At 37.0% G+C, this 288,358-nt stretch overlaps 2 protein-coding genes, 1 long non-coding RNA gene and 1 pseudogene across 6 annotated transcripts; 2 read left to right on the top strand and 2 right to left on the bottom strand.

The window, feature by feature from the left end:
• Positions 1–62,882: 62,882 nt before the first annotated feature.
• On the top strand, positions 62,883–215,241 carry TLK1 (tousled like kinase 1). 4 transcript variants are annotated; one of them, XM_076005648.1, is made up of 23 exons: positions 63,429–63,563; positions 67,295–67,425; positions 71,768–71,886; positions 101,427–101,545; positions 126,814–126,885; positions 144,269–144,344; positions 147,512–147,558; positions 149,294–149,389; positions 151,313–151,402; positions 152,658–152,750; positions 156,743–156,853; positions 156,967–157,103; positions 160,088–160,276; positions 174,556–174,622; positions 186,541–186,638; positions 189,579–189,660; positions 193,743–193,834; positions 193,917–194,006; positions 194,160–194,329; positions 194,579–194,714; positions 201,133–201,244; positions 208,187–208,294; positions 212,467–215,241. In XM_076005648.1, exons 3-23 carry the CDS (start codon positions 71,862–71,864, stop codon positions 212,641–212,643), a joined length of 2,187 nt encoding a protein of 728 aa, XP_075861763.1. In that variant the 5' UTR covers positions 63,429–63,563; positions 67,295–67,425; positions 71,768–71,861; the 3' UTR covers positions 212,644–215,241. The 4 variants fall into 4 exon arrangements, with proteins under 4 accessions (XP_012637374.1, XP_075861763.1, XP_012637375.1 ...); XM_076005649.1 differs by lacking the exon at positions 63,429–63,563 and adding an exon at positions 65,107–66,499; XM_012781921.2 differs by lacking the exon at positions 71,768–71,886.
• An 8,828-nt stretch (positions 215,242–224,069) lies between these two features.
• Positions 224,070–227,970, top strand: LOC142872354 (uncharacterized). The gene is made up of 3 exons (XR_012920565.1): positions 224,070–224,155; positions 225,729–225,805; positions 227,882–227,970. It is a non-coding gene; the product is annotated as an uncharacterized LOC142872354 (long non-coding RNA).
• A 1,920-nt stretch (positions 227,971–229,890) lies between these two features.
• Positions 229,891–263,827, bottom strand: GORASP2 (golgi reassembly stacking protein 2). The gene is made up of 10 exons (XM_012781919.2): positions 263,607–263,827; positions 244,676–244,756; positions 243,327–243,530; positions 242,782–242,868; positions 241,188–241,318; positions 238,448–238,574; positions 237,116–237,239; positions 233,568–233,651; positions 232,421–232,543; positions 229,891–231,039 (listed from the first exon to the last, which is right to left on the bottom strand). The coding sequence occupies exons 1-10, from the start codon at positions 263,667–263,669 to the stop codon at positions 230,699–230,701; spliced, it is 1,365 nt and encodes a 454-aa protein (XP_012637373.1). The 5' UTR covers positions 263,670–263,827; the 3' UTR covers positions 229,891–230,698.
• A 5,285-nt stretch (positions 263,828–269,112) lies between these two features.
• On the bottom strand, positions 269,113–271,275 carry LOC142872321 (RNA-binding motif protein, X chromosome-like; annotated as a pseudogene).
• Between the last annotated feature and the right edge of the window lie 17,083 nt (positions 271,276–288,358).

The following is a 288,358-nucleotide window of genomic DNA, read 5'->3' as shown; positions in this document are numbered from 1 at the left end:
TTTTGATGATTTGTTAGAACACATCACAGAACTTAAGAAAGCACATTCCTGATGAGTACTGGTTTATTATGAAGAATGCAACTCAGGAATAGCCAATGTAAGAGATGCACAGGGCAAGGTGGGGGGAGAAGGCGTCTGGCAGCGCTTCCCCTCTTCTGCAACACCACCCTCCCAGCACACCAATGCTGCCAACCTGGAAGTTCTCTGAATCTCATGATTCAAGGGATTTTACTGAAGTTTCCTTATGTAGGCACAATTGATTAAATCCTTGGCCATTGGTAATTGAACTCAATCTCTACCCTCCCTCCCCTCCCTGGAGGTTGGAGGATGTGGCTGAAAGCTCTGGCCCTCTAATATCAGGGTTGGTCTTTCTGGTGACAAGTCCCCGTCCTGAATCTATCTAAGGGTCCCACCTTGAGTCACCTCATTAGCATAAACTCTGGTATGGTTGGTTGAAGGGGCTTGTTCTGAAAAACAAGACACTTCTATCACTCAGGAAATTCTAAGAATTTAGGAGCTCTGTGCCAGGAACTGGGGGCAAAGACCAACTATATTTTATTAGACCACAATTCAACACCGTTAATTTGATTTATGAAGCTAGGAATTCAGACAATGAAACAAACTTTCCTGAACCATGTACCCAAAAACTACCCCCAAAATTTCCCCCAAAGTTACCTCCCAAGAAATTTGTCAAAATTTCCTTTAGAAATTATTTTCAGTTCCTCGGCCCAGGGTTCCTTGTAATGATCCTTCATTTTTGCTTTGCTACAATCAAAATAAGGAACAAATTATGAAAAATATTAAAATACTTTCTGTAGTGTATTTATATGTTGTTATCCTGTAATTTGATGTGTGTGATGAATTACTGTTTGCATTACATATATTTTTTACTATTATATACTATTTAACATTAGATGTAGAATTTATTGACTAATAGAGTATGAATGAGGTTGCTCTTCCATATTTGTAAAATAGAAGAATTGGAGTTTTGGGATGATTTTTAAATTTCCTTCCAATTTTTCACTTCTCTCCTTTTAATCAATTTTTAGCCTTCATTAAATCATGAGCTTCAGGCCTTTTGTCAGATGCTTCATTTCCTTCCTGCAGCTTCAAAGGGGAAAATCAGATTCAATTTATAGCATTTTTATTGACAACACCATTTTTGAGAATATAAATCAATTAAGCCATATGGACTACCTGTACCTATACCTTTATCATAATATAACATTTTTAAATGGTTCTATTCTATTAAGAGGTATTTAAAGGGTTTTGATTTTTTTTTTTTAAGTCTCTGTGAGGATGCAGGTTGGCCAGCAGATTGTAAAACTGCTTGGTTTAGCAAGGAAATCACTTAAGCTAATTGAGAAGTGATGAAGGAGGAAGTTAATTGAGTGAATTAGTAACTTAGTTACTGGAGTGAATTTTTCCTGACTGAAAGGAAGCAAAAGTGGTTAGACACAGACTTTGGACAGTGGTAGAAGAACAAAAGGGAGGATGGGAGGAGCATAATTTTTTTATGAACAGGAAGAAGAAAGAGCAAGGAAACGAAATATTAGAGAAAGGCTACTGCCATGGGAGTCATACTGCACAAGATTCTGAATTAACATACGTAAGGGGAGACACCCTGAAATATCTACTATGACTTTTAATGAGTGATTTATTCTCATCATGCCATAGGCCTGGAAGCAGTAAAACTGAGAGAAAAACAAGGTTTTTTGAAAAGTAGAAGGGAAAGATTAAGAGTTTGTTATGGAATGGCTGTTAATGACATCATAACAAAAGTTTACATCGAGACTTGTTTGACTATTATTAAAGTTTGCTTAATTTTGTATAACACCTCCAGTATGCTTATGCATTTGTAATCAGTGTTTAAGTGTAGTAAAGTGATTAAGAACACAGTCTTCAAAAACAAGACTGGTTTCTGATTAAGACTGGTAAATTAAATTCTCTGAGCCTCAGTTTCTTCATTTATAAAGGCAGAATAATACTTGATGCTGGCTTGCTGAGAGGATTAAATATTAATAATGGAAAGAATGTCTTGACAATGTCTGGTCCATCCAAATAAGAAGTGGTTTATGCCTGAGTCTTTGAACAAGTAACCGTTAGCACATGTCACTAGCTCTCTGTGAGACATTGTCAGAGCATGGCCAGCCCTTAGTCCTACCCAACTCCACGGAATCCTGATAAGTCCAGAGGTCACCTAGTCCATTCTCCTCACCAAGGCAGGAATTTGCTCTACAATATCCATTCCTTGTACCTGAACATGTCTACTTTAGAGAAATCACTTCTCAGTATGGTAGACTGTCTTGCCTTGGAATAACTGTTAGGAAACATTGCCTTATATTGAACCAATATACAAAATTCTGCCTCTAACTTTTCTTCTGGGTCTTTGTTCTGCCACCTGGAGCTCACACAGTCAGTCACTTCCTTATTTCAATCAGGGAATGTGCCCTGCCCCCACTGCCATGGGCCTTCCCTTTCCCAGGCTCCTTTCTCCCCAGTCCCACTGCTGCATTTTGGGGTCCTTCAACTGAAGGAAAAGTCTCATGGGGAGGCTACCTCTGAGCACAGTGATTTGAAAAGAGGACCTTTTGCAAATGTTTGTTTAGGGTGAGGATAAAGGACATAGCTTAAATGAACACCATGATTGTTCACTTTGTCAATTATCTGCTGCAAAATAAAATCAAAACAAAGCTTCTCTCTCCTCTGAGAAGAAGTCCACTGAAGTGGACTTCAGTGGACCTCTTCTGAAGTGTCCACTGAAGAGGATCGAGACTCCTCTTGCCACTGGCCTAGCCCTTCGCTATAGAAATCAAAGGATGTTGGGTTCTTCGGTCAAGTAGAGCCTAACCAGGAACATGGGAAAATAAAACAGAAATTGGTCACTTGTTTAGTGAGGGACTGAGAAAACACTTGAAGGGGGCTCAGAGCCTGTCTCTGCCTCTCTAATTCCCTCATCTTCCTTCCTTCTTCCTTCCCCTCTCCTCTATCTTTGTTTGACTAACTTAGAAGCAAACTTTTGGTTGAGTATCAAGAATTGGAGTACATGAGCATTTGAGTTTGCAAATAATTTAACCTTGTCTTCCTTTATAGCCCTCTGGTGGTTGTATTTTCCAGGGTCTGCTTTGAATAATAATAGCTACTATTTATCAACCATGTACTATGAGGCATGGAATTATCCTAAGCAATTTAACATATTAACTCAATCAACCCTCAAAGTAACCATTGGGGAAGAGACTACTATTCTGTTTATAAATAAAAGAGAGTAGGAAATGGTTAAGTATCTTGCACACATATGCATAGTTAATAAGTGGCCAAATGAATCTTCAAACTCAGATCACACAATTTCATTCCCTACACTCTGCCCATTATATAATATTCTCTTCCCTGTAAAGAAGAATTTTTTTTTTCAAAGCCCTAGCCTTACAAAGTTACCAAATTATTGTGACAAACTGTGGACAACTTTTCATGGAAACAGAATACCCAACTTGAGCTTTGCGATGGCAGAATCTTCTGTTGGAGTTCAGTTTGTTTCTGAAACAGCCATAAAGCAAGTGTAATGACCTTGCTCGAGTTTTTTGATTCCTGAAAGAAATTGCTCGAGGAGGAATTATCCTGAAATAACATTCCTCAAGTTGTGTCTTTCTTCAAGGTTAAGTAAGGCAGATTTTATCCTGAGTGTGGACTCAGCCCATTATGAAGTTCTCAAGACTTTCCAGTAAGATGCCTTTGCCAGTTCTCAATTTATTGCCTCCCAGCTCCAAATTCACTCTTCCTTGCCTGCTCTACAAAAGCACAACTGGGCCCTTTAAAAATATTTTTCCTTTGCCATACCTATGGTGTTAAACTTTATAACTAGGGCTTGTTGGTAAGATATTAAAAGATGAATGGGTTTTCCTTCCCGGTTCCTGTGTGTCCTGTATCAGGCTCCTGCAGTGTAGGCAGCTTCTTTGACAACCAGCAATGCATGCAGTTTCTCCATCACTGGGCTCCTACAGTGCCTGGTGGTGGTCAGCAGTACCAGCAGCCAGCAGCTTCCCCTGGAATCCCTCTTATGTGGGTTTGTAGTGGAACACTTCCAGCAAGACACCGTCTTTAACAGCTTTTCTTGGCAGGGTGAATTTCCAGCAAGTTCCACTAACATGGCACACCAGTGACTTCTCTGCCGTTCAGAGAGTCACACACCTATGGCCTCTCCAACAAGGTCTGGCTCTCAGCCTAGAGGGGCTAGAGGACTCTTCCTCAGTCACTCTTTCAGCAGCCCTAGGGGTAGTAGCTGTTATTTACATCTGCTACTCCTATATCGTTTAGAGTTCTCTTTACTTCTTTCTAGACATTCTCTCATTGCTCTAATCCTCTGTTATGGTTAGTAATTCTTTATATTAAACTTCCCCCGTTTGACTTACTGTGTGCTTTCTGCCTCGTGATTGACCCTTGACTTATATGGTGCCTCTCTTGTACAATTTGAATATTGGCCCTCCTCAACTATACAGTTTAAATTACTAAAAGACTCTGCTTAATTAGGACACTTTTTGTTGCAATTAACAGTAATATAATTCCCATTAGCTTAAACAAAAATAATTTATTGGTTAAAAACACCAGCCCTCAGAAAGGACAGGCATGGTGGGTTCAGAGAATCAAACATCATCATGTCCCTGTCTCTGTCCTTCTTTTTTTCTCTCTCTTCTCTCCCTCCACCTGTATCTTCCTTCTGCAAAGTCTCTCTGGCCATCTCTTGCCACCCTTCTGTCTCCTGCTCCTCTTTCTTCCCTACAGTGAGTCATAGAAGCCAGAATTCCTCTCCCCCAAGGTGAGCCACAGAAACTAGAGTCCCTCTCCCCCAAAGCAAGCCACAAAACCTAGAAAGGTCATTCTTTCCCTCTACTTTTTCCTTTGAAACTCTCTCTCCAGAGGGGTCCTGCCCCATGCCCGGGAGGAAGGGATGCTATACAGAGAGCCCAAGAAGGATCTGAATAGACAGGCCTTGCTGGGATCCCCGCCTCAGTCTATTACCATTAGACCACATCCATTTGTCCAACCACATTTCTACACGGCTGTCCATTCTTCATTGAACCTAAACATAAAAATAGTTTCCCCTGGGTCTTTGGGTCTTTGTTTCTAAAGGCTCCCGTATCACACAAAACTTTGATTAAATAAATTTGTTATGCTTTTCTTTTGTTCGCCTGTCTTTTGTTACAGGAGTGGCAGCCGTGACCCTGAGGATGGGAGAGGAAAGGGATCACACTCCCCCACCCCCGACAAGCTTTAAACTTAACCAACCTCAAAATCACCTTATCTCTGAATAACTACGTGGAAAAATAAATCTCTGAGCTACTTTAATTGAGTTTTCTGTTATATACAGCCAAAAGGGTTAGAATTGAAGTCGGGGACCTCATTCATCATTAGATTTACATTAGGAAATAGTATATTTACTTGAAAATCCGATCCCTTTATGTTAGGAGGAAAGAAAGAATGAGAATATTAGAGGTAATAAAATCACCTAGAGCACCTCTAACCTTAGAATCACCCAATATCATTAGGTCAGCTGCCTCACATAATCTGATGTCTATACAGATTTAGATCTAATCCATTTAAGGCAGATGTGCCTCTCTTTACAAGTGGATACAGCCTTGAAAATATATTTTCACCTTTTCAAAGCAATGTCATTTGCCAGAGAGACAGACATAGACATTTGAAATGCATTATAGCCTTCTTTCAATAGGAATGAAGATATATATACACACACACACACACACACACACACACTCCACATTGATAGCTTCCTTTTATAGTTTTTCATTTTGGTCCTTAAATGTATTCTGACTCTTTCATTTTTATCTTTTTAAAACATCTCTTCTTGTCATAAAAATTATAATTTCCTAAGAGTCAACACAGGAAGGAAAGTATATGCTTTGGTCTCAGAACCTTAGCTTAAAATCTTGGTTCTGCCATTTATTGTCCTTGTAACCCTGGTCGAGTTCCTTTACCTCTGAGTCTCAGCTCCTCCTCTATAAAATGTGAATACTAACATGCTCTTTTACACTGGCATCACTCACTTTTATGCAACACTTTAATCTATAAGTTGTCACATTTTTAAATCACACTGATCTTAAGTCATATACAGATTTTGGCTACAAGAGAATGTTATTCCTTGATTCCCAATGCCAGGAATCTCAGTGGAAAGCAGCTTTCATTTCTTCATGATCTCACGGAAGGGTAACAGAGGATACAGGACCTTCTGATTCATCCATACGCTGACAAATAAGTTATTCCCACTACAAACACAAAGAAATGCTAGATAAAGTATTATATCATTTTTAAATGAAAGAAATAAGTTTAAAAATGTAAGAGAAGTAAAGCAATCAAGTTTAGAAATGAAGTAAAAACTCACAGCCAGAGTAAGATCAAACCAGGATATTGACCCTCTAAGATGGGTGTTAAGTGACAGCACCCATATAGCCTTGGGATTCAACACTTGAGACTCCTAACCTAACAGTAAATAAATATAGATCTACCTAGAAGCATCAAAATGAATAGCAGAACATTAAAGACAAAGGGAAAAATCTGAAAAACAAACAGAAGGCAGATTGTCTACACTGGATCAACAATCAGAAAACAGAATGGAACTCAGAGGCAAAAGAAATTAACACATCTTAAAAATACTAAAAGAAAACAACTGTCATCCTTCTATATGCCTAATAACAAAACCCCAAAATACAAAAAGCGAAACTGCATGGAAACACCAGAAAATTTTCCAAATACAGAATCGTAGTTGAACATTTGAATACCTATATCAAAAAGTGATAGATTAAAGAGTAAAAAAAAAAAAAAAAAAAAATTCAGTAAGACCAGGCATGATGGCTCACATCTGTAATCCTAGCACTCTTGGAGGCCAAGGTGGGAGGATTGTTTGAGCTCAGGAGTTTGAGGTAGCTGTGAGGTTGCCGTGAGCTAGGCTGACGCCACGGCACTCTAGCCTGGGCAATAGAGTGAGACTCTATCTAAAAATAAATAAATAAATAAGTAAGCCTCTAGAAGATTTGAACCACACAATTATCAGCTTCATATATGAATAGTACCCTTCCACCAATATTATAATATACAATGTACAATATTATGGTCACTCTTTTTGAGCATGCCTGAACTTAAAAAAAAAAAGAATCATACATTAGACCATAAAAGAAGTGAAATACTAAAAATTGGTATATTTTCTCTGAATAAAATGAAATAAAATTAAAAATGAATTACTAAAAAGATGATAAAATACTCATGTATTAAAGAAACTAAAAATTACCCTTTTAAATAACATACTTTTCAAATAAAATGAAATAAAAATATGTAGAGCCAAATGATAGTGAATATATTACTTACTAAAATTTAGATACTGCTAGGAGAGTTGTGGCCTTAAATGTATGTACATCAGATAAAAGAAATATTAAAAATCCATGAGCTCATTACCTCTGAGGAGGAGAAAATGTCAAAATAAATAAATAAAATAAAAAATCCATGAACTCAATGTTCAGGATGTTAGAAAAAGAGCAACAGTAAACTCAGAGATGGTAGTAAGAAGAAGATATAAAAACAAGAGTAGAGGGGCTGGGCGAGGTGGCTCGAGCAGTGGCTCACATCTGTAATCCTAGCACTCTGGGAGGCCGAGGTGGGAGGATCGCTTGAGCTCAGGAGTTTGAGACCAGCCTGAACAAGAGGGAAACCCTGTCTCTACTATAAATAGAAATTAGCCAAACAACTAAAAATAGAAAAAAAAATTAGCCAGGCATGGTGGCATGTGCCTGCAGTCCCAGCAACCCGGGAAGTTAGAGGAACACTTGAGCCCAGGAGTTTGAGGTTGCTGTGAGCTAGGCTGACGGCATGGAAGAGTAAAGGTAGTGGAGAGGAAAAAGAAAAATAAGAATAGAAATAATTGACATAAAAAATGAAGAAACGATAGAGATAAATCTTATCTTTTAAAGACTAATAATATAGAGAAGTGTCTGATAACAAACCAAAATATACAGGAGGCACAAATAATATTAGGAATGAAAGGGGCTCATAATTACAGATAAAGATGGAAAATTCAAAGCCACAAGAAATTATTGTGTTGAGTCATGTGAAATTGCTGACTTCAACCTTTGACCTTACAAAACCACAATTTGATGTTAATATGAACAACCATAAGTCCAAACATTTGAAAACATAGAGTAAATAATTTTTCAGATAAATATAAATGACAAAAATTACTGAAGAGTAAATTGTAAAACTTTAATATATTTATTAAAGAAATTGAATCAGTAACAAAAAATCTATCTCCAAAACAGCATAATACCCAATTTATAGCCCAATATTAGCAAATCTTCAAGAAACCACAGTTAACACATACTTTATTCTCTTCCAAAGAAGAGAAAGATAGAGAATAAGAACTATTGGCTCCACTTCAAGGTATCAACCCCAGAGAAATTCTCACACATATGTATATAAGAATAAGAAAATAATATCCTGGGATGATCATGACCACAAAGTTTACAATACCCCAAATCATATGTTTTTCAATAGAGAACTGTATAAATAAATTGTGAGATATTCATATCAGAGTCAAAATAAATAAATCAGAGCTACATGTATCAGGACAGATAAATCTTAACATATTAATGATCAGATAAAAAAGCCAAGTTTCAAAAGAAAATGTAGAGGACGATATATTTATAAAAATCTTTTCATCTGACAAAGATGGTATCTATATATAAATAACTACAAATTCTTTGTGGATACAAAGGTAGTAAAAGTATTAAAATATTCATGGCAGTGACACACAGGATAGTTGTTATATCTGGGGATGGAGGGAAGTAGATGGAAGGGAGTTGAGGAGGGAATTTCAATATCTGTGAGGGTTATTTGTAAAGGTTAAATAGTTATAGTGGGTTGAATGATGGCCTCCCAAAAGATTTGTCCACCAAAAGCCTTTTTGGAAAAAGAGTCTTTGCACATGGAATTAGGTTAAGGATTTTGAGATGAGCTCATCCTGATGTAGAGTGGGCTAGGGATGAGAGGGGAGGAGGCACACAGAGGAATGCCAAGGACTACTGGCAGCCACCAGAAGCTAGGAGAGAGGCATGGAACAAACAGATTCTCCCTCAGAGCCTCCTGAAGGAACCATCTCTGGTGACATCTTGATTTTGGACTTCTGGAATCCAGAATCATGACAGAATAAATCTCTATTGTTGTAAGCCACCAAGTTTGTGGTAATTTGTTATGTCAGCCCTAGGAAACTAAAACAATAATACAAAAGTTGACATATATCAAATCTGGAAAGCTTATGGGTATAATTCTCAGTATTTTTTCTACATATTTTAAATACCTCATAATTTAAATATGTATCTCTCTATATATACACATGAAGGGGAGGCCATCAAACCTACAATAAAATGTTCCTTCATGTCTCCCAGCTGCTTTTGGCTCTGATATACACATAGACTTGACAGTGGAGAGTTAAGTCAGTTCTCCATTTTCTCTCTTGCCTAACTCTGACCATTTCATCAGAGTTGTTATAGTCTTTGCTTTTGGTGTTCTCCATAGTATGTTGAAAAATTCTTACATCCAACCCAGAATCAACATTTTCAAGAATGATTACACAAAGTCTTTTATTATGTCTTTATTATTTGTGCAAAGCAATGAAGTGGTAATTAATTTATTTTCTGGCAGTTAATTGTTAAAAAGAGTTAGATGGTGGGCTTCTGGAAATAAATGTTAATTTTCTGAATTAATAATTATTGAAGTTATATACTCCAGGGTATTTTTCTCTGAGGTTTGTAAATACTTTGAGATTCTTTGGGGAAATGTATTGGGTCACGTATTTGTCACTAGAGCCTGGGGCTGGGGTAGGGGACAGGTCTACCTCGACCACATGTATGTGTGGTAGGGAGCCTCAGTGTTTGATTGGGACATTTTTACCAGTAGAAAGAGGATGAGGATGGTATGCCAGAGAGGCATACAAACAAACTAACCAACCAAACAGTCCCTACAGAAGGAATCTTAGCTGTGGGAGAAAAGTTAAAACACAATGACTGCCTTCTGGTTTTTGTTACTACAAGATGATTCTGTATCTACCTCGTGGTGGCCACTGAAATTTATTTTCTAATTCCATTTGAAAGAAATTATGTAAATCTGTCTGATAACGTATACTTGGATGACAAAAATGAGGCCAACTACATGAAGATTAACTTATCAAAAGCTAGAAATAAATTAATTATTTTACATAAGAGTAGTTTCACTCTATCTGGATGAATTTTGTATGCATGACCACTATCCTTACCAGCTCATCCTATTATAACAAAGGAAATTGCCATCTGTCACTTTGCTTGTATGAAATATTTCTGGAGGTGGCTTGCCAACTTCAGCCAGAATTATAAAACTAATGAGTTTTTAGCTACCATATGCACAGAGTGTAATAATAGCAGGTTCTAGGCAAATGTTGTCTACTTGCTTCTGGAAGTGCTTTCCCTCCATGATAGGAGCAGATGCCCAAGGCTCTATTAAGAATTCTGTTTTCTTCATAAATCTGTACAGTGACATGGAGTCCTCATATTCTCGTGAAGTGATTTTTATATGGAAAGCATGGCCCTTGTTACCCTGTTTCTCATGGGATTTTAAGCTTCTGTTATATAGAGACTGGCCTTTAGTATGTCAGAATTGAGTACCAGGTGCCTTTTAGGGAATTTGGCCAGTTTGAAATTTCTGATAGATCTTCTGCTCTTTTGATGCCTTACTGATTTATGTGAAAGCAAACAAGATTTTGATTTCCTAATACTACTGGCTACTTATATTAAAATGATTATTCATACCTAGCCCAGTACTTTATGCAATAACAGTCAGAATAGGTTAGACTATACGGTTGGAACAAATGACCTCAAATGTCAATGGTTTATAATAACAAATTATTTCTCATTCTCACTATATGTTCCACCATTTTCCATGAATTACCATACAATTTGTTTCCTTGGGGCTCTAGTATACAGGACTCTACCAAGGGAAATCCTTAAATACTCACAGACCATTGGAGGTGAATGGGAGAGTATTATATAAATTCATAAATTAGTGCTGGATGAAGTGGCTCATGCCTGTAATTCCAAAATTGTGGGAGGCCAAGGCAGAAGGATTCCTGAGGCCAGGAATTTAAGAGCAGTCTGGTCAAAAATGTCAAGACTCTGTCTTTACAAAATTTTTTTTTAAACATTAGCCAGGCATGGTGGTACATGCCTGTAGTCCCAGCTACTTGGGAGGCTGAGGTGGGAGGATTGTTTGAGCCTGTGAGCTTGAGGTTACAGTAAGCTGTGATCACACCCCTGCATTCCAGCCTGCGTGACAGAGTAAGACTCAGTCTCTAAAACAATATTAGAAATAAATAAATAAGTTTATAAGTCAGTATACTTTAAGAAAAAAAAACTAGTATCAGAAAACCCATCTCTCTTTACTGATAGTGCCTAGAAGCAATTACAGCCTAGTGAAAATGAGCAAACCTAGTGCCCAGATCTTGGTTTCTAAATTCCATTTACCAATGATGAAAGAAACCAAGGCTCCCTGGAGAAATGGCTGATTCTAAGTTTGGGTCAGGGAAAGATTATTCTAGAAAATAAAGAAGAATTAAGGAACCAAAAAGGATATGTGTATCCACTCAACAAGTGATGGCCATTTGAATTGTTTTTGCTTTTTTTGCTCTTATACATAATAATCTATAAACATCAGCTCATAAATACTAATAAATGAACATCAGGTTTTCTGTGGATGTATGTTTTCAATTGTCTTCGATATATAGCTAGGAATAGAAAAATCTGGGTTATAGTAACTCTGTGTTTAAGTTTTTAAGGAACTGCCAGACTATTTTCCAAAGCTGTTGCACCATTTTACATTCCTTTTTTTTTTTTTTTTTTTTTTGAGACAGAGTCTCGCTTTGTTGCCCAGGCTAGAGTGAGTGCCGTGGCGTCAGCCTAGCTCACAGCAACCTCAAACTCCTGGGCTCGAGTGATCCTTCTGCCTCAGCCTCCCGGGTAGCTGGGACTACAGGCATGCGCCACCATGCCCGGCTAATTTTTTTTTTTATATATATATCAGTTGGCCAATTAATTTCTTTCTATTTATAGTAGAGACGGGGTCTCGCTCTTGCTCAGGCTGGTTTTGAACTCCTGACCTTGAGCAATCCGCCCGCCTCGGCCTCCCAAGAGCTAGGATTACAGGCGTGAGCCACAGCGCCCGGCCTACCATTTTACATTCCTACCAGCAGTGTACTTGAAGGTTCCAATTTCTCTATATCCTTGCTGACACTTGTTATTTTCCTTTTTTCCCCCTGGGAGTCATTCCAGTGGGTATGAAGACTATATCATTGTGGCTTTAATTTGCATTCCTTAATGTCTAATGATGTTAAGCATCTTTGAATGCTTATTGGCTATTTGTATATCTTCTTTGGAGAAATGTTTGTGTAAATCTTTTGCCTATTTTAAAATTGGGTTATTTTGCTTTTAATTGTTGAATTATAAGAGTTTTTTTATTATATATTCTACATATAAGAGCCTTGTATCTGCATACAAGATATATGATTTGCAAGTATTTTTTCCCAATTTGTGGGTTGTTTTTCACTTTCTTAATTTTTTTCTTTTTCTTTTTCTTTTTTTTTTTTTTTGAGACAGAGTCTCACTCTGCTGCCCGGGCTAGAGTGCCGTGGCATCAGTCTAGCTCACAGCAACCTCAAACTTCTGGGCTCAAGCAATCCTCCTGCCTCAGTGTCCCGAGTAGCTGAGACTACAGGCACACACCACCATGCCCGGCTAATATTTTCTATATATTTTTAGCTGGCCAATTAATTTCTTTCTATTTTTAGTAGAGACGGGGTCTCGCTCTTGCCCAGGCTGATCTCAAACTCCTGACCTTGAGCAATCCACCTGCCTTGGCCTCCCAGAGTGTTAGGATTACAGGCATGAGCCACCATGCCCGCCCTCACTTTCTTAATGGTTCCCTTTGACGCACAAAAATTTTAAATTTTGATGACATCCAATTTATGTTATTTTTTTGTCACCTGTGTTTTTAGGGTCATATTTAGTGCTTGCATTTAGTTCTTTAATTCATTCTGAGTTAATTTTTGTGTATTATGTGAGGTAGGGGTCCAAATGTGGTGTTTTTTTTTTTTTTTTTTGCCTGTGGATATCCAGTTGTCTCAGAACCATTTGTTGAAAAGACCATTCTTTCCTTATTCAGTCATCTTGGGACCCTTGTTGAAAATCAATTAACTGTAAATGTGAGGATACATTTCTGGATTCTTAATTCTATTCCTTTGATATATATTGCTACCATTAAGCCAGTACCACAATGTCTTAACTACTGTAGCTTTGTAGTGAGTTTTGAAATCGAGAAATGTGAATCTTCCAATTTTGTTCTTTGTTCAAGATTGTTTTGATCTTCTGGGTTCTTTGCATTTCCATATAAATTTTAGGATTAGTTTGTCAAATTAAAAAAATAGCTTGGATTTTAATAAGGATTTTGTTGAATCTGTAGATCAACTTCAGGAATGTTGCCATCTTAACTATATTAAGACTTCAACTCCATGAACATGGAATATCTTTCCATTTATTTTGTAGTTCACAATATCTTTCCATTTATTTTGTAGTTCACTATACTCAAAGGATAAAGTTTAAGGATTAGTCAGGAAATGGTAGGTTTTGCTTAATTACAAATTTACCCTAAAATCCCAAAGGCTTAGCACCACAAAGATTTATTTCTAATTTGTACATGTGCAATGCGAGTGGACTGGCCATTTTGTTCCAACATAGCCATTCAAGGACCCAGGCTAATGGAGGCCACATCATCTTATAGCTGAATCATCTAAAATACATGACTTCCACATCACCAAGAGAAAGGAAGAGAGAACTGAAGGATCATGCACCAGATTTTAAAAGCCTCACTTGCAAAAGACATATGTATCTTTTGCTAACAGTCCGTTAACCAGAAGCAGTCACTTGACTCTGACTAACTGTAACAGGCCTGGGAAATGTCAATGACCACATGGATATCTGGGGAGCAGCAAATGTCTGTTATGGACTGAATTGTGTCTCCTTAAAATTCATATGTTGAAGCCCTAACCTGCACTGTGACTATATTTGGAGATAGGGACTTTAAAGAGGTAATTAAGGTTAAATGACATCCTAAGTGTGGGGTCTTAATCTGATAGGACTACTGTCCTTATCAGAAGAGAGAGAGAGAGAGAGACACCAGAAGTCTCTCTCTTTCTCTTTGCGTGTTCACAGAGGAAGGCCATGTGAGGACACAGTGAGACAGTGAGAAGGTGGCTGTTTGCAAATCAGGAAAAAACGGTCTCAGCAGAAACCAAGACTGCTGGCATCTTGATCTTAGAATTCTAGCCTCCAGAAATGTGAGAAAATAAATGTTTGTTGTTTAAATCACCTAGTCTGAAGTACCTTGTTAAGGCAGCCCAAGCTGAGTAATACAATGTCTCAGCCATAAAAAGGGAAGCCTAGAAAAATAGATCGGATCATGCTGTAGAATGCTTTTAATTGATCTACACTTCATTGTTAGGTGCTGGAAAGCTTCAGCTTTTTTTTAACAGCTTGTACAGCAATACATCATCTTCTTTCCTCCAAGGAGTTCACGAAGTTTAGGTGGGAAGCCAGGTGGCATCACAACATATAACTAGGCACTCTTTTAAATGTTTAACTCACAAAGATTATTGAAGCCATAAGCAGAGCATCCAGGGACTTTATCTTTTTTCCCCAACCAGTTCTGCCTGCAAATCTAGTTCTTTTTCATTCTTTTGTTCCTTGTGTTGTCCTCTCAGGTTAGTTCCTTAGAGGAAAAGTGGACCACTGTTACTAGATGAAAAAGCGAATGGATACCATTTAAATAATAGCAACAGATACTAATTACACTCCCCAGTATAAGAAAATGCCGGGTAACTAGCACAAAACCACAGGCTCTCTCCTCTCTGCTCCCAGGACTGTGAAATGCTGTCTGCCACTCAAATCCATTTCTTATGCTCAGAGATTATTAACATATAAATCCCAATTATTCTCTGTGGAAATTTAAAAAATAAATACTTTTACTTAAATCCATGGGTGGGATAAGGGGTTTTTTCTTCAGTACAGGGTTTTCTTTGGAGGTAGGGAGCTTGGTTTCTCCTTTTCCACATCACTATCTATGTTACAAATTACCCTCCCAACCTAATGACTCAAAACAACAATAAACATTAACTTCATAGTTTTGTGGCTTAGGAGAAAGTTTGGCTGGGTAGTTGGGCAGTTCTTAGTCTGCAATCATCTGAAGGCTTGCCTGAGACTCACGGATCTACTACCAAGGAGCAACACTTACAGAACTGGAAAGTGGGTGCTGGTTGTTGGTTACAAGGCCTTGGTTCCTCACCATGTGGGCCTCTCCACGAGGCTGCTTGAATGTCCTCCCCTGATGGCTACTTTCCCTCAGAGCAAGCTATCAGAAACCACTACACCCTTTACACCGTGGCCGGGAAATCATCCATTATCACTTCTGCCATATGATGTTGGTCACGCAGACAGCCCCCATTCAATGTGAAAATTGACTACAAAAGGGCATGAATGTCAAGAGATAAAATAACTGGGGCCCATCTTGAAGGCTGGCTACCATGTTACTCTTCTCCATCTTGGAAGCAAAGAGTCACCCTTACTAGACACAGAGCCTGCTGGCACCTTGATCTTGGACTTTCCTGCCTCCAGAACTGTAAGATATTTCTGTTTGTTTATAAATTTCTGTTGTTTATAAATTACTCAGTCTTAGGTATTTTTTTACAGTAGCAAAAATGAAGTGACACCATCTTTTTAAGTGTTCAGTAGTGTGGAGTAAATTTACACTGTTGCGTAACCAGTCTCTTCCAGAACTCTTTTCATCTTGCAGAACTGAAACTCTACACACATTAAACAACAATTCCCCTCTGTCTCCAGCCCCTGGCAACCACCATTCTATTTTCTATCTCTATAAACTTAACTACTCTCTGTTGTTTTAATACCAAGTTTGTAGCAATTTGTTATAGCAGCCATAGGAAACTAATAGAGTATCCTTTCAGGTCTTTTTCCATGTCCATTCAACCATAAATCAATAAATGTACATTGACAGTTTTACACACCAGTAAAAATGCAGGAATTTTTATTGTTTCACAAAAATGAGATTATACTACACATACTTCTCTTTGACCTTTTCATTCAGCATGTTTATTGAATTTATGTTCAGAATAATCATTTCATTCTTTGAGTTCGGGCAAAACTTTTTTGAAGTACCTTTATAAGCCTTCATTAGATGTTAATATCTAAAGCATGTTGATCATGCTTTTCATACAGTTTGACAGTGGTATCCTCTCAATTATCCAAGCCCTCATGTTCAGGACTTGGGGCTGTGCTTCTCCCTCCTGCTGTCCAATTTCCATACCTTTCTCCATTCATTAGCAGGGCAAGAAAATGGAAAAGAGGTGAAGCATTCCTCAAAAATAGAGAGATTAATGGGATAGGACAGTCCAAAAACAAATTTCTTAAAATAGTCATTTGTGTTTGTGTTAGCAATGCTGGAAGAAACTTTGATAGCTGATGTTTATCAAGTTCCCTGTGGATTTGAGAGAAGGGATGTTACTTATGGGCTACTCTTGATTTTTAAGTCTGGTCGTTCCGTTTTTGTATAATCCTGGCAAAGAGCAGTCCTTTAGTAAATGTTGGAAGAATTCAATCAACAAACATCTATTACACGTCTATGTCTATAACGTGCAGGCAATCATGCCAGGCTCTGAATGAATGAGCAACTCAGGTTTTTTCTCTCCTTCCCCTACCAAGTGGGCCTACTGTTCTGTAGCACTGCCATGGGAAGTATGGAGGAAAAAGTGAGGGAAAGTGGAGAATAAATGCATCGATCTTTTATTAGTTTCCCAATAATGCAGTATCACAAACTGGGTGGCTTAAAATAACAGAAATGTATTGACTCAGAGTTCTGGAGGTGGTGTGAAATCAAGGCAGAGCCATGCCCTCTGTGAATCCTTTAAGGTAATTCTTTCTTGCCTGTATCAACTTCTGATGGTTTCCTGGCAATCTTGGGTGTTCCTTTCCTTGCAAGTGCAGAACTCCACTCTTTGCCTTTGTAGTCACATGGCTTTCTCCCTGTGAGTCTTTGTCTTCACAAGGCCATCTTATACGAGCACGACTTGCATTGGATTAGGAGCCCACAGGACTCCAGTATGACCTCGTCTTCACTAATTACATCTGCAATGGCCCTATTTCCAAATAAGGTCACATTCTGAGGTACTGGGGATTAGAACTTGAACATATCTTTTGGTGTGTAGGGGTGGAATACAATTCAACCCATAAAAGGTTCTAATTGTCAAGGAGTTCCATAAAACATTTGAAGTCTGGATTTAATTCATCTAGGAAGTTGTTGGTCTCATTTTGTTTTGTTTTTTAAACACAGCCTAATGGTTAGTATGCAACTGTAGAGCCAGAGTTGGTTTGAATTCTGTCAATTTCTTCACTAACTGGTGTGACCTTGGGCAAGTTAATTCTTTGTGCCTAGTTTCCTTGTCTATAAAATGGAGACAATAGTAGGAATTATGAGATTGTTGTAAGGATTAAAGGAATTAATGGCTGGAAAGTCATTAGGACAATGCCTGGCACATAGAAAATCTTGATACATGTTAGCTAATTTTATTAAAAATCACCATGAGGTGATTTTTCTTGTCCTCAATTCCCATTAGAAAGGGGTGCTGGTGGGTATATGGTAAAAAACAAAAGCCTGACAGAATAAAGTGTCCCACTGAGTGCACGCACCCCTCAGAGTCTCCTTCTAAGAGAAAGAGGACCTGGCTTGAGGGGAGCTGCCCCGTGTTCTTCTCACTGCTTACCCTGCTGAAGTGCCTTCCTTGGCCTCTGACAAACTGTAAAGCCAATAGACTTCCAAAGCCCCCAGAGAATTGTTTCTTCTTTCTTTTGGACAACCAGCCTCTGGAGAACAATTGATTGAAATGTTTTCACAGAAAATACATCAATATTAGGAAAGCCTATATATTTATAAATTTAAATTTTCTTTGGTTCCTTTTGGATTTCAACTTAAAATGACTCATAGGCTCTATGAGAGTAAGAGCAATACATCACAGTGCCCTGTCTTGGACATTCTGAAAGCAAATTTGCTCTGCCTGGAAAGATCTCCCTCCAGCCAAAGAAGAGCCAGAATGCAGATTTGATCCCCGTAGAGAGATTCCCTGAGGAAAATAGAAGATTCTCATCTCAGCTGGCAAGACTTGGAGAAGAGCCCCTCAGTTCTGGGTTCAGGCTGGAAACTAAACGCCAACGGCCACCCTTGTTTCCTGTGAAACGGAGTTTTAGAGGCTTTAGGTAGGTGGGGTGGGAGGTAGGGTAGAGGGGATACTGAAAGACAGTTGAAGATGTGATTGCAGAGGGAGTCAGGCTTCAGTTGTTGAATCAAGGCCCATTATCTTGCCTACTTAAACGGCACAGAATTTTTTAGCTGGAAGACTTTGAGGGGTTCAGCAGCTGAACCAAAGTGTGAAAAAGTAATTTGTTACAAATAATAAAAGTGCAATTTGTAACTGATTGACTGACTGATTACTAAATACCAGTAGATTCAAAGTTCTTATACAATTCTCAAAGTGTGGTTCCAGGACTAGCAGATTCAGCATCACCTGAGAACTCAATAGAAATGCAAAATTTCGAGCTCCACTGCAGACCTTCTGAATGATAAAGTGTAGGGTGGGGCCAGGCAACCTATAGTTAACAAGCTCTCGAGGTGACTCTACCCCGCTCCAGTTTACTAACCACTGTTAAAACAGCATCATTTTAACACACCTGGTATTCAGGTGTGCTTTATCAAGGCAGAGTGAAAGGAGTGAAGTTATATCAACTAGTGCCCAGAAACAGGGCACAGAGATCTATGCATATGCACATGTTATTCTCAATGTCCCATTAGAATAAAAGGTGGACAATTAATCAGTGACCTCATGTAGACCCATTTTACAGAAGAGGAAGCTGAGGTGCAGAGGGGTTAAGTGACTTACCCCAAGGCACCCGGACACTAAGAGGCAGAAAAGGTACTGGGTCCCACCTTGCCCAGAGATCACCAGCTCAGAATTTTCTAAAACTATTCACCAGAGTCTGGAAGAGAATGGGAGCTGCTAGACATGGGATCCAAACTCCTTCTCAGGAGAGATATTGCCTAAGAGAACCCTGTGGTCTAGTGGAGCCCAGACACGGAATTCACCAATTAGCAAAATCTTCTGGAGATTAAAAAAATTTTTTTTCTTAAACAAAACCTTTTTATTTTGGCGAAAAGGACAATTTTACAAAGTAACATCTATGGCCATAATTTCCTAAAATGAATGATATTTCTTACACCAAAAAATGTATTAGATATGACTTTAGGATATAGGACGGTTCTTTTTTTAAATATTAAATAAATTTAGCTTTTTTTTTTTTTTTTACAAAAATCTTCTTGCTGTGTGTTTTCCTTTGTTTCTTCACAGAGCAATAAAATTTTGTGAGCAATTATATGAGGCTCAAGGGTCCTGCTTTAGACCCTTGATTAACAGGGGCCCTTGGCTGCCTGCCTTGCCCTGCAAATTGCCATCACCAAGTAGGCATTTTGATAAATGTCCTTTGATGATAAAAAATGATGAGGACAGAATGGATTTATAATATTTCTTACAGTTAAGAAACTACATGCTAGAGGTAGAGAGGACTTAAATTGCTTTTCCAAGGTCACACAACTAGTTATGAAAGAGGCTGCTGCTGGAATTGAAATCTTCTAGCTCCTGGTTCAGAATCCTTCTCCCTCAGACTGCACTGAGGTTGATAAAGGAAGTCGAATAGGATGTTTCTTATTTGCTTTGGGGGAACATGTTTATTTCCCCAGGCAAGAGAGATAAAATGAAATCATACATCCAGGACTTATTACCAGATACAAAGATAACATCAACCAAAGAGATGTCAGGAAATTTAGGGGTGTCAGGTTCAAGTGGCAAAAAGGCAGCGTAAGGGGAAGTAGATGTTCTGGGGAGGGGAGCCTGGAATGTTTCTCTATGATAAAACACAACTGGGGGAGTGGCTGCGCTTGTACACATGCTAACCGATTTCTGGAGTTCCCAACTAGCAAGGCTTGTTAGACAAGCTTTAAACCCAGGGGAAAGGAAAACAGTCTCCATTTAACTCAGATCTCACCAGGCAAATTTATGATGTAGAATACTAAACTAAGAGTGATCAGTGGAAAATAGCATTAAAAAATTAAACTTCAGTGTGTATATCAATATACATTTCTGGTGCATTAAAACATGAGTTAACCACACTGTGGCATATTAGATGAGTTTGTGCAAGAAAAGGAAGAGGAAGTGAATTTAACATGACAGACTGAAATAATTCGTGGTGAAAACCAAAAGGCTTCGTGGAACCCAAACCTGTTATAGAAAGTGGGCCAGTGACAGTAAGTAATAAAACAATGCTTGTTTACATTTTTTTTGCATGAAAGGCTCTACAGCAATGTAAACTGTGTTACAGGCACTGACAACCTTGTAGGATTCAAGTTCTCTAAATAGTTGAGCATCTGTCTCAGAACACTTTTTAGTTTTTAAGAACGTAACATGGGGCAGGAAGTAGAGAAATCAGCCAGAAATAAGGTTTTCACGTGCCGAAAGGACGTTGCCACAAAGATCATAGAAGATAATGTAGATGGATCTGAAGAAGAGCCTTCTGGGCTGGCTGCTCATGGAACACCCAGCTGTATATATGCACTGGCTGAAATTACTCTCTCAGCCTCCTGCACATATTCAGCTTTGAATGCAGCTTCCTCTCATCCTGTTAGTAACAGTCAGGGAAGACTATTTCCTCTTAGCAGTTCCTCGATTTCCTCTTAACATTTCATGGCATTCTCAGTGAATTAACCTTTCCCTAATTTAATTAGCCAGCAAGTTCTCCCTTGTAAATCATCCTAGTTTAGTCTCTAGAATCAGGGGTCCTCAAATTTTTTAGACAGGGGGCCAGTTCACTGTCCCTCAGACAATTGGAGGGCTGTTGGAGAGTGCAGCACACATTCCACACGTGCGCACTGTGGGCCCGGGATGAGTTGGCAGCTAAGCAGGACAGGCAGCAGCGGCAAAAACACCCGGCTGGCCACATGTGGCCCGTGGGCCATAATTTGAGGACCCCTGCATGGTTCAGCTATAAAGATGTTTCAATACAAGGCAAAAAACATCAGAGTCCAAAGAATCCCTGAACTTAAAGATTGAGTGTTTGTTTGTATGTTTGTTTTGTTAGGCTTTGTCTTTACACAGGGGAATTGCTTTTGTTTACTGTAGTGCTCAGCCCATTGGATGTACTAATTGGATATACTAATCAAAAAATTTTCGGATTATTTCTGTAATGGAAATCCTTGCCTTTCCCAAATACTTGCCTAGGTGTGGTCTCAGGGAGAACAGGTATTAAAGCTCGAAAAACATACCTGTGAAAAGGTATGTTTCTACCTGTGAAAAGGTAGAATACTGAACTAAGTAAGGATCATCTGTGGAGCTGTAGAGGTGGGGAGAGGAGAAGTGGTGGGAAGCAGCCCTGGCCAGGGCTATTACACATAAAGGGAAAATACTGACCATGGCCAGGTACCGTGGTGTGCACCTGTGGTGCCAGTTACTTGGGAGAATCATTTGAGTCCAGGAGTTCAAGTCTAGCCTGAGCATCACAGTGCGACCCCATCCCTAAAAAAATAAAATAAAAATAAAATTGACCATGAAAAAGTGGGTGGCATTATAACTTTGTTCCTCCTTCAGGGGCCCATTATAATACACATCTTGGTTACCATATTCCAATTCACTTTATTCATCTAAGAATAATCAATTGGTTCACTGATCATGGCAACATGATGACATTCAAATTCAGAACAGGAATACAACTTTTTGTCATAGGAAAATGTAAAGAAATGCAAATGAAGGCACGATACCATATTTTGACTTATCTAGTTAGCTAGTAGAAGGTATGAAACAGGCATTCCCATAACAAGCTCCTAGAAATATCAAGAATGTGTATCAATAGTGTATTAGTTTGCTGGAGCTGCTGTCACAAAGTACCACAGACTGGGTGGCTGACAGAAAAGAAATTTTCTCAGCATTCTGGAGGCTATAAGTCCAAGATCAAGGTGTAGGCAGGGTTGGTTTCTTTCAAGATTTCTCTCCTTGGTTTGCAGATGACCATCATCTCCCTGTGTCTTCATATGTCTTCCCTTTATCCATATCTGTGTCCCAATTTCCTCTTCTTATAAGGACTCCAATCATATTGGATTAGGGCCCACCTAATGATCTCATTTTAACTTTGTTACCTCTTTAAAGACTGTATCTCCAAGTACAGTTACATTCTGAAGTACTGGGGTAAGGACTTTAACAAATAGACTTCCAAAAAAGACCTTTTGCTGAGTCAGTTTACTTTAGGAAACGATACTAAAGAAATAAATAGAATTCCTCAAATTATAAGATTATATATTACTTTCTTTAATATAACCTGTATTTCTTACCCATTATATATATTTGAACATTTCTCTGTGTATTTAAATAGCTACAACATGGTCTATGGCCATACCACTGTGAACACGCTGGATCTTGTCTGATCTTGGAAGCTACACAGGGTTGGGCCTGGTTAGTACTTGGATAGGAGACCACCTGGAAATGTCAAGCATTGTAGGCTTAGGCCTCTTATAATAATAAGGAAAAAGAAAAGCCTACAATATGAATTTTAATCATTATCTAGCATTCTATCATAGAGATACATAATAATTTAGTTAACAATTCTCCTATTTTTAATTTATATTTTTGAATAAGAAAAACATACATATGGTTCCAAATCAAAACTGTATAAAAAGGTAAACACTGAGAAGTCACACTCCTACCCAAGCCCATTCCTCATCAGTAACTCCTTTTGTTAGTTTCTTGTACATCTTTGCAATGTTTCCTTATGCAAATAAAAGCAGATACAAATATACATTCTTATCTCCCCTGTTTTCTTACACAATAGGGAACATACTATTTATACTGTTCTGTACCTTTTTTTTTTAAAGTTAACATATTTCTGGAGCTTCTCCATTGTCAGTACAGTACAAGCTTCCTCATTGTCTCCTACAGCCACAAAATGTATAATTTTGTGGCTGAACCATAGTTTTTTAAACTAGTGTCTTCTATACAAGGTTCTTTCCAGTGTTTCCCACAAGTACATTGCTAAGAAAAATTCCTAAGAGTGGGACTGTATTTAAAATTTCAATAGACATTCTGGGCATGGTGGCTCACACCTATAATCCCAAACACTTTGAGAGGCTGAGGTGGGAGGCTTGTTTGAGGCCAGGAGTTTGAGAGCAGCCTGGGCAACATAGCAAGACCTCATCTCTACAAAAAATAAAAAAGTAAGCACAGCCTGGTGGTGAGTGCCTGTAGTACCAGTTACTCAGGAGGCTGAGGCAGGAGGATTGCTTGAACCTAGGAGTTGGAGGCTGCAGTAAGCTATGCTCAAGCCATAGCACGCCAGCCTGGGTGACAGAGTGGGACTCTGTCTCCAAAAAAAAAAAAAAAAATGCCCTGCATAGGGCTTGCACCACTTTGCAGTGAACGCTTTATGCAGTGAACAGTGACCAGTTTTTCACTGATTCCCAATAGAATGAGTTGTAAACTTTGTGATAGTTATCAATATCAAATGCCTTTTTTTTTTTTTTTTTTGAGTCTGGGTCTTGCTCTGTCACCCATGCCAGGGTAGAGTGCAGTGTCATCATCATAGCTCAACTGTAACCTCCAACTCCTGGGCTCAATTGATCCTTCACCTTAGCCTCCTAAGTAGCTGAGACTACAGACCCCTGCCACCATCCCTGCTAACTTTTTTATTTTTGTAGAGATGGGGTCTTGCTATTTTGCCCAGTCTGGTCTCAAACTCTTGGCCTCAAGTGATCCTTCTGCCTCGGCCTCCCTAAGTACTGCCATTGCAGGCATGAGTTACCATGCCTGGCCCTTATAATGGAATCAATGCTCTAAATTTATATAGCTAATAAACAAAACTCAGAGTATCAGTTTCCTTAAGCATTTATGCATTGATTCTAAACTTAAAGTCCCTTCAATGATTTCAAATTTAATTACAAATTTAATGTGAAGGGTTATTTAGAATACTTTAAATGCATTAAACAGCAGTGATAATAAAACTTATACTTACTATTTAAAAAGAGCAACACTGTGAGTTCAATTTATTTTTTACAAAATCTGTATACTTTTTCTTATACCTTCCTAGGGTTGCAATAATACTATACTTTCTATACTTTCTAACGTAATAATTTATATACTTTCCAAGGATTACAATAATTTTGGCAGAGCCAAAAGTAAAAAGAAAAAAACAGAGTTGTACTTGTGTCCTTTTTTATTTTTTTCATCTGTTTCTGTACTTTTCTTTTTTTAAATTTTTATTATTATTATTTTAAAATTTATTTTCCCAGCATATTGTGGGGGTACAAATGTTAAGGTTATGTATATTGCCCTTGTCCCTCCCCCCGAGCCAGAGCTTCAAGCATGTCCATCCCCCAGATGGTGCACATCACATTCATTATATATGTATATACCCATTCCCCACCCCCCACTCGACACCCGATAAATGTTATTCTTATATGTCCACTTAGGTGTTGATCAGTTAATACCAATTTGTTCGTGAGTACATGTGGTGCTTATTTTTCCATTCTTGAGACACTTCACTTAATAGAATGGGTTGTACTTGTGTCCTTGAAGGTGATTCATACCTAAATCATGGGTCATCAGTCTAGTTCTCCTCTACTCTTTTTAAAATAGATTATATTTTTAGAGCAGTTTTAGGTCCACAGCAAAATTGAGTGGAAAGTACAGAGAGTCTCCATATCCTCCTGTTCCCACACATGTACAGCCTCCTCTATTTTTAATAAATCATTAAATAATAATATTATTTATTAATTATAAATATTAAATATATAATTAAAGTTAAATAAATTAAACATTAGATAAATATTAATATAGATTAATGTAAATCATAAGTATTCAATAATAATAAATAAATTATTAATTAATACATTTGTTACAACAGGTAAGCCTACATTGACACATCATGACCACACAAAGTCCATAGTTTACATTAAGTTCCACTCTTAACTCCTTTTATAAATTCCTTGTGTATCCTTCCAATGTTTTCTTGTGCAAATAAGACAAATTTTGGGTTTGGACAAATTTATAGTGTCATGTATCCTCCATTATAGTATCATACAGAGTAGTTTCACTGCCCCTAAAAATATATTGTGCTCTGCCTATTAGACTAATTTCACTCCTCCCTACTGCCCTCACTGATCTTATTCACTGTCTCTGTAGTTTTGACTTTTCCAGAATGTCACATAGTGGAATCATACAATATGTAGCTTTTTCAGTTTGGCTTCTTTCCCCTTAGTGATATGTATTTAAGTTTCCTCCATGTCTTTTCATGGCTTGATAGCTCATTTCCTTTTAGTTCTGAATAATATTCCCTTGTAGGATGTCCCAGAGTTTATTTATCCATTCAGCTACTGAAGGACATCTTGGTTGTTTCCAAGTTTTGGCAATTATGAATAAAGTTTCTATAAACATCCAGGTGCAGGTTTTTGTGTGGATATAGTTTTCAATTCATTTGGATAAGTACCAAGGAGTATGATTGCCGGACCGTATGGTAAGAGTATGTTTAATTTTGTAAGAAACTGCCAAACTGTCTTTCAAAGTGGTTGTACCATTTTACATTCCCACCAGCAATGAATGAGAGTTCCTGTTGCTCCACATCCTTGCCAGCATTCGGTGTTGTCAGTGTTTTGGACATTGGCCATTCTAATAGGAATGGAGTAGTATCTCATTGTTGTTTGAATTTGCAATTCCCTAATGACATATGATGTTGAACATCTTTTCATATGCTTATTTGCCATCTGTATATCTTCTTTGATGAGATAGGGCCCTTTTTATAGTTAGGTTTTCCTCATGTCAAGGGGACTTTTCATGTTCACACTTTTACATAGATTTTAATTTCTTGCAAGCTGGTCTCTTTTCCTGAAATAATGTACTCTTGGTTTGCTTGGTTGGTATTACATAAACCAGTATCATGTCCCCATTAAATATTGACCTAGTCTTCTAGCACTATTGGAACCTATATAAGCTTTATTAGGCCCTAGAATTAATAGGCTTTTTAAGGGTTTTGTCTCCATGGAGACAAGGGGTAGAGTTTGTACTGCCAACCTCTCTCTTTAGAACATTTGGCTAATCCATCATCTTTCCACCCCCTCCCTCATTCTTCCTCTGTTTGGTAGAGTTCCTACTTTTTTTCACTACAATTTGGCTATTTCACAGTTCCATGACTTTCCCTTTTTTTCCTTAATCAAATAGGGAAAAATGCATGCCATATTTTATCAAATAGAAGATGCTATTGATTGTCAGTTGCTTTATTATTTTACATACCTCTAAGAAAGGAAGAAACTAAACTATGACCCAGTGTATTAATGATAGTCTTGCTCAACTTAGAAATCTGTTAAACTAGCCTCTCATCACTCTGAAATTTCTTTTCTCTATTATGAGAGATTTGGCAGTTTTTCCTGCCTTCAGTTGTATTTCTTGACATGTAATAAGAATCTTTTTGCATGTATTTCAGTATATATACTGAATATATATCAAAATATAATATAGCTTCATTTACTGAGGGATCTTCCTTTCTCAGATCCCATAAAGCACCTGGTTGCATTGGAAGAAAATACAGAAAATATGTTTACATTCCTCTGAAGATGAAGATTTGCTTCACTAATAGTAAACATACATCCCACTGCTCTGTTTTGTGGCCTTTCTTTGTATATGATAGCAAATTACAGAAGAAACCTTTTTTTAAAGACATTTCAAATAGTGGCTAAATTTAACCTGTAAAATACCAACAATGCACATTACTCAGTTTAAGTGCTGAGATTATACACAGCTGCTACCAACTACAAACATGCAGTTCTCTCTACTAACAGCAGTTAAAAGGCCATCCACTATAGAAATAAGTATTTCAATTTTGGAGATGTTAAAATGTAAAAGAGTTGTCTTAGAATCAATAAATTTGTATTTATAATTTATTAACTGTCATATATTTAATGGAAAATACATAGAATACCCATGATGTCAATATTTCTCTATTAAAAATACATTTTAAAAATTAAGCATATTCTATTGCATGCATTGTTATTTAGCATCGTAAATTTCCTTTTTATACAGTATATGTAGTATATTTTTCCTTTTTGGAAAATCATTACAGACTCATGGATTTCCATAGATGGACTAATTTCAATTAGACATAATTATCTTTTTGGTGTGGGGGGTGCTCAAATGACACAAGTAAACCAGGCCTATCTAAACTGGCTCCTTTATCCTTTTAGCATTACCCTGAAATTTAAAAAATATCCTTGCTTTCTGAAAACATTAAGATATTTCAAGCCAATCTATTTTTCTCCCTATCATATAGGACATGGCATTAGCTACTTTCAATGGCTACTAGAATTAAAACCAGAATCTGAGCACTAGGGTTCCAAATTAGACTGTTCCGTTTCAATTCCAGTGTGGCCAAGATGATAGCACTGCTAGGTCAGTTTGATGGTAGAGCTGGAAAAGGTATTTCTCTTAAAAATTTTGAGTTCATGTTGATTTTTCCACATATAACAGAGAAATCATCTAATCTAACTCTAAATCCCTTTATATTCTGATCTAAGACATGAGATTTTAATTTGTTTTCTCTACAAAATATCAACTTAGCTGTTTAATCATTCGCTTAACCATAATTTTATCATCTTCTTTTTTATAATTCTTATGTGTCTCATCAATCACTAACCTGTAATAGTTTTATTGACACTGCCAAATTTCCTCCAAGAAATTCTGTATAAATTTATACTCTCAATGCTCATGCTTCCAGCAGCATTATTCACAGTAGTCAAAAGGTGGAAGCAACCCAAGTGTCCATCAACAGATGGATGGATAAACAAAATGTGCTTTATACATACAATGGAATATCATTCATCTTTAAACAGGAAGAAAATTCTGACACATGCCATGGATAAACCTAGAAGACAATGTGGTAGATTGTATAAGCCGGTCACGAAAAGACAAACACTATATGATTTTGCTTATAGCAGTTTCCTAGAGTAGTCAAATTCATACAAACAAAAAGTAGAATGGTGGTTGCCAGGGGCTGTGGGTAGGTGAGTTGGAGAATTGTTGTTTAATATGTATAGAGTTTTAGTTTTGAGAGATGAAAAGAATTCTGGAGTTTGGTTACACAAAGTGCAAATGTACTTAACACTAGTGAACTATACATTCAGTGTGGTTAACTATACATTTAGTATACCAGTAAAAATGATTAAGATGGAGCTGGGCATGGTGGCTCACACCTGTAATCCCAACACTTTGGGAGGTGGAGGTGGAAGGATTGCTTGAGGCCTGGAGTTCAAGATCAGCTTGGACAACAGCAAGACCCTGTGTCTAAAAAAAAAGAAAGAAAGAAAGGAAGTAAGATTAGCTGGGCATGGTAGCATGTGCCTGTAGTCTCAACTACTCTGCAGGCTGAGGCAGGAGGGTCACTTGAGCCCAGGAGTTTGTGGTTGCAGTAAACTATGATCGAGCCACTGCACTCCAGCCCTGGTGACAGAATGAGACCGTCTATCAAAAAAAATGGTTAAGGCCGGGCGCTGTGGCTCACGCCTGTAATCCTAGCTCTTGGGAGGCCGAGGCGGGCGGATTGCTCAAGGTCAGGAGTTCAAAACCAGCCTGAGCAAGAGCGAGACCCCGTCTCTACTATAAACAGAAAGAAATTAATTGGCCAACTGATATATATAAAAAAAAAAAAAAAATTAGCCGGGCATAGTGGCACATGCCTGTAGTCCCAGCTACTCGGGAGGCTGAGGCAGAAGGATCACTCGAGCCCAGGAGTTTGAGGTTGCTGTGAGCTAGGCTGACGCCATGGCACTCACTCTAGCCTGGACAACAAAGTGAGACTCTGTCTCAAAAAAAAAAAAAAAAATGGTTAAGATGGTAAATCTTACACTCTCACCAGAAGGGCATGGGAGTATTTATTTCTCCTAAAATTACTTTTGCAATGGAAAAAGCAACTAGCTTTATTTTTTACAGTTTAAAGAAATTAATTAGAATAATTAACAATACTTAACAATACATTAATATGGTATGTGCTTTCTTTTCCCTTGGAAAGAGGATCCATAGCTTGCATCAAATTCTCAGAAATCTATGTGGCCCTAAAAAAGGCTAAAAACCATTATCCTATAGAAATGGAAATCCTCAAAAATGACTTTGTAAATTAAATCAATATTTTGTCCACCAAATATATAACAACAAAATATGTATGCCAGAATTAAGATTTGGAAATAACTTTCAAAGCAGATCAAATCTAACAGTTTAACAGATAAATATAAAATTCTGCTTTTATGTTCAAAAAATTAATTTCCCAAATGCAACATTGACTTAATAGCACTTCATGTGAAAGCATGTAGGAGCAGTAGGAGACAGCTTCTTGACCCTCGCTGCACATGAGAATTACCTGTAGCTCTTTCCAAACATACAAATGCCTGGGCTCCTCCACCAAAGGTTCTAACTCAGGAGATCTGTGGTCGGCCCTAGCAACTGTGTTTGTCTTTGGGGGAAGTTATTTGGAACATATAGCCTGGGTTAAGCATTGTGGTTTTGGAGGCTAAGTTTTTTTTTGAGATAGAGTCTCACTCTGTTGCCCAGGCTAGAATGCCGTGAAGTCAGCCTAGCTCCCAGCAATCTCAAACTATTGGGCTCAAGGGATCCTCCTGCCTCAGCCTCCCAAGGAGCTGGGACTACAGGCATGCATCACCATGCCTGGCTAATTTTTTTCTATATATTTTTAGTTGTCCAATTAATTTCTTTCTATTTTCAGTAGAGTCGGGGTCTTGATCTTGTTCAGGCTGGTCTCGAACTCCTGATCTAAAGCGATCTGCCCGCCTCGGCCTCCCAGAGTGCTAGGATTACAGGCGTGAGCTACCACGCCTAGCCTGGAGGCTAAGTTTGAATCCCTACTCCCTTGCTCACCAGCTGAAGGAGTCTGCTAGCATCAGATTATTTATTTATAAAATGAGCGTATCCTTGTACCTATTTTGTCATGTTGTTATGAGGCTAAAATGAGATAATGTCTTAAAAGGATTGTCAGATTTGGCAAATAAAAATATATGACACCCAGTTAAATTGAAATTTTAGGTAAACAGTGAATAATTTTTTAGTGTAAGTATGTTCATATTTGAGAAATACTTATACTAAAAAATTATTCATTATTTATCTGAATTTCAAATTTAACTGGGGATACTGTATTTTATCTGTTAACCATATGTCTTAGGCATAGTAGGAACTCAATAAATATTAAGAAAACCCAGTAACAGTACTGAAGTCCAGTTTCTATATGACAGTGATTTCAAGGAATGTTCAATAATGATTGATGATGAAATATTAAGTGTAAATCTGTAAATAATGAGATGGCATTTTAATTGTAATTAATTAATAAACATTGGTACATGAATTTAAAATTAATCTCAAACTTACTCTATGAATGTACAAGCTTTTGTAGTGAACTTAGGGTAAGGAAGACAGATAATATAAAAATGGGGTTTCAGTCAAGTGCCTAATTTGACTTTGCAAGTTTTAAATGATTGAGAAAAATAAAAAGTAATACAAATTAAAAACCTATCCTAATACATTTAATTATGTTAACAGAATGTTAATTAGGGCTTAAAAGGACCTGCTATGAATCTCCCAAATAATTTTGATTTTGATCCAGTTTTATTTAGCTTGCCTGAATTTTAAGCTTAAGCCTACGTTTATAGATCCCAATACATTGCACCAAAATTGTAAAATGTGGCCTAAGCAAGTCATCCTAATCGTGCAGAGAAAGGAACCATGGCTTCCAGATAATCATATGATAAAGAAGTTCTAAACCATTGTTGTTGCACAGACCAAAATTTAAGCGATGGTATCACTGAACTCAAATTTAATGATGCAGGATAAGGGGTGGCGAAAGAAGCACTTAAAGGGTGAACCAAACCACATTTTAAATAATATAACTGTGGAATGATAGCAAATAGCATCTTGATGGGAAAGGAAAGTAAAAACCCCACAATTTCTATTTCTACCATGTTTTCCAAAGAAACAATATGCTTATCTGTATATTTATTTATTTATTTATTTATTTATTTATTTTTTTTTTTTTTGAGACAGTGTCTCGCTTTGTTGCCTAGGCTAGAGTGAGTGCCGTGGCGTCAGCCTAGCTCACAGCAACCTCAATCTCCTGGGCTCAAACAATCCTTCTGCCTCAGCCTCCCAAGTAGCTGGGACTACAGGCATGCGCCACCATGCCCGGCTAATTTTTTCTATATATATTAGTTGGACAATTAATTTCTTTCTATTTATAGTAGAGATGAGGTCTCGCTCTTGCTCAGGCTGGTTTCGAACTCCTGACCTTGAGCAATCCGCCCGCCTCGGCCTCCCAGAGAGCTTATTTATTTATTTTTTGAGACAGAGTCTCAACTCTGTTACTGGGCTAGAGTGCCGTGGCGTCAGCCTAGCTCACAGCAACCTCGAACTTCTGGGCTCAAGCAATCCTCCTGCCTCAGCCTCCCAAGTAGCTGGGACTATAGGCACGCATCACCATGCCCGACTAATTTTTACATATATATATATATATATATATATATATATATATATATATATATATATATTTAGCTGTCCAATTAATTTCTTTCTATTTTTAGTAGAGATGGGGTCTCGCTCTTGCTCAGGCTGGTCTCCAATTCCTGAGCTTAAACAATCCACCCGCTTCAGCCTCCCAGAGTGCTAGGATTATAGGCGTGAGCCACTGGGCCCAGCCCGTTATTTGTATATTTAAATAGGGTATAATCTTCTGATGGTATGGTTCTGATTTTAATTAAAATCTCTTGCTACACTGGCCTCTCCTTCAGATCTCCGATGTTTATACTAGTGGTTCCCATGTTTTCTGGAAAAGAGAGTCCATGAGTCATTGGTCATTGTTGCAAGTTGTGTCAAAGGTGTGCCATCTACTCAGCAGTTACTAATTATCGATTGTGGGATAGCTTCTTTTTTTTTTTTTTTTCTTAGACTTTCTCTGTTTAAAATATCAACAAAATCTTGGCTTATTTGTTCACCACTATTCTGTACAATGAAGACATGAAAACATCCAACCTCTTGTTCCACAATTTCTATCTTGTAGGATCTCTTCAAGAAATTAGGCTCTAAAAATTTCTGGATTTTTTTTCAGTTTACAAGATGATCCTCTTCCGTGATTGAAAACTTCTCCAGCAAAAGGTACCACTGGATCTACCACTTTGACTGGGCTCTACCCCCAATACACATACAGGAAGATCCCCTGGCATAGGGACCCCTCCAACATCAGACTGATTCTGGACTTAGCACTCAAGGCTCAGAAAGCATGTTTATGGGCTAGCCTGGAAAATCGGTCTAACATATACACACTCACATCCCTAATATAAGACTACTTCTGAAAGAAATTACTTCCCAATAGCAAACAACTTCGTTATTGATGGCCTTCTGGAAAACAATCATTTCATTATTTTGAAAAATAAATTTTGAGTATGTGGCCCTTTCATTAGAAAATTATTGGATGGACAGGACTTGATTTTCATTTTTTAATAATTCATGTTATATATCACCAGAAAACTTGATTCTGATAATGTCAGAGCCATACTTTGTTCATTTTAATCTGTTAAATAAAGTACTTATATGGGGAAATTGATCAATAGGTAAATATATATGAAAGGCCTTAAGTTATCATTAGTAAAGAATTAAAATAAGCAAACATTTGCTTTTCTAGATTGGAAGATAAACTTATTAGTCAGATTTTTTTCATCATGCAGAGTTCAATGACTATTTATAATCATTCCTCATCTCCATCCTTTAGTCAGTCAGACCTATTTTTTAACACATCTTTGAATGCTGATCTAACTTCCCATTCTCATCACTGCCAACCCAACCACCAACTCCATCTAGCCCAGCTGTTCTTACAGCCTGCTAATTGAATACTTATAGTGGCCCTTTTATACATCTATCCAAATCTACTCTAATCCCCTACTTTGGCACATTCATTCCTAAATTTTTCCATTGGAGTTTTAAACGTGCTATATTTTGTATTGAAAATTATTCTAGTCATCCATAAGATGCAAATATTTTACATTATTTTTCCAATTGAGATACTGGGGCTATGTTAATCCATTGCTATTTCTTAAATGGTGCTTCTGAAAAGAAAAGCTTCATGTTCTAATTAGTTGAGCTGACACATTTATAGCACATTAATTGAGCTTACGCATTTATATCACACGTTAAATATGCATGTCAAATACATTTATAATGTGTTTCCAGCTGGCCGGCCCACATTCTTTGCCTTTCTCCTTCTTTCTCTGTAGTTGTTTTTCCCTGATAACTATAGATCATAGATGAATACTTTCGTTAAGTAAATGCTCGCACTTAAGCTATAATTAAGAGATAAAAGACCATCTTCCCTATATGAGTTGCTCAGGAAGACATTTATTGAACATTTACTGTGGGCCAGGCACCAGGCTAGGCACAGAGGTTACAGAAATGGACACATCATGTCTATCTACAAGAAACTTTTTTTCGTGTAGTGGTTTCATACCTTAGTGTTCTTAAGAGTCTTGTAAGGGTACTAGTCAAAAATACCCTACTTTTTAATTTAAAAAGTTTGGAGTGGAGCCCAAGTATCTGCCTTTTAGCAAGTCCTCGCAGTGATTCTGACATGGTTGATCCATTGATAACACTTTCAAACACCACATTAAATGCTATTGAATGTTTTATGTTTGTGCCTGTAGTTCTGTGCTGTTTTATGAAGTGTTTTTTTTTTAAGAGAAAGCTATTTTAAGCAAAATGCTAATCAGTTTCCTTTTCCATAAGTGCTTTTTTCTTTCATTTTTAAATAAGAAATCTTCTCATATTCAAAGATTACCAGTTAAGTATATGAAGGTTTAAAGTACGAGCACTTTGCTAAAAACCTAGAAGTTTATCACATATTTTCCTCATTTTTTCACCACCATTAATTCATTTCATAAAATGAAATATCTTATAGCACTATTACAATAATATTATCACTTTATAAAAGTTTAGATTTCAAAGTAGGTTACTCTGAGTGTTTTTTCTTCATGCTTTTCCTGCACTTAGGGTTTTCCTGTTTTTAGGAGGAAAGAAACATTTAGTTTCTCTAGTCCAACTAAAGGCCTAAATTATAATTTACATGAGATGCAGCTTCTAGCCACATTTCAACTGCTTTAAAAGAGACTATGAAAATAAGTTTGTTTTTTTTTTTTGAGACAGAGTCTCACTTTGTTGCCCAGGCTAGAGTGAGTGCCGTGGCGTCAGCCTGGCTCACAGCAACCTCAATCTCCGGGGCTCAGTGATCCTACTGCCTCAGCCTCCCGAGTAGCTGGGACTACAGGCATGCGCCACCATGCCCGGCTAATTTTTTGTATATATATTTTTAGTTGGTCAATTAATTTCTTTCTATTTTTGGTAGAGACGGGGGTCTCACTCAGGCTGGTTTCGAACTCCTGACCTTGAGCAATCCGCCCTCCTCGGCCTCCCAAAGTGCTAGGATTACAGGCGTGAGCCACCACGCCCGGCCTGAAAATAAGTTTTAACAAAGCAAAACAGGAACTAACCCCACCAAATAAGCTTTTAAAGCCATATTCATACAAGCAGAGTTTGGTACTTTTCTCAGTAATGCTTAAGCTTAATCAAACAGAGTCTCCCCAGCCCCAGTCTTAAACTTTTTTTCTAACTCATTGTGAAATATCTGGTATAACCAGGTCGATAGTGGCCTCCAGACTGCTTCCTTCAGACACTGTAACTTTTTTTTGTATTTCAGCTGTAAGCCTGCTTAGTGTTTCGAGCTGATTAATGAGATGCCCAAGCTTACCCTACAGAGAGGAAATCCATTCTCCTGCTCTATCTTCTCTACAACCTCTCTCCATGCAGCTGGGGGTGGGATGCGGCACAGGGGAGGATAGATGTAGAAAAGATATAATAAATAGATACCTGGCAAGCCAAGTAATCGTGTCAATTTTTTTTTTATTTCAGCATATTATGGGGGTACAGATTTTAAGGTTTCAATAAATCCCCATTTCCCCCTCGTGTCAATTTTTAAAGCATTAAAAAAAAATCCCCAGGGGGGTTTGATGTTTTCTAATTAGCAGGAGACAAGTATCCACATTACACTTAAGTATAATAAAATGAAATAGTCCCACCATGTCTCTCTTTAGAGCAACTAAATGCTTTTTAGCTCATTGAGATCACAACAGAAAATCTTACAATAGTAATAATCATTTTTAGGTGTTTATCCATATGCTCAACCAAAATGAGACCTAAGAAGACAATATCTTACAAAATGAACAGTGCTGATCATTCAGGAACAATGTATGTAATTTCAGGAACAAAAGACAAGGATATACTGCATTATTACCCACTGGAAAATGACACATATTTAAATATAGATCTCACTCATGGTGGATTATGTTTTATACAAGTACCGCTTTCTTCTTAGTATCTGACATTATCTTCTTGGGAAATGGGTGTTTTCAATTGTGAAGGGTTTTTCATGTCTTTAATGTTGAGGGCTGGAAGAATTTCACTAGTTCAATCTTTACTGACAGCAAATATATGAAAATGCATCTCAGGAAAATTTTGCTGCTGACTCCAACTTGCCAGCCTCAGACATTCTGCATTTTGAACTGATTGAGGAAAGGGCTGTGTTAGAAAGGAAGCGGAGAATGAGCAGAGTAATGATTCATGCAGTAGTTGCCAAGAATCTCGTGCTTCAAGCCTCCCTCTTTTTTTCTAAAAATTCATTTTTCGAAAATATTGAAATGAATTTTTTTCTCTTAATGAAAAGTAATTGCAATGGCTTTTATTTCTAATTTTTATTTAGATTTTATTTCGCTGAACTTTTTTCTCAACCACAAAACTTCTTTATTCCATAATAAAGAGTGTAGAATTTAAAATTGCATAATAAATGACCAACCTTGCTTCATGTGTGGTGAAAAAGCATTTCATGAGAGTCCTTTACATACCTCTCTTCTTCAGTCAATTTATTTCTACAAATATGGAAGATTGAAGTACATGGCCCCACTGAGGATTGCCCTATACAAAGGGCTGCTGTGTATAGTTGCATGGGTTATATAGTCTACAACCTATACAACCATATATGGCAGCCCTGATTGTTGAAGCTCATTTTTCTACAATTCCTGAGTGTTGTGTTCATGGATTAATATGAATAGAGATTAAAGAAATACATTTCTTCAGTGGTGAGCCCCAACTGTGTTCTCCACACACTGGCATGTAAGCCATTTGCTTTTAGCTTTTGTAGAGGGAAAAAAGATCCAGAAATGCTACAACCAAGGCAATTGCATTATTAAAGCAAAAAATGCATAATAAAATAAAACAAAAAACCTGCAAACTATTAATAGTCACTATGGAGTTATATTTTATATCATTTAAGACACAAAGGTTTCGGTGAAGTTTGTGAAGTCCTAGTGGGAGTGATTCCATTCCTCCTAAAGTAGGCCTTTCATTCACTGCTAGTATTGATATTTTTAAGCATGGCTGCTGGCCTCATGCATTTGATTTATGTCAGCATATGGTTGAGCTCACAGATTGCTTTCTTTTACTAAATGTGTGGTTACTATATAAATTTATACCTGAGCAGAAGGTTTTTAAAAGCTAATTTCAACAAGATTTCTTACCGTGATTTAAACTGGTTTTATTATTAAACAAGAAAAATTAGCAAGTTTTACACTTTAATCATGCAGTAGATTCTGTAACTAAAAACTAAAAAGTGCATTTATTGAAGTATTATTGATCTGCTAGGCAACTAATTCCAAATTTGACAAAAATCACATGGAAACATAATCAAGTTAACAAATAACATCTTCCAGTATAATTCTCTTTTGTGAACAGGCTCAGGATTCATCTTATGAACAGCTAGAACAATAGTCATCAAAATGTTGAAATTTGAAGCATGTACAGATGGCCTCATCTCTTAAACTATCTCTAACCTTTTGGCCATAACACCTTAAAGTACAATGTTACAGATTGGTTATTTGGTTACCAAGAGCTCTTTAAAATCCAAATGCCCTTTGGAGGCTTACCACTTATATTATGAAAATAATAATAATAATGATATGTTTATTCATCTATGTAGGGTAAAAATTCTCAAAATGTATTCTGGAGTGAAAAGGATCCTGTGGTCAAATGAGATTGGAAAGTGCTGAATCAAATTTAACTGACATCTGGACTTCTCAAAGCCTTGAAGGTGCTGCTATGCATTGGGAATCTTTACAGAAGATGCTAGTATGCAGCATTTTCCCAATTTATTATATCAGAGGATCAGAGATTTGTGAGACTGATGTTTCACAGGACACCCTTGGGAAAGTGTGTTGGCCTTGTAGGTAAACCCTTTCTTATGTCCAGGTAAAAATACTGCTAATATAGGTCAATGACGAAGTGAAGTTCTTAAGGATACAGTGGGACCAGGGGATTTAGTTTTCAGTGGGAGTAGGAGGGTTTAAAATTCACTTTCCCTTTGCTTCTTCCTGAGGCCCTTTCCTGGCTGATGTGAGATGTGGGAAGATGCCCTTTACATAGAAAGGCTACATGAATTCTGGATGTGGCCAGGAAAAGGGACACTACAAGCAAGCATCTCTGATTCTGACTTGAGAGAACGGTACTCTCTCTCCTTGCACTTTCTTCTCCCAACAATGTGGAGGCAAATCTGGAGGGTCAGAGAGATTGCTTCTTAATAGGGTTTCACTAGGTTCTTGAGGCACAAGAGCAGATCCTGGTTTTGTGGGGCTTGAAAGTTATTCAGTTTAGAGGTAGGAAGAACTTGAGAAGGAGAACATAAAATTAGGAGCAAAGTGACTATTTAAAATGAGGAGAGGAATCACAACAAATCAGATTTTAAATACTGACAAATAGGCCAGACACAGTGGCTCACACCTGTAATCCTATCACTCTGGGAGGCTGAGGTGGAAGGATCGCTTGGGGTTAGGAGTTGGAGACCAGCCTGAACAAGAGTGAGACACTGTTTCTACTAAAAATAGAAAAATTAGCCAGGCATGGTGTGCACCTGTAGTCCCAGCTACTCGGAGGCTGAGGCAGGAAGATGGTTGAGTCCAGGAGCCGGGCTGCAGTGAGCTATGATGACTCCACTGCACTCTAGGCCAGGCAACACAGGGAGACCCTGTCTCAAAAAACAAACAAAAAACCCACAAAAAACTGACAAATACTATTAACAAATCACAAAATCCAGAAAAATGACATAAATCTTATTAACTGCCTGACATACCTCTACATTTTAGAAAATATTTTTTTGCTGCATGCTTGTTTGCCTCTTTATATGAAGATTTCACATTTAGAAAGGACATTTCACATAGAATAGAAAGATAATTCATGCTTTCTTCTAGCAAGCTGGTTTGAAATTGTTTTTTTCCATTGATAGTTTAGAAAGCTTTCTTTTTTTATTTTTATATTTTGAAAACTTTCAGCATCACAACTTATTGGAAATGTCATGTAAAGTTTTAGGATTCTTGTCAAATTTTGGAAACTTTTACCTGGTTTCTATCATTTATCAGATTTCAGAGCATTTCAAATTTCTGGTCAGTATTGATTGTAACTCCTCTTTGAATTGAAGGCACCCATTGAACAGTTTGTCATCAGTGTCCTAGTGTAGTGGCTTGATAATGAGCTTTATGTTGAGCCCTGAACCTTCACATCATCATGTTCCAAGTGAGTTAGCACCAGGATAACTCCTTATAACTTATAGCTCCTTATAACTTATAACTCCTTATAGCACCAGGATAACTCCACAAAAGTTAACTCCACATAAGGAGTTATCCTGAAAATGATTCCTATACCTCCATGGTTGGCACTAAATCAACTATACACAAAAGTGACTGTATACCTCCTAAATACATCCCACTAAATTAAAACAAAATGTATCCTCAATTTAACTTCCCTTTACTTGATCTGCAAAATGCCCACACCACTCTAAAAACGCTCACTTTGTGTTGTGAGGATGGAGAAGTCAGAATGGAAAAGAACAGTGGTATTAAGTTGATTGCAATTAAAATATCTTAATTGTGCAAATTTGACAAAAACACATGACCTTGTGAACATATTGCCAAGATCCCTCCCTCATTGAATAGAGGCTTCTGGTAAATCTCTTTCCAAGTTTTAGCTGGCACATATATGCCTTTTCATTTCCTTCCTCCTTGGAACACATGTCTAATCATGGAGGTGGCACAGCCATCTTGTGACCACAAAATGACAGCATGAGGACAAAAATCACATGCAAAGATGAAGGCACAGACAGATAGAAAGCTCCTGGCTGATGTCATTGCCTGCCTTCAGGCTTCTTGGTACATGGAAAAAAAAATTGTCATGTGTCCTGTTATTTGCTAATAGATGCAATTACAAATTGAAACACTTCCCATGAGAGTGGTTTTGAATTAAGGATCAGGGAACAGAATTTCTTTTACCACCTTATGGAACTTTAAGCATTTAAAAAATTGGTTGGTTTATGCAATGAATAATGCATGCTGTTTTCAAAAGTCTTTCCCATACTTTTCATTAACATTTTAAAATCAGGAAATATTTGAAGTCTTAAAATGATACTATCAATATTTGAGTTGATTTTTCAATGTTATTAAAATTCCCTCTCTATGGTCTGGTTGCATGAAATTTTCACTTGGATATGATATTGATTTAAGATGATCTTCATGGTTGACTTACATTTCATATATCTTTATTTTGTCCTTTTGTAAAATGGAAATAATTATTGGTTGTTATTTATTAAGCATAAATGATGTAAATAAGTTTGTTGTGATGTTCCATATGTCCTAAAGTATCAAACATTACTCCTATGATATTTTGCTTGGGTCTTAATGCTCATACTAGGATCCTATAAAATAAGATCTTCAGTGTATATAGGATCATTGCTTCAGCTAATAGATTTTGGAATATTTTCAGGGTAATACTTTAGAATTGATCATATTTTTGCTGAAAGCCTACCAGATATTCTTTACCTAGACCAGACATAAGGGATGAATCAGTTTCACCTGCCCTTTGAATCATGCTTATGTATTCCTTATTATTTAGTGATATCTGGTTTTATATTTCATGTTGTGCATATGGGTTCCTGCCTCTCACCCCTCCCATGACTTGGCAGTTCAGTCCAGAGTTCACAATATGTCATACAATCTCCCTTCCCTCTGAATTTTTCTACAGAGTGTACCACTCTGTTCTTTTATTAGCAAATAATTAAATCTTTACTTATAGTAAGTTTCTTATTCATTTACTCAATCAACAAATGTTTAATGAATGTCTCTACATAACAGAGTTCTAGGCACTGGAGATATAGTACAAATAAGGGTGACAAGGTTCTTGCTCTCAGGAAGCTGACATTTTAGCAGAAACAGACAGAAAATAAACGATGTTGTTTTAAAACTACGAATGAATCTAGGGAATGGTTGCCTAAAATTCATGATTAAAGAAACTGAAGAGCCAGCAGTCCAAAAAATATCTCCTACTTAACTAGAATGGTCTTGTGCCCTCTTCTTCTTAAAATTCTCTTAGATGTCAATTCATGGCACTGACACTGTTCCCTTAAAGACTGTAAATGCTCGTTAATAGCTTAGCGGCAGGAGTAAGTTTAGGAAGGACTTATGAAAATATTGTAGATTTTTCATGGTATTGAATCATAGAATGTTAAAACAGGGAATAGTCTAGAAATAATATCTGGGACCCACCTGGATTATCAGGTCAAATAATTAAGACCCTGGACCCTGAAGTAAGGGCACATTGGGTGTACATATTCCAGGCCAGGATGTCTATTTTCTAGGATGATGCCAAATTGAGGAGGTTCCAGGGGGCAGATGCCAAAATATGAAGGAGACTCCTAGAGATGGAAAGATTGATGAAAGAAAGTACTGAAGGTGAATGTTGCTATTTCTATTGAAATTAACCTTACCTGGACCAACCAAAAAAAGAAAAAGAAATACCTGGGTTTGATGACTTCATTCTCTTATCATTCATCTTTCATCAGTTATGTAAGAGAATAATATGGAAGTTACCACAAAAAGTGATTACAAAGTAATTGATTACTTAAGCCCACATAACCTGCATAGTATGATGAGGTGTTCCTGCCCACATTCCATTGCAGTTTCAGTTTAGCGTGACTTTTAGTGGTGGGCTTCTCCTAGCCAGCGGGAAATGGATGATAAATAAAGTTCACTTCTTAATGGAGTCACTGTGGGCATCATGGGTAGGATAACTCTTCATTGTACAGGACTGCCCGGCACATTGTAGGATATTTAGTATCTCTGACTCCCAAACACTAAATGACAGAGGCACCTCAGCTCCCATCATTATGACAATCAAAAATTTCCCCAAATATTCCTACAAGAGAGGGGGGCTGTATCATCCCTCTGGCTGAAAACCACTGGTAATGGGGAAAAATACTTAAATACATCTCTTCCATGTGACATAATATGTGCTAGGCTAGGCATAATATGTGTTCAGTGCTATGGGAACACAGGGGAAAAGGGGTCTCACTGAATCTGGTGTTTCCCACAGGCATTTAAATGGGGATTATTCCTATCAAATAATCCAACAATGCCATTCCTACTCAAAGTATTTTAGAACTTCTCTTCTAGGTTTACTTTTAGAACCTGAGTCATATTCTTTTGAATTTGTTCAACGGAGGAAACTTTTTTCCTTTGGAAACATCTCAAAGTCACTTGTAGCCAAGCCTTGCGAATAAGATGAGTGAGCAAGCTGGACAATATTATTTTTAGTTAAAAACAGTTTCACAGAACACAAAATTATGAGCTGACACTTAGTAGTTATTGAATTATGAAAAGCACTTAGTCTAGGTTTTAATAAGATTTACCACTTGGTTCATTATGTTTTGTATTCTTCTTATTACCATCACAAGGTTGTTAGGTACAGTAGACACAGAAATGAAAAACAATCCCTGCCTTTAAGGAGTTAACTATCTAGTAAGGGAGATAGGCGAGTAAACCAATAATTGCAGTAAATATGTATAAATGAATTTTAAAGAGGTGTATTTGTGCTGCTATGGGAGTACAAAGGAAGGGCATTAGGTCAATTTAAAGCAAAGAATGTGGAAAGTTTGCAGAAGGAAGTTAATGCTTTATTCTGAGTTTTGAATATATAGTGCTAATTGGCTTGGAGGAGGAATGTAAAGATATTCTAGGCAGAATCAGCAACATATCCAAAGATATAAAGGATTGACATGTGGTGCACTCTGTGAGCTTTAAGTTCTGTAGTGTTTGAAGCAGATGGCATCTGTTAGGGTGGGGCAGGAGATGACACTGGTGAGATAGGTAGCATCATTTGTCATACCCCTTTTATGTGCCATGCCAAAGAATTTGGACTTTGTATTGAAGATGAAGGATAGCCGTGAAAGATTTAAAGAGTGGAAATCTGATGATACTTGCATTTTCAATCATTCTAGCAGAGTGGAAAATGAACTGGGGAGGATGAAACCAGAGACAGCCGTCAAGATGCTAGGAGAGTTGGGAGAGAGATGAGATCCTAAATGAAGAGGTAGGAATGAGGATGAAATGGAGAAGAAAGATTCAAAACATTAAAAAAATTATAAAGTAACAGTAATTAAAACATAGTTATTGATCAGGAAAAGAGATCCATTCTAATGAATGGACCAGGATAGAGTTCAGACACCAGCACATGTATGGGAATTATATACACAGTAAAGAAGGCATTTTAATTTAGTAGGATATAGACTATTTAATAAAAAGATATTGGTTAGAAAGATAAATTAATTTTCTAATTAGCAAATTATCAAAAACCTGGTGGCTTAAACAGTATAAATTTATTATCTTACCATTCTGTAGGTCAGAAATTTGACATGGGTCTCATTGGGCTAAACTCAAGGTGACAGCAGGGCTTCATTCCTTTTTGGATTCTCTAGGTGATAATCTATTTCCTTGCCTTTTCCAGCTTCTAGAAGCCACCCTCATTCCTTGAATCTTAGTCTCCTTTTCCCTTTCCAAAGCTGCAACATCGTATTTCTCTAACCAGTCTTCCATAGTTACATCTCCCTCTGACCACAGCTAGGAAGGTTTCTCCACTTTTAAGGACTCATGTAATTAGATTGGGCCCCACGATAATCTCCTCATCTCAATTTCTATAACTTTAACCACAACTGGAAAGTCCCTTATGCCGTGTAAGGTAACAACATATTCACAGGTCTGGGGTTTAGGGAATGAACATCTCTGTGGAGCCATTTTTCTGACTACTACAGGTAGAAAAAAAAATTTCAATTTAGATCCCCACCTCACATAAAAAACAAAGAATAAATTAGTGATGGATTAAAGATCTAAACATAAAAACTATTGAAACTTCCAAAGTATGAGGAAAAAAAAGTAGAAGGATATCTTTAAATAAGGAAGACCTTCCTGAATAGGATAAGAAACTCAGTGATCATAAATAAACTATTGACAGAGTTGATCCAATATTTGAATTATTTAAAACATCTGTAAAATGAAAGAGAACACAAAAAGTTAAAAAATTAACAGTCAAGCATCAGACTAGGAGAAAATATTTGCAACGTATATAATAAAGATAATATTCATAGTACATAAAGAGTATAAATCAATAAGGAAAAAACCAACCAAAAAGAAAAATGAGCAAAGGATAAAACAGATGATCTAGAGAAGAAATCAAAATAACTAATAAACATAGAGAGGGGAAAAGATAAATAGTTACCAGGGAATATTATTTAGGAATTTCTACATATGTGGTAAATCTTTGAATGAAAGCAAGAGAATGATAAAATATGCTCAGGACAATGGTTCCTTATATGTATCCTGAAATATATAAGGATAATGTGGGGTAGTGAGGAACATACTGGGAGCTTTAACATTATTGATAAATATTCTATTTCTCAAACTGAATGGTAAATTCATAGATGCTCATTTTATTTTTAAATATCATTGACTTACATATATATTACACTTATTCTTTTTTTGTGTATCCAATGTGCCATGATTTTTAATATGGAAGAACAAGTTTTAAAACTTTTTATTTTGAAACAACTTATTTGAAACAATTCCAAGCTTAGAGAAAAGTTGCAAGAATTGTACAAAGAACTTTCTTATATTCTTTGTCCAGAGACGCTATCAAGTTTTGTCAGTTTTTCCAATAATATTCTTTGTAACAGAATGATCCATTCCAGGTTTATGTGTTGTACCCAAGTTGTTATGTCTCTCTAGTCTCCTTCACCCTGAAACAATTCTTCAGTCTTTTTTTTGACTTTATGACCTTGACATTTTTTTAGACTACAGGCCAGTAATTTTGCAGAATGTCTCTCAAATTAGGCTTATCTGTAATTTCCCTTTGATTAGACCCAGATCGTTCTAAAACATTACAGAAGTGAAGCTGAGTTCTTACTAAGTCCCAATGAGTAGCCCATGATGTCAATATGTCCCATTTCTGGAGGTATTACATTGATCAGTTGATTAAGATGGTATCTGCCAGGTTTCTTGACTGAAAAATTACTCTTCTACCTTTCTGTGAGTAATAAGTATTTGGGGAGAAGTACTTTGAGACTGAGTAAAATTCTGTTCCTCATTCCACTTTCACCCACTGGATTAGCATCCATTAATGCTTCTGGATTTTTATTAAGCTAATTGCCAAAAAGTGATTTTCTAATTCCATCATTCCTTCTACATGTGTTAATACAGAGAGTGTGACTTCCAGATAGCCCTACTACCAGAGATATTCATCACTAACATTCACTTTTGACAGTCTGGTAGAGATTTTTCTCTAGATGGTCATGTATAAGAGTAAGAAGCCAATGGTTGGATAGATCCAGAGTAGGTTCTGTGACCTTTCAAAGGAGTGATGAAGTTTATTGGGCAAGAGTGAGGTTGATGGGATGGATCATTGGGTCTAGTTGGATAAGGAAAGAGGCAGCTGACAGAGTAGGAGGAGCTGGAGAGAGTTGAGGCCCCAGAACCTTGATGGTGCTAACATAGTGGAAGGGCATTTCCAGAGAAGTACAAAGACATTAGAACATTTGGGGTCAAGTGCTGGCTGGGAATTTTACTTTGGATTTCCCAGCAGCTTCAGTCTTTATATTGACACCTCACTGATTAATCACATGGAGTGATTTGTACCAATTGAAGTCAAGAACCAAATCATCACTGTCTTTACTTGTGAGTCTGACAATTTTGGAGTCTTGGTGATGTTGGAGTTTTACTACCTCCGACTTTGAAGCTTTGTTTCAAGGTCATAAATGAAACACCATATTTTGTTTCAGGTACTGTTTCCCTCAGTGAGACATGAGTTCTTTTAACTTCTTTGAAAGAGGAGAGCAAATGGCAAACCTTTGTTGTTTTTGCTCATAATCCAAACAGAAACTTCCTTGTGCTTAAATCTTCTCACCAAATGAATATGTTCTAAATTTGACTCGTCAAACATCATTACCAGAGTTAATCATATTTGAAAGCCCTAAATCTCTGAACTTTTTGACATTTTCATTAGGCCTATAGTTTCACTTCTCATGAGAGTCACCTTCCCAACTTTAAACTCTGTGTTAAAGTAAAAAATGCTTCCTCCTACCGTTGTTTTTATGCCCACATGGTCCTTCTACCATGTTAAGTGACCCATTTGCAGAATTTACAGGACTGAAAATTTAGTCTCAAATCATTGTCTAAATAACACTAATTTTTTCAGGACTAGTCAAGTGTAGTAGCGAGAAGAGGGGAAAGAGTAGAACAGGGAGTTCGATCTATAACTGACTGAGAACAACCAAGTGAGATAACTCACTACCTTCAGATCAGCCACAGTTACTCGTTTTTAAGCCAATGCAGAAAGCCTCCTGTGCTACTGAAGCTTTGTAGCTTCAGTACAAAGCTTCAGACAGAGCAGGTGCAAGCTACTTCAGAGCCCTGGAAAGAGTCATTCAAACTTACAGCACTGAAAATGCACTGAATTATCTAATGCAATAAAAAGTACATATAAAATTTAATAGTCATCAGTGTAAAAGGCCATAATACTTGAAGTAGTTAAAACATGTTGCAGTCTTCTTAGTTCAGACAGTTCCTCCTCTGTTTCCAGGAATCATAGGAGGAAACAATTGGTCTCCTTACTCTGCAGCACTCCCATGTTGCTAATCTGTGATTCCAATGATCTGTACTCAAGGAGAAAGATTTCAATATAGATAAGACCACTGATAGTATGCTCAGGCTTTTCTTCCCATCAGCTCTTCATCTAAATTTCCATGACAAACACTACTTACTGAGACACTAGGACCTGGAAGGCAAATGTGTTCTCCTGCTCCTGAATGGATCCTTTAAATATCCTATAAATTCATATTTATGAATGATGAAATTGCTATATAGAGCAAATACTGTTTGCTTGATTGTCAAACCAAAAACTACTTCCTCTTCCTCTTCTCCTCCTTCTCTTCCTCCTTCCTTTTTCATAAAAGGAATAGAAGGAGCTAGCTTCTTAAATGTCAGACTCACAGTAGTAAAGAACCTACCCATGTTTTAAAGCCTCTGAAAGATGTCTAGAGGACAAATAGAGGGCAGTGGGACAATCCACACCTTCTGGTACCCTCTTTTCTCTTAGCCAACATGCCAACTCATGTCTATCTGATTCTCTTAACTGCTAGATTATGAAAGATTAGGTCTTTGAAATGAGAATGAGAAAAAAAAATATCATGTATATTCATTTGGTTTGGAAATAAAAGGATGCCCTGCAATTTAGAATAAGAGACAAGAATGACTCATTACAACTATGAAGGTTTTTAAGGAAATGGATAAATTGGTCACATCACTCCAACTGTACTTGACGTCATAGTAGCATTGCCAATTTTTTCTATGCAGTTGGTAATTGCTATCTCATATCTTATATATGGAATATAAGACCCATTCTAGTGCAACAATAAATATTAGAACAGTCTTCAAACCCATCATTAGATGAGGCTATAAATGCTGTAACTAGAGCAGGTGCAAGCTACCTTAGAACCCTGGAAAGAGTTATTCAAAATGATAGCACTGAGAATGTACTGAATTGTCCAATGTAATAAAAAGTATATATAAAACTTAATAGTCACCAGTGTAAAAGGCTATAATACTTGAAAATTAAAACTGTTTTTATAATGTTAAATCAAATTGATACCACAAACCAGGAAAATGGTGCAATGCCTAAACTCACATTTATATTTCTTGAGTTTAATAAGTCTATAACCGTTTAACAAAGAGAATGAAAGCAATATATATTACAACAGCTTTGTTTGCCTCTATTTAGACAAGTAAGATCTTAAGCTTCTCCATAGTTTTCCTTATAAAGCTGACTGATTCTCAATTCATTTCAGCTAATGTTTTGCTTGATATGTCTTGGTTACTTTGGTTACCAGGCTTGAAGTTACCTTTCCACTGTTTCTGCCTGCTCTCTAGCCTAGGCTAGTACTATTGTCATGAGTTATGTCTTCACCCAAGCCTATTTGTCTTTTACTGAGTCAATGAAAAGGAAAGATGGTCAGGAAGAAAGGATGAGAAACCAAAGAGCATACTTCACTCCAGCTCCTGTCTGTAATTAAAAGCTCCATGACATTCCATCCAGATATCAAGAAGCATGTCTTTGGAAACTGAAATTAATAAAAGGCATCTGCAGAGCAGTTTAGATCATGGACTTTGGCCTCAAGCAGACCTGGATTTGAACTCTGGTTTGTTCCCTTAATATCTGCATGACCTTACATAAATTCTCTAATCCCTCTAAGTCTGTTTTCTGAATTATATTTGTTGTCTCATAGAGTTTATTGTTAGGATCACATTAGATAATGCATGTAAACATTCTACATGGAGCCTAGTATATGTAGTATGCTAGTAAGCATTCAAAAATGCTAGCTAATAAAACATTGGTGCTATTCATATACAAATATTTTTCTTTAAAAAATGTACTATAACCTTGGTAGATGTTCCCATATCCTTTTGGGGGCTTTATTCAGCAATGAGTTGGTGCCTAAAAGTTGCTGTATTTGTATCACTTTGTTAGTTAAGAAGAGACAGGTTCTGGACAAAATGGTAAAGTTTATCTTTGATTGCTAGTTTTTTGTTTTGTTTTGTTTTGTTTTGAGACAGGGTCTTGCTGTGTCACTCAGGCTGGAGTGCAATGGCCTGATCATAGATCACTGCAACTTTGAACTCCTGGGCTCAAGCAATCCTCCTGCTTCACTCTCTGGAGTAGCTGGGACCACAGGTATCAGCCACTACGCCCAGCTAGTTTTTAAATGTTTTTATAGAGATAGAGTCTCGCTATGTGACCCAGGCTGGTCTCTAACTCCTGGCCTCAAGCAATCCTTCTGCCTCAGCCTCCCAAAATGTTGGGATTGTGGGCGTGAGCCACCACACCTGGCTCCACATATGTTAATAGGTAAAACACAGGTATTGCTTTAGGTGCTGGGAAACCAGATGTGAACAAATGAAAATCTGCCTAATGGAGCTTGCATTCTAGTGTGAAAAAGACAAAACATTAAGAAAGAATACACATACATAATTTTATGTAATGATAATGAATTCTAAAGAACAATAAAGGTAGGTAGAGGGAAACTGTAGTCTAGAGAGAGCAGTTAAGGAAGGCTTCTCTGTGGAGGGAACATTTGCGTACAGACCCGAATGAAGTGAAAGGTCCAGTGGAAAAGTGTTCTAGGCAGAGGCAACAATAAATGCAAAGGCCCTGAGGTGGGACCATGCTGGCTGTTTGAGGAACAGCTTCAAGAAGGCCAAAATGGCGAAGGAGAGTAAGCAAGGTAGAGAGGGGTCCGAGGGTAAGTGAAGATCTAGACAGAAGCCAGGTTCTTGTGGACCCTGAGGTTGAATTTTCTTTCAAGTATGAAGAAAGTTACTGAAGGGTTTTAAGCAAGAGAATGATGCAATCAAAGGTATATTTGTTGAAGATCTCTGGCTACTGTGTGGGAAATGGAGGGCAGGAATGCAGGAGTAGCAGCGGGGAAATCAACTGTGAAGTTACTGTGTTAGCTCAGTAGGACGACTAGAGCAATAGCCATGGAGGAGAGGAAACGTTAAAATTTGGAATATACTTTTAATGTACCGCAGATCAGAACTTAATTATATGGACATGGGAAGTGAAGGAAGTGTGGAAGCAAAGACTTAGGGTTCTGGTTTTAGCAAACTACTAAATGATGGAACCATTTACAGAGATGGAAAGACTGGGAAAAGAGCAAGATTGAGGGCAAAAATCAAGAGTTCAATTTTGAACATATTAGTTATTACACAGCCCAAGAGACACTGGTGAGAAGCAGGTGGATATTTGAGGTCAAATATCAGAGAATGGTCAGGGCTGGAGATGTATATTTTGAACTAAGCTGCATGGAGATGGTACGTGTTTTGTGTAGCTGCAACCATCTATTTTCTTTTTTCAAATATTTTTGATCCAAGATTGGTTGAAACCATGCGTATAGAACCCATCAATATGGAGGGCTGACTGTACCTAAGCAAAATTAGAAATTGTCAGGCATTTTTTTTTTTTTTTTGTGCCCTGGTTCCACAGAATATCAGGCATTTTATAAATCAAAAATAATTTAAAATGCTAGAAGTAAAATAATAGTACTAAAAATTTAAAATCTTTTTTAAAGATGATAAATCTAAAGATATAGTGACAGAAAATTTGGGCAATTGAGTAAAGGAAAAAAATATTATCCATAATTCTATTGTGCTAACACGCCACCATTATTTGGTAATTGATTCACTTTCATTTGGTGAATTCCTACTGTGCTGCAGGCTCTGTGCTGGGAACATAAATGAATATGACAAAAGTTTCTGCCCTCAAGGAGCTCAGAGCCTGGTGGGGGAGGTGAACACATAAAAAATGATTATGAAACAAGGTGGCAAGGGATGTAATGAAGGTTATACGTAGCATACTGTGGGAACAAGAAGACAGAGAGCTTGATATTCTGTTAATGATGATTATGAAGAGCACCTTAGCAAACTGGAAAATTGCTCATGCTTTAATGTTAGTGATAAAAACAAAATGGAAAATTGGTGTACCCAGTGAATACAATCACATAAAAGTGTGATCTCTGAAGGTTCTCCAGCCAAAGAAACGCTTGAGCTGAGTCTTAGATGATGGGTCAGGCAAATAAGATCAGGAAAAGGTGGAGGAAGGAAGAAAAGGTAGAGAAGACAGGAAATTCCAAGCTGGAAGAAGGCAAGGGAAATGAAACACAGTGTGTAGCCTATTTTGGCCACTGTATTAACTTTGGTGTGGTTGGAGTGTGGTATTTCCATGAGGGAGTAACCAGATGTAAAACTGGAAAGACAGGCAAGGTGATAACAAGATAAAAAAGATAGAGAAGAATCATGTAGTGCTAGAGAGTTTGCACTTTATCCAGTCACTTAGGAGTAGCCACAGAAGAATTTTAAAGTGGAAAAGCATGCTTGGATTTGATATTACAAATATAACCATGGCAGCTGAACTGAAAGGGGCTGAAATTGAAAGCAGAAAGACTAGTCAGAGAGCTTTTGCAGTAATCTAGGAGGAAAATAATAACAGCTTAAACTAAGGCAATGGAAGAAGGATGGATGGAGAATGTGAGGAGATGAGTTCAAAGTGCTCTTCAAGAGACAGTGTGGACTTAGGGACTGATAAGGGATGGGGGTATGGGGGAAATGGGGAGCAGGAGAAACAAGAATGATTCCCAGATCTCTGGTTTGGATAACTGGGTCCTTAACCTTGTTCTTATTCCTGGCCCTGTTTCTTCTACCCAAGATAATGAATATAGGAAAAAGAAATTTGAGAAAGCTATGGGATACGAAAGGGGAGATATGCAGTGACCATTTTGAATATCCCAGAGCTCAGGAGAGAGTTGTGGCCTGAAAATACAGATTTAAGAGTCATCATTACCTATGTGATTCTTGGAGTCATAACAGTGGGCAAGAAAGTTGTGTACAGATCATTTGCGTGTTTTCCTTTCTAGTCATTTTGTTCTAATATATATTTCCTTAGTTATAATATGTATATACAATTTTCTTTTTCCTTTTTCATCCTACATTATACCAAAAGCTTTGTCATGTTGCACCAGATTTTCAAAGTGGTCAAAACTGGCTGAATAAAGCATACTAAGAGAATATGCTATAGTTATAGCTGACTATAGTTCTGTGACAAACATATTTCTTCATAGTTTCACCCCCATATTTTGGATTTTTTCTTAGTAAAGATTCTGAAAAATGGGAATATATGTGTGTTATATAGTTAATGTATGCTGTACATATATATCCAAATTACTTTCCAAAATGGTTATACCAGTTTACCAATAATGTATGAGAATACATTGTTTAACTAGATATTTCCCATAGTATGGTATTATATGTGTGCAGTATGTATATATTTGTATTATATGTGTTAGACATTTTATTGAAGTACATGCACCAAAGTGTACAAATCTAAGTGTACAGCTTGATGAATTTCCACAAAGTTAATACACTATGTAACCTGAACCTAAATCAAGAAACAGAACATCACCAGCCTCATAGAAGCCTCCTTCCTTTACCCCCAGAGGTAATTAGTGTTCTGATTTGCAACACCATGGAATGGTTTTGCCTACTTTTGAAGTTTACATAAATGGAATCATATAGTGTGTAATCTTTTATGTCTATCTTCTTTTGCTAAGCATCATGTTTGTATAATTCGTCCACAATGATTTACTTGTGGGCATTTGGGTAGTTTCTAGTTTGGGGCTATTATGAACAGTGCTGCTTTATGAACATTCTTGTACATGTCCTTTAGATGAATATATGTACACATTTCTGTTGCATATATGCCTAGGAGTGGGATTGATGGGTCACAGATATGTGTATTTCAGCTTTAGTGCTTACTGCCTGCCACCAGTTTTCTAAGGGTATCTTCATTCCCACTAGTGTATGGGAGTTCCCAATGTTCCACATGCCTACTGACATTTTGTCTTTTTCATTTTATTTTTTTTAATTTTTTTTTTAAATTTTTTTTTCTCTTTTTCATTTTATCTTTTCTGTTGAGTGGTATCTCATTTAGCTTTAATTTGCATTTTCTTGTTCACTAAATATGTTTAGCATTTTAGCATCTTTTTGTGTATTTTTTGATATTTGGTTATTTTCTTTTGTGAAGCAACTGTTCAAGTTTTTGGTCTACTTTTCTACTGTATTGTCTATGTTTTCCTTAAAGGTTTTGTTTTATTTTTTACATATTGTGAATACAAGTCCTTTATCAAATATATGTATTGCAAATACCTTTTCCCACTCTGTGTTTGCCTTCACTGTCTTAAAGTGAGTCTTTTGATGATCAGGCTCTTTATCTTAATATAGTTCAATCTGTAAAATTTGTCCCTTATGGTTAGCACATTTTATGTCCTGTTTAAGAAACCTTTGCCTAACTCAAGGTCATGAAAATATTTTTCTATATTTTATTTTAAAAGCTTTATTTTTTATTTTCATATTTAGAGTTACAATACATCTGGAATATATTTTTGTGTTGTTGTGAGGTAGGGGTCAAGGTACATATTTTTTTATGTGAGCATCCATTTGACTCAAGTCTCATTTATTGGAAAGATTATTCTTTCCCCCTCTGCACTGGGTAATAATATTTAAATTTTTTTTCCAATTTAATAGATGGCAAGTGGCACTTCATTGTTTAATTTGAATGTCTTGACTATTTGGGAAGTTTGACATTTCTCCAATGTATTAATCAAGATAGAATAGGCTATGCTGCAAGCTCCAAATTTCAGAGGTTTAAAACAACATAGGTTTATTTCTCTATGTACAAAGTCAAGTGCTAGTGGGCCGACTTATAGGGCAGCTGTTCTCCCTACAGTGATTGGGAGATCCCGGCCACTTTCATCCTGTGACTTCATGTCAGGATATGGTCTCTACATTCTCCACTAAAGGAGAGGAAAGAGTGTGATGGTGGTGTGCCAACACTTAAGTCTCTGGTCTGGAAGGGACACACCAGATTTCTACTCAAGTTCCATTGTCTATGCCTACTAACATTGCTCATCTCACTGAAAGGGGACCGGAAAGTATAGTTTTCCCATATGCCTAGGAAGGAGAGGAGAATTGACAGAGTGAGGTAGAGGTTCTACTACACTCCCATAATTAACTAATTCTATTTTCAATTTGTGAATTGTTTGCATCTTTTGCCACTTATCTCTTTTGTGTATCTAACATATTTAATACATATTAAATCAAAATAACCTCTAAGATTTCTTGCTTTGAATTCTGTTTTAATTTAATAACGCTATTTCTAATTTATTGCAAGCTTGCTTGCTACATTTTTACCTACCCTTTTCTTCGTAGTCTTTTGTGTTATTTTATTTAGATGTATTTTTTATAAGCAAAAAGTATTGGATTTTAATTTTTAATACAATCTGAGAGGCTTTTTCTATTAATAAGGAACCTAAATTTAATAACTAAACTTATCATGCTTAATCTCACTACTGCCATGTTTTTGTGCCTTTCTTTTCATGTATGTATGCTTTTCAGTTTGTTTGTTTGTTTGTTTTGAAACAGAGTGTCATTCTGTCACCCAAGCTAGAGTGCAGTGACCTGATCATAGCTCACTGCAACCTCAAAATCCTGCGCTCAAGTGATTCTCCTGCCTCAGCCTCCCAAGTATCTGGGACTACAGGTGCACGCCACAATGCCTGGCTAATTTTTCTTTCTTTTTTTTTTTTTGTAGAGATGGGGTCTTGCTCTTGCTCAGGCTGGTCTCAAACTCCTGGCCTCAAGCAATCTTCTGGCCTCAGCCTCCCAGAGTGCTAGGATTATAGGTGTGAGCTACGGGTCCCAGCCTCAGTTTTGTCATTTGCTCTGTTTGCTCTTACTGTGATTTTTGAGGGTGGATATTTTTCTGATTCTGCTAGTGGGTTCCTGAGAGATCTCCATAAATACTTTTAAAATCTACCTTTAATTATACCAATAAAAAGCCAAACAATAACTTTTGATTCTCTGTGAAAGAGGAGGCACCAAAATTTCTTCTTCCCCCAGCCTCTGTTAATCCTCCTTTTTGTTGGTCTTTATTAATTTAATCTAGAGTAGTAAACTCAGTCATTTAAAAATATACAGTTTTTCTTTCCATAAAGTAATTGCTATTCCTATAAAACATTTGGAAAATACTGAAAAGTACAAAGGCCAGCAACAAAAATCTGCTATCATTTTACACCAAGACAATGACTCTTAATATTTTGGTATATTTCCTTTCAACCTTTTCATCATACACATTTTATATGATATATAATTTTTACCTGCTGTTTTATTCACTGAAATGCTCTTATAAGCAAACCAGTTGCTTTTGGTAATTATAAAATGTTCATAAACATTTTAATGACCATATCATATTCTATAAGGTAGAGGAGTCATAATTTATTACCATATTATTATTGTACATTTAGGTTATTTTCAATTTTTTTGTTACCATAAATAATGTTGAATAGAATTATCTTTGTGTAAAAAGAGAAAAAGTACATGTTTTTTTTCTAATTTAAGGTTATTTCCTTCGGGTAGACTCCCAGACTAAAATTAGTAAGGTCAAAAGAATAAATTTTTTTAATGAACTCTTGATCCATATTACTAATTTCTTCTAAAAGAAATCTCACTGTTATAAATAAAGTCTCAATATAACTGTATCATTATAATATTAATAGTTTTACAAGCATTTTAGACTTAGCATCAATTCATCTCCTATTATTAATGTTTGTATCAACTTATATCTATAGCCAAAGTCTGTTTTAGATATCTCCACAAACTTTTTCCAACCCCTATCTTCCAAATCATGATTTCTTTTTATGATTCAGTAATTCATCATCTTATGATTCATGGAATTAGGTCAAATCCATGGGAGAATGTTCCTGATAGGGTTTTTACCTTGATTATCAATAAAATTAATACTTTATTTGACTTAATTAGAAGGTCTTTCCTGTATTTTAAGTAGTAGGTGACCTAGTTTCACTGAGAAAAATTTTTTGGTATTGGAGTGTCCCTGCCTTCTCCCAACCCATCCCATTTTTGGTCTAAAGGCCAAGGAAAAGCCTATGGGAAATTAAAAGGTGCAGTTCTAGGAGGGATTTGAAAGTGTGTTGTGGCTTCTAAATAAGGGGGGGAAACCAAAAATGGAACTAGGAGCCCAAGACTAAATGAAACTTAAGATATAATAAAAAATAGAGTCTTAAGTTGCTATATGGAATGGATTCTGACTCTATGAGTAAGTTGATACGAGTTGACTCTTCAAAATGAAATATTAATTTAGAACACTGATGCTCTTCAAGTCCCAGCTGAAATTGTTCCTGGTTTAGGAAGCCTAAAATATGATCTTCTCTGCCTTTAAATTTACCCATCCATTTATCTATACTTCACTTCTGGCATGGATGGTTTTCTACTTTGGATGGCAGTCATTTGCCTGATTATTCTTTCCTCATCACCTCTAAGCCCCATATCTGACTCATCTCTGCACTCCCACGGCACCTGGCAAACTGCCTTATCCATGGTAGGTGCTCAACAAGTATTTCCTGAAACAAATGTTTATCAGTTCATAATTGTTTCCAAAACTGGTGGCTATGTAGGTTATAAGCCATCCCCAAACAACTTTCATTACTAAGTGCCCAAAGTGAACAACAGTTTAGTAGATAAATATTTACTTGAGGACTAGTGGCAGTTTTAGGAATTTCATTGTATGTTTATTGTTTTTAAGGCATTGTTTTTGTCTCCCCTTTCCATGAGAAACCACCATTCATTTCCCCTCTATTAACAACAATTTTGTTTTTTTTAATAGTTTTCATTTTCTCATTAAGCAACTATAACAAATTTATTTTCCCTTGCGAGAGAAAGAAGAGTTAGAGAGATAGAGAGAAAGTGTGTGTGTGTGTGTGTGTGTGTGTGTGTGTGTGTGTGTGTGTGTGTGTGTAAATATTCAGAATCGTAATGTCAGGTAAACTTTTCTAAAAAATTTTTTTCTTTTTGTTGCAAATCTACAGTTTGATGAATTTTCACAAACTGAACACACACTTAACCTGCACCTGGATCAAGGAACAAAATATCACTTGCAGCTCAGAAGCCTCTCCTCTTAATTAATGGTAGCATTTGACTGCTTTTTTGAGAGGAAGAAGAGGAAGAAATTCTCATCAATATTTGACATTTCTGTATTGTTTCAAAGTTTTTAAATATGTATGAGGTTGTATATGTCTCTTCTTATTTTTGACATGTATCTCATTAAGAAAGATTTGACATTTATTTTTTTATTTGCTGGGAAAACATTAAGCAATTTTGAAAGTCTGTAAACTATGGAGTTGAAAAGATGTTATCAAAAATAAAGGATGTTTGATATTATTTTTTATGAAAAGAAACTCCAATTTTTTTGCCTACAAAAAAATTCGTGCTGCATAAACAAAGTCCAGGGCAAGATTTTGGGGATTTTTGTTTTTCCCTCTAATATGATGAATTTGTATTTTGGTTTAATCAGTAAAAGTTAGGTTAAGTGAAATGCAACACTAGGTTATAAATGGTTTTATATGTTTTCTTAATTACTTTTCAGAGTAGCCTGCTTTGTTAAGAGGTACATTGTTGTTTTAAAATCTGCTATATGAGCACTATTTTCTTGTTGTACTTTGTTTTTGTAAACATTTCGTAATTCTCATGTCCTTGGAGGAAAGCTGCTAGTGTGCTTTGGGGGAGGGGATATTATTGCTCTGAAGATAGTTACAATTTTTTAACCTCAGGCAAAATAAATCTGTTTTGAGAATCCAGTAATTCCAGTTTTTCTAATGTATGGACCAAGGATTTTTTTTTTTTTTCTTTTTCATATGGGTTGACAAACCTGAGAGAAAACATCTCCATTGCTAGAGAGAGCAGAGAAAGTGTAACCATGTCTATTATGCACAAAACCCTGGAACCATCTCTACAGGGATTTGGAAACTAAAACCTGAAAGCAGTGGCTTTGTGACTTGTGTAGTGCACGTAGAGCAAACTTGATGAAATGAGACTTCTTCGGTAATGGAGTAATTTATCTAAGCATTTCATCAGAAAGACTATAGAAGTGGTATGTTGAGATGGTAGGACAGGCATCATAGGTGCTCTGTGTGCATACATTTAGACAAAGAAGGAAGTCAACATCTGGAGGTGGAGACCATGTCGACGTTTCGGCTCACTCTGGTAAGAATGAAGAAGGCCCGTCACTTTTCTTAACATTTGTAATATTTTGTACATGTAAGAGTAGATCTAATATATACATGTAGTTTAAAGAAAAAGACAAACAAAGCCCTATTCTCCCAGTGAACTTAACAAGTGGTGTTTTTAGCAGCACTTTTGAAGTCCCTGGAAGACCCCATGATCACATGCACCCTTTTCCCTGACAAAGATAACCACTCTGATTTTGGTTTCTCAGTCCCATTTTTTTCCTTTCAAAAATCATTATTTTCTTTCAAAAATTTCAATAATCAATATTGAAATTCAATATTGAAAATTCGATAATTTTCAATATCTTTCAAAAATAGTTAATCACATATTAATATATATTTCTGAATAATATATTATTTAGTTTTTAGTGGTTTTGAATATTTTAAATGGAATCAGACTGATTTTATTCTTCTGTAACTTGTTCTTTTTAATCAGCATTACGCTTGAGAGCATTTTAATTGTTGTATAGCGTACCACTGTGTGAATAGACATACTCTAGTAGTTTATCCATTTTCTTGTCCATGGACATTTGAGTGCTTTCCAGTTTGGGGCTAGTACAAACAATAGCAGTGTGGACATTCTTGTTCTTATCTCCTGGTGTATATGAGCAAGCATTCCTTTAGGGTATATTCTTTGGAATGGAACTGCCAGGTCATAGTATCTTCATCTTTAGTAGTTACTACCTCATGAACTATTTTTTGCTTTGTTCAAAAGGGCTAGGGTTGCCATATTTAGCAAATTAAAATATAGGGTGCTCAGTTAAACTTGAATTTCAAATTAAAATAATGTTTAGGATAAGTATGGCCTGTGCAAAATTTATATTTTATCTGGCAACCCTAACGAGGGTCAGTGAACTTTGCCAAACCACAAACACTGGCCAATGAAGGATGAGTGTGAGAGGGTGGTGGAACATTTGACCCTCTCATCCTCTGCTAGATGGCCAACCCAGATGTTTATGAGCAGGTCAGCAAAGGGGGCTCAAGTGCTTGTTAACCAGCTGTGTGGGTAATTGATTGGCTCAGTAAATATGTATTCAGCACCAGCTGTATGCTAGGCAAGTGCTGGATGTTGGGAATAAAACTGTAAGCATTACAGACAAGGATCCTTGCCCTCTCTAGGTTTTTAGCCAAGGTGGGGAAACGGGACATGTTTAATAACTGGCTTTGGTGGAGGAAAAGAAGCCCTAATTTGTATTTGCTGACTTTGGAGGTGTAAATACTCTCACCATAGCTATTTTAAGCTACAATTGTAATGTCACTGAACACTGGGTTGGGAAGCCATGTACACAATTGGCTCTCAGGGCTAAGTACTCCGCTATGTGGGAGTACTTAGAAAGGACATTTCAACATTAATTTTTTCCTTGAATTTAGAAGGAATCAAATGTTAAGACGTATAAAATGTATTTCATTGTATCTATAATCCTGAATGCTTTGTAAATATTTTTACTATGCTATATAAGTAGAAAGGAGTTCAATAAACATAGTTGCCTGGGTGCAGTGACTCATGTGTGTGGCCTCATGTAACACATGAGGTATTTTACAATACCAGCATTTTTGGAGGCCAAAGTGGGTGGATTGCTTGAGGCTATCAGTTTGAAACCAGCCTGGGTAACATATGGAGACCCCGTCTCTACAACAAATAAAAAAATTAGCCAGGCATGGTGGCATGTTCTTGTAGTCTTAGCTACTTGGGAGGCTGAGGCAAGACGATTGCTTGAGCCCAGGAGTTCCAGGTGACAGTGAGCTATGATAGTGCCACTGCACTCCAGCCTGGGTGATAGAGTGAGACTCTGTCTCAATAAAACCAACAAGAAAATAACCATAGTTGTAAATTATGATCATTCTATAGATTAGGGCTCAGATCTCCCCCTTTTGCATCTGACCTTCCATCAGGAGACCCTTGTAGACCTCTCTTGCCTTGCTCCCTCACTTGTATCCCAGCTCACTAGTGCTCATTTTTCACTCATTCCACAAACACTGACAAAGCCATTGATCTGTGCTGGCTACTGTACTAGGGCTTAAGTCCTTATCCTCATGGAGCACTCATTCCACAGAACATTCTCCCCAGTCTCTTCACAATTCTTCCTAGGCAGGTTTACTGCCTTCTCCTTTTACTTGCTCAGTCATTCTTATATTCTCAAGTTGGCTTTCCCTTTGGGAATAGTTCTCTGAGGAAGATTGCCAAAAACCTCCTTTCAAGGATCTTTTCTTGTTCTTGAGATTTCTCTTTTCCCACAGAGTGGCAGGTGTTCCTTTCTGTTTGAATCTGGACTCTCCTGACTTTTCTGTCTCTTTTCCTATTATGCAATCTATCACTCTAGCCATCTGATCTCTCCATCGGACATTTTTTGAATGCCTATATGCTAGTAAATGTGCAAGGTATGGGGCAGCTTCTACTTACCATTTAAAAGTTTTCATTTACTTGATATAATCACTGTATAAAATTATGTATTGGCACAATTTGTGTCCAGAGGTCCTTTTTATGCTTAAATTTCTTTAAATGTATTTATTGAACTTTTTCTGAATTTAAAAAGAAATACATGATTCATTGTATAAAATTTGGAAAAGCATAAAGGGCGAAATAGTAATTATGTAATCTCACAACCCAAAGCTAGTTATTATTAACTTTTGGGGGTGTATCCTTCCAGTTATTTTTTGTGCATACTTACAAACAAATTGACATCATACCCACTTTTTCACTTACTGCAGTGTGAAAATATTATCGTATTCTTCAGTATTCTTTGAAGGCATGATTTTAAATGATGGCATGACATTACATTTTTAAGCTAAGCCACAGTTTTTTTAAATAGCTCCCTATTGTGGGTAGAGGTCTTTTTATAAGTCTGTGGGTGCTATCTTTATCATAAGCTACAACAAAACAGGAATCAAACTTGTGATTGTCCTTCTAAGGCAGCACCCACAACAAAAATATATCTAAAGTAATTTGATTATGGATGTGCTATGATCCTCTAGTTACCGCTTAAAATAAAAAGAACTAATCTGCATAAAATGTAATATGGCTTGGAATAAAGGTAACTTAAAGCTCTGGGAAGGTTGGGACGAAAATAACCTAACATCATCAAACCTCTTTGGTTGGGCTTTGTTTACTATTTTTGAGAAGAATTGAGCTTTGTATAATGTCTTGGAATTGGTAGGAGCTTTAGGGATCACCCAGTGACTCTAACCTCTTTCTGATAGATGAGGAAATTGAATCAAGGATTGTTACCTTCTGAGACTAATACCCAAATTTCTTAACTTCCTTCCTGTCCTATGCAGTTTTTACCACAATCTGCTGACTAAGCTTACACTTACAAATACAGAAAGAGTATACAGTTAGCTACACATTGTTATAGAAATTGTTTCCCCCTAGTACATGTACTTTTGGTATAAAAATTTAATGGTAAAGTCCCTTGTATCCAAGGGAAAGGACAGCATATGTCCACACAAAGACTTGTATATGAATGTACATAGCAGCAATATTCATAATAGCCAAAAAGTGAAAACAATGCAAATGTCCAACAGTTGATAAACAATGTGTGGTATATTCATACAATGGAATACTACTCAGAAATAAAAAGAAACGAACTATTGATAAATGCAACACTGTGGATGGTTCTCAAAATAATTGTGTGAAAGGAGCCAAAGAGTACAAACTGTACTCTTTCATTTATTTAAGATTCTAGAAAATTCAAACTACTCTGTTGTGACAGCAGATTTGTGGTTACCCAGGAATGGAAGTAGAGTGGAGGAGGAACCACAAAGAGGTAGAGGAAACTTTGGAGGGTGATATACTCACCACCTTAATTGTGGAAGTGGTTTCAGGGGTATATACACATCAAAATTTTGTACATTGTAAATATGTGCATTTTATTGTATGTCATTTATACCTGCATAAAGTTGCTTAATTTGTGACATCTCCCTCTTAAGTTTGAAAAGCAGACATGACTAAAAGCTCAGTAAAGAATCTGAAGCACATGAAAACTAAAGTTACTTCTGGAGATAACTGACAACCAAGGTTCTATTATGGTATGATAGTTTATCTAAAAAAACATTACTATGAGAAATGCAAAGTCATAAAAATAAAAAATAGAAATGACATTTTTGTTCCCCTGGTAATCATGCTATTTCCTTAGGTCTCTACAGTTGCTCTATATCATAATCTTTTTAGTGTTCTATTCAATTTGGTTTTCTAAAGAGAGCAATAACCTTGTTGTATTTTCCCTGAACTATTAGACTTCTCTTTTATGTACAAGATGCCCAATCCGTGGTGTGTGTACGTGTATGGGTGAGTAGAAAGCTACACTGTATCTATAAATTTTAGCAAATGCTGTAATTTGTTTTGGGCTTTTGTAGCCAGGACTCAGCAGCAGCACTGGAAGCAAATTGGAAATTTCTAGAAACCATACCCTCCCTCTTCTACAAGATGAAGACTGTATAGTAGTTTTCACATACTGAATATGTGAATTCAGTGAACATTTCTATTTAGATTTCCCATTTATTGTCTTAAAACAAAGAACTGCTGTACTACAGTCTACAACACCAGTAATTTTTAATTTATTAAAGATCTTGGGCCGGGCGCGGTGGCTCACGCCTGTAATCCTAGCTCTCTGGGAGGCCGAGGCGGGCGGATTGCTCGAGGTCAGGAGTTCGAAACCAACCTGAGCAAGAGCGAGACCCCGTCTCAACTATAAATAGAAAGAAATTAATTGGCCAACTAATATATATAGAAAAAATTAGCCGGGCATGGTGGCACATGCCTGTAGTCCCAGCCACTTGGGAGGCTGAGGCAGAAGGATTGCTTGAGCCTAGGAGTTTGAGGTTGCTGTGAGCTAGGCTGATGCCATGGCACTCATTCTAGCCTAGGCAACAAAGCGAGACTCTGTCTCAAAAAAAAAAAAAAAACAAAAAAAAAAAAAAAAAAGATCTTTCTCAGAAAACGTGAAAAAGTTTTATTTCCCAATACCTCCTGCCCCCCACGTATTTCATAGCTCTTTCATTCCGTAATTACTCCCATTCTGCAGACGGGAGGCGCACACTGGATTTTTTGCATAGTACAGAGGGGCAAGAGAGAAGCAACTCTCAACTTTTCAGTTCCATTTTGAGAAATGATCACATCGAACTCCAGAGAAGCGGCAGGCGAGCGCGAGCAGAGGCATTCTCCCCAGGCTGGGTGTGGGTCAGGAGCCAGGCGCGCTTCCGCGCGCGAGAGGGGGAGTCAGGTGGCAGCGGCGCGGGAGCCGGAGCGGCGCAGCGGGGGCACGTGTGGGGCGCGCCTCCCTCCGGCCGGCGCTGGGACACTGCCCCCGCGCACGCGAGTCCGTCGGCCCCCAGCTCCCGCGCCGCGCTGCGATCCGCGGGCGCGCCAGGGGCGCCCCGGCGCCCGCGTCTCTTCCCTCGCGCGCTCGCTACCTCCCCACACCCCCAGCCCCTGGCAGGTCCCTCCCCCAAGCCTGCTCCCGCGGCCGCCGCTGCCGCCGCCGCCGCTACCGGAGGCGCAGGAGCCTCGCGATAGTGTTTGCACAGGCGGCGCGTGACGCCGCCGCCGCCTGTAACTGATGCAGAGGTTACCCCGCCGCCTCAGCCGCCACCCACCGCCCGCCGCCACCACCCGGGCGACGCCGAGGGCCGACGCACTGCAGAGGTGCCGGCAGGTTCCGCCCGCGGAAGTCTCCTCGGCCGGCGCAGCCCGCGCTCCGCCCGCGCTCCGACCCCGGCTCCGGCGGGCGCCCCCTCGACGCCTCTGCTGCCGCGCTCTTCCCCTCTGCCTCTTCTCCGGCGTGCCCGCCCGCTCCCTCGCTTCTCCCCCTCTCCCTCCTCCCTGTCCCCTCTGCTTCCCTCACCTCTTCCCTCCCCACCTCCTCTCTTCTCAGTTTCCTCCCCCATTCCCTTGACTCTCCCCTCCCTGCCCTCGCTCTCTCGCTCGCCCTCAGCGCGGCCCCCGCCATGACGGAGGCGGGTGCCGGTGCCGTTGCCGCCGCTGCCGTCGCAGGGGGGGAGTCGGGTTCCCAGAAAGTAGCTTGATGAGTGTCCAAAGTAGCAGTGGAAGTTTGGAGGGGCCGCCATCTTGGTCCCAGCTCTCCACGTCTCCAACCCCGGGCTCGGCGGCGGCGGTCAGGTCCCTGCTGAATCACACGCCGCCATCCGGGAGGCCCAGGGAAGGTAAGTGCCGCTGCGCCGGCGCCCGCTCGCGGGCTTCCCGCTCGCGCCGCGGTCCCCGAACCCCCCGGGTCTCCTCCGCCCGACCCCGGGGTGGGGGATGGTGGCGAGGTGGACGCGAGGCCGCCCGGCTCCCGGGAGATAGTGCGCTGGCTGTGGGTGGTGGTTCGCGGGTGGCGGAGAAGGCGGGCGGGGGGTGCGCGCTGGTGGGCACGGGGCGAGGCTCACAGACTCGCCTGGGGTTCCTAGGTGCCAGTCCTGCGAGGGTAGGAGGCCTTCCCCCGGACGCGAGCCCCTTTCTGCTCCATTTGCCAGTACACTCAGTACTCTTAACCTCCTGGCCTCCGGTCTCTGGTGGGTTTTCTCTCCCGTTGGAGCATTCGTCCTCGAGCCCCCTCCCCTTCCCCCGCGCACTCCTCCCAAAGAGGCGGGCCCGGCTCTGCGAGCTTTGCTGCCCGGGACCTGGAGGATACCCCTGGCTTGCAGGGTCTCTGCCCTTTGCGTGGAGACGCTGACATTATCTAGGCAGACTTTGATACCCTGTGTGGCCCCCTAGAGCAATTCAAACGACAGACTGACTCGTGGGCAGGCTTTTAAAACCACCCCTCCAGATGGTTGCAACTTTCCTTCACCATCGCCTCCTGCGTGTTTGTGCGTTATCTTCTCTACTGCAAGTAGGCTTCTCTTCTTCTCTGACAGGGTCGTGGGTTTTGTGGGAAATATCTGCGTAAAGGTTACTGCAAACACGCACCAGATCAGTTACAATTGTTTTCTAAGTTTTCTGGCTTCTTGCAAGCAAGTGTGCTGCCACCAGATGTAGCAGTTACACAGCTTGTAAGGCACCGGCGTGCTTTTGACTAAAATTTCAACTTGCTGTATTTAACTTTAAGTATACAACATAAAATGAAATTTGGGAGAACATGCATTTATGAGGGAAGAATAAATGTGCATGGAATCTTTTTTAACGCTCTTTTGTCTGGAAAACGCGTAGCGGTATTAATCAGCAATTGGCAAATGGGTTGTTCACTCCCAGTTGTCTAACACAAGGAGATTGTAGGCACATTTTTTAAAAAAAATGTCTGAAAGTCAAACAGTGTAGTGAATCATTTAAAGAAACCAAGAGCTTTGATTTATGTAGGAATCGGTGGGATTACTTTATCTTGAAAATATCTGTCGATATTTACTATTCAGAGCATTGACAATTGTTAATCAAGTGTTTTGTGCCCTGAAGCCAGTGGTTCAGGCATAGCATTCTTTGTCATTTTGTTCCTGTGAGCATGTGTGAAAGTGACAATAGGCTCAAAGATTGGCATGAATATGCTCTAGAAAATTCGTGGAAAGGTTTGATGTATGGCATCCATTAAACATGCCGAATACATTGACTGACGTTTTCTCCTTTCATCTCATCCTAACACTGAGCTTTCATTATTAGAAGATAAAAGTTTATTTATTGAGTAATGCAAATTCAGTGCATCTGATGGTTTTTCTTTTTGCCTTGAAAATTTGTTAATGAATCTTTTAAAATGTATTTTATAAATAGAGCAGTTAATGTTTTTAAGATGCTTCTACTTTTGTCTGTAGTTTCATTAAGATGCTTAATAATAGTGTTGTGAAAGACCATTTTATTTCGTTTCTTATTAAAGGATTTACCTTTTTATCGTTCATTCGTTGCATATTTATTGAGCCTTTACTGTGAGCCAGACCCTGAATTAGATACTGAGGATATAGTGTTGAATTATTTGTTGACATCTATTGTAAGTATTGGGAATTTGGGAGCCACGAAATCTGGATTGTGAATTTCTGCGGTTACTTCAACTCTAGTTAAAAACCTTCTCATCTGTACTATTCTGCACATTTTCTAATGTTTGAAAATTTTGAGGGCTTGAAATAATTTAGCTTGAACTTCCAAATAACCAGATTTTTTCCCAGCAGTTTAGATTACAGTAGATTTTTATGTAACCTAAAGTAAGGAGTCTCATAAAATAATAGGACATGCTTTTGTGAAAGTTATACTTTACACTAAGTACCTGTATGGCCACAGTAGGGTATTTCTTTTTGACCAACTAATGTGCATGTTAAAACTGTTAATCCTCTCTAGGTTTATCTATTCATTTTGAAGCTTGGAGCTGTGTTCTTAGATTTCACTAATGGTAACAGGAATTACATATATGTAGCACCTAGTATCATAATGGAGCTATTTTCTATTGAGTGGAATCCCAGTTTTTATTTTAACAAGTGTTTAGTATCTTTTCCAGGTATGCATGTTAGTATGTTATATAAATTTAAATTTTAGGGGCTTTTGACTTCTGGTAAGAACCATTAATATTAAGGGAACTTGAATTTATTAAATGTATATATCAAGAAGAGAACAAACTTTGTTTCTTGAAAAATTTGACATAGTAATAGAAAAATTTAAACATTAGAGATACACGTAAGTTTATGTGATTATATAAATATTAACATATGTGATGAGCTCCTTTTAAGCAAACTTTGCTTTGAAAATGGGCTGTTTTTAAAGATATGCCGTAAGTATCTGTAAATGTTACTTATTTTGAAGCTTTGACATATTTGGAACCAAAAATCTAATATTCTGATTATTTTTGGTGTTCTATGTTTTGGCTTTCCGCCTCCCTTTCTTACCTAATTCTTGTTATCATATTCATAGAGTTTTATTTGATTACAAATGAAATATAGCTTTATAAGATTTAGGAATCCATTAGAATTTAGGAATTTATATGATAAATGTAGTATAGACTGCTTTCCTGTGGGTCCCAAAGCTTTTCCTTTATCAGTCATGAAGTTCTCTTTGAGGTGCTCAGTGTAACTCTAGATTTTCTGTTGGATCTTTTAAACGTGTGATCTCTATCCCATTTTGTCTTCTATAATCCTGTGATTAAAAGGATGAAGAGTTAAGGAATTAAGAAAGTTTTGAAATAAAGGTCAGTTTGCTTTGTTGAAATCTAGGAACCTAGTGTAATATTGGCTAGATAAGCAGATGTTTTTTTTCTCATATCAGTACATGGGTACTTTTGAATGAGTTATTGCTAAGAATCAAATGATCGATTGTACAGAGTACTTGCCATTTTCTTTTCCTGTGCCATGCTGTCATTTATGAATAATCTGTTTTACTTTTTTTGTTTTTATAAATAATGAAAGTAGTTTCATCAAAAAGATGGCATGGCAGTTAAACTGTTACTATCTCTGTGTTCATATTTAAAGACTGCATTCCTTACATAGAATTAAAGTATTTGACTCCAGACGATTGAGTAATGAGATGTTGAAAATAAAGGTGTACCAAATGGCCGAGCAGGTCTTTAGTATCCTGAAATCAAGAGCCAGAGGAGGATGGGGTTGTATGTTTAAGGATTCTAGTTCTTAAATAGATATGTGGTAGGTGCCTCCTTTGCAGAGCTACATTTACATATTAGAGGAGAGAGAGAAAAAAACCCAGAACAGAGATCTGAAAATCTTTTGAGAAATTGGCTATGCTTTAGTCTTTTGGTCTCAGGGCCTCTTTACTCTCTTAAAAATTATTGAGAATCCCAAAGATATTTTATTTATGTGAGTTATATCTATTAATATTTGCTATTTTAGAAATTAAATGATATTTCAAATATATTAATTTATAATCATAAACTAATGTGTTAAATTTTATGAAGAATAAAATATGTTCTAAAAAATTAGTGAGACTAGTGGCATTGTTTTATATTTTTGCATATCATTTTGATTTCCAGCTTCCTAGAAGACAGCTAGATTTTGCCGCTGCTTTCAGTCTGTTGTGATGTTTTGATTGCGATAACTGAAGAGAATCCAGCTTCACATAGCGGTATAGTTGGAAAAGGAAGTATTTAATAGCCTTTTCAGAGTGAGTATTATTCTTTGATATTATACCAAAATTCAACAAGTGGCAATTTTTTAAAAAGGTTACTTGCAGTGTGGAACTACATTGTACTCCAAAAGTGATTCTAGGACCCACAGGACTGTGGACCATATATTTAGCCTAAAGAAGAAACTGAAGGGTGGGAAACATGATGACTGTCTTCAGATATTTCAAAAACATAAATAGAAAAGAGAATAGTTTCATTCATTCTCCTATTTTAGAAGGCACATTAGCAGGTGAAAATTGGAAGGACATAGATTGAGTTCAGTATAATTTTTTGATGAGAATATAAGGACTATATTGCAACTAGACTTGGAACAGGGGACCAAAGTGGAAATTAGCAACAGTAGAAGGAGGTACTTGGTTGTAAGCATTTAAAGTGGACTAAAGGGACTTATTTTTTGGGAAGATGGAGTTAAGTTCTGTAGATTCTTATAATGGGTGCTGTTGGATTAAATGACTTAAGGTCGCATCCATTTAAAAAATGTAAGACGTCTGATTTTAAAAAAATCCCTAAATATAATTATACTGTATTTATATACTCATTAACATTTTTGACTATTCTCTCAAGTCAGTAGTATAAAACCATTGTTGATTTTATTACTGTTTTGCATTTTTAGTGTACTTTTCCTCTAAGGATTTTCCTGTATTTTCTGGAGTCAACAAGATCAGTCTTCATGAAATTTTGCTAAATTCTGTGTGAAATATGATAAGCCTTGAAGACATTTTAGGGAACCAATTGCTGTTTATGATACAGTTTAGTAGAGTTGTAATATATTTGAGCACAGAGTTTTAGAATATGGTGTGGGACTGATTTTCAATTTCGAAAGAGAAACTATGAATATAGTCTGTATAGTCTTTTGTTTGTAATTGTATAATTTCAGAAGTAATATGGAAAGATAGCTTAAGCTATTGTAATGTTTTTAAAGCTGAGAGTCTGGAAAGAGGGAACAAGAAGGAAAAGTATTTAAATTGGTCTCTCTTGAATTTAAAACTGTATATTTAATATAATCAGGACATAAAATAAAATGAAGAATTTTAATTCTCATCTTATTTAGAGAATTATACATGTAATATTTGTCATTACTTATAAAAATTCATATTTTAATTTTATATGGACCATAATCTCTTATGTTGGATTTTTAGGTGATGGGGGAAGTTAAGCATAAATTCTCCTAACTTTATTGAGATCAGTTTAATAAGATTAGTAAGGAACACCCAGCTTGAGCCCCCTTGGTACTTGTTACATTTGGATTTAAAGTTCATTTTCTATAGAGAAGCTATAGAAATAAGTCATTTAGTGTCATGAACTCCTTCATGCTTATTAATAATTTGTAAGAATCTTAGAATAAATTAGAGGAATTGTATTATGAAACAGAAAGAACAGTATGGTATAGATGAGAAAGTCATTGTAGTTGGTGTCTGAAGTAGTCCTTCCTTTGCCATTAACTTGTGACCTTGGGCAAGTTGCTTATTTCTGCTTCAGTTTCATAAACAGAATTATAGAGATGAAAGGGACCTTGAGAGCAATCTAGTACAAATCTCTCATTTTACAGATGAGGAAACTTAATTTTCCCAGGCTTTCACTGTAAAAGAGTTGGGACCAAAATTTAGTTTTCTGACTCTCAGGTTATTGCTTTTGCCATTATACTTTGCAGCTCCTTTTCATCTGTAAGATGAAAGGGGTTGGATTAGACTGCAGGGGTCCTCAAACTTTTTAAACAGGGTGCCAGTTCACTGTCCCTCAGACTGTTGGAGGGCCGGACTATAGTTTAAAAAAAACTATGAACAAATGCCTATGCACACTGCACATACCTTATTTTGAAGTAAAAAAACAAACAGGCAAAAACACCCGCATGTGGCCTGCAGGCTGTAGTTTGCGGACGCCTAGATTAGAGACTCTCAGAGGTCTCTTCCAGCTAAAAAATATTGTCATTCTTGTGACATTAGGCCTAATGTAATTTACTAGGGGAAAGTTTGTAGCTTTTGGTAAAACAAATGTTTCTTGAAGAAGCTATATAACCTTTGAAGGTTATGTTTTAGTTTGTTAAGAGAAGATTGTTTTCATTATTACCAAAGGGTATTTAAATTTATTTATGAGTGTGGTAAATAGTGTGCTGGGTAGTCTAGTTCTTTTAAAATGATCTACATACTAAAACACTGTTATAAATATATTAAAAACTATTTAAATTAAATAAATAAAGATGTGATACCCTGAAGTGAAATACCTAGGTGATTGCTACTTAGAAAATATTTCTGGAGTTTATCTCGGCTTGGATCCCTGTGCTTGCCCCTAGTTAGGTGCTTGTGTTTTTTAGTGTCCCATTGGAGTGTTTATTTCCATAGCACTTCCATCATAATAAAAGCTACCTTTTATTATAATATTGCCTACTAGGTAGAAAAGTATTGAATTCAGAGACTGTGTTTTGTTCATTTCCATATTTTCAGCATAGCAGGATGTTCTTAAGAGATGGTACTCAACTAAGTTTTGTTGAAGGACTTTTTTGTATATAGAAATATATATAAAAAATATGTAAATCAACTTTATATGTATCTTGTTGTGCACATATTTCGGACCCAGGAAGATGCTTATATTAGTAATTCTTAGGCAAGTTATATTTTAAAGGTTGATATGGATAACAGTAACAATAATAGCTAAAATTTATTGAGTTTGCACATGTTAATTCATTTAATCTCGTAACTCTGTGAGGTTAATACAGTTATTATTCCCATTTTACACATGAGGAAACTGAAACACAGAGAAGTGAAGTAACTTGTGCAGTCTGACCTAGAGTAGTAAATGATAGAGCTTGGACTTGAACCAGGTTGTGTATTTGAATGACTGAGTATGTTGCCCAAAATATGAAAATTTAGTTTTGAGTAATTTTGTAGTCATTTTTCTTAAATTTTAATATACTAGTCAGCCTTTTAGGCTCATTCAGTTTATCTCTAAGTTTTTAAGGGTTTTTTTTTTTGCATGAGTTTCATACATGTGTGAAGATAAGATTAAAAACAAACACCCCTCCCAAACCCAACCACCAAATTTAGAAAGCTATACCAGCTGTGCAAATCTTAGATTTCATTTTTTCTTATATAAGTTTAGTCCTTTCATGGAAAATGTTAGACATTAATGAAAAAAATCTTATTTGTATGTTTGATAATCTAATTTGGAATTCCATTTATCTTAATATTTTGGCCTCATAAGCACAATAGAACCATAACAAATAAACATTAGAATTGGAACAAAGAATTTCCCACTGTCCATGCAGGAGCAATCTGTTTATTTTGGAGGCCTTATAACCTGATGGATAAGGCTTTAAACTAAATTGTGATGCTTTAGTGGCAGATCTTTGATTCTGCTATTTAGTATTCAGTATGGGAAGGGGAATGTGGCTTGATGCCCAGTCTAGCTCATCTATGAAGAAGTATTTTTTAAAACAGTTTTAGTTCCTTTATTGCTTCCCCCTCCCCAAAAAATCTCTTGGTAACATGTATTATATAGCATACCTAATGAGAGGCAGAGAGAATTTGATTGGGTTGATAGGAATTCAAAGCATGGAGTGGAATGATATGCAGAGCGGACCCAGGTGGTAGGTTGTGAAACTTTAATTAAGTCTTCCCAATGTGGTTTCATTTTTAGGTCTGAAATTTTGTGAATTTCAAGAAGGCAAGTTAACCTGTACTTAAATAAAAGTTATTATATTCTACAAATTCATTAGAAAGCCAAATATGAGTGTTTTTTTGGATGACTTATAATAATCGTTCATCTTCATTTATATGGATTGTTAAGAATTGGTTATACTTATAAATTCGTGCCTTTCCTTGAAAACTAATTAGCTGGAGAAGATATACTTTTAGTTTAAATTCTTAAGCTTTCCCTAGTAAGTGCTGCTGTAGTTAAATGTGATACTTCATGTTATTTCATGATTTCCCACTTGACACTTTATGTAAGTGCTTCCTGAGGTTGAATGTAGTGCCACTGGGGGAGGTCAGAGGGGTTTGTGTGAAGCCAGTCATACTCATCCTGTCTTATGAGACTTAGAGATATGTTTTAGTTTTTTTTTCTTTTTTGATAAATGATACATATTTGCTTCTTTAAAAATATAATTTTTGCCTTTTCCATGCACATTTTTTTTTAAACATCAGTGTAATTATAGGGTTTGGTCAACTTCATATACTATTTTTTTTTAACTTATTTCATTTACTTAAAAATATGTATGCTTATTAATGCTAGGCACTGTTCTGGACACTTTGTAAATAGTAACTCATTTATTTCTCCTAACAGTTATTTGAAGTAAGTACCATTATTATCATCCCTATTTTACAGATTAGGAAATTGAGGTATACAGAGGCTACGTAATGTACACAAGAAGATAGAGAATACATAGCAGAGCTGGGATTCAGATGAGGCTCCTGAGTATATGCTCTTAACAGTTAAACAATTCTGTCAGTGTTATTTCATTGAAGAAATGTACTATAATTATTTAACCATTGTTTAGGTTAGTGTGTTAGTCATGATTCTTTTAGTTACACATTGTAAAAACTTAACACAACTTTGTTAAATTAAAAAACAAATTTATGGGTTCACGTAACTGGGAATTGTGTGTAGAGGAGGATGCAGTGGCTTTGGAAACAAGTAGATCTAAGATAATGTCATTGGGTTTTTTTGCCTCCTTTTCTGGGTTTTTCTTTCCTCTTGTTTCTGAAGCCCTAGACATATAACCTTTAGTTTAGCAACCACACTTTAAATAGAGAGCTCTTTTCTGGTGTCCACATGTCAGGTCTGGATTGAGAGTGATCTATTCTGGTTGTCAGATTCATAACCAGTCATCAAGACCTGGGAGATCAGGCTCAGCAAGGGCTGCCACTAGGCATGGGTAGGGTGAGTTGGGGAATCCACAGAAAGTCATGATAGATAATCCCCTTGAGATCACATGAATTTGGATGAGGCGTAGTTTTCCTGAGGAAGAGATGATGGTGAACAAAAACAATTTGACAACTATAGGGAATCATTATGTTATTTCTATTTAATTTTCATTTTATGATTAGTTTACATAATGATATAGTGACTGAGTAAAAGCTTTTTTTTTTTTTTTGTAAATATGAGATTTTCAACAACTGAATTATCAGAGCAAAGAGTTTAAAACAATTTTAGGACTTTTGATAAATGTCGCCAAATTATTTTTTTAAAGGCTTGTATTTAGCTCTTATGCCAGCAATGCATGAGATGAGTATAAACCAGGTAGGGTTCAACGCATCCTAGAAATAGTATACTGGGCTTACATATTATTAACATATGCCTTACATGTAACCAAAAGGTTGCAAACCTGACACTGAACAAGAATGTAATCCAGTTTATCAAATGCTTTATCATATTTTTTCTGAGAATTTCTTACTCCCATTATTTTTAAAATTTTATAGTTTCAAACAGTGAAACCAAAACTCTAATAAATGTAAGCTCCCACTCTCTGCCCTCTTTCCTCACAATGTCTCTTTCTCTGACCTCGTTGATAACATTAGGCTTACCCTTTGGATATTAATACCATGTGTAAACAACATTATTATGCAGAGAGTTAATGTAACATAATAATTTCAAGCACATAGTGTTGGACCTGGGTTCCAGTTTGGGTTTTGCCACTTAATTGTAGTAAGTTACTTAACCTCTCAATGCCTCATGTATAGGTTTTCTTGTTTGTAGGAGGGGATAGTAATAGTAACTACCTCACAAGGTTGTGAGAATTAAGTGAGGAATGCATGGCATATTAACAGCTCAGTATGGTTTTTTTCCTACTTTTCTTTTGAAATGGGGTCTTGCTATGTTGTCTAGGCTGAAGTATAGTGGCTCTTCACAGGCATGATCGTAGTGTGCTACAGCCTTGAGCTCCTGGGTTCAAGCAGTCCTCTTGCCTCAGCCTCCTGAGTAGCTGGGACTATAGACATGTACCTGGCTTGTGTTTTAGTTATTACTCCTATGTGTGGAATTTAAATATTTTCATCTCTGTTTATATAGTGAAAAATAGGGAACAAGTACTATCTGAATAAATGTTCCTTATGGCCAGAGCATACTTGATGGATTGTCTCTCTGGCCTTTTGAAGAATTCTAACAGAGTTGTGTCTGACAGAGGTAGATTTCAAATGATGTTCTAAATTGCTACATTCTTCATTTTAGTTCATGTGATTTTCTGTGGCTTTAGAATTGATCACATTTATGTGACATGGTTATAACATTGAAGCATTAAGCATAGATTTGGATTAGCAATGTTTATGCTTTATCTTTGATATGCAGTAATATACTCTAAAGTACTGTATTGCAAATTTTAAAAGGGGCCTGCCTTCTGTTTTTTTTTGTGTGTGTTTTCTTACTAGTACCAAAGAGAGTACTTTATGTACACTAGGTATCTATATACCAGTGGGTGTGCAGGCAGTGTGGCCTACATAGGGATTAGGAGTGTGGACCTGGGTTTGCATCCTTTTTCATCACTTCTGATCTGTGTGACCTTGGCCATGTAATATTTACCATTATTGTTGCTGTTGGTGAATTTTTTCTTTTGAGATGGGGGGGGACAAAAAACAAGCTAATATTAGGGAAGTAATTTTTAGGCTCCATTCTCTCATCTGTACATGTTCCCTTATTGTACAATTTTCATAATTATCTTTTAAGTGAATGTATAATAATTCATTTAGTTGATATTCATATCAAAATTTAATCATAATTGTTGGTCTCATTTTTTTTACAATATAATACTATGGTAAATATTATGCATATAATCATTTTTCTTCTTTTGAATTACTTCTATAGTATACATTTCAAGGATTTGGTTTCTTGGGCAAAAACAGTGAATATTTCTATGTCATTTAATATGTGTTGTCATTATTGTTTTCACAGTGGCATAATTAGGATTTTCAAGTCTATTATTTCTCTGAGATAAATCAGTTGTCAAGCTTTAGAGTTTTATAGAAACCTTACTGGCATAGTTTGTTATTTATTCAGCAAGTACTTTTGGACCTGGAGCTTAGTAATGGGAAAACAAAGATACATAACATGTAGTTGGTCTCTGCCTTCTAGGAGCTTGGACATAGTCTAGTGAGGAAGGCTAATTTATAGCATTCAGTTCATACTTTTAACCACGTTGGGACCAGCGTCTACTGTAGTCAATAGCCACAGATGAACGCGCACAGCCCAGCATTGACTATAGTCGATGGCCACAGATAAATGTGCACAGTGACTTTAGCTGACAGCCGTGATATGATTTTTCTGATTTTTCATTTATCAAAATAAAATTGTGAACATTTAAAAATAACGTAATGAAAACATATATGTATATGTTACCTATTTTGATTTATATTACAAGTAAAGCTGCCTTTAAAGTTAAACAAGCTTTCAGTGCTTTAAAGCTTTCCTCATCACACAAGAGCAAAAGATTTGTTGTCAATGCACAGCACAAACTATCGTGCGGACTATGACTGCCGGCTGTGGGCAAGGTTTCGCGGCCGGTGAGCGCAGTACCGAAGTGGTTAAAGAATACCTGTGGATTAAATAGAATAATTTGTGAATTGCCAGTTTTCACCTTCTGATTTAAGCAGATGAATTATAGTATAGTTGTAGCATATACTGTATCAAGTTGTTATTTTTATTTTTTTTTTTTTTTGAGACAGAATCTTGCTTTCTTGCCTAGGCTAGAGTGAGTGCCGTGGCGTCAGCCTAGCTCACAGCAACCTCAAACTCCTGGGCTCAAGCAATCCTACTGCCTCAGCCTCCCGAGTTGCTGGGACTACAGGCACGAGCCACCATGCCCGGCTAATTTCATATATATATATATTAGTTGGCCAATTAATTTCTTTCTATTTTTATAGTAGAGACGGGGTCTCACTCAGGCTGGTTTTGAACTCCTGACCTTGAGCAATCCGCCCGCCTCGGCCTCCCAGAGTGCTAGGATTACAAGCGTGAGCCACTGCGCCCGGCCTCAAGTTGTTATTAATATAACCATTTATCATTTGGTTGGTTGAAATAACTTTAAGCAAAACGGATTTGTTAGTAGAATGCTATAAGACAGGGTATCCCTTAGAACTCGGGACTCTGTTTAGGACTGTAGTTAGTCCTCAAGGGGACTAAACTAGAAACTGGAAACTCAGGAACCATGGTAGCACTATTTTCTTGTGGATCATTGAGCAGCCCTTCCCAATGGTGTGAAATAAAGTTGTCAAAGAAGGAGAAGTAGGAAGGAAAGGAATTATATTTCTGTCTCTAAAGTTATGAACAAAGTGCTCCCTAGAGAAGGGAGTTACACAATTTTCCTTCAGTTTAACTGCTGGAGGAAAATGATATTTTTAAATGGAATCTTGTTTTAGTTGGTATGTGTCAATTGTAGTGAGATTGAATTTAGTCAATAAAAAGTGATAGTTGGTTGGCGAGAGGTCAGGTGAATGTGGTGGATGAGGCAGTATTTCATAGCCTTATTTGTTCAACTTTTGAAGCGTTGGTTTTGCGACACATGGTCTGGCATTGTCATAGAGAAGAATTGGGCTCTGTTGACCAATGCTGGCAGCAGGTGTTGCAATTTTTGGTGCATCCCTTCGATTTGCTGATCATACTTCTCAGATGGAATGGTTTCCCCAGGTTTCAGAAAGTTGTAGTGGATCAGACCAGCAGCAGATCACCAAACAGTGACCATGACCTTTTTGTGGTGCAGGTTGGACTTTGGGAAGTGCTTTGAAGTTTCTTCTCTATCCATCCACTGAGCTGGTTGTCACCAGTTGTCATATAAAATCTACTTTTTGTTGCATGTCACAGTCCGATCGAGAAATGGTTTGTTGTTGTGTATAGAAGAGAAAATGACACTTTAAAACAACGATGTTTTTGATTTGCGGTCAGCTCATGAAGCACTCACTCACGGGCTTTTTCACCTTTCTAGTTTGCTTCAGATGCTGGTCAATGTTGAGTTCCTTTAAGTTTTTTCAGTGATTGCTCTCACTTGGTCGTTGTCAACTTCTGATGGCAGGCCACTGAGCTCCTCATCTTCAGGGCTCTCATCTCCTTCGCAAAACTTCTTGAACCACCACTGCACTTGTTCATTCGTTACCAGTTCCTGGGCCAAATGCGTTGATGTTGTGAGTTGTCTCCGCTGCTTTAATGAAGCATTTTGAACTAGAGTAAGAAAATCACTTGAATTTGCTTTTTGTCTAACATCATTTCCATAGTCTAAAATAAATATAAAATTAACAGCAAGTAAGTTACTAGCAAAAAACCCACAAAACACAAAATGAGAAATGTGTATTAAAATAATGTATAACATAACTACATTTATTTAAGAATGTATTCCAGTGTCAAACGACAAATTTCAACAATGCTAAAACCACAGTTACTTTTTCACCAACCTAATTTCACTATAGCCAGTTTTTCTTCAAATCTGTATCTTAGACATTAGGAATATATGGTAGTGATGTCAGTCTTTGCACTATCTGATAAAACCATTTCCTCCGTCATGTTTTCTTCCTTTTCTGTATTTGAATGTTTTCCATTGTGTAAGATTTTATACTTTTATTGATTTCGGTACTATTTTTGTTTGTGATATTTAAAACATGTAAATCTTTAAGTTATTACCCTCTAAAGTTCAAGAATTAATACTTTACTGTGATTCAACTGATTTTATTTTTAAATTTTATATGGTGTTTTACTTTTCACATTGAAGCATAAAACAAACAAAATGCACACAAGGTAATGCTGAGTTATAAACCGTGACCTGTGTAATTACCACTCAGACAAGAAATACAACATCGCCAACACTTCAGAAGCTCTCTTTCTTCCCCCTATCGCCTGCTACCTTCTTCCTGCTTCCCAAAGTAACCACTATTCTTAGTCATGCCTGTTTTTGAACTTTATATAAATGGATTCACACAGTGTGTATTTTGGGTGTATCTACTTTTGTTCCACATAACTGTAAGATTCAACCATGTTACTTTCTGAAACTGTAACTCATTTTAATTGCTTTATAATATTACTTGGCATGAATGTACTACATTTTATATACTCTCTTGTTTGACCTTTGGATTGTTTCCATTTCCTGACTATTACTAATAATACTGTCACAAACCTATTTGTCTTTCTCTTCTGCACTATTAAATCTGTTGATACTGGGTTATGGGTTATATATGTGCTTGCCTTTAGTGGATTTTGCTAGTTTTCCAAAGTAGTTCTACCAGTTTACATTCTTACTAACAATTTATGAGATTTTCCATTGTTCAGCATCCTTATCAACAGTTGGAATTGTCAGTATTATTCATTTTAGCTATTCTCATTGATGTAAGATGGTATCTGTTTGTGGTTTTAATTTTCATTTTCCTGATGACTAAAGATGTTTTTATCAGTTTTTAAAAATAAAGCTTATTGGTCTTTTGGATACCTTTTGTGAAGTGCCTGTTCAAATCTTTTGCTTATTTGTCTTTTTTGTGTGTGGAAACAGAGTCTTGGTCTGTCACTCAGGCTGGAGTGCAATTGCTGACCCCTCATCTAGGGGGTAATCTGTGAATTTGTTGTAATTGTTGTTGGATAGTAATTGTCAGGCATTTAGGTGAACAGTCTGTTTTGGGGGGGGGAGAGAGAGAGAGAGAGGGAGGGAGGGAGGGAAGGAGGGAGAGAGAGGGAGAGAGAGAGTGTGTGTGGTTGTGTTCTATCCTTTTTTTCTCATCAAAGTTCAGGGTTTTTTTTTTTTTTTTGAGACAGAGTCTCACTTTGTTGCCCAGGCTAGAGTGAGTGCGGTGGCGTCAGCCTGGCTCACAGCAACCTCAGTCTCCGGGACTCAGCGATCCTACTGCCTCAGCCTCCCGAGTAGCTGGGACTACAGGCATGCGCCACCATGCCCGGCTAATTTTTTGTATATATATTTTTAGTTGGTCAATTAATTTCTTTCTATTTTTGGTAGAGACGGGGTCTCGCTCAGGCTGGTTTCGAACTCCTGACCTTGAGCAATCCGCCCGCCTCAGCCTCCCAAAGTGCTAGGATTACAGGCGTGAGCCACCACGCCCGGCCTGTTTTGTTTTTTTGAAACAGGGTCTCAACTCTGTTGCCCAGGCTAGAGTGCATGATCATAGCTCACTGCAGTGTCAGACTCCTGAGCTCAAGCCATCTTCCTGCCTCAACCTCCTGAGTAGCTGGAACTACAGGCCCATACTACCACACCCAGCTAATTTTTCTATTTTTTGCATAGATGGGGTCTCACTCTTCTCACTCTTGTTCAGGCTGGTCCTGAACTCGTGGTCTCAAACGATCTTCCCACCTTGGCCTCCCAAAGTGCCAGGTTTACAAGCATGAGCCATGTGCCCATCCTTCTTCTTAATATATGCATTTAAGGATGTAAATTTCCCTCTAAGCACTGATTTAGATCATTCTGTTAGTTTTGATATGTTGTGTTTTTGTTTTTATTCATCTGAAATATTTTTAAATTTCCCTTTTAATTTCTTTTGTCCTATTTGTTACTTAGGTTTATGTTAATTTCTACATATTTGTGAATTTTCCAGTTTTTTTCTGTTACTGATTTCTAATTCCATTGTGGTCAGAGAACATACTTTGTATATTTTTAGTCCTTTTTAATTTGATCTTGTTTTGTGGTCTAGCATATATGGTCTATCTTGGAGAATGTTCCATGTGTGTTTTTTCAGAAAAATATATTTTCTGTTGTTGGGTAGAGTATTCTCTAGATGTTTTATTAGGTTTAGTTGGTTTATAGTGTTTGTCTTCTATTTCCTTGTTGATCTGCTGCCTAGTTGTTTCTATTCATTATTGAAAATAGGGTATCAAAGTCTCCCAACTATTGTTATGGGATTGTCTGTCAGTTTTGCTTCATTTTGGGACTCATAAGGTACATATATGTTATAAGGTACATATATGTTTATAATTGTTATATTTTCCTGAGATATTGGCCTTTTAATTGTTATCTTTATCTCTAAAAACATTAAATAATTTTTAAAGTATGTCTGGTATTAATATATTCATTCCAGCTCTTTTATGATTGCTGTTAGCATGGTGTATGTGTTTTTTATCCATTTGCTTTCATCCTGTTTGTATCTTTGAATCTAAAACGTGTCCTCTACAGAAAGCATTTAGTTGAATCTTATTCTTTTTGAATCCAATCTGACAATCTTTGCTTCTTGAGTGTATTATTTCATCCATTCGTATTTAATGTTACTATATGGTTAAATTTATGTTTGCCATTTTGTTTTCTATATTGTCTCATGTCTCTTTTGTCTCCCTCCTTTACTCTTTTCTTTTGCATTAAATGAATATTTTCTAGTATAACATTTTCATTTCTTTACTGATTATGATTTTAAAACTTTTTTGAGGCCAGGCGCGGTGGCTCACGCTTGTAATCCTAGCACTCTCGGAGGCCGAGGCGGGCGGATTGCTCAAGGTCAGGAGTTCAAAACCAGCCTGAGCGAGACCCCGTCTCTACCAAAAATAGAAAGAAATTAATTGGCCAACTAATATATATATATATAAAAATTAGCCGGGCATGGTGGCATGTGCCTGTAGTCCCAGCTACTTGGGAGGCTGAGGCAGTAGGATTGCTTAAGCCCAGGAGTTTGAGGTTGCTGTGAGCTAGGCTGACGCCACGGCACTCACTCTAGCCTGGGCAACAAAGTGAGACTCTGTCTCAAAAAAAAAACAACAAAAAAAAAACTTTTTTGAGTTATTTTCTTAGTGATTGCTTAGGGTTTATATTATATATCTTATCAGATTTTTTTTTTTTTTTTTTTTTTTTTTTTGAGACAGAGTCTTGCTTTGTTGCCCAGGCTAGAGTGAGTGCCGTGGTATTAGCCTAGCTCACAGCCACCTCCAACTCCTGGGCTCAAGCAATCCTGCTGCCTCAGCCACCCAGTAGCTGGGACTACAGGCATGTGCCACCATGCCTGGCTAATTTTTTCTATATATATTAGTAGGCCAATTAATTTCTTTCTATTTATAGTAGAGACGGGGTCTTGCTCTTGCTCAGGCTGGTTTCCAACTCCTGACCTTGAGCAATCCACCCACCTCAGCCTCCCAGAGTGCTAGGATTACAGGTGTGAGCCACCATGCCTGGCCTATATTATATATCTAATCAGATTCTAGTTCAGATTTATACTAACTTTATTTCAATGATATTTAGAAACTTTACTACTATATAGCTCTCTTATAACCTGTCCTTTTTGGTCACTTATTGCTATATATTGCAAACCCGAAGAATATTTTTATGATTACTACTGTATATGATTTTATGTCCTTTGAATAAATTAAGAAAGGAAACTAAGAAAAACTAAAAAGAAACTACATATTTATAGTTTGCTGTACTAACCTTATTTATTATTTTTGTTTTTCTTTCTTGTTTCCTGTAGATTCAATTTATCATCTGATGTCATTTCCTTACTCCAATAAAGTTACTCCATCTGCCTTCTTTGTGCTATTGTCAATATAATATACGTTGTAGGCCCAGTTACATACACATTGTATGTGCTGTTGCTTTTTAAATCAGTTAAGAAAGACTGTACAGTTATACTATCTTTTATAATTATTTATGCAATTATGTTTGCTGGCACACATTTTTTTTTTTCATGTAGATTGATTGATTGATTGATTGACAAGAGTCTCACTCTGTTGCCTGGGCTAGAGTGCAGTGGCGTCAGCTTAGCTCACAGCAACCTAAGCTCACGGCAACCTTAAACTCCTGGGCTCAAGCCACTGCCCCCAACTAATTTTTTTTATTTCTATTTTTAGTTGCTTGGCTACTTTTTCTATTTTTAGTAGAGATGGGGGTCTTGATCTTGCTGAGGCTGATCTCGAACTCCTGACCTCAAGTGATATTCCTGCCTTGGCCTCCCAGAGTGCTGGGATTACAGGAGTGAGCCATCACGTCCAGCCTGTTATTCATGTATATTTTAATTACTCTCTGATATACCCAGAACTGATTCTGATTCTTTTGTCAGTTCCAATCTACTGTTCAGCCTCTCAAGGGAATATTTAATTTCAGTTATTATACATTTCAACTTCAGAATTTACATTTATTTTTTATAATTCTTTTTATTGATATTCTTTATTTGATGAAACATTGTCATCAAACCTTTAATTCTTTAAACATGGCTTCCTTTAGGTCTTTGAACATAATTATAATAGCTGCTTGAATTCTTTGTTGAATCCAACATCTGGGCCCTCTCAAAGGCAGTTTCTATTACCTGTATTTTTTCCCTGTGTATGGGTTACACTTTTCTGTTTCTTGGAATGTCTCAAAGTATTTGATTGAAAACTGAACACTAGATAATATAGCAACTCTGCAGATGGATACCTTACCCCCCAAGAATTTTTGCTGTTATTTGTTTGCTTATTTGTTTAGTGACTTGGCTGGAATAGTTCAATGAAGTCTGTTTCCTCAACAGTGTACAGCTTCTGTTGTTGCTTCTCAGAGGATGCTATTTTGAGCATGTGCACAGTCTCCCTGATCAGATGCCTGTTCTAGTTTGATCATCTCTTTCCCTGATCTCTCCACTAAGATTTTTTTCCTGGTCTGTCTATATTGCTTTCATACCCAGCTGTCAGCCTCCACTAATTACTTGCTCTTTGCTTTATTGTTTTCACCAACTTCCTGGGGTAAAAATTGTTCCATAACACATTAAAGTGAGACCTCTTTGCAGAAGCTTATTAGTGTTGCCAGTCATTTAGTCTTATGCTTATTTCAAGAGGGCTCTTACTTTTACTCTTTCTTGCCTACTTTTCTCTATTAAAACTTTTAGCTGCTCTGCAGCTTTGCTTTTTGCTACTACTATTATGGAACCTGCAGCTTTTAGTTATTTACTCCCTAGATCTCCATGGTTTTTGACAATGCCCTTAGGAATGAACTTCTCTAATCTGTTCCAAATATAGTCGATTGTCTTAGATGGAGCTACAGAGGTTTCTCTTCCTATGCTTCCTCCTTGTACCCCCTTCAGCAGAACCTCTACCTTGCTTCAGTGGAGCTGGAGGTGGAGGCAGGAAATCACTTCTGAAGTGTCATCACTACTCTAGGAGTGAGACGGTGGGCAGGGGTGGTATCCCTATTCTTCTCAGCTTGCCTCTCCTGTTAAAGAACCCCTGTCTTACCAGTGAGTGGTTGGGACCCAGCATTTTTACCCTGCCATACCTGAGGTACAGCTTCTGCCTTAAGAATGGGGGTTATTCTTTCTCAAAGGGAGATCAAGAAAAAAAAGTAGGGCTTGGTTGGGGGAAAGGGAACCCCAGTCTCCTCATCCATGCTTGTCTGGAATAGAGCTTTTGCAACATGGAAGTGGGCGCTGGGGGGAGGGTGGTGAGAGATATTGGCAGTTTTTTTCTCCTAGAGTGAAACTGTAGTTCCAGCATGGGAGCTGGGGAGCTCCCAGAGCACCTGCCTGGTATAGAAATTCTGTCACAGAGTTGAGGGGGTGGAAATGGGAGTGGCTTGTGGCTTATATGTCAGACACTTGCTGTTCTCACCTCCTTAACTATTATAGGTAATTAAGAAAAAATAATTTTCATTTTAAAATGCTTGTTTCAGTGGAGAGATGGTTCACTGAGCTTCTCATGCCTCTAATTTCTGAAGTCCCACCCTCATACGGTATATTTCAGAAATATTATTAGTATCATTATTATACTTTTCACACTTAGGTCTATAATCCTTCTGAAATTGATTTTTCTGTATCGTGTATGGTAGGAGTAAGTTTCATTTCCATATGGCTATCATATTCTGGCACTTTGTTCATCCTTAATGTTTTGTAGTGCTGCCTTTTTTGTAAATCAAGTGTCTGTCTGTATCTGTTTCTGTGCTCTACAGCTTAGTTCACAGCAACCTCAAACTCTTGGGCTCAAGCTATCCTCAGCCTCCCAAGTAGCTGGGCCTACAGGTGCTTGCCATCATGTGTGGCTAAGTTTTTGTTTCTATTTTTAGTTGCCTGGCTCGGCTCCTCTCCTCTCCTCTCCTCTCCTCTCCTCTCCTCTCCTCTCCTCTCCTCTCCTCTCCTCTCCTCTCCTCTCCTCTCCTCTCCTCTCCTCTCCTCTCCTCTCCTCTCCTCTCCTCTCCTCTCCTCTCCTCTCCCCTCCCCTCCCCTCCCCTCCCCTCCCCTCCCCTCCCCTCCCCTCCCCTCCCCTCCCCTCCCCTCCCCTCCCCTCCCCTCCCCTCCCCTCCCCTCCCCTCCCCTCCCCTCCCCTCCCCTCCCCTCCCCTCCCCTCCCCTCCCCTCCCCTCCCCTCCCCTCCCCTCCCCTCCCCTCCCCTCCCCTCCCCTCCCCTCCCCTCCCCTCCCCTCCCCTCCCCTCCCCTCCCCTCCCCTCCCCTCCCCTCCCCTCCCCTCCCCTCCCCTCCCCTCTCCTCTCCTCTCTCTTCCTTTTCTGGGCCTACAGGTGCTTGCTATTGTGTGTGGCCTGGCTATTTTTTTCTTTCCTTTTCCTTTTCCTTTTCCTTTTCCCTTTCCCTTTCCCTTTCCTTTTCCCTTTCCCTTTCCCTTCCTTTCTTTTCGAGATGGTGTCTCACTCTTGCTCAGGCTGGTCTTGAACTCCTGGTCTCAAGCGAGTCTCCTGCCTCGGCATCCCAGAGTGCAAAGATTACAGGCATGAGCCACCATGCTTGGCCTCTGTGCATCATTTGTTTGTTCTTGCAGTTGTTGTGCCAGTATTGTATGTCTTAATTACTATAGCTTTATAATAAACTCGATAGCCAATAAAATAAGTCTTCCTACTTTTGATAGGCAGAATTTTAAAGATGTTCCCTCAAGATTTCTGTCCCTAGATGATTCAGTTGAATACTAATCTAGATACTGCTGCGATAGGATTTTATAAGATGTAATTAAAGTTTCTAATTCACAGACCTTAAAATAGTGAGATGATCTTCACTGGTAGACTCAGTGTAATCACAGGAATTCTTAAAAAGCGGAAAGCAGAAAAGAGATGCAGCAGAAGGAGAGGTCAGAGAGGTTGGACTCCAAAGCATAAAAAAACTTGACTTGCTGATGACTTTGAGTTGGAGCCTGTGCCAGGGAATGTAGGTGGCCCCTAGAAACTGAGACCAACCTGTACTTGATGGGTAGTAAGGAAATGGGGACTTCAGCCCTACAGTTGCTTAGAACTGAATTTTGCCAACATCCTGAATGAACCTTGGAAACACATTCTCCCCTAGGATGTCTAGACAGGAACACAGATTGACTGACACCTTGATTTCATCCTTGTGAAACTCTAAGCCGAGAACAAGCTGAGAGCCAGGCTGTGTTGGGATTTCTGACCGGCAGAAACTAGAGATAATAAATGGTTATTTTAAGCTGCTAAGTTTGTGGTAATTGTTAGGGCAACAATAGGAAATTAATACACACTTTATTGATTTTCTTCAAGATTGTTGTGGCTATTTTTGGCTTTTGGAAGTTCTACAAAAAACAATGTGTTGGCCGGACGCGGTGGCTCATGCCTATAATCCTAGCACTCTGGGAGGCTGAGGCGGGAGGATCACTCAAGGTCAGGAGTTCAAAACCAGCCTGAGCAAGAGCGAGACCCCGTTTCTACTAAAAATAGAAGGAAATTAATTGGCCAACTAAAAATATATGTAGAAAAAATTAGCCAGGCATGGTGGTGCATGCCTGTAGTCCCAGCTAGCTACTCGGGAGGCTGAGACAGATGGATCCCTTGAACCCAGGAGTTTGAGGTTGCTGTGAGCTAGACTGATGCCACGGCACTCTAGCCTGGGGAACACAGTGAGACTCTGTCTCAAAAAAAAAACAACAACAAAACAATGTGTTGGTGGTTTGATTGAGATTACACTGAGTCTATAGGTCATTTCTTTCTTTCTTTCTTTCTTTCTTTTTTTTTTTTGAGATAGAGTCTCACTCTGTTGCCTGGGCTAGAGGGCAGCCTAGTTCACAGCAACCTCAAACTCCTGGGCTCAAGCAATCCTCCTGCCTCAGCTTCCTAGGTAGCTGGGACTACAGGCATGTGCCACCATGTCTGGCTAATTTATATATATATATATATATATATATATATATTTTTTTTTTTTTAGTTGTCCAGCTACATTTCTTTCTATTTTTTTTTTTTAGTAGAGATGAGATCTCTTTCTTGCTCAGGCTGGTCTTGAACTGCTAAGCTCAAACGATCTGCTCGCCTTGGCCTTCCAGAGTGCTAGGATTACAGGCATGAGCCACCGCACCTAGCCATTTCTTTACAGTTGTGAGGGTTCCAATCCATATATATATAGTGTATTCCCTTCATCATTTCAATAATAATTTCATAACTTCCTCTATAATGATATTGCATAATTTTTTTATTCTTAGTTGGTGTTTTTGTAGTTTTTGATGTAATTGTAAATGGTATCTCTTTTTAACTTTTCTATTTGTTCTTTATATGTAGAAATGCAATTGATTTTTGTAATGATATTGTTAACTGATATCCATAATGGTATTGACTTGGTAACCAGTAACCTTGTTTATAATTTTGTTAATTTATCTCAATTAGATCATTTGTATTTTCTATGAATATGTGGCCTATGGACTTTTCTTATCCTTGTACTTATTTTATGTTTTTAGCCTTATTGCAATAACCATGACCACTAGTACAGTGTTGAATAGATTGTTTATAGTGGGATCTTGTCTTGTTGCTAAATTTTAGAAGTATTTCACAATTTAGTGTATAGGCATTTTGGATATATCCCTTCTCAGATCATGGAAATTCATTTCTGTTTCTAGTCACCAGGTTTTGGTTGTTTATATCATGAGTGAATGTTGAATTTTATTGACTACTTCTGCATCTGTTTTAGATAATCATTTAACTTTTCTCCAGATTTTTTTTAACGTGGTGAATGAAGTACATTATTGCTCTTTAAGTATTAAACCAACCTTGCATTCATGGAATTTCTTTGTGATCTTTTGTTTAGTAGTTTTGCACCTATATTTATGAACGAGATAGGTTTGTAACTAACACTAGCTACATAAAAATGAGAAGTGCATTTTCTTTTACTGTTATCTCAAAGAATTTATGTAAGAAGAATGTGATAGTTTCTTTGACTTTTGTTAGGATTCACTGGTGAAGCCATCTAGACCTAGTGTTTTCTTTGTGGAGAAGTTTTAAGTGGCAATTCTGTACTATCTTAGGTCTCTTCAATTTTCATATCAGTTTTGGTAAATTGTTTTTTCTAGGAATTTTGTATGTTTTATCTAGAATTTCAAATGTGTTTGCATAAAAGTGTAATAGTTCCTTGTGATCTTTCTAATGTACATAGGATCTATAGTGATATCCTTTTTTCTCATTCCAGGTTGTTTCTGTATCTTGTCTCTTTTCTTTATCAGTCTTACCACTTTATTAGTCTTTTTGAGGAACCGACTTTTAGCTTTGTTAATTCTTTCTACTTTGTTTTCTATTTACTTGATTTTTGTTCTAGTTTTTGTTTCCCTTTTTCAGCTTTCTTTGGGTTTAATTCGCTGTTCTTTTTCTAGACTTTTGTGACAAATGCTTAGCTCTTAACATTTTCAGCTCCCCCACCATGTATATGTATTAGTATTTCAGGCTATAAGGTTCTGAAAGCATAGGTTTAGTGTCTTCCCTCAAGCCTTTTTAAAAATCAAGGTGTTATTTACATAACACACAGTTAACTATTTTAAAGTGTATAATTCAATGGTGTTCTTCCTCTAGTTTTGTTATGTGCGTGTATGTTTATGTATATGTGTATGTGTGTGTCTATATTTCAGATCAAAACACTCTATGATTTCCATGATTTCTTCTTTGATCCATGAGTTATTTAGAAGTATATTAATTTTCAGACATACAGATTTTCTTCTAGATGTCTTTTTGTTGCCGATTTTTAATTTGATTTTCCTATAGTAAGCATTAGATCAGATTTATTCAGTTTGTGAGTTTTGAGATGCCTGAAAGTATTCATTTAATCATTCTAGAAATATTGATATTCTAACATGAGCTGGGCACTCTTTTAGCCACCTTGGTATTTCGGTGAATAATTAACACCGAAAATATTCTTGTTCTATTTGATCTTGTATTCCAGTGAGAGGAGCTATGCTGGCTGATGGATACAGCTGCAGATTTAGTGACTTTGTCTGCCCTGGAGTTTGAAAACTACGAAGAATAAGCTTGTCTTGATAGTGGAAGATGTATGAAATTGACTTACCTGGGTACTCTATAACCTCCAATAGCAGAGCAGTCACTAGTTCTTGCCTATGGTACCTCACTAGTGATTGAGTGTTCTGTCAGCCTGACTTGGAGTGATCTTAGCAGGCTGAATGTCCTTCAGGTACTCTGTGAGGTGTCCCTAAGGCCACCACCTGACATATTTGGAGATTTGCTGGGACTCATGGAACTTAGCACATAGTTGTACCCATGGCTGATATTACAGTGACGTAGTAAGGTTTCACAGCCAGATCATAAGGGAAAAAGGGATAGGTGGAGTCTTGAGGAATCGATGTGCAGGCTTACTTGTGTTTTTTCCCCTCACCAGAGAGGTCACACAGAGCTTACTCTTCTCTTAGCAGTGAAATGCAGCAGCATGTGTGTGATGCGTCTGCCCAGGGAAGCCCATCAAAGACTGCACCCAAGGTTTTTTTGGCGTCACTGTTTCCCAACATGTACCAAAATTCCAGAAGAACGCATGTGTTTATCATATACCGTATTATAGTTGACCCTTGCACAACATAGGGGGTTAGGGACACCAACCCCTGGAGCATTAGAAAATCCAGGTATAACTTTTAATTCCTCTAAAACTCTCCCAAAACTAATAGCCTACCATTGATTGGAAGCCTTGCCAATAATATGAACAGTCGATTAACATATTTTATATGTTATGTATTATATACTGTATTCTTAAAGTAAGCTAGAGAAAAGAAAATGTTAAAAATCATAAGGAAGAGAAAATACATTTATAGTACTGTACTATATTTGACAGTAATGTAAGTTTGTATTATCTGTTTACAAAATGAATCATCTGTCTGAAATGGTGGGCAGCCGTTGCTGCAGACCTCAATCTACATATCAAGCAAATCAACCTTTTCTTGTAATGTCATAACTTTGCTTCTTAGGAGCACTTCCAACATTGCTAATGGCACTTTGTATGGGTCCCCTGGTGTTGTTCAAGGTTTACATTATTGTACTAAACACAGTGAAAAATATGTGGGAATCACAAGAGATCACTTTTTACTGTGATATGGAGAGTTGTTGAACTGCTCATGCTCATGTGGAGATGATGAGGGTCACATGGCATTTTACACGGATACTCACAACACTTGAGTTCACCATAATAGCAACAGGAGGTAGCTATGTAATTATTACAACAGTACAGAATGTACTATAGTTAATTTTATGCAGTTATGATTTAATACTGTATCTTTATATTTGTTTACATTTCTCTTGACTGGTGCCATGTGCAGTGTATTTGTGTAAGTTTTGATAAATTTTAACTTTTAAAATCAATTTGTGTATGTTTTTTGGTATTAAATGATAAACTAGACTATATTTACACATATTTTATATATTCATGACATACGTTTTGCTTAATTTTTAAAATATTTCTAGGTTCATCTGAGAGTTTTTTCAAATTATTGCAAATCTCCAAGAAAAATTTCCAATATATTAAAAAAAAATCTGTGTATAAGTGAATCCTTGCAATTCAAACCTGTGTTGTTGAAAGGTCATAACAGTCTAGGCACAGTGAAACCACCCTTATTACTTAGAGAAAGGAATTTCTTTGCTGGCTGGCTTTTCTAAAGATAGCCTCAGGCCTGCTATGTTAACTCTTTCTGTACTGATACCTGTTGACTCTGGATGGAGATTGTGGGATGGGCTAGTGAGAGAAATACCACTGATGTTACATATCTTTCCCACCATGCTTTGGGAATCATTGTTTTACGGAAATATTCCTAAATTCAGGTAAAACATTTCAAGTACTAAGTGTTTGTTACAGCACTGTTTTTAATAGCAAGAAATTAGAAACCACTTGAAACATCAGAGGTAGGGGAATAATTAAACATTTATTACTATAAATTCATTTAATGGAATGTTAGGTAGCCATGAAAATAATGTTCATGAAAATATAATGTGGAAATTGCTTTTGTGTAATTGGAGAAAGATAGGATACAAAATAGTAATCAGTGTGAAATCTTGACAGTAATAATGACTGCTAGGCCATTTTCCTAATTTTGAAATTTGTGAATGCTCTTAAAACACAAATTCCCTCACCAAAATTTAGGAAAATATAAAAAGTTGTTAAGGGAAAACTTGTTAGGTTTTGTTATGGACTTTTTCAAAAGTTTATTGAAGTAGGACCAGAGATAGTGAGCTAGGAATTTGAGACGAGCCTGAGCAAGAGTGAGATCCCGTCTCTACAAAAAACAAAATTTAGCCAAGTGCGGTGGCACACCCTGTAGTCCCGGCTACTCAGGAGGATAAGGCAGGATGATCTTTGAGCCCAAGAGTTTGAGGTTGCAGTGAGCTATGATCCCACTGCCCTTTGGCCCAGGCAACAGAGTGAGAACCTGTCTCAAAAAAGAAAAAAAAAGAAAGTTTATTTAAGTAGAGTAAATATGACAATGGACTATAGTGTACCCATCTCACAGCTTTGACAACTATCAGTTTTAACAGTTTGTGTTCGTTTTAGGCTTTTAATTTTAGAAAACAGTTATTTATAAAGAAATTTAGTAAATTTCATTAAAACATAACTACACTCCATTATATTATTAGGATACTAGTGTTAACATGGTAATGAGCTTGTATGAATACGTAAGTTTATAATTTATCTGAAGCTTGTTTTGTATGGCAAAGAACTGCTATTGCCATTTTCATCAGTAACATTATTGGGTTTATTTGGGGGAAATATTTTTCAAAAATAAAACTTTTTTGATGGAGGGGTGTTAGCATAACTTTATGAGTTTCTGGATATATGACTACCTATAATGAAAAGCAAACCCAAACTGAGAATCGGATGGATGGAGATTTTATGAAAGTTCTTCCTTTTCAGTGGTATTTCAGAAAATAACAAATTTATCATGTCATCAACTTTCAGGGTTTTATGCAAAATTTTTGCAATTGTAAATGTGAAAACATCTTTGAATGCCAGGATTTATTCTACGGGATCCTGTATATAGGATTTGGGTGATTTATACTACTGTATAAAGTATCATTTTAATTGTTGGAAAAAAATTGCAAAACAAAAAAGAGTGGAAGAAAATAAACCAGAATGTTGACATTGGTTATCTTTAAGTATTAGGACTATGGGTGGGATTTTTTTTGGCTCTGAGTTTTTGCATTTTTGTATTTTTTCTTTACCACGGGTACATGACCAAGGATAAAAAGGGACAGAAGTGAAATGTCTTCTTTCTTTTTAGAAAGATACACATCTTTCTGTTCATAAGGCAAATAAATTGGTATTGGGAAAGAAATAGTAAATCAGAAAGTTATTCGAATTGAAAGAAATTTTGGTATAAGTCGGTATTTTTAAATGACTGTATAGATTTGCCAGAAGACTGTGGTATAAATTTGAGGGCCAACCAGGCATATGACTTTACATCTGCCACTCTGTTTTGGCAGCTTTTAGATTAATACACAAATAAAAGATATATGAGAATAGTGTGACTCATAATTTCTTTGAATCACTGAATACTGTCCAAAAATGGCAGTTATAATGATTTGGGAAGACACTAGGGGACTGATTATACATAGGCAATTCTGGTCATTGCATATTAAGTTGAACCATTTGAATCTATTTTACAGATAAAAAATGGTTGAATATCTGTAACTTCATAAAAATCATAATTTTTCATCTTTCATTCAAAGTGAGTTACTTAGCTTGTACGATATATTTATCTAAAGTTACAGGTTGGTGTTTCCATTAAGTTTGCAGGTAATAGAAATAATTAAAATTTTAAAAATTTGTTTTTTGAGTGATGGTTAAAGATTGTTTTTATTTTCATCAGACAGGGTAATTTGTGTTAATCATGTCTATGTGGACATGCAGAACAGGTAGGTTTCCTAAGCAGAATATTCTGTTTTATTGGAAATCCTGTGGATGAAAGTTTATTCTTTTCTTCTTATTTGAAGGTTTAGGTTAGACAAGTAGAAAGTGAGTATATTGGAATGCTCTACTGTCTGCTAATATGATCCTTCTGTTGTTTTCTCACATAATTCACTTGGCATGCCATTTTGGGCAAGTTGCTTATTTTTCTGGGACTTAATAGTAAAATTATTGAGACTATATAGTTCAGGAATCTGCCAATAGCTTACATTATTATCTCATTTAATTCACCTTGTGAGTTAACCCTGTGACCTCCCTGTGAACGACTCTATGAGGCAGACTGTTATTACCAGGAGTTCACAGTGAAGAGGTCATTAAGTGGCAGAGCTGGGATTTGAACTCAGGCAGTCTGACCAGAAGGCCCATGTTCTTAACCCTACATACAGCTAGCTATATTATTACATGGATGTCCACAGAAATCCATTTTAGGGGTCTTGTGAGAATATGGTAGAGATGATGTTGATAAAATAATGATTATATTGAAATCACTAAGAACATTTAGAATATTTTACTCTTGTTTATTATAATACATTGTTTTGGGTTGTGCTTTAATATGTAAATAGTTTTCAGCTTGGACAACTTATATATAGTACATGTAGTTTCCTTTCTGGTCAAAGACTTGCCTGCTCTAAATGGATTGTAAGAAATAAAAACTGTTGTGGCCCTTTTACCCTGCATTATTAGGATAGAAGAATAGGCCAAGAGGGAGTACTGCAGGGCAGTAAGTCATCACTGTCATTTTTAAGGTACATGTTAAATGGTTATTTTGGAGGAGTGGGATTTTGGGAGACGGAAGTGTTGGTACTTTTTGCTTTTATATTTCTGTATTATTATTTCAACAAGCACCTATTTTACTTAGGGAAAATAGGCATACAACTAAAAAAGATTCTTGGGTAATTAGTACTTAGGTTAGAGACAGGATACCAGTTGACTTTCTAGTAGTGAGGAGGTGGTCAGGTTTTACCAAATTCCTGTTTGGGAGTTTTCCTGGAGAACATTCTTTTTTCTTGCAGGATCAAGTGCATGCTCTCTCTCTGTTTTTCTCTCTGCATTGTTCTCTGCCATGCATGTGTGCACATGCACCCACATACACTCTTCTCTGGACCTTCCTTTTGGGATGGAGATACTTAGTAGAGTGGATATAAGCTGTATCAAAATACACAGAGTGTGAAAGTTTAAGGCTAGAGGAAGAGGAGCTTAGTTAGTTATATTACTACATTAACATAAAGAAATTAGGCATGGAAGTATATACCATTCTCTTTACCAGGAACTTCTAACCCTAGGGCAAAAGCTGGAAGGGGACCTATATCATATATATTATATTAATACATGCTAGTATTTATTGAGCACTTATATTTTAGCATGCACATGTTCAATGCTTTCTAAGTGACAGGTATCATTCAAAATCCTTCATATAAACTTATTTTACTTTAATAACTCTATAAGGTATGCACTTTTATTGTCTACATTATATACGTAAGGAAGCTGAAATATGGAGAGGTTAAGGAATTTGGCCAAACTTGTGTAACTTTTCTATCTGTGTCTGTTTTTTTCTTTTTTATGAAAGAAAAATTAGTTACTGGACATTATTTTCTGTTACTAATAGTAAAATTGTAATTAAATTACTCTTGTTTTCTAAGGTCATGACAGTATAGAGAAGCAGGAACCATATGCTTTTACCTCTGGTGCAAGCTGTACCTCCTTATAAGAATAATTTGGTCTCAGTTTATCTGGATCCTTTGCTGTAAGGATTACAACAAAAGTGTGATTCTATTAATAGATCAGACTGGTCTGTTTACCACAGATTTATATAATTGAACATGTGTACTAGATTTGGAGGCTTAGTGTTCTATGCTTACTCTTTTTGAGAGTGTGTGTGCGTGCGTGTGTGTCTGTGTGTGTGTTTATGTGTATATGTAACCCATATATATTTGTATGTGTGGATGGATAGATAGATATGGCTCAGAAATAGTTTAGTGAAACAGAATAAAGCACAAAACAGACCCATATTTGTATGGAATATGGTAGATGACCAGAGATATCTTTCAAATCAGTGGGGAAAGGTTGAATTAGTGAGAAATTATGACATATCCTTTGGAAAAAATTTTAGGTATATACATTTAAATTGTAAATGGATTATATTCTAAGTGATAATATCTAAAATCATTAGGAAAATGTAGGAAATGTTTTTATTAAATTCATGTGAGAGAAGGGTTGTTAGAAAATAAAGAAATTGGGCTGGTTTTGTGATAGCTCATTTGACATGTTCATTTAACTGACCTCAAATTAGAATATTTGATTTTAAAATCGAGAATCAAGCTGTGTAATGGAATATAATGTAGTCAACAAAAATAATAGCTATGTTTGTTAAATATATGATACAAAACACTGTCAATGAAAATAGGTATGTTCTGTTTATTAACCATGTTAAGATGGATGTTTCAAGATAAGAGTCAGAAGTAGTTCTAGAGTGTTATAAACAGTGTGGACTAGGCCAGGCATGGTGGCTCATGCCTGTAATCCTAGCACTCTGGGAGACCGAGGTAGGCAGATTGCTCAAGATCAGGAGTTCAAAACCAGATGGAGTGAGACCCCGTCTCTACTATAAATAGAAGGAAATTAATTGGCCAACTAAAAATATGTATATAAAAATTAGTCGGGCATGGTGGTACATGCCTATAGTCCCAGCTACTCAGGAGGCTGAGGCAGAAGGATCCCTGAAGCCCAGGAGTTTGAGGTTGCTGTGAGCTAGGCTGACGGGCACAGCACTCTAGCCTGGGCAACAGAGTGAGACTCTGTCTCAAAAAAACAAAAAAAAAAACCAGTGTAGACTCCTTGAATTCTGTTTGTTTTCTATACTTTCAAGTATATTAAAAAACTAATGAAAAGGAATGATTTAAATGGAGTATTTTATCGTGTGAAATTATTTCTTAACTTTATCATGGTGTTTCTGTTTTAATAAAAGGGTTGTTCTCTGCCTTATCGGGTGTAATATGAAAAGTATTAATAGAAGAAAAACCAACTGTTCTGTATAAATCAGCTTAGCAGATATAATATGAAAGTAACAACATCTGTGATGATTTAAAATATTTTCAGAATTCAGGAAGTTTCAAATTTAAAACTGAGGTGATGGTTCAGCAAGCAGTTGAATCTACTACTAGGAAGGTCATAGTGAACAAACTCCTTTTTTTTTTTACTTTTTGGTAACTGGTATTAACATTTTAAAAGCATATTTTTGAGTTATATTTTGATTTTGTTTTGACTGTCAAGGAAGATGAAGACCTAAGGCAACTAAAAATTATATAATGAAAAATGATTCCTTATCATAAGTAAAGGTAGTATAACTGTAAAGTAATGTTGACTAGCCAGAACTAATATGTCCAAATATATCATCCTTGCTACCTTTCTGTACTTTTATAATAGGTAACATTTATTGAGTGAGTATATGAGTGTGTGTGTATGTTTGAAAGATACAGGGAGAGAGAGAAAAATTGCTATTAGAATTGGGCATAACAAACTGCTTTAATGGATCAAATTGTGTCCTTTATGTTTCCCTAAAATTTTCTTCTCATATAGTATGTCATTGATACCTAATTTGAGTATTGACATACCTTGTTATATATTTTATATGAAATTTTAGATTTACATTTGTAAATCTTGGGAACAGTTTAGTAATAGTAGCATAATTAGAAGACAGGTAGGTAGTTGTATTTTGACATGAGGTATTCTTTAAGAATGGTTATAGTCTTTATAGTGACTTTTATAATTTTTCAAAAGTATAAAGACTTGTTATATAATAAAGCACTTAATAAATTATGGTAAAATTACTTTTTTCCTCAGAGAATTCCACCTCTTGTAATTAAAGACTGGATTTTTTGATAAGTATGTGCCAGAAATGACAGTTTGAGTCCATAAAAGATCGAAATCTTTGAAGTCTACTTTCTATAACAGGAGTCAACAGACTACTTATTTTTATGTTTTTACATGGTTAAAAAAAAATCAAAAGAAAGATAATGGTTGTGACATGTGAAATTCAAATTTCTGTGTCCATAAATAAAGTCTAATTGGAACACAATTAGCTGCTTTTGCGTTACAGTGGCAGGGCTGAGTGGTTGTGACAAACCATAGATGGCATTCTTATCACCTCGAACTGCTGTTTGGTGCACTACAAATTTCAATGCTGCAGTTATAACTTGAGAGTATTTTGGGTGCCCCATCTATTGCCAGTCTGCAATATTTATTTATTTATTACCACTGCATATTCATCATGTCAAAACAAAGAAAGAAGAATAGACTTTGAGTGGCATGCTTTTAAGGTATAGTGGAGTGAGTTATTTTGTTATTGAATTAGATAGCAAAACATTGTTCTTATTATTCAGTGACATGTTAGCTGTGCTAGAAGACACAATATATGTTGAAATTACTAGATTAATCATTTACCAAAGTATGTCCAACTCTTAGGAAAGCAACAGTCAGAAAAATTAGAAAACTTAAAATGGACTATCTCATCACAGCCTTATTTCTTCATAAAAATAAAAATGAAAATGAGGCTTCCACTGAAATTTGTTTCCAAGTGGCTTATTTGCCAAGCAAGGAAAGGCATTTACTAATGTTGAATTAATTAAATTGTGTTTGATTACAGCAGTCAAAAAAATTATGTCCAGAGAAAAGAAACTTATTTTAGACTATAAGCCTTCTGGCAAGAACAGTTGATTTAAGAGTTGAAGACATTTGAAGCAACATCAATAGTCAATTAAAAAACAAGGCATATGATTTAGAGTAGTTTTCTTTGGCTCTTGATGAGCCAGCAGATGTTATTGATACTACTCAGTTGTTGTTTATTCGAAGAACCAATGCCAAGTTTGAAGTGGCAGAAAAATTAGCCTCTGTGAATAGTTTGTGAAGAACGACTACTGGCAAGAATATTTTCAAAGTTGAGAAAAACACTAAGTACAATCTGAAGTGGAATCTGCTAAGATGTGCTATAACTGATAGTAAGAGAATATGTATAGAGCAGAAAAAGGCTTAATTGGATTAATTTACAAAGCTTGTAAAAATGTAAGGAGTTCAAAGCCTGTGTTATTTGTTGTGTTATTTATCTGTAAGTACTTTGCAGAAAATATTTGAATCTGTTAATATCATGTGTGTTGTTGAATCAGTACTGCCAACTGTGTGTCATTCACCATCATCAGCTGCTTGAGTTTTTGTTAGAAATAGAGGCTGAATATCCTGACTGGCATGCCAATGGTAGTGTTTTAATTGTTTGAGCTAAAGGCTGAGACTGAAACTTTTCTGAACGAAGAGGGACTTCCCTCAACCATTATTAATCAAATACTGATTAGCTTTGGAAATTAGCTTTTTCTGCAGACTTGATAATGTTTAAAAATGATTTTAACAACAACAACAAAAATACCAGGCAAAATAGTACTTATGTGAAACTTGGATTGCAGTGAAGTCATTTCAGTGGCAACCAGTGTTTGAATCCCAGATAATGTCAAGCTAACTCTGTGTACTTCTTATGCTGTCAAAAAAGTTATATCTTCATTCCCACATGAATTTACAAGGACATATTTTCCATCTTCAAACTCTGGTTCCAGCAGCATCTTTCAGACATTGATGCAAATACAAAGAACGTTTCCATATATCAAAACTCATTTAATTATGTAGTGGAGAAACTTCTACGTTAGGTTACCTTCAGTTGGAAGTGATTAATCTGCGATGTAATAACATACTGAAGAGCAAATATCAAAAGAAGAATCTAATAGAATTATATAACTGCCTTCTGAGTAATGAATATGCTCTATTAAAATTATGTTTGTGTGGGTTGATATCAATGTTTGGCAGTACCTATTTCTGTTAAGACATTTTCAAAGATAAATACATAAAATCTCATTACAGATCAGCATTAATAGATGAGTACTTGTAATAGATTTTCATGATATGGAAGCCCCAATTAAGTGAGGTATTATTCCCTCAAAAATAATTCTAGTCTTTTCTTTAGTAGACTTATATTATAAAATATTTTATTCAGTTGTTATTGTATCTTGAATTTTGTCAGAAGTTTGTAGAAATTTTTTCTCTTGTTACATAACTGTCTACATGATTTTTTTCCTATTTGCCTGTGAAGACTAAAATACTTATGATTATACCTTTTACAGAAAAAAGTTGCAGATCCCTGTTCTACAGCAGGGCTTTTCAAATGTGAGTTTCATTTGTAGTAATTACCTGAGGATCTTATTAAGATGCAGAATCTGATTTGGTACGTCTGTGGAGGGATCCATGGTTTTGCATTTATTATAAGCATCCTAATTGATACAGTTGCTGCTGGACCCTGGGCTACATTTTGAGTAGTAAGGTTCTACTTACTATTCAAGATTAACATTTGTTAAGCATCTGTTATGTGCCAGAAATTATACCATGGGCTCTTGCATACATTGCCTCGCCTCTTTAAAATGTCTTAAAAATTTGTTAGAAGGTATTAAGGATTAAGGTATCCTTGTTGGTGTCTCTAGTAAGAGTTTTTGTTTAGAAACTCGTTTGTTGTTTGGTACATAGCTTCCTCTAAGACTTCTTGGAGGAGGGTTGGGGTCCTAGAAAAAGGTATATGTCTGAGAAAAACAATGAGAAATAAAAGAACACAATATTATTAGCTGGTTCGGGTCAAAGTAGGACCTGGTGTCCTTATTTTCCCTGCAGAATTCAAATGTGGCATTTAGCAGTTAACCAAGCCGAAGAGTGGGCATAGTATATATAGCACATATATGCTTTACAAATATTTTCTCCCATCTCTTGTATTTTCATTTTATAACCATGTCTTTTGAACTAGCAAAATTTTAAACTTTTGATGAAGTCCAATTTATTGATTTTTAAAATTTTTTTAAATTATTTTTTTAATTGTAAAATGTACATAAGAGAAAATTTACCATTTTAATCATTTTTAAGGGTATAGTTTAGTGACATTAAGTACATTCACATTGTTGTGCTGCCATGGCCACTATTCACCTCTAAAACTAAGTCTTTCCCAACTGAAATGCTGTACCCATTAAACAGGGATTCCCCTTTCTACCACCACCCCACCCCATTCTCCAGCAGCCACCTTTTGTGACTGGCTTACTTTACTTAGCATCTTCAAGCTTTTCCATGTTGTAGCATGCACTGGAATTTTGTTCATTTTTAAGGGGGAACAATATTCCGTTGTGTGTATATACCACATTTTATCCATGACCACTTGGATTGCTTCCACCTTTTGGCTATTGTGAATAATGCTGCTATGAACATGTTTGTACAAATATCTGAGTTTCTGCTTTCATTTCTATTGGTTATATATTGAGAAGTGGAATTGCTGGATCATGTGGTAATTCCGTGTTTCATTTCTTTAGGAACCTCCATACTGTTTTCCACAGCAGTGGCACCATTTTACATTCCCACCACCAATGCACAAGGGTTCCAGTTTCTCCATCCTCACTAGCACTTATTTTTGTTTTTTTTTGATAACAGTCTGATGGGTGTGAAGTGGTATTTCATTGTTTTGATTAGCATTTCCTTAGTCCATGTTGTTGAGCATCTTCTCATGTGCTTATTAGCCATTTCTGTGTCTTCTTTGGGGCAATTTCTATTCAAGTCTTTTGCTCATTTTTAAAGTGGGATATTGTTTTGTTGTTGAGTTGTAGTTCTTTATATATTCCAGGTATCAATCTTTTCAGATATATGATTTTCTGATATTTTCTTTTTCCATTCTGTGGGTTGTCATTTTACTCTGTTGATTGTGATGAAGTTTTTAATTTTGATGACGTTCAACTTAACAGTTTTTCTTTTGTTGCCTGTGCTTTTGGTGTCATATCCAAGAAATCATTGCCAAATTCATTGTCATGAAGCTTTCTCCCAATGTTTTCTTCTAAGAGTTATTGAATCTTAGGTCTTACATTCAGATATTTGATCCATTCTGAGTTAATTTTTGTATATGGTATAAAGTAAGGGTCCAACTTAATTTTTTTGCATGTGGATATCCAATTTTCCCACCACCATTTGTTGAAAAAACTGATCTTTCCCCGTTGAATGTTCTTGGTTTTCTTGTCAAAAATCATTTCATGTAAGGGTTTATTTTCTGGGCTATTTTATCCCATTGATTTATAGATTTGTCTATCTGTATGCCAGTATCATATACTTATTTTTAAAATGTGATTTGTTGTTTTCAAAAAAATCCTGTGCCAGTGAAGAATTGATAGTTTTTATTAAAGCAATACCTGGAATTTTATGAAGGAGATTTAAGTTCCAGTGCCCATCTTAAGACATGGCAGACCTGGCATGTAAGAGGTGTTTGATTTGAGAACAGTTAAGTTTGAAGCCATAGTCAGTCTGGAAAGAGAATGGAAGTATTGGCTATTGGCCATGGATTGACTCTTGGGGGATATTCATAGTTAAAAGAGAACAAGGGGAGAAACAAAAGGTATGGTTGAATTGTGAGAACTAGAATTGTATATTTTTGTTTCATTTTTCCCCCAATAAAAGAATAGTACAGAGTTTCTGATATAATAGCAAGATCAGGAAAAAAAAAATTGGACACATTGGTGATACTAAGGATGATGTGGTTATAAATTACCAGTTTATAGAAAGAATTAAATGATAGTATTAATAGCATAACATTTAAGCTAAGGTGGATTTTTTTTAAAAGACATAAATGAGGGCAGAGAGGCAAGGAGGGAGAAGGTGCCAGAGAGATGGGGTACATGTCAATGAAAGAATTCTTAGATATCAAGAAGGAATGGCATAAAAAGCAAGAGTTAGAGGCTTTAGCTTTTTGGAGGGAGATTCTTTCTGAGATGGAAGAAGCAGGGGACGGGGAAAGGTATATTCAGGTACAGGGATGCAAATAAATGTGGATGGGTGGTCACTACCATCCAGTCCTCTATGCAGAGAGCATGAAAGGTAAGAAAGGGAACTTTAAAAGATAAGATCTATAGGAATAATCGTTAACTTTTAGGAAAAGAATGTTAAGGTGTGTACAAGGGGGCTAATATAGTTTGAAAATGTTCTCCAAATCATTTTGGATTCTGATAATATCTTCCTTGCTGCCTTTGAGCGTCACTCCTCATTTTTGTCACTTTTAGGATTTTTTCAGTAGAGAATTAGCAGACATAGATAAAATAATTTTTAAGAATTTAATTGAACCTCAGTTAGAATTTGTGGTGCTTTAGTCTACATAGTAACAATTATATTAGGGTGCTAAATTTTTCCCTCTTCATTCTTCAGGTGATTGTTTAATAGTAGGTGTTACTTTAGCAATCCGTTTGATAAACGTGTGTGTTCTGTCCACCTGATAGAAACTTAAAACTAAAACTATCCACTGTACAAAAAATCTCCAAGGATGTGACAATTATAAAACAATTCTTCCCAGTTTAAAATGTAGTCAGTCATTAGGTGTACATAAACAAAATAATTAATGTGGTAATGCTATTTAATATAAAAATTCTATATAAGTGTAGAGTCGGGAGATTTACTCTATGAGAGAGTATTTTTCAAGCTCTCGGCCCATGGTCCATTGATAGCATATGAAGTCTATTTAACAGCTTTTAACCAGTGTTTTTTTTTTTTTTTAATGGACTAGAATAGACCAGAAAATAGATATTATAAAGTATTCTTTTTGCTGCTGCAGTGTAGTAATGTTAAGTATTCTGTGAAACTTTTAAATATATGTATGTATATATCTGTGTACTGAATTGGTTGGAAAATACGTTTCTTTCTGTGAGTTGCAGTCAGAGTGTTGGAAATCCATTGTAGGATATTTTGATAAATGTGTGGAGATATTCTAAAAATTAAGTGTCTTAATTTTATCTGAGTGTACCATTCATTCATAAATTTTTATTGACATCTCAACTAACCACATTTATAGTCTTTGTTATATATAAATATGCACACACACACACATATATATATATATATATATATAATTTTTTTTTCCTTCATAGGTGCAATGGATGAGCTTCATAGTCTGGATCCAAGAAGGCAAGAGTTATTGGAAGCTAGATTTACTGGAGTTGCAAGTGGGAGCACTGGGAGTACTGGCAGTTGCAGTGTTGGAGCTAAAGTAAGCAAAATTTTAGTCTTTGACAATCTTTCTTTGTATTAAATGGTCTAAAATATATTTTGTAAAAGATCCCTGCATATCTGCTTAATAACAAATTATTATTACAACTTTGTAATGTGTAGAAAAAGTAAAATCAGTGTTTATAAACCTGACTTCTAGTATAGAATACTGTGTTTCAGGGGTAATTATGTTATAGTACAACATATTTCAGGGATAAAAAGGAGTTTGGTAGATTCTACTGCCTATCTGTCATTATATAATTTTTTGTCCTTCCTGTCCTTATTACCCATATTCCTATCTGTACATCTAATCCACTACTTCTAACTGCTACATAAAACTTAATGGTGTATCTGTTAAGCCTTCCAGTGATCTACACAGGTTGTCTTCAGCACCTCACTACTTCATGCTGCAATCAGTATTCTTGTACTTGTTCTCCTATGGACCTTTGTGAGCATTTATTTAATATGTATTCCCAAGAGCATAATTGCTACGTCACAGGATATGTGTACACTTAAACTGAATAAATAGTGCACAATTGCTATTCAGAACAGTTGTACTAATCTGCACATTCAGCAGAGTGCATGAGTATTTTTGTATCCTCATGTCCCAGAAACACTTGGCAGCATCCACATTTCTCATTTTTGATAGTCTAATGAGTATGAAATATCTCATTGTTTCACTTGTACCATCAGTTATTTTGAGCATTTCTTCATATGCTTGTTAGCTTTTTGGGAGTCTCTTCGAAATAATTCTAATCCTTTGTTTTTCTATTAGTATTATTTCTTTTTTAAACTAATTTTCCCATGCTCCCAGTCTTATTGATTTCATTTATTGCAAGTAACTCCTACCATTTTGTCATACTTTTATTAACTTTGTTCATGGTATCCATCACTGAGCAGGAGTTATACGAGTACATTATATATTGAGCTCTTTAAATTTGTTGTAATCAAACTCACCAATTTTTTTTGCCTTACGCTTCTGAAGTTTTGAGGAACTCATGGTATACTAACAAAAATAAGCATCACCATTAACCATCTGGGTCAAATAGACTCTTTTTCTATTTTTATACTTGCAATTATTTTATTACTAATTTATACAAATAGGAAAACAACTTTATTAGAAGTTTTAATATGAATTATATAATACACCTCTTGGTATCAAGTAAATTTTGGTTTACAAACATCATAAAAGATGAAAGAATACTGTGATGTGTCCTTTGAGCATAATGAGATTGTCCAAGTTCTTGTTGCAGAATATAATGTAATGAGGTCCTTCAGTTGAATGATTGATGAAAATACTGTTTCCTTTTTTCCTTAGAAACATATTGTTCAATTAAATGATTCTTTGAATGAATTTGAGAAAATTCATTTAGGATTATGTTATCTGATGACTGACATTTCACTTACATGGTCAGTGTCACTATCATCAGTTTTAAAATAGTCTAGGCATGCTGTTTTCTATCTCCTTGTATTTATTTTCTGATTTGTCTAATAATCATAAGATGACTTCCCTCTGTCATTTTCTTCTCTTGGCCATCGTGGGTTGAAAATGAAAATTTCTGAATTCTCAGGTGGAGTCAGGGAAAGCTAAGATTAGACTATAAAGATGATATCTCTTGTCTTTTATATATTCTTGAAAGATGATGCATTACTTGAGAGATGATTCAAGGCAAGAAGAAAACTGAAAGGTGGTGATTTATTTCACTGTTTCCTCATCCTTTTAGATCATTAAATCTGTATTTTTCTTTTGCTGCCATAACAAATTACCACAGACTTAGGTGTTTAAAACAATATAAATTTGTTATCTTACAGTTTTGTATGTCAGAAGTCTGACACTGGTTTCATGGGATAAAATCAAGGTGCTTGCTGGGCTGTAATCCTTTCTGAAGGCTCTAGGGGAGGATGTGCTTCCTTGCCTTTTTCAGTTTCTAGAAGCTACCACATTCCTTGGCTTGGTGGTTCCTTCATTTTCAAAGCTAGCAACATCTCATCTCCTAGACCCTTCCTCCCAAGTCTTATCTCCCTCTGACGTTGTCCTGGAAAGATTGAGTTTCTACTTTTAAGTACTCATGTGATTAGATTGTGGTAACCGTGGATCTGTTTTCTATACTTTTAGTTTAGTTTTTTAAGAATGCTATCTAAATAGAATACATATTATAATGTGTAGTCTTTTGAGTCTGGCTTGTTTTAACTTAGTATAATGTATTCATTTGAGATTGATCCATGTTGTTGGATTTTACCAATGGTTTGATTCTTTTTATTGCTAAAATGGTATTCCATTGTACGAATATACAATACTTCTTTTTAGTGCATTTTCTACATGAGGAACATTTGCATTATTTCCAATGTTTTAATAATTAGGAATAAAACTACTGTAAACATTTGTGTATTCCTTTCTTTTAGATTCAAAAATTGCTTACATGGTATAAATACCACCACCCAAAAATATAGAACATTTCAATCCCTCAAAAAAGTTTTCTCCTGCCCTTTCTGGTCAGTTCCCACTTTTCAAACCCTATTCCACAACCATAATCTAATTTCTCTTACTATATATTAATTTTGCCTGTGTTTAGATTCCATATACAGTAAATTCAATCATATAATATATTCTTTTGTATCTGCTTTCCTTCATTTAACATAATATTTTTTAAATTATTCAATGTTGTTGCTGTCTCAGTAGTTCATTCCTTTTGTTGCTGAATAGTAATCTGTTGTATTGTTATACCAGGATTTGTTACCCATTTGTAGAGTGATACTTGGATGTTTTTAGTTTTGCTTGTTGTGAATAAGATTGCTGTAAACATTTTTGTACAAATATTTTGGTGGACATTTATTTTCATTTCTCTTGGGAAAATACTTAGGGGAGTAGTATACATGTATGTCTAATTTGATTAGAAATTACCAGATTTCCAAAGTACTTGTACCAGCTTCTACTCCAACCAGCAGTGTATAAGAATTTTTTTTTTCTTTTGAGACAACATCTTGCTCTGTTGCCCATAGTAGACTGCCGTGGTGTCACCATAGCTCATTGCAGCCTTAAACTCCTGGGGTCAAGCAATCCTCCTGCCTCAGCCTCCCAAGTAGCTGGGACTAAAGTTGTACGCCACCACACCTGGATAATTTTTTAAAATAAAATTTTTGTAGAGATGGGATTTCACTGTGTTGCCCAGTCTGGTTTTGATCTTTTTGCTTCAAGTAACCCTCTTGCCTCAGCCTCTCAAAGTGTTGGGATGACAGGTGTGAACCACTGTGCCTAGCTGTGTATAAGAATTTTAATTTTTCCACATCCTTGCCAATATTCAGTCTTGTGATTCTTTTTCATTTTGGTCATTTTAGTGGATGTGAAGTAGTATCAGTCCATTTATTTTAACGTCTCTTGTTTCGTAATTAATGCTGTCCATCTAAGAACCGCTTTAGCTGTGTTCCACAAGTGTTGATAGGTGCTATTTTTATTATGCTGATGTATATATTTCATAAATTACCCTTATCTTCTTTTTTAACACAAGAGCTATTAATATGGGATATTCTGAGCTATTCTTCTGTTATGGATTTCCAGTTTATTGCATTATAGATGGAAAATATAATTTATATGATGTAATCTCTGGATATGCCCTATTTTATAAACATTTCATATCTAATAGCTCTTAATTTTATTTGTTCACATCTTAGATAGCTCCTTGTATTGTGAACTTGATCTTTTTGTAAGAGAGATGTATTAAAATCTTTATCTGTGATTGTTGTTTTATGTATTTCTGTTTGCTTTTTATCGGTTTTTGCTTGATATATTTTGAGGCTATATTTTTAGATGCATGTATCTTCTTGTTCTGTTCTTTTTATGACTATATAATTATTGTTTCCTTTAGCTTTCTTTTGATTCATATTTGTCTGAGACATATGTTTTTCTATTCTTTTATTTTATTTTATTTTTTTTTTTTTTTTTTTTTTTTTTGAGACAGAGTCTCACTTTGTTGTCCAGGCTAGAGTGAGTGCCGTGGCGTCAGCCTAGCTCACAGCAACCTCAAACTCCTGGGCTTGAGTGATCCTTCTGCCTCAGCCTCCCGAGTAGCTGGGACTACAGGCATGCGCCACCATGCCCGGCTAATTTTTTATATATATATCAGTTGGCCAATTAAATTCTTTCTATTTATAGTAGAGACGGGGTCTCGCTCTTGCTCAGGCTGGTTTTGAACTCCTGACCTTGAGCAATCCGCCCGCCTCGGCCTCCCAAGAGCTAGGATTACAGGCGTGAGCCACAGCGCCCGGCCTATTCTTTTATTTTTATTTTTACTTTTTGTTTTAGGTGTGCTTTTGCAGACAACATGTGCCACTTTTTTTTTTATATAGGATATGAGCATTTTATCTCTTAAATGGTGAGATTTGTTCATTGTATTTATTATGTTATTTTTCTGACTTGGTTCTGTACCGTGCTTGGCCCAACTTGTCACTTTTGAGATCTTTTATCAGTCACTGTTTTCAGACATATAAGATATTTCTGGCTCACTTTGTACTTTTTCTGTAATAAATGTGAGCATATATTCGACAAGGATTTCTGCTTCATTTTAATGAAGAATGGTACTTAGGAACCAAGATCTGGGTGCAGGGTTACATAGTAGTCTCTTTGAAGAATGCCAGCTAATACAGCATGAGAAAAGTCACCATTTGATATCCCCCAGATAATTATTAAGGAAAGGACCATAAATGGATGCTAAAGCCATTCAGTAAAATGTTTTGAAAAGCGGTATATGTAAAGGTCTCAATGTTTCACCCCATGGATTACAAAACAGAAGTGTGTCTTTAAAATGGACACCATTGGTCACCACTAAAATAAACAAAATCAGACTTTTTTTTGGCATTGTTACAGAGAATCTGACATGTGAATCCTAATTTGATACACAAATCACCTCTAGTTTTAATGCTTGAAATGTTTGGTTTGAATTGAATCATGAGAAAATACTCCTAGGACATTCTGCTGAACAACTGGCCTGGACTCATCAAAGTATTCAGTGTCATGAAGAACAAGGGAAGGCAAATGGGATTGTTCTAGATTGGATGAGACTTAAAGAGATGTAGCAGCCAAATGTAGTGTGTGAACTTATGAATCCTGATTTGGTTTTAGATTGGGGAAAAAACAGTTATTAAGGGCATTTTTGTGACAGTAGGGGAAATTTGAGTATGACTGTATACTGGATGATGATACTGAATTAATGATTGCATTATTGTTAGTTTTACTCTTTAATCTTTTGAGTAAGTTATTAATATTTTAATTTATCTGTAGACAAAAATAGGGTAGTGTTTGCTAAAAAGAAAGCAAGCACAGTTGACAGAAATACTATACATAGAACTTTTTTTTGTTTTGTTTCTACTTTTATTATTTTTAATTGACACATGATTGTACATGTTTATGGGATACAGTGTGATATTACAATACACATATATACAGTGTGTAATGTATATCCATCACCTCAAATTGTTTATGATTTCTTTGTGTTGGGAACATTCAAAATCTACTTTTCTAGATATTTGGAAATATACAATAAATTGTTAATTATAGTTATTGCATAGTACTACAGAACACTAGGACTTATTCCTCCAATCTCGCTGTACTTTCGTATCTGTTAACTAACATTTGGCTGTCCTCTTCCCCCTACCATTCCTAACTATTCTACTCTCTACTTCTACAAGATCAGCTTATTTAGCTTCCACATATGAATGAAAATATACCATAGTTATCTTTCTATAGCTGACTTATTTCATTTAACATAATATCCTCTAAGCTCATCCATGTTGCCATGAATGAGAGAATTTTGTTCTTTTTATGGATAAAATAGTATTCCATGTTGTACATATACCACATTTTCTTTTTTTTTTTTTTTTTTTTCCACAGGGATCATGAACTTCCAACCACATTTTCTTTATCCATTCATCTGTTGGTGGGCACTTAAGTTGATTCCATAACTTGACTATTGTGAATAGTGCTGTAGTAAACAATGGGAGTGCAGATATCTCTTCAACATACAGATTTCCTTTTCTTTGGATATATGCCCAGTAGTAGGATTGTTGGGTCATACAGTAGTTCTGTTTTTATATTTTTGTGGAAGCTTCATATTGTTTTCCGTAATGATTATGCTAATTTACATTCTCATCAATGGTGTTTGAGTTCCCTTTCTCTTTATCCTCATTAGTATTTGTTGTTTTTTGTCTTTTTGATGGTAGCCATTCTAACTGGGGTGAGATGATATCTCATGTGATTTTGATTTGTATTTCCCTGATGATTAGTTATATTGAGCATTTTTCATATGTCTTCTTTTGAGAGATTTCTATTTATCTCATTTGCCCATTTTTAAACTGGATTATTTGTGGGGTTTTTTTGTTGTTGAGCTATTTGAGTTCCTTGTAAATTCCAGATATTAGTTCCTTGTTGGATGAATAGTTTGCATATTTTTTCCTATTCTGCAGATTGTCTCTTTACTCTGTGATTATTTCCTTTGCTGTCAAATAGCTTTTTAGTTTGATATACATTTGTTTATTTATGTTTTTGTGGCCTATGCTTTTGAAGTCTTATCCCTAAAATCTTTGTCCAGACCAATGTCCTGAAGTAGGTTTCCCCTAAGTTTTCTTCTTATATAGTTTCATAGTTTGGGGTCTTTCATTTAAGTCTTTAATCCATTTTTATTTTTTATTTTTTTTTAGACAGGGTTTCTCTCTGTCACCCAGGCTAGGGTGCAGTGGCGTCATCATAGCTCACTGCAACCTCAAAGTCCTGGGCTTAAGCAGTCTTCCTGCCTCAGCCTCCCAAGTAGCTGGGACTACAGGTGTGCACTCCACACCTGGCTAATTTTTCTATTTTTTGTAGAGATGAGGTCTCTCTCTTGCTTAGGCTGGTCTTAAACTCCTGGGCTCAAGTAGTCCTCCTGCCTTGGCCTTCCAAAGTTCCAGGATTACTGGGATGAGCCACCATACCCAGCTGATCCTTTTTGAATTGAATTTTGTATATGGTGAGATTTAGGGGTCTAATTTCATTTTTCTACCTATGGATATACAGTTTTCCCAGCACCATTTATTGAGGAGACTGCCCCTTCCCAAATGAATGTTCCTGGTGCCTTTGTCAAGAATCTATTGGTTATAAATAATGTGGACTTATTTCTAGATTCTCTGTTCTATTGGCCTATGTGTCTTGTTTTATGCCAGTACCATGCTGTTTTGGTTACTATAGTATATTTTGAAGTCCAGTGGTGTGATGCCTCTGGCTTTGTTCTTTTTTGCTCAGTATTGCTTTGGCCATTTGGGGGTCTTTTTTGGTTTCATGTGAATTTTAAGATTGTTTTTTCTATTTTTGTGAAGAATGTCATTGGTATTTTGATATAGGGATTGCATTGAGTCTGTAGGTCACTTTTGGTAGTATGTCATTTATACAGTATTCTTTGGATCTGTGAACATGAGATGTCTTTTCATTTTTTTGTGTCCTCTTCAGTTTCTTTCATTAATATTTTATAGTTTTCCTGTAGAAGTCTTTCACCTTTTTTTGTTAGATTTATTCCTAGGTATTTTTTTTTGTAGCTGTTGTCAATGGGATTGCTTTCTTGATTTCTTTTTCTGCTAGTTCATTGTTGGTGTATAGAAATACTACTGAATTTTGTGTAAGCTTTACCAAATTCATTTATTGGTTCTAACAGTTTTTTGGTGAAGCTTTTAGGATATCCTGTACATAAAATCATGTCATCTGCTGTACATAGAACTTGTAAATTACTACAGTTGAGTGTAGAAGGAGGAATATAAAGAAATGTAATGCAGGAAAAGTAAGGGGGGGAGAAAGTGAAAAAGAAACTATTTTATTTTTTATCTGCTATTATATAAGATAGAAGAAATAAAGCCAGGTATATATTATCACAATAAATGAGAATATAGGCTGTTAACAAAAACCATTTGTAAAAAAAAAAAAAAAAAAGATTAAAAATACCGGCAAAGAAAATATTTTAGATAGTAACAAAGAAAAATAAAGTACAGTTAAAGCCGGGCGCGGTGGCTCACGCCTGTAATCCTAGCACTCTGGGAGGCTGAGGCGGGCGGATTGCTCAAGGTTAGGAGTTCAAAACCAGCCTAAGCGAGACCCCGTCTCTACCATAAAAAAAAAAAAAAATAGAAAGAAATTAATTGGCCAACTAATATATATAATATAAAAAAAAAATCAGCCGGGCATGGTGGCTCGTGCCTGTAGTCCCAGCTACTCGGGAGGCTGAGGCAGCAGGATCGCTTGAGCCTAGGAGTTTGAGGTTGCTGTGAGCTAGGCTGACGCCACGGCACTCACTCTAGCCTAGGCAAGAAAGCGAGACTCTGTCTCAAAAAAAAAAATAAATAAATAAATAAAGTACAGTTAAATATAAATTTGAGATCAGCTTTTTCCCAACTGTGAGGACCTTCTAAAGACTTTCCATTGCATTTAAAATAAAATTCAGTGTCTTCACTGTGCCCTTACAAGGCCTTCTGATGTAGCCCTAGACTAATTGTACTACTCTACTAATAACTGCCCCATTGCAACATCCATGGTGGTTTATTTGCCAGTTGCCTCACACTTCTCCCTCAGTTCATTCGAATTTCACTCCTTCAGAGAGGCCTTCTCTTACTGCTCTGTGTAAGATATGATACGTATGTCACTTTAATTTTTTCTTCACCTTTTTAAAAAATATTAGAACTTAATTTGATTCTTATGTGATGCTAAATATTTATATGTTTGTTTATTGTCTGTTTCCCTTCTGGTCATGAGAGGTTAGACTTAAGTCTGTTTTTTCACTGCCATATTGCTAGCATCTACAGCAATATCAAGGCCCTCAATAAGTATTTTTGAATTCTTGAATGAATAGCACAGAAAGCATTCTTCAAAGGCAGAAACCTCAGATGGTGCAAAGATAGATATTTTTTAGAGACTCACGATCTACGAAGGATATATGACAATTATAAATTTTTATAGATCACACAATTCTAGAAATACATGGTGAATGTATTAAAATTAAAATACAGTTAGAGTGAGTGATTTTAGTGTAATTTTTTAAGATTTTGACTTCAAATATATATAAATGAACTAGGCTACACAGGTTTTGCATAATATAATTGTGATAAGCTTGATTTGATGGATACACACACATAGATACAATCCTCTATGAAGAGATTTCATATTTGGAATTGACCTACTTGCCAAGAATTATTTGCAGTTTTCTTCAGTGCTTTTGCAATCATTCAAGGGCCAGTTCATGTGCAGAGTGGTAAAAAATATGAGTGGCCTGAGGCTGAGCAAAGTGACACTCTGTTTTGTTTCAGCTTTCTTACTATCAACAGTGTTCTTTTCTTGGTCTACTTAGTGCCATGTTTTCCACATTTTTGTGCTTTTTAATGGTGGTTTTACTATTTAAAACGATCCCCAATCCTAGTGTTAAAGTGTTATCTATTGTTTCTAAGTATAAGAAAGCTGTGATATGCCTTACAGAGAAAATATGGATATTGGTAAGTTTTGTTCAGGCATGAGTTACAGTGCTGTTGGCCATGAGTTAAATGTTAATGAATCAACAATATATATAATAAAGTGTCTCATTATAAGGTGTCTTAATGTAATAAGGTATGTTTAAACAGAAACACACATAAAATAAGTTTGTGTGTTGATCTGTTATAAAAATGTGACCAGAGGCTTGCGGGAACCTAACCCTGTATTTCCCCTAGGAACAGTGATTCAATATTCGCTAATTTGGTGTCCATAGCACATAAGAATCAACTGTAGAGAGAGCTTTTATTCTGTCATACACCACTTCTTTTGTTTTACCCCAAGCCTATTTCACTTGTTTATTTTACTTGCCAGACCCTTATAGCATATGAATTTATGGTTCTGTTGTAAGGTTATAGATAGAAGAAAAGGTAAATGTTACAAACTATGATGATATAAAGTTACTTTGTAGCTGCCTTGTTGGCAGAAGCTGCTAAGTATAAGGATATATTCTTACTTTGCATAGTGAGGAGTCATTACACACAGTTTGAATTTAAAGAATTTTTTTAAAAGTTATCTATATTTTGCCTTGGAAATTTCTCCAAGATACATATTAAGAGAAAAAACGAGCAAGGCAGTCTGTATTTTTCTTTTGACTAAGAAGTGAGGAACCAAAGAATATACATTTGTTTGTGTGGACAGAGACTCTAGAAAGATAATAAGAAACAAAGATAAGTAGCAGCCTGTGCATTGCCTATTTAAAAATTCATTAAAAACAATTTTTTAAAAAGTCATTGCCTCTGAATAATGGGACTGGTGTGGGAAGGAGAAATTGATCTTTGTGTAATGATTGAAATTTTTCCTATGTGCCTGTGTTGCTTTCATATTTTTAAAAAAATGTCCTAAGGGTGTTTGTAAAAAAAAAGAAAAATTATTCTTTGTGTATGTGTGTGCTTGCAGTGGTACATACTGTATATTTGAGTGTTTGTATAAATAGTTACTATATTTTTTCAAGCCTTTTTTTTTCCTCCAGTAATTTGCACTTTTATAATCTTTTTGTTTTGAGATGTAATTCACATATCATCATATCAACCCATTTGATGTATGTAATGGTTTTTAGTGTATTTGCAAAGTTGTGCAACCATCACCACTATCAAATTCTAAAACACTTTTATTACTCCAAAACTGAAACCTATAAACATTAGCAGTAACTCCTCTGCTCTCCTACCCTATACTGTACCCCCTGGCAACCACTAGTTTCCTTTCTTTCTCTTTGGATTTGCCTACTCTGGATATTTCATACAAATAGAATTGAACAGTATGTGGCATTTTGTGTCTGGCTTTTTTCACTTAGCACAATGTTTTCATAGTTCATGATTGTTGTAATATATATCAGTACTTATTCATTTTTATGGCTGAATATTCCATTATATGGATATGCTACATTTTGTTTATCCATTCATGAATTGGTGGACATTTTGGGTTATTCCCATTTTTTGACATGAATGTTATGAACCGTTATGAATGTTATGAACTGTTATTTCTCTGTTAGAAATTTTTGTGTAGACATGTTTTAGTTTCCTTAGGTATATAGTTAGGAATGGAATTTCTGATTTTTATGATAACTCTTGTGTTTAATGTTTCGAGGAACTGCCAAACTTTTCCAAAATAGCTATACCATTTTACATTCCCACCAGCAATGCATAAGGGTTCCAGTTTCTCCACATCCTTGCCAACGCTTGTTATTGTCTTTTTTATTATAGCCTGTTTTAGTCTGTTTTTTGTTATGATAACAGAATACTGAAACTGGATAATTTATAAAGAAAAGAGGTTTATCTTTTCACTTACGATTTTCACTTACGATTCTGTAGGCTTGGAATTTCAAGGGCATGGACTTGGCTTCTGGTGAGGGCTTTTATGCTGCCTCATAACATGGCAGAGAAGGTCAAAAGGGAAGCAGACATGTGTGAAGAGGGACCAAAGAGGAAGAACCTTGCTTTATAACAACCTACTCACTTGTGAACTAATCCAGTCTTTCTAGAGTGAGAACTTAATAGGGTGAGAGAGTAGCATGAAGCTATTCATGATGCCTCATGATTAAAATACCTCCCACCAGGCCCCACCTCCCAGTACTGCCACACTGGAGACCAAATTTCAACATTAGTTTTGATGGGGACAAACAAACCATAGTGTAGCCATTCTGGTTGGTATGTGCAGTGGTATCTTGTGTTTTCGGTTTGTATTTCCCTAATGAGTGATAATGTTGAACATCTTTTTATGTGCTTATTTACTATTCATATAACTTCTCTGATAAGGTGTCTGTTCAAATCTTTTGCTCATTTTTTTTTTTTTTTTTTTTTTTTTTTTTTTGAGACAGAGTCTCGCTTTGTTGCCCAACCTAGAGTGAGTGCCGTGGCGTCAGCCTAGCTCACAGCAACCTCAAACTCCTGGGCTCCAGTGATCCTTCTGCCTCAGCCTCCCGAGTAGCTGGGACTACAGGCATGCGCCACTATGCCCGGCTAATTTTTTTATATATATATATCAGTTGGCCAATTAATTTCTTTCTATTTATAGTAGAGACGGGGTCTCGCTCTTGCTCATCTTTTGCTCATTTTTAAATTGGGCATTTAATATTGGGTTATAAGGTTTCTTCATACTCAGTCTTTTATTAGATACATGATTTGCAGATTTTTCTCTTATTCTGTGGGTATCATATCTAAGAAACTATTGCCTAATCCAAGGTCACATAGATATACACCTTTGTTTCCTTCTAAGAGGTTTATAGTTTTAGGTCTTAGATTCATTCTGAGTTAATTTTTATATATGGTAAGAGGGAGTCCAAATTCATTTCTTTGGCATGTGGATATCCGGTTCTTTTACCACCATTTGTTGAAAACACTGTTCTTTCCCCATTGAATTGTCTTATAACCCTGGTCAAAAGTTCATTGATCATACATGTATGGGTTTATTTCTGGACTCTCGGTTTGATTCCACTGATCTATTTGTCTATCTTTATACCATACCACACTGTGTTGATTAATGTAGCTTTGTAATAAGTTCTGAAAGTGAGAGTGTATATCTTCCAACTCTGTTCCTTTTCAAGATTATTTTGACTATTTTGGGTCCCTTGCATTTCGATATGACTTTTAGGATCACTTTATCAATTTCTGCAAAAAAGTCTACAGGGATTTTGGTAAGAATTGCAGTGAATGTCTAGGTTATTTTGGAAAGTATTGCCATCTTAATAATATTGAATCTTCCAAGTGCGTAAATATAAATGTCTTTACATTTATTTAGATCTTTATTTTCTTTCAGTGATGTTTTATAATTTTTAGTGTACAAGTCTTCCATTTGTTTTGTTATATTTATTCCTAAGAATAAAATACTCTTTTTGATGGTATTATAAATGGAATTGTTTTCTTAATTTCATTTTCACATTGCTCATTGTTATTATAAAGATACCTAGTTGATCTTTTTGTATTAATCTTGTGTCCTGCAATCTTGCTGGACTTGTTTATTAGTTCTGATAGTTTTTTTGTTGTTGCTGTTGTTGGTATTCCTTAGTATTTTCTGTATATAAGATCCTGTTATCTGCCAAAAGAGATAGTTTTACTTCTTCCTTTGTAACCAGTATACCTTTTATTTATTTTTCTTCTTAATTGTACTGATTAGAACCTCCAGTACAGTGTTGAATGGAAGTGGTGAGAGCACACATCTTTGTCTTGTTCCTGATTCTAGGGAGGAAAAGTACAGGTGTTTCATAGATGTTCTATCTCAGGTTAAGGAAGTTTCCTTATATTTCTAGGTTGCTAGGGGTGGGGAGAGTTTAAAATCATAAACAGGATATTGGGTTTTGCCAAATATCTTTTCTATGTCTGTTGAGATGATAATGTGATTTTTGTTCTATTATAGTAGGGTATTACTGATTGACTTTTGTATGTTAAACTAACCTTGCATTCCTAGGATGAATCCAACTTGGTCTAAGTGTAAAAGACTTTATACATATTGCTAGATATGGTTTGTCAGTATTTTGTTGAGGATTTTTGCACCTATATTTGTAATCTATACTGGTCTGTAATTTTCTTGTGATATCTTTGTCTAGTTTTGGTATCAGGGTAATACTGTCCTCCCAGAATGAGTTGGGAAATGTCCATCCCTTTCTGTTCTTTGGAGCAGTTTGTGAAGAATTAGTATTAGTTCTGCTTTAAATGTTTGGTAGAATTCACCAAGTCATCTGGGCCTGGGCTTTTCTTTGTGGGTAGTTTTTATTTGTTTGTTTAAATTACTACTTCTGTTTCTTTACTATGCAGATCTATTCAGATTATGTATTTCTCCTTTTGCCTCCCAGCTTTATTAAGTTATGACTGACAAATAGAAATCATATATATTTAAGATGTACATGTGATAGTTTGATTTATGTGTACATTTGACAAGAGTATCCTAACACTCTTAAGATAATTAACATATTCATCACCTCACGTAGTTATTGTGCTGAGATCATTTAAAGTCTATTCTCTTAGCAAATTTCAAATTTGCAATACACTATTACTTACTGTAGTCAATATGCTATACATTGGATCTCCAGACTTATTTATCCTGCAAAACTGTAACTTTGTACCCTTTTACCAACATTCTCCTGATATCCTCTACCCTCAGCCCCTGGCAACCAGCATTCTACCCTCTACTTCTATGAGTTTGACATTTTTATATTCTACATATGAGTGAAATCATATGAGATATATGTCTTTTTGTACGTGGCTTATTTCACTTAGCATAATGTTCTTCAGGTTAATCCATGTTGTTGCAAATGACAGGATTTCCTTCCTTTTTAAGACTGAATAATATTCCATTTTTGTGTGTGTGTATGTATATATATATACACACATATATATACCACATTATCTTTATCCATTCATCTGTCAATGGACACTTAGCTTGAGTCTGTATCTAAGCTATTATGAATGATGCTGAAATATAATGTGGGGGTGCAGATATTTCTTTGACAGATTTTTTTCATTTTCTTTAGATATGTATCCAGAAATGGAATTGCTGGATCATATGCTAGTTCTATTTTTAATTTTTTAAGGAATGTTTGTACTGTTTTCCAAATGTACCAGTTTACATTCTTAACAACAGTGGGCAAGGTTTCCAGTTTCTCCACATCCTCGCCAATACTTGTTATCTTTCATCTGTTAGAGATTAGTCATTCTAACAGCGGTGGGGTGATACCTCATTGTGGTTTTAATTTGTATTTCCCTGATGATTAGTTATGTTGAGCATTTTTTCATATACCTATTGGCCATTTGTATGTCTTCTTTTGAGAAATATCTATTAAAGTCCTTTGCCTATTTTTAAATTAGATTATTATTATTATTTTCTTTTGCTATTGTGTTGTTTGAATTCCTTGTGTATTTTGGATATTAAGCCCTTATGAGATGTATGGTTTACACATATTTTGCCCCAATCTGTAGGTTGTCTCTTCACTTTGTTTATTGGTTCTTTTGCTGTGCAGAATCTTTTTAGTTTGATTTAATCCCATTTGTCTATTTTTGCTTTTGTTGCCTGTGCTTTTTGTTCATATCCAAAAGAATCAATTGCCATGACCAATGTTAAGCTTTTTTCTATGTGTTTACTACTAGTAAACAATTTTAGTTTCATGCCTTAAGTTTAGGTCTTTAATCCATTTCAGGTTGATTTGTGTATATTGTGTGAGATACAGGTCTAGTTTACTTGTTCTATATGTGGATATCCAGTTTTCCCAGCACCATTTATTGAAGACACAGTCTTTTCCCAATTGTATTTTCTTACACTTTTGCTAAAGATCAGTTGACTATAAATGTGTGAATTTATTTCTGAGCTCTCCATTGTGTTCCTTTGGTCTATATGTTGGTTTTTTGCCAGTACCATACTGTTTTGATTATTACCCTCTAGCTTTATTCTTAGTCAATATTGCTTTGACTCTTTGAGGTCTTTTGTGATTACATATGAATTTATGATTGTATTTTCTATTTCTGTGAAAAATTAGAATTTTAAGATTACGCTGAATGTATAGATTGCTTTAGGTAGTGTGGACATTTTAACTGTTCTTTCAATTCATGAATACAGGGTATCTTTCCATTTATTTGTGTTATCTTCAGTTTCTTACACCAGTGTTTTATAGTTTTCATTGTGCAGATCTTTCACCTTGTTGAAATTTATTAAGTTTTTTTAATGCTGTTGTAAATAGGATCATTTTCTTAATTTCTTTTTTGATAGCTCATATAGAAACAACTGATTTTTGTATGTTGGTTTTGTATCTTGTAACTTTACTGAATTAGTTTATTAGTTCTAACAGTGTTTTTGATGGAGTCTTTAGGGTTTTTCATGTATAGGATCGGATCATGTCATCGCTAAACAGATAACTTTCTTTTCTGATCGGATACCGTGTATTTCTTTTTCTTGTCCGATTGCTCTGTGTAGGATTTCCAGTACTGTATTGAATAGAAATGGTAAGAGGGGGCATGCTTTTCTTGTTTCTCATCTTAGAAGAAAAGCTTTTATTAGGTTGGTGCAAAAGTAATAGCAGTTTTAGCATTATTGAAATTTGCTATTTCATATTGGAATACATTCTTTTTTTTTATTTTTATTTTTTTGAGACAGAGTCTCACTCTGTCGACTAGGCTAGAGTGCTATGGCATCAGCCTAGCTCACAGCAACCTCAAACTCATGGGCTCAAGCGATTCTTCTGCTTCAGCCTCTTGAGTAGCTGGGACTACAGGCATGTGCCGCCATGTCCAGCTAATTTTTTCTATATATTTTTAGTTGGCCAATTAATTTGTTTCTATTTTTAGTAGAGACGGGGTCTCATTCTTGCTCAGGCTGGTTTCGAACTCCTGACCTTGAGCAGTCCTCCCACCTTGGCTTCTGAGGATACTAAGATTATAGGCATGAGCCACCATGGAATACATTCTTAAATAAATGGGGTTATGTTATACATCATTTTAATGCACATCTCTCACTTTGTTTTTTGCTGATGACTTGCTGTTTATTTTAGACTATGGAAATGATGTTAGACAAAAAGCAAATTTGAGCAATTTTCTTATTCCAGTTCAAAATGGGTCATAAAGTGGAGGAGACAACTTGCAACATCAACAATGCATTTGGCCCAGGAACTGCTAAGGAGTGTACAGTACAGTGGTGGTTCAAGAAGTTTTGCAAAGGAGACGAGAGCTTTGAAGGTGAGAAGTGCAGTGGCATGCCATCAAAAGTTGTCAGCCACTAACTGAGAGCAATCATCGAAGCTGATCCTCTTACAATGACACGGGAAGTTGCCGAAGACCTCAATGTCGACCATTCTACACTCGTTAGGTTTTTGAAGCAAATTGGAAAGGTGAAAAAGCTTGATACATGCTTCGTGAGCTGACCGAAAATCAAACACATCGTCATTTTGAAGTGTTTTCTTCTCTAACTGTATGCAACAACAACGAACCATTTCTCGATTGGATTGTGATGTGCAAGGGAAAGTGGATTTTATATGACAACTGGTGACAACCAGCTCAGTGTTTGGACAGAGAAGCTCCAAAGCACTTCCCAAAGCCAAACTTGCACCAAAAAAGGGTCATGGACACTGTTTGGTGGTCTGCTGCCGGTCTGCTGGTCGGCAAAGTGAAGAGATGCACTGAAAACTGCAATGCCTGCAGCTGGCATTGATCAACAGAAAGGGCCCAATTCTTCTCCATGACAGTACCTGACCGCACCTTGCACAACCAACACTTCAAAAGTCGAAGGAATTGGGCTACAGAGTTTTGCCTCATTTGCCATATTCACTTGAGCTCTCCACCTGACTACCACTTCTTAAAGCATCTTGACAACTTTCTGTAGGGAAAAAGCTTCCACAATCAGCAGGATGCAGAAAATGCTTTCCAAGAGTTTGTCGAATCCTGAAGCACAGATTTTTATGCCGCAGGAATAAATTTATTTCTCATTGGCAACATTGTGTTGATTGTAATGGTTCCTATTTTAATTAATAAAGAAGTGTTTGAAGCCGGGTGCGGTGGCTCACGCCTGTAATCCTAGCACTCTGGGAGGCCGAGGCGGGCGGATTGCTCAAGGTCAGGAGTTCAAAACCAGCCTGAGCAAGAGCAAGACCCTGTCTCTACTATAAATAGAAAGAAATTAATTGGCCAACTAATATACTATATTAGGAAACTATATATAGGAAAAATTAGCCGGGCATGGTGGCACTTGCCTGTAGTCCCAGCTACTCGGGAGGCTGAGGCAGAAGGGTTGCTTGAGCCCAGGAGTTTGAGGTTGCTGTGAGCTAGGCTGACACCATGGCACTCACTCTAGCCTGGACAACAAAGCAAGACTCTGTCTCAAAATACATACATACATACATGCATGCATACATACATGCATACATACATACTTGTTTGAGCCTAGTTATAATGATTTAAAATTGCGGTCCCAAACTGCAATTACTTTTGCACCAACCTAATAGCTTTTCACCCTTCAGTATGATATTTAGCTGTGGGCTTGTCATATCATATATTACCTTTATTTTGTTGAGGTACATTCTTTACCTAATTTGTTGAGTTTTTATCGTGAAAGGATGTTGAATTTTGTCTAGTGCTTTTTCTGCATCAATTGAGGTGATCATATTATTTTTATCCTTCACTCTGTTAATGTGGTGTATCATATTTATTGGGTATGTTGAAACCACACTTGCATCTCAGGGATAAATTTCACTTTGTTTCTAAATTTCACTCTGTTTCTGCTCTGACATTTTTTTTTTTCTGCTTGCTTTGGTTTTTTTTTTTTTTTTTTTTTGAGGCAAAGTCTCACTCTGTTGCCTGGGCTAGAGTGCCGTGGCATCAGCCTTGCTCACAGCAACCTCAAACTCCTGGGCTCAAGCAATCCTCCTGCCTCAGCCTCCCAAGTAGCTGGGACTACAGGCATACGCCACCATGCGGGCTAATTTTTTCTATGTTTTTAGTTGGCCAATTAATTTCTTTATATTTTTAGTAGAGATGGGGTCTCACTCTTGTTCAGGCTGGCCTCGAACTCCTGAGCTCAAACAATCCGCCCACCTCGGCCTCCCAGAGTACTAGGATTACAGGTGTGAGCCACCGCGCCCGGCCTTGCTTTGGTTGTGGTTTATTTTTTCTAGTGTTTTGAGTAGACAGTTGGATTATTGATTTGAGATCTCTTTTTAAATATAGGCATTTACAGCTATAAATTTCCTTCTAAGTACTGCTTTAGCTGTACCCCATATGTTTTGGTGTGCTGTGTTTTTGTTTTTATCCATCTCCAAGTTTTTTCTAATTTCCCTTGAGATTTCTCCTTTGACCTATTGGTTATTTAGGAATGTGTTGTTTAATTTCTACATATTTGTGATTCATAACAAATCCTTACAGCATTCATATGTAGACCTGTATCTGCTGTCCTCTTCTCCTTTGGAAAATTTAGTTTGAGGGTATTGTTTGCTCTTACAGTATTGATCTGTAAAGCATTCTTGAATACATGCTGCCATTTGTTTTGAGTTCGTGTGTTTGAAAATGTCTTTGTTTTGCTTTCTCATAGTATCTCAGTAGTCTGTAGACACTATTTTTGAAGTCTTCTAGTTTCTAGTTTTCCTTTGGCTCAGGGAAGTTTTCTTTTTATAGTAGGATTTATTTGATTATTGTTTGTTCTTAATCTGTTTCTTCCTTTCTGAAATACCAGTTATTTTCATACTAGGTCCCCTTGATATATCTTTTTTAAACCTTATAGTTTCTTAATATTGTTGATATTATAATTCTACTTCATTTTTTAGATTGCTAATTTAGTTTCCAGCAGTGTTTTTTCCTCACTTTTTCATCTCTTAATTATACCTACTTCAGAATTCTCATGGTATATTTTAAAAGATCTGTTTCTGCTCTTACCTCAGTTTCTGCTCCAGTTGAGCTATCTATTCTGTGTTTGACTGGGGTGCTCCCTTTCAAGCTAATCAGGTTCCTTAAATTACCTGTAATATTTTCTTGCCAACTTGTTGTTAGTTGGTGAGGGCTTCCACAGCATCCATTTTGATTAGGCTGGTAGATCTTCTCAGAGGTAATAGATAGGGTAGTGGTAAGGTTTATAGGTGTTTCTTTACCATACTTCTGCAGTAAGATGGCTTCTAGAGCAGTACTTATGGGTGGGCAAGTGCACTCTTGTCATCATGCACAAATGATCAACTCAGGTTGGCTGTCAGATCTACCTTCAAGCAGCCCTAGGATTGACATTCTTCATTATGGATTTGGCCAGAAAGGCAGGCCTGATCCTATTTCCCTATTTTATATTATTGATTCTCTCAGTCTTGTTAACAGTGGCATTAAGAAGCTGTTCATTTGTGAGTGGAATCACTTTTGTGGTCCAGTTATTCTTTACTAATCTTTGCAACTCTACCTGCCCTGTTGTCCCCAGTAGAAAAAGACAAAAGAAAAAAATAATAAAAAATACATCATAGCTGCTGGTTTATCTTTCTGTTGAATTCTCCCTAGAGCAAGAGAAAGTGAGTTTGGAATGTGTGCCTAGGTTGTCATTTTCCTAGCTTGACTGATTTTTATAAAAGGTGCATCCCATAAAATAGACCTTGCTTAGAGATTTTTAATGGCTTCATGTAGTTTATAAGTTCAAATTTAAATTATTTAGCATTATAAAGTTTTTTTTATTACTGCATTGCCCTTGTAGCCAAACTTCATGTCCCATCTTCCATCTTTTCTTCATATCTTCACATTTGTACTTTGCTCCAGTCATAATAAACTATTTGTGGTTCCCAAAATGGACATGGTTTTTCACAGATTCTTTCCTTTGAACATAGTGTTCCTTTGAACACTTTGCTTCAGACTCCGTTATGCTTTTTTCTATTAGACTTATCACTATTTGAATATCAAGAGTCAAGTCAGGCATCACTTTAAGAATGTTTCTCTGATTACTATCTCTTTCCACCCGATTGCCCAAATCTAAATTTGGTGAACCTCCTGTGTCCGTCATTGACACCTATGTATATCTGGACAGAATTTATCCCATCACATTTTTTTACTAATGTAGTTATGTACTCAATTTTGGAATGAAATAATTTTATTATAAGAAATCATGACAGTGTATACTGATTCTGATCTTTGGAAACTTCGGAGATTGAGGCAATTAGAAGGCTAATTTTGAGACTGGCATATATTTTAAAGAATACTGGGGGAAAAATTTGAATTGCACCTAAAGTTTACATGGAGTCATGTGGTCCTTCTGGACTTGCTTTAATATGCTCTTAGTGTTGGCCAGTACTAGCAAGCTCTTTGGAACTGAAAATAGGGCCAGTGTTTGTTTAGTTTACTAATTTTCCTTCTAAGCTGTAGCGTCACATGAAACAAACAAACAAAAGCCATCTAGTTGCTTCATTCCCCCAGCATATATTTTAAAGTACTTGATATGTGTAAGGTTTCATTTCGTGTTTTTGGTTTGACAGAGAACATAATCCCTGCCCTATAGATATTTTTTTAGTCTATTCTAATAATACCACAGCAGAGCAAGCATGGTTTGGTAACTTCCAGGTGGACATATCATGTCTTCACATATTTATCACTTTGTCCATGAGGGTATAGGAATGGTCTTAACAGTTTTCAGGTTAAACCCACATTTCAAAAAATTCTGTTAAAACATGAAACATTCTAACTAAATCCATTGGCATAATCAGTGGATATTTTGTGATATTTTATCAGTGAACTAAAGAAATGTTTGGGGATGTGGGAGCTTGTGCTAGGTTTTTCCTTTATACTCATAGGTTTAAATCTAAACACTTTAATTTATATTTAGAATTAATTGACAGCTAACAGAGAGCCAAGAACAGAATAGTAGTGGTGTTGAGAATGTGAGTAGGAACCAAAACTTTTGAGTCTGTTGTAGAATTTTGCCTAGAGCTGGTCCTAGTCAAAATATCTAGTGTGCCCTTTTTTAAAAAAATAAATGTCATTGGCCGGGCGCGGTGGCTCACGCCTGTAATCCTAGCACTCTGGGAGGCCGAGGCGGGCGGATTGCTCAAGGTCAGGAGTTCAAAACCAGCCTGAGCGAGACCCCGTCTCTACCATAAAAATAGAAAGAAATTAATTGGCCAACTAATATATATATATATAAAAATCAGCCGAGCATGGTGGCTCGTGCCTGTAGTCCCAGCTACTTGGGAGGCTGAGGCAGGAGGATCGCTTGAGCCCAGGAGTTTGAGGTTGCTGTGAGCTAGGCTGACGCCACGGCACTCACTCTAGCCTAGGCAAGAAAGCGAGACTCTGTCTCAAAAAAAAAATAAATAAATAAATGTCATAGATGGACAAGTCACCTTTATCTTTAAGACATTTAACTTTGTTTTCTGCTTTTGTCCACTCCAGGTTTTCTGCTAAACCATTGTTAAATGAAAGTCATTATATTTTATATCAGTTATTGGACTTTATTTGTAGAAAAAGAAACCATTCTAGCTATCTTAAGCAAAGAAGGGAAGTTATTGGTAGTCTATCAGGCAATTCACAGAATAGTTTGGAGGCCCGAAAACCAAATGTCAACAGGCAACCCTTAGTGGCTAGGCAACAGGAATTGCTCATCCTTCTGATTGCAGTATCTCCACGGGATTTTAAAAAAAGACACCCCCATCTCACACCGATATCACTCCCTTGTGATTCAGAATTCTGGGGAATGAAGTTGATTAGTTTAGTATTGGGTTTAGGCTTTCCCTTTGATTTCTTGACTATGAGTATGGATGAAGAGTATATGGGGGAGAAGGACCTTCCTTAGGATTTTTATTAGGCAGGCAGGTTGATTTATAGTCTCACCAAAAATATTAGGAAAGGGCCAGAAAAAAACTATGGTGCTATTATGAAATTGGAATGGATGTTGAGTATGTAAAATGGGAAATGTTTACTGTGTTTTGTATCATAAAACTTGAATTTCAAACCCCAAATTTAAGACATTGCTTTTTAGGGAAACAGGAATGGTTTATATTAGATTATATCTGGCTAGGTGGGGGCATATTTATTGGTGAAATATAGGCATTGCTTTTTAGGGAAACAGGAATGGTTTATATTAGATTATATCTGGCTAGGTGGGGGCATATTTATTGGTGAAATATAGGTAGCATTGCATTCTAAACTCTTTTATCTCCTCTTAAACATGCCCCCTTACAGCCCTTGATTTTTGTATAGTCTATAAGAGAGGTTGGCAAAAATTTTCTGTTAAGTGTCAGGTAGTTAATATCTTTAAGTCTTATGGTCTTGATTGCAACTGCTCAACTCAACTCTGCCATTGTAGCTCTAAAGCAGCTGTAGACCATATTTAATGAAATGAGTATGGCTGTGTTCCAATGAAACTTTATTTATAAAACCAGGCAGAGAACCATAGTTTGCCTACTCCTGGTCTATAGCAACTCTTTCCAATAGAACTTTCTGGGGTGATGGCCATGTTTTATATCTGCATGGCTCAACATGTAGCTGTTAGCCACATGTGGCTACGAAGTACTTAAAATGTGGGTAATGGAACTAAGGAAATTTAATTTAATTTAATTTTAATAGTTTCTTAGTATAAAAACATCATATGTGTTAGTTCAGATATTCTTTTTATCAAACTCTTGACAAGATTACCAATGACAGCCTTATGAAGTAGAGTTACAGTGGACTTAGGAAACATATTTTTTATTGATAAAGAATTAACTCCAATACAAGAAGCCAAGGTTAAGAATAAATGAATGCTTATTTATGGAGAAATATTGCCAGTTTTAGTCTTCAAAGAATCAATACTGAGACTATCAAACTTTTTAAATACATGCTTTTAAAAAGGAATACGCAGGGAAGTCTCAGGTTTTAATGGCTTTCTACTACAATGGCATTGAAAAATGATTAAAATAAATAGCAAAACTTGAAAGTAGTTCCCCTCAGTACATGTAAAATAATGCACATATTGTAAGATACATTACTTAATGAATTTTCACAAGCTGAACGCAGTCATGTAACCAGCACCAATATCAAGAAATAAAGATTATTCCCATTACATGATTATGATATAGAAAAAAAATCACAAAGAACCTACAAATAATTAAAACTAGTAAGTAAATTAATCAAGGTCATTGAATATAAATCATGTGGTAAAGTCAGTTATACTTCTACATATCAACAAGTGGAAAATGAAGTTTTAGGAAGATACCATGTACAATAATAAAAAAATACTCAGAAATAAATCTGACCAAAGATACTCAAGACATCTTCACTGAAAATTGTTCAACAGAGAAATTGATACAGGTATAAATAAATGAGAGGTACAATATTCATGAATTGGAAGAATAAATAAATTTATTTCTTGTTGGCAAAAATGTGTTGATTGTTGTAATGATTCCTATTTTGATGATTAAAGGTGTTTTTAAGCCTAGTTATTAAATAATATAATGATTTAAAGTTTCCAATCCAAAACTGTAATTACTTCTACATCAGCCTAATATTTATAACTTCCTCCAAGTACTACTTAAATCTTAATCAGTTCAAGTGCTATCCTGTGTTGAAAACAGCCTTTACAGTGTCCAGCATACTGCTGGATGTGTATGCAATGGCTAGAGTTGTCAGTTTAGAAATTTGGCTAAGGATAATTATAGGCCAACTTACAACCTGTTAATAGTAGAGTTAGCAGCTACCCTGAACAATGGAAGGGAAACAGGAGGATATCAACTTGTATGCCTATATGTGAAGTTAATTCATGCATCATCTTGTGGTGTATATGTAGCCTGTCAATTTCTGGTCTGAAAATTCCTGGAAGACATTGATTTAAAATACTGATGGTACAAAAAATTACACAAAAGAGTAAGCATCATAGAATTATATTAAGAACAGCAGAATTATATTAAGAAAGCAGATGTCATCCTACAGAATGATAGTTCATTTCTCTTTGTCACAGTTCAAAAATATTGTCAAGGAGGCTGGGCGCGGTGGCTCACGCCTGTAATCCTAGCACTCTGGGAGGCCGAGGCGGGCAGATTGCTCGAGGTCAGGAGTTCAAAACCAGCCTGAGCAAGACCCCGTCTCTATTAAAAATAGAAAGAAATTAACTGGACAACTAAAAACATATATACGAATAATTAGCCGGGCATGGTGGCACATGCCTGTAATCCCAGCTACTTGGGAGGCTGACGCAGGAGGATCACCTGAGCCCAGGAGTTTGAGGTTGCTGTGAGCTAGGCTGATGTCATGGCACTCACTCTAGCCTGAGCAACAAAGTGAGACTCTGTCTCAAAAAAAAAACACAAAAAAAACCCACAAAAATATTGTCAAGGAAATTGAGAAACTTTTGAGCAAAACAATTAAAATGGTTAAGGTGGTAAAATATTTTCTTAAAAGATTAAGTCAAAACAAGGACTCAGTTTGTTAATATGTAGAAAGGCCAAAGGGGTGTGTAGGACATATGGAATTTGATAATTGTGAAGGGAACTGAAGAACACAATATTTTTGATCAAAGGAAGCACTAGTTTGTATACATTGGGTAATAATTTTAGAGATCTTGTTTTCCTAACAATGGCCCAATTCTGTTGCTCTTGAACTGGTGTTCTAAAAATCAGCTAAACAAGTCAGTTCTTAAAACACAGCAGAACTTTATTGACTTGATAAAACTTTCCAAGATATTTATAGTGTTAAGAACTTGGTGTTTATTATTTTTCCTTCATTTCTCTTCCTTACTTAAAGCAATTGTACTTAATCTTTATTATGAAAATAGATTATGTACTTGTAATATGTTTATTTAAAATTACTCCTAATTTTTACCTTTATAACCATTTTTAACAGGCCTCAACAAATAATGAAAGCTCTAATCACAGCTTTGGAAGCTTGGGATCTTTAAGTGACAAAGAATCAGAGGTAAGTAATTTCATTTTAATTATGCTGTTATTAAAGTAAAAACTGGAATCATCTTAACTAAACAGTTTTTTTTTTCCAGTCCTTTTGCTAAAGATTAATGCTTTTAAAGTTTCTTGTAGGAGTATTTTGTTCTGCCTTATTGAAGAGCAACATTTAGATTGAAGACCTTATTTGGCTAATGCCAGATAAGAAAGAAAATACAGTTTATTTGGTTATGTAGCTGAACTTGTAAATTTATGAGGGATAGATATTCTTAATGGAAAATAGTTATTAATCATTCATAATTCTATGAGATGAAGGTGGTTTTTGAAATATGTTGAGTTTCACAATTTTCTATTATTTCTCATTATTCTTCCCTCTAAGTTTGATCCTGAGTAAGGGTTCATGTACTTTCTGAGATACAGATATACGTTTTTTTCTCTTTTTAGAATTTCTTATGGAATCATGCTGGTTTTCCCTTTTCATATCTTAAAAAATCTGAAGAATCCACTCGTCCCTCACCCACTTACTGACCCCACCAAGAAAATACTTGGAATTTTATAAGTAGGCACGTGATATACTTGATGGCATCTTTGAAAAATGGGTAGACAGGAAGTTCTTTGGGTTTTAACATTCATTCGTTGATGCTACAGCTTCACTTTTTGTGGATATAGCCTTTTCTCTCTGCAGATGATACAGTTCTGTCCCTTTTTAATGTTTGTGTGTGTGCGTGTATGTGTTTTCCTTGTCAAACTTAACTTATTTCTACTTGATACATTTTAGTCTTTTATCTACTTTCTAGATATATCAGCTTTGTAATACCAGTGAGTTGTTAGCACTCAGTAACTCTTAGGCGTTTTGTTTGGTTGTTCAGAGGAAAAAGGAACTTCAAAGGTGGCATCTTTTTTAGCCCTGTGTTATTGAAAGCAGCTAGGAATCTCTAGCTAGATAGTGTTGTACAGTTCTGTGCAGGCACCCTGATACTCCAAAGGAGTGTGGCGTAGGGCTCTCACTCATCAGGCTTTCCCTTCCACAGAGACAACTGGCAGGCAGCTGAAAGGACTGTGCAAGTGACGGACTTTATCTGCAGTAGGTTCCCTTGAGGTAAGCGTTAGTAGCCCTATAGCACCAGATTATTATAGTCTAGTTTTTCCAAATTAACATACTTACACTGAGTCCTTAAAAATTGTAGGTTTAGTTGTAGTCAAAGTGAAGTTTTTCAAAAACTATCAAGAATGTTTTCATTTTATATTTCCTGGACTTTAGAACATTTCTTGATATTTTCCCATAATTGAGAATATTTATAATTTCACATGCTTCCTCTTTCATAGGCATTTTTATTATAAAGGACAATAAAATAATTTTAGATATTTCCATTTTCTGTTCATCAAATATGGTATTTTTGGTAGGTTTTTTTTTTTAAATAGCAAAACACTAAAGGATCACTTACGACAGTTATATTCTTTCTGTGTTTTTTATAGGTACCCATAGTCCCAATATAAGTTATAGATTTAGTATTTGGATTTTTTAGAGGAATCAATGTATAAGAAAATTCCACTTTCCTTTAAAGAATTTTAAGGATCACTTTTGGCTATACTTTTAGTTAAAATGTTGTTTGTGTTTTTATTTTTTTAAAAGACCCCAGTGGCATTTACAATGAAACACTATTTGGTTGGCCATTGGGTGTACTTAGCTGTATATGTATAGAAGTTTTGAAATTTGGAGCAACAATAGAAAATTTTGAAATTTTGGCTTTTGCAGTTCTATATTGTACATTTGCAGATTTTAAGTATTAATGTTTAAATCTAGTGGTACAACATTCTGGAAATGACTACAGATTGATTATACATTGTCTTTAAGATTTGAAGAAGCTAGTTTTATTATTGTTGTTTTTCCATTTAAGAAGTTGCTTATCTGGAAAATGATTCTTAAGTTTTATCTCTATAGTAGATACCTTAATTATCAACTACCTTGGGGTGAAATTTTATACACATCATAATACAAATATTCATAGATCATTAAAGTTGCTGGGTACAAATAGTTGTGAGATAGAAGTACTTTTGTTTTTTCCAGTACTCCTAGTAGTTAAGTTTATGTAGTATTCCATTGTCTTCTGATGTCATTTATTCTTTTGGTAATCCATCGCCTTATTTGTTACATTCTTTTAAATAATAGTTTTTGGTTTTGTGAGAAAATAGTACTAGAAATTTTTTGTTTTGTTTTGTTTTAAGAGCCATCCACTACCACCCACCCTACTCTACCTTCAATTCTTTTGGCTTTTCTTCTTGGCACTTATTTCCATATTTTAATATAATTAATATGTGTATCCTATTTTACTGTATCAATTAGACATTATCTTTTAGGACTCCTCCTTAGGATTTATGATGATTTTAGCTAATATCCCTTTCCCCTATGTTGTATCCTTCTACCCAGTGCTCTTTTTAGACACCCAGAACCCTTCTGTTTTCTTCTATCCTTGCTATTAAAACTGAGAAGCAGCTGATAGTCAGTCATTCTTAGGTTGATTTAATCTACTTCAACTGAAATTTTTATTTTGGTTTGTATATGAATTCACATATGATTTTGACTTGTACTTCTAAATGTAGAATTGTGGAATGAAAACATTTTCCCTCATGTTAATGAAATAAACTGGTAGGTAGAAAGGTATTGGTTTGGTTTGGTTTTATTTTACATTGCTATAGGCCTACTCAACAGGCTCCAAAAATTCAGTACATTTTCAGTAAGCATTTATTGCCTATTATCTTCTAGTCTCTGTGCCCAAGAAATGATATAATCCCTGCCTTCAAATGAGTAGGACTGGCAAACATTTAGACAGTTTGCTTCATCAAGTGTGGGCTGTGCTATAACACAGTGGTCCCCAACCTTTTTGGCACCAGGGACTGGTTTCATGGAAGACAATTTTTCCACTGACTGACGGTGGGAGGGTGGGTTGTTTCGGGTAGGGGGGAGGTGGTTCAGAGTTCAGGAGGTGATAAGCAGCCCGTATCCTAACAGGCCATAGACTAGGACTGGGCTGTGGCCTGGCATTTGGGGACCGCAGCCCAATATAAACACAAGGTATTACAAGAGCCAGTCACATCTGCCTGTAAAGGAAGATAAGCAAAGAGGTCTTCCTTCAAATAAGAAATGGTAGTTGAATTATTAAGAAACACTGAATTCATCCCAGAGGACAAGGGCAAAGCATGAAAAGAAGGCAGGCAGAAGGACAGGTCATGGTTTTGCTTTTGTGTGAAGGCATGGCAAGTTGTTTGGTTCAAGACATAGGGCAGTGATTCTCAGCCCCCACTGCACTTTATATCACCTGAGAAGCTTTAAACAAAAATACCAAGTGGTCTTGGTGATTCCACTAGTTTGCTGACTTCTGGTAGAAGGAGTATATGCAAGCATGGTGAAAAATAGACAGGGGTCAGGTTCTGAAAACCCTTGTATACGCTTGTAAGGAATTTGGACTTTAGCTGATACACTGCTGTTGAAGCAGGGGAAACAAAAGACAAAATTGTAAAAGGCTCCCACAGGTGGCAGTGTAGAGGGTAGGATCTGAGGGAAGTGAAACCTGAAAGGAAGATCACTTAGTTAAGGAATACTGACTTTTTAATAAAACTCCACACCTTCAAAATTTAATATTAGGAGGAAAAGCTCAAGGTAAAGAGAAGTTTTAATTATAGTGTTCTCAAGTTTGCCTTTTCTTCTCTGTTTTTACTATCACCACCTAGGGCAGTGCTTCTTAAACTTTATTGTGCAAATGAGTCACTTATGTTCTTATGACAAACCTGGGATCAAAGCTTGCCTTTCTAACAAGCTTCCAGATTCCACTAGATTTAAAAGTAGAATCAGTAGGGTTTGATGACTTTAAATTAGCATAAAGAGGGAAAAGGAGGAGCCTAAGATTTTTTTTAAAGGTATCTAGCTTTAGTGTCTTTGACTGTGATAGGCAACACAGAAGGAAAATACATAGAGTTGGTATAGAAGACTAATGAGTTGAATTTTGGGCAATTCTGAATTTGAATACCTGTGAAAAAATGCAGTTGGTACTGTAGATGTTATCTGGAGCTCAGGAAAAAGGTCAGGCTAGATATGAAGACTTGGGAGTCTTTGGCAGCAAGTAGGTGTTAATTAAAGGCTTGAGTGTAGGTAAGTGGATCTCAAAGTGTGGTCTAAGGATTCATAGGGATCCCTGAGACTCTTTTAAGGTCAGAATGGTTTTTATAATAGTGCTAAGACAGTATTTGGCTTTTTTACTTTTATTGTCTCACAAGTTTACGGTGAAAATTTTCAGAGGCTGTATGATGTGATGATATCATTCTAATGATTTATGGATTTTGTACATATATATATCTTCTAATGTTATAAACACTAAAACAAAAAAAATTTTGTTTTAAATCCTACAATTACAACTGATAGTTGTAACACATAAATAAAAGCTCTTTGGGGTTCTCAGTAATTTTTAAGAGTTGTAAAGAGACCCAAAAGTTTGAAAATTGCTTTTATTTTTTATTTTGCTTTTTTTTTTTTTTTTTTTTTTTGAGACAGAGTCTCGCTTGTTGCCCAGGCTAGAGTGAGTGCCGTGGCGTCAGCCTAGCTCACAGCAACCTCAAATTCCTGGGCTCAAGCAATCCTTCTGCCTCAGCCTCCCGAGTAGCTGGGACTACAGGCATGCGCCACCATGCCCGGCTAATTTTATATATATACACATTAGTTGGCCAATTAATTTCTTTCTATTTATAGTAGAGACGGGGTCTTGCTCAGGCTGGTTTCGAACTCCTGACCTCGAGCAATCCGCCCGCCTCAGCCTCCCAGAGTGCTAGGATTACAGGCGTGAGCCACCGCGCCCGGCTGAAAATTGCTTTTAGAGATAAATTTACCCTGATAGTGTGTATAGTGCTAGGAAATGTTAGCAGGTGACATGGATGCTGAAGAGAAAGAGTAGTAGCATGTTAAGGAGGTAGGTAGCTAGTGGAAAGACAAACAAAAGAAAGTAAAAGGGGAATAAGTGAGTAGAATTAAATGTTACAGAAGTCAATTAAGATGATGACTGTAAAAAGTGACTAAGAATTTGTCACTTAGGTTTAATTTTAGTAGATTAATGGAAGCAAGATGCCAGATTGTAATTGATTAAGGAGAGATTGGAAAGTAAGGAAATAGTGACAGCAAATATTGCCTGCTTTTGCCAGACTCTTGACTGTGAAGGAAAGGAGACAGTATCTAGAATGAAATAGGCTTGACATATTGTGTGTTAAGGAAAGGGTCATAGTAGAGCTGTGGTAGAGATAAGGAAAGTGCTGAAGAGAGAGGAAAAGATTGAGAAACAAAACCAAACACCTTTTCCTGGAGGAGGTATGAATGGGTGAAATACAGACCCTGGGCAGGCAGGGTTAACCATAGGACTTAGGAACATCTTTTCCTCTTAATGGGGGGTAGGTAGATGTATAGCTTAGATATCTGATAACCTTTCTCTTGTTTCACAGTGAAAATAGGTTATCACCTAATCCTAAAGAACTGTGAGTGGGTTATGGATTTGAGGAGTGATAAAAATTTTATGCGAGGAACAAGGGAGAAAGTTTACCAAGGCCACTCATCTCTTATTTAAATGTTTTAGAATACCTGAAAGTGTTAGAAATATGGTCATGTGCCTTATATACTGGCTAAAAGCCTGCATTATTTTATGAGGATTAGAGAAGGAACCCATATTTCTTGACTACTAGTGTTTTCCAAATTTTAGAACCTGCCTTGGTCCACCTATTTTCAGTTCTCCTTGCAGAACCTTTCTTGCCTAAACTCAGATACTTTCTATTTTAGTCTATTTGATACCACCTTACTCTGTTTGCTGCTGCTATAATAGAATATCACAGAATAGGTAGTGTATAATGAACAAGTTTATTTGGCTTACAGTTCTGCAGGCTGGGCAGTCCACGAGCATGGCACTGGCATCTGGTGAGTGTCTTCCCATGGTAGAAGATGAAAGGTAGAAGCAAGTGCATGAAACAGGAAGACAGAATTGGGGTACCTCATCCTTTTTATCAGGAACCCACTCCCTTAATAACTAACCCACCACCGTGATAACTGACATTAATTCATTTATAAAGGTGGAGCTCTCATGACCTAACCACCTCTTAAAGGCTCCACCTCTTAATAATACTGTTAAAATGGGGAGGTGTAAGTTTCCAGTATGTAAACTTTGGGGAACACATCTAACCTATAGCACCTTCTTTTTCTAAATTCTATACAGTTGCTATCCCCACTTTTCCCTTAACCCAAGATGCTAAGAAACTCTATGCATCTTCTTGCTCTGTGGTAACCCCAGGGCTTTGGGCCTGTCTCTGGTCTGTTAGGAACTGGGCCTCACAGCAAGAGGTGAGCCACAGGTGAGCAAGCAAAGCTTCATCTGTATTTGCAGATGAAGCTGCTCTCCATTGCTTGCATCACTGCCTGGGCTCCACCTCATGTCAGATCAGTGGCAGCATTAGATTCTGCATTATGGTGAGCTGTGTAATTATTTCATTATATATTACATTGTAATAATAGAAATAAAGTGCACAATAAATGTAATGCAATTGAATCATCCCCAAACCCTCCACCACCCACAATTTTCCATGGAAAAATTGTCTTCCATGAAACTGGTCCCTGGTGCCAAAAAGGTTGGGGACTGCTGTGCTCATTTAGAATTTGTAGTGACTATAAAACCATGAGCATTTCTCCTCCCTGCCTCTCCTTTTAGACACACTAGAATATATTTCTCTGCTTTCCTTATTTCTTCCTGAGGTTGGGTTATTTGTCACTGAATATAAATATCATTGAATTACATCATCTTTCATAATTAATGTTAGAGAAGCACAGTTATGTCTGTTTATACATGTGTGCTTACATATAATATACTCCATAATATTCATGTTTATAAAGCAGATATACAAGTCACATTATTCTATTTTTGCCTCAATTTAATTTTAATATTCACCTTTTGTAATACTTCTATAAACCTAAATCAGTGTTGAACAATTTGAAATATGTCTCCAGAACCAAAATTGTTTTTCTCCCCCTTCTTCCTGGGTAATCATCAAATCTTACTTTGATGATTTATCTACTGGTAGACCTTTATCTACTGGTCTCGAATTACTGTATATTTTCAGTCAAAGTATATTTTGGGATATTGAGTGATTTAATATTAAGGATTTTAAATTATGGATATATGGGAGCTACAACAGTTGTTACATCTACAGCATGTCCTGTTTTTACCTTGTCTTATATATATCTATCTCTACTTTTTAATTCTTTTTGCCCCCTTAATAGTGTTTACTTTGAATGATTCCTCAGTGAACACTTAGGTAGCCTAGATTGATTGAAAATTATGATTTTATTTGAAAACAGAAGTAATACTGGATTTAAGTTATAGGCTTTTAGATTTTTAGGTTTTTTTAAAAAAAAACCTTCATTAAATTTTAATTTGTCTATTTTATTTGCTATATCCCAGACAAATATTTTCTTTAATGTCTTAATTGAGCACCGAGCAAGAAAGAGGAGAACTTAAAAAATGAATTTAGTGATAGATAGGTTAAGTATCACTGAAAATTACATTTTCATGTGTCTTCACTCTAAATAAATTACCTTGCTTTGACTTTATTATGTTAAATCTATCCGGCTTCTTAAGATGTTAGTCACTTAGCTTAGTGCCCTCATCAATTTTAAGAAATATTCCTTATACTCTGCTGCCTAAATTATTTTCTAAAATGTTTTAGCGTGAGAAATGATGTTTGTAGTGTTCTATTTGATGAGTTCCTCTGTCTTCTCTTTTATTTATCCTCCTCCTCGTAGTATTTTCTTTCTTACTTTGCTTCTTTACCAAAAATCTTAGTATTTTTTGTCAATTGTTTTACTATGACATAGTATGCAACAATGTTGCTATATACAGTGTAGGATAGATACAATAACTTTGTTGTCTTGTTGGCAGGTACTCTATGTATGCATGGGAAATATATGGTGTATTTTGTAATAAATACATATAATTTTCTCAGTAGGAAAATGTTTAGTTTTCCTCTCTCTTATTAAGATTAATAATAAAATATGAGTTATTGGAGTTAAAAGTTCCTGTGAAATACCTGAAATTACTTTGTAACTTTTCCTTTTATTTAAAAAGAGAAAACTGTATTTAATTCACCACTCTCTGTTAAAAGACATACTTTTAGAGGCTATATTGAGATAGAAATTAAAGTATCTGACACAAATATGTTGTATTAACAGAGTTCACGGCAAAGGAGTAGGTCTTTCCTACTTGATATATACATACTTAGTCTCTTGGAAGGAAAAGGGAACTGGAAACCAAATGGAGGTCTGATACTCGCTCTGTGCATCTGTTTCCATAAAGATGGAAGAATATACATATCAGAATCATCTAGAACTATTTTCAAAGTATGAGTACCCAGGCTCACTGTTTGGAAATTCTGATATACTCTGTCTAGATAATCTCTTGAGTTCTTGTAGGTTATGAAATCTTGAAGTTATTCTTGAAATGATTCTGTAAACCATTTATTTAGCAAGCAAACAAACAGCTGTTAATGTTACCCTTTATAAAAGTACATTGGAAGCGGTTGGTTGATGGTTTTTCGAGCAAGAAAGTTCTAAAGCTGATCAGTGAAAACAAGATTAGAAGAAAAATATGGTAGATTACCATAAGATTGAAGACATACTTTTAAAGTGGAACCTAGTATAGTGCTTGACCATAGTAGGTGCTCAGTAAATAATTTGTTGAGTTAATAAATTTAACATCATTCTATCCATTTCCTTAACTGGCTACTACTCTTTCTCCAGCACACCCATCTCACCTGTCTCACCTGCTAACATTTTCTAGCATTACACACACTATCAGGATAAGTTCATTTACAAAAGCAGTTTTCAAACATTTGGGTCTCAGAAACTCTCTGCAACTCTTAAAAATTGTTGATGATTCCAAAGAGCTCTTATTTATGTGGGTTACAACTATCAGTATTTACCATTTTAGGATTTAAAATAAAAAATTTTATAACACTAGAATACACAAATACACAATCCATAAATCATTAGTGAGATGTCATCACATGTCATACAGCTTCTAGAAATGTTCACTGTAAACTGAGGAGAGAATGAAAGTAAAAAAGCATACTGTAGGCTGGGTGTGGTGGCTCAGGCATATAATCCTAGCATTCTGGGAGGCCAAGGCATGCAGATCGTTGAGCTTGGAGTTCAAGACCAGCCTGAGCCAAGAGCGAGACTCCGTCTCAACTTAAAAAATAGAAAGAAATTAGCTGGACAACTAAAAAAAAAATATATATATATATATATATATATATATAAATAACTGGGCATGGTGGTGCATGCCTGTAGTCCCAGCTACTTGGGAAGCTGAGGCAGAAGGATTGCTTGAGCCCAGGAGTTTGAGGTTACTGTGAGCTAGGCTGACGCCATGGCACTCTAGCCCAGGGAACAGAGTGACACTCTGTCTCAAAAAAAAGCATATTGTACAAGTAATTTATCTGCCAATTACAAGTAATTCTTATGTATTCATCAAAGCAGGTTTCTCAACCTTAACATTGCTGATATTTTAACCTGGATATATTTTGAAGGGGGAGGGGATGCTGTCCTATGCAATGTGGGATGTCTAGCAGCATCTTGAAAGTTTTAGCATTTTACTTATGGAGTTGGGTTATATCTCTATAAATTTTACATCTCTAAATGTGGAAACAGAAGCTCAAAGAGGGAATCAATTTGCTCAGAATCACACTGATAATAAGTTAACAGAATCCAAAATCTAATTCCAAAGTATCTGTCTTATTTCAAAATGATGCCCACAACAACTACTCTGTACTCTCTCCGTATAACTAAGGTAGTATATAACTTATTAGATAAATTACCTGCCCCAATTAGTTGTAGAAAAAAAGTGGTATTCTTTTTTCAAAATATTTAGGTTTAAAATGATTTATAGTAATTATGAAATTTGCCAGTCTAAGAAATATTTAGACTAACAGCGCTTGACAAACACTTAATATGATAAATGTTGGTTTTAGACTGGATTTTAAGGGCATTCAGTACAAGTTGGCATTATTGAGAACTTGATTTCAATATTTTATATTTTTAGTTTTAAAAATATTAGAAAGATGTATTTTTATGAACATAGTGAATGTTTTACTAATTTTCTTTAAGATTGTCATTTTCTAAAATGACTTAAGTAACCATGGCAACCCATTGGCCTCCTTATAACCTAATTAGTTTTCTGTTATATGTCATAAGTTTGGTCTTTAATCTTAATGGAAGATTATAAAGAACAATATTCTTAATTTTATGGATTCTATAAAATGGAATATATAGGAAATATATTACTAGTTATTTTATTATCAATCTAGGTAGATTCATTGTTCCTAATCCTGATGATGCATCAGTATCACTTCAGGAGTTAAGGATTCCTCTGGTCTTTCTCCAGAGATGGTTAAATTTAGACTGGGGAGATAGCAGCGTGAGTTTTAAATAAAAGCTTTGTAAATGATTGATGTGTAGTCAACATTGAGAATCAATGCTAATAAATGTATGATAGAACAACTGTTTAGGAATAAGACAAATCACTTTTTTCTGATTATAAATGTTTTATTGCTATAGAGAAAGTAGTAACACCTTTTTTTACCTATCAGATTTTAAAGGGTTGGTGAGTGTTCTCATACAGTGTTAGTGAAAGCATGGATTGATACTGTCTTTGAAAGTGCAATTTGGCATTATCTTTAAAGTTTAAATGCATATTCTGTGATAACAGCATTTACATTTAAAAGTATGCTTCCCAGAGAAATAATTCTATAAGGACCTATGGATTGATGTTCAAAGGGATATCTATAGAGGTATATATTAATAGGCTACATAAATGGTAAGAAAATGGCAAACAAAATCACTTGTCATCAATATTGAAAACAATATGTTCCTTTTAAACATATCTGAATGCAAATTAAAATGGATACAAGTGATAGGAGCTTAAGTCAAAACGTGAGGGATGTTAAGTAAGTAAGGTAGTTGTTAAAATTGAAAGAGGAATTGTTTTAGTATTATGTTTCTTTTGAGTACTGATATGGTTGTGGATGCTGTATGTGTATAAAGAGAGTGACAATCCTACAGGCTTTTAAAAATGTGAGCTGGCACACTTTATAGGCTTACCTGTAAGATAGCACATATTTTAGTTGAGTGGTTACCGGATTTCATCTTATTGGTATTCTGTCATCTTTATTATTACACATTAACAATAAAAGCAATGCAGCAGAAAATAGAATACACTGAAAATTATTGATGATTTGAATTTACTTAGAATGGCATGGAAATGCTCTAATTTGATGATAGGATTCCAAAATGTGGCATACATAAATGTTTTATACTAAATATTGAAATCAGCATTATAACAGAGATCTTCTTTTATGGGTCAAAGGTTCAAGCAAATATTTCCAAATAATAGTTCTCGATATTAAAGTTTTGACCTTTGGTTGGGCAGAGACAGACTGTGAATTTCACATTGTGAAATTCAAAATCATCCTTGAGTTAAGATATATACATTTATCTAAGTGTACATAGGATATGAAGCAGTAAGGTAATTTTCATAATAGAAATTCAGTTTTATTACAGTACATTCTAACCTAATTTTTACAGTAAAAGCTTGGAATAAACAATATCTGTACATTTGACATTCTTGAAAAGAACATGTATTTTACATTGGCTATATTTGTAAGGATCCAGATTTTCCATTCTAGTTCAGTGCTGTTTTGATATATGCCAAGTAAGGTTAACAAAGATATTTCTCCAGCATTTTCCTGTCTCATATCTAATCTAGTTCAACAAATTTTGCCTGGAAATGTGGATAAAAATTGAACATTGTTTTTACCAGCTGCAGACAAAAAGTTTTGTCATGCCATTTGTTCAAATTATAGTAACCTTGAATTTGATACCTGAGTATGAATCATTGGAATAGCCAATGAGTTGTATTTTTGACACCAATCTTTGGCTGAATGAATCTGTTAGAAAAATTTATTCTGAAAAGTTTGAAGAGTGATTATTTTTAAAGGATATTATTTAATATTAGGGTAATTTTTTTTAAAAAGTATTTTCTTATTTAACAAAGAAATTAGATATGTCTGTGTCAATTAATAATTTTATTAGAGATGATGATATTTGACTTCTATTGTTGTCTGTTTAGTCAGGCCTGATGAACTCTACCTAAAGTAGAATGAAGAATAAGCTCTAATATCCACTCCTTCCTTTTTTGTTAATGTTATAATGGTATCTTTTCATATACTCTTAAACTTTTCTGTAATGTATTTCTGCTGATAATTTTAAATCTTTCTTTAGTTTGAGGCTTGTAGAGTGGTTGTGTGTTTTCATGGAATAATTTGATTCTTTTTTTTTTTTTTATATTTGGCCTTATTTGCATTGAAGAAAGACACATTTTTATTAAGATAACCAAGAAGCTGCATGATCAGATAGATACAAAAACCTTGTTTAATAATCACTGACCTGAGTTCCAGATAAAATTGGGAGCATTAGTTAATTATATCACTATCCTCTCTTAAGTCCTTTAAATTATCTTTGTGTTTTTTGAACAGATTTTCAACTGCTAGAAAATACTGTGTAAATTGACACTAATATCTTAGAATATTTAAATGCCAGAGCGGTTATTCAGGTTTTGGTATGATTGCAAGTCTAACATTTACACAGCTAAATTGATTTAAAGAGTACTAGTTTCTCCTTTCTTCATTTTTTCCTAACCACTATTCCATCTTATGTTCTTTGACCTTTTATAATTAATTACTCTATTCTTTCCATCTTCACTATAAAACCAAATTCTATTATTTTGCCTTCCATATTAATTCTTATTATGGTCTATTTATAGTGGGATAGTTGAGAAAAAATAAAGAAGAAAAAAAGAAATGACAACATATAATTAAGCTTAAAAATGTCTATATAAAATATTTGATATTTGCTAATTTTCTACTTTATGCAAATACATAGGTGGCCTAGTTGATGTCCTTTGGATTTACTCAAGGAAGTCATTAGTCACGATCAGTAGTTTTTCAGACCTTTCTTATGTCACCAAACTATTTCTTCAAAGGGGATCTCATATAGAATCCCAGTATTAAAATAAGAGATGTCATGGTTGCAGAGACAGGTAGAGCAACATTGTGTAAGATGTGTCTCTGGTAGGCTAGAAACATAGCTTGCCACTCACTTTTTCCTTCTCTTCCCGCTCTCCTTTAATAACTTCTGCACACAACCTCCTCTCCCCTAAGATATTTCTGGAATGCAGTTTGGAGATCGCTGATATTATTCTGAACTTTCTATCAGTGATGAGCCATCTTAGAGATTAAATATTTAGTGAGTTTCTGCCTGTCCACCTCTCCTTACCCCCTGCCCCAGGTTCTAAATCCCCAGATAGGTTTGTATACAAATGAGTCACTCCAGAGAATTGGCAGTAGTAGGCTTTGTTAAGGGTTTTTGTTTTGTTTTTAATATAAATGTTGTTAAGATTATTTAAATTCAAAACTAAAACTATTTAGTGCATATTTGCCTGAGGGTTGATGATGAGGCCTAGACTGCAGTGGCTTCTAGTCTAGAATATAGTTGACCTTAAAGAGAAAATATCATCTGTTTTGCAAGCCCTGCAAGTTATTTGTAAGCTATTAGAGCAGAAACTGCTAATCACTGAACATGTAACACAAGACGGAAGTTTTGAAACATAAAAGTGCATGGATATTTGGAGTGATAGCAGGGTAGCCATTCAAATAAGAGAATTGATTGGGTACTCACTGACGTTATTGATTACCCACTATATTGCAGATGCTGTAGTAAGTATGTTTCTGGTATGTTTCTCATTTAATCCTCACAGCCCTCCTATGCCTATATTATCATGTTTTTACACTGATGAGAAAATGGATTCTTGGATTAATAACATGCCAATGGTTATAGTAAATAATGGACTCAGTGTTTTGTTCTTGGTCTATTCCTTTAGAAACCCATGGTACTTGCTTTTTAGGAAATTATGGTTCATTTGTGCTGACAGAATAACCCTAAGAGTCCACATAGTCTATGAGATAAACAAAGTTAAAGGTCAGCACCAGCACATCAGGACATGGGTGAAAAAATTAAGGTTCTCAGGAAAGGACAAAAGGTGTGCATATGATGGAAACATTCACTTTATAGGCTAATTTAAATACATCTAGGTTTCCCATTCTTATCTTTTACTTTGTTAAACAGTTTTTCAATTTTTTATTACCTATTCTCAAGTTCTTACCTATATATTACAGTCTTAAAATGAATTTTAGCCGATCACCCTTTTTCTGTTGCTTCTCGAATTCTTCTTGGTTTATAGGAGGTAAACCTGTTGCCTTTTCATCTTTACTGTAATCATAATGCATTTGTTTGATTTTTTTTGTTTGTTTAAATGGAATGACATTTTCCTCAAAGGGCTGTCCCACATCCCCATAGTGGGAAATTTTACTTCTGAGGAAAACATCTTTAAAAAATAAAGCAAAAACCCTTAAATATCACAAAGTGTATATATAACTAGTGAAGTATTTAATTAATGTTATCGCTAATAAGTTTTAAGAATTTGTACATATCTATCTCATCCCTCTTTTGGAGATAGCCAGTGCTTGTAATCATTTTAATGATTCTGAGAAACTTTGAAGTAAAAATACTAACTTTATTTGTCTCAGTTGAACTGCACCTTTATTATCCCCACTTAAAATGTAGCTTTCCCAACCTATCATTGAACCAGTGTTCCTTGGTATATATACCAAGAAACATACATACTTTAGAAAATGATATGGAACAATTTAGAACATACACTTTCTTTAGTTTTCTAGCTAGAAAATACAGTTTCAAATATAACTGTTTCAGAATTATATTAAATAATATTTTGTGTGGTTTTTTTCTTATTCAGAAGTAGCTAGTTAAGATTTAAGATGGCATTCAAATGGGATCCTGCCATGCTGAAAAATTAGCATAACCTTAAACTATTCTGAAAAATTGTTTCTTGACCTTAAATTATATATTTTTAAATAGATTAAGTTAGGAACGATATGAACAAATTATTATTTGGGGATCTTTGTTTTAAGATAAATCTGGCTTTATAAAAGTGTGAACTTAGAATTCTTTTTTTTCTTTTTTTATTTCAACTTTTATTAAAAACAAACCAAATCCAGTAACTTTTCCCATGCCTTACTAGAGTGTTGCCTCACAACTGAACCATCATTTCTGGTGGAGGGGTGAACTTAGAATTCTTAATTTGGTGATTTTTAGTTCTAGAAATATAGCAGATTGGTTATTGTTTGAGTTTGGTAATTTTGACAATGAAACTAAACTAATGAAGTATGTACCTTGAATTACTGGTATGTCAGTTTACCTCCCACGTAGATGGCTTTCTTTAAGATTTCTGGTTTGTGAAATGAAAACATAAAGGCAATTTATGGGAGATATTGAATTTTATTTACAAACAGTAAAATTTTGAAATATTTTTGTATAATTCATTTAGTTGATGTAGGGCATATAGCATATCACATAGAGAAAAAATAAAGAACATGTGAGTCTTGTAATTATATAGAACCAAATTTGGTTTGAATCCTGGCTCTATCACACTAGTAGTGTTACTTTGAGTAAGTTATTTAATATTCATTCATTTATTTATCAAGTAATAAGCTAGGCATGGAATGGGAAGGTAAGATGGGGAGAAGATATAACATCTGTTTTTAAGGAATTCAGAGACTGATAACATTCAGTCCAATCTCTCTAAATATGTTATTTTGTTGATAGAATGGAGATAAGAGAAGTTTAAAGGCCCAAGATGATACTTAGAAGAACAGTATATGCTCAATAAGAATTAGGTTATTTATTGTCATTCATACTATTTAATCATAGAACTACTCAGAGACATAAAAATATAGATTAAATCCCTTCTTTGTTTGGGGACCACAATGCCTTAAGAGATTTATTTTAAGTTGTCCACTGTGATTCATTTTTAGTCAAATATTCATGGAGTTCCTATTAAGTTTAGGAATTATTCTGGCACCAGAAGTACTTATATTAGGCTTTCTAAAATGCCATTGCCTTTTGCTTTTGTTCTTGGCTTTAATTTTTGACTAAGCATGACAATAGTTTGGCATATTTCACAAAAATTACTTGTGTTAGCCTAATGAAAATTTTTGCTATCTGCTAGAGGAACAAGCCTGCAATTTGGGACCAAAGCCACGATCTAGAGTAGGAGTCTTCAAACTTTTTCTTTAACAGGCCAGATATTTTAGACTTTATGGGTCATACTGACTGTTGCAACTACTTAACTCTACTGTTGTAATGTGAAAGGAGCTACAGACAATACGTAAATGAACAAGTGTGGCTATGTTCCAATAAAACTTTATTATAGATGCTGAAATTTGAAATTCTTAAAATTATCACATAATAAAATATTTTTGTTTTGAATTTTAAAATTTCATACATTTAAAAATGTAAAAGCTATGGTTAGGTGATATAAAACAAGTGGCCAAACAGATTTGGCTCATGGGCCTTAGTTTGGTAACACCCAATCTAGGGCATAACCTGTGAATTTACTGCGATTGTTGGATAGTGATTATCAGGCATTTAGATGAACAGTCTTTTTTAGTAGGATCAGGGTTTGTGTTCTACCCCTTTTTTCTAATCAAAACTTAGGTGTTTTGTTTTGTTTTGTTTTGTTTGAGACAGGGTCTCACTCTGTTGCCTGGGCTAGAATGCAGTGGCATCATCATAGCTCACTGGGGGCTCAAGCAGTCCTCCTGCCTCAGCCTCCTAAGTAACTGGGTGTTACTTAGGAGTTAAAAATAGGCCTCTACGCTGGCCTATTTTTCTATTTTTTTGTGGAGATGGGGTCTCGCTCTTGCTCAGGCTGGTCTCAAACTCCTAACCTCAAGTGATCCTCCTGTCTTGGCCTTGCGAGTGCTAGGATAATAGGCATAAGCCATCTCACCTAGCCCAAAGTTTAGTTTTATACTCTGTGTTTGAGTAGTAGAAAACGAGTAAGAAAAACTTAATGTGATTCTTTTTGGGGGGCGTTGGGGTTCTATCCAGTTAAGAATTTGAAGGGCATCTTATAAAGGCTAATTACTCTCAGATTTCTCATCTACTTCAAGTCAAATTCTGAAAATGCGGAATTTCAGGTAATATGTACAGCATCTTCTATACTTGGAATTTTAAAAATTTATACAATAGAAAATTTTGTTTTTAAAATAAATTCTATGTAAATAACTATATATTCATATCTTGTGAGCACTATTTAGTACTATTTGGCCTTGAAAATTTTTTATATTAATTGGAATTTTGTATATTAAAATTATAATTTAAAAATTTGTTATCTTGCTTTCCGTAGACACCAGAGAAGAAACAATCGGAGTCATCCAGGGGAAGAAAGAGAAAAGCAGAAAACCAGAATGAAAGTAGTCAGGGTAAGCAAACAGTATCTTCCTTCAGAGCCCAGGAGACATTTACAATTAATTTTTCTGATTTTTTAACCAATTAATATTCTGATTGTTAAATAATAATATGAAATTGTAGTCTTTCTATACACATAGGCAGTTAGTGTACAATTACTGTTTTTAGGCATTTGGACATTTCTCTCAATTTTTTATTTGGGTCCTAGAAAGACTAATATCATGTCCAAATCCGAGAAGCATCATTTTTCTTTCTTTATATGAATTATGGTATTGAAATGGCTTCTTGTTCTTGAATAAAAACTTTAAATCTCTCTTTTAAAGAAGTGCCCAAACTTCTCCTTTTTTTTTTTAAAGGCCTATGTAAAAATGAGAGAGACTCTAATTAAAGCACCATCTTTTTCTTTCCATACTTATTCTTTATCCTTTCTGGCATACCACTCTTTTGTGATAAGAGCTAAGAAAATTATTTTCATTAAACTATAAAATCTCTCATAATGGACAGCAAAATAGTACTTTCATTTAATTTGGGCACTCAAAATTAAAGATAATAAATTGGGCTCTTAAAACATGTATATTGATGATTTTATACAAAATGTTATATGTATTGAAGTCATTGTTTAGCCATAAGATCTAGGGCCATGTCTTACCGGGTTTTATATGGCACTGGAATCAAGGAATATAAATGACTTTGCGAAAAGAAGGGGTTAAGTCATTTTAGGACATTTTCTCTAGGTATGTAGTACTTTGTCTCTTGATTTGCACTGAGCTGCTTTTTGGTCTTAATACAGTTCCCTCAAGTTGTAATTAATGGACTTGGAGCTTTACTTATTATAAAGATACATTAATTGCTATAGTTTCATCTGCAGATAAACTCAAAAGCAAGCCTATAAATAGGGTGGGGCTTTGGGGTTGGTTGATCCAACCTTTCTTAAATACTAACGTGTGGTCTGCCATCCACAGAATTGTCTGATTTTCTTCTGCTTTTAGGATGGTTACCTAAATTGGATTTACACTAAAATTTCTGCTTCCTCACCTAAGTTGTTTTAGAGAGAGACTGGCTTTCTGTGTCACCCCCCCCCCACACACACACTATCTTTGGAGTAAGCTTCTTCAAGCCCAAAGCAAACCTCTCCTATCATCTTATGGTCCAGATTGGGTTATATGTCCATTCCAAAACCAGTTATGTCCAACAGAGGTATTATTTCCCTTACAAAAATCAGGCCCATCTTTGGAATTGAAAATGCGATAAAGGTTCTCTTAAAAGTACAGGCTATAGCAGCACAGTTCACAGTTGCAAAGATGTGGAAACAACCCAAGTGCCCATCAATACATGAGTGGATTAATAAAGTGTAGTATATGTGTACCATGAAGTTCTATCAGCCAAAAAACAATGGTAATATAGCACTTCTTGTATTAGTCTGGATAGAGCTGGAACCCGTTCTACTAAGTGAAGTATCCCAAGAATGGAAAAATAAGCACCACATGTACTCACCATCAAATTGGTATTAACTGATCAACATTTAAGTACACATATAGTAATAACATTCATCGGGTGTTGGACAGATGGGAGCGGGGGGAGAGGATGGGTATATACACACCTAATGGGTGCAGTATGCACCATCTGGGGGATGGACATACTTGAAGCTCTGACTCGGGTGGGGCAAGGGCAATATACGTAACCTGAACATTGGTACCCCCTTAATATGCTTAAAAAAAAAATACAGGCTGTGTGGAGAAGGATGATACCTGAACAACATTGGATTTCTGGTAAGGAGGGAAAGGGAACTGAGAGTGGGGGCTGTCTAGGAGTCAGCTTGCTCTGGAGCTACAGGTGCTATATCGGGGTTGGGGGTTTTGTTGTGTTTTTAACACAACAAAATTAGAGTTTAGTTGGAGAAAAAGAATTGGGGAAATAGCTTCTGGGTAGGCAGCCAAAAACATCTCTGTCTTCACTAAAAGATAGCACTTTCTCAGAATCTGCAGGGAAATTATTATAGATAGAAGGGAAGTTCCTTTGGTATGAAACCTTTCCAGTCTTCTCTGATCTCTAAATCTGTACGAAACCATTGTTCAAAATTTTTAGGTAGCATTTATAGTCCTGAGTACTTGTTTGGATTTAAAAAAAATCCTTCTACCTTATTCCAAGAAGAATTTAAAGTTGTTGAACTTTTAAGTGTACTGTTTGTTCATCTCAGTAGTTCTTCGCACATAGTAACCACTTAAGAAATACTTGTTGAATAAAAATAAATAAATGCATGAATATAAGTCAGTATTGAATGGATAAAGTATGTATGTCTGTATTATACAAAGCTTTTGACTCCATGATATTATTAGTTTTTCTATTATAACTTGAAGAAGTGATGTATTCTATATGGTTGTAATCAAGGATGATTGCCTTTCCCTCAAAAAGCATCTCTATACACTGTATTTTCTTAGCAGGTTCTTAATTCAGTATTTGAAAAATGTATCAGGCCAGGTGTGGTGTCTCATGCCTGTAATCCTAGCACGCTGGGAGGCCAAGGCAGAACGCTCGAGCCCAGAAGTTTGAAGTTGCTATGAGTTAGGCTGACAATATGGTACTCTAGCCTGGGAAACAGAGGAAGATTCTGTCTCAAAAAATTAAAAAACTGCATCAGAGTCCATCTGAGAGCAGAATATTTAATTAAAGAACAATATGATCTGTAATGACCTAGTTCACTCCATCAGTATGGTCATATAAAAACAATATTTGAAATATAGCTTATTAAAATGTATCTTATTAATTTGGAAATGCTTTTTAGAAAATCAAAGCACATTTTATAAAATAACATTCATAGTGAAGCATGTTATTGTGAGTTTGACAGGGATCATGTTATGGTTTGTATTAACCAAAGCTTTACAGGTAAGAGGTAGTGTTTGAGTTATGCAGGTGCCATTTGTCTTTTTTATTTATTGATTTCCTTTTCTGAAATTAGTAGTTACTAAGCAATATTAATAATATAGTTTTAAAATAGTAGGTCCATAATGTTGTTTATCTGATTCTCCAATAATTGGGACTTTTAAAAATTGGCATGTTTCTCTTGAAATGTCATTTGATTTTTGGATTTCTGAAATTGGTATCTGATCTTCTGAGGATTCTTAATATGTTTTTGATGTTCATCACTACCCTACTAACATATCATATGCTTTTTGTATTTTAGGAAAAAGTATTGGGGTACGTGGCCACAAAATTAGTGACTATTTTGAAGTAAGTTCATTGAGAATTATCTCCAGTTCCTAATTCAATATAATTCTGCTGAGAGTTACAAATAATTTCTTTGAAGCACAAGGTCAACTTTTGATTATCTGCTTGATTAGAGCAGAGCTTTAGTCAAGTCATGTTATATCCTTTCTTCCTTGGGAACCTTAAAATTTACCTTTACATTGGTATGGCACATCATAAATTTCAAAGTACTTCCTCACATATTTGCTTATAACAACCTAAGATAATCAAAGTAGGTGTTAATGTTTCTGTTTTACAGACAATGAAACAGAGTACCAGAAATATAAAGTAGCCTACCTAAAGTCAACTTTTAAATAGTAAAGAATGGAACTTAAAGTCTACCAGCTCTCTAGTTCAGAATTCTTTCTACTGTCAATACAAGCTTTATCACACCTCAGCAACATTTGAGTCCTGTGGGTGGGGATTAAATAATTGATAAAGATGTGAATCTAAGAGTCTCTGAAAACAGTAAAGAGTGGTAAATTTAGATTCTTACCCAAGAGTAACATTCAGGAGTGTTTCCGTGCTTCTACATAGAAACACTTTTGGCTAGCAGTTTTACATTAGAAAAAAATGAATGTGATTTTTAAAACAACAAACATAATCTACTCAATTGAAAAATACTTATATTTACTTTAGATTGAAACCAGAATTGGCTGCATAGCAGAAGGGCTGAATTTTAAAATAATTTTTAAAATCCTCCATTGCTTTTTTTCTTGGGTAATGTTTTCTAAGGTAAAATTGTTGCTGACCACTAGATACCTAATGCTCTTTACTTGAGGTCAGTCACTTGTTTTTAATATCATTAAGAACCTTTGCCAAAGGTAAGATCAGTTTGAATAGACAAATATCTCTTGAATGCTTACTATGTGCCAGATGTTATGTTAGGCACTCTATAAATGAAATATATGAGGCAAAATCTTTGGGTTGTGGGAAGTTTTTAATAAATGAACATGCTGAAAGCACTACATCTCTGCTGTTGGTGTCGAAGTTAATTAAACAAAAAATGATGAAGTAGACAATAAACTATACCCCCTGAGGAAGACAGCAGCAAATTGTTTTCTTTTCCCATCCTTAGTAGGAACATGAGATAGGAGAAAAGGTATCTATGGAACAGATTAGTTGGCTTCTCTTCATGTGCAGCTAAATCACATATTTTGTAAGAAATAATTGATTTTTTAAAAGATTTTGTCCTATTAGAGTGAAGGGAATTATTCTGTAAACTCTTTCATACAATGCAGTGTACATTTGGATATTTAACAGATCTTGAGAGTGAAGATTCTGTTTAAGATAGTTGTTTATGTTTACAAATATCTATGTGTAAATAAATTTTAAGTTTTTTGGGATTAGAGACCATATTGGCTCAAGAAACATGTATAGGGAAATTGTGCTAAGATTTGGGAGAAAAACAGAAAGTTCATTTGGGGAATTTATTTCTCTTAGAGTCGGCCACAGTAACAAATTGTACTCAGAATGCAATGTAATAAGGATCTTTATAAAATGTAGCCTCATCATGTTTTTGTGATCAGTACTCTTCTTGTTGATGTTTTAGGACTTGGCTATAACTGAACTTAGTTTTGCTTTTTCTGGAACCATTTAAATGACTATTTGATTTAATTTAAAATAAGATATTTAAATTAATTCTTAATGCCATGTCTAATATAACAACTGTCTAAACCTGCTTTAATAAATAATGATGTTTTCTTTTTCTTTTTCTCAGTATCAAGGTGGAAATGGCTCAAGTCCAGTAAGAGGCATACCTCCTGCAATCCGTTCTCCTCAAAATTCACATTCACATTCCACTCCTTCCTCATCTGTAAGTTTTTATTAATATCTTTCAAGTTTTTCATGGATATTCTTTGGGAGGTTATATACATTGAATAACTTTTAAAGCTTGTTGTCTTTAGTGAGAATTTCTATATCAATTAGTGTTTATCTTTTAAAAAATCATTTCTGTGAGGTGAGTTGAATCCTTTTTAATTTGACACTGTTAGAACTTTATTTCTGAAAGTAAGCTTCTTAAAGATTTTCTGAATTAATTATTTTCTGAATTAATTATATCTAACAGTCATTTTTGCAAAAGAAGGCTGTTGAGCCTGTAGGGCTAACATGAATACTCTTGTGTCAGTCCTAAGTCAGTTATTGATTCCTAATTTCTAACTTTCTTACCAATTAAATTTCTTTTCATTTTATTTTTTTGAGACAGAGTCTTACTCTGTTGCCTGGGCTAGAGTGCCATGGCATTAGCCTAGCTCACAGCAACCTCAAACTCCTGTGCTCAAGTGATCTTCCTGTCTCAGCCTCCCGAGTAGCTGGGACTACAGGCACACACGCCCAGCTAATGTTTTATATGTATACTTTAAGTTGTCCAGCAAATTTCTTTCTATTTTTTTAGTAGAGACGGGGTCTCACTCTGGCTCAGGCTGGTCTCAAACTCCTGAGCTCAAACTATCTGCCCGCCTCGGCCTCCCATAGTGCTAGGATTACAGGCATGAGCTACCATGCCCGGCCACCAATTAAATTTCTTAAGCACTAAAATAACACAGTTTTTTTCCTGGGAATCCTTAAATCTTGGTCCTAAAAATTACCTTATAACTTTTTGGTTTGTTTCTAACATTTTAAGATCTTTTTTTTTTTTTTTTTTTTTTTTTTTGAGACAGAGTCTCCCTTTGTTGCCCAGGCTAGAGTGAGTGCCGTGGCGTCCTAGCTCACAGCAACCTCAAACTCCTGGGCTTGAGTGATCCTTCTGCCTCAGCCTCCCGGGTAGCTGGGACTACAGGCATGCGCCACCATGCCCGGCTGATTTTTTTTTATATATATATCAGTTGGCCAATTAATTTCTTTCTATTTATAGTAGAGACGGGGTCTCGCTCTTGCTCAGGCTGGTTTTGAACTCCTGACCTTGAGCAATCCGCCCGCCTCGGCCTCCCAAGAGCTAGGATTACAGGCGGGCCTCCCAAGAGCTAGGATTACAGGCGTGAGCCACAGCGCCCGGCCAATTTTAAGATCTTTTATATGCATCGCTTTGCATATAAACAGCGGATTCATTTTTAAATTTACTTTTTATCAGATTTTCCATCAGCAGAAAAAAAAAAAAAAAAAAAAAAAAAAAAATAAATTTACTTTCATTGTGTACAAGTTAAATATCTAACCAGAAAAACAATACTGTTTTTCAGTAATTTACACATGAACTAAAGATTTTTAAAAATTAGAGTTGCACTTCTTTTTTTCAAGCACCCTATTTTCATTTCTTTTGTCCCTTTCCAGTCCTTGTCTATAGACACACTTGGTTGTGTCTTACTTGTTTTGTAACTTCAGGCACATCATGTCTCTGTTGGTGTATACAAAGGAAGGCATAGGATTGATTCAACAGTAATTTTAGGTAAAGAGTTGTAGTGATTGATACCATTGATACAGTGTTGCATTCTGCTGCTTTTAATGAGTATATTTCTAAACTAGTGATCAGATAAACAATGAAACTCATCAGTAAATTGATATTAAACTACATATGGGCATGCATTATTTTCCCTAGTACTAAGATTCTGTATTAACATCTTTTTTATTTTTACTTTTTGAACTATCGTAATTGGTTTTTAATAGTTTTGTTTCAAAATCAATTATGTTTCAATTCAGGTATTATCCAGATAGAAACTTCTTCAGAAATGTTTAAGTAATTGTTGCTAAGTGGAAACCTATTTTTTTTTCTTGCTAGCATAAAAATTTTAATATATTATTTTAGGTTCGACCGAATAGCCCTTCTCCTACTGCATTAGCTTTTGGGGACCACCCTATTATACAACCAAAGCAGTTATCTTTTAAAATTACTCAGGTAAATATTAATTAAAATTTTTTTCTATGACTTCTAAGAAAACCACTGTCCAACTTTGGTTGGACAACTTAGTTGTGTAATTAAAAACTAAGATTCTATTGTTTGTCTTAGATATAAAGCAAAATTATACATAAAGAAAGCTAACTTAACAAAAAAAACCCCAGAATTTATAGGGAGGGGTGAGAAATTGAAACACCCAATTTACTGCCAGCTTCTCCCTTGTTACACACTGGCAAATATTTACATATTGTAAGCAAGTCAAATAATCAGAGTTTAATATCCACATATATATAATTGATGTCTTTGTGAGGCTGTTATATTTGTTATATAAGTGGACATTAAAATAATTCATTTGAGTATCTGTATTTATGAATGTGTATATATGTGCTGTAAATTAGATAATTTGAAAATTGAATTTGGATATCATTTGAACTTATTTACTTTCATGAATTTTGAGTACTAAGTTTTCATTTTAATTTTTTACATGTGATAGTTTCTGGGTGACACTTTTTCTCAAACTGGGGATTGGGACAATAGATCCTGTTGCTTGACCAACTCAACTTGCCAATTTATTGCCATTAGACTTTATTTGTGGGGTCATGTCCAAACTGTTATGCATGTACCAAAACCTCTTTTGTTTGAATGATTCCGAGGCTAGGATTACAAAGTCACAGAGCAGCTCATGAAGGTTTTGATGCATGGGATATTGGTAAAAGAACACAAAATTTCTGTTAGATGAGGAATAATTTCAAGGGATCTATTGTACATCATGGTGACTACAGTTAATATTATATATATGAAAATTGCTAAGAGTAGATTTTAAATGTTCACACCACAAAAAAGGATAGGTATGTGTTAAATAACTTGATTTAGCCATGCCACAATGTGTATATATCTCAAAACATCATGTCGTACACCATAAATATATACAATTTTTACTTGTCAATTTAAAAATAATTTTAAAAAGGTTTAGCAAAGTTCAAAGATAAACTAGAGTGATATATAGCACAAAGTAGTGGATATATTACATTTTAATGAGAAACATCAGTATTCTAAATAATTAACCTCTTTAAATATTGGCAAGTTTGTAGCATTTGTACTTCTTAGATATACTTTTAAAATGTCCTTTTAAAACTGCACTGAGAGTTTTTGGAATACACTTTATATATACATACAAATGTACATAGTTCTAGTTTTATGTTTATATGCAACAACATATATAATGGAGATAATAAAATAGCTTTCTTTCATTTAGACTGATCTCACAATGCTGAAATTAGCAGCATTAGAAAGTAATAAAAACCAGGACCTGGAAAAGAAGGAAGGTCGTATAGATGATTTGCTCAGGGTAAGTAATAACTCACAGACAGAAAAAAATTGAATGAGTTATTTGGCAACAGTGAAACTGTTGAAGAAATACCATTGTAAAAAAAAATCTGTAGTTGGAAAACAGTAAGCTTTTTTTCTGTTAGTGGAAATACATAATTGAAAATGCCAACTTTAAAGTGAAAATATTTTATTAGATCTTTAAATGTAAATTTAGAAACAGTTGGCGAAACTAGAAGGAAGTTTATAAAATTTATAGCTACCATAAGAGCCATTTCATGTTAGTTTAAAGTTAATTGATTTTGTTATACGCCTGACATCTGATACTATAAAGGATAAAGTAACTGCTGTGATCTATGAGACTTTTAATGGAAACTTTACTAAAGAATACATCTAGAAGTATGATTATAATGTGAGTAAGGTATAAAGCAATAGTTCTTACCCCTTGCTGCTCCTTAGAATCACCAGATGGAAAGGGTGGAAGTGCTAATCCCTGAACACTGAGGGGTTCTGATCAAGTTGATATGATGTAGGTCTTGGGCATTGGTAATTTTAAAAGCTCCTCCCTATGATTCTAATTTAAGCCAACATTGAGAACCATTGATTCAGAAACGCAATAAAACCAACACATGTGATCTTGCCAGACTTACCAGTACCTTTGAAACATCCAGTGTGTCTTTTCTGATCCCATCCCAGTTACTCTTTCGTATCCCTTTACCTTTAACCACTATTCTATTATCATTCCTTAATGTTTCTGTACGTTTATATTAATTATGTTTATACATTCTTAACAACATATTATTTAGTTTGTTTCTCAACTTCATTTAAGTGAAATTATCCTGTATGGACCCTTTTGCCTTGCTTGTTTTTACTGAGCGTTATATGTGAGAGTCACCCACATTGATGAGAATAACTATAGTTTGTTCATTTCACTGCTAAGTAGTAAGACAGCATATGTATATAAGAACATTTTTTTTCGGCATATTATAGGGGTACAGATTTTAAGGTTTCAATAAATGCCCTTTCCCCTTCTCCCCCCACAAGTCTGAGTTTCCAGCATGACCATCCCCCAGATGGAAGAACATTCTTTGCGGGCATGGTGGCTCACACCTGTAATCCTAGCACTCTGGGAGGCTGAGGCAGGTGGATTACTCTAGGTCATGAATTTGAAACCAGCCTGAACAAGAGTGAGACCCCGTCTCTACTATAAATAGAAAAATATTAATTGGCCAACTAATATATCTAGAAAAAATTAGCTGGGCATGGTGGCACGTGCCTGTAGTCCCAGCTACTCTGGAGGCTGAGGCAAAAGGATTGCCTGAGCCCAGGAGATTGAGGTTGCTGTGAGCTAGGCTGATGCCACGGCACTCACTCTAGCCTGGGCAACAAAACAAGATTCTGTCTAAAAAAAAAAAAAAGAAGGCCGGGCGCTGTGGCTCACGCCTGTAATCCTAGCTCTTGGGAGGCCGAGGCGGGCGGATTGCTCAAGGTCAGGAGTTCAAAACCAGCCTGAGCAAGAGCGAGACCCCGTCTCTACTATAAATAGAAAAGAAATTAATTGGCCAACTGATATATATATAAAAAATTAGCCGGGCATGGTGGCGCATGCCTGTAGTCCCAGCTACCCGGGAGGCTGAGGCAGAAGGATCACTCGAGCCCAGGAGTTTGAGGTTGCTGTGAACTAGGCTGACGCCACGGCACTCACTCTAGCCTAGGCAAGAAAGCGAGACTCTGTCTCAAAAAAAAAAAAAAAATAAAAAAAAATAAAAAAAAAAAAAAAAGAACATTCTTGTACATGTCTTCTAGGGCAAAGATGAAATAATTTCTCTGTAGTATATGCTTAGGAAAGACATGGCCAAAGTACAGGGAATGGACATCTTTCACTTTACTCTATGGTATCAGATTTCTCCTGAAGTATTTGGATCAATTTATACTCTCAACAGCAGTGGGCCAGAAAAAAATCCTATCACTCATCTTCCTTGCCAGGGCTTGGTATTATAAGATTTTCTTTTTAAAAAAATTTTTTTGGCTGATCTGATGGATATAATATAGTGTCTTGTGGTTTTATTATGCATTCCGTATTTACTAATTGGTTGTGAGCATATTTTAAAATATTTATTAACTATTTGTGTTTCTTCTGTGAAATAACTGTTTTTTGCCCATTTTGCTTATTGGATTGTCTTTTTCTTATTGATATCATTATTGGTTATATATCTTGATTTACTCCCAGTTTATGAGTTGTCTTTTCATTTCTTCATGCTGTCTTTTGATGATTAGACATTTTTAATTTTTATATGATTAAATAGATATTTTTGTTTATAGTTTGTGTTGCTTATACTAAATTATTAGCAAAGATACGTCAAAAGAATTAATTATTTTTAACTCTTAAGATTGTAAAAATGTTCTGTATATTCTGTTAAAAGTTTATAGTCTGATTGTTAATCTCACTGGAATTGGTTTTTGAGTATGATGTGAAGTAGGATTTCATTTTAATTTCTTTCTGTATGGATAACCAGTTGTCCAGCCCCATTTTATTAACAGTTCAGTCTTAACTGCCAACTCCATCATAAAATCTTATTTATATTTACAGCTGGATCTATTTCTATGTTCTGTATCATGTTCTATTGTTGTATTTATGTGTCTCTGCACTGGTACTACAGCATCTTTTTATCATTTAGCAATTGCCTTTGGCCATTAGTAGCAGAGAACATAAACAGCAGTACTTTAAATGAGATAAGTGTTTATTTTTCAAGAGAACAGAAGAGGGCAGCCCAGGTATGATTGTTCCACAGTGTCGTAGGTACCATTGGTACCTTCAGTTTTCCCTATGGCTTCATCCTTAGTTCATGGCTTCCATCTTAAAAGGTCACATCAAAGTCCAATATATCTGTTTGAATCACAATTATGATGTGTGCATTCTAAGCAGAAAACAGGAGGAAGAGGGGAAGAAGAAAAAGCACAGTAATTGTATATGCAGCCTATTGAATGTCCCACTGAACAACTTTTGCTTATATCTCTCATTGATCATTCTTACGGTTGCCAGGGAAACTAGGAAATATAGTCTTTTAGTTAGGCACAATATCAATCCAGAATAAAACATGGAATTTCCATTATTAAGGAAAAAGGGGATTTGGATGATCATAATTACTGTAGCTTTACATTAAGTTGTGACATATAGTTAGACAAGTATCCTCTCCTTCATTTTGTCTATTTTTGGCCCTTTGCAATTTTAGAGAAATGTTGGAGTCAGTTTTCCAAGTTACACGCATACATACCACACACACACAGTTTGGGCTTCTGTTTGAATTACACTTAATGATGAAGATCTGTTGATGATAAATTCTATTTCCTCTTCCTTGAAAAATAGTTTTATTGAATATATAATTTTAGATTGATAGTTGTTTTTTCCCAGCACTTTCAAGATATTATGCCCTTGTCTTTGGATTCCACCATGATTGGCCTAGACCTGTGATTCTCAAAGTATGATCTCAGAGCAGAAACATCAATATTACTGGAGAAATTGTTAGAAATGGAAATTGTCAGACCTTTCCCAGACATACTGACCTGGAAACTCTGGGGATGGGTCCCAGCAATCTCTTGCCACTCTACTAGACTAATTCTGAGGTTAGAGAGAGGCCTCTTCCCTGAGCAGAGTGAACAGAATTGATATCCTGTTGCCTAGGAAGAATGATGGAGAGAGTTAGTTATTAGCTAGGCAACTTACAGGCTCATCCACAAGTTTAATGGTGAAAATGTTTTGTTAGTTTTAAGAGATAGAGTATGGATTGGAATATATGGAACATGGATACAAATTCCATGTACTTTCCACTGCACAGTTAAGTAACATTTAACAGTATTATCCCATAGTAAGTAGGCTTTTTATTTTTAGTATCATACTTAAATATTTGATATTATTAATCCTATGTGTATATAATTTATCAAAACATTAAAATATTTCTCAGCTTTTCATATATAGAAATTCTAGACTTTCTGCATTTTCTGCTTATGTTTTAGGCTAACTGTGATCTCAGACGGCAAATAGATGAACAACAAAAATTACTTGAAAAATACAAAGAACGATTAAATAAATGCATATCAATGAGCAAGAAACTTCTTATTGAAAAGGTAAGTTAAAAGTTTAGTAAGTTTTCCATTCCTCTTTACTAGCCCCTTTTGCCTTGTACGTTTTTAAAATTTAAATGAATAAAATTGATGATTTTTTTTCCTTCTTTTTTCAGAGTACACAAGAAAAACTGTCAAGCAGAGAAAAGAGTATGCAAGATAGATTACGCCTTGGGCACTTTACAACAGTTAGACATGGCGCTTCATTTACTGAACAGTGGACAGATGGTTTTGCATTTCAGAATCTCGTGAAGTTAGTCATTCTTACGTTTAAAAAATTTAGTATTCATTTGGGTTTTCATTACTTTAAAAGATTATAGATTTGGGATTATATTCTACATCTCCTCCTCACTATTCTTTGAAATCATAGAATTTAGTACATTTGAAAGGAATATGAAATAGAGGTATTACAGTTTTAGCTTTAGCAGACTTCTTGATTAATTAGCATTCGTCTATGTAGGATAATGTGTTATTCTAAATCAAACTTTCCAAAATATAAACTGAACCTCTAGCTTTATAGATGATATTTTGGGAAGAGAATTATTAAAAATTTAATTTTCATTGGAAGGTGGGGGCGTTGGGGTCTCTCTCTCTCTCTCTCTCTCTCTCTCTCTCTCTCTCCTGGGTTTTTTCTACTTAGTTTTTTCCTCATTCCCCAATCCTTGTTTGTTAACATTTAGCACTTGTCTACTCTCTATTTGTAAGGAAAAGAACTTTTTTTGCCTCACATATAGTAAATCAGAAATCAGTTCAACTGAATATGTGGCTTTAGCATTTCTGTAATAAACTTAAAAAAAAAGAAATCATTGTTACCATATTTTCTTGAGTTCAAATGGTAGTAGGTAAAGGTTGGCTAGCTGTTTATGTGTTAAGAAGCCAGGACCTATGCTGCTCTCTTTTTTTTTTTTGCTGGGAAATTTGTAAAAACCCGAAAATCAGGAGTAGTGCCAACATCTACGTCAGCTTTCCCAGAGTCACTTCAGTTATTTGAAGTGGAAGCAAAGCCTTATTTCACATGGTATCACATCACCATTGCTGTTCCAACACTAGTTCCCAGGACTTGCCACAGAATGCCCCCCCCCAGCAGATTTATTTGCTGTTGTTCAACACAGCTATGCTAAGTGTAGGTATACCATAATGAAGGACAGTGTCCTTGTGCTAATACGGAGTTTGGGTTTTAATTCTGTGAATAATGGAGACTGATAAAGGTTTGTATATAGTGTGTATAATCAGAATTGAATTGCATAATAATTATGATGGTAATGTGGAAATAATATTAGAGGATAAATTGTTGACAGTTAAATGGAGAGAAGTATCCAGATGAAAGGTGATTAAAGCTTAAGCTAAAATATGGACAGAAAAGTAGAGAACAGGAGAAGAGTACTGCTCTGTGTTGTTACATATATTTATTTTATAATCAGTGATATAACCCAAAGTGGTTAGAGGATAAGAAGAGAAATGAATAAATAAAAGTTAATAATATTAATAATCTCAACTGTATGGTCATTCCTGAATAATCAGGTATTAGCTACATATCTATTCCAGTAATTCTTTATTTTCCATTAGTATTCTAATCATTAGAGTTATTGTTATTTATTATAGCATCTTGATTGTGCTCTAAAATAGTCTTGAAATTTACTTTTTTAATAATTGAAATTATTTATTCCCACTTCCAAATGAAAACTAGATTAAAGTCTTGCTCTCACTGTGCTATTCTTAGACTTTTTCTCTACCCTTTTGCCCTTCTGTGTAGATGGTTCTTAATTTTTGTCACTCTTATCATTCTGCTACTCCCTCCTAGAACCATAGGGAAAGGAATGTATGTAAGGCCAGTTCTTTATCAGCAGAGTTTGAAAGGGGTGGGTGGAGATGAAAGAATGAGACATTTGACTTATTCTAAATCTAAATATAACCATATAGGATTTTTTTTTTTTTTTTTTTGAGACAGAGTCTCACTTTGTTGCCCAGGCTAGAGTGAGTGCTGTGGCGTCAGCCTGGCTCACAGCAACCTCAATCTCGGGGCTCAGCGATCCTACTGCCTCAGCCTCCCGAGTAGCCGAGACTACAGGCATACGCCACCATGCCCGGCTAATTTTTTGTATATATATTTTTAGTTGGTCAATTAATTTATTTCTATTTTTGGTAGAGACAGGGTCTCGCTCAGGCTGGTTTCGAACTCCTGACCTTGAGCAGTCCGCCTGCCTCGGCCTCCCAAAGTGCTAGGATTACAGGCGTGAGCCACCACGCCCGGCCCCATATAGGATTTTAAATTTTTTTCTTGGCATGGTTAGATGACCTAAAAGGGAACATGGTTACTGTGAGAGCAAGTTTAAGGTATTGTACATGGGTTAGTTTTAAAAAGCTTGGCTATTACTTAAGGCTCTGGTCAAACTGCTAAAATCTTCAACCTAAATTTTAATAATAGACATGATATCTATTAGTTTTAGAGTAAGTGAACTATTTGCAAAATTGTGTAAGCTTCTTGAATTGGACTTCAATTGCGCATTTTTGAAAGCTGAGCAAATTTTCTTGCTGTTTTCTTGTTTCTTTTCCTTAAGTTGTCAGAATTCTTTTTTCCTCATCCATTTCTTATAAGATCAATTTTGGTTTCATTTCAAAATATCAACTGCTCATTCCCCAAATTTCTTTTTAACAGAGGTAGATTTAGAAAATAACACTTTTCATATTAAATTCCTACTTGCCTTTTATAAGCTTGTCTGCAAATACTAAGTGATGAGATACATGTGTAAAATATACCCCAGACTTTTGTTAGTTCTTTTTTTATTATTATTATTTTTTTAGCTCATTCTTTTATTTCATTCAGCAACTGTTTATTGAGTACCTAGTATGATCACTGTGCTAGCTACTAAGGGTACAATAGGATAAAATAGATATGGTTTCTGTTTTTAGGGAATGATATAAATCTAATTAGACATACTCTGATTAAGTATCTGTAGGAATGACATTTGTTAGAAAAGAGAAGGTGGGGAGATAACAAGACACTGTGAGATTGTATATGCCAACACATCTTTCCTAGTCCAGAGATTTAGGGAGCATCTCATTTAAAAATTATTGTTTCGAGTGAGACCTGAAGAAGTACAAATTGGTTGACAAGAGTGGAACTAAAAGGTTACAAGTTTATATTATATGATTTTTTGTGTTTTTTTAATGCATTTCCCCCGTTTTAACTGTGAAAAGTAATGGAAGGTTAATATGTTTTTGTTTATTTTTATACAGGCAACAAGAATGGGTGAATCAGCAAAGGGAAGATATTGAAAGGCAAAGGAAACTTCTAGCCAAACGCAAACCTCCTACAGCTAATAATTCTCAGGCACCCTCTACCAATTCTGAACCAAAACAAAGGAAAAACAAAGCAGTCAATGGAGCAGAAAATGATCCCTTTGTTAGACCAAATTTGCCACAACTGTAAGCCTCCATTTAAATTTTCCTTTCTAAAAATTGTTGCCAGTGAGCATGAATGTTAATAATGGATTTTATTTATAATTAAATTAATACTTAAATAGCAAAAAGTAGTTATGGCCAGTATTGGAAATTTAGCTCTAAATTAATAAGCCCCCATATATTTGAATTTTACCTTTTTATGCCATAACATTTACGTCTTTAACTTACTTGGCTGCATTAAATATTGTTGACTTATTTTTTCTAAAAAGCTCCCTTGACTTAGTATCAGGCAGCATCTTCTTTATCTCTTCGATGGACATCATTTACTTCCTAATCTATAAAATGTGGGTAATTTTTAGGAATATATCCTAGGCCATCTTATTTCACACTCTACATATTCTCCTTGAATATTATCTATTCTCAGGGTTTCTGTTACCATATATGTCCTGCTGACATCCAAACTACTATTTCCAGCCCACTTTTCTCTCGGGTATCAGATACTTCCATCTCAATCTTGAATGTCATATCCCTGCTTAGTTGATATCAGTACTTAAATGCCTCATAGGAACCTCTAATGCAGCCTGTTCAAAACTGTATTACTTAAGAAAAAAAAACAAAAACCCTGTATTTACTGTTGTCTTTCCCTCTTCAGTCTCTATATACACATACCTTTCCCGTGTTCTATTAGTGAGCGATACTACCATCTTTTCATATGCAAGGATTCTGATTGTCACCCTTAACATTTTAGGTATAGATTTCATTGATCTTTCTTAATCCATTAGTGAGTAGGTTGTGATAATTTTATCTTTCAAAAGTCCATCTCAAAATCTGCTTCCTTCTTCAAGCCTTTCCTAATTTTCTTGTGCTTGTAAGAAATTTAATTGTAAGTTGCAAATAAAACATTTGGCTATAGTTATTTTAAAAAAAACTGTACTTTTCGTAGATCAGTAAATTAACTTTGTTGCTTAAGAAAAAACAAACAAGAGCAAATGGGTGGGTAGGTGAGTGGTTGTATTGAAGTGTGTATTAGCTTTAACTGCACCCGTATAGATACCCAGTCCTTCTAAGATATCAAAACTGTCCATTTATCCTTTATGATAAAGTTTCCACTGACACCATGGCACCATTCTAACTCAAGTTACTGCATTTTTTTTTTTTTGGGGAGACGGAGTCTCACTTTGTTGCCCTGGGTAGAGTGCAGTAGCGTCATCATAGCTCATTACAAGCTCCTACTTCTGAGCTCAAGTGGTCCTCCTGCCTCAGCCTCATGAGTAGCTGGGACTACAGGTGCACACCACAACACCCTGCTGATTTTTCTGGTTTTTGTAGAGATGGGATCTCACTCTTGCTCAGGCTGTCTCGAACTCCTAAGGTTCAAGTGATCCTCCCACCTCAGGCTCCCAAAGTGCTAGGATTACAGGTGTGAGGCACAGCACTGACCTATTGCTCTCTCTTATTTGGGTTACTTTTTCATTCATTTCCCCATGCAACTTTGGTTTTTTCCTGCAGTCCATTTTCATGTTGCAATGAGACTCATTTTTCTGAAATAAAAATATGGTCCTTTCTTTCTTTTTATAGCCCTAACAGAGCTCTCCATTACTTGAATGATATAATCCAAAAGTTTTAATATGGGTTATAAAGCAATTTTGATCTGGCTCTTTCTCACCTGTCTAGCTTCATCTTTGGCATTGACTAGTACCTCCCCCTCACTGCCAACTTTCAAACTCTCCATTATATTAATTTCTGATCATCTTTTAAGTCCTATATACTGCCTTCTGAAAGCTTTTCCTTAACCACTAAAGGATAGGAGTTAATTATCACTTGGAGGTATTGCCATAGTACTTTCTGTCTCTTCAGTCACAACATCATGATCCACTCAGTTAATGACATACTTGCATGGTTGTGAGCTCTTAATTTATTTTTAACTACTAGCAAGAGTCATTCAGTTCTTCAGGTAGTAGTTTCTAATTTTAGTCACAAAGATTTTTTTTATTCAGTAGAAATAGTTTAGATAGCTGATATTATTTCTGGATAAGTCTAAGGATCCTTGCATTGATTTTTCCATTAATTTTTTCATTAATACATTTTTATCAATATTTTTATTTCATTAAATAATTCAAAATATAATATATAAATATATATTATATAAATATAATATAAAATATAATATATAATATATATTATATAATATATATATTATATATAATATATTATGATATAATATAATATAATTCAAAATATTTCATTAAATAATTCAAAATATTTCAAATTCAGTTTTTTTTTCTTTTTGTAACAACCCATTCCAAATGAATCAAATTAAGTTTTTTTTTTTTATTTGTTTTTTTTTTTTTTTTTTTTTTGAGACAGAGTCTCGCTTTGTTGTCCAGGCTAGAGTGAGTGCCGTGGCGTCAGCCTAGCTCACAGCAACCTCAAACTCCTGGGCTAGAGTGATCCTTCTGCCTCAGCCTCCCGAGTAGCTGGGACTACAGGCATGTGCCACTATGCCCGGCTAATTTTATATATATATATCAGTTGGCCAATTAATTTCTTTCTATTTATAGTAGAGACAGGGTCTCGCTCTTGCTCAGGCTGGTTTTGAACTCCTGATCTTGAGCAATCCGCCTGCCTCGGCCTCCCAAGAGCTAGGATTACAGGCGTGAGCCACAGCGCCCGGCCTCAAATTAAGTTTTGATCATCTCTATTAGATAATCTAAATGTTTCATGTTTCACAGAGGATGACTACAAAATAAACAATATTTTACCTTACAGTTCATATTATTGAAGTTTTAGAGGCAATTAATTTTTATTACAGCTTTAATTTTAATTGAAGAATATATTTTATTTAGTATTAATAGTAGATTACATATCTCTTGTAAATAGTATATAATTGGTTTAAAGTTTATTTTTTAGAGCAGAATTGAACAGAAAATCCAGAGTTCACATATACCCCCTGGCCCCACACACACATTCTTTCCTGCTATCAACATCCTACACCAGAGTGGTACGTTTGTTACAATCAATGATCCTGCATTGATTGACACCTCATTATCATCCAAAGTCTATAGTTTACATTAAGGTTCACTCTTGATGAACATTGTGTGGGTTTTGACAGATTATACATTGTATACATTATACATAATTATACAGATTATACTTGATTATTTAAAGATCTGTTATGAAAAACTTTTCTTTCATTGGAGCATTTTTTTCCATTTTTAATTCGTGTAATCATTTATTAGGGCTTAAATATTTCATTCTTTTTCTCTATTAGAAGTATGAGTGTGTTTATATACACAGACACATACATATATACACATTTACCTACAGGACATCATTACTGTCTTATATAGTCAGTGTTTATGTAGACTTTCTCCACATATGTATTGGTTTTTTGTGTTTCACTTATTTCTGTAATTACTGATCTTACATCTGGCAAGATCCTTCTACTTAAGAATACCCTTTAGAAATTTTCCTTTAGTGTGTTCTGTTGGTAGTGATGTCTCAGATTTTGTTTGTCTGAAAATAACTTTATTTTGCCTTCATTCTTGGGTTAGCTTTACTGGTTTTAGAATTTTAGGTTGGTGGTTATTTGAAGATATTATTTTACTGTCTTTGGACTTACATTATTACTGTTGACAAGGCAGCTGACAGTCGTTAGAATATACAATACTAAATGGAGCACAGGCAATATTTGAAGATTAGCTAACAGTATTTCAAAACGGATGAATAAGATCAGTCTACAGGTTCATGAAGGTGGCCAGCAAATTCCAAGAGGGATGAAAAAAAGAAATACTCACCTAGACATGTCATAATGAAATTTCAGAAAATCAAGGCAAAGAGAAAAAAATTCTTAAAAGTACCCAGAGGGAAAAAAGATATATTGAAATAAAAAAGGAAAAGATATTTAGAAAAAGATATTCCAGGCAAACACCAACCAAAAGAAAACTGGATTAAATCAGACACAGTAAAATTCAAAGCCAAAAAAAAAAAAAAAATTACTAGAAATAAAGTAGTTGTTTCATAGTTTCAAGTTCAAGGTATAACTATTCTAGGTTATACCTATAAGAAAGTATAACTGGCCAGGCGCGGTGGCTCACGCCTGTAATCCTAGCTCTTGGGAGGCAGAGGCGGGCGGATTGCTCAAGGTCAGGAGTTCAAAACCAGCCTGAGCGAGAGCGAGACCCCGTCTCTACTATAAATAGAAAGAAATTAATTGGCCAACTGATATATATATAAAAAAAAAAAAATTAGCCGGGCATGGTGGCACATGCCTGTAATCCCAGCTACTCGGGAGGCTGAGGCAGAAGGATCGCTCCAGCCCAAGAGTTTGAGGTTGCTGTGAGCCAGGCTGACGCCACGGCACTCACTCTAGCCTGGGCAACAAAGCGAGACTCTGTCTCAAAAAAAAAAAAAAAGAAAGTATAACTATTCCAAATTTGTATACATGTAATAACATGTCCTCAAGATAAATAAATTGTTAATAAAGAGATGTATAAGATCCACAAATCATAATTTGAGATTTAAATACATTGCTTAGAAATAGAGCATGTAGATAAAAATAAAACAATGTAGATTAATGAGATTAACAAACTTAACCTAAAGGATGTATATATTAATAAAACATCCCCCAACAACTGCAGAATACATGTTCTTTTTTAAAGCATGGACTTTTTAAAATATCAACTATAAAAAATTGATTATAAAGCAAGTCTCAACAAATTTCACAGGATTGAAAAAGTTTGTATTAGAGTGATACTGTTCTTTAAATATTTGGTAGAACTGGGGGATAATGACTAGAATTATATAGAATATATTCTTTGACCACAGTAGAATTAGCTAGAAATAGTGGAAAAGTATCAATGGAAATGATTAAATATTTTGAAATGAGTGATATTAAAAGTGGTACATAGCAAAATTTGTAAGCTATATCTTAAATGGTATCGAAAGGGAAATTTATAGTCTTAGTTATGTATGTAGAAAAAGAAGAAAAATTAAAACTTTATAAACTAAGCATCTATTTTAAGAGGTTAGAAGATGAGCAGCAGAATTAACCAAAGAAGGAAAAGGAAAAGATAAGAGCAGAAATTAATAATATAGGAAATATACATACAACACAATTAGCCAATTAAAAAATGAGTTTAAAAGTTTGGGGGCTAATAAAATAGATAAAACTGATGTTATAGAAAGACATAACCATTACCAGGAATGCAAAAAGGAATATTACTACTGAGTCTGTAGATATTTCTAGAAAAATATAGCTGAACCAAGCTGCCAGTAGAAGAAACAAAATCCAAATAGTTCTATAACTATGAAAGACATCATATCTGTATTCTAGGTCACCCCAGAATTTAGGGGAAAAAATTAATCTGTAATTTAACCATTTGATCAAAGAAAATTGCAGATCCAGATGACTTCATCTAAGAATTCCATCAGCCATTTAAGGAAGAAATAGTGCCAGTCTTCTATAAACTTTGTTGAAGAACAGAAAAGGCAAAAGTATTTCCAACTTATTTTATGAGACCAGCCTAACGTTGATGCCAAAACTTAACAATGACTGTACAAGAAGGGAAGTTATAGGCAAATCACACTTATAAAAATAAATGCACAATTCTTAAATAAAATAGTAGTAACATAAATACAATGTATAATATATAAAAATGGTAATGTATCGAGTCTACGTTAGGTTTATTTCGGATATGCAAAGTTGGTTTAAGATTGGAAACATCAGGCCAGGCACAGTAGTTTACACCTGCCATCTAGCACTTTGGGCGGTTGAGGCAGGATTGCTGAGGCCAGAAGTTTGAGACCAGCCTGAACAACATAGCAAGACCTCATCTCTGCAAAAAAGAGGAAAAAATTAGTGAGGTATGGTGGTGCATGCCTACAATCTCAGCTACCTAGGAGGCTGTGGCAGGAGGATTGCTTGAGCCCAGCAGTTTGAGGTTGCAGTGAGCTATGATTACAGCACTGCACCCTAGCCTGGGCAACAGAGTAAGACCCTGTCTCAAAAATTCATAACAAAATTAGAAAAATCGGCCGGGCGCGGTGGCTCACGCCTGTAATCCTAGCACTCTGGGAGGCCGAGGCGGGCGGATTGCTGAAGGTCAGGAGTTCAAAACCAGCCTGAGCGAGACCCCGTCTCTACCATAAAAATAGAAAGAAATTAATTGGCCAACTAATATATATAATATAAAAATCAGCCGGGCATGGTGGCTCGTGCCTGTAGTCCCAGCTACTCGGGAGGCTGAGGCAGGAGGATTGCTTGAGCCCAGGAGTTTGAGGTTGCTGTGAGCTAGGCTGACGCCACGGCACTCACTCTAGCCTAGGCAAGAAAGCGAGACTCTGTCTCCAAAAAAAAAAAAAAAAATTAGAAAAATCAATGTAATTTAGCATATAAACAGAAAAATCATATGATCATCTTAATAGATGCCAAAATAAAAAACATTAAATAAAATTCAACATTGATCTGTGATTAAAGTCTTAGCAAACAAGCAGTAAAAGGTAATTTCCTTAACCTACAGTGGGGTCCTCAAACTTTTTAAACGGGGGTCAGTTCACTGTCCCTCAGACCATTGGAGGGCCAGATTATAGTTTAAAAAAAACTACGAACAAATTCCTATGCACTGCACATATCTTATTTTGAAGTAAAAAAACAAATGGGCAAAAACACCCACATGTGACCCGCGGGCCATAGTTTGAGGATGCCTGACCTACAGTGTGCATTTATTTTTCTTTTTGTATGAGTATCTCATGCTGTACTGTTCAGTCACCATGCTCCCTTATGCCTTGTTTCTTCCTGGCTTCCTTCTCCTTTTTAATCAAGTTCAAATATTACCTTTTCTATGCATTTTCCGAGTTTCCTGCAAATAAAATTTATAAGTCTGCGCACTGACTCCGAAAGATTCACATTCTTCCGACACGTAAAATACATTTACCCTGTCTCATCATCCCCAAAAGTCTGAACCCATTACAGTATCAACTCAAAGTCCTAAATCTCATCGGCTCAAAAGTTCCAAATCTCATCAAATAAATCAGGTATGGGTGAGGCTCATGGTATAATCCACACTAAGAAACAATTTCTTTTTATCTATGAAAGTCAAGAAGCAAATTACCTCTTGCCAAAATACAGTGCTGGGACAGGCATTGGATAATAGTTACAGACATTCCTGTTAAAAAAAGGAAGTAATGGAAGAAATCACTGAACCCAGGGAATTTCAAAATTCATCCAGACAAATTCCATTTGGTTTCACAGTTTGGGAATCATCTTCCATGGCTTGTACCTCTGCCTTCTGGGCTCAAAGTTCTGTCCTTTGGGTTATCCTTTCTTTTTCGTGAAGTTTAGCATGTTTTTATGCTGAATAGCTTTATCAACTTGTTTTTTGCCTACAGAATTTTGGGAGTCTGCAGCCTTCATTCCTTTTATACTCTCTCTGCCCTTTTTAAGTTCAAGCTGTCAGTGTTTCTGCTGGTATAAAATTATCAAGGGTCTCCCATGTATGACATGGAATTCTCTCCATTAGACAAGAGGGTACTCCACAGTTCTTTCCTAGATAACCCCACTGAGAAGGTTGGAGAGAACTGAGTCACATGTTTCCTCTCTTCAAAGAGTTTTTTATTTAATTAAATACTCTGACATTTTAATTTTCTTGTGGTATTAGCAAAAGGTGATCCAGACAAACATACACACACTTTTTAAGAGCAGCTTTTCTGATAGTAAATCTCAATTTTAGCATGTTCTGCATTCTGAATAGGATTAGAGTTTCTTAAACAATTAAGTCCTGGTTTTTTTGTTTATTAGTTTCTTGCTTATCTCTTTCTCTCATGTTTTACTATAATCAGCAAGAAGAAACCAGACTATACCTTCAGCAGTTTGCTTGGAAATCTCCTAAGCTAAATATCTAAACTCATTGCTTATAAGTTTGGCTTTCCACATAACTGGAGGATAAAATTTTATTAAGCTTTCTGCCCTAAACAACAAGGATCCCCTTCCCTCCAGTTTCCCATAACATGCTCCTTAGTTCCTCTGAGCCTTCTCTAATAGCATGCCTAATACCTGTGTTCCTACCAACAGTTTCTTCATGACAATTTAGGTGTTCTCTAATGTGATAAATGTTTTCTCCACTGTGATCCTGGAACTCTTTCTCAGTTCTCACTAGCAGGGTTGTTAACACCCCTATTTCTGTTAAAAAATCTGTTCAAGGCAATATAAGATTTTTAAAAATTAAGTTTCTTAAATTTTTTGTAGTCTCTGTCCCTTGCCCAATTCTAAAGCCACTTGGAGGTTTTTAGATATTTGTTACAGGAGCATCCTACTTCCAGGTACCAAGATTTATAGTGGGTTCCTGTTGCTGCTGTAACAAATTACCACAAACTTAATGGCTTAAAACAACACAAATTTATTACCTTATAGTTTTAGAGATCACAAATCTGAAGGGGGTCTCAGTTGGGCTAAAATCAAGGTGACAGCAGGGCTTTGTGCCATCTAGACGCTCTTGAGGAGAAGTCATTTCCTTGCCTTCTCCAGCTTCTGGAAGCTGCCCACATTTTTTGGTTCGTGATCCCCTTCCATCTTCATAGCCAGCAATGGCCTGTAAAGTCTTTGGTATGTCACATAACTCTGATTCTGATACTTACACTGTTTTCTTCTACATTTAAGGATCCTTGTAATTATATTAGGCCCACATGGGTAATTTAGAGTAACTTCCTATTTTAAGGTCAGCTGATTAACAACTTTAATTCCATCTGCGACCTTAATTCTCTTTTTCTGTATAACCTAACATATTCACATGTCCTGGGAATTAGGACATGGACATCTTTGGGTTATTCTGCATAACACAGTAGTACCTGGTATAAGTCATTAATTCTCAATTTAGTTTCTATTATTATATTATGAACATTTGGGCTTTTCAAAGACAGACTAGTTTCATCCCTCCCACATACCCCTATTTCTTTTTCCCAATGATACATTTTTTAAAAATTGAAGTTAAATTCACTTAACAGACAATTAACCATTTTAAAATGTACAGTTCAGCGGCATTTAGTGCATACACAATGTTATACAGTCACCACTTCTCTAGTTTGAAAACTTTTTCCTTAACCCAGAACAACACCCTGTACTCGTAAAATACGCTCATCTCCCTCTCCTCACCCCCTGGTAGCAAATAACCTGCTTTCTCTCTGTGTGTATTTGCCTCTTCCGGATATTTCATATAAAAAGAATCATACCTTATATGACCTTTTGTGTCTGGCTTTCACTTAGCATTAAGTTTTCAAGGTGTATCCAAGTTGTAGTATGTTCATTCATTTCTTTGGGGTATATACCTAGGAGTGCTATTTCAGGGTTGTATGATAATTTTATGTTTAACTTATTGAAGAACTACTTAACTATTTTCCACATTTGCACCATTTTACATTCCCATCAGCAATGAATAAGCATTCCTGTTTTTCCACATCCTCGGCAATATTTTTTATTTTCCCTTTTTAAAAATCATAACCATCCTAGTGGGTATAAAGTGATAGTTCATTGTGATTTTTATTTGTATTTACCTAATGATTTAATGGGGTCGAATATCTTTTCATGTGCTTATTGGCCTTTTTATATCTTCTTTGGAGAAATGTCTATTCAAGTCTTTTGCTCATTTTTTAATTGGACTGTTTATCTTTTTGTTCTTTAATTCTTTTTGTTGTAAGAGTTCTTTATATATTCTGAATATTAAACCCTTATCAGATATATGATATGCAGACATTTTCTCCCATTCTGTCTTTTACTTTCTTGAGAATGTCCTTTGATGTACAAAAGTTTTAAATTTTTATTAAGTTTATTTTACTGATTTTTGTTGTTGCTCATGCTTTTGGTGTATAGCTCTAAGAATCCTTTGCCAAATTCATGGTCATGAAGATTTATCCCTGTGTTGTCTTCTAATATGTTTAGATCATTTTCAGTTAATTTTTGTACATAGAAGGGAGGTGGTGAATCTAAATTCATTCTTTTGCATGTGGTTCTGTGGTTGTTTCAGCACCATTTGTTGAAAAGACTATTCTTTCCCATTCTTTGAATAGTCTTGGTACCCTTGTTAAAAATAAACTGGCCATAGATTTTTGGGTTTTTTTCTGGATTCAAATTTATTCATGGATCTGTATGTCTACTCTTATGGCAGTACCACACTGTTTTGATTGTTGTAGTAAGTTTTGAAATTGGGAGTGTGAGTCCTCCAACTTTGTTTTTTCATTTTCAACATTATTTTATCTGTTTGGGGCCCCTTGTAATTCCTTATGAATATTGAGCATTAGCTTTTCCATTTCAGCAAAAGGAGCCATTGGAATTTTGATAGGGGTTGCACTGAATTTGTAGATCACTTTGGGAAGTACTGTACTCTTAATGTTAAGTCTTTGAATCCATGGACATAAGTTGTCTTTTCATTTAATATGCTCTTTCTAAATTTCTTTAGCAATGTTTTGTAGTTTTTAGTATACAAATCTGTAACCTCCTAGGTTAAATTTATTCCTAGGTATTGTATTCTTTTGGATGCTATTGTAAATGTAATTGCTTCCTTAATATCTTTTTTATGTTGTTCATTGCTCGTGTATAGAAGTACAACTAATTTTGTGTATTGATCTCATACTCTGCAGCCTTGCTGAATTTATTTATTAGCTGTAGTGGGTTTTTTTTTTTTTTTTTTGTAGACTTTTGGGGATTATCTACCAATACAGTCACGTCATTTATGAATACAGATTGTTTTACTCTGTCCTTTACAATTTGGATACATTTTATTTCTTTTTTTCTACCAAACTGCTCTGGTAGGACTTCCCATAGAGTACTAATAGCAGTGGTAAAAGTGGGCATCATTACCTTGTTCCTGATCTTAGGGGGAAATCTTTCAGTCTTTCACCGTTAAATATGATGTTAGTTGGTCTGCTTTTTTCAGGGGCTGGGGGGATTGGACACTGTTACAAACTAAAGTTGGTCTGGTTTTTATAAATGCCATTTATACCTTTGAGGAAGTTCCCTTCTATTCTTAGTCATGTAGAAGTTTCTGTTGGAACATATGTTTTCATTTTTTCTGGGTGTATACCTAGGAGTGATATTTCAGGGTCATCTGGTAAGTCTATGTTTAATTTGTTTAAGAACTGCTTAACTATTTTCAAGCAGAAAACTCTTTTCAAAGGCTGTTTTCAGAGCGTAATAGTAAAGGGTAACTATTTTAAAAGGCAGACTAGTCTCATCCCTTCTATACTCCCTACCCCCATTTAAAAAATCTGATCTTCAGTGCATGGCTCTTGGTTAAATGTTCAAGGTTTGTTATATTGTAATAAACAAACAGACTGTAAGTACCTCTGATAGTCTATTTACTGTAGTTTGTATTCCTTACTGTTGAATCTTCATGCTTTTAAACAGAATGTCTTTAAAACATTGAATGTCAAATTTGCTTAAAATTAGTGTTTTCTGTTATTTCTACTAGCTATTTCTAATACTGTCATACCACATTCCTAGTAAACTACTATAAAACACTTCTTAAATTAAAAATAAATTTCTCATTCACACAAACTTACTATGGAAGATTGTCAGGAATTAAGTCTTATGTTTAGAGTTTAAACTTGTTGACTTTTTAAATAAAAGTTAATTTATATAAACCTACTGAACAGCTTTATTTAGGAGCTTCAGCATACTCCTAAATAAATATACATGTATGTATATGTGCATATAATAAAATATTAATAATTTAGTTTAATATCAGGTATGATTCATTTAGGAAGAGATCAGCTATATCTTTGCATTATCTGAGTAAAAGATTTGCTAAGTAACTTAACTCACTTACTTGAGAGGGTAGATTTTTTAAGCATCTAAAAACAAATTAAAATAATTGGTAATTAAAAGCTATTAATGTTAATATTTTCCTAGCTTAGCTCTTTTTATTCTATGCAATAAAATCCTATTTCTTTAAAGAAGATTGTCCCCAATTTTTTTAAATCTATAGATTTCTTTTGAGAACATTTTCTGTTAAAGCAAATAGACAACAGGTATCTAAAAAGCTGGTATATGTCAGGTAACGCCTAACAGAAAGATGCAGAGAAATGTAAGAAATGGCTCTTTTGCCAGTTTAGGGGTTTGCATTCTACTTGTCAAGATAAGACGCTGGAATAGAAACTCTTAAACTGGGATCTGTGAACCCCAAGATGGTATGTATGTAAAATTTTCTAGGGGAAGTGTTTATAACTACTTTCAGATTTCTTTTAGTTATCTACAATTGTAAAATGTTAAGAATCACTGCCCTGGAAAAGTCAGTAGCATGCCAACTCAAGACTACTCCACCTAAAACCTGCCAACTCCCCCTAAATTGCAGAAAGTCCAGCCATCTGCATGTGAAGGAGCTTTGCAATTTTGCATGATAGCCAGACTTCTTGGTAGGATATGACTACACAAATTTCAGAAAACTCAAGTCATATACTAATTTTGGTTTATGAATACCAAACTTTAGCCATATTGTAACTCAGAATCGAAGTATAGAATTACATTTTGTTCCTATATAGAAAACAAAAAATATTTACATATCTTTAAAAAATTAATTCTGAGCCCATCCTGTGGCCTACTAATGAGCCTAAAAACCATACTTAAAATTAGGAGATTATGATATTGTTATACAGGTAAACTTCCACCAGTGGCACAAACCTGTATGCATAACCAGAAGCTATTTGCTGATTTTCCTACAGATTTCCTTAACTGGGTTAGTTGAGATATTATCAATTTTAGTTTCCAAACCTCATTTTCTTTCAATATTACCTTTCTGAACCCTTCTTCCTCTCTTACCTTGTCTCTGTTCACACTGCAACATTTAATTCTCTAGATATACTATAAGCAACTGCTACAGCTGTCAAGTCTTGCTATATTCAGTGTAATAAAATGCAGAAGTTGAGTTACCCTAAGACTGGATAGGCAGAATTAATTTAAAATGTTTAACTTTTAGCTGTTAGGATGTATCTAGTGGAATATTAACTGAATTTCTTGGTTTTATTTCCTTTGCATACCCCCTTTTTAGAATTAGTAAACTTAATTAGCATCTAGCTAAAGGGAAATAGCATTTATACTAAATGTTGCTTAGGGACCTGAACCAAACATAAATAAATCACACCTTAGTTAGGAGCTTAAGCAAATACCCTCAGAACGCATATGTAAGCTAACAAACAGTGGCTTCAATATGATAGATAACAGCAGTTCTTTTCAAACTGGAGAATGAGGATGTGGAAGTTACTTTGTTTTGGGGTTATTTTTTCTTTCTTTATCAGAACACAGAATCATTTTTTCTTAGGAAATGTTATTAATACAAAGTGTATAAGTCTTATGGTTCTGCATATATTAATCTGGTTATTTTTCAAAGTTATGTAAGAATATTTGAAAATAAAAATAACCATGCAGCACTTTAAAGATTTAAAGTCTTGTATCTATTTATTAAGAATTTGAAGTATAAGAATTTGGTACTTTGACTATGGTTTTAGCATTTATATTGCTTATTCACTCCTAACACTGAAGAAGAATCTTTTTTTTTTCTCTTTTTAATACTATGCCCAAACTGTACTGACTCCCTTTGCAGTGAGTTTCCACTACTCTTAAGAGTAAAATTTAAATTCTTTACTTGACCCACAAATCCATACATGATGCCTGTTTGCCTCTCCTACTGCTACTCACAACCTCTTTGACTACATTCTGAGGCTCAGATATTTTTCTTTTCTACTTATATGCTAACACTGTTTTCATCTTAGGGTCTGTGCACTTACTATAATCCATGTCTGGAATATGCTCCCCCAGGTTCTTCATGGTTGTCTTTGATGTTTAGATCAAGGTCACCTCCCTAACACCTAGTCTGAATTAGCATAATACAATTAGTCATTACCACACCACCCTTTTTTGTTTTCTTCATAACATTTATTGTTACTTAAAGTTGTTTTATTTCATCATTAAATGGTTTCTTTTCTACCTCCTCACCCCCACTATACAGTAGCACTCAAACTAAAATGTAAGGAGAAATTGTCTTGTTTTTCACTAACTATATCCTTAGGATCTAAATTCTAGAACATTGCTTGATATGAGATATTCATTAAATAGTTGTGGAATTAGTTAATTCTTCCATCTATAAGTATTAAATATATTCTGAATAATATTTTAAAAGGTTTGGCTTATATATTTTATTTGGGGCTGAAAATTGTCCACATGTTAGTATTTCCATTTGATTAATTTTATATTTGCTAGTTGTTTAATAATAAATAAGTATTAATCTCAATATGTAGAATTAAAATTTCACTTTTGACAGGTTGACTTTGGCAGAATATCATGAACAGGAAGAAATTTTCAAACTTAGACTAGGACATCTCAAAAAGGTATGTGAAGCATATGCTGGATTTTTACTTGAACTTGTTACCAGAGTTTATAAAGAGTTTCAAATCTTTTATTTAAGAAGCCAAAATTTAAGAGAGAAAGATCTCAAATTAAAAACTTCAGATAAGAATAGAGGTGCATTAAAGTTACATTTTTATGTTGAGTATATTAAACTAACATTTCTTTATCTTGTGGCAACTTAAAAATCTTGAGATACTGATAAACCAGGTCCCTATCCTGGAGGAGTGATTCCTGGCCAGATCTCTAGGGTCTTTACTTTTGGTTAAAAAAAAAAATGCTTCATTTTTAAAATGAAATACAAAATTCCATATTGTTTGTGTCCATTTCATAATAAGTTGAAATGACAATTATAAATAAATAGAAAATGTATTTATTTGGCTTAACTTTAATTTTTTAAAGGCATGATTAAATGTATTGATTGAAAGATGTACATGGAAAAATTTAAAAGAGCCTAATCATCAGTAATAGTATAAAGTGATATAATTTAAAAAATATATTACTATGTAATGTGTAGCTTTGTACTTGTTTGTAAACTCTGAAATTGTAATCAGCCCATTGTTTTTACAGGTCTTAATTTTAATTCAAACCATTTCAAAGAAGTAGTTAACAGATTTTTTTCCCCGCAAAATGAAAGTTACTCGACAGACATAAAATTCTTTCTCTTTGACCCAATTTTTAATTCTTCTTTCTGCTTGTCAGGTTGTTAAAAATTTTTTAATAGGCTGAATTATAGCTAAAACTGAGTTGGTGGACTAATTGATAATAATATCTATGAAGTCATCTCCATGGGTTAGGGTAAGGTAGAACAGAGAAACCCATTCTGGTAGCAGCTGTTATTGCACTATATATTAATTTGTTTTTAAAATGTTATCAATATGCTGGGGACCCCTACCATTTAATTACAGGAAATAGAAAAAATTATAAATGTTTTATATATAATTTGCATTAGTGTCCTTTACTATGCCATATTTGTCTTTGCTACTATGCACAAAGCTTCAACCTCAACTACTTGAACAGTGAATTCTGAAATGACTTATTTTGGTCCTTTTTTTCTTAAGTCTTTCTATTCTGTTCTGTTGTAATTATTGACTACTTTTCCTCCTCTTTGAGAATATAGTTGGCAACTTCAGTCTATTCTCTATAACAGATGGAGCTTTAGAACTATAATAATTTTATAAAAAATGGAACTATAGAAGGGAAGGGGGATTTTTAGTACAGAATGAGCTGTAAGTATTTGCCTGCCCACTTAAGCTATTTTCAAAATGAATTCTTAGGGACATGTGCTTGATGTTCCATATAAAGATTTAACAATTATTTTCTAACTAGCCTTTAGTGATAAAGGGATACTAAGTATTTACTTAATTATACTGATACTAAATATGTACTTAGAGCTTTGACTGGACTGTTATTATTTTCACATATAATAGCAAATTTTAAATTACCCTTTCTAATGCTGATATTTTACATGTGTGCCTTATTATATGAAAATCTTTTATATAAAATCTGAAATTATAAAGCAGTTAAATTAGGAATTGGCTATTTCAAAAAATACATTTTTGAAAAGACTTCAAAGGAAAGTTTGGTTTTGGTTGGTTGGTTGTTGGTTGATTTTAAAGCTTTCCAGATACTTTGAAAATATTTGGTTTCTGTGAAAAATACGTTGGTTTTCTAAAGTGAGGTATACTTATATGTCTAGATATCATATAAACACTTGTAAAATATTCTAGAGTACCACACCTTCTCTTCTAACCTTCACATTATCCTCTTTCTCAGTGTTTCACTTCTACATTTTTTGTATTTATTCTTTCTAATAATTGTCCCCTCCATAATCTCTTTCCTGCTTTTTTTTTCTTTTAGCTTTTATTGAATTTACTGAGCAGTCTTAGATTTCTGACTTCATCTTCTTCTTAACTAATTTACAACATAACTTTTCTTTAACTTCCATCATGGAATATTTTGGGAGAATGAATTAACTAATAATGCTGAAACATACTCTCCTGTCATAAATATTCATATTTTCTTCTGAGAAGCTATTTTGGGTGAGAAGAATGAATGCATTATAAAGAAAGTTGATAGTAGTTAGTACATATGGAGAACAAAAGTGAGCAAGTAATGTCACGTTATTACATAAATAGCAGTTGTCTGCTTACAACTGGGTACTAATTTTTTAGTTGTACAATTAAAAAATATAATAGGCAATAAAGAACATGTATTAAAAATAAGTTATATGGCATTCTAAAGCACAGTTGGAAAATAAGTCATTCTGTTTTTTAAAAGCAAAGATTAGATAAACTTATAACTCACACAGGACAGGCTTGAGTCAAGAGAAAAGATGTTATTACCTCTTGTCTTATTGGCTCCCTATACACCTAGGTTTATTAAGCTGACATAAACTGTACCCCAACTTGTAATTAGGTAGCTTCTACCACAGGCTGGATCTGATCTGATCTGTGAATATTTGATGTTCGTTATATCCTACACAGGAAATATAACCCATGGTATGTCAGTTTAGGGTTTAGATTTGGAGCCTGGCATACTCATGCATTAGCAAGAGTGACTCATTCTCTCCCTTTTGTAAGATCTTGATATAAAGCAGAATTAATCATTAGATTATGTTAGTGCTGAAGGACAAAACTTCATTGGGAAGCCCATGCCATATGGACTTACAAGAATAGGAGGCCTATTTACTTTTTCTTGAAATGGATAATTTATGACATGCATTATATTTCATCATAATAATTGAATAGGTAAACTAAATTGTGAAAAAAATATATTTACTATTGAATAAATCACAAAGTTTAGTTCACATTTTATGCTTCTCTGTAGGATTAGAAAAACAAATCCAAAGCTGTTAATGTATGATAGAGTAAAGAATAAAATTTCCAAAAGTAAGTACATGGATAAAATAAATAGATATTTCCAGTTACCACCAAAATTTAAATGTAAACTTACTTATGGACTTATTATTAGTTTCGTCTTGTGAGAGTAGGAAAATCACTGTGCAGCATCACCTTTTTTCCCCCCTGTATCAAGAGTTTTATTTAATATTTATTGTTTTAGTTACTGTCAGTTTATACAATCATTGCTCATTCATTCACTAAGTGATTTATTGCCACATCGTGCCTGATACAGGCATGATTCAAATTCCCATTTCAAGAGAATTATATAATATTACTTTATAGACTTTGAATTTTTAACCATATTTGAGTGAACATTAATTTTAACTTTTTGAGTGCCAAGATGTTCCATATATGCTTTTTCTGAAGTAATACTGCTAGTAAGTGACAAACCCAGAACTTGAACCTTTTCTTACTCCTATTTCAGTGGCTATTCATGTGATTTATTCCTAGAATTCTTTTGTTGTAGATGAATAGAAAGTTGATTCTTCATATTCAGAAGAATTAATCCACTTGTAGCTTTCATTGCATCTCTCTTAGAATAGTGGGAATGTTTGCTTTTCCTAAAATTTTTTTTAGAAATATGCTATTTCATTTTCATTACAGATAAAGGAAGGCAGTTTTAAATAGATTATTTTTCACACACTTTTTTCTTTCTCTTTCTGTCACATGTTTCCTTTCTTGGGATTATGTTAGTGACTACTGTTATCAACTAGAACATTTCTTTATTATTAACTAATTTATTGATTTTTACTCAATTATTTTTAAAGGTCAACAGAGAAAAGCACATTTAAAAAAAACTATAAGTATTCTCTAAAATAACTTTTTTATATCTTAAGGATTTCCCAGACTAGAACTATGTAATAAAATATATGGAGACTATAAAATTATTCCTGAAACTATTTCAAAAAGAACAAGTAACTTTTTTGTTAGCAGTAATTACATTAAACTTCCCCAGTTATCACTTATTGAGAGCTCCAGTTGCAAAGGAAGTAATTTCCTGTCTTTAAAAAGTTATTCCTTTGAGGCAAAGGTACTAATGATATCTGTGCGTTTGAGGAAACTAACCATATACCAGTTTGCTTTTATGGTTGATCTTGTCTTGATACCAGTCTTTGATAGATTCCAGTTATGAAAAAGTTTATGTGGCATGTCAGTTTGGGGTTTAGATTTGTCTTTGTGATTTGAAAACTCTACTAGGTTGATTGTATAGTCTCAGATCATTATTCTAGACTTGAAGAACACTGTGTGGGTGTGCTTTCAAGGATTGTCACTAAATTAACAAAAATAGCTAAGAAAAAAAAGAAAACCTGAAAAACTAACATCATTGTAATAGATTCTCTTCATAGTCATAGTATTTTTTAAAGATACATATTACTGATCATAATACCCCAAACTGATGAGGAAATAAGAATTTTGAAAGTTATTAGAACCAATAGCTATGTCTTGACACTGCTGTTATTCAGGATTGTGATAAGAACACCATGTGGATATGTGCTGCTCTTTATTTTCTAGTCTTCAAATTTTGCTATCTTCTTGATTTTAAATATTTGATTAGTTGGAGAAAATGCATATAGTAAGTTTGTCATCTCCATATGGAATATTAAATAGTTTAGTAGGGATTGGCTTTAATGTGTTTGTTTTGGTGTGAGCGTATGAGAGTATGTTTATTTGATTTATAAGCCCTGAATATAAGTGCCAGAAGTTTTATTGGAAGAACATAACCCATTTGTAATTGAAACAGGATTAGTCAAGAATCATCAGCACCAACACAAATGTATCTTTGCAGACCGAAGGAAGCAACTAAAAAATTTACAGTCATCTCAATCTCTACTAAAACAAAAATCACATCCAACATGCCACCTGACACCATTTCTTTCTCTCTCTCTCCTTTGCTCCTTGCGATGTGGCATTCATCTCTCCTTGTGCCTCCGTTCTGAAGAGATAACAGTATAGCAACAACTCTGCCACTGAAATCCTGTTCTCTGACCGATATTGGCACCTGCAAAGAGAAACAACCAGTAACAGGCAGCAGCAGCATCAGTATTAATCTTCCATGATGAAATCTTTACAGGTCAAGAACAAGTACAGAGCTCTTTTCTCACTCCTTCACAGTGGATCATGCAACTAGTTGAAATGGAAGACAATGGATTGTCTACAAGCCTTTTGAACAGTGGAAAATACAGGGCGTTGGTTTTAGGTGAATTGACCCTCACATATTCTTGAAGTTTGATATCCCCTTTGATCTTACTTTCTAGAATACCATTGTCATCTGATTTATCAAATCCTTAGTAGGACCACAAATATTAAGTTTGCATATGTGACATTTCTTGTCACTTTAGGTTCAAATGAAATAAAATAACTAGCAATATGCTAGAGGGCTTAATCTTTAAATCTACATGGCCACCTTTATATTTATAGCCATGATTGGAAGAAATCTTTTGGGAATTCTTCTTTCAGTTAAAGCCAGCCACATTATACATTATGTTTCTATAGAACATAACACAAGATGCTACTTGTGTAGGCAGTTGTTTTCAGTGGAATTCTGGTGAAAGTGCACTATACTAGAAAAAGTCACAGTTAAGTCCATGAAGAATGTTATGAGGTTCTTGACTTCTTGGTATATGTGGGCAAAAAAGGTTCTAAGAAGAGTGCTGGAATTCTACACTTGACATTTTGTGCTCACCACTGCTTCCCATTTAAAAAAATAAGTAATAACCTATAAAAGATACCTGTGCTGAGAGAACATGGAACTAGCTGTAGATGGGAAAACTCAGTGATTATGTTCCTATCTCTTGCTCTCATGGATCTACAAACATTCCTGGTTCTGTTTTTCCTCACTTAGAGTCATATACCTTAACTTGATAGTAGATAATGGTCAGTTACCGAACTGAAAATATGGGGGTGTTTTAATTCCCTAGTGTTTAATATTAATGTAGTTGTTGTATAGGCAATGCAATTTAAAACATTTTGTAAAGAAGTCATCTTAGCCATCAGAGCAGGGTTTAATTAACTCAAGTGTCTAAGTTTAGCCCAGAGATCACTGTTTCACAAAAATGAGAAGACAATTGCTTGGCTACCGGCCCTTCCCAATCAGAACTATAAATCCATGCCGTTTATAGCATATATACATAATGAGATTGTAGACTAGGTTAAAAGGAAGCAGAAAGTTGGGAGAAGGGCTACAGTGTACTATACTAAGGCATTGTATCCATATGTGCTAGGGCTTTGTGTCAGCACCTTCATTTGTGTTAAACATTAAGGAAGGAGTTTCACCCCCATAATACAGCAGCTATAAATTTTTTTAAGAAGTATATTAAATATTTAAAATTGCCAATTAGTTGAATTATTACATTTATTTGCTGCTGCAAAGGTAGGTTTTTGTTTTGTTTTGTTTTGTTAGAATGGAGGAACTAACAGAGAATCAAAAACTGCCTATTTTAACAGTTATTCCCAGTTAGGGGTAGTAATGTATGCATTTATACATTTGAAGAGAGAATAAACTACCACTTTTCTTCCCCTACCCAAGAAAGAAGGAAATGAAGTATGGAGAGAGGAAAACATTAAAAGTAAAGGTTCTGGCTGTGACGCGGTGGCTCACGCCTATAAGCCTAACACTTTGGGAGGGTGAGGCAGGAGAATCGCTTCAGGCTGGGAGTTTAAGACCAGCCTGAGCAAGAGCGAGACCCTGTCTCTACCAAAAATAGAAAAAATTAGCCAGGCATGGTGGCACGCTTCTCTAGCCCCAGCTACTTGGGAGGCTAGAATTGCTCGAGCCTAGGAGTTTGAGGTTGCTGTGAGCTATGATAACACCACTGCGCTCTAGCTTGGGAGACAGAGCAAGACCCATTCTCCCAAAAAAGAAAAAGAGTAAAGGTTCTAAAATAATTATCTAAGGTAGTTGAACACACCTGATAAAGATACAGTACACTCTCATTAGTAATAACCAGTTTAGTGACTGGGGATAGAAGTAGAGGGAGTGTTTATATAGTAAGGAAAGAAAACCTCCAATAATTTTGTGATTTTTGCCTCTTCTCCTCCCACTCCTCTACAGAATCATATTCAAGCAAAAATATTATTATGGGGCAGTAGTTTCAAAACTTAGTAAATTCATACCTACTTTGTCTAGGTGGGTTTTTTTGTTGTTGATTTATTGGTTTATAGTTCCACTGGTTCACATCTCACATGCCCTTATTTAGGATATAGAAAATCATATAATCTGACATGATAAGGATAAATTTGAAGTAAATTGATAATTTTCTCCTTAATTCTTTTTGTCTGTACTGCCTTTCCTTTCCATTAGCTTTTTTTTTTTTGAGACAGAGTCTCACTTTGTTGCCCAGGCTAGAGTGAGTGCCATGGCGTCAGCCTAGCTCACAGCAACCTCAAACTCCTGGGCTCGAGCAATCCTTCTGCCTCAGCCTCCCGAGTAGCTGGGACTACAGGCATGTGCCACCATGCCCAGCTAATTTTTTCTATGTACATCAGTTGGCCAATTAATTTCTATTTATAGTAGAGACGGGGTCTCGCTCTTGCCCAGGCTGGTTTCGAACTCCTGACCTTGAGCAATCCGCCTGCCTCGGCCTCCCAGAGAGGATTACAGGCGTGAGCCACCGCACCCGGCCCTCCATTAGCTTTTACTAGTGCCTTTTGTTAATTTCACCTTTCACTTTCCTGGTGATAAACTTTTAGAATGGCATTATAAGTAGTTTATGAAATTAAAACATTTTTTTGAGAACTTAGAGATGTTAACTTTTAAGAGATTAATATTGTTCATATTACTAAAGTAAATTTGGTGTTAAACTTTTTGAAACCTAATTCTGAATTAAGTTTTCTTAAACCAAGTAATGTGGTGGTGTTATTGAATAGACTGTTCCAGGCTATATGCTTTTCTCTGCTTCCACCATTTTTATAACATACCACACAGAAGTTATTTTCTTTTATCATTGCTCATAAATTACAGGCAAGCTGAGATTGATATATCAGAATACTTCATATCTTTGCTTTATAGAAAGGCCGTTCTTAGAAGTTGAATTTTTTTGTAGGAATAACAAGTAATACACTTTCAGGATTTACTAAATAACTTTAAACTAGTATGCTTAATTTTTTCAGGAGATATATTAGTTTTACATATAAAAATGCATTTTATAATCCCTTATGCTTTGTAGCTTTAATACCTACCAACACACTCCACCTTTCTTTTAATAATTGCCTTTTGAAAAATTGCCATTATGAGAAATGTTCAAGAATACTTCAAATCCAGCTAAATCCAAATTAACCTGGAATTTTACAGAAATTTCACATTGCTATAACTTACTATTGGTTTAGAGAATTGAGCCAAGGGGATATTAAGTTGCCAGAAGAGACTTTGATTACAAATAGAAAGTATTTCTATGCTGAAGATTTGGTGGTGGACAAACTCTTCTGGTTAAGTTGATATGGAATTTATCTTCCATATAAATCTTTAAAAATTAGAACTGTTGGAAGGTAGTATTTTTGCAGGTTAATTAAACAGTGAGACAATATTGAGATCTGTTGTTGTATACTTGTATGATTTGGTTTTTTATATAAGTAATTCAGAATATTAGAGCTTGTTTTATAATATTGTTAAGACAGCTGTAGTGTATACTGTTAAATTGTCTATTGTATCTTTTTTTAAAAAAACAGGAGAGCCATGTCCTTTATTGTATATTCGATCACCAGAGCTACCTCTCTCTTTAATACAATCATACTTATTCATGTCCCTTCTGCATTGTAATAGCCAACAGACATCAGAGGTGTCTATTTCCAGATGCTATTTGTCTCTGTTTCTTCTAGATTTTCTCTGCTTTAATCAACTGCTCTGTTTAGTGGATGAATCCAGAATTGAAACCTTGTATTCTTACTAAGTACAATTTAGCTGATTAGATTGTCTCTCTTTCTTTCTACTAATCCGGCCTAGTTTTGCCATGAGTTTGAGGATTCCATTCTATGATGAATTCAGATCAGTTGTGAGCCCACATCATCTTTTCTCCTGAATGCTTGGAAAAAGATTAATTCCTGAGGACGGTCCAGAGGTTAATGTCAATCTCAAGCAAAGAAAGTGTATCCTACAGAATAGATCTTTGGAAATTATTTGTACCAAAAATAAATTACTTGTTGAGACTACTCTATTCTAGACTATTATACCTTGGGACCCAACCCAAACTGAGCCTCGCCCCTTTCTATGAGGAGAGGGTACTAGACAGTATTGCCCTAGCATTTGCCTGCAAGTATGTTTGTTAGGCTGCTCAGGCTGCTGTAACAAACTATCAGATTGCATTACTTAAACAACAGAAATTTACTTTTTCATAGTTCTAGACTGTAGAAATCCCAGTTTAGTGTTCATTTTCTAGTGAGATCTCTCTTCCTGGCTTGCATATGGCTACCTTCTCATTTTGTCCTCACATGGCCTTTTCTTTGTGCTCCTGGATGGGGGTGGGGATTCGTCTTCTTGTAAGGCCTCTAATCTCATCATGCGGGCCCCATCCTCATGACTTAATCTCACTGTAATTACCTCCCAAAGACCTCATCTCCAAATGCCATCATATTGAGGGATTAGAACTTCAATATATGAATTTGGGGGAACACATTCATTCCATAGCAGTGTGTATACTTACTCTCAGTGGAATTTTAAGTGTTGCAAAATTATCTTTCTCATAGAAGTGAGTCACTTTAAGGTCCAAGATATCATGAAATATTGAGTTACAAGAAGAAAGATGTAGTATATTTCACTGACTATGGTAGATTTTTGTCTATTTGTATGTCTATAAGACTTACTTAGGATTCCTTCCCTTGACATTTCCATTTAAGTACCCAGAATCCATCTTTTTTCCCCTTGTAGTACTGACATTTTGTTTTTTCCAGTAAACGTAACAATTCAAGCTAAATGAAGCTTGCCTGTGCTTTTATTTTGTAAGATTTTATGGGACATATTTGTCATGTTTTATAGAGGGGGAAAGCACTTGCTTTAATTTACTGACAAGCATATATTTTACTTTCTTTAACAAGTATTTATTTTGCGATATTGATTACTTCCATTGTATAGACGTCTGAAGATTATAAAACAAATGTAATTATGTGCAACAACCTAGCTGAAGCTTGTAATTATATATTTATGACTCAATAAAATTTAACTTCTGTAAATTCACTGTTGAATAATTCACTCCATGCCATAATTTCAAATAAAAGTTGAAGCAAGTATTTTAGCTAGTATTCTAATAGGCTTTTCATAATTTTATCAGATTATTTAAAATTTTACCAGCCTACCAAATGTTTAGTAGCTTCCTACATGTGTGAGAATCACATTAATGCAATTTTTAAAGCAGCAAACAAAGAGAAAAAGTTACTGCTTTCTAGATTCTGTAGTGTAAATAAATTTAAATTCTTTCATACTCCTAGGCATACTTGTATGACCAGTTTCTTACTCTATATGACTAAATTAAGACAACTAAGCTGTGTTTTGAGCTTATTGTTCCTACACTTTTAAATTTATTTCCTGTTCATGTAATGAATCTTTGATTATTAATCTAGGATATCACCTTTTTTTCTTTTTTTACATTAAGACTAAAAATATTTGTGACTGCTGTAATGATGAGATTTCAGTTAAATTAAGGTAGTCTATTTCATGTATCTATTTCAGAAAAATCTCCCAAAAATTCTAGGAAAGTTTATCTTCACTTATTTTGAATTTTCTATTTGCCATGTAATAACTAATCTACATTAAATATCTTTACAACAAGTAGTGGTTGAATTTCATTTTCAAATAATAAAAATATTTTAAATTTAATTTTTTAATCTGTAAAGATTTAGTTTGTTTTTTCTAAAATACTTAAAATTTTCCTTTCAATATGTATTTTAGGTATATGTGTAATAGACTTTGTACCTCTATGATCTATCTTCTAATGAAATGAATATATTTATATTTTCAAAGTAAATTTCAGAATTACTAATTTTCTTTGAGGTAAAGGAGAATTTTTTGATATCAAAAAATAAATTACTAGGAAAAAAGCAAAGGAACTAATGAAATAGAGGAATATTTAAATGGTAGTATTCAGAAATAACCTCTGTTCAGTGTGTTCTAGATTTATAATTATACTGGGTACACATTTAGGCCAAAGGAACCTGTATTTATTTATTCAACAAATATGTATTCAAAAATACTCTACAATCGAGCATTTCTAGAAATTTTTGCTGAAATTAGGCATATTCTTATCCATTAAGTAGTATTCAAATTTGTTTGACAAAGGGGGTGGGTATAAGACATGGGTGATATGTTTGCTTATTTGTTTTAGTGTCTAGTTTTAAAATGTTCTATAAGTTGTATAACTCAAAAATGTATCTATCAAAATTTGTATGTTAAATTTCTTTAGGATTTGTTTATATCTTTTCTGATAACTGAGGGTCTGCCACAGCAATCCATAAATTTTTTGTCATAATGTCTCTTTAGCGTTGAAGTAGGATTTACTCAAAATGAATGGTGAGGTTATGTATGTGTATTTGTACTGTAAGATCTAGGAATAATTAGTTCTGTCTTCTTCCTTTCTTCCTCTTTTAATTATTGTAAAAAATTTTTTCATTTTATCTATTTTGAACTAATAAATTATTCCCTCTTAAATTAAAATTTGGGTGGACCAGAAATAAAATTTTCAGCTTTTTGTGTTTTAAGTCAGTTTCCAGCTACCTTGCAAGTCACTTGCAATATAGACATTATAAAAATAGATTTCTTGTATAAAAGAATAAAGCCCAGCATCTCATTAAGAGTAGATAGATTTTTATGTGGAGGATGGTTTCTTGAAATAGGCTTTTTGCCTTATCTCTTTCCATCTTTCAGGCATTGAAAAGAGCACTTGGTCTTTTAACTCAGTGGTACTTTATAATACTATTCTTTCCATCACTGTAAAAAATTGATGCATGGGTAAAAATATCTTTTTTTATATCAGAAATAAATTGAGCTTGTTATAGTCCCCTCTCTTCATTTTCAGGAAGAGGCAGAAATCCAGGCAGAGCTTGAACGTTTGGAAAGAGTCAGAAATCTTCATATACGGGAGCTCAAAAGAATAAACAATGAAGATAATTCGCAGTAAGTCATTATTTGTATTTCACAGTTTCATATAATTAAAGTCCTCCCCCTTCGTAGAGAACATAAACAGTATTTCCTTGTTGGGGTGTCTCATCAGACATACATAGAAAAGATCCAAAGTTCTGCCGTGGCTTGCAGGGCTTTTTGTGATCTGGGCTCTGGCCACCTCACCCTCCACGCTGGGCTTTTGTGCTTGCCATCGCCTCTGCCTAAAATGTTTCTCCTTTAAATATCTGAGTGGCTTATTCCTTATTTCACTCCAAGTGTTCATTAGAGAGGCCATCCTTAGGCCACCCTATGTAAAATGGCAATGCCTGCTTCAATCCATTTCCTCTTTTAATATCCTTATCTTGCTTTTTTTTTTCGTAGTATTTATCACTATCTGGAATTATTCATTTATTTTTAAGTTATAATCTGTCTTTTCCCCACTAGAATGTAAGCTTCATGAGAACAAGGGCTTCATTTTGTTCTTTCTGTATTTCCAGAGCCTAGACCAGTGCCTGGCACATGATAGGAACTTCATAAATATTTGTAACTGAATACTAAAGTTAATGTTAATAGTAGTAAAGAAGTTATGTATATTAAAGGTATTTCAGTGAGTCATGTCTTTAGCATTATGTAAGCATTTGAGAAGAAAATGGAAAAGAAGTATAAGTTATAATCTCTATTCTTAATTCCTACTTATCAAAGAAGAGAAAATATCTGTGAGCTTATGGAAGCTCCATAAAGAAAGTAGAAATTGAGCAAGAAGATAGGAATAGAAATTAAGCAAGGTACTACTTGGCTTTAATGTAAAAGAGGGGAAGGGGCCTATAATCAGTGGCTCATGCCTATAATCCCAGCACTTTAGGAGGCCAAGGCAGGAGGATGACTTGAGGCCAATAGTTTGAGACCAGCTGGGCAATGTAACAAGACCCTGTCGCTATAAAAAATATATATTTTTTTTTTCTAATTTAAAAGAAAGCATGATGAAGGGTGTCTGTGTACACTTTAAGACTATTCATGTAATTTAAAGCTTCATGACTTCATATGAGTATCAAAACTGGAAATGACCAATTTCTTTTGTGAAATATGAATATCCTACTCAGCAGAAGGCCTGTTCATGATTTTCTATGTATATGTAATTCATAATATACAGATTTTTCCAGTGTATGAGGTGAATGAAATTATATAGTTATGGAATAATCTAAATTGTGTCAGATTAAAATTCTAGTAAAGCAGATGGAACAAAACTAAAATTAACTGTTCTGAAAATTATGTTCAAACTTTGTGCATCTGATTTAGATTGATGAAAATAAAGTGAATTATTAAGCTTTGCAGTTTGGCTTGAAACTAAGCAGAAATCTCTTTTATTTATAAATTTGTCAAGAAAGCTTAAATTATCAAATCTATAGTCAATTAATTTTAAATAAAATAACAAAATATAATGTATTTGCATCAGGAATCATAAAACTATTGACTTCTTTTTAATTTTGAAATTATACATTTTGGAACTACATTTTTCTGTTAATCTCTGCTATATATTAGCAATTAAGCAAGTTACTTAACCTCTCTCTGTACAGCAGTGCCTTCATCTGTAAAATAGACATAGAGCCTACTTCATAGGGTTGGTTGAGAACTAAATGAGTTAATACATGTAAGTGCTTAATACAAGTTGAACATCCTGATTCTGGAAATCCAGAGTCTGAACTCCAAAATTTAAAACATTTTGAGCACTGACATGATGCTCAAAAGAAATGCTTATTTAGCATTTCAGATTTTGGATTTTCAGATTAGGGATGCTCAGTAGGTAAGTAGAATGTGAATATTCCAAAATAAAAAAAAAAAAAATCCAAAACACTTCTGGTCCCAACCGTTTCAAATAAGAGATGCTCAACCTGTATATAGCAAGTAAATTAAATGTTAAATAGTAATAGTGGTAGTATTATCTGTGAGTGATTTTTTTTTAAAAGGTTTTAAAAATCTTTACTTTTAAAGTTGGTGGTTAAAATTTTATTTTTTATTTATTTATTTTTTTTTTTTGAGACAGAGTCTCACTGTGTTGCCCAGGCTAGAGTGAGTGCCGTGGCGTCAGCCTAGCTCACAGCAACCTCAAACTCCTGGGCTCAAACGATCCTCCTGCCTCACCCTCCCAAGTAGCTGGGACTACAGGCATGTGCCACCATGCCCGGCTAGTTTTTTGTATATATATTTTTAGTTGGTCAATTAATTTCTTTCTATTTTTAGTAGAGACTGGGTCTCGCTCAGGATGGTTTCGAACTCCCAACCTCGAGCAATCCGCCCGCCTCGGCCTCCCAGAGTGCTAGGATTACAGGCGTGAGCCACCGCGCCCGGCCTAAAATTTTATTTTATAGAAGTCCAGAGACAGTAAAATGTAATCTTATCAGTGAAGGCTTATTTATAAATATAACTATTCTTAATAAAATTTTTTAATTAAAATTAATCATTTATCTTTTATATAAATTTTATAATCTTTCCTTTTTTCTCTTATTCTTTTGTTTTCAATACTGGTCTGCTATAAAATATAACTATTTTTAATCTTATGTCAATACTATAAAATCTTGATTAATCATAACTTCCTATATAAAAGTATATTTTTCTGAGAGAAGTATTTGCTACTGAGTAGATAAAGGGTTCTATAAAGCTTTTGGCAATATAGCGATTATTAGGTCATTATGTGAGTGCTATAATTGGTCTTTGAACCTGAATATTCAGCTATAAAAGTTAAGCTTTGTGAGCACCAAGGCCTTAAGGTAGGTGATAGTCATGCAGGCAAACTGGTAGAAAGTTAAAAGAAATACTGAATGGAATTTGAAATTAGCAGTAGTGTAAATGAGAAAGAAATGGCTAGAGGTATAATAAGAAAGTAGAACTTTAATGTAGAAGGAACTTTTTTGTGTGTCTTTTAATGTGCCTGAGTGTTTTTTTCTCACCCTTAAGGTTCAAAGATCATCCAACGTTAAATGAAAGATATTTATTACTTCATCTGCTTGGTAGAGGTGGCTTTAGCGAAGTATATAAGGTAATGTAAATTTTATTCTGTTCTTTAATATAACAAAGATATAGAAATATGCAGTTAAGAAGTTGTCTTTTGTTTATTGATCTTATGACTGATTTTATGTCCTCTAATTACAAAAAAGGGTTTGTTGTGATGTATGTAATCTCTAGAGACTAAAGACTGTCCTTGCCACTTGTACAGTCCCTCTGATATTTGGTACCTAGTCACCGTTAGCCAGTCTGATACAAATAATAGCAACCATTTGAATCAAGATAGGCAGGTAGCCATTTAATATACTACATTTATGGAAAGATTGTGTCCTTTAATTTAAACATGTGTCTGAGTTTAACATGTCCTGAATTTATCCAAATTTCTACTTGTTTTAAGGCCATTGTTTCTCAAATGCCTATGTCTAAATGTAGGCATTTTTACTAACCATATTCACTATTTTGTCTTTTTTTTCTTTTTTTTGAGACAGAGTCTGGCTCTGTTGCTTAGGCTAGAGTGCCGTGGTGTCGGCCTAGCTTACAGCAATCTCATACTCCTGGGCTCAAGCAATCCTTCTGTCTCAGCCTCCAGAGTAGCTGGGACTACAGGCATGAGCCACCAAGCCAGGCTAATTTTTTCTATATATTTTTTGTGTCCAGCTAATTTCTTTCTATTTTTAGTGGAGACAGGGTCTTGCCCTTGTTCAGACTGGTCTTGAACTCCTGAGCTCAAACAATCCACCCACCTGCCTCACCCTCACGAGAGTGGTAGGATTACAGGTGTGAGCCACCGTGCCCGGCCCTGTTTTTTTTTTTTTTTTTTAACTTTACAGTGTATCTTTCAGTCCAACCTTTAAGTAATAGGGTTCCTAAGGTCTATTTTACCGTTCTGTATTTTCCCTTTAAAAGATTGTTATCCCCGTCTTTCACTGAGTTATCATCTGTTTGATTTCACCCCTAGATTTATAAATCTAGCCTATACTTTCTTTCGGAGCTCCATACCTGAGAGTGTTTGTGTATATGGCAGTTTATTCCTTTTATGTGGGTGCTTCATGGGCACTGCAGACGTATGTCTGAAATAAAAGTTATCTTCTCCAAAATCCTTTTTCATAACATTGTTTCCTACTTCAGTATGTACTGTTGCTGTTTATCTGCCTGGTCCCTTGAGTGAGTGAAAAACATAAAAACCATCCTTTGCTTTTCCTATCTCTTAGTTCCCTTCCCCTGGTTGCTGCTGTTATTGTCATTAATTAAGTTCTCCTAAATCCAGTGATGACCCTTGTCCTCTGTTTTTCCAGTGCATTTTGTACACTGCAACTAGACTAACATTTTTATAAAAGGCAATCTGATCATCTCTCCTGCTTAAAAGCCCCAGTAGCTTCCCATTTGCTGTTAGGGTGAAGTCTGGGTGAAGGTTATGCTCTCAGCTTAAACTTCATTTTCCTCTAGAAGGCCTCCCTGACCCTCTGCATCTCCTTAGATCAGATTTGGTCTGCCTTTTATAAGCTTCTTGTATTTCTTTGTGCTTCATTACATATCGGTATAGTTAGTGGTTAAGAGCTTTGATTCTGAAGCCAGACAACTGGGTTTAAATCCTGACTGCCATTTACTACCTGTATAAACTTGAGCTTATTACTTAAAACTCTGCCTCATTGTCTCCTTCTGGGAATAATAATAATACTTTCATTATAGGTTTGTTGCAGTGGTAAACTGAGTTATCTCATGTAAATCATGTAGAATATTGGTATTTAGTAAATACAAGCTAATAAAATTATTACTATTATTAGAAATCCTCCCTGTTCAATGAGGCAAGAACTGTGCCTTTCTGGTTTACCGAAGGCAACCTGGGTTCTAGTTCTGACTCGGGGGAAAATTGCGGGATTTAGATTCAGAGAACTTCAATTCTGATCTCCATTTAACCATGAACTATTAATATTGTTTGTTGTTTTGTTAACTTGGACAAGCATTAAACATCATGGGATTTGCCTTCCTCAGTCATCAAGAATGATCTTTGAGCTTTCTTCCAATTCCTGTTTCTCTGATTCTAATGGTTGTTCATCTTCAAGCGCTGAATGGTTGAAGGCTTATCCAGGCCACAAGATAGAAAAGATGATCATAACAGTTCAATTTGAATCTAAAAATAACTAACTTGGATCTAAAACATCATAAAATACAGTTGGTATTAGCATAGCCTAAAAGTTGCCCAGCTTATTATGAACCTGTCTTGAGCTTTTGTGACAGCCCTCTGCCACTGCCCGGTAGTATTTCAACTATTGTTAGCCCTACATATGGGACTTTTATAGAAAAGTCTTAAACAGAAATTAGAAAATGTAGATTGAGGCCCAGTGACTTGAACTTTCTATACTGACCTAAATACCAGCAACATCTCTTTCTAACCCCATTAAAACCCTTTCATGGTCGCCATGTCCATTGGGAAACAAAAGCAGATAATAAGGCAAGAAATAAAGACTACCTTGTACCAAAGTAGAAGATTTTAAGTCAGTTGCTGAATGATTACCATATTAGCCTTATTGAAAGCTATTACCCCAACTCACCTAATCTTGGAAGAAGTATTATATATTATTTGTTATAATCAGTACATACTGATAATTAGCTTTTTAGTAGTGTACTTATAATTTTTCTTTGATTATCCTTTATTATGATTCAGTCATAATAAGAATTATAAAGAATTTTATTCTTTGTAAGTCTTTTTTATTTTCCCTTACATAAACTACTCTTATTTTTATTCTTTTTTATTAAACTTAACCTTAACCTCTTACTGATAATGAAATTAGCTAATGTTTATTGAATATTTATTATGAAGCATGTATTATTCTAAGCACTTCATATGTTTTTCCCCATTTAATCCTCTCAATAACTCTAACTTTATAAGATTATTAGCCCAGAGTCACTCAGCTGATAAGTTCATCTGACTCCAAAGAGAATATTCTTAACTACTGCATCCTATATAATGTCTGATCTTATACTTTACAATTTTGTAACAAAAAGTAGTCACTTTACTGTGTTTCCTCTACTGCTTATTTTTAGGTTAAATTGATGGCAGGGAATGGGGACTGGGGAATTTCTTTCTAATAAGTATATAAGCTTTTAAGTGGTTTTTTGAAAGGAGCACTTTTGTATATAAATTACAGTGGAACCTACAGTATTAATCTCTTTAATGGTATTCAGTGTTTTTAAAAAACATTTATAAGTCATGTGAAGCCTTCAAGTACTGATCATTCTGTGTTTTTAATTTAAGTAATAGGCTGTTGATTTGAATAAATCAATTATAAATCCTTTTTTTTTTTACAACCAGGGAAAAGAAGATAGGTATTAGATGAGATTAAGGAGTTGCTATTGATATCATTAGGTGTGTTAATGATGCATGGTTATTTTATTTAAAACCCTTATCTCTTAGAGATACATAGTGAAAAATTTACAGGCGAAATGATACATTGTCTGGGATTTGTTTTAAAACACTCTATGGGAGAAGTAAAAAGTAGATGGGTAGTAGGAAGTAGATGAAATAAGAATGGCAAAATATTGATAAATTTTGAAACTTGAAAAATTTTGAAACAAGGGCACATTTTACTTTTGTATGTGTTTGGACAGTTTCATAATGGTGTAGAATTTTTCTCAACAGTTGGAAAATTATTAGGAACTTGTTAATTTTCAAAAAAGTGAAGAAGAAATAAGGGGGTTGCTAGGAAAAGATAGATTAAGGAGGTTTGTTTTTTCCAACCCATAAAAAAAACAATACGGCCATCTGTTTTCCTGACTGTTTACTGTGCTACTGCCAGTATAGAGAATCAGATCCATATTAAAAACAAATACTAGCTTTATTGTTTTATTTTGATTCAATATATTAGCATTTATAAAACTTGAATGTGAAAATGCACATTAAGGTTTTTGTTAATTTATCACCATGGAATTTGTATCTGATTTCTGATAATAAAGGTGTCATTGAACTATATATAGTCTTAGCAGAGATGATCACTAAAGACTGTAGTGTTTATACTAATTCGATATTATTGTAAAAATTATCACCAAAATTTTAAAAAATCTCTCCAGCTATTCACTTGATCTTTGGTTATAACTTTTTCTTGCCTTGAATCTTAGGCTTTTGACCTTTATGAACAAAGATATGCTGCTGTGAAGATACATCAACTTAATAAAAGTTGGAGAGATGAGAAAAAAGAAAACTACCACAAGTAAATATTAATACTTTATGGTTTTTATAAATTGAAAATTTTTTAGATGGTCTTGGAGAATTAATATACTCTCTCCCCATAGACATGCCTGCAGAGAGTACAGAATACACAAAGAACTGGATCACCCCAGAATAGTTAAACTATATGATTATTTCTCCTTGGATACAGATACGTAAGTGAATATAAGGATTTAGTTTTTAAGAAAGATATGTTTGATTTTGCTTTGCCTATTCTATGATGATGATATAAAACTCTCCATCTCCCCATTGTGATTCTGAATTACTGGATAATATTATGTCTAATTTTTTTCTCTTATCCATTGCAGGTTTTGCACAGTGTTGGAATACTGTGAAGGCAATGACTTGGATTTCTATCTGAAGCAACACAAATTAATGTCAGAGAAAGAAGCTAGGTCTATTGTCATGCAGATTGTAAATGCACTAAGATATCTCAATGAGATCAAACCCCCTATTATACATTATGATCTTAAGCCAGGTAATTAATTAAATGTGTCTAATAATTTTTTAAGCTCAAAAGAGTATAGTTTGTAGAAGTTATATTCATTAAGTTATCTGAAAGCATGCTTTTTTGTTTAATTTTTAAAACTTCAGCAGAATACTAGTAAAATTAAATGTTTTTATTGTATCACCACATTTTAAATATGTTTACTTCCCAAAAGTTAAAGTAGTAAAGATAATGTTTTCATATATACATCATTAAAAGAATCCTATATCTTGTTCTTAGGAAACATCCTTCTGGTAGATGGAACAGCATGTGGAGAAATCAAAATCACTGATTTTGGTCTGTCCAAGATTATGGATGATGATAGCTATGGTGTAGATGGAATGGATCTAACTTCCCAAGGGGCAGGCACTTACTGGTAAATGTATTATTTAAAGTAGCAAAATTATCTAGATTAATGCCTAGTGTTTTTATGAGAATTTAGTTTTTATTTTCATGTAGCCTTTGAGATTACTGTGGTGAAGGCACTGATTATTAAGCCTCTGAGTTGAGAGGGAGATTATTGTGGTCAATCCTCTTTTCTTTTCTGTTCTTAACTGCAAATATAACATACTGGAGAGAGAATGACTTGGTATTAGCAAGTGACTCCAGTATCCACTAGTCACAAACTCCTAACCTAACATAGAGAATTTATGAATTTTAGGATGATATTTATCATGAACATAAATATTTATGTAAATATAATTTCTTAACTATTAGAAACAAAACCTGTAAATATCAAGCCCTCTCTGGGGCCTGGCATGTTGGCCAACACCTGTAATCTCAGCATTTCAGGAGGCCAAGGCAGGAGAATCACTTGAGGCCAAGAGTTTGAGACCAGCCTGGAAAACATAGTGAGACCACATCTCTACAAAAAATAAGAGAAAAAATTAGCTGAATGTGGTAGAATATACCTTTACTCCTAGCTATTCTGGAGGCTGAGATAGGAAGATTGCTTGAGCTGGGGAGTTGGAGGTTGCGGTGAGCTATGAAGTTGCACTGAGCTATGATTGTGCCACCGCACTCCAGCATGGGTGACAGAGCAAGACCCTAACTCAAAAGAACAAAGCCCTCTAGAGGTTTTATGGTTGCCGTTTTTTGTGGGAGATTAATGTTTTATTGATTGTGGATGGGAGATAAATTTGGAATATTCTTGGTCTTTGGACTTTACTTTCAAAAATCCCTTTTAAAGACTTTATACATATAGATACAAATCTAAATAGAGTCATAGATTCATAGATATAAATCTAAATGAATACCGTCTTTCAGAGTACCTAGGTGTTGACAAAAACTACTTCATTGTGACTTTTCACACTTATTGTCAAATTCACCAAAGTGAGGAACATAGACTATAAAATTTCAAAACAAACTTAGTTCTCAGAATAAATTAGTTTAGCAAGAAGAGAAATAATTGTACTCAACTACATTGAACAGGATTGTGACTATAAACATAAATGTGACTTTAGGGTACCAGAATAGTCTTCACACAGTTAGTAACCAGTTTCACAAGATGCCACTGGTCTGTATAGATTTTACTTTTCACAAACAGGGATTATTAGTCATGTTTATGTATTCTTTTAAAACCATTTTAAAGTTTCAGATTTTTCTTATGGCATTTCCAAGGAATATGGGTAATATAACAACGAAACCAACAAAAACAAAGCTGCTTGGTGGAACCCAGGACTCCATGGAATACAACTTAAAAGCCAGGTTCTAAATAAGACATCATTCCTCCTCTGCAGGGCATTCTTATTATTTGTTTCCCTTACCCTGGCTTCACTCTAGTATAAGGTAGCACAAGGAAATTTCCCTCTTATAGGTAGGCAAGAGATGGAGAAACTTAAGTTTTAGGGGCTATGCAGGAAGGAGATAGTAATGGCATTGTTATGTAGGAATATGGAATGTATTTCCCATAGAAACAGTGTTCCAAAAACCAGTTTCTCCTAGTTTCTACTACTATTTTCTACTAGTCATATTATTTGCTTAGCTATCTATGTACAGTTGACCCTTGAACAACACTGGTGAACTGCGTGGCACTTATATTTGGATTTTTTTCAGTAAGTACATTGGAATATTTTTTGGAGACTTGTGACAATTTGAAAAAACTTGCAGATGAACTACATAGCCTAAAAATATTGAAAAAAATTAAGAAAAAGGTATGTCATCAATGCATAAAATATATGTAGGTAGAAGTCTGTTTTATTATTTACTACCATAAAATATATGTCAACCTATTATAAAAACATAAAATTTTATTAAGATGTATACACACACAGAGATCATACATGGTGCCATTTGTAATCAGGAGAAATGTAAACAAACATAAAGATACATGATTAAATCATAATTGCATAAAATTAACTTTAGTACATACTGTACTACTGTAATAATTTCATAGCCACCTGTTGTTGCTGTTGTGGTGAGCTCAAGTGTTGTAAAGTGTCTGCTTAAAATGCCATGTGATGCTAATCACCTCTGGGTGAGCAGTTCATTTCTCCAATAAATTGCATATTATAGTAACAAGTGATCTCTTATGGTGCTCACATATTTTCCATCATGGTTAGTGCAATACTACAAACCTTGAATAACACTTAGTGATGCTGGAAGTGCTCCCAAGAAGCAGAGAAAAGTCATGACATTATAAGAAAAAGGCTGGGCAAGGTGGCTCATGCTTGTAATCCTAGCACTGTAGGGGAGCGTAAGGCGGGAGGATTGCCTGAGGTTGGGAGTTCAAGCCCAATCTGAGCAAGAGAAAGACTCTGTCTCTACTAAAAATAGAAAAAATTAGGCGGGCATGATGGTGCATGCCTGTAGTCCCAGCTACTTGGGAGGCTGAAGCAGATGGTTTGCTTGAGCCCAGGAATTTGAGGTTGCAGTGAGCTGTCATCATGCCACTGCACTCTAGCCCGAGCAACAGAACAAGACCCTATCTCAAAAAATGAAAAATAAAGAAAGAAAAAGTCGACTTGCTTGCTATGTACTGTATATTGAGGTTTACAGCTGTGGCTGCCCACCATTTCAAGATGAGTAAATCCAGCAGAAGGACCACTGTGAAAAAAGAAAGGGAAATTTGTGAAGCTGTCACTAGCTATACCAGCAGGTGTGGAATCCTTGTAATTCTTGTGAAATGCCCTATTACCATCTCTTGAAAGCACAGCTATTATGTGGGTGCAGGATTGCTATAAGAAAGGTATACCTATAGACTATAATGTGATTTGAGAAAAAGTGAAGTCATTGTATGACAAAAGGAAGATAAAGGATCTACAGCTGGAGAATTTAATGCCAGCAAAGGATGGTTTGATAATTTTAGAAAGAGGTTTGACTTAAAAGGCTTAAAAATGTCAAGATGACAGTAGAAGTGGCTTCTGCTGACCAAGAGGCAGCAGAAGAGTCCCCAGATGCCATTAATAAAAACATTGAGGAGAAAATCTTTCTGCCTGAATGGTTTTTTAACACAGACAAAAGTACCCTATGTTGGGGGGGGGGAGAAAAAGCCGCAAAGGACATTTATTAGTAAGGAAGAAAAGCAAGCACCAGGATTTAAGACATGAAAGAATAGGCTAACTCAACTGTTTTGTGCAAATGGAATCGGGCTTATAATTAGGACTGCCCTCATCTGTAAAGCTGCTAACCTTCAGGCCTCAAAGGAAAAAGAGAAAAATTGGTTGTACAAGGAGGGTTGGACAACAAGAACCCTTTTTCTGGATTGGTTCCATTGATGCTTTGTCCCTGAAGTCAGAAAAAAACAGTAAGGGACTACCTTTTAATGTTCTCGAGATTTTAGACAATACCCTTGGCCACCCAGAACCCTCATGAGTTCAACACTGAAGGTGTCAAAGTGATCTGCTTGCCCCAAACACAGTGTCTCTAAATCACCCTCTAGATCAGGGGGTCATGAGGACCTTTAAGGCTCATTACACATCTCATACTGTATGGAAAAGATTGTCAATGTTATGGAAGAGAACCCCAGTAGAGAGAACGTCATGAAAGTCTGAAAGTATTACACCATTAAAGGTGCCATTGTTATAGAAAAAGCCATGAAAGCCATTAAGCCTGAAACAGTAAGTTCCTGCCAAATGTTGTGCGTGACTTCACAGGATTTATGACAGGTGCCAATCAAGGAAATTATGAAGGAGATTATGGATATGGCAAAAAAGGTGGGGAGGGAGTGAAGGGTTTCAAGATTTGGGTCTTCAAGAAATTCAAGAGCTAATAGACGCTGCACCAGAGGAATGAACAGAAGATGACTTTATGTAGATGAGTGCTTTGGAACTAGTGCCATACAATGAGGAAGACAACATAGAAGAAGAAGTGCGAGAAAAAAATTGACATTAGACAACCTGGCAGAAGGGTTCTGATTGTTCAGGATGGCTTTTGACCTCTCTTACAACTTAGATCTTTCTATGGCACAAGCTCTGAAAGTAAAGCAAATGGTGGAAGAAGGGTTGGTATCATATAAAAATATTTTTAGAGAAACAAAAAAGCCAGACAGAAATTATGACCTATTTTGCAAAGTTACACCACGTGTGCCTGCCTATCCTGTCTCTCCTTCCTCTGCCTCTGCTATCCCTGACACAGCAAGACCAACCTTTCCTCTTTCTCCTCTGCCTACTCAATCTGAAGATGATGAGGATGAAGACCTTTATGATGATCCACTTCCACTTAAGGAATAGTAAACATATTTTCTTTTCTGTATGATTTTCTTAATAATTTCTTTAGCTAGCTTTATTGTAAGAATACATTATGTAATACATATACAAGATGTGTTAATCGATCGTTATTGTTATCAGTAAGGCTTCCAGTCAACAGTAGGCTATTACTAGTTAAGTTTTTGGGGCAGTCAAAAGTTACATGTTGATTTTCAACTGTGCAGGAGTTCGGTTCCCTAATCCCCACATTGTTATGTGTCAGCTCTGTTTGGTATACTGGGGCAGCTGTATTCATACTATAGAATATACATATATATTGCTTTTATAAATTACCTTTTATCCCCAGAAACTTAAAATATTTATCAATATCACTTAGGAAAAAATATATAAAAAATATATACTTAGGAAAAAATATAAAAAAAAATATCAATATCACTTTTGTCTCCCTCTACTCCAGTCTAAATGCAGTCATTCACTAAATCTTGGTGGACATTTTTTCCCAAATGACTTTGCTGTATCTCTTCCTACAGTTGCTCTCCTTGCTTACACCCTTCTGCCTAGCGAGACAGTATAGCATAGTATTTAAGAGCCCCTCTTGTTTCTTATATACATACATTAACCTACACCTACACAAAATAGACACTTTTACTGATAAAAACAAATCCAGCTTTTTAGCTGATTCAGGGAGTAGTAAAGGATTTGTATCACAAATGAGTTATTGGTCATCTTTAGTGGTTTACTTCAAGGAAATTTCATGTGGGTTTTTAAGAGATTTGTCAACATCTTGCTCAAATCTCAGTAATTTTAAAATAGCACAAAACTGAATTTTTAGAAAAAGAGTAGATTCCCATTTAGCTGCATTATTCTTTTCCAGGATTTTTTGTTTATTTAAAATTTTTTATTTTTGAGACAAGAGTCTTGCTCTGTCACCTAGGGAGAATGCTATGGCATCAGCCTACCTCACAGCAACCTCAAACTGCTGGGTTTAAGCAATCCTCCTGCCTCAGCCTTCTGAGTAGCTGGGACTACAGGCACACATCACCACGGCCGGCTAATTGTTTCTATTTTTAGTAGAGGCGGGGTCTTGCTCTTACTCAGGCTGGTCTCGAACTCCTGACCTCAAGCAATCTTCCCGCTTAGGGCTCCCAGAGTGCTAGGATTACAGGCATGACTACCACGCCCGGCCCTATTTATTTAAACTTTTGAGGTATGAGATGGTTGCATTTGGGATGGATCATTTTATTTATAACCTGAGATGACAAATTTATTTTTATCCTTTATCAAAAAATTATAAACTTAAAAATAGCACTTAGAAATTTTAAAAATAGTAATTTTGAATACTCAGGGTATTTCAGGTAGTCCTAGTTCTTGAAACTGCAGAATGAATAGCTGCTCCCAGTCTACTATGATTATAGTTTAATGTCATTATAGGGGCACCACACTGTCCTGTGGGAACATGAGAAGCATGGCTTATGGAGGAAGTGGGTCTTGAAGAAGAAAAGATGCTCACCAAGAGAATTGGAGTGATTAGAGAAGCCATTAGAGATTGTCATATTCAAAAGCACAGAGGAAAAAGGAGAGCAATCTGGGAAAGCAAGAGAATTGGTTTTGACCAGCTGATTTGGGGGATTTGGGTGGGAAAAATAGGGCAGATTTTAGAGATGTTTGTGGTTGCTAGATTAGGATGGGTCTTGTGTTAACAAACAGGAGGTATGAGGTCTTACTGGCAGTAAGTGCTGTTGAGGTTGTTTAAACAACAGAACTACATGATCAAATGTATATTTTAGAAAGAACTGCCTGCCTTTTGAACTCTGGTTAAGGGAGATAGGAGAGGAATTCTTATACCTAATTAGGTACTTACTTACATTAGACCATTGTAATCTCTAATGGTAGTTTTTTGTTTCTGTAGATATATATTTATAGATATATTTTATCATAAGTTTGTACATTTTGGCTCAAGTTAAATGATAAAAGAATATAAATGCTTCAGAAATTTAATTGATGGTTTTAATTGATGAAAGTCCTAAAGTTCATACATATATATATATATGTGAAATGAGTGTCCCAAGATTTTACATTTAGAAGGTTTTAAGTTATATATTGTCAGTAGTAACCTTTCACTTTCCCCTCCCCCCCCCAATACTATAGGTATTTACCTCCTGAGTGTTTTGTAGTTGGAAAAGAACCACCAAAGATTTCCAACAAAGTTGATGTGTGGTCAGTTGGAGTAATCTTCTTTCAGTGTCTTTATGGTAGAAAGGTAAGTTACACTAACTTCAAATATATAGAGACTAATAAAGTTGAATTTTCCCTTCTTAAATGCAAAATTTTACTAATTTGAAGAAAATTTCAATCTTTCCAAGGAATGCTAGGCTGCTTCTCTATTTTTTCCTAAAATTTCCATAGATCAGAATTATTTTAATAATAACTACCCAAATAAACCACCAGTTTATTTGGCCTGCTTTTCTGTCTCTCTCTCTCTGTCTTTTTTTAAAAGGAAAATTAGTAACTGTTAACATACTAACATTTTTTACTATTAGGAATACTGGAGTTAAACAATTTTCCTTATCCTCCATTCTTTCCACATCCTCTAATACACAACTACCCCCAACCCCACATAATTTGGCCTGGGCATTGTTTCTTCCTGTGCTCCCCTCAGGGAAATACTTAGTTTTAACATCATCAAGCACATGGTCATCAGTCTGGCCGAAGTTAAAGTGAGGGAAAAAAATCCTACAAGCCCGTAAGACTTGTAACTTACAAAGGAAAACCCATCAGACTAACAGCAAACTTCTTAGCAAAAATCTTACAAGATTTTTAGTCTTTAGTCATCTTAAACAGAGTAACTATCAGCCAAGAATTTTGTATCCTGCAAAACTAAGTTTCATAAATGAAGGAGAAATAAAATTTTTCCCACACAAGCAAACACTAAGGGAATTTGTTACCAGTAGACCTGTCCTACAAGAAATGCTCAGAAGTGCTCTAAACACCAAAAAGAATGATTGATACTCACCAGTGTAAAAACACTGAAAAGTAAAAACTCACAGCTCCTATAAAGCAGTAACACAATGGAGAATAAAAAGCAACTAGGTAACAATCAACATGACTGAGATAGTATTTCACATATCAGTATTAACACTGAATGTAAACAGTGTAAATACTTCAATTAAAACAGATGGATTGATGGAGTGAATTAAAAAACACAACCCAAATATCTGTTGTCTCCATGAAGTTCATTTAACTCATAAAGAGTCTCATAGACTCAAGGTAAAGGAGGAAAAAATATTCCACACAAATGGAAACCAAGCAGGAATAGCTATTCTTATATTGCATAAAATAGACTTTAAATCAACAACAGTAAAAAAAGACAAAGATGGTCATATATAATGATAAATAGTTCAATTCAACAAGAAGATTTAACAATCCTAAATATATATGCACGTAACACAGTTTTATGAACCTGGACCTCACAGATGCGTAAAATAAATACTCCTATACCTGAGAAATGAAATAAACAGCAAAAGGTTATCAAATATAAAATGTCTGATTTAAAATCAAAAGTATAATTTATTATTAATACATCTCAAACAAGAAACAGTACAGTTGACAAAGTGTGCACCTGAAGTATCAACACAGTTTTGCCAAGTAGCTTTTTTATGCCAGCAGTGAAGAAGCCTGGAAAGCTAGTGATGATGAAATCACCAAAGGCATTTTCCACAGCTTGTTGAGAAATGAGTATTTTTTCTTGTAAGAAATTGTCCAAAACCTGGAAGAAGTGGTAGTCAGTTGGTCTAAGGGCTAGTGAATACAGTAGATGACAGAGAGGTTCCACATCCAGCTTCTGTAGTTTGAGCAGCATTTTTTGTGCAACGTCGTCAAGCATTGTCTTGCAAGAGGATTGGCCTGTCTCTATTGACCAATATTGGCTGCTTAATTATAAGCATCCTCATCATTTCTTTCAGTTGGTTGCAGCAGACATCCACTGTAATCGATTGACCAGGTTTAACGAGATTTTCGTGCATAATACCAGCGCTGAACCACCAGACACCATTAGCTTTTTTTGATGAATATTTGGTTTGGGACTGTGTTTCAGCACTTCATCTTTATCCAACCATTGTCAAAAAGAATCCTTTTTAATCACATGTAACAATATGGTGTAGAAATGTTTTGCGTTTATGTCATGATAACAAAGGCAAGCTTTGAGACGATTTCTCTTCCCATGCTTGTTTAATTCATGTGGAACCCATCTATCCAGCTTCTTTATCTTGCTGATTTGTTTCAAGTGGTCCAATATTGTTGAAATATCAACATCAAACCTTGCTTCTAATTCATTTGTAGGTTGAGATGGATTTGCTTCCACTACAGCTTTCATCCCATCATCATCTACCTTGGTCTCTGGTCACCCATGTGGCTCATTTTCAAGATTAAAATTACCAGAATGGGACTTCTCAAACCATCTATGTACTGTGTTCCTTAGCCGTGTCCTCCTTCCCAAACACTTCATTGATACTTTGAGCTGTTTGCGCTGCATTGGTTCCGTGATGGAACTCATATTCAAAAATAACACAAATTTTTATTTATCCATGATTTCATAAAAATTGCTCTTAGAAAAATGAAAAATAATCACAAGCCAAAACCTGCATTTGAAAGATTGAGGATGTACCTTCACAAGAAAAATAAAACTAGCAGTGCCAAAGTGAAATGTCAGAGATATCAACTGTCAAACTTAGTACTTAAGGAAATTGGACATTTCATACTTGACCTAATAATAATAGTAAGGGGACTTCAGCACTCTACTGACAGAACTAGACAGCTCATTGAGGCAGAAAATCAATGAAAAAACAGTGGACTTAAATGGGACTCTAGGATAAATGGACCTAACAGACATTTATAGAACATTCTACCCTAAAACTACAGAATATACATTCTTCTCATCAGCACATGAAACATTTTCCAAGATAGGCCATATGTTCAGCCACAAAACAAGTCTCAGCAAATTTTTAAAAAATAAAATCATACTATGTATTCTCTTAGACCACAGTAGAATAAAACTAGAAATAAATCCAAGAGTACCTCTCAAAACTATACAAATAGGTGGAAGTCTGAACAATCCTTGGGACAACAAAATCAAGGTGGAAATCAAAAAAATGTTTTGCATTGAATGACAATGATGACACAAGCTACCAAAATCTATGGGATACAGCAAAAACAGTGCTAAGAAGAAGTTTAAATGCCTTCCTACATCAAAAAGACCAAAAGGTCACAAATTAACAACCTAATGTCACATCTCAAGGACCTAGCAAAACAAGATCAAACCAAACTCAAAGGTAGCAGAAGACAAGAAATAACAGAGCATAACTAAACAACAAAGGATCAACAAAGCAAAAAGTTGTTTCTTTGAAAAAATAAAATCAATAGACCACTAGCTAGATCAACCAAGAAAAGAAGCGAGAGGAATCAGATAAGCTCAATCAGAAATGAGAAAGCAAACATTACAGTTGATACCACAGAAATATGAAAGTACATCCAAGACTACTATGAATACTTTCATACATGCAAACTAGAAAATCTAGGGAAAATGGGTACATTTTTGGAAACATGCAACCTCCCAAGCTTGAATCAAGAAGAAATAGAAATCCTAAACAGACCAATAATGAATAGCAAGATAGAATTAATAATAAAAATCTTCCAACAAGAAAAAGCCCAGGACCAGATGGATTCACAACCAAATTCTACCAGACCTACAGAGAAGAACTGGTACCTGTCCTACTGAAACTGTTCCATAACATCAAGTAGTGAACCAGTATCACCCTGATACCAAAGCCAAGAAAGGGCATAACAAAATAAAAAAGGGCATAACAAAATAAAAGGGCATAACAAAAATAAAACTACGGACCAATATCTCTCATGCATATAGATGTAAAAATCCTCAACAAAATACTGTCAAACCAGATCCAACAGCACATTAAAAAAAAAAAAAAGCAATTCACCATGATCCAAGTAAGTTTCATTCCAGGGATGTCAGGATGGTTCATCATACGCAAATCAATAAATGATTCACCACATTTAACAAAATTAAAAACTGTATGATCATCTCACAGGAAAAGCGTTTGGTAAAATCCAGCACCTGTTCATAATAAAAACTCGGCATAGAAGGAACATACCTCAAAATAAAAGAAGCCATATATGACAGACCCACAGCCAACATCATCCTCAGTGGGGTAAAGTTGAAAGCATTCCTCCTAAGAACTGGAACAAGACAAGGAGTCTACCTTCACCACTTCTATTCAGTATAGTATTGGAAGTCCTAGCTATAGCAATCAGGCAAGAGAAATAAAGGGCATCCAAATTTTAAAAGAGGTCAAATTATCCCTTTTTGCCAATGATATGATCTTATATTTAGAAAATCCTAAAGACTTGTTCAAAAGACTCCTAGAATTGACAAATTGAGTAAAGTCTCAGGATACAAAATAAACATACACAAAACAGTAGAATTTCTGTGTGCTAATAAAACCCACTGAAGCTGAAAGTCAAATCAAGAACTCAATATCATTTATAATAGCTGTAAAAAAAAAAAAAAAAACAGACTAGGAATGAATATACTTAACCAAAGAGGTGAAAGATCTCCACAAGTAGAAATACAAAACACTGATGAAAGAAATAATGCTGTTCACTACAAACAAATGGAAAAGCAGCACTTGCTCATGGATTGGAATAGTCAGTATTGTTAAAATGTCCATGCTACCCAAAGTGTCATACAGATTCAGTGCAATTCCCATCAAAATACCAACATCATTTTTCACCGAATTAGAACAAATGGTCATAAATTTCACATGGAATTTTTTAAAAAGCCCAAATAGCCAAAGCAATCTTAAGCAAAAAAAAAAAAAAACTGGAGGTATTGCATTACCTGACTTCAAATTACACTACAAGGCTATAGTAACCAAAACAGCATAGCACTGGTATAAAGTAGACACATAGCTCAGTAGACGAATAAGAAATAAAATCATATAGATATAACCAACTGATCATCAACAAAGCAGACAAAAATATACACTGGGGAAAGGATACCCTATTCAATAGAAGGTGCTGGGAAAATTGGATAGCTACATGCAGAAGAATAAAACTGGATCCCTATCTCTCACACAAAAATTAACTCAAGATGGATTAAAGGCTTCAATGTAAGACCTGACACCATCAAAATTCTCGAAAACTTAGGTAAAAGTGTTCTGGACATTGGCCTAGGCAAAGAATTTGTGACTAAGATCTCAAAAGCAAGTACAACAAAAGCAAAAATAAATAATTGGGACTTAATTAAACTAAATAGTTTCTGTACAGCAAAGGAAATAGCAGAGTAAATAGACAACCTAGAGAATGGGAGAAGATATTCGCAAACCATACATAGTGCAAAGGAATAATATCAAGAATCTACAAGGAACTTAAATAAGAGAGAAACCGCCACATTAAACAGTGGGCAAAAGACATGAACATTTTTCAAAAGAAGATACACAAATGGCCAGCAAACATGAACAAATGCTCAGCATCACAAGTCATTGGGAAAATGCAAATTAAAACCACAATGAGATACCTTCTTGCCCCTGTCAGAATGGCTATTAATAAAAAGTAAAAAAAAATAGTAGATGTTGGCACAGATGTGGTGAAAAGGGAATGCTCATACACTTTTGGTGGAAATGTAAATTACGACAAACTGTATGGAAAACAGCATGGAGATTCCTCAAAGAACTAAAAGACTTACTATTTGATTCAGCAACCCCACTGCTGGGTATCTACCCAAAGGAAAAGAAGTCATTATATCAAAAAGGCACCTGTACATTCCACAATTGTAAAGATATGGAATAAACCTAATTGCCCATCAACTGACAAGTAAAGAAAATGTGGTGTGTGTGTGCGCGCGCGCGCGCGCGCGTATAATGGAGTACTACTCAGCCATAAAAAAGAATGAAATACTGTCTTTTACAGTAATTTGGATTCAATTGGAAGCCATTATCCTAAGTAAAGTATCTCAGGAATGGAAAAAAAACACTGCACATTCTCACTTATAAGAGGGAAGTAAATGATGGGTATGTATGGTCATACAGAGTGCTGTAGTGGACTTTGGAGACTCAGAAGGGAGGAGAGGGGAGGGATCAAAAATATTCTGTCAGGGCCGGGCGCGGTAGCTCACTCCTGTAATCCTAGCACTCTGGGAGGCCGAGGCAGGTGGCTCGCTCAAGGTCAGGAGTTCGAAACCAGCCTGAGCAAGAGTGAGACCCGTCTCTACTATAAATAAAAAGAAATTAATTGGCCAACTAATATATATAGAAAAAATCAGCCAGGCATGGTGGCGCATGCCTGTAGTCCCAGCTATGTGGGAGGCTGAGACAGGAGCCTTGAGCTTAGGAGTTTGAGATTGCTGTGAGCTAGTCTGATGCCTCGGCACTCACTCTAGCCTGGGCAACAAAGCGAGACTCTGTCTCAAAAAAACAAAAATGACCTGTCAGGTACAATGTATATTATTCAAGAGACAGGTACACTAAAAGCCCTGACTTCACCACTGTGCAATTCTTCCATGTTACCAAAAAACCACTTGTACCCCCTAAATCTGTTCAAATAAAAAAAAAAAAAACTTAGTCTTAATTCTTCTCAAATCTCTTTACATTTAAATCAGAAGTGCAAGTTACCATGGATATTATCTAGTCCATATCCCTTCATCAGTATGGAAAGAAAAATTAAGGGACTTGTCTGGGAATTCATACAATGTTTAGACCAAACCCATGTCTCCTATCTCCAAATCCAGAACTCCTTAAGATAGTGTATTATACACAAATATTTTATTCTTTGGAATTTTCACAGACATTCTCATTGTTTCTTCATCTCTTCTGTAATCAGACTTCATTTTGTGTACATTTAGAATAAAGTTTTACATTTTTTGTTTTTATTTTATCTTAATTACGTATGCTATGACAGCATTATTTTCTTCTGCTTCTTACAGTGTTTAATCTATGTTGAAGATCGATTAGATAGGTTTTCTCAGCCTGCTGTCAGTTATAATCTGCTTTCTATGAGAATGCATCTCAACTTACAAATAATTGAGGATAAGATTTTAAAACATAAATCATTTGTAATTTGGGTGTAGGGGATTTATTGATGCTCTCCTTTTAAATATTTTGTGAGATAAATTTTTCAACTTTTTATTTTTTAGCCATTTGGTCACAATCAATCCCAACAAGACATTCTTCAAGAAAATACAATATTAAAAGCCACAGAAGTCCAGTTCCCTGTAAAACCAGTTGTAAGCACTGAAGCCAAGGTATTAAATTTATGTAAATAAGTTTTGTGATGTAACTTTTTTTCATCAGTTGTACTTGACAGTACAGTTAATACCAGTAAGTAAAGTCACAGGAATTAGCATTGCAAGGGATCTGTCTTGCTGGGACAGGTGATTTGTTCTGGAAAAAGGAGCTGCATTCCCATCTGGTTGCAAGAGTTTTCATCTTTTAAACACCCAAATATGGTGGTGGTTGATTAATTGTGCTCATCAGCTTGCTTTGAAAAGTAGGGAAAATCACAAGATCTGGACCCATCCTTACCTTTATGTTATTTAAGAAATAATGAAAGTAATAATAATAACTACTTAACTATTTATTTATCACTTTTATATACATTATCTTCTAACAACCTTATCAGGTGTGGGTAGTTTTGTTACTTACATTTTATAAAGTAAGAAACCAGCCAAGTCACAGCAAAAGTACCTTGTTTAGAATCATACCAGCTAGTAGGTAGCAGAGCTGTAGCTCACAAGTATTCATTCCTGCCAGACTCCAAAATCCACATTTTTGACCTCTGCACTGCTTTGCACTAGCTCTTGAGAGCTAATCTAATATAATCCATATACATCCAGTAATCTAATTCTAATCTACATATGTTTATAAAATAAAATTACAGGAAATAGCTATTTCTAATTAGTGCAAAACTTTTGTGGTATGTATCTTTCCATCTTCATTCTATTGGCCTTTCATATATGTATTTTTATTCCTGCTATGTCACACTCATCACAAAGCTCCTTTCTCTGTGACTCCCTGTTGGGAGTCTTCTCTTTTTTAAACCTTGTGAAATTCATAAGACAAACCCATGAAGCTCCTGTTTTTCCTGATGCGAATAATCTAGGCCATAAGAATAATTCATAACAGTCACTATATAGTTCCTATATTCTACTAGTATTATATAGGTTAGATAAGTACTGCTAGATGTTTAAGTCATGGTATTCTTCATAATTGAAAATGTGCTTGGTTTTGTGTAATCTCCTAGGAATTTTTACTAGAACTGTCTAACATTCCCTTTTGTCTCTTGCATCTTTATTGTTTTCTTACAAGTAATTTGAATGATAATTAGAAGATGTTGACAATTAAAAAGATAAATTTAATATTCTTATTTTAAAGCATAATGAATTATTTTCATATGGTAAATATGACTCCTTTGAAAAGATTTTAGCAGTGCTAGCATTTAAATTTTGTGTTCTTCCCTTTTTGTCTACAAGTGAGGACAGAAACTAAATGAATTTCATAAGATCCTTTTTTTTTTTTTTTTTTTTTTTTTTTGAGACAGAATCTCACTCTGTCAACCGGGCTAGAATGCCAGTGGTATCAGGCTAGCTCACAGCAACCTCAAACTCCTGGGCTCAAATGATTCTTCTGAGCCTCCCAAGAGTAGCTGGGACTACAGGCATGTGCCATCATGCCCCAGCTAGTTTCTTTCTATTTTTATTAGAAACGGGGTCTCAAACACCACCATGCTCGGCTAATTTTCCTATTTTTAGTAGAAACGGGGTCTTGTTCTTGCTCGGGCTGATCTTGAACTCCTGAGCTCAAGCAATTCTCCCACCTCGGCCTCCCAGAGTGCTAGGATTACAGGCATGAGCCGCTACACCTGGCCCATTTATTTTTTTAATACTGACAAAAATGGCCAGGAGTAAGTGGAGTATGCCAAAGGAGAGTCCCATTTAACTATCTCTAGTTCCATCCTTAGGCTCTTTATAGGTGCAACAATCACTTTTTTTGGTATCTGGAATTTAGGAATGGTTAGGGGAATGAGAGTTCCACATGTTTATTCATTTGTTTTAACCTCTTGTTCTTACAAAATACACCATTGCCAGGTATTTTCCCTGATCCACGGGCATCTTAAATATTTTGACTTGTTGCAGACCTCTTAACCTCTCTTCCCTTCAAACTCTGACTTGAACATACCAGTTACTCTTTTGTTTTTTGAGACGGAGTCTCACTTTGTTGCTCAGGCTAGAGTGCCGTGGCATCAGCCTAGCTCACAGCAACCTCAAACTCCTGGGCTCAAGCAATCCTTCTGCCTCAGCCTCCCGAGTGGCTGGGACTACAGGCATGCGCCACCATGCCTGGCTATTTTTTTCTATATATATTAGTTGGCCAATTATTTATAGTAGAGACGTGTCTCGCTCTTGCTCAGGCTAGTTTTGAACTCCTGACCTCGAGCAATCTGCCCACTTCAGCCTCTCAGAGTGCTAGGATTACAGGTGTGAGCCACCGCGCCCAGCCAGTTACTCTTGATTTTTTTCCCTCTATCTTAATCATTTTCAAAGTTTCTGAAAGTTATTTTGTTTGGTTTTTTAAGACACAGTCTTGCTCTGTCACCCTGGCTAGAGAGCAGTGGTGTGATCACAACTCATTGCAACCTGAAACTCCTGGGCTCAAGCAGTCCACCTGCATCGGCCTCCCGAATAGCTGGGACTACAAGCGCACACCACAATGTCTTGCTAATTTTTCTATTTTTTTGTAGAGATGGAGTTTAGTTCTTGCTCAGGCAAGAACTGAGATGTTTTCTTTGTTTTGGTTTGGTTTTTTATTAAAGACTAAAAAAGATAAGACTTCTAAGGGATCAGATACATTCTGGATAAATAGGAAGCTAACTGTGGTAAAAAGATAAGAATGGCTAGATGTTTTTACAGAAAAAATTACTTCTAATGAATTTCAAAGCAAAGAAGGTGCAAAATGTTAACTTTTTAACATGATTAAACTTCTATTTAACAGTATGTAACTTATAGTTTTTTTCTTGCACATGTTTTATGAATTTATGTGTCAGGAATTTCAAGACAAGTTAATGTTACAGTGTCAGCAATAAAAAGGTAGACAATTACCAGTTATCCCTTGAGAATATCTGTTGCAAAAAAATGGATGAGTCTCACAATTAAAATATTGAGCAAAAGAAGCCAGGGTAAAGGAGAACATTATCTATAACTTTATGAACATAAAATTCAGAATAAGCGAAACTTAACTATGGTGTTAAAAGTCAGGATAGAGGGTACCCAGGTTCAGTTAGGGACAGAGCCAGTGCCTGGAAGAGGGCATGAGGAGGCTTAGGGGGTTCTTTTTCTTGATCTGTTTGCCCAGTTACATAGATGTATTTACTTTGTGATGTGCACTTACGATTTGTGTGCTTTTCTGAAAATGTGTTATACCTCAGTAAAGTTTTTTATAAAAGGATATTCTCAAGGAAAGGCTATGTAAAACTAGTTTGAGAAAAAAAGTGTTATAACGGTTTTAACCTAGAAAACAAAAACCCTGATGGAAGTGTCAATTCGATGTTCCTTCATGTAATGAAAGTCTTTATGCTCTGTAGGAAAATATTATGGCTAAAAATGGCATTTTTACGGCCAGGCACAGGGGCTCATGCCTGTAATCCTAGGCTGAAGCAAGAGGATCACTCAAGGTCAGGAGTTCAAAATCAGCCTGAGCAAGAGCATGACCCCGTCTCTACTAAAAAAAATAGAAAGAAATTAATTGGCCAAATAAAAATATATAGAAAAAATTAGACAGGCATGGTGGCATATGCCTGTAGTCCCAGCTACTTGGGAGGCTGACGCCACAGCACTCTATCCTGGGCAACAGAGTAAGACTCTGTGTCAAAAAAAATAAAATAAAAATATTTTTCCTTCAAAAAAAAAAAAGGCATCTTACCCTTTGGCCAAACTGAAGTGGTAACAAAATGGGATGGGGATAGGAGGATTGTTGAACAGAAGAAAAATGCTAGAAAAAGAAGTCTTCAGAGTTTTGTAAGAAATATAATTGTCCAGTAGTAAGTTCAAATAGTAGCAATAATAATTTAGACTATATGGTAAACCACTAGGGGCTAGGGAGAGAAGAGAAGAGAATTTGAAGTGAGAATTTTATTGCCAGGGAAAATTTATTTTTTTAAAGTTTGAACTTCCAATCAGATGATAACTGCTTATTGTCTTAAATGTATCCATCCTTCTATAGGATTCAGTTGATTGATACTTAGAAGAGAAAAAGATCATTTTAATTGCTGGCTTTTTCTTTCTTCCTTTTTTTTAAATTTCACAATATTATGGGGTTACAAATGTTTTTGATTACATAGATTGATTTTGTTATGCTTGAGTCAGAGTTGTAAGTGTGCCCATCACCTACATATGTTCATTGTCTCTTTTTTTTTTTTAAGGCTTTTATAAGACGCTGTTTGGCATACAGAAAAGAAGATCGGTTTGATGTACACCAACTGGCAAATGACCCATACCTTCTCCCACACATGAGAAGGTCAAATTCTTCAGGGAACTTACACCTGGCTGGGCTGACAGCATCCCCTACACCCCCTTCTTCAAGCATAATTACTTTCTGACTTGCCTCCAAGATTGGCATATCTTTGAATCGCTTCCAGATGCACACTTGAGTTTGAGAGCATTTGAGTGTTTTTTGTTTTCTTTTTTTACACAGGACATGGTTAAGAACTGTTTGTGAACTGTAGTTCTTCATAGTGTCATTTGTATGAGAGTGGATCATGGACAATGAATAAATGTACACTTCTGACTATAACCTTGAGTGGTGAAGGATGACTGCCTGTTGCACAGAAACAGGAATACCATGTTAAGATGGAAGAAAAAATTTTTTTGTTTATTTGGGGGAACACTGTAAATAACGTTTATAATACTTAAATACATTTGGTTGTTACTAGAGAGTTCTAATATGAAGGGTAGTTTTTCATTATTTAAAAACACATGGAAAAAATATGAGACATATTTCTAACACAAGAACTACAGTGCCTGGATACATTATTCAGCATTTGGCAGTTAATCTGCTGAAACCAAAGTAAGAACTGAATGACAGTGACAGTTGTGTTTTATAGTAATAGAATGTGAGAGTTAGAATCTTTGGACAAAGTTAGGCTTTGTCATTTGCCTATTCTGGCTTTTACCAAGTTGTACCTCGAAATCACATGTCCGTTTTTCTCACTGGTTATATTAAAGGGAGAGCTATTATTTCTAGATACTTTACACCTTTGACAAAATGAGCTGCTTGTTTTGAAATCAGTTGAACTCACTAAATTGTAATATCTCCAGTGTTTTCAATATGTTAGAATCGTTAACAAATATTTTTCTTTTGTTACCAGGCCTTGTTCATCAAAACAAGTGACAGTATATAACCAAATGCAGACCAGTTCTATGCAGGATAATGATAAATTCCCTTCTAGCACTATTGTAAATTGTTGTACAGATGTCATATATTTCATTTACTAAGTTTCAGCAGCTTATTCTTGTACAAATGTTTAAAAATATGGCTTTTCTAATTGGATATTGTATTTTTTTTAAGTCTTCTTGAAGGCGCTTTAATTGCTGCTAAATGATGTTGCTTCTTTGCTAAAAAATTGAATGACCTTGAAGGTGCAAGTTGACTGTACATTATAGAGAGAGATTAAAAGCAGGCATTCATTAACAATCAAGGCATGTAAAAATGGTCCAAAGTGGACATACTGAGTTCTTTAAATCAGTTTCTTGGGTTCTAGGGCTGTGGAGCACATAGATACTAGATTTATAAATTGTTCATGGTTATTGTACATTTCTAGAAGGTTCTTATCAGCAAGGTGGGATGATGGTCCCATAAATAAGTTTCTTGTGGTTTGTACAGATTTGTTAAAATGTGAACATTTTCTAAACTGCCTTGTATGGCAGAAACCAATATTTTTCAGGATGCTGTATTTTACTCCTGTAAGAATTTTTTCTTTAGTGTCATATTCATAATGTTGATACTTACATGTAAGTTGTCCATGTTGCAGAAAATGGAGGCTATACTTACTTACCACAGATTCTCCTTAATATTGTACATTTAAACTGTGGCTCTTATTTCTGATGTTCCAAGCCATTTTGTTTTTTCATTGTACATAGACACATTGTCTCTTTTAAGATGCTGCTGAAATTGTAGAGAATGTAGCCAAAATAGTAATAAACAATGACAGTTAAAATGTAAAGACTATGAAAATTATATTCAAAGGGAGCTTTCAAGAATTAGGATATTAACTAACTTAGCTCTTTTACTTAAAAATCAGTTGACTAAATTCTTTAAGGATACTTCAAGACAAAAATAAAATGTTTTCAAGTTCAAGTTAAATCTAATAACCATTATCAAGGCTAATCCTGGGTAAGTAACAGTGCTATCAGGAGTGGCTTAAGGGCTATACCTTTTCCTCTGTAGATTAAGATAGAAATCCAGTGGGCACGGTGGCTCACGCCTGTAATCCTAGCACTCCCCTGGGAGGCTGAGACAGGAGAATGGCTTGAGGTCACTTCGAGACCAGCCTGAGCAAGAGTGAGACCCCTGTCTCTACTAAAAATAGAAAAAATTAGCTGGGGGTAGTGGCACATCTGGTTGCTCAGGAGGCCTGAACCCAGGAGTTTGAGGTTGCAGTGAGCTATGATGATGCTGCTACACTGTAGCCAGGGTGACAAAGCAAAACTCTGCCTAAAAAAAGAAGAAATCCTGTAAAAAAAATAACTGACACGGTAATGAAATGTTAGTAGCACTGATTGAGTGCTTTAGGTGCTACCCACAAGTTTTTGGTTTTGTTATTGGAGTTTTCATATTTGTGAATCATAAAGTACTATGTTTATAAAGTAACTTTATTTAAAGTCCTGAATTGAATGTAAATGCCCAGTTTTGTTTAAAATTTTGGTGAGGCATAAGGCAAATATCAAAGTCTAAAATGAGGTTGAATAAGTAATGTACACCTGGATCACTGCTTCACCATATTATTTTCAAATGAATGGGCTACTGCTAGTGTCAAAATGCAGAAAAGGAGGTAGACAAGCCATATGCTTCCTTGACCTGGGTTTAGGTAACTATTTTAGAATCAGAGATGCATAGGAGATGTATCACACAGATTTATGTCTGTCTGCCAAAGTTTTTCTAAGGAAATATAGATTTTGAATAAAATGCCAGTAACCCAGTATGTCCAAGATGCCTAATTAATCCAAATGGAATAATTTACTTGTATCTTCACATAGGAAATTGGTACCCATTGCTAAGTAATTTCAGAGTCACTCTGGCAGGTTTTGGCTCTATTATCTTTTGAGGCTATGTTAACATCTTGTTTTATTATAAACATGGTTTAGTGAGTTAAACATCATGACTCTTGAAAGGCAACAGAGCCATATAGCTACAAACATGATTGTCACCTTAAAAGAGCAAATCTGAAGAATTCTTCAAGTATTAGATCAGGAATGCCATCTGAGTCAAGCCTTAGTGGCTGTCATTTGAGAGTGGGGCCCTGCCCCAAACTCATTCTAGGTAAGATGAAGAGTGAGTCACAACCCTTTTTCTGTTCTCACATCTGTTTTTCCTTCCCTTTTTAAGTCCAGGATCAGGTCCATCAACTCATACTGCCTAATTTACAGACAGCAGCTCACCTATCTCCTCAGCCCACTGTCATGAGCACAGAAGGTATATCCTTGTTCCTCTCCCACTAGTGGTATCAGTTGGTCTCTAATGAAAAAAAAAATTGCAAAGCTGACTTTAGTAAGTCAAATTCTTTAAAAGGAAGCCTTGGAGCTTTGTAGAAACTTCACTAGATACCAATATATGGCCCCTGAATTTGTCTCTGAGTCCTCTAAGACTGATAAAATTATCCATGTGTGGCTCTCCACCAAGATCACAAATGAGTAATCCAGACTGCACAAGTGACTCTAACTTGGATTTTTAAATGTCTGTATGTAATTAAGTTTAAAATTTTAAGTTTATGATCCATTTTAGTCTGAAGGACCTTAGGCTATTCGTATAAACTATATACCCTGACATCCCACCTGTTTTTAATTGAATATGTGGTATGTCAGGGTGATACTAAGGTCTTACTTCTAGAATATGACAGACATCAAATTTGGATACTAAAATTACTGGATCCAAAGAATGAGCATAGACAATTTGTTCTTAATTTTAATCATATTTTGGGTGTTTCAAATGATTTTACATTATATTGCTTCCTAGAACATCACTCTCTGTCTGCTAATGACCAGAGTCATAACTTTTTTTTTAAGGAGAAGGTTAAAAAGTGGAGAAAATGTGGGTTTGGAAGCCAGACCTAGCTTTGCCTGCTAGCTTTGTTACTTAATAGTCGGTGACCTTAGGGAAGTCACTAATCTTTCTGAGGCTTATTTTCCTCAGCTGTAAACTGTTTCTAATAGCACCTGCCTCACAAGCCTCCAGCACCAACTGTGGGATTCAGAAGTGCTTCCAGTGGATATGGCTTGGGCTCTGATCAAATAGAGCAAGCGCCACAGCGCAGAAGATGGGTTCAAGTGGCCCCTATTGCAGGGTCATTGTGTGCGTTGGGGTGGGGTGGGGGACGTGGGGAGGGGTTGCTCAGGAGACTCCAGGGAGCAGCCACCTACCACCTGGTTTGGAAGCATTACTGTATTTAACCTTTGTGGAACTGCTCAGTGTGAGCCCTGCCTGTCACTGTGACATATAGCAGGCTCCGTGAATGCCTCCCTTTCCCCCTACGGTGTGTGCAGCTGTTGTGGGAGTTTGCATATCCATCCGGGAGGCACATGGCTGTTGTGGGCTAAAAACCTAACTAGTCTCTCTTTCCAGATCTCTGCCCAGTTTTCTTTACATTAGTGATGCTATTTGGATCTCTAGATAGTTTTATGTTCTCAGCACTGTATTAAATAACACCATGCTAATTTCTGGACTAATGTAACAGAAAATGTATTAATGTTTCACTTTGACAGTTTTAACTTCAGTAGGAATATTTTTATAAGTTTAATTCCTGTGAGCTTCCTTCCCAGAGGCATAGAATGCATATATATATGCATAGCTTTGAGTAAAAAGTTTTTTAAAATTGAGCTTGGAAGAATGACCAGGGCATTATGAGATCATGCATTATTCTAGATGTAGAATTAGCCATATAGTAACCAAGTTGGTTGGTATGGGTACAATGAGAAGCTTTATACTTAAACAACATGGGCAGGTTTTTTATTATTTTTGTCTTGTATCAATAGCATTTTGGTATTCAAACATACTTATCCTTACACTTGACCAGAAGTATATGTGCTTTGTAGTTTGAGATTGAAATAACCTTTAAGGGAATAGAGTTATATTTAAAGTGCCATTTAAGGTGTTTCTTTCATACTTTGCAGAATTTTTAAAATTATACAATAAAATAGTAACCTTTAATATTAACAACAACTTGGCTTATTTGTGAAGAAGACTTAGAAATAAGTAATAGACTTTCCAGTTGCGGGTGTGGAAGATGTTCATTCTACTAATAATGATCATGGAAATTGCTTAAGCCAAGTTTCATGCTCCATGGGAAAATTCATTATATAAACTTAATTCTTCCCCATATCTCTGGAATAAGCCATATTCAGAAACAAAAATCTGGAAAATACACAGAATCACCCCTAGGAGAGTTCTCAATGCTACATTAAGAGAAGGATAGCATTCCTCCCTCCATCTATGCTGTGGGCTGGCACTGCAAGATAGATGGGAGTGGCAACAAAGTAACTTGTTTTGAACTTGTAATACAAACATTTCAGAGAACTTTTTCCTCTGTTTCACACACCAACCATCTTGGCACTAGGACCTTCCCTGGGTCATAGAGTTGGATAAAATCATGATGGAAACATTGATAGCCCTTACCACAAAATTAAAAGTTTAAGCCTGGTCTTGGTCTCTACAAGAAATATAATATTTTAAAATTGCTATTCTGTGTGTTTTTTCCCTTTTCTGATAGAACTGATCATATATAAGTTGTTTAATAAATTTTTGTAAATACCGTTTACTAAAATTTATAGAAAGCTGAGCATCCAAATTTTATGTAACTTTCCCAGGCGCCTAACCCAGACTGTATCATGAAAGGCTAGGGGTTTTTGTTGTTTCATCATTTTTTCCAAGAAATATGAAATCTTTGTGGGGTTTTTCCCCATCTAAGTGTGGAATGGTATAATAAATAGGTTAGGATAAACTATGGTAACAAAACCCCAAAAGGAAAGGTTTGTTTCTCAATCATGCAAAATCCAAACTGGGCTTGGTAACTCCAAGACGGCTCCCCTCCCTGTGGTGTCCGGAGCATCCAGGTTGCTTGCGTCTTATCTTCCGTCCATGTCAATCTGTAGTCACGGGAGAGGAGGAGAGGTAAGGGGGAGGCACCCTGGTTGTTAAGACACGTCATAGCCCATGTCATTCCTTGCTAGAGTTGAGTCATACTGCCCCAAATCAGTTACAGAGGAGGTACTATATTTCTGTCACCCTCCGGAATTTGCATGACAAAACAATCCAGTTTTACCTGGAAGCTGCTTGTACTTCTTAAAGGATGTCTCCATGAATACATAGCTGCTTGTGGTTTATAACTTTTGCCAGATTTTGGATGCTATGTGGGGTGTGAGCCTAAAGAGCTCAGCTGAAAACCTCTGTCTTAGAGGAATCCCTGAAGTCTTTCAGCTCCACCTTAGTAACAGACCCCCAGGCTCTGCATGGAACCCCCTGGGGGATAATCCCTAAGAACAAGAGCAAACCCAAACGCTCACCCAGTCTCAGTCCAGCTCAATGCCATGCCTCTACTTGGGAATTTACTCTGCTTGGCTTACTGGGTAGATATTGAAGAAAAATATAGTATTTTAGATTGAAGTTTTTAAGTCAAAAAGATGCTAGGAAAAACACCAAGATAATTATTTTAGACCCAGTTAACTATCCGAGGTTCTCTTTCCCCATAATTCTACCACAGACTTTGGCTTTGAATTTCAAAGATGCAGAAAACAAGATGGGGCGCAGTGGTTCTTGTCTGTAATCCTAGCACACTAGTAGGCTGAGGCCGAAGGATGTTTTGAGTTTAGGGATTCAAAATCAGCCTGAGCAAGAGTGAGACCTCGGCTCTATAAAAAATAGAAAAAATTAGCCAGGGGTGGTGGCAAGCCTGTAGTCCATGCTACTTGGGACGCTGAAGCAAGAGGATCACGTGGGCTCAGGAGTTTGAGGTTCCAGTGAGCTATGATGGTGACATTGTGCTCTAGCCTGGGCAACAGAGCAAGACTATGTCCAAAAATAAAAGATGGGCACTCTGGGAGGCCGAGACAGGTGGATCACTCAAGGTCAGGAGTTCGAAACCAGCCTGAACAAGAGTGAGACCCCCATCTTTACTAAAAATAGAAAGAAGTTAATTGGCCAACTAAAAATATATAGAAAAAATTAGCCGGGCATGGTGGCGAATGCCTGTAGTCCCGGCTACTTGGGAGGCTGAGGCAGGAGGGTCGCTTGAGCCCAGGAGTTTGAGGTTGCTGTAAGCTAGGCTGACGCCACGGCACTCTAGCCTGGGCAACAAAGTGAGACTCTGTCTCAAAAAAAGTATTAAAATTTTTAATTAAAAAAATTTAAAAAGAGATAGAGAAAACAAAAACATTTCACTTGAGCTGGGGTTTATGTTTAAGGAAAAAATAACAAGAACAATTTGTTGAACACTTACAGTATACCAGGCACTATAATCTACATTTTCTTGAATCCCTCAGAAAAACCCCACCATTATGCCCATTTTGTACACAGAAAAAGAGGGGCGGTGCTTTTAGATTAAGTCGTTTGCTCAAATAGTGAAATAGCAGAGCTGGGGTTTAACTGAGGCCTAGTTGACTCCAAAATAACTGAATTAGACATCACGAATTCTATAATTCATCAGCATCATTTTTAAATTTTTTTTCAGTGCAAAATCAGAAGCATTTTTTAAAAATAAAAGTAACAAAATCAAAGTTTTAAAATGTCAAGATGATCATGTTCTTATAATTTTCTTGTGTCTGAGAGATTAAAACCCCCAAAACACTGTTCAGAAACCTTTAAAGTGACCAAAGTAATGGCAGGGCAAAGTCCTCAATCAATTTATGATGCAATATCTAAGAAAGAAGTTACATTTGACTTCCACAGATCATGTTTGAACAGCTTTTTGGGACTTATAAGGTTATTTAATGAGATACTTGATTTAACAGAAAATCAATTGTGTTATACTGAGAAATTTGGGGAGGTTTTTGCTTAAACACTGTGGATCCAAGACCTACTTGGGGGAAAATACAAATAGTGCTCTCTGGTTCTGAGTGAAGTCTGTAAAATGTAGTCAAAGTGCAAGTTGGAGCCCTCTATTCATCAATGGATCAAATTCTATTTTCAGGCCCTGGGAGGTGGCTTACGCCTATAATCCCATCACTCTGATGCCACGGCACTCTAGCCCAGGCAACAGAATGAGACTCTGCTTTTATGCCCTCATTCCATGGCGAACTGAAGAATGCGGAGCCCTTGTGGAGCAGCACTTGCCCTCAGCGGCCCTTGGGGCTCTTGGTCAGTGAGCAGCCCACGGCCAGACAGCCTGCTCCCCTGGGGGCGGGGGGCATGTGGTTGAAACATCTAACTCCTCCCGCCTCCTGCCCTGCCCATTCTGTAACTTCCCCCAGGAAGACATGCCCCTCCCCATCAAGTGAGTTCTTGTGGAGGGTCCAGGGTCTAGAGTGGGACATGGCCCCGGTGGGGGCTGGAACTCCAGTGAGCGACCACCAAGCACCAGACACTGCTACCCTCATACCCTCACCTAACCTTCACCCATGAACCACGTTCACCTGATGTCCCTTCATTCAGCAGATGTTAAGGGCCTGCTGTGAGCCAGGGGTGTGCTTGGTGCTGGAGAGACCTTTGAACCAGACATGGTCCCTGCCACCAAGGGGTGATGACAGATGGGTGTAACCCCTGAGGCGGTCTCTCGTCCTCAAAGGTCACATTGTAGCCCTTTCTCACTTGACTTTTTCACTGTGCATCTGCTCCTCCGTCAGTCTGCAGGGGGAGAAAGATGCCCCACACCCAGGAAGACAGCTGAAGCCCAGGCCTGAGGCCCCCTCCCATGGTGGAAGTTCCTCAAGAAGCCTGCTGTTAGGTGGCCACCACTTGACTGGGCTGGATCAACTTGGGTTCTCACCACAACCAAGAGTCCTGATGACTACACTCTTACTGCTGAGAAAAACAAAGCACTGGCGTTTTAAATTCTGATAAGCATAAAGTGCATCTCTTCCAAGTGTTGGGAGCAGGACCTTGCGCTTACCGCCCGCGTGCAGCTGTCCAGGTGCGGTGGCAGCGTCTCCAGTGGCCTCCCCATCCCCCACCCCGTCCCCCACCAGGCGCAGGTCCCAGGCTGGCCCACATGCCTGGCTCCTAGGTACTAGGAGTACGGGGGTACTAGGCCCAACTCTCCCACCCATTAGCTGTGTACCCGATGGAGAGTCATTTACCCTTTCTGAATTTCACTTTTTGCACCTATAAAATGAAGGAATTGAGAGAGAGGATCTCCGGGGCCCCCTACCTGCTTTCCCGGATCCATAGGCATCAGTACTTTCTTACAGCAGCCAGGGCTGCGAAGCGCGGGTCCATGGTTGTTCTCTGAGCCCAGGGTGAAAGTGTCCTCTTGGCCAGAGAGGAGCTGGAGAAGAGGACGCGGTCTCACCCCACCCAGAGTTTGGCTCTGCCCAGACTGCTCAGTGACCAGGGGGTGTAAGTTGCTCCCTCAGCCACAACCAGAGCAGGGCGTTGGGGGCTGGGGGAGGAAGTGTGGATCAAAGCACTGCTCTTGGCTAAGTTTTGGAAGGATAAGGTGGACTCCCGAGGTTCTTCCCACGCCACCCCATCCTCAAGGATGCCCTGCCTTTTCCCTTCTGCTCGGAGGGAAGCCGCCAGTAGCTCCACCTTGGTCTGGTTTTTGAATCTCTGCTCCATATATCATTTGCACAGGCTTCTGCGTGCTAAAAGGGAGGTTTTTCGGACAACTGATCTTTAAAGGGCAAGCTCCCTGAGTACGCCCCTGCCCAAAACAATAAACACCCCTTTTTCAACTCCCCAGGGCCGTACTTAGCACGGCATTCAAGGCCTTGCACCATCTGGCCCCGCCCCCTCATTTGCAGCAGCTGCCGCTCCAGACTTGACCCCTCACTCTCCAGCCACCAGAGCCATGTGTCTGTCGTTCCACAAGCACTGCGAGTCTCTGCACACGCTGTTCCCTTTGCCTGCAGTGCTCTTCCATTCTGCCACCTAAGAGAACCTCTGTCCATCTTCTAAATCCCCACGAGCGCCTCCCCTGACCTCCCAGCTGGAAGTCACCCTGCTTCTGGGCCATTCTGTTCCTACCCTCCTCACACTAGATAGAAATGGCTGGTATACAGGCGGGGTTGTGGAAGCCTTTGGCTTCAGAGACACCTGGGTCCCAACCCAGCTGCCTCACTGTGGTGCCCCTGGGCCTCCCCGTGAAGCGGGAATTTTCCGCATCTGCGAGAGGAGTGGGAACAGCAGCCAGGCCGGCTCTGCCCCTGGGCAGGGGGGCGAGGGAGGGTGGCACTCACAGCCAGGTCCTCACCTGGGCTGGGTCCTTCACCTGGACCGGGTCTTCCACCTGGACCGGGCCCTCACCTGGGCCAGGCCCTCCCCTGGGCCGGTTCCTCACCTGGGCCGGGCCCTCCCCTGGGCCGATTCCTCACCTGGGCCGGGCCCTCACTTGGGCAAAGCCCTCACCTGGGCTGATTCCTCACCTGGGCCGGTTCCTCACCTGTGCCGGGCCCTCACCTGGGCCGGGCCTTCACCTGGGCTGGGCCCTCACCTGAGCCGGTTCCTCACCTGGGCCAGTTCCTCACCTGGGCCGGTTCCTCACCTGGGCCGGGCCCTCACCTGGGCCGGTTCCTCACCTGGGCCGGTTCCTCACCTGGGCCGGTTCCTCACCTGGGCCGGTTCCTCACCTCCAGAGCGAGGCCTCGCGGAGCTGGAGGAAGGGCAGAGGGAAACCCCTGCACCGCCCCCACGAGGTCCTCAGCCCTGAAGCCTCCTGGACATATCTCAGGGTATCTCAGCCCCCTGAAGGGATTTTCGGCTTTAACAGTCCTCGGGTTGATAGATTTGCTTTAAAATTTTACTGGAAAGCGACTCCTGGCGACCCAGGCTCTTCTGCATGCCCCGCCCTGGATCCACACTAGGCCTGCAGTTTGAAGGCTGGGAACCCGAGCCCTCCACACAAAGCGCCCCCACCTTCGGGGCTGCTCCCGCGACGCCCCGGCCCCGCCCAGGGGCCCTGCGAGCGCGGCCCGGAGACCCCGCGTCATCCGGCGGGGCGCGGCATTCCCGGGCTCGCGGCGCCACCTGGTGGCCGGCGGCGCGCACTGCGGGCTGCGCTCGCGAGCCGCACTTGGCCCTGCTGCCACTCCACGTGGGCAGCGGTTGGACGCGACGCCCTGGACAAAGGTGGATGTTCCAAAAAAACTGCAGGGAGCAGTGGCACCGCCGTGTGGAGGCAGAACTGAGGCTGGGACCGGACAGACCTACCTAGATTCAGCTCCTACCCCAAAGCTTGCCCGCGGCGTGAACCGGGGCCTCAGTCTGAGACACCGTGCGCACCTGCTGGCTGGCATGCCCGAGGCAGCTGATGGGAAAACTCGCCCCCGCGGTGCACTGGCGCTATCAGCCCCACGCTTCTCTTTAAATTGATTCCTTTTTCTCACTAAAGTTTCTTTGTAAAGGAAACTACTTTAGCCTTATCCAATGCAACTATTTTTTTTTCAATACGTCTGAATTTAGAAAAAATGAATTCCATTGTCTCTTAAGTTCCATGCCCTTTTTAAAATCTCTGGTCATTCTGGGAAAAGAAAAATCCTTGGCAACGACCAAAGTGGGTAAATGCCTCGTTCCTGAAAATCAGAATCAGCTCTGAGCTCCTGAACTCGTGCAACAGGGGTCTGTTTCTTCTTGCTTTTATTCAGCTCCCTGACAAGACAGATGTTTGCTCTAATATTTCTGTCCCTCACTGCCAAGCAGCACACCAGATGTGTAGTCGCTGATCTCAAAGGAGTCAATGTTGGAACCAGGTATACTTCATGTACCCGACAGCTAACGTTATTTCTGGAGCTATAAAGGCCAACACAATGCCTAGGCACATGTGGACTCTTGTCACCATGTCTCTGGGCTGTCCTCTTGGCAGAACTGTCTGAACTGCACAGGGACATTTCTGGCAAAACTAACAAATGCAATATTACAAATCAGCCAAGGTACAAGTCTATTAAGGGACACCTCACTAATTCTAATCTAGGACCAGGGTTAGGGACTTCTTAGTAGCAGATCCCTCCACACATGAGCGGTCATAACATGGGCCTTTGAAATGCTACTGGGTTGATGGCCAGCACCCCCAGCCCAGGCTGGGTAGTCCAGGACTGACTGAAGTCAAAGGCTTCAGAAGACCCAGATGGAATAAGGCTTTCCTGGCTCTGTAAGCCTCCCATCTCCCCACTAAAGGAAATAACCCTATTGTTTTTTGCTGATTAAAATGTAATTCAAGGCCAGGCACAGTGGCTCATGCTTGTAATCCTAGGACTCTGGAAGGCCGAGGTGGAAGGATGGCTCAAGGTCAGGAGTTTGAAACCAGCCTGAGCAAGAGCAAGACCCCACCTCTACTATAAATAGAAAGAAATTAATTGGCCAACTAATATATGTAGAAAAAAATTAGCCAGGCATGGTGGCACATGCCTGTAGTCCCAGATACTTGGGAGGCTGAGGCAGAAGGGTTGCTTGAGCCCAGGAGTTTGAGGTTGCTGTGAGCTAGGCTTATGCCATGGCACTCTAGCCTGGGCAACAGAGTGAGACTCTGTCTCAAAAAAAAATTCTGGCAATACATGAATGTGTAAGTTCCTGTAACCTTGCCCCCAGCCCCTATAATGAAAGTACTTCTTGAAGATGTTTGCCCCAAGCTCAGCAGACTTTTAAAAAAATATATAGCAATGGGGTCTGGCTATGTTGCCCAGGCTGGAGTACAGTGGCACAATCCCAGCTCACTATAACCTCAAACTCCTGGGCTTAAGGGATCCTCCCACCTCAGCTTTCCAAGTAGGTAGGACTATAGGTACACACCTGGATAATCCTGCCTGGATAATTTCAATTTTTATTTTTGGTAGAGATGGGGTCTTGCTATGTTGCCCAGGTTGATCTCAAACTCCTGGGCTGAAGTGATCCTCTGGTTTCAGGCTTCAGAGTTGCTGGGATTATAAACTTGAGCCACTGTGCCCAACTCAGGCAGACTTAGTACCAGTCTCAAACCAGGCTAGCCTGGCCAGAGCTGGGCAAACACCGGCCTATCACCAGGAAGTCAGGTGGTGGAGAGTGGAGGGCAAGAAAGCTATTCAGGGATTCATGAACTCTTATTATCAACTCCTTGGTCCCTAGAAAAAAGAATTGATGATAAATTCCAATAGAGTTGTTACGGTAAACAAGTAATGGGCTTGGGGACCCAGAATATGGCTTCAGGAAAAAAGGCTAGTGAAGCTAAAATTCCTGTCACTGTCCCAGTCATTGTTCAGGGATCCATTTTCTCCCTCAGAGAATTTATGCCTATTAGGAACCAGTGTCACAGCAGGAGGAGTGGCAGGTGAGTTTCATCTGTACTTACAGCCGCTCCCCATGGCTCGCATCACCGCCTGAGCTCCGCCTCCTGTCAGATCAGCGCCAGCATTAGACTCTGCATTATGGTGAGTTGTATAATTATTTCATTATCCATTGCAATGTAATAATAACAGAAATAAAGTACACGATAAATGTAACATACTTGAATCATCTTGCAATGCTCCCCGACAACCCCTGGCCCCCAGGTCCATGGAAAAATTGCCTTCCATTAACCAGTCCCTGCTGCCAAATAGGTTGGGTACCACTGGTCTAAGTGACTGCTTCATCTCAGATTTGTCAACTTTAGTGCCTGTTCCACTAGGATCCACTGGATCCCAAAGAATGAAATTCATGAAGGACCTCATTTCTGATCCTGGATCCCCATGGGCTCTGGGTCCCTTGACAGCCAGGAAGCCTTGGTTTCCAGCCACCCTCCCTTCCCCAGCCTCAGCAGTGCTGCTGCCCACGGGGCGGGGCTGTGGGGAACGGGGGACATACTCAAGGAGGCGCTTGCTTCCCTGTGGGGCTGATGTGTTGCCAGATCTTGTGATGGCTTTTCAAGAGAAACCAGAAATCTGCATGTATGTGAAAACTGTTGAAGGCTGGGCTCACACCTGTGATCCCAATGCTTTGGGAGGCCTGAGGCGGGAGGATCGCTTAAGCCCAGGAAGTCAAGGCTGCAGTGAGCTGTGATCAGGACACTGCACTTCAGCCTTAGGGACAGAGGGAGAACATGTCTCTAAGAAAAGATAAAGAAACAAACTTCTGCTTTTTGGATGTTGGCAATTAATTCACATCTGTAATAAACACAGGTAATTCAAAGGAAACAGGTCTGTGGTGGAACTAGTTTGCTACCTCTTGGTCGCTGGGCAGATTGTCCTGCAAAGGGCTTTGCACACAGCTGGCTGGTTCTGTCTCCTCACCTCATTACTCACCCCATGAAGAGAGAGCACATAATAAATGTTGGCTACTGTCATTATCCCAAGCCCCAGTGGCCTTCCTGGAGTGTGGACTTATATTTATTGCCAGAAAATATGGTGTAACCTCAACTCTGATAACACTGAAAGTCCCTGAGGCCCATCTCCACCAGCAGACAGTGTGGGGTTTCTCAGGTTTCCTTTGCACAGGCGAAGAGTGACCAGAGAGCCACCATGTTCACATAACTCCCTGGAGAGATGGCGGTGTCCACACTTCTCACTCCTCTGCTGCTCTTTGGCAGGGACTGTGTCCCGGACCTCAGCAGCAGCGGCTGCACCCTGTGAGCAGCCTCCCCCTCCCCCCAGCTCGCAGGGTGACGCCAGCCTGGGGGTGGGTTCCACTTTGCCCTTCCACTGGCCTGTTGTTCTAGTGCTCAAATAATTGGCTGTGGCGTTAATTCCCCATTAATTCTTCTATTAATCAATTGGGTTGATACGCCAGAACACCTTGGTTAGCCAGGCTGGAAATTGTTCTTCCTAGATCTAATGCAAAATTTATCACCAATAAAAGAATCCCTCCTCTAACCTGTGCACTTTGCTAAGTGTTCAAAGTAAATACCCAATGTCTTGGTGGACAGTGACCTTCCTGTGGCCTTATTACCTCCCTCAGTTGGGGGCTCAGTTATCTGACTCAGTTATCAGCCAAGAGGGAGAAATGCCAGTGTTTGTATGGTGGCTCTCATCTCCTTCCCCTGGGAAGTTTTTAGAAAACACCAAGAGCCCAGGAATCCTAATTATCCTAATTGAGGCAATCTTAAGTGCAGACAGGGTTGAAACCCTTGCTGGATGGTCAGATAATTAAAAGGGAAGGCCTTCGCTTTCCAGCCAGAGTGGGGAACTCTGCCTTTCTTAAAAGGTAACTGTTTAAAAATATAATGTCCCTCCAGAAAAAACCTTTGACAAAGAAATAGTTGGAGTAAGATGTATTTTATTTTTTAATAAAATGTTACCCATAGCCAACAGACTGTTGGAGGCTATAACATCTAGGGCTTTCCTACTGTGAGCTCTAGGATAGAACCCATCCCTTCTTGTTTTTTGTTTTTTTAAATGAGAGAGGGGCTGGGGTCTCACTATGTTCAGGCTGGACTCAATCTCCTGGCCCCAAGCGATCCTCCTGCCTCAGCATCTCAAGGAGCTACAGGGACATGCCTAGCATTAACCCCCTTCTCTACCTGCTATATGTAGACTCAGTTAAGCCTTCTTCAGTTGCCAGAGAATGTTCCTTTCGCCCAGACTCTACACCCCTCTCTGTTCATCTGAGACTCTTCACTTGCTGCATGAGCTTCTGTGAAGTCACCTATTTTCCCACCTCAGTGGTAAGTCCCTTAAGAATGGGATCAGGGCTCCCATGGCATGAGTGCAGGCCCGGCAGCCCTTAGGCCTCACATCTGTGCCACAGTCCTGAACAGCAACGCTTTGATGGCCAGGGCAGAGCCTTCTTTGAGTGTCCGTGGGTGCCTCCCAAATGAGGAAGACTCCACAAGGCTGTTTGTTAATCTTTAGAATTTTCAGGAAATGAGCTAAGCTAAGCTGCTTCCAGGTAAGCATGTGTATTAATGGACTAAACATAAAACAGGAACAAAAATTAGCAGGGAAAAGGTAAAGTTATCAGCCCAGACTTAAGGCAGTTAGCTGGCACCATGGGCTCCAGGCTGCCAGGCCAGGCTTCTCCCCATGGTGTCTGAACGTTCGATTCTTGTGTTTAAGCCAAAGCTCACACTCCCCAGCCCAGCACACAGGACCCAGCCCTGTGCGCTCCCAACACCTATGACTTTTCCTAACTTTGCATGGTCTCTGCCTGAGTAACTCTTCATAGCTAATGTCACCTCTCAGAAACCTTCCAGCCCTCTCCCCAGCACCCTTGGCCTGAAGTGCCTCCTTGTCTGGTTCCATCAAATCTCAGGCAAACTGTGGGGCTGCCCTATGCGCTCCGGCTGGCTGCTCACTGTTCGTCACTAGTGACTCTCCTTGCTCTGAAGTGATGGCATGGGGGATTTAGCAGGGCACATGGTGGCTTGTAATAAAGACTTCATTTCCCAGCCTCCTTAAGTGGGGGCTGGAAGTGGCCATGAGACCTTTCACTGGCCAGAAGGATGTAAGCCACACACGGTGCTGTGGGAAACTTCTCCAAAGGGTCCCCAAAGGAAGGCGGGATGCCCTTCTTGTTCCTGGCTGGAATGAGGACATTTGTTTTGTAATGTGAGTATCTTTTAGAAAGTAATAACTTTCTCAACTTTTCCTGTCCTGGAAAGTCAAAAATTATATTAATAAATGTGCTTGGGCCGGGCGCAGTGGCTCACACCTGTAATCCTAGCACTTGGGGAGGCCGAGGCGGGCGGATTGCTCAAGGTCAAGAGTTTGAAACCAGCCTGAGCGAGACCCCGTCTCTACCAAAAATAGAAAGAAATTAATTGACCAACTAAAAATATATATACAAAAAATTAGCCAGGCATGGTGGCGCATGCCTGTAGTCCCAGCTACTCGGGAGGCTGAGGCAGTAGGATCGCTGAGCCCAGGAGATTGAGGTTGCTGTGAGCCAGGCTGATGCCACGGCACTCACTCTAGCCTGGGCAACAAAGTGAGACTCTGTCTCAAACAAACAAACAAAAATAAATAAATAAATAAATGTGCTTATGAATATTTTCCCTGTTATAAGTTCCTTTTCAAAAAACTGGATTGTTAACTGGAGGAAATATTCTAGAAATATTTACAGGGTAAACAGAAGAAGTTATGATTAGAGCTGAAGACTTCTTTTATCATTCAGTTTTAAGTACAAACCTGGCTCCAGAAATGGATATTATCCTAAAACTTGGCTGGCGCTGGGCCTCCTACCTCTGTGCTGGGTTAGCCTTGATAACTAGTTTCCGGCCAAGTAGCCAGAGGTGGGTCACGAGTATGAGTATCGCCACCCCTGCAACGTCCCTCACTGCAGGGGATGGGTGTGTTCGCACTAGTGTCACGTCAATAACTGATGAACCGATTTTGTCTTATTTCAAAAACAGGGATATAATATGCATTTAATTTCATTCAATAAGTCAATTCCAGTTAACTTACTATCTCTTAGAAAACTTAGGAGGAAGCAAACATAAGAAATGAAGAAATGAAAAAAGTACTTTAAAGATTCGTGACATCCTAGAGAGGAACAAGAGTACATGTGGCAATGAAGAGTTGTAAGTCAAATGTAACACAAGAAGAAAAGTGAAACGACTGTCATTTATTGCTGTATCTATGCTTTCCCAGTATAGCAATAGTGTTATATATAGCCACAAAGTGCCACCTTCTGGTTTAAAACTGTGTGACATCTCCTTTATTTCTTTTTAAATGCCATTTTATGGTGGACGTATAAAGCAACAGCAGCAGTTACAAAATGTTGTCTGAATAATTTTGAGAGCTCAAAACAAGGATCTGTGTATAGGCTGAATAAAAAGATGTTCAATTAATAGTGCACATTGTGTAACTTTAACAAACATCTTCATTTGGAATTTTTGTGTAAACCTTAATAAGAGATGTGACTCACGGAGATCAAAAGTAAAATATCTTTTCCTTTTACAATTTGGTGAGGTGGTCTGCATTCTCGCAAACGATTTACAAAGTACAAGAAATGTTGCATGTGAGTACTAGGCATAAAATATTCATTTTCTTACAGAAGGAGCAGCAAGGGGACAGGGAACCCAGTAGATGCCCTGCCACCACCCTTCCCAAAGATGTACACCCCCAAGAACCGCAGTGGAGGCCTCGCAGCAAGCCACCCTCACAATTCTTTTTGGTTGTTGAAAATACAAGCATTTTCTGACATTTCCTTCCCTGGCCTGTGAGCTCCACCACACTTGGCAGGATACAAGCCCATGCCCTCTTGCTTAGTTTTCCCCCTAGAATTATTTACAGGATGCCTACAGATACGGTTGGTACAAACTAGTATGAAATTAATGATAGTTTCCACTTCCAGACACGCTCCCGTGGTTAAATAAATATACCACGCCACTTCCGAAGAATGGTTCAAAGTTAAGGTGACACAGAAGCATTTGCATCCATAGCTGCAGAAACAGGCTTGTCGCTGGCTGGAGCGGAGTCGCTGACTCTGTCCTCAACAGTGGTGGGGGCCTTGGAACTGGGGGGCATCGCATCCACAGTGAGTGAGGAGGCAGCGTCTGCCTTTGCAGTAGTCGTGACAGGGTCGGAGGGTGGGCTGCCGGTGGGTGGGAGGGAAGACAGCAGCTCCGTGGAGCTTGCTGCAGAAGAGCCCTCAGGAACCAGAGGGAATGACGGGAGGAACTCAGATGGCATGGGGAGAGGTGCAATGCCAGGTAAGTTTCGGGGAGGCAAGGAAGAAAGAGGTGGCAAACCTAGGACAAAAATGGCAAAGATCACATATCTTCCCAGCACTAAAAGAGCAGCAGTCATTGTCAAATAATGATTTTTATTTGCATTTCATTAAGGAAACTGAAGCTGAGGAGAGACAACACGAATAATAACCTTTGCTTATCTCCAGTTGGAGGCCATGAGAGGGTTAAGGATTTCCTGCAGTGGCATCTGGCCAGAAACACAGGTTCCTGGGCTTCTAGGCTCCATGGGACTCAGCCCAGCACTGAGGGAAACAAGCTCAGGAAGAGCCTTCCTTCCAGTCAGGATGGACAGCCCACGTGGCAGGTGCTGCAGCTACACTGGCTATTGAGGGGGGGACTCCCACTCCCCCAGGCAGGCTGCAAGCTGGGTTACAGCTACACTTGCCAGACAATAGGAAGGAGACGTACCTATGTAGGGCTGTGGATTTTAGCCCCTCCACGAGCCTCCCCAGAGGCAACAAAGCCTTACGTAAGCCCCATGTTTGACAACTATTTATATTACACTTGATGAGCTTATTCTGATGATTTTAAAATGCAAAAGGTAGGAAAGAATATTACTTCAGGAACCAAAGGAAAGCCAGGTTATATAAAACACAGGTTCAGGGCAACCATGGGACTGGTAAAACCCTTACTGCTCTTAGAGCCTGTCAAATTTGGGGAGTGGACAGAGAAGCCGGAATACAGGCCCAGGAGACAAGACGGAGGGAGTGCTCAACAGTAACTGGGAGTTTGGGTTTATTAGTACTTCTGAGTATGGACACCTGGAATACCTGCTGTTGTAGCTATCGCCTACTAAAATTTCTCACAGTTTTGATTATAAAAATATGTTAATAATAGAGAATATTAATCAAATAACAAGCCCAGCCAGCTGAGCAGGGATGTCAATTCTGTGGCCTAAGTTTCTGGGCCTGGGTACCATCACTTCTCCCCTGGTGGCAGCTGCCCCAAATAATACCGGGGAATTCATTCACCTCCCTCAGGTGAACTGAACATCTCCTTCAAAGCTAGGGCAGCAGTGCCCCGCCCCGCCTTATTGCTACACTTGGCCTTCCTGGGGCTTGAGCCGTCAGTGTGTGGGGAGAGGAGGAAGAGGAGGAAGAAGAGAAAGAAGAGGAGGAAAAAGAGGAGGAGGAGGAGAAAGAGGAGAAGGAGAAAGAGGAGGAGGAGGAGGAGGAGGAGAGATGGAGAGGTAGAATAGAATCACAAAGACTTTCTTCTTTCTGCTTAAGCTTTTTAAACAAAAAAGATGAATATTTATTTGAAGTAGTGAAATTTGTTAAACTAATTTGCCCTTTCTAGAAAAAACTGAAAAAGAGGACTGGCTTTCCTGAACAAAGCTTTTTATTAGAGAGAGCCCCCTAGGGTAAGATCTGTAACATACCCGGGTTCACGAGTTCCGGTAAGCCAACCCCTGGCATGATGTGTGGAGCCGGGAGGTTGAGGTTGAGGTTGAGGTTGGGGAGGTTGGGGAGGTTAGGGAGCCCTGCTGGTAAAGGCATCAGACCTGAACAGAAGGCAAAAAAGAACAAAAGGTAAATCTCTTCACCTGGGGAAGAAATAAATCCTTGTGTATCAAAAACAATACAATCTCTTTCGAAAGTGAGAGTACCAGTTTTATATCATAATCGCATTAACAACAACAAAATCTCACTTAACTGAAATGTATTTCTATACCTAAGCGATTAGATGGATTAGGTGGCTTAGTGGTTAAAATAAATAATGCTCCTAACACTCTGGAACGAGAATGGAGAAAAGGCTTATTTCAATAAATATGGTAGTGAATGGAACTGAATTTTTGATGGCTGAGGTTTATAGTCTCTTTGGCTTTCTTTTTAAATTTTTTATTCTAAATTAACTGCAGAATTAGAGTTGCAAAAGTAGTAAAAAGAATCCCTACATGTTCACATTTTACCACTCTTGCTCCATCATTCCTGGGGTATACTCTTGGTTCATGGCGTAATATGCCTGTATAATGACATCTTTAGCCAAACAATTAAAGGCCCTCACAAGAAAGCGTATTTGATCACTGAAATAATATTTGATTATCAGCTGGATAAAGGAACTTGATCTTCACTGGGAATACTAAGAGAAATATACAAAAATTTCATGTTAGAGCTACTGAAGACTCAAACAAGGAGCACTCTCTTCCAGGACATGTCTGTTCGCATGAACAACTATCAGAAAGAATGGACTTTTACACACTCCCTATTCCTCATGTTGAATTGTCAGAGAGGGGTGGTAGTTGGCAAAGCGGAAGGAGCCCTAGGCTCGGCAGCTCACTAGCCAGTAACTAACATCTGTTTCCTTGTCCACTAAAGAAAACTGCCATTGCTCTCATTTATCACAAAGTTACTGCAGAGATAAAATGAGATTGAAAAGTCACCACATAAGTATAAGTGTAGATTTTTTCATTTTTTAAAAACTTATTTATTTTGTGACAATGTCACTTGCTAGTTTTTCATTGTTTTTTAAGATATAAGTATTAGTAATGTCATTATCAGCCACATCTCTAGTCCCCTGCTGCTTACCTGGTAATGTAGTAGCTGGGTTCATTGGTGGCACAGAAGTGAGGGACTGGTTTACTGGTGGCAATAACGGTACTGTTGGTACACCTAAAATAAAAACACAATCTTTTATTTCTAACAAATTCAGCTGACAAAGAATGAACAGACTAGATTAGGGCAAGCTTCAGTTATCCCCCACCCTTGTGGTCAGATCTCTGTTTGGTCCTATTGGCTGCATCACTGACTGTGTACCACCCTTCACAGCAGATCCACTGACTCTGCCCATGGCCCTTAACAGAGCCTGGGCCAAGAGGGCAGTCCCACCTCCAGCAAGGCCACCAGACAAGAGGTTTACACCTGACCAAAGCTGGTAGGATTAGATTTGGAAATGAGACACAAGGTTTCTAGTCAATCTCTACTGGGCTCCTGAACTAAGATGCTACATAAACCTGGGGTTGCCACGGGGCCACGTGCCCTGTGAAACAGTGAATGCTGGTCTGTGAAAGAGGAGATTGGCATAGACGGCTTGAAAGAGACAAAAGGGCACATGGACCACTAGAAATGCAGAGAATGACTTAGATCTACGTAAATATGGTAGCAAGCTTAAAATTGTGCCTAAAAGTATAAACCAACCATTTTCAGTCTTTTATTTATTCATATATCTACTTTTCTGTAGTAATCAGAGGCATGCAAAAGTTAAAAAAAAAAGAAGTAGAAAGTCCTGGCTGAAGCGTCGGCAAATGTTCCACTGGATCCCAGACTGCATAATTTCACTCAGATATCAGAAACTGTTTTCTATTCTATATCAAATTGTTAGTTATTGTGTGCTTTGTTAAGTGGTCATATACAATAGCAATGTTACAACTTTTTAATATTTTTGTCTTTGAATTTTGGTTTTAAGAAAATAAAGGCAGCTTGGATTCGCTAGCAAATTTCCTCTATTTCCTAATTAAGTCTTTCACACAAGTTTCTTTTCATTCTTAAAGGGTAACTACATTTACTGTCTCAAAAAAATAACTGACTGAATTGAAGCCAGGAATTCTAAATCTAGGGCAGACAAATGGGCTTCATGGGGTCGTGAAGCTCCTAAAACTATATACAACAATATTAGGGAAAGGGTTCTTTGTTTTCCTCAGGGAAAACAAAGGGGTTGGATGGATAGTTGGCATGTTCATTCAGTTATGTTTTTAGGACACCTATTATATGTCAGACATTGTTCTGAGCACTGAGGCACTTTACAGTGTAAGGAAAACAGACATCACCTTCAGGAAATTTATGTCCTAATGAGGGACAGGAAAAGGAAAAGAGAAAGACAACAAACAAATAAAATACATAGCAAGTAAAATGGTGACATGTTCTCTGCAGGAAAATCAAGAAAGGAAGTGGAACAGGGGTGTGAGGAGTACCAAAAAGGTCACACTGATCAATGCCATTTCAAAATGCGATATCCGTTTTCTAAAAATTTCATAATCCCCAAATTTTCAAATCCACAAAGAAGTGTTATATTCTTATACTATTCTTATACTATATACTTATACTATTCTTATACTCTTTATACTATTCTTTTATATCTCTACAGATACTTGTTTGGGCTACTTGGTAAGCAATATAATAAAAAGTGAAGATCAAAAAATAAATGCCCAAAGAAATGTCGTTTCTCATGTGTCATGATGCCAGAACATTTTAGTCTTTTTAAATGGATTTACTCAAAAGTGAAAATGTTAATTTCTGTCAGTTCTTTTGAGTAATTATTGCTTTATTTACATTTCTGTCTTTAATATTCAAGAAGCCCAGTGTAATAATTAAGGGATCTCAGTGCATGTGCTTATAAAACAATGTAAGTCTAACTACAATAATTAGGGAAGATTTAAAATGTCAAAGAGAAGCTGGGACTTGAAGAGGGATGTCAGCTATCTCCTGACATCAGAAGAGCTGTCCTACAATATGTGGAACACTCTTACTCTAAGAGTGATTCAGACAGAGAAAGGGCTGCTGCCTTGGGAAGTGCCTCAATCCACCTTTAGTAAGTCTATTTAGGAATAAAATAGAGGACTATCTGATGAAATATAAGCAAAAAATCATAAAAAGGACTCATACACTGCCTGAATGAAATAAACTCCAAGATACCTTCTAACTGTGCCTATGATTAGATACTGATGACATTAATATTTAATTTGATCTAGAAAATGTTCTAAAACTAGACCGTGGTGATAACTGCACAACTCTATAAATCTACTAAAAATTATTGAGTTGCATATTTACAGTGAGTTAATTTTATGATATGTAAATTATATATCAATAAAGCCGGGGGGGGGGGACAGCAAAGAAGGAGTGGAGAGGTACATCACCATATTGATAACTGGTGAAGCTGGAGGAGGGGGTTCACTACATTATTCCATAACTTTTACATATGTTTGAAATTTTAAATTTCACCTAGAAAAACACACCTTTGGAAAATTAAACTAAGACTCTGAAAAGTGCTAGAATTGAAACATGAGGAACCAATTCCAGACACCATACTGTTAACCTTACTATTGCGCCTTGGTGGTCTATCCCAGAACAAAGGAGGGTATAAGCAAAATTTGAATATAAACATTTAAAGGAGCTTAAGAATAAAAGCTGAAGTAAACCATGTCAGTATTTCACTCACTTATTCAACATTTACTGAGTGCAGAATATACTTGGCATTATGAAGAATGGAAACCAGAAGACAGGAGATTAGAAAATGGAAAGAGAAAAATAAAATCCACCAACATACGAAGAACTGTATGTCGTGACCCAGTAATTCCATTCCTAGGTATATAACCAAGAGAAATGAGAACATATATCCACATAAAATCTTGTATGCAAATGTTCATAGCAGCATTATTCCTAAGAGCCAAAAAGTAGAAATAACGTATAAAGTCCTTCAACTGATGAATGGATAAACAAAATGTTTATCCATACAATAGAACATTATTTAGCAATAAAAAGTAATAAAGTATTATGATGAGCCTCGAAAAGATGCTAAGTGAAAGAAGCCAGTCACAAATGACCACAAATATTATATGAAATGTCCACATCAGGCAAATCCATAGAGACAAAAAGTATATTAGTAGTTGCCTAGGCCTAGAAAGCTGGGGACAAAAGAGAATGACTGATAATGGGTAGAGGGTTTCTTCTGGGGTAATGAAATATTGTAAGGTGAAATGAAATATTGATTAAGGTGTTGGTTGTACAACTCTGCAAATATACTACAAACCATTAAACTATATACTGTAAATTGGTGAAGTGTATGGTATGTACATTATATCTCAATAAAGCTGTAAAAAAAAAAAACCAAAACCTAAAACAAAAAGGACTATATAAGGTAGAACAAGGAATAAAGAATAGAAGGGAGACAGGCACATGTCCCCTGAGCAAGACTGAGCCCCTGAGAAAGGAACACATTTTGCTCATTTTTGCAGCCCCAGAGCCTACTACCTCAGAGATATGCAAACATTTGTTGAGTAAATAAAGCTACAGGCCTTCATTGATTTTGTCACTTAATTAAAACAAAGTAGATTGAAAAGAGAACATATTTTTCTGCACACCTGTACTGAGAACATTACCAACAGCTGGTGGAGTTGAGCTAATGGAAAGTCCAGACAGACTCTGTTCAAGCCCTGTAGTTCCTGGTGGTGACAAAGATGGGGGATTAACTGAGGACAGCTGGACCTTCCAAAAAAAGAAACAAAAAATTACTTAAGTTTATTTAAAAGAAAATATAAATATTGGCTCTCACTTGCCCTACAGATACATATTTGGATCATATACGAGCTGTCAAAAGTTTCATCTGGCACTTCTGCCCTCAGACACTCTGTCCTAATTTTGATACATGCCAAGGACCATGCACTTGTAAACATCTCTTCATCCTGTCACTTGCAGTCTCTGGACACATGGCTTTTACTCCCAGTCACACACACTGTTCTAGCCACTTCCATACTAGGAGAGATTCTACTTTCCTCTCTTTTCCACGTCACCCTGAAATCATTTTATTCAACCCCCCCACTTGTTTTTCAATGAGACAGGGTCTCACTATATTGCTCACGCTGGTCTTGAACTCCTGGCTTCAAGTGATCTCCTGCCTTGGCCTCCCAAAGTGCTGGGATTACAGGCATGAGCCACTGCACCCAGCTGGTATTTGGTTTTTTTATTTAGTTGTATAGACAAGAGCTGACTGTCCTATGATGTCTTTGTAAGGAACATTTAAAAACTGCTCAAATATCTCTTATTCCTTAAAAAGCCTCACTTTGATCCTGCAATAGCCTCTTCACTCCCCCCCATCATCCTTATGCACCCAGCTCTCCTTGCTGACTCAATCAAGTTGCCTGAAGGAGGAAGCGCCAGCTGGTGTCACCCGAACACCCATCATTCACTCTGGTCCCTGTAACTTGGTATTTTAACACTATCAAGTCTTTGAAATCACTCTTGTACAGAACATGCTTTTTCATTCCTTTCACTTGACTTCTCTGCAGTACCTGACATGGCCCTTTTTCTGGAAGCTTTGTTTTCTTCTGGCCTTCTCCTTGCTTCCCTTGTTGGATCCACTTTCTCTGCCCATCCAGAGTTTCAAGATTCTGACTCTAGTCCTCTGACCCACTCAGACCCAATCCTTCCACAGTTTTTATCAACACCCATTGGGTTAAATTATCCTCTCTTTTCTGCCAATCCCTACATCTGCATCTCCAGCCCTTTCCTCTTTCCTAAAGCCCAGGCTCATATATCTACCCTCCATCTGGATATCATACAGTGACCTCAAATTCAGCATTATCAATACTTAACTCATCATCTGCCCTATCTCAATTAGTGTCACCACCATATACATTAACACACTTGTTTTGGTGAAAACTATAAGACATAATCAGGTAGTGAAGTTATCTTACCTCTGTAAACCCATCTTTAAGAGGAGTAATAGGTGTCATTTGTCCCGGAAGAGAAATTTTCTTTCCTTCTTCAAATGGGCGTGTAGGTATTCGATGCAAATAACCATATCCAATGCCACATCCTAGGCTGTAAAAACATTTTTGCCTTAAAGTTGTTACCAATCATGGCTTACATTTCTTTGAGGTTTTGAAATACAAAAACAAATCTCCATTCTTTTAAATAATGTTATCTTAATCTTATCAGAGGTCTCTCTGACCACCCCATTAAAAATAGCACCCTTCCTTCCGCCATGAACACTCACTCCTTCATTTATCACCATCCATCATATTGCATATTTATTTATTGTCTGTCTCCCCCAATAAAATGTTAAGGTCTTTAAATAAGGGTAGAGAGAAACCCTGTTTGTTTATTATTGATAGTTCCTGGCACATGGGAGATACTTGATAATTATTAAAGAATGAATGACAGGCATTCTACAGTCTGATGGCCTCTCAGCACTCCCCTCTCCTTCCTCCCTTTGGGGAATTACTTCTCTGCTGGTGGGACTGTCAATCAGGGTACTTGCCCTACCCAAAGCAAGGGAATGGCTCATGGTCAAAGCCAGGCCAATCAATCTCTCTTGCCCAGGGCTGCAAATCTTTGGAAGGACAAGAAAACCAAACTGACTTTATCCTTTCAGTAGAATGCTGACGAAATTGCCAATTAGTTCTTCCTATCTAAATCCTTACAGGTGTTCTGAGTCCTTCCCTTCCTTCCTTTTGCATATCTTTAGTTGTTTCTTTGCTTATATGAGCTATTCCACATCAGCAAGTATGTATCTGTTTATGACGGTCACAGTTGGGTTTTACTGTTTGGAACTAAAAACCCCTACTGATACAGTATCACATTTCCACTGCTCAAGGTATATTCAACTTCCTGACCACGGTATTTAAGGCCTACAATCAGGTTCCAACTATGTTTCCATCATGATGTCTTTTATTTCCCAAACTACTCAAGGCTTTCCTTTGGCAGGGCATCTATTATCTCCATGGGTACCACCATCACCAAAGGCCAACTTCAGCTCTTCTTTATCCAACTCTGACTTGCACAATGATGCTTCATCTCACAAAATTACTTGTTCCTTCTTCCCTCACCATCAAAACTACAATTCTCATGGGACTGGATCTCAGATAGATTTAGAGAAAGGAAGTAAGATTAAATAATTTAATTTTTTTTGAGACACAGTCTTGTTCTGTTGCCAGGGCTAAAGCATTGTGGCATCAGCCTAGCTCATAGCAACCTCAAACACCCAGGCTTAAGCAATCCTCCTGCCTCAGCCTCCAAAGTAGCTAGGACTATAGGCATGTACCACCATATCCAGCTAATTTTTTCTTTCTTTCTATTTTTAGGCGCCTGGCTATTTTTTTCTATTTTCAGTAGAGATAGGGTCTTGCTCTTGCTCACGCAAGTCTCGAACTCCTGACCTCAAGTGATCCTCCCATCTCCCACAGTGTTACGATTACAGGTGTGAGCTACCACGCCCGGCCTAGATTAAATAATTTATACTAATTGATGGTAGTTACATTTTAAAGCAAGGTGCTTATTAATCAAACTAAGTGGTTAGTTAGTTAGTTAGTTAATCAAACTAACTAAGTGGTTACAGAAGGCACTTAGAGGCAATAGCAGGACCTTCTGCAAACTTGAAGACAGCCTAAGAATGAAATTAAGAGAAATATGATGTAATGAATGAAACGTGGTTGGCCTCTGAGAAAGGAATAAAAACAAGCATGGAAATGCCAAAGGCATGGTCAGAGACAGACTCAGGAAAATGTTCTGTATGGGCCTGTCTTAAGCAATGGCTATCAATGATAATAATCCACATGAAAAGGAAAAATATCTTCCAAAGAAAAGGAATAATTACCACAAGTCTAGAAAAGAAGGGCTCCAAAAACAAGAATGTAGTAGTTTTCAGCCTCTGGTGAACACAATTAAAAAATGAAAGAATGAGCAATACTCTTTGCTGTTGGACTTCACTCCACAGAATCTCTTCCTTGCACTTTGATTCTATTAAATCACCAAGTGCTCTTGTGGTACTAATCTGACCTGAATATACTTCTAACTGGAGAGGGGGTATTTTTATATAGTAAATTGATATAGCAGTTTCTTTGCAAATTTAGTTTATGTGAGGCAATCCCTCCAAAATGAATAAATTTTGAATGCCTTGAGAAGATCATATTTCTGGGTATTTATAAACCTGGAAAATGAACAACAGTAACTTGAGTACTAACCCAGACAGACCAGATTCTTAGATGACACCCCTATCTTACTTTTCTCAAATTGCAACCTAGAATTCTTGGGGTGAAACACCTTCAGCTGAAGTATCTCAAGTAGTGTGAGTAAAGATACTATGAGCAAATAGAGGCTTTTCCAGCCTGCGGTAATTAAGTCATCCTTTTCCCAGCATGGGCTGGAAGTTTTACAAAACACTTGTAAAGTTTCCAAATCCTAGGCTTTTCTATAATTATAGTACATGCTCAATAATTCTTCAAATAAAGAAATGCTGCTACCTCTTTGATCAGGAAAGAAAAGGACCATAGTATATATACCACATTCCTTAGATATGTGCTTTAAAAAAAAAATTATTGGTTTCAATAGCCTAGGTTGGCCCTTTCCTTTTTTCAAAATAAAAACAATTAATGTTTATAACATATCTGATGGTAAATTTAAACAGCCATAACTTAGTCTAAAAAATGGCCTTACCTGCCTTCTCCACCCCAGGCAGAATTTGGTGTAATAACCACTTCTCGACAGTTATCAGTGTCTGTGTTGTACACATAAAGTTTCAGTGGTTTTGCTTCATGTGTTTCAACAAGGCTGAATAGATCTTCAGACTGCAATAGTATCACAGAAGAAAAATGTTTTTATGTTACTGTACTTTAGAAGAGTAGGTTTCAAACCTGGCTACTCTCAGAACCATCTAGGGAACATTTCCAAAAAAAAAACAACAACAAAAACAAACACAACACAGGAGTTCGAGACCAGCCTGAGCAACAGTGAGAACCTGACAGTGAGACCCTGTCTCTACTAAAAATAGAAACAATTAGCCAGGCATGGTGGTGTACACCTGCAGTCCCAGCTAGTCGAGAGGATTGCTTGAGCCCAGGAGTTTGAGGTTGCTGTGAGCTAGGCTAACACCACAGCACTCTAGCCCGGGTGACAGAGTGAGACTCTGTCTCAAAAAATAAAAAAACAAAGCAGATTCTGGGTCCTGCCCCAGACATAAAAGTCATTTCTAAAAACTGACATTCCAAGCAAGGTTTAACTCAATATATTAATTCAAGTAAGGCCTACTATGTATAAGGCCTTGTGCCCAGTTCCATAAAACCTAGTCAGCACTCTTTTTTGTTTTTTCTATTATAGTTGCCTGGCTAATTTCTATTTTTAGTAGAGATGGGGTCTCACATTTGCTGAGGCTAGCCTTGAACTCCTGACCTCAAGTCATCCTTCTGCCTCAGCCTTCCAGAGTGCTAGGATTACAGGCATGAGCCATCATGCCAGCCTAGTCAGCAATCTTAATAAAACCCTTCTACATCCAAGTTCTACACATTCTGCTTTTACTTTCCATTATTAAGACCTAGTTATCTGGGCACCTTATTTTTCTCTCTTATTTATTTATTTATTTATTTATTGGCTAGTTAAGTACAGTAGTGAGAAGGGGGAAAAGAGTAAAACAAGGAGTTCAATCTGTAACTGTGAACTATCAACTGAGGTAATTTCTCTCATTTTTGATATATATCTATCTTCTCCTAATGGATAAATCATTAGAAAAATAGTTCTTAAGCTTCTATATTTCCTTCTCTTTCTCAAGTTTTTAAATTGATCCATATTTAAAAAGCAATGAATGCTGATTTTCAGAAACTAAAAGCAGCTTAATAATAATAATACCCTCATTTTTGATTTAGCAATGTGTGCTTTTACTAGCTAACAGACAAGGAGAAGGATCTGGCTAATACAGCCAAGCTGATTTTGCCACCTGAGAAAAAGAGGAAGAGAAAATGAAATCAATGACCAATTGAAAATAAGAATTTGCTTTGGTCTTGAGGTATGTAAGAGATTTCTGTACATCATACGCAAATTCTGTGCAATTGCTACAGAGTATGTTTTTTTCTTCACAGCTATACCTAATAAGACATCTCCCAGATGTTCCATTTAACACCCTGTGGCATAAACTATCTTGATCAGCAAAGACCACAATTTAAACTCTAAATGTAAAAGTATGCAGATATTCATCTGAACTCAAACATCAATGAGAAAATGTTAAATAATTTTCATTATTAATAAACACACTAATTACCTCATTCATGACTGTATCTGCTCCAATGATATAATCACTGTGAGGTCTAAGACCTGCCAGTGCTGCCGGAGAATTTGATTCCACTTCCTAGGATGACACAAAAACAGACCCTAAATATACAAAATAATCTTCCAAGTTTTATATTCATAGTTCTTAATTACAGTAATTTAAAAAAACTCTACATTTCTGTCTTGTTAGTGATGTCAGATGTCAAAAACTACAGAATATATGTATTTAAAACTTTTAAGCATAAAAATTACATAATATTTAACAAATATTTAAAATATTTCTGTAGCTATCTCACATATCTTCCCCTAATGAATAAATCATTAGAAAAATAGTTCTTAAGCTTCTATGTATCCTTCTCTTCCTCGAGCTTTTAAATTGATACATGTTTAAAAAGCAATGCATGCTGATTTTCAGAAACTAAAAACAGACTAATAATAATACCCTTATAATCTCAACAAACTGGAGATAATCACTGTTAAAATACCTTTCTACATTGCTTCTTGAGCTGCAAGTAACAGTTCACAATTAATACCTACCAACACATGCCACACGTTTTCATTTGCCCCATCAAAGCTGCAGAAACGAATGCTCACTCCCAATAAACCCTGGCCGCCCCACATGTTACTTGGTGTGACCGAGGTCTCTCGCAGCTCCAGTGTTTTGCTGCTATAGATAAGCATTTTTACAGGCTTTTCAACATTTGCTTTCAGTAGATCCTTAAGGGTGTCATTGTCTTTATTCTGTGAACACAGAATATATATTCCTTAATAAATAAAAATTTAACATTAATTTACCTTAAGTATCCTAGGGCCCTATACGAATAATATTAATGATCAACATAAACAAAACATTCAACAGGCAAATGTTCATTAACATTTAAATATTCCTCCATGTAAAAGAATGTCAAGAAATTAAGAACAACTCTTACGTTAGCAACAACTTCAAACTGACTTTTTCTAACAGCTGACTATGGATTATGGAATTTGCAAACCAACATTATTTACAGTGATCAAGGACTTCGGTGATCAAAACCAAAAAATGCCATAAGAAGTCACATTACTAACAAAGTTGTGATGACTTTGACTTAAAAATCTAAAACATTTATTGGGGTTAAAGTTTAATTTTGGACTCTATTTCTTAATATATACTTTATTATTTATTAGTAGTTAGAAGGAAAATAAAATGGAAATAGTATGTTAAATATTTCATAACATCAATGAATAAAGGCCATTATGCTGGAGATGTTAAGTAATGAACAAAAACTTAAGGCTGTTATGAAAAAATTAACTAAGTAGCTATTGTCATAAAAATTTACTTTGCTAAGATGATATAATTTCCTTCCTATAGGTCTTTACTATGGGTAAACTGAAAACAACTATAAACAGTGGTTTTAATTCCACACTTTTGAGCATAACTCTCTGTCTGGTTCTAATAAAATTATTTATACATCATGAAACTTAGCTTCAAGAAAATTGGCAAGTTATTTGAGAATGAGTCTTTTTTAATCCATTTGTCAACAACTTACGGAAATGTGACATCTTTAAATTGCTTTAGATGTCTTTTTTGATTCTGCTGAGAGTAAGCAAAAAATATATAAATAAAAACTAATCTTTTTCATCTTATTTCCTTTGGCATATAAAAATATAACATATAAAATAAAGGTCTCCAGTGATTCTATTCCCCTAATATAATCACTGGAGCATAAGGTATTAGTATTCTAGATTTGACATTTTAATGTTTACTAACACATGATAACTTCTATAAACTGGCATCACACTCTATACAATGTCTGTAACTAGGAAACATCATCCCAGATACTCTGAAAAATTCCATTTTCAAAAGATTACAAAATACTATAGACAAAACTACAAAAAGCTGAACTTACTAATCTTGAACCGTTAATAGAAACAATAAAATCAAAGAAAGGTTCCAGTCCGGCTCTATGTCCTGGAGAATTTTCTTGTACCTGTAAAAACAAAAATGCCAAAAATAAAAAATGTCAAGTTTAATTAAAAATTGCAAGCTAGATTTCAATAGCTACCTCTTTTTAGTAAAACAAATTAATTCCATTGATAATTGAAATGTAGGTACAGGCTAGTTTTCTCATTTCTCTTCCCAGATAATGCCCTTTTGGCTCCCTAAATTCTACCCATTCTGTAAGTTCATCTCTTCTATAAGGCTTTCCCTCTACACTTCTATTTCCACACCACCTTCTCCTTTTTGGGGGGGAGGGGCTAATCCTCTCAGCAATTAGCACAAGACACAGCAGACAGTTAATCATTACAACTGAGCCATATCACACAGCAGGTGAGAATCTAAAAGAAAAAAAAAAATAAAATAAAAAAATAAAAACAACTGAGCCATAAACTAAAGCATTTATTCCTTGACTACCACTAGCAAAGCACCATTCAGTTATAAAGCTAATATAGGAACACGGTTGCTAACATCAAGATATTTATAATCTGTCAAGAAACAGGTGAGAAAAGGAAGGAGAGATGGACACTCTAGTCAGTGTAATACAAGACCAAACAGGTTAAGTGCTATAATGCAGATATAAAGTTCTAAGGGGAAGATTAATCCTAACTGAAGAAGCGTCCCAGAAAAAAATGACACTGAATGGTGCTTTAAAAAGAGGGGAGAACTTTCAAAGACGAACATGGATAAAGGGATAAGGAAGGACATTTGGAAGTAGATGAAATAATACGAGTAAACACCCAGAAGCAGAAGTCTGAAGAATGAGGATCATAATATGTGTAGCTAGACAACAGGGTAGTGTGGATGGATGTATAAAATTATAGGTTTTGAAAACTAGAATTGACCCAGAAATCATCTAATCCAGGAGATCTTAAATTGAGGTCTGTGGATGGCTTCAGGGAATACTATAGCTCCTGAAATTACATGCAATCTTTTGTATGAAGCAATCTTTTGTATGAATAAGCAGTTTTCAGGGTGGCTTTTATCAGATTCTCAAGGGTTTCTCTATGACTCAAAGAAGGTTTAAAAGCCACTGCCACTAATTCTGTGCAATTGTTTCATTTTATTTATTTATTTTTTGTTCTTTGAGACAGTCTCACTTTTGTTGCCTGGGCTAGAGTGCCATGGCATCAGCTTAGCTCACAGCAACCTCAAACTCCTGGGCTCAAGTGATCCTCCTGCCTTAGCCTCCTGAGTAGCTGGGACTACAGGCATGTGCCACCATGCCTGGCTAATTTTTCCTATATATTTTTAGTTGGCCAATTAATTTCTTTCTATTTATAGTAGAGACGGGGTCTCGGGGTCTCGTTCTTGCTCAGGCTGGTTTCAAACTCCTGACCTTGAGCGATCCACCTGCCTTGGCCTCCCAGAGTGCTAGGATTACAGCGCCCAGCCTAATTGTTTCATTTTATAGGTGAAAAAACCATCCTGTGACTTGCCTATGGTGCCACAGCTAGTGAGTGATGGCATGAAACTCAAAAGTACATCTTGAAATTAATAGTCCAGTTAGAAGGCTAGAAAGAAAGGGTGGAGCTAGATTTATAGGCCTTTAAATGAAAGATTAAGATTATTTAGCTTCTCAATAACTCAAATGTTTAGTATCCAAAATTTGAAATGCATTAAAATTAACTATCAGTTTTCTGAATTTACAGTAGTAAAATATATTAGCAGCTAGTAAGAGTAGAAAAATGACCCCAAAAAGCAAACAGTAAATACAATCCACTTCACATATCCTTTTCCAGAATATTTTCTTAACAAAGGAATTTTTATTCTGCTATTATTCTGTTATTATGTACCGTCAAAACTATTCCACTAAAAGTTTGCATTGATATTTATAAGCTGGTTTTCTATAATAGTACAAACAATTCTAATACTCAATTTTGAGGCTACACAAATAGATACACACATTCAACCAACCATACATAAAGCTGTTGCTATTTACAGTCACAAATCATTTTAATTCTTTCTTTAATGAAACCCAGATTGTTGCCAAAATGCATCCCTCTAATGCCAATGTCAATCGGAATCATTCATTACTTCTTGATACCTTTTATTTATTATGTAAGCCAAATTATACTATCATTGTCTCTGAAGAAGTAAAACTAAAAGTTACTCTTTTGTCATAATAAAGAACAGTTATATAAATTATAAAGATGGTTCAACGTTTAACTTACTAAAACTGTTTGATCTTGCTTTAGGTTTTCCTGCAAATTTGGGATTAAATCATTTTGGGGGGATGCTTGGGGACCCAAGATCACAGGGTCTTGCTCTGTTGCCTGGGCTAAAGTGCAGTGGTGTCGCCATAGCTCACTGCAATATCAAACTCCTGGGCTCAAGTGTCCTCCCAGTCTCCCTAGGGACTACAGGTGCATACCACCATGCCCAGCTAATTATTTTTATTTTTTGTAGAGACAGGGTCTCACTCTTGTTCAGGCTGGTCTCAAATGATCCTCCTGCTTCAGCATCCCAAAGTACTAGGATTACAGGAGTGAGCCACTGCACCCAGCCCTAAATTATTTTCTTAAATTAAGTTAATTAAATATCAGGGAATTTATTATTTAAAGGTGTTTGCTCTAATAAAAATCAGTACATATTTTGCTTTGTTTCTGTATACTCAGTTTTCTTAAATGGGCGTTATTTCATATTCTATATATAGTCAAATAAAATGTATAGAACCCAAAATAGCAGACAGATTTCTCCTCAAATGGCAACTCTGAAAGGTAAGCCATGGCTGCCAGGAGTTATTGTAAGAAAGGTGAGGTCAAGGCCGGGCATGGTGGCTCATGCCTGTGCTGTAATCCTAGGACTCTGGGAGGCCAAGGTGGGAGGATTGCTTGAGGTCAGGAGTTCGAGACCAGCCTCAGCAAGAGTGAGACCCCATCTCTACTAAAAAAAAAGAAAAAAATAGAAAGAAATTAGCCAGGCAACTAAAAAAATATTTAAAAATTAGCTGGGCGTGGTGGCACACACCCGTAGTCCCAACTACCTGGGAGGCTGAGGCAGGAGGATTGCTTGAGCCCAGGAGTTTGAGGTTGCTGTGAGTTAAGCTGATGCTATGGCACTCTAGCCTGGGAAATAGAGGGTGACTCTGTCTCAAAAGAAAAAAAAAAAAAAAGTAAGGTCAAATCACAGCTACCTGGGAAAACAAGTCAGATCTACTAGGTGTGAAATGCCTATTAGCTGGTTATCAATAGATGTGAAATGCCTCAGGTGTGAAATAGATCCTTAGGCACTCCCTCAGAGTGGAGTTTCTAATTTCATACAGTCCACAGCAAATCATCTGATTCTCTGAATCTGAATGTTTCCAAATTACTATTAATAGCATTTTATGTAGAACCCAACTAGTTTATTGATCAATTTTGAACTTCCTCTGCTGAGGCTGTCAAAATTTTACCTTTTAGTTAAAAAAGGATAAAGACAGCACTTTTGTACTATCTTCACTAACTTAGAAAGCTGATCCTACACAGATTCTTATCATGCCACTTTCTGAATATAAAGTTTAAGCTATTTGTCTGAAATGGAAAGTTTCCAATATCACAAGTATCCTTTCTATAACTCAAAAAGGATCCAACAGCTGAGTTTGAATTCTAAAATAAACTTAATCCCTTCCCTACTCTATTTTTCACTTTCATTTGCTACAAACATCAATCTCCTCTCTGTTTCTAATGAACCTTGAAATTAAATTCTTTCTCAAATTTACTTACATCATTAGTACCAGCACAATTTTGGCAAGTAGCTATCTTAATAACTGCTAGAGAACCAGCAGAGGGTGCTCTACAAAACGCTCTCTTTGACTCTAATATACTTAAAGGAAATTTCCTACATTTCATAGCACAGAAAATAAGATCTACAACACAGCAAACCAAACATCCACCCAAGTATGTTTCTCTTGCAATATTATCCACTGACAAGAATCTCTTAGGCACCTAATCTTTCCAGAGTCAGATTACCACTTCAATACTGTCTGTGCCCTGAGATCTCTAGATTGTTCATTTATCTTCTGTTTCCTTCGAACCAACTAAATTAAAAAGTCCCTATATATTGGCTCCATAGGCCATTTAACAATTACTACTGGACCAAATACCATAGTAATTTAAGATGAATAGGTTACATTTTTAAGTTTAACAGTTAAGATTTTATAAAAATGTGCAGTGAGAGCCAGACTGACTTGGTTTTAAGCCATGGTTTTTGCACACTTATTAGCTGTGTGTGCTTGAGAAAGTTTATTTACCACTCTGGGCCCCAGTTTTCTCATTTGCAAGTTAGGTATGATGTCATCTACTTTACAAGAATTTTGTAAAGATTCAATGAGTTAAAGTTTATGAAATGCCTAGCTCAGTCTCTAGCCTATGATAGCCTACAAATCATTGGTTCATCCTCCTAACCCTGCAATCACCTGAGGGTAAATCTTTATAATCAATCAATTCATGGACACTACATTATTTTTCCAACCATATTACATACCTCTTACCCCTTAAAAAAGAAAAAGACATGTAAAAGTATTAGCTGGAAAGAGGAGACAAACCATTTTTTAAAATGTTGCCTCTTAGGAATCAATTACAGATGAACAGTAAATCTAAAGGTCAAAGGTAAAGCAATAAAGGCTGTAGGCCAGGTACAGTGGTTCATGCCTGTAATCCTAGTACCCTGGGAGGCTGAAGTGGGAGGATCACTTGAGAACAGGAGTTTAAGACTAGCCTGAGCAATACAGAGAGAACACCCCCCACACACACACAAAAAAAAAAAAAAAAGAAAGAAAGAAAGAAAAGAAAAGAAAAATTAGCCAGCTGTGTCGACACACGCTTGTAGTCCCAGCTATTTGGGAGGCTGAAGCAGGAGGATCTCTTGAGCCCAGAAGTTTGAGGATACAGTAAACTCTGATGATGCTACTGCGCTCTAGCCCAGGCAACAAAGCAAGACTTTGTCACAAAACAAAACAAAACACGATACACAAAAACAATAAAGCCTGTAGAGAAAAACACAGGAGAACATCTGAGATCTTTAATATGCAAAGACTTCCTACACCGGACACAAAAGCACTAATCATCAACCAAAAAGCAAAAATTGATAAACTGATCTATATAAAACTAAGAACTTCTCATTAAAAGGCACAATTAAGAGAGTAAAAAGATACAATACATACGCAACAAAAGATCTATATGTGGAACAAATTTTGAACTACTACAAATCATTAAGACAGGAAATAAAACTGAAATGAAATAACACTTCTTGTCCACTAGAACAGCAACAATTAAAAAGACAATAACGAGCACCAGCAAGGATGTGGAGAAATTAGAACACTCCTTCATTGCTGGTAGGAATAGAAAATGTTCTAGTCTTTGTGGAAAATAGTTTGGCAGGTCTTCAAAATGATAAACACAAAGTTATTATATGACCCAGCAATTCCACTCCTAGGTATACAACCAAGAGAAATGTAAATATATTTCTGTGCAGCATTATTCATAATAGCCAAAAAGTAGAAAAAACCCAAATGTCCCCCTACTGATAAATGGATAAATAAAATGTGGTATATCCATAAAAAGGAATGAAGTATTGATAAATGCTACAACATAGATGAACTCTGAAAATATTATGCTAAGTGAAAGAAGCCAGTTACAAAAGACTACATATTGTTTGATTCCATTTATCGGAAATGTCCAGAATAGACAAATCCAGAGATAAAAAGTAGATTAGTGGCTGTGAAGGGTAACATGTACACAGATGGGGAGTGACTACTAATGGGTATATGGGTTTCTTTCTGGAGTAATAAAAATATTCTGGAATTAGACAGTTGTGACAGCTGTACAACTCTGTAAATATACTAAAAACCTACCAAAGTTTGAACTTTATGATATACAAATTATCTCAATAAAGTTAAGACATAATTTTTTTAGCAATAAAGTTGCTAAAAAAAAAAGACAACCCAACAGAGAAATGAGGAAAAGATTTTAGCAGACACTGAATGAAAGAGGATACTGAAGTGATCAATATGAAAATGTGCTCAACTTCAAAGATCAAAGTAATATAAATTAAAACCACAATGCAATACTACTAACACACCTATTAGAAGAACCAAAACAAAAAAGATGAAAAATATAGTGTTGGCGAGGATGTGAAACATTCAGAAACCTCAATTACTGCTGGCAGGAATGCAAATTAAATAATTTGGCAATATCTATTAACATAAAAAATATGCACACCTTTTGATACTCTTAAGTATTAATATATACCCAATAGAAATGGGTTACACATGTTCTCTAAAAGACACACCCTATAACGTTCATAGCAACACTATTTGTAAAAGCCCCAAACTGAAAACTATACCCATAATGCCCATTAACAGCAGATAGAGATTAATAACTTTTGGCATATTTTCCTAATGGCATTAAATACATTAATGAAATGAAAGGTCTACAACAACAACATGAATAAATCTCACAGGCAATATCTGAGCAAAAGAAGCCATACAAAAGAAGCACATGCTTCCCTTTATACAAAGTACAAGAACAGACCAAACTAATCCATGCAGCTAGAAATCAGGATAGTATTCATCCTGGTGGGGGTAGGGGGATGCAGGATGTGACTGGAAAAAGATGGAATGCTGGTGACACAACTGCATTGTTCGTGAAAACTCACCAAGCTATATACACTTACACACACTTTTAATATAAAAAGTTTTAAGATATGCTCTATTAAAACAGTAGAAATGAAATCACTACAATCTGAGAACATAACCACACCCTACTTACATGATCACAGGTTTTCAAACCCGATATTAAGTCAAAAAGGACCCTGAGCAGTCAGTATGAGGCCATAAAGTAATTTGCTCTAATGCTCATTCTCCTTCACAAGAACACTTAAAGACTACTCTCAGATTCTATTTATATTTATTTTCCATAATTTAGCTATCTTATTTCCAAGCCACCAAGAGGCAGAGTAATAGCCAAAAGAACTGAAAGAGGGGGCCCAGGCGCGGTGAGCAAGATCCCATCTGTACTATAAATAGAAAGAAATTAATTGGCCAACTAATATATATAGGAAAAAATTAGCTGGGCATGGTGGTGCATGCCTGTAGTCCCAGCTACTCGGGAGGCTGAGGCAGCAGGATTGCTTGAGCCCAGGAGTTTGAGGTTGCTGTGAGCTAGGCTGACACCACAGCACTCACTCTAGCTAGCCTGGGCAACAAAGTGAGACTCTGTCTCAAAAAAAAAAAAAAAAGAACTGAAAGAGGAAAAGAGATGCTATTGCCATCCAATTATAGCAAAAAGACATTAGCTGGTGGAAAGTGGGAAGAAATAAAAATTACAAATATACAAAAAACTAATATACAAAGAAAAAATAAAGCACCAGTCTTCAGTCATTTACCAAATTCTACCTAGTAAGTACTTACTGTGAGTTTATAAAACAAAGGTATAATTGTGATAGTGTCTGGGAATACAAAGCTAAAAAACTCTGACATTAAGTTGTTCATAGAACTTTTTGTAATGATGGAAATGTTCTGTATGTGTGCTGTCCAATAACGTAGCCACTAGTCACATATAAGTACAAAGCATTAGCAGTGTGCCTAGTGTGACCAAATAACTGAATTTTTAGTTACATTTAATTTTAATTAATTACATTTAAGTTAAAATAGCCACATGTGTCTAGAGGGCACTATATTGGACAGCACAAGTCTAGGTGATAACTACATGATTTGTGTTCCAACATAGCACATTAATTGATGGTTATCATCAAGACACAAGGGTTTAAATTATACTTAGTATCTATTTATGATACTGGGCAAACATGTAATATATGTGTGTGTGTGTGTGTGTGTGTGTGTGTGTGTGTGTATAAGATGAGGTCTCGCTCTGTTGTCCAGGCTGCAGTGCAGTGGCCCTATCACAGCTCACTGCAACCTTGAATTCCTGAGCTCTAGGGATCCTCCTGTGCAAAATCTATGTTTAAAATGTATTACACAGCTGGGCGAGGTGGCTCATGACTGTAATCATAGCACTTTGGGAGGCCAAGACACGAGGATCACTTGAGACCAGGAGTTCAAGATCAGCCTGAGCAACAGCAAGATCCTGTCTCTACAAAAAATAGAAAAATTAGCTTGGTATGGTAGTGTGCATTTGTAGTCACAGCTACTTGGGAGGCTGAGGCAGGAAGATCCCTTGATCCCAGGAGTTTGAGGTTGCAGTGAGCTATGATAACACCACAGCATTAGCTTGGAGACACGGCAAGACCCCAAAAATAAATATAAGTAAAATATAAAAATAAAATGTATTATATTTATTATTATATAGAGTGTAGTGGCTCATGCCTGTTATCCCAGCACTTTGGAAGGCCAAAGTGGGAGGATCACTTGAGGCCAGGAGTTTGACATCAGCCTGGGCAACATGGCAAGACCTCATCTCTACAGAAAAAAAATTTTAAATTAAATTAGCCAGGTGTGGTGGTACATGCCTGTAGTCCCAGCTACTTGGGAGGCCGAGCCAGGAGAATTAAGCCCAGGAGTTTGAGGTTACAGTGACCCATAATCTCACCACTGCATTCCAGCCAGACAGTGTAAGACCCTGTCTCAAAAACCAAAAAACCCCCCAGTAAACGCACACACACACAAAACCAAAACCAAACCATAGATTTTTCAAGAAGCCAGTCTAAAGGGCTGCATACTATACGATTCCAACTATATGGCATTCTGGAAAATGCAGAAAGTAATTTGCTGTAATGCTCATTCTCTCTTTTTACTTTCTGGAGAAAGTAAAAAGATCAGTGGTTGCCAGGTGCTGGAGGATAAGGAGGGATGAGTAGACGAAGCAGAAAGAATTTTTAGGGCAGTGAAACTACTCTGTAGGATGGTGTAATGGTGGGTGCATCATTACAAATTTGCCCAAACTGACTGAATGTACAACACCATGAGTGAATTCCAAGTTTACAAGAATGGATTTTGTGTGATAATGACACGTCAATATAGGTTCATCGGTGGTAACAATGTATCACTCGGTGGGGGATATTGGTAATAGGGGGACGGTACACATGCATGGAGCAGAGCGTATATGTAAAGTCTCTGTACCTTCTACTCAATTTTGCTGTGAACCTAAAACTGTTCTAAAAAAATAATCACATCTATTGAAAAAAGGACTTTCATAGAACGTAGTTTTGATACTTAGAACAGTAAACACTCAGTTTTTAGGAAAAACCTGACTATACAAACTAATTCCCTGAGAGCTCTAACAAGCATACTAAGGTACTTTTTCTAATGTACTTTTTCCAATTCTTTTCAAGCTGCATGATTTACTTTGAACAATTAAGAAACACAATAAAACAGGTGAAAACACTAAACGGCAATTATGCTTACAAAATGATAATTATAAAAAGAAATATTACCAAACATGGACAGGTAGAAGAAATTTATGAACATAGTTACTGGCACTTGTAAGAATATAAACTTAACCTTAAAAAACATTTTTTTTGAGATGAGTTCTCGCTCTGTCACCCAGGCTGGAGCACAGTGGTGAGATCACAACTCACTGCAGCCTCAAACTCCTGGGCTTAAGCAATCCTCCCACTTCAGCTTCCTGAGTAAATGGGACTACAGGTTTGCACCACCACAACCGGCTAATTTTTAAAATTTTTTGCAGAGATGGGGTCTCACGATGTTGCCCACACTGGTGTTGAACACCTGGGCTCAAGTGATCCTCCCACGTGGGCCTCCCAAAGTGCTGGGGTTATAGGAATGAGCTACCAAACCCTATTCTGCGTTTTGAGGTTATCTTAGCAAAATAAAAATCACAGCAGCATGGAAATGCTTCTCTCATAGCACTCTAGAAAAAATGGTTTCAATGTGATGTAATCTGCTAGACATTTTTTATTCCTCTACATGCAAAAATGAGAAGATTATAACAAAACTGCACAGTGAAGGGGTATCTCTACTACATAAAAAGAAATTAGCCAGGAGTTCAAAACCAGCCTGAGCAAGAGCGAGACCCCATCTCTACTATAAATAGAAAGAAATTAATTGACCAACTAATATATATAGAAAAAATTAGCCGGGCATGGTGGCGCATGCCTGTAGTCCCTGCTACTCGGGAGGCTGAGGCAGCAGGATTGCTTGAGCCCAGGAGTTTGAGGTTGTTGTGAGCTAAACTGACGCCATGGCACTCACTCTAGCCTGGGCAACAAAGTGAGACTCTGTCTCAAAAAAAAAAAAAAAAAAAAAAAAAAAAAGTAACAAAGAAAGGAAATCATAAGACTACTTTCAGAACACAGGATATCACCAGACCAGGTATTCTATAAGGTGATATACAAAAATACACTTACCCAGGTTTCTGACTGGTGTGTGAATTATCTCAAATTTTCTAACTATGAAGATTTTACCATAAAATTGACTCACTGGAAGATATAATTATCTCCTTTTTAAGATTGTACCATAGATTCCTTCTCCACACATAAAATGTAGATAAGCTCCTTTGAATGACTGTCTACTATACCATTATCTCCTCCAGCTTTCAACCTAATGTTAACACTCTTGCTTTTTTTACTGCTTTTAAACACAGAAGAGACGTTATAATAAGACCAGAAATAAATTCAATCCAAGTAATACCTAAATGATGACTCACTTCAACTGTACACATAAACTTTCATACTGTATATGTGTGCTTAGGTGATCAAAATGACAGAAGAAGATTTGGGAATGTGATGTAGTAAAAATAAACCCGAAATCCTTCATAATTATAATAGGTATTGGGGGGGGGGGTGTGGAGAGAGAGCTACAGCCATCTCTCTGTATCCATTCCAAGACTTCCAGTGGTTGCTTGAAACTGCAGATAGTATCAAACCCTACATGTACTATACTATGTTTTTTTCCTATACATACACAGTTATGATAAAAGTTTAATTTATGAATTAGGCACTATAGGAGATTAATAACAAAATAAAACAATTATACTGTTATAAAAGTTATGTGAACATGATGTCTCTCTCTCAAAATACCTTATTGTAGTATACTTACCCTTCTTCTGTGATGATGTGAGGTGATAAAATGCCCATGTGGTAAGATAGAGGTGAATGACATAGGGCATTGGGACTTAGCATTATGCTACTGGACCTTCTGATGACACATCAGAAGGAGGATAATCTGCTTTGGGTGATCTCGGATCATCAAGCCATCACAACATTTATGGTTGGATGTCAGGAGCAGAAGATGGCTGAAGACTAAGGGGCAAGTGGCATATAGGGCATGGGTCTGCTGGACAAAAAGAATAATGGAGTGCGATGGAGCTGTGTGGAGCGAGATGAAGGAGGCTAGTGAGAGATCTCATCTCACTACTCAGAATGGCATGCAATTTAAAACCTATGAATTGTTTATTTCTGGAATCTTCCATTTAGTATTTTCAGACCTTGGTTGACCACGGGTAACTAAAACCTCAGAAAGTGAAACTGTACATAAGGGGGGACTACTGTGTTCTATGTCTACAAATGGGCAAGTTTCCCTATTTGGCTCTTCACACAAATGTGTAGCAAGTAATTCTGTAGTAGACTAGAAGCGTTCAAGCTTCACCTGCTAAAACATTCTCCTCACATGTTCTTCTGGACACTAACCCTATGACATAGTTTGTAACATGTAAACAATTTAAAATAAAATTCTATGGCTCACGCCTGTAATCCTAGCACTCTGGGAAGCTGAGGCGGGCAGATTGCTCAAGGCCAGGAGTTCGAAACCAGCCTGAGCGAGACCCCGTCTCTACTAAAAATAGAAAGAAATTAATTGACCAACTAAAAATATATATATACAAAAAATTAGCCAGGCATGGTGGCGCATGCCTGTAGTCCCAGCTACTTGGGAGGCTGAGGCAGGAGGATTGCTTGAGCCCAGGAGACTGAGGTTGCTGTGAGCTAGGCTGATGCCATGGCACTCACTCTAGCCTGGGCAACAAAGTGAGACTCTGTCTCAAAAAAAAAAAAAAATCTATAGTACTAAGAGGAAATAAATCATTACATAGTAGCTTCCTAGAAAAGATCTGTGCATTAGAGAAGTCTGCTCCAAAAGAAGCAAAAACTGACGATCTGTCACCTCATTGTATACTCTTCAAATAACAACTTAGGTATTTGTTTCTTAGGGAAAGAAAACTTGTTGTGTGACCTTGGGCAAATCACATTAATCTCTCTGGGCTCCCTTTCTTTAGCTGTAAAGTGAGGAGCCTGACTAGATAATCCATAAGAATGAATGACTTATCATGAAGTAAGTCTAACTGTTGCTGCTAAACTAGCTATAGATTCTACAATGAAGAATCAAAATACAAGATCATTTTGACTATACTGACTCTCTTAGTCATTTAAATTAATGTATGTATAATAGTAACACTATGGCAAAGCAATGAAAAGGATACTGGTATTGACCTACCTTTTAGAAAGCAGACTTAATTTCCTTAAAAATGAGGATCCTAGAAAATTAACAGTCACCATGTATGTGTGTGCTTAGGTAATTAAAATTAATGGGTCAGACTTGACCCCAGACTTATGTTTTAAACAGCAGTAAAGTACAGGGTTAGGTACATGGTCAAAAATAGCTGCTGGCGTATTGATTAAATTAAAATACTACTGTAAATGTTTACAATAACAGTAGTATATTTTAGCCAGTATTGCCATTGCAATAGTGATTCTCAATGGGTGATACAATAATGCAAGTGCTAGTAATAAAGGCAACAACTAATATTGAGTCTTTATCATATTCCAGATTGTATACTAAATGCTTGACAAGGAATACCTCATTTAGTCCACAGGACAACGAGTGAAGTAGACAGTATTGTTTTAGTAAAGATATTTAACAGTGCTCAATTTTTTCATTATTTTCACATATAATATCTAATATGGTTTTTAGTGAAAAAGGTAGAATACACACTACTATTATCCCCACTTTTCAGATTAAAAGACTGAAGCTCAAAGCAATTCAAAGGGTTGTCCAAGGAAACACAATGAAGTGATAGAGCTGAGACTAGAATCCAATTCCCAAGGATGGTCTCCAGTGATCTACTATAATAGTCTCTCACAGCATTCATGTGTACAAGATAACATGGTTCCTTATTTCTGATAATGTGGTTGAATGATCTCTCATTGGTACGTAAAAAAGAGAGAGAAAACAAAAGCCCAGCAGCATTTTTGTCATGCTGCAGTAAATTTATTTGCAATGCCAGAGGGACACTGTACAGTTCTCAAAGTAACTACTTTAGTTCTGGGTATGTCATTTAAAAAGATAAAAGCCTAGACTACTTTCTTGGAAATATAGAGAAGTAAATAATAAAAAATGTATATAAATTTTTAAAAAATTTAAAAATATAAAAAATAACAATAAAAAAAAGACAAAAGTCATCTTACCTGATATTCATACTTTTCAAAGCAATATACAGTTGATTTTAAGCACATATTGAACCTTTACAATAAATATTTCCTAGTTTAGATTGTTAATAATTTATTAGTGAATCAATCAAAATAATATAATCTTTTCAGTAGAATATTAAAGCAAGCAAAATTAATAAACTGATTTAGTGGTTATTCTAAGCTCAATTCTTATAAAAATTTCAGAGGAATTATTAAAAAGCCCTGTTAGTATCTGACCCAGAAGGCAGAATAAACAGTGTTGTGTATTCTACTACTTACTACTACTACTACTACATAATTAACCACGAACAGGTCTCCCCAAATGAGGATCCTGAGGATAACAGTCCATGAATTAAAACATACTTAATCACATAAATATGAAAGTGTACATAAACATGACACAACTAATTTGTTAAAGGCCTGTTAATATCAGGAAAAGTTTACATTCAATAATACTTACAACTCCTCAAAGTGTGCTAAGGTTCGTATACATTATGCTCCATGGAAGAAACTGAAATATTATGATTCCTACATTTGAAAGCAATTGCAAAGAATGTTTAATAAACAACTTCTTGGTCTTTTATTAGAAAAGATCAATTTGGGGGCAGGGTCAGAATCTTCAGGTGGTTTCCCAATTATAATAATAAGTATATGACAAATAATAAGTATAATCTTGGCAAACATCAAATAACCCAAATGTTTTCTTTTTATATACTGTTTCCAGAATAAGCAAGAAGGGAGCCATATTGAGATATTCATGTATGAGGGTATGAGTTTTAAAAGAGGGTATGAGTTTTAAAAGTTTGAGAAACAATGTATTAGAAGAATAAAGAAAAAAATTATGACTATCAAATATTAGAAATTCACTTTTTCAGAATAAGTACTAAATTGCAATCCGATCACAACAGGATTTCATGTAGATTAGTGAAGCACTGTTTAAAAGGAACAGTTCCATGTGACAGTAGATATGGTCTATATATTCCATTTTCTATAGAAATAATTCCACTTGCATTCACTTTCTCCTCTGAGGAAAGCACCTAAATGCTGCCCAGTCTGCAGCAAATGGCTCAGGAGATAAAAGCCTGTTATTACAATGGGGACACACTTCATCTCAATGACCCTTCCTTCAACAAATCCATCACCTCAAAAATTTGTCCTGGAGGAAATTATAATGAAGCATGAGCATGATATTTTCCAAATCCTCACACTGGTGTGAGCACTAGGTCCAGAATGTCTTAGATATCCCCATCTCAAGAGTTTTAAGTGTAAAAGAGAAATAATTTGAATATTTGAATTTAGAAATAATTGTATAATCGGCATCCATGAGGTCACTCCAAAACTTTAATTCTGAAAATGGTCTTCTTGTATTTACTTGATATTTAATGGAAAATCTAGGCAAGAATTCCATATTCAACATACTTCAACCGTAGGAGGTAACTTACAGTAACTTCTAACAAAATCAAGAAGCCCTAACATTTTTCCTGCTTTACATTAGTATTAGAGGCCCAAAATAAAAGTGGCATTCATGGTGAGCATAGAATCAGACCCACTGTATAAAGGAATCTGAAATATGTTACTTTGAAAAGAAAACTTCTAAACAAATTTTAAAATCTGCCACTAGGAATCTACTTTTTAAAAATAACTTTACATAACTATACTTTCTGTGACTATACCAGTATTTAATGATCACTGCAGAAATTCTAGAAAATATATGAAAGGTTAAAAGGAATATAAAAATGTCACCATCTACTAATAATCCTTTTAATATCCTGGTTTATTACCTTCAGTTTTATTTTCCTGGGTGCTTAAATGTATATGCACATACACAGAGTGTTTTGAAACACAATTTTCACTGAATGTATAGCATTCTACTCTGTGGGTAGGCCCTGATTTATTTAACAATTCCTCAGTTGTTGGATATTTAGGTTATAATGCTAACATCTTGTGATAACTTTTGACCATACATTACTTGAATATGTCATATCCTTCAAAATCTTTGTGAAACATGGCTAAGGATCAATGTTAAGCTCAGGAAAAAAAGACTAAGAAAAATACTTCAATAGTATTTATCTTTAGATGGTGGGATGACAGGTAATTCAGGTTCTTAGTTGTACTTTTTAACCCTATCCAAATGTTCTCTAATGAACACATGCTGATAACCAGAAAACAACGTGTAATTTACTAAAATAAGACCATTTCTATAAATAGACATTAAAATTAAATACAATAATTTGGGAAAATGTGTATTTTATGTGAAAATGAAAAGTAGGATTGAAGGTTGCAGATATGCACTTATAACAGCAAAAGATGAGAAAACTAAATGTTCAACACCAGGAGGTGCTGCTTAACCAAACTATGGTACAACAGACTACTACAGAGCTAATTGAAAACATGAGGCAGATCTCTGTGCTGCTATGGAATGACTGCCAAGATAGGTTACCAACTGAGAAGACCAAGGTGTGTAATAGCATGTATATGTTTCCAACAAAAAAAGAAAGAAGGGGTGAGAAAGAGATTATTTTATATGCATAAAACATATCTGAAAGGCTACATGAGAAACTACAGTGGTTACTTCTGGAGTGGGGATAAAGAGTTGTGTATACAATATGACCACAACTGCATGAAAATATGCAATAACACATAAATACATAATACATAAAAAAGAAAGTACACTGTTCACAGCAGAATTTCTGAATCCATTTCAAGGTTGTCCCCTAAAGATTTTTTTTTTTTTTTGAGACAGAGTCTCGCTTTGTTGTCCAGGCTAGAGTAAGTGCCGTGGTGTCAGCCTAGCTCACAGCAACCTCAAACTCCCGGGCTCAAGCGATCCTACTGCCTCAGCCTCCCGAGTAGCTGGGACTACAGGCATGTGCGACCATGCCCGGCTAATTTTTTATGTATATATCAGTTGGCCAATTACTTTCTTTCTATTTATAGTAGAGACGGGGTCTCGCTCTTGCTCAGGCTGGTTTTGAACTCCTGACCTCGAGCAATCCGCCTGCCTCCGCCTCCCAGAGAGCTAGGATTACAGGCGTAAGCCACCGCGCCCGGCCTCCCCTAAAGATTTTTAAAGCAGAACCTAACAACAGACATTGAAAAATAATGAAAAAAATGAAAAGTTCAATCTATCTGAATTATAGGAACTTGTGAAATAAAAATGCAGCAGTAGATATAACTGTTACTATAATTGGTATTTCAAAACCCAGTCATACTAGTTTTTATTACTAACAAGGAAATGGCTAGGGAATTGGTTATTAAAGAAAACTAATTTGTAATTAAATCATTCAAGAACTCACTGAACATAGGTGATTTTATTCGAAGATTTTCCTGCTATATTTACTCTGGTTTACAAGTTTAGTAATCCAGCAGTGGAATATACCGCTGTACATTTAGGCAATAACAAAAGAAAGGAAGACATTTTTATATGTTAAGAATTAAGTCAATTATAGAATTGGGGCAGAGGTGGTTAGGAACTCAGAAACAAAATTCTTTTAAACTAGATTATTACTATTTTAAAGTTCCCTCTAATAAAACTCTAAATAAGAATTATTTCATCTTTTGCAATATCAGAAGCAGATAGGTAACTAAGGTTGTCCCTTATGTTTCTAAAAATCAGATGTAAAGATTTTATCTGCACTACTGAATATGTATGAACATGAATTTGCTGAGGTGTACCTATATCAAGAAAATACACTTCAACTTGTTTTATGTTGGAATGAAGTCATTAACTTAGAATCCTTTTGATGTGTATGGCTTTCTTTCAAACACTCAGACTTTTTGGTACTCATTAACACTAATGTATTTTGCTGAGTTTCCCTGAGTGTACTTATTATAAAAAGATCACAGATCCCCAAGGATTCAGGGCTATTATCAACCACTGTGAGAATCAGCTGGTAATACTGGATGACTTACCCCAGAGAACTCAAAATTAGACCAGATAATAGAAAGTTATTGCCACTAACTTTCACTCCACATCTGGGAAATGACAGTTCTTCCATTTTACCTATCATTGTGGCACTCGGGGGTTTGGTTAGCTGAAGGGACTAGGAGTATCTTTTCTAGGTACTAGGAGTACCTTTATTTACAGGAGTACCTTTTCTTTCCAGGGAAAAACAAAATCATCATTTCCTATCAAGCGTATGGCTTCAAGAGAAATTTTTAGTGGAATGAAGAAGCAATAGACATGACAATCCTGAAGATCAGAAAAGTGATCTATCACAGCCCTATCACCCAGATATCTGGGTAATTTAAGAACGTTATCTCTGACATTGGTCCCCAACCAATTGGCACCAGGGACCATTTTCATGGAAGACAATTTTTCCACGGCGATGGCTTTGGTACGATTCAAGTGCATTACATTTACTGTGTACTTTATTTCTATTATTATTACATTGCAATATATAATGAAATAATTATACAACTCACCATAGATTAGGAACCCCTGAATAGGACCCAGGGCAGAAAAGGAGGTAGCACCAGGAGCGCACTCTCACTTTCAGTGAAAACGCTCTTGCCTGTGAGGAGCTAAAATCTGGTGACACTCTACTTCGTCCCTAAATGGTGCTAGGCACTGAAGCCACTCTGTTGACAGTTCAACATGTTACCACTCACACAGGTGTCACCGCACACAACCATCAATGTTACTTCTAAAGTCACCCGGTTCCATGAACTATGTTTCTCTGTATCCTGGTGACAAAGGTTACTTTCCATTATTTACCCAGATTATTTGTAAAACATTCCTCTCCATTACCTCTTTTACCACTGTGGATCTAAACCTGAATATTCACCACACCCTCAGCAGTCTTAGAAAGAACAGAACGGAAGTTCCCCCTCCAGGAAATGTTGAAGCAGAGGATTGGAAGGGTCAGAAGTGACACAGGAGAGGAAAAAGTCTTGTCGAAATCGAGTATATTTAAGTCTGTCACACATAGTTTTAGGCCATTTCGTTTCTGTCTCTTGACTCCGTTGGCCTTTCTCAACATCCAGACCACCCCGAGGTGGATTAACACCTGCCGTCGCATCCCACCGGCACCTCCTCTCCCTTGCCTCCAGACTGCGGGGTTCGGGATCCCTTTTCTAGTAAAGCTCCCCTCACATCACCCCTTTGGAGATGTTGCGCCGAGCCCTTCCTAACTTTGGAAGCTAAGAACTAGGGGCGGGCAGAGAAGGCCGTAAGGAGGAAGAGGAGCCAAGGCTGCCCCCCCACGCCCCCGGGCCGGTCCCTGGCCGAGTGGCCTGCAGCCGCCTCCGGTTTCAGCCGGTGCTCCCAGAGCCGCAGACCTCGGGCCCAGGACGCCCCAGGGAGGAGGAATGAGTGCGGCCTCTGGAACCAGCCCCGGCCAAGACAGCGCCCACGGTCGCCGCTTCTGCGCGGGATCCGGCCTGGCTGCCGGGGGAAGGGGCCCATTGGGGCCGCCGCCTCCCCACAGCCGGGCCCCGCCTCCAGCCCGCTGCTCCCGGGCCGCCGTCGGAGCCCTTACCCGTAGGACATGGTAGCCTTCCGTGCCCCCGCCCGGGATCTCGACGCTCTGCGAGGAGCCCATGGCGGCGGGCGATCGGTGCGGCCGAGCCCGGCTCCGCGATGTTCTCCGCCCCCCGCGCACCGTCCGCTCTGCTCCTCCGCGTAGCACTTGGGACGTGGCACTCGCTGCCGCCGGAGAGCCGGGCCGCACAGCCCGCTGGGAGATCGTCGCCGCGGCAGCCGGGGCCGCTGCGACGCCGTAGACAGCGCCACCTGCCGCGAGCCACCAGAAGGGGCCTGAGGGCTCTCAGGCGAGGAGGGAGGGCAGGAGACGGGATGGGAGGGGCCTAGTGATCCTCGCGATAGAACAGAAATTCAGTTCCCGTAGCCTCGGCTCCTTGCTACGGAGCCCTGGGATGGACAAGATTCATGTAGACGCGTTCCCACTCGCGCGGAAAGACAGTTGCTTGCTTGTAGCTCCCCCTGATGGCCAGAGGCAGGGAAAGGGCTGGTGTTGGAAGAATAGGAGCGAATGCAAAACACACCAAGCGCCTCACTTTCTAGGTTTGTAGGTCTTGTCCCAGATTGTACAGTTAAAGGTAATAGTGCTCTCTGTGGGCTGAATACCCCATCCGCTCAGCTAAATTTTACAGGGGGAAACGTTCCCTTTTTGAAACAGCTGTCCCAAAGAATTACCTACGAAGTTCTTTTTTGGTATGGGGTTTACAAGATCAGAGGATTGGTCATAATCAGAGCGATGTCGGTGCGGGAAGCAGGGTTGGATTTCTTTCTCGTCCCACCGCCTCTGGGGCTCGGTTCCCCATCCCGCCTCCTTTAAGTAGCCAAGTTTTATTTATACTTATCCTACTCCTTGCTCCTTTTGCCCCTTTTATGTGCTCCCTTTAAAGTCCCCAGTTACTGCCATTGCCCAGTAGTCAATTTGATAATCACTAATGATGAGTCAACCAGATATCATGTGTATTCTGATGTGATGCAACGTGAAGTACATGTTATCACCCATGAAGTATTCTAGCCCCAAATGTTTAACTTGCCTCTAATGCATCTTTATTTTGAACTTCCAGCTTATGGGAAATACGGAGAATAGAGGAACAAGTAAACTGACACAGCAGGGAACCCGGCAGATACAGGTGGTGGGCCTGGACAGTTCTTTGAATCAAGTGAGAATACTATGAAAGGTACTGTGCTGGATGTAAGTGACATGAAGGATGTAACCAGGGGATGCAGGGGTGAGGTCTTGAGTTGGGGGCTGATTTGGAGAAATAAATCGTAAAGGATATTTTTTTTGGCTCAATTGGAGACATTTGAGTATGTACTGTTAGAAGAAAAGTAGTTGTTAACATGGAAAAATGGAAATTATTGACTGGGGAAAAAAACTGGTTATGAGACAGGATGCATCCAAGACAATCTGAAAAACATTAACAAAATACATATTAATACATATGTTTTATGTGTGAATATGAAGATGTGGGAGGATAGGAACCAAGGGTTACAGTGGTGATCTCTGGGTGGTGACAGAGATGTTTTATTTTTTTGTTTTGGCTAATTCTATATTCTATAATGCTCAGGGACTGCTTTTGTAATAATAAAATTTTTTTTTAAATAAAAATTCAGGCCAGGCATGGTCACTCACACCTGTACTCCTAGCACTTTGGGAGGCCAAGGCAAGAGGGTTTCTTGAGGCCAAGAGTTCAAGACCAGCCTGAGCAAGAGCAAGATCTTGTCTCTACAAAAAAAGAAAAAGAAAAACTAGCCTGAGGTGATGGTGCTTGTAGTCCCAACTACTCCCAAGGCTGAGTCAGGAGGATCACTTGAGTCCAGGAGTTGGAGGTCGCAGTGAGCTATGATGATGCCACTTCAGTCTAGCCTGGGCAACAGAGCCAGACCCTGTCTTAAATAAATAAATAAATAAATAAATAAATAAATAAATAAATAAATAAATAAATAAATAAATAAAATCTTCCTTTGCTGTCAATAAGCCAATATTAGGTTTTTAGGAGGCCTAAAAATTACACAAATTAAATCTCTAGTTATTGGGCTCCTCAAGGACAGGGTCTGCAGTGGAGCTGGCTCTGTGTTCCTAAAATTCACCAGAGTAATAGACAAGTAATTCAATAAATTAATAAATTTAATGTGAGGGAATAAATATGAGAACTAGATTTGATGATAATATTCTTGTTCTGCTTGGCAATTATAATGTTCTTCATAATGGTTCATAAGCTGCTCCTGTGTTCAGTGGTCAAAATTTTTGGACCAGCTGTTTTCCAGACGTCTGACACTAGCGGTAGCTTGCAGAGTGCAGGCTGTGGGTCTGCGGTGGTCTGTGAGCAAATCCAGACCTTCCTTAGAGCTGTACAGTATGTTTCAGCCTTGCAATAGGCTACTTGCCATTCCCTACACAGGCCATTTATTACCTTCTCCACTTTATTTATGCCAATCCCTACTTCTGGAATGCCCTTCCTTATATTTTGCACTTAGAAAATTTCTAAGTGTCCTTTAGGGCTCATCTCAAATGTCACTTATTTATCCTCAAGTTCAGAATGACTCTTTCCTCAGGCTGAGTTCCTGAAACAGTTAGTTCTTTCATTTCTGTAGCATCATCAACATCATCACAGGCCTGTGTCCCACCATTTATGGTATATTTATTTAGGGTGAGGATTGTGGCTTTTCCTCTGTAGGTCCCTAGTTCCTGGTTCAGTATTGGGAACATGGTAGTAATATTTGTTGATTTTAATGGAATGGGCGTAATGAATAGCTTCAACCTTTTTCTTTCTCAGAATCAGTTAATAAGTTACCTGTGTGGCTATTATTTGTGCTTCATCAAAATCTGTGATTAGAGATTAAGTATGTTTTAAAATAAACTTTAAAAAACCACTTGTGCTATTTCTTTAGTGGTAATTGGGAAGGAGTGAGCTACAGGGTCCTCCAGGTTTGGAATTGAAAAAATATGATAACCATTGCCCCAGTTTTCCTAGTGCCAGTTATTTTCCTCTTTTTGTCAGGGAATATGCTGCAATAGAGGGCAAAGAATAAAATCTCAAGGATGTTGCCAAAGCTAATATAAATACAACATAATTCAGGGGACACATGGGAGATTATTGTCCAAGTCAGTCTCAATTGGAGTAGGAATCTGCTTCAGGCAAGTTGGTATTTTTGAAACATTATAAGCAGCAGAAAAGCAAAGTCCAGCAAAAGCAAATATCTACAGGCTAAAAAAGTCAAACCCAAAGCAATCTATTTTTCTGGAAGGAGCATCTAAAATTCTATTTTGGGTATCTATTCTGGGTTCCATTAATTCCCAGTTCTCATAAATAAGGAGTTCATGATAGAGGGGTCATTTTTATCATATAGGTTGAGTATACCTTAACCTAAATGCTTGGGTGTATAACCTAAGTGTTTTGGATTTTAGATTGTTTTGGATTCTGGAATATTACTGATTGAGTATCTCTAATGCCAAAATTTGAAATCCAAAATGCTCCATTGAGCATTTCTTTTGAGTATAATGTTAGTGCTCAAAAAGTTTGGATTTCAGAGCATTTGGGATTTCAGACTTTCAGGTAAAGAATACTCTAGCTGTATTGGCTACTGCAGCCTCACTTTTTGCCTCCAGCCTACCCTGGAAAGATCAGTTCCTGCTGTGTTTGGATGACAACTACATTGGAACATCATGGGGGGCCTCCCATGGCCCCTTCCTAACCTCATCCATTTTGCTGAGGGAGCAAACCACATAAAGGATCATGTTATGTGCCATGGACACTCAGTCACAGCTGACTGGACAGGAGGGGAGCCCTGACATACAGACAGCCAACAACTACACTGAATAACTTGTGAGATACCCTTTTAGAAAAAGTTCTTCCTCCCAAAACAGATGGTGATGACTATCGAGGCCAATCAGGTTTTCTCTTTGGGGACTTGTAACCAGGAAATACAAGGAGAGACTAGTCAGTGTATATTTATTTGCATGTTAGAATGCAAGCTCCACGAGGACACGGTCTTTGCCTGTGTGTCTTCTACTGTACACTTAGTACTAACAAAGGACTGGCATGGAATAGTTGCTCAATAAATGGCTGTTGAATGAATGAATGATCACTTTAGTAGTTATATTAATAGAAAAGTGATAGGCCGGGTGCGGTGGCTCACGATTATAATCCTAACACTCTGGGAGGCCAAGGTGGGTGGATCATTTGAGCTCAGGAGTTTGAGACCAGCCTGAACAAGAGCAAGACCCCATCTCTACTAAAAATAGAAAGAAATTAATTGATCAACTAAAAAATATATATATATATAAATATATATATTATATTATATAATATATATAATTTATTTTATATATATATAAAATTAGCTGGACATGGTGGCACATGCCTGTAGTCCCAGGTACTTGGGAGGCTGAAGCAGAAGGATCGCTTGAGCCCAGGAGTTTGAGGTTGCTATGAGCTAGGCAAAGGAATGAGACTCTGTCTCAAAAAAAAAAAAAAAAAGAAAAGAAAAAAAGAAAAAGAAAAGTGCTAGAGCAATGGTTCTCAGGCTTGGGTATGTATCAAGTTCACCAGGGAACTTTGTAAAAATGCAGAAGTCCAAATGCTAGTCTACTTCAATGAGGCCAGGTCCCAGCAGTCTTCAACAGTTTCTGGGTGATTCTGATACATACAAAGTTTGAGAACTACTGTACTACAGTAATGCTTACTAAACCTCCACTGTTTTATGGATAATCAAATAATCAACGAGAATCCCTCAAATGGGGAGGGATCCTCTCAGCAATCAAACTTGGCCACAAGGCCCAAATTGTACTGATGTTCCTGTGTTTCTTGGATGTTTCTATCACCTTTACTGTCAAACTTTTGTTTTTATTCATTTATTTTTTTAAAGAAATTTTTGATTTTGAAATAATTTTAGATTTAAAGAAAAGTTGCAGATAGTATAGGGTTCCCATAGGCCTTCACCCAGTTTCTCCTATTGTTAACATCTTACATGAATCATGGTACATTGTTAAAACCAAGAAACAAACATTTGTGCATTATTAACTAAACTCTAAACTTTACTCAAATTTCACAAATTTTCCCACTAATGTTCTTTTTTTTTGGCATTTCATGCAAATTTTTACTCTGAAAATTTTAACAATATAGACATTACATCTAAAAAGGTAACCTCTAGTTTTCAATTAACATAACAATTATGCAATTACTTTTAACAAAGTAACTTTTCTTAACTTTTCTTAAGGAGCCAAAGAAATTCATGGTGGGAAAGTTAGTGTCTGCCCCTTCCCCCAAAACTGAGTTATTTCTTTAATGGTAATCAGGTAACATTGGGAAAGTAATATTTTAATTTTTTATTTGCAAAGAAAGCTTGGTACCCAACTTAATGTTATTTTTAATATCTGTTTCGGTCTCCTCTTTCAGATCAGAAGATCCTCTTCTCCCACGACCTCCTCTGGAAGCCCCACAACTGGAGCTACTATAGGATTCACAAGGAGTGGGATGAACCCTATCCATAGAAGGTGGAAGCCCTCATTCTTGTCTGCCAGCACGCTCACAACCACTGGGATAGATATGACTTCTGCTGGTTGAGTAACTCTCCTGACTTCCACCATATCCATCTCGTGTACTGTTATAATCATCATAACAACTGCTTCAATCATAAGTCAGCTGGGGCCCATGTGCAGGTGGTGCACCACAGGACCTTCCATAACTCTCATATCCACCTCTATAAGAGCCTCCACTTGCATGTTCAGAATAATCCCTATCCTGGCCTCCACTGTAGCCATCACGATCATTATATCCTCTAGAGGAATGTTCGTCCCGAGAACTAGAATGGCTATAATCACGGTATAATCTCTACGTGGTGGAGCATAATCCTTGATCCTTGGTGTCTCAGGAACTTGGATAATCTCTGCTTGAGTAACTTTTTTTTTTTTTTTTTTTGAGACAGAGTCTCGCTTTGTTGCCCAGGCTAGAGTGAGTGCCGTGGCGTCAGCCTAGCTCACAGCAACCTCAAACTCCTGGCTCAAGCAATCCTCCTGCCTCAGCCTCCCAAGTAGCTGGGACTACAGGCATGTGCCACCATGCCCGGCTAATTTTTTCTATATATATATATTAGTTGGCCAATTAATTTCTTTCTATTTATAGTAGAGACAGGGTCTCGCTCTTGCTCAGGCTGGTTTCGAACTCCTGACCTCGAGCAATCCGCCTGCCTCAGCCTCCCAGAGAGCTAGGATTACAGGCGTGAGCCACCGCGCCCGGCTGCTTGAGTAACTTTTTTTAGCTGCATAACTATCATCTCTTGGTGACATATAGTCATCTCTCTGGCTCTGGCTCTCTGCATGGAGCACCTCCATAATTTTCTCTTCCACATGATACTGGACCTTGTCTTCCCATTCCACTACTCTCTCTTTCTTTCTTTCTTTCTTTCTTTCTTTCTTTCTTTCTTTCTTTCTTTCTTTCTTTCTTTCTTTCTTTCTTTCTTTCTTTCTTTCCTTTTTTCTTTCTTTCTTTCTTTCTTTCCTTTCAGACAGAATCTTGCTCTGTTGGCTGGACTAGACCCTGACATCAAGCTAGCTCACAGCAACCTCAAATTCCTAGGCTCAAGCAATCCTTCTGCCTTAGCCTCCTGAGTAGCTGGGACTACAGGCATGTGCCACCATGCCTGGCTAATTTTTTCTATATATTTTTAGTTGTCCAGCTCATTTCTTTCTATTTTTAGTAGAGATGGGGTTTCACTTTTGCTCAGGCTGGTCTTGAACTCCTGACCTTGAGCAGTCCTCCCACTTCAGCCTCCCAGAGTGCTAGGATTACAGGCATGAGCCACCACACCCAGCCTCACTACTGTTTCTTGGTGGAGCAGAAGGAGCAGATCTTTTAGGAGCAGGACCTCCACTTCTTGAAGATGGGCTTCTTTTAACTGGAAAGGGTCCCCAGGAAGAACTCATGTTGACATTAAGAGTATATCCAACATCATCCAAGTGTCCTCCACGTGAGGGACACCCTCTTACTCCTCCACTTCCTCCTCTTCCACATCTCGGACCTCTTGGAGGGCCTCTGTTTCTTGGAGGAAGTGGTCTACTACGACTTTCAAAAGATGGTTTGTTGGCTTGCTCTACTTTAATTGCTTTTCCATCCAAAGACTTTCCATTCATATCTTTAGCAGCATCCTTAGCATCTGCTGGGCTCTTTTTTCTTTTTTTTTTTTTAGACAGAGTCTCACTCTGTTGCCTGGAATAGAGTGCCATGGCATCAGCCTAGCTCACAGCAACCTCAAACTCCTGGGCTCAAGTGATCCTCCTGCCTCAGCCTCCTGAGTAACTGGGACTACAGGCAAGCGCCACCATGCCCAGCTAATTTTTTCTGTGTATTTTTAGTTGTCCAGCTAATTTCTTTCCATTTTTAGTAGAGACGGCGTCTCACTCTTGCTCAGGCTGGTCTCAAACTCCTGAGCTCAAATGATCCTCCTGCCTCGGCCTCCCAGAGTGCTAGGATTACAGACGTGAGCCACTGTGCCCGGCCCTGTAGGGCTCTTGAAAGTAATAAACACAACGCCTCTGGACTTATTAGTTTCTTGATCCTTCTTCAAGGAATGCAGCCATATTTCCCAGATACTACTTCCAGAGCCTTTTCACTGGTCTCAGTATTGAGGCCCCCTATGAACAGTTTCCCAGGTCAATCTGCTTTCACCATTTTGCTGCTTTTCTCAATCTTCCGAGAACATGCCTTCAGGTTTCCCTGAGTGATCACAGGCTACATTCTAATCTTCTTTTTCTGTTCCAGGATTCAATCTAGGATCCTACCTGGCAGTTAGTTGTTAACGTTTCCTTTGTCTTCTCTGGTTTGTGACAGTGCCGTAATCTTTCCTGTTTTTCATGACCTTGACAGTTTCAAAGAGCTCTGCTCAGGCATTTTAAAAAATATACCTCTCTTTGGATATGTCTATTGTTTTTCTCATGATTGGACTGGGGTTATGGATTTTGGGGAGGAATACTACAGAGGTAAAACACCACTCTCATCACATCATATCAGGAGTTTGTGTTATTAACATGGCTTATTACTGGTGATGTTAACCTTGATCATTTGTTTGGTGTTGTCTTCTTTAATAGTAAAGTTACTATTTTCCCCTTTCCCTATGGAAACAAATCACTATGTCTAGCCTTCCTCAAGGATTTGGGAGGTAAAGTGGAGAAATGGAATTAAGCTCTTCCTCCTGGAAGGGCATTATATGTATAAAGTATTTGGAATTCTGTGGTATATGTATACCACAGAGTACTACTCAGCTATAAAAGGGATGAATTAATGCCTTTTGCAACAATTTGGATGGAACTGGAGACGGTTATCTTGAGAAATATCTTGAGAAGTATCTCAAGAATGGAAAAACAAACACCACATGTATTAAATTGGAACTAAACAATGAACACATATATGCTCAGAGGGAAGTAAAACTCATTGGAAATCTATCGGGGAGGGGGGAAGAGGGGAGGGGCAAAAACCTACCTAACTGGTACATGGAACACTATTCAGGTGATGGGCACACTTATAGCTGTGACTCAAGCATTGCAAAAGCTATCCATGTAACAAAAACATTTGTACCCTCTTAATATTCTGAAATTTAAAAAATAAATAAATTATTTCCAATTCTTCTGTAAGGAGTTTTATCATTTCTTATTTATTTATTAAATCACTTATTTATATCCATAAGGACTCATGGATATTTATTTTGTACTTTGGTTAATAGTGTGTTACTTATTGCTGGTGGGAATGCAAAATTTTGTTGCTAAATTGTACTGGCTTTACATAGTGGGAGCCACTGGAAGTCCTTTTTAGGTTGGCTTCTGTATCCTTTTGACAGATCCTCATGCTTTTGAAAAAAATTGTATACATATACATAAAATTTACCATCTTAATTATTTTTAATCATAGAGTTCAGTAGTATTAAGTATATTCACATTGTTGTGCAACTCTCCTAGTGGTTTTTGAGTACTTCTGTACTTTTTGGCACTAGAAGATGCTCTAGGCTCATGTTATATTTTTCCTGTTCTACCCTAGAAATAGTCATTTCTTTAAGGAGCACTGTTTTCTTTGATTGAGGAATGGTATTTAGAAGCCAAGATGTGGGCACTGGGTGTGCTCATGGCTACTAGCATGTCATTGTTTCTCTCAGGAGACAGAGCTAGAAAATGTGTGTATGCATATATATATATATATACTGATCCTTGTATACACACATATCTATAATTATTTTTGTATCTATCTGTATATCTATTAAACTAAACATGAATTCATACTTTCTATGACTCTACTATACCACAAGGTTCATTTTAGCATTTGCCCTTTGCTTATTTGTAACTTCTTTCTTTGGCAGTGAGAAATCTAGCTCCCATTACTTACCATTTATTTCTTTTTTTCTTTCTTTTTCTTCTTTCTTTTCTTTCCTTCCTTCCTTCTTTCTGTCCTTTCTTTCTTTCTTTTCTTTTCGACAGAGTCTTACTCTGTCATCTGGGGTAGAGTGCCATGGTGTCAGACTAGCTCACAGAAACCTCAAACTCCTGGGCTCAAGTGATCCCCCTGCCTCAGCCTCCTGAGCAGCTGGATCTACAGGCTTGTACCACTACACCTGGCTATTTTTTTCTATTTTTAGTAGAGACACCGTCTTGCTCTTGCTCAGGCTGATCTTAAACTTCTGACCTCAAGCAATCCTCTCACCTCACCCTCCTAGAGTGCTAGGATTATAGGCATGAGCCATCATGCTTGGTTCATTTATTTATTTTTTCAAACTTATCTTCACCTTTGTGATACATTTGGATTCAACTCACAGTCTGTATTCGATCCTGGGATCTTTGATATATGGTTGATTTTCTTTTAATTTGTGCACATTAAAATGTACTCTTTGTGATGTACAATTCTATGGGTTTTTATAAATGCATGTATCTACCACCCCACTACCATAAAGAACAGTTCCAGCACCCTAAAAATTCCCCTGGGTTAACCCTTTAACCCAAGCAACTACTAATGTGTCTTCCATTATTATAGTTTTGCATTTTCCAGAATGTCCCATGAATAAAATCACACAATATGTAGACTTTTGGGTTTGATTTCTTTCACTTAGCAAAATGCATTTAAGATTCATGCAGGCTGGGCGCGGTGGCTCACGCCTATAATCCTAGCACTCTGGGAGGCCAAGGCAGGTGGATCGCTCAGGGTCAGGAGTTCAAAACCAGCCTGAACAAGAGTAAGACCCCATCTTTACTAAAAATAGAAAGAAATTAATTGGCCAACTAAAAATATACAGAAAAAGTTAGCGGAGCATGGTGGCACATGCTTGTAGTCCCAGCTATTTGGGAGGCTGAGGCAGGAGGATTGCTTGAGCCCAGGAGTTAGAGGTTGCTGTGAGCTAGGCTGATACCATGGCACTCTAGCCTGGGCAACAGAGTGAGACTCTGTCAAAAAAAAAAAAAAAAAAAAAGATTCATGCATACTGTGTGACTCAATAGCTCACTTCCTTTTTGTTTGTTTGTTTTTTACTGAAGTGATCTCTCCATGTTGTCCCTACTGGCCTGGGGCATGGCCTCAAACTTCAGGGCTCGAGAGATCCTCCTGCTTCAGCCTCCCTAGTATTGTTTTAGGCAAAAATATATGTGTTAATAAAGTTGATGGAAATGTGAAAGAATTGCAAAAGCATCAGTACAATTTTGGGCCTTGTTATTGAATTTGTTTCCTGCAAAAACTGCACACACCTCTAGATTGTACCCACCACCACACCCAGCTTGGCTCATTCCTTGTTATTACAGAATAGTATTCCATTGTATGGATGTACTATAATTTGTTTTTCCATTCACCTGTTGAAGGACAGGTGGTTACTTCCAGTTTTTGGTAACTATCAGTAAAACTACTATAAATAATCATGAATAGGTTTTTGTATGAACATAAGTTTTCAATTCACTTGGGTGGATACCTAGAAGTACATTTGCTGGGATGTATGATTAAGTTTGTGTTTAACTTTATAAGAAACTGCCAAACTGTCTTCCAAAGTAGCTGTACTTTTTTTGCTTTCCCACCAGCAATAAGTAAGCATTCCCATTGCTCTACATTCTCATCAGCATTTGGTATTTTGGATTTTAATCATTCTATTAGGTATGTAGTGCTATCTAATTGTGGTTTTAATTTGCATTTCCTTAATGACAAATGCTGTTGAACATCTTTTCATATGCTTGTGTGCCATCCATATATCTTACTTGGTAAAGTGTCTGTTCAGATCTTTTGCACATTTTTTAATTGAGTTGTTTATTTTTGTTTATCCTTACTAGATATGTGACTTACACATATTTTCCCTCCAGTTTTTGGCTTGTTTTTTTCATTTTCTTAGTGTAAATCACAGAGCAAAAAAAGTGCTAAATTTTGTTAAAGGTCAATCTAGTAATTTTTTCATGAGCCATACTTTTGGTATTGTATCTAAAAATATCACCAAACTAAAGGTCATGCAGATTTTCTTCCAGAAGTTTTATAGTTTTATGTGTGATCCATTTTGAGTTAATTTTGTATAAGGTGTGAGTTATATGCTCAAGTCCATTTCTTTTGCATATGGATATCCAATTGTTCCAGCACCACATGCTGAAAAGATTATCCTTTCTTCATTGAATTGTTTTTGCAGCTCTGCCAAAGGGAATCTCTAGAGCTGGGTACAATCTTCCCAGTAAACAAATTCAATAACAAGGCCCCAAATTGTACTCATGCCCTTGCATTTCTTTGACATTTCCATCATTTTTATTAACACATATATTTTTACCTAAAACCTCTATTACCCAAGGTAGGTTACCTATCTGGTTTTTGCAGATAAAAGAATCTGTGTAGGTCTACCTCTTTCAACTGTCTTCTAGTAGCTGAGTCCTTCTAGCAACTTTGCAGGTGCCTAATTTTAGGTGATGAGTGCTTGAGTTAATTATTACTTGTGAGTCCTTTGAAGATGAAAGGTACTGGTAGGGCCAGTAATTAGTGCAGTATGGACACTATTGACCTTCTGATGCCCAATTGACTTGCTTGTTTGGCTGTTTTCTTCCTCCTTGATATTGTGGAGAGAAGGAAACCCATGAGCTGTACTGAATTACCTCCTCAGAATATGGAAGAAGTTGGTGGAGTTTCTATACGGTTTTGGGCAATAGAGAGGAGGACATTTGCCATCTCAGGCAATTTATTTCTCCTTGCCCCCTTTTCTATATCATGGGACAATGTCAATCATGTTGTTAAAGCAGGATGCATGGAGTGATGTTAAGAGGTGATTGTGGAAGGGCTCTTGTCTAAAGGTCACAAAGTGTCAAGGGGCTTTCAGGGACTTACAAAGGGCTTGATAACACATCATTCCTTACTTCTGGAAGTTGCTCCTGGAAACAAGAGAAGAGCTCTGTTTCATGTTAATGTAAATTCTCTTTCCCCCAGGACACAGTTAACAAATGATTTTCACTGGGAAGACACACACCTGGAACATATCTAGGATTATGCAATAAAATTCTCAGCTTGATAACTGTGACTCAAATGCTTTCTTAAGAAAGTGGGTTGAAATGTAACAGATGAGAGTGATATTATTACAGAAAAACCTTGAATCTGCCTTAGTATGAATAAAATGTCATTTGCAAATGTTGACGTATTATTAGCAGAAATGTATTACTGATACAACCAGGGGTCACAAACTCATATGTCCATGGAGGGAATGAATTGGGCTGAGTATGAGAGAAGTGGGAGGGTGGTGGCCATGGGAAACTGGAGGTCTCGAGCCCCTTCTAAATGGACTAGATGCTGCTCATCTTCATCTGATTAAGGACATTTAGGAACTTGGGTCCAGTATTGCCAAATTTGATTTTTTAAGAGAAGCTAGAAACTTGAGTTCTTTTATGAAATCAACCATTTTTTTTAATGTCAGTGATCAATTAACATCTTTTTAAATTTTAAACTACAGTTTGTGGGCCAACATAATACAGACCAAATAAATATGTCTGGGCTGGATAGAAGTATCCACAGGCATTCAGTTTATGATCTTTGATTGAGATAATATACTAGGCCATTGTGTCAGTAATGGTTGGTGTAACAGGCTCTATGAACAAATTTAAATAACCCCTATATTTTTTTTATAATCTTCTCCCTTAACTACTTGACCTTTTGAGTTGTTTTCCAGATATGGTGGGTTTTCTGCAAGACAAAGTGTTGTGGAAACTGCAAGAGGCAGACTTCCTAAGGCCAAGATTCACCATCCCCCACAATCTGCCCCCAATGCCTTAGCCCTCTTACTTACACCACGACCTGCCCCAAGGCACGTGGCCCCTCTAAAAGCCCTTGAGCTCCATGAGTCAGAGAGACTGATTTAAGGCAGCTTGTCCCAATAAGACATCTGTCCTATTAAAAGTTCCTTTCTTCCTTGGAATTCCTAGTTGTCTCAATAATTGGATCTTTGTGCAATGAGCAACAGGACCTAGACTGAAACCCCTTTGCGGTTTCAACATTAGTGTCCTTTAACGAATCAAATAACAATATCTTAAACTTGTTATAGCACATTAGCATTTATGATCAAATATCTTGTTTGATCCTATTGTCAGGGTGGAAGTCTGTCCTCAGTTCTTGGTGTGCTCTTGGCCGAAGAATGACCAGACACACCAAAGTGTCAAGTCTAGACTATTATCCCGGTCTTCTGACTCCTTGCTTGGAAAAATCACCAGCAGGGCCAATATGATGGAATAACCTCAGGTAGGAAGCAGTTTCACGTGAGCAATCTTTATTGTAGAATAAAAATGTCTCCAAGAGAGGAGAAAGACAGACCGATGCACTGACTGATTCAATGACTCACTGATTCACTGATTCCCTCACTCACTGACTCTCTGATTCTCTCTCTGAATTCTCAGATTGTTTCCTTTTGCTAGCCCAGTCTGGGGGAGGGCTCTAGGAGCTGTGGGATGTTATCAAATGATAAACAAGTGTCCTCAAAACTCTATCTACTATAGGAGCTTCCTCTCTAAAGGCCCACCTACAGGGGGTGAACCACAATGTAGAGTCAAGCTAATGCCATAATAATTACCCTTAGGTTACTCTAGGTCACTTTCTAAATCCTATCGTGCCTGGGCTGGCGGATTCCCAGGTTGATAAGGCATTCCCTCCTTCCCCAGATGTAGCAGTTGCTCGGGATAGGATAAAGGATGGGGCAACACCAAAATAGAATGCTCACCCTTCTCCTCATTCCCAGGTGGAGCAATTGCTTGAGACTGCACCAAAGCAGACCACCCTTGTCCCTAGAAGAGCTAGAGATCCTAACTATCTACTTAACACTATGGCAAGGATGTTTATTCCCATTATGTGGGTGGAAGAAGAGAGAAGTTGTGACTTGCCTAATGACAGCAGCTGGTAAGCAGCAGACCAGCAGTGGTACCGACGTCTTTGACTTTAAGTCCAGAACTCTTCCCTCTGGACTTATAATCAAAGCAATAAAAGTAGTTTCCGTTTATTGAATGACTGCCATATCTTTCTAACTCCCTTGACAGTTTATGCATTATCTCTAATCATCAAAGCAACTTTGTATTTTTTTGTTTGTTTTTTGAGACAGGGTCTCACTCTGTCCCACAGTTTGGAGTGCAGTGGCACTAATGTAGCTCACTGCAAGCTCCACCACCCAGGCTCAAGCGATCCTCCGGCCTCAGCCTCCCAAGTGGCTGGGACTACAGGTTTGTGCCAGCACGCCTGACTAATTTTTTTTTAATTATTTTTTTATAGAGACAGGGTCTCTCTATGTTGCCCAGGCTGGTCTTGAACTCCTGGCCTCGTCTCACCTTGGCCTCCCAAAAAAACTACTTTGTTAGTGGCATGTAGGTATTATTAACTTCACATTAGAAACTGAGAACCAGAGAGGTTAAGTGACTTCGCCCAAGATTCCACATCTAGTAAACGATAAAACCAGAGTTGAAATTCAGGCCCATTGATTCCAAAGTCCATGTTCTTTGAATACACTATCCTGTCTCTCCCTGGAATGGAAGAGGAATGACAGGATTGCATTTACTGCATTTACTCCCTTACCTCTCCTGCCAAGCTGGAGGGACAATCCAGCCCAGGGCTATGCAAGAGAACAGTGAGGCAGCCTGGAGGTTTTGTCTTGTTTTCACAGTCCTTATGGATCAGAGTAGAGAAGTTCAAACCAGGGACCTCAGTATTAAAATCCCTGAACTGACTGGAGGAACCTCTGTGACTATAGAATATATTTAGAAAAGTTCAGAGACTGTCCCGACCCGCGGGACCTTTTGTTACTCGCGGGGGCGAGGGGGACCATGCCTGAAAGAGATGAGCGAGAGAAAGAAACGAGACTAAGCGAATGATTGTCAAGGTCTACTTTACTTGGATTTCTAGTAGGTTTTATATACAGAAAACAAGGAAGTAGAAACAGAAAAATAGAATGGGGGAATAATGAGGCTTTCCTGTGGGCTAATCAGCCCCAATCAGCATCCCAATGGCACCGGAAGCTCTTTGTGATGGATCACTCAACCCCAACCTGGCAGGGGGTTGGGAACAATTGCAGGTAGCATGCCCTGGAGCAAGCATGGCATGGAATGCATTCTTCTTGGAACTATAGCTGGGGGGCTGGGTGCTATTTTCCAGGACGAGGAGGCCCGTGCGTAGGGCAAGTCGTTGGAATGTGAAGGGTCTTAGTCTCCAACATCTCTCCCTATCTTTATTAATATGAGGGAGATTTATACAGGTTGGTGGAGAGCCTGTCTTAGGCTACTCGATGGGCTTCTGCGACCAGCACCCCAAATATAAGATCCGGCAATCGAAATGATGGTGAGGCCTCTGTCTTAGGCTATGTAGGTGGCATTTAGCTCTGGCACTTTTGATTATGAAGTGTGCCCCCGGGCATGGACCTACAATATTTCCGTCATGGAGTTACCTCACAGCTGGCGGGGGTGTGCACCTGGTACGCGGCATCGCGATAATCCCGTCATGGGCGTCTCTACAGCCTTTGGAACCAACTGCGTTCCATGTCTGCGGCAAGGTCTGAGAAATTTAGACCTTCAGTGGGTGTGTTGGGAGACTCTTCATGAAGGTCTTTTTTGGAGCCTCTTAGTTCTAGCCATTGGTAAAACACGGAGACCGATTTTTGTGTGGCTGCGTCTACCTGCGACTTGACAAAGTTGGTTAGTTTTTTGAATGCCCAAGGCCCAAAAGTGAGAAGCAACAAAAAACCTACAAACGTCCCCAAGACATTGGGAAGCAATGTGGATAGCCAGGGGGATGTGGAAAACCAATTTTGATACCATGCCTCACTTTGTTTTCTCCGTTTTTTTTTTTATCTTCTAGGCTCTGTCTAACTCTCTCAATGCTATCTTTTACCAGATCTGTTTTGTCTGCGTAAAAGCAACATTCTTCTTTGAGTGTTGCGCACAAGCCTCTCTCTTGGAGGAATATTAAGTCTAGGCCTCTTCTATTTTGCAACACTATCTCAGAAAGTGAAGCGAGGGATTCTTTGAGATATTTTAGGCCCTGCTGTAGCTCTCGGAGATTATTATCGATGGCAGCAGAGAGCTGCAGGTACTGCTGGTTGGAGGTGACTAGAGAGGCTATGCCTGTTCTAGCCCCTGTGGCATCAAGGCCTAGAACAACTGCGAGTGTTATGGCCGTGATGGGCTCTCTTTTTTTCCGGGGCATTGTGGTGCCTCGCTCCTAAAACTGAAGTAACTCATTAGCAGGATGTACAGTGAGTCTGGGAAAGAGCATGACTAATACACAATACTCTCTATGCTCAAGAAACGTTGCAGAGACTACATACGGGGTAAGGCCGGAGGAACAAGCAAAATAGGAGGTGTTAGATGCCTGAATATACTGAAAAGTGGAGTTGACAGTAATTGACTGATTACATATTTTTTCTAAGGGTGTGGGAGGGAGCATTTTTGGGCTAAGAAGGCAAAGACCTAGGCCTGTGACTTGGCTGAGCGTCAGGCCATCATGGGTCTCTAGACCCCATCTGAGTCTGCTGGTGTCATTAGTAAATAATGGCTCACCAAAAGTAGCGACGCCTTCATAGAAGGGAGGCCTAGGGGAGTAGCATACCCAACATTCCTGATATTCTGAATTATTGGCCTCTCGGATGGTCCTGATAGAGGCGTTGACTAAGGAGAGAATTAGTTCTGCCGAGGAAGGGGGCCCCTCGGGCAGGGTAGGTTGGTATAGGGAGGTGCTGAGCAGAGGAGGGGACACAGTTGGGGAGGAGGGTAGGCCCCTGGAGGGACCGTGAGGTCGAGGTGGGTGAAGGTTGTTATTAGGGCCTAATGCGACCGTAGGACCTCTGGGGAGGCTTTTAATTAACTTGATTTTAATGTGAGACCAATATCTCTCCCAGATATGTAAAATCTGAGCCCTCATTTAAATCTCTTGGACTGGTCCCAAGGGACCTTTTTTCTAGCTTCAGTGAATGAAATTAACAGGGGGTTGCACCACTGGTTGCTACACTCTTTCTTAAAGGGAACCGGACCGCTGTTGAGGTGGTATGGGGAAGGGGATTTTCTTTTAACTGTTATATAGTCCCAGGAGGAGGAGGGGCTCTAGTAGGTATCGCCCGTAGTCTCACAGCCCCAGGAGGCACAAAAGAAGTCAGGGGCATAGCCACATGCTTCAGCAAGAGAACGGTCTTGATGAGCCCCAGGGCAAACATATATAGGGGCCATGGTTAGATAGGTTCTTCAAACCCCAGAGCTACAGCCTGGCTGAGAACTGGTGTCTGGTTCTCCCGTGTTAATGGGTTTTACCTGTGGTGCAAAATGTGAGGGCGTGCCCCAATAGTCATGGGCTCTAAGGGCCAACACGCATAGGTCGACTTCTAGTGGATCCCATGGTGTAGTGGCGGAGAGGTGCGAGGAGGAATTGGCAACGTCTCCTGCCTCATTAATTATTTGCCATGTATAGTTGTAGACCTGGTGGATGTTGGCTGCGGCGGTGTTCTTGACCGTGACCATAACTAGGCACAGGAGGATCAGCATCTTCTCTCGGGGAGTCATTGTATTTCTGGAAGAGAACAGAATTAAGAATTCTTCTCAGGGGATTCCCTGGGTGGGTTATATAACTTAATTGCTCTCTCTGGTAGCCATCTGGCGTTTTTTGCCTGGGTATCGTAGATGCAGGCATGTCCTTTTCTCTATATGAGGACAGGGTCAGGCCCCAGCCATTTGCCTGTAAGTGGCTCCTTCCATAAGGCCTGTGCATAAGTATCTGTGGTGGATGGGTGCCAAAGGCGGTCTGCAGCTGTTTTACTGGCAGTGTCAAAGGTGAGAAAGTTTAAAATGAACAGGGCATGATTAAGCAGGGTTTTGGAATTACCTGTCAAAGGGTACAAAATTTCTCCTCCCGATTGTAGTTTGGAGAGCGTATTTTTTAACGTCTGATGAGCTCTCTCTACAATACCTTGGCCTTGAGGGTTATATGGGATGCCTGTAACATGCTTAATGCCTAACTGAGCACAAAAACTTTTGAAATTGGAGCTGACATATCCCGGGCCATTGTCAGTCTTAATAACTTTAGGCTGAGGGAGGGAGGTGAGACAGGCTATAATATGACTAATAACATGGCGGGTGGCCTCGCCTGTTTGTAGGGAAGCAAAGATAAATCCACTGCAAGTATCTATAGAGACATGTACATATTTAAGCTTTCTGAAAGGGGGGTAATGAGTGACATCCATCTGCCAGAGCTCCCCAGGGATCAGGCCTTGAGGGTTGACTCCTAGGTGTGGCTCTGGGAGAAGGGTAAAACAAGCCCTGCATTGGCGGACGATTTCTCTGGCCTGTTCTCTAGTAATGGAGAATTTAAGCCTGAGGGTATGGGCGTTGAGATGGTGTAAATCATGAGCCTGGCGTGCAGCGCAGACAGGATCAACAGTGATATTGTGAACAGCGCCTGCAACGCGAGTCGCCTGATCAACAAGATTATTTCCAGCTACTAGAGGCCCAGGAAGGCCAGTGTGGGCGCGAATATGGCCTATAAAAAAGGGCGCAGAACGGGAGTGAATGAGACCTTGTAGTTGCTGGAACATTTGAGTGGTATTGTTGGAGGGCCGAATATGAGGCACAGTTTCCAAAGTGGCGACAGCATGAGCAACATAAGAACTATCAGTATACAAGTTAAATGGTGACTGATCTACGTATTTGAAGACTGCGACTAAGGCTGCTAACTCAACGAGTTGAGCAGAGGAGAATCTGGTGGGAAAACTGTGGACCTGGCCATTAATGCTATAGGCCGCGGTGCCTGAGGAGGATCCGTCGGTAAAGACTAAGACGGCTCCTGGAATGGGGGAGACTCGTTTTCTTGGGAAATATTACAGGTGTCCGATAGAGGAACTGAATTAGTTTATCAGGGGGGTAATGATTATCTAGTTTGCCCTGGAAAGATGTACAGTTAACTGCCCAGTCATCATCATTCTGTATTAGCCACTGAATTTGAGAAGCATTGTAAGGGAGTATTATGATATCTGGATCCTTTCTAAAGAGCTTAAGGGAGTTTTCTCGCCCCAAGCGAATAATCTTAGCTACTAAGTAAGGGTAGGTGGGAAGGACTTTAGGGGAGGAAGCCGATAGGTGAACCCAAAAAAGAGGCTTGCCCTGCCAAAAGAGTCCCGCGGGCGAAAAGGGGGTGGGGAGGACAAGTCTTTGGAAAGCTGGGCAAACTCTTTTTGAAGTTGTAAAACATCCTTTAATTGCGTAACCCTTTGACTTAAGTCTTCTTTGGCACGCAAAAGCAAGGGCATTGTAAGGGGAGGCATTAACGAAGGTGCGTAAATCTGGGGCGTGTAAGGAGGAGGCCATTCGGGATTGTGATATTGGGCCGCTTCTTCTTCGAGGGTTGCCTCTTCGGCGGGGTTGAGGGACTCTCGGAGGGGTTGTTTCTTGAACACCGGGTAATTAAATGCATGAGGGGCTGTACCCTCGGGTAAGGGAGGATAGAGGGTCTTGGTGTCTGGCCTACTAATCGGGGGCTCCTCTCTAGATGTTTGGAGCTCAACTGAGGGGTCCTGAGGGGGCATATTAATACAAACTGAGGGGCAAGGGGAAGGACATGTTGGTCTCTTAAAATTATTAGGAGAAACCGGCCCTTCGGCTGTCTTTAAAGACGTTCTCGAAGCGGACCGCGACACGGGTCGGAGGCAGAATTCTGCTACTGAGAGCAGCTGCTTTTTATTGGGGTCTGAATCTGCCCCTTCAACAATATCTGTGATTAGTCCCCAGTACGAAAAAACAGATACAGGGACGGCATCTGGGCCCTGACTTAGAAGTAAATCGTTTAAATCTCTACCTACTTTTTGCCATTTCTGTGGGTGAATCTCAGGTCCACCAATAATAAACCAAGGACAAGCACGATCAATGAACACAAAAAACTTTACTAGATCCTTTTTCTTAACTCTAATTCCTCTCTCTCTGAGTGAGGCCTTAAGATCCTTGATAAAAACGGCCTCTTTAGACAATGAATGGCCCATCTCGATGGGGTGACAATGTAAAAATTTACTCACCAGACCATCGACTCTGTGAGTGGCAGAACCAGGGTCTCTGTAGGGTTTCCTTCGGCGGAAGAGCACTCCGCGGCGTCACCCGACAAAGGTCCGTACCTCGGGCCCCACGTTGGGCGCCACTTGTCCCGACCCGCGGGACCTTCTGTTACTCGCGGGGGCGAGGGGGACCGTGCCTGAAAGAGATGAGCGAGAGAAAGAAACGAGACCAAGCGAATGATTGTCAAGGTCTGCTTTACTTGGATTTCTAGTAGGTTTTATATACAGAAAACAAGGAAGTAGAAACAGAAAAATAGAATGGGGGAATAATGAGGCTTTCCTGTGGGCTAATCAGCCCCAATCAGCATCCCAATGGCACCGGAAGCTCTTTGTGATGGATCACTCAACCCCAACCTGGCAGGGGGTTGGGAACAATTGCAGGTGGCATGCCCTGGAGCAAGCATGGCATGGAATGCATTCTTCTTGGAACTATAGCTGGGGGGCTGGGTGCTATTTTCCAGGACGAGGAGGTGCGTAGGGCAAGTCGTTGGAATGTGAAGGGTCTTAGTCTCCAACAAGAGACTACATTAATGTTTCAGGTAGAAAATGTTAATGGCAGCATTGCTATATAAGTGTTTCTAAGAAATCGTGAAAAACAAACAAAAAAAACCCTTGAATCTGATCAAGCCTGTAGAAACTAACTACATCTTTTTCAGTAAACACAGCATATTGAGAAACACTTTAAACAAGACCATAGGGGATACAACAAGCAAACTCCAGACTGTAGGAAAGTACAGGACAAACTAGTTTCTTCAGCAAATAAAATGCAAAAAATAAGGGGGGGAGAAGCCCATAGATAAATATAGTGCATGGCTCTTGGTTTGAACAAACAATTGCAAAGACATTTATAAGATAATCAGGGAAATCTGAACACTGACTAGATATTTGATGACATTGAAGAATTACTGTAAAATTTTTAGGTGTGTTAATAGTCATTTTTAGAGATAACATAAAAACAGTTGTGAGGGCTTTGGGCTTTGCAACTATTATTTATCTTCCCTGAGTCCTTTGTGGTAATTTTGGATGTCATTACTTTAAAAAATAATGTTTATTTCTTAATTTTTGGATAGGTAATGCATACATGCAGAACAAAATCCAAATAGATATAAAAGAACAAACAGTGAAAAATAAGTCTCTCTCCCATCAGTGTGGCTGGGCCGCTCAGTTCCCCACCTTGGAGGTAACCCATGTGTGTCCTGTTAGAATCACTCCATATAATTTATTCATTCATTCATTAATTTATTTTTTTTAAGAAAATGCTGGTTTCCACCATGTTTATTACTAATACTAAAACAAAAAAAGTTTAAAAGAAAAAAACTCATTCTCAGATCTCCAATAGCTCTCACCCCTCCCTCTCGCCCATACAACTCCTCACCCATTTCCTCAGGGCCAGTTCAAAACAACCTGTTCACTGCTGTTTGCACAAGAAACAATCTGAGCCAGGGGCATGGGGAAAGAGGGTTGGAAGAGGGTGACAGTACTGTCTGGTTCCGCCCAAAGATAGGCCAGGTGGAGGCTCACAGAATTCAGATGAAAGAGCTGGTGGCCGTACAATGACTTAGTCTAACTAAATGATGGAGAGGAGCTCGGGTGGGTAGGCCCATCAGAGGCTTTATAAGACACCCCCAGGCCTGTGTCAGACCCAGAGTAACCGACTGGTTGCGGGCAGGGGGGTGGGGGTGGGGAGGCAGTCTCCTGGAAGGTTTCACAATTCTCCCATGCTGGGAAGTGGGTAAAGTCTAAAGAGCACCAAGAGCCTCACTCATTTTGCCAGAAAAACTTCTAGTGTTGGGAAGTCACAAAGATGCCACAGACATTAAGAAGGGGATGCATAGTTTCACAACACATAGCAATCCCAGCATCCACAGCAACCTAGTCACACCTCTACCATAGAACTTATCACTCCGATGAAAATCATATATCTAATTGTGCGTCAGCCACTGGATAGGAGTGACTGGGTCATATTCTGTATTCTGTCCTTTGTGCCAAGCACAATGCTTAGGGCATGGTTGAAGCCCAGTAAATCTATATTGAATGAAGGAATGAACAGCTTTTCGAAACATTTTCCATTAATCCAATTTTACTTACATTTTGTAGTTTGTTGTATATTGTCTTTAATAATTCTTTTGTTCCAATGCCAATAGTATCTATGTTTCTTTCTTCACTAGTTCTCTTGCAGAAGTATCATTATTGAATACAAGCTGGCTGTAGTGGCTCACACCTGTAGTCCCAGCTACCTGGTAGGCTGAGGCAGGAGAATCACTTGAGTCCAGGAGTTTGAGGCTGCAGTGAGCTATTATTGCACCATTGCACTCCAGCCTGGGTGACAGAGCAAGACCCCATCTTTCTATTTTTTTTAATTTTTTTTAAAAAGAAAAGAAATTTCATTATTGAATACAACATTGCTGTTAAAATGAATAAACTAGAGCCACGTGTATCAACATAGATAGATCTCAAAAGTACAAAGTTAAACATAAAAGCAAGGATATGTATGGTATGATAGTATCAAGTTTTAAAAATGCAAACAATACTAGGCATTTGTGAGGGTTATGTGCTGCGCATTCGTCTGTATTTTTTTTTTTTTTAAGACAGAGTCTCACTCTGTTGCCTGGGCTAGAGTGCTATGGCATCAGCCTAGCTCATAGCAACCTCACATTCCTGGGCTCAAGCAATCCTTCAGCCTCAGCCTCCCAAGTAGTTGGGACTACAGGCATGTGGCACCATGCCCAGCTAATTTTTTCTATATATATGTAGTTGTCCAATTAATTTCTTTCTTTTTTTTGAAGAGATGGGGTCTCTCTCTTGCTAGGGCTGGTTTTGAACTCCTGACCTTGAGCGATCCTCCCGCCTAGGCCTCCCAGAGTGCTAGGATTACAGGCATGAGCCACTGCGCCCGGCCACATTCTTCTGTATTGCAAGTGGCTGGAAACCTGTGAGCTACATACATGTTGCAGTCTCCCTTGTCACTTGGTTTCTGGTTAGGTTTTGCCAATGTGAGGCACTAGCAGGATATTAGAAAACAAAAGAAAGGGAGATGCCATTTTTTCTTTCTGTTTCTGGCAGTTCTCTTAGCGACAGCAGCAGCAGCAATAGTAGGAGATAAGTGAAGATGAGCATTTTAGTAGGATCAGTGGTGATTTTAGTAGTGGCAGTGCCAACCTGTAGCAACTCAACAGGGAAGAAGCCGAGTGAACAGATACTCTCATCTTCTTCTCTGCCCCTCAACCTCTTGTCAGTGCTTCCAGTTGGTCAAAACCCATCAGAAGCGAGAGGTGAAGGGAGTCCAGTGAGGCAGTCTGTCCCACTCAGTTTTCTGAGCACACAGAAAGGTACAGAATTGATCTGGAGGGCACATGGATGAAACTGAATATAACCCACCTATCTTATTTGCTTTTGCAGCTCTTCCTATACCTTTGTAACCAATTCTTAGTATTAAATCCCCCTTCGGGTGAAATACATAGAGTGGGTTCTGTTTTCCTGGCTGGACAGTGATTGATTGAATATAGTTTATGGGTACAAACATATGTAGCAAAAGAATAAAAACTTGCATGGGAACAATTAACCCTTCTATATTTAAGATAAGGGTTACCTCTGGATGGAAGAAAACAGAATGGAATTGGGGATACGTGCACAGGGGGCATCATCCCTATCTGAGATATTTTCATTCTTAAGTTGGAAGGTGAATATATGGATATTTTTACATTATTCTCTATGTTTGTTATATTAGACTCTATGTTTTCATTTGACAGAACCATTTAATCATTCTCAAAATTGTGTGTGTGTTTAAATATATGAATAAATTAATGAATGAACAAATGAATGAAACCTGACTCTGAATTCTGACCCTCTAAGTTCTTAGTCTTGTGTTCTCAGCCATAAGGGTAAGGATAATAGTAGCCACCTGATAGGACTATTGTGATGTGTTTTTTTTTTTTGGTTGTAAAATAATGTACTGAAGGCACTGTTGTTAAACAACAAACTAATAATTTGTTACCCATAAGGTACATCAATGTAAACATAACAGAATAATTCTAAGAGATACAGGGCTAGTAGACAAACAATACAATACTTTTTTTCTTAAGTGACAGCTTTCCTATCCCTTTCCTAAGGGATTGTATCCCTTCCATATTCCATTCCAAGGGCATACAGGGTTGCCATTGCTCCCAACAGTTACCTGGGAAGGGAGCTTGGAGCTCCATAATTGGTTTGAAGTCACTACTG

The sequence above is a fragment of the Microcebus murinus genome, chromosome 8 (assembly GCF_040939455.1).
Source record: "Microcebus murinus isolate Inina chromosome 8, M.murinus_Inina_mat1.0, whole genome shotgun sequence".
Taxonomy (NCBI): Eukaryota; Metazoa; Chordata; class Mammalia; order Primates; family Cheirogaleidae; genus Microcebus; species Microcebus murinus.
This window is presented reverse-complemented; position numbering and strand designations above follow the sequence as displayed.

Bases quoted from the DNA above. Each gene is read 5' to 3' on its own strand.
- TLK1 (XM_012781920.3), top strand. From the start codon at position 63,425: ATGAGTGTCCAAAGTAGCAGTGGAAGTTTGGAGGGGCCGCCATCTTGG. The intron at 149,390-151,312 runs GTAAGTTTTTAT...ATATTATTTTAG, and splicing joins ATTCCACTCCTTCCTCATCT to GTTCGACCGAATAGCCCTTC. The intron at 152,751-156,742 runs GTAAGTAATAAC...CTTATGTTTTAG, and splicing joins GTATAGATGATTTGCTCAGG to GCTAACTGTGATCTCAGACG.
- GORASP2 (XM_012781919.2), bottom strand. From the start codon at position 263,669: ATGGGCTCCTCGCAGAGCGTCGAGATCCCGGGCGGGGGCACGGAAGGC. The intron at 244,757-263,606 runs GTAAGGGCTCCG...TTGTTTTTACAG, and splicing joins AAGGCTACCATGTCCTACGG to GTACAAGAAAATTCTCCAGG. The intron at 233,652-237,115 runs GTGTGCAGAAAA...TTTTTATTTTAG, and splicing joins TGGTAATGTTCTCAGTACAG to GTGTACCAACAGTACCGTTA.